This window comes from Sardina pilchardus, chromosome 4 (assembly GCF_963854185.1).
Source record: "Sardina pilchardus chromosome 4, fSarPil1.1, whole genome shotgun sequence".
NCBI classification, from domain to species: Eukaryota; Metazoa; Chordata; class Actinopteri; order Clupeiformes; family Clupeidae; genus Sardina; species Sardina pilchardus.
In genome coordinates this window covers 22,629,307-22,917,664 of record NC_084997.1, presented here as the reverse complement: position 1 = coordinate 22,917,664, position 288,358 = coordinate 22,629,307, and the positions used below count along the sequence as shown (strand labels likewise).

Here is a 288,358-nt window from a genome sequence, read left to right as displayed (position 1 = left end):
GGCCCAGGGGCTGCAGCTCTCTTCAATGACACCATCTGCGAGCAGCTCTGCTACCTGTTTCTCAATCTCAGCTCTTTTCTCAGGGGACGTTCGGTATGCACGTTGTTTGAGTGGGGGATGGCTTCCTGTGTGAATGCGGTGTTTGACTTGTGTGCATTTGCCGGTGTTCCTATTAGTGGCGCTGAAAACGTCCCCATGCTGCCTCAGCAATGCAGATAGTGCTGCCTTCTGTGTTTCTGAGATGGGGGAATCCTCTAATGACACAGGCGGCAAAACACAGAGGGAAGACAGGGGGGGTGTAGTATCAGCCGTCACTGCAGCCACCTCGTGTGGTAATGAATTCAAGTCAGCCTCACTCACAGAGTAGAATTCCCCTAAATGAGTGCCCTGCTGTAAAACAACATCATTTTTAGTAGGGTTTAGAACCCGAGCACATGTCAGTCCATTCTTTACTGAGGTGACTGTGTGAGCCACCACTAGATTTGAAGTGTCAGGGATATTAGGCTCTAGATAGCCAACAAAGTCACATGAATAGGCTCCAGATAAGTTAGGTGGATGGACATTGACAGGCACAATAATCTCACTGAGAGGGGGGAAGGCCATCGTGTTGGCAATAGACACATTACAGCACACAGGGGTTAGGTCTCTCCCCTTGAGTAGAGGAATTGTGGTGCCCCACAGTTGTAATCTGGCATTAGCAATGTCCAAAAGGGCATGATTCTTCAACAAAAAGTCCCAGCCCAATAACACTGCTTGTGTAGTTTCCCTCAACACGTGGAAAGTGTGCTGCCATGAGTGTGTGCCTAGGCATAAAACAACAGAGATTGTGCCCAACGTGTCTAACATTTGTCCATTCACTGCACGAGCAGTCACATAGTTTTTCTTCAAGGGGCGGATGCGGAGTGCAGGGACAGACATGCGGAAATCAGCACTAATAAGAGATACGCTTGATCCTGAATCTAGTAACACAGGAACCACTGTGCCCTCAATCACACCTTTGACATAAGAAACAGGCATCTCACATTCAGTGTTGTTCCCAGACACATTCATAACTGAGTCATTGTCCCCTGTGTCAGTCTGTGGGCCCAAAGAGAATGCAGCTGGCGTTTGGGCCGCAACATCAGCTACATACCGTTTCCCTGTCGGCTGAGCTGGCGCTCATCGTGTGGCGAGTAAAAGCGTACTCCCCGTCTCCTGGGTGTCTCCTCCTCGTAGTGGGTGCGATGGCCTGGGCTGGGGCTGCGTCTCCCCGGTGACGAGGCAGGACCAGGACTCCCATGGCTGCGGGATGGCATGAACGACCTCCGGTCTCCCCCAGGTGACGGGAATCTCCTATCCGGTGAACGGCCTCGCTGTGGCTCACGGGAGGTCCGCGATTGACATCCAGAACCCCCACAGGTGCAATAACATGGGCTCCTCCCTGATGGAGGAGAGCTGCGCCATCCACCTGCACTTGTCCGCAGTCGAAGATTGTCCTCGGCCATCATTTTCATCTCTACTCTCATATTCCTCAGCTCCTCTGCAAGGCTGTGTACTGTTTTGTGTAAACTCCCATAATCAGTCACTGAGTGAACAGAGGCTACAGGACCCCCAACAGCGGCGGCCAAGCCAGTCGTGCCTCCTTTCATTGCATAGTCCAGTTTAACAGCCTCTCTAGCATTCTCACACCGTTCAGCAATCACCAATGCCTCCTCCATGTCTGTCGCCCCTTGTTCATGACACTTTACTCTCAACTCAGGATCCAGACCAGCGAGGAAACGGCGAAACTTCTCCTCTTTAGTAGCATTTTCCCCATAGTCAGGGAATGCCTCTTGCACAAGCCTGGTGATATCAGCAGCATAGACTACTAGGCTCTCATGTGGAGCGCGAGGGCGGGTAGAGAGATTGGCTTTGAAACGGTCCAAAAACTGTTTGCGGCCAAAGGCTTCTTTAAGTCTCTCTTTAACAGTCTTATAATCAGCTTGAACTGTAGCAGGAAGGCTATCCCACAACAAGAATGCTGCATTGCTCAAACGAGTTGGTAGAATTCTCACCAGTTCATAATGATAGTCTCTTCCTTCGTTTCCCTCCACAAGAGCGCGGACTGCTACTTCAAATTGACGTGCCCAGCAGAGAAAACTTTGTTTGTCATCCTCCCCAGAAAACGGAGGTGGCAAGTCAATCTTCACTCTGGCAGTTTGATAATCTTTCTCCCGTCGAGCATTAAACAGCAACGAATCCTCTTCTTGTTTGCACCACATGTTGAATCTGAGTTTTTATCCTGTCCTTTATGCTGTTAGCCGTGGAACCGGCTACGCGAAGCTAGACAAACGATGGCCACACTAACTAGCCTAAGTTAACACGTTCACTAAACTACACACTATCAAAAGAAAACGACTACAATAAACAAAACTCGAATGACACAAAGATCCCACCGCTGTCACCAATGTAACCGAGCGTTAGTACTTATTAATATATTGGTAATAATTCGCCAGCCAAGACTTGTTGAGAAGAACAGTTTACTTCACGAACTCATCAGATTCATCAGTAACCAGAATAGCGCTCTCTACCGCGAGAGCAGGAATAAATCTTTTCACTACGGAAAGCCCCGAGGGGATATAATACATTCACTATAACATTCTGTTACACTAATATCTAGATATGTGGTCTATGGCAGAGACGTTGTAATGCTAGCGTTATTACAGCTAACTTTGGAGAGTTAGGCTACTATACTAAGAAATGTACTGATAAAACTTACCAATCTAACACATTCATTCTGTTGGGGAATCTGCTGCACTTCATCTTCGTCAGAACCTTCTTCTGACTCGGTTTATACATGTCATGTACGGCTGTATTCCTTATTTAAATCCATTGTTGATAGCTTTATCAAAGATTTTGGCTTTATTTACCAGCAGTAGCAGCTAAACGTAGTTTCACTTTGCTCTAGCTTCAGACCGGTGGATTGAGCCAATCAACTTTCAGGACATATCGGCCAATAGACCAATCAGCGCGCATCTCATTTGAATATTCATGAACTTGCTGAGTGGGCGGGAAAAACAAACTGTTTCATTGCAAGGCTTATTTATGACCTTGTATTAGGCGATCTAGCAGTGCTCCTGGGGCGTTTTCAGCCCCACAAATTTACATATGACATTATTTAGGCTCAAAGATCAATTTGTAATGGTCAAAAAATGCGTTCTATGACTCCTTTAATGATCTATAATCTTACCGTGATAATTTTCGGTGACATTAATCCATTCATCAAGTAAATCCAAAGCTTATAATGGTAGGCTATCAGTTAGGACGACTTGAGCAAGCTATGTTACCACTAGGCCTAAATAAACAACATAACTTCTGATAGGCCTATTTGATTGAAGAGTAATATTAGCAGAAGATTTATTTATTTTCAATTGTTAAAAGTGGTTAATTAACTACATTTATCAGCATTGACTCAGATAATAATATGGGGTTTCCTTTAGGCTGCTGGACATTTGTGCAATGGTTTGAGGGATTTCTTAAGATAATAAGGAGAAAACTCAAATACATGAGGGAAAATGTTAAGGAGAATACTTAGGTGTTTGTGTAACTGATCTTATGTTAAGGGGGCCTTTTAAGGGTGCTTTGTTCTAGCAGCTACTTTGCGGGAAAAATATCGGGATATATATCGTATATCGATATTCAGCCTAAATATATCGGGATATGACTTTTGGTCCATATCGCCCAGCCCTAGCAAGATTTCATGAAACAAAGGCACAGCAACGAAAAATGTGATGATGTATTCATAGATGATCATTCTTCCGCCAAGAAATATATTCCCTCCATATCAATGGTTATGGTTGCCATGCAACAACGAGACGCAACCACTTTAACTTTTGTGCTAGTTGTGCTAGTGCATTACTATAGAACGAAATGTGGTCAAGGTGTGTGTTTATCGTAATACAGTATATACAACGGCATCGAACGCGATTCAGCCCATCATCAAGGACCGGAACTATTAGTTTTAGAAAGTGGAACAATTCTTGTGCTGTAATGCTATGCCTTGATCAACATAACTGCACCCTGGTGACGAAAATCTGAATTTCTACCTCTTTTTTCAGCAAAAACACTTGAACACCAGGTTTGATTGTAACCATATCTCACCTAAGATTTAAAAAGCATCCAAAAAATAGAGACATTGTTCGTTGCTTTATTTCCACTTTAAGGATTTGGAATCATCAGTGTTGCCCTTTATTTGAACCCTTTTTATCTTCCGAACCTAACCACCCAAATGTTAGGATATTGTACATTTCAAAAGGAGTCTGTGCAGCTGCTTTGCATAATCCAGCGTGCAGTGATCTAATTGGCCTTAGGAAAATCCCAGACCGTGTCAGGATGGAGAAGAGAATGAAACGAATCATGGTGTATCGCCTTAAGAGAAGAGACAATCTGCAATCCCCAAGTCTGTGAGAACAGTCCTGAAAAAGTGTTTAGAAAAGATTAGTAAATTCCCTCCCACACAATATTTTTTTTTTTCATTGCAGCTTTCTTACACAACCAAAATGAATAGATATAAAACCTAAGGATGATCAGCTGTTATGGCGTGCAAATCCTCATCCAAGCCATGTGTTTTCTACGGTCCCTTTGTTTGTGTCGTGATGGGAGAAAAATCATGTCGACCTCTGTGGAGAGACTGAACAGAAACCGGGAAGGGAGGGAAATAGCAAGTCCACCGACGGCCACTCTTCTCTTCTCTTCTCTGTAGGCCCTGAAATGGGATTGCAACAGCCCCATGTCTCCCAAACTCGGCCCTGTCTGTCTCATTATGCCTCCTTACTCCACGCCGCAGCTGCTGGCTGGTGTGTCCACAGAGCCCTTTACCTGAGCACATCCTCCAGGCTTCTCCACTCGTCTCCACTCGTCTCAGTCTCCCAGGCACACAGTGTGGGGGCTCCACAGGCATCCACACAGGCGTTACGTCCCACTGGTCACCACATTCAGCAAAGCAAAATACATATAAAAGAGGCTCATTGCACCAGTATGATGTTTTTTTGCTCTGCCTTATTATCTACTGTGTGCTTGGGTGCGACGCAGTAAAAATGATGCAAAGTAATGAGAAAGCCTATTGTGTGTCGCTTTATATGGAGTGTGTGTGCGTTTGCTTGACATTGTCCACGACTCCTGTTCAGTGCGTTTCATTGTGCATTTCACAACTGAGTTATGTTAACACTGAACGCACTGTTGTGTGTTTCCTCTTCGATGATAAACCACCCCAGACATACCTGAAGCCCTCTTGCTCCGTCACGTCGCTGCATTTTGTCAGCCAGATTGATAAATGCCTCGCATCAAAAACAAATCTGAACATGTAGATCATAACCTTTTCTCTGAGCAGGAAATGAGTTTCCTAAAATACTCTTGACCAGTGGAGCAGTCATTAATTAACTGCCAGAGCTGTCATCTGTGGAGCGACTCCTGCTCATCCTCACGGCAGTGGCCCACAGGTGCAGGCTGGGTAAGTCTTTGCTATTCTCTCTCTCTCTCTCTCTCTTCCCCTCTCCCTCCCTCTCTCTTACTTTCTCTCTCTCTTACACTCCCTCTCTCTCTCTCTCTCTCCATTCCAGCTTGTCCCTGGGCAGAGCAGCGTGCTGGGCCACTGGCAGACATTCACAAACAAGCCTCTATTCGGCGGCTAGGTCTTCAGGGGCCCCAACAGTAGATTACCTGTGGCAGTGCATTTCCACCTGGTAATGAGTGCTAAGCGTGACCCCTGAAGGTGAGCGCCCGTGACTCTGATGTGATTAGCGGGTCACAGCATAAACAGCAGCTGTTGTGTTGACAGTGCAGGCAGGGGTTGTGGGGGAAGATGGCTTGTGTGCAAAGGGAACCAAGAAAAATAGCTTGGGGGAATAAGTTCATCTCCAAGTATACTGTTTCACACTTTCTGTGGTCAAACATAGCTGACAATAAAAAAAAAAAAGAAGAAAATCCTCAATTCGTTGTGTTATGTGCTTAAGCATAATCTGGTCCTATCCTGTACCCGTACCCTATAGAATCTTTTCTAAAAACAGAAATTAAACAACAGTTAGATAACAATTTTGTTGTGTTTTGATGTATTTGGCCCATACTCCTCCTTTTCAGAAGATGTCCATGGTTGAAATTCAATAAAGGGAAGCTAGATGGTCTCAAGCTGTTATAAATCATAGTTAGACAGGGCATTATGGAGAAATATTAGTAAATTAAACTATTTAGTCACTTACCGATTTATCAACTGATGTATTACAGTGTGAAAATAAGCTTTTAATGTTTTGCATTATTTAGTAAATAGTGCTCTCTGTTATTAATTTGTACATATTGAGTTGCTGATATAGATTGTTAGCTGGACTCAGAAAAGTGCAGTCGCTGTAGTGCGTTATATATTGCCTATGTAGACCAGGCTATCATATTATGATGAATTATGGATAAAAAGCATTGGAATATTTATGAGTGGGCTATACTATCCTTGTTTCTCCTGTGGTAGGATCTGTAGCCCAGAACCAATGAAAAGTAGCACTATCCCCAAGGACTATTACAGGGTACCGAAGGGATGCTGTATCCACAATTTAACAGTTCAAAGCCTACTGCACACTATTATCTCCCAAACTCATCACTTTAAACAATGATTCACTGTTAGGACCCCCGTATTGATTTCCGGCTGATCATCCAAACAGCCCGCAGAGGCTTCAATGTTCAGCCTTGCAGCCCCCTGCGGTCTGACCTGCTGAAAGACCTGCCTATCGCTTTGGTCCACTTGCTGGGAGATCTGTGCTTGAGCACCCTCAGATCATCAAACATTGGCACGGGGTGGTTTTGGAGGGGGGGGGGGGTGCGAGCATGTCGGCCTGCCCCCTGCACCCGGCTCTTCTCAGCACTCAACCATTAGTTCCCCCTGAGTGGCGCTCGCTTCTGGCAAATGGGCTCATTAACAACAGCTCCAGTCACCGTGTGGGCAATTTAACTCTCCCTCCGATTAGCTCTGCACAAGGCCTTAATCTTCCCAACAAATGATGGACACTGCCTGGGAAATTGAAACCCCTCCATGCCAAAATAGGGCCATGTTATTATAACATAAAGAATGGTTATTAAACTGTCTGGGGGACACCGGACTTCATCGTAATAAGACCGGAAGACGACGGCGACGACGACTCCGGTTTTGTGCGCTGTCTAAAGCACCTTAAAGTGATTTTTACTGCTGTTCTGCCCTTCCATTTGTGGTGGGAAAAAGCAAAGGCAGAAGCCTGAGCAATCCATTTCTGATGCGGTCCTATGGGACAGGTTCATTTAGACTGGGATGGGGATTGGTTGGCGAGTGCCTGGGATGACTAGGATCTCGCTTTGGGCACATATGTATTGATTTCCTTTTTGGAAGGGAAAATGAAATGATGAAATTTCATGGATGATTATACATCTACTACATCAGCGAGGTACGCATGTGTCCTTACCTATAAATATCAGTGCCCTTCTTTGGAAACTGACATCTCATGGCATCCAGGGCCAAGAGTTTTATCAACACGTTATGAATATGACTTAACATTTATTACCTGTGTGTCTGTCTCTGCCAATGCCCATATAGTTCTACTCACTAAATACTTGATTTTTGTGCATGTTTGCATGTGTTCAGCAACATGTTCTAAATGTGACTTGACCAAGAATCAAGGAATACTGTACTTTTGCCTTCTCTTATTACATAATTATGCGAAATTAGGAGGAGGGATGCGGGTCTCTTTTTCAAACGGAGTACACAAACATGTAGCATTAATATTTCCAGACGCTATAGCAGGATAGTGCTTTTGTATTTTTCTTTCTGACAACTCACAACCACAGTATATAGTATATTCACTACCAGTGTTCAATCATGCCCTCTTTAAAATCAGTCAGTCGTAATTGACTGGTCTTTAGAGGGCAGATAAAAAAAAAATAAAACTCTGCTGGAAGATTACATCCGTTAGACCTCATCAAAGCAGAGGTCATTTGCATTGACGCTGTGTGATGTTTCACAAGGTGAAACCACATTGAGCTCAATTAAGAGAACAAACAACTGTGTATGTTCAGGTCTGGCAGCAGGGACGGGTGGGGGGTGGGTGTTGATCGATGTTCCTCTCTCTGTTGGCCAAGCTATTAGCAAAGCAACTCCGTTCTTAATAAGTGAAAGCTGACCTTTCAGTATAGCGTTTTATAATCCCACTTTAGGCAGACCAATGCGCAATAACTATGCACAGGCAAGGAGAAAAGGTGAAATTTGCTTTAGAATTTGTAAATGTAATAGAGATTGATTGCTGTCATCCACAAAGTGTTGTCATCTGTGACACCTTGAAAGACACTTCTCCAAAGAGGCTTTAGTCTTTTAAATTTGATTTATGGCTGCCCCAAAGCACCCGTACATACCAATGTACACCTCGGTTATGTCCACAATCCCAAAATTATTTATACTTCTACCATTTATGGCCTATTGGGTTAAAACAATTCCGCTTTGTGTCAAGGAAGACTCTGTTGCTGACATGAGAAGTGATGAATTCACTGCCCGCTGTGATGTCTAAATCATACAACATGCTTGAGCTTGTGGATGCTAATAAGTTGCCCTTGGTCAGTCTCCACTGGCATCTGTGGTGAAGAGGCAGGCAGGGAGGGAGGCAGCCCTTAGTCTCACCACTGAAGGGCAGACTAACTCTTCTTTGTGATGATGGCAGGACCTCATATGCATAAACAGCCCTTGGGGAGCGGCACAGCGGCACAAATGTGGGAGCGATAACGGATGAGTTCTTCCACAAACATTGGAGCAATGCCTCCCCTCACTAATAAATCAGTACATTAATAATCAGATTTACTACATATCTGGATAGGACTCCAGCTCCAGATGTGAAATATAAAAGCTTATCAAAGGGGTCACACACATGTAGATAGCACTGGTTTTGATAAATGCTCTTTTGCACAAAGGCATTGTTCTGAAGCTTTGTTTCTGACCTTTTTCCTGGTGAAAAGAATGCGCTCAACGTCTGGTGCCATCAAACATATGGGTTGATAATAATGGAGGAGAGGTCTGATTCATTATGATTGATCTTCTTAATTTCAGAAAAGGCATACATCTTAAGGTCATGCCTTTTTGTGTTATGCAACACTTCAAAACAACATTAAAAAAAACAGTGCTAGTCATATCTACTGTAACAAAATGAAATAGAGCTGTAGGGGCAAAAATGAAACAAAAAAACAAGTAATATTCAACGTCTTCATACAGTGGATGCTTCAGAAAAAATATGATTCTTTTGGCCCCATCTTTGCACTAACAAGCTCCTGTCATCTCTCTTACTGAGACTGAACCTTGGATTGCAGTAGTTGGGTGTCCCGTGACAGAGAAAAGAACGCCCTATACATGCACTAAATGTCAATGATGACAACGGATCAGTACCTGGAGTAAAGGCCTTATCGGCTGAACTTTTCCATCCTGAAGTACTGTGGAGTAGTCAATGCTTCTATTCCCACACAATCAGCACTACAATGCAGGATCAATAGCTTCATATCATGGAAGTATTGATCTGAAGTACAAAGACATGTTGAGGGGGATGAACCACTGTTTTAAGATTGGAAGTGACTGCTGCTGTTGACACTTTTTGATACAGTTTTTGTAACTTGGCATAGGACAAACCATTGCAGAAAATGAAATAAATTACCAAGCACAAGGTGAAACGTAACCTCATACTACTGGATCCTATGGTTGTTAGTTTGTCACAGTTTGTGTTAAATTTGTATAAAACATTAAATACATGAAAATCCTACTGTTACTGTACATGTAAATTGGGGATGATCCTTCATTATTTCAACATGAGTAGATCACATAGCTTATTGATGCACTTGATGGAGTTGTTTTAGAGATGCTATTAACAATATAACATTAACTTCATGGTAGAAGTTTTGCTTTTTCTATGCATTGAATACTGGATAGTAATAAGTTACATATACCTTTACAGTAATACCTATAGGCTAGTGATAGCAATGTGTTAAACAAGAACTGTCAGATAAGGTCCACTGTGGTGGCCCAATCTGTTGTTACAGAAGACACAGCTGTCCTTTGAACACAATACATCATGACTGTGTTTCAGGAAGTTTTCAACTTGTGAATGTTGACATTCTAGCTGTAGTTATCTCTAATAGTGACCCATTTCCTTTGAAAATGTGCAGGCTTTTACTCGTGCAGGATTATTGATGATTCCCAAGGGTACACAGGACTCCAGCCTTTGAGTAGCATCCCATCTATATAGGATCCATTCAGGAAATTGATTGCACACACCAATGCTAAACATCTGTCCCTTCGAGTACACATTGTTCCATACCAACTTAAAAAGTTTTGCTTTGGTTCAGCTTAAATTTTATTGCTGACTTGTTTGCAAGTACTGTGCATAGAAATGTGTTTGTTCCATGCGTGCACTTTGGGAAAAAGGGTGGCCCTAGCATAATGCATTATGAAATGTGCTGCCGGAATAGTCAACACAGACAGGAAGGACATCTAGTGACAGTTTCATCACCATCTCTCAAAGTCACTATGCATGTTATTTATTTGCATTCTGCATAATGAATTCTTTCTGGCCTAACACCAGCAATGCAATCTGAGAATGAGAGGGGGAGAATGACTGGCACTGAAATATTTTAATGAACTATAGAAACTTTACTTGCGAAAATGCAGGCACATGCAGCTCAGAATTGTTTTCAAAATGTGGATAAATCTGGTGCTGTAGCAGCAAATTATAGGCCTATACTGTTATTATTTACAGTTTTAAGGTAAGTGCTGATTTCATAGTAGTTTCACAGTTCAGCCCTAGCAGCGCCTACAGCGCTCTTAATTATACACATGTTTTTTTTGTTTCTGTTGTGTCTCCTCTCATTTATTTGGCCAACTATACAGTGTCCAAAAATAAAAGAAAATCTGAAATCTCTGTTTTCTTTCTCATTTTCACCCTGGATCTCACCCAAGTCAATAAAGCATCAATTCTGGTAGAATTAATTAAAAAGGACTTTTAATCAATCTGTAGAGAGAGAGAGGGAGAGAGGCAGAGAGAAAAGAAAAATAATCAAAAGCTAGGTTAAAGGGTACCAACCTGCACTCGTGCCACAATGCCAAAGAGCCAGACTCATTAGTATGGCAGTCTGAGTGCATGCTCAATCGTAGTGACAATACCCTGTCTCACTGTCCCCCACTGGGAGGTGTATACCCATGTGCTTGATGAGAAAGACGTCTCTCATTAATTCCCCCGTCATAATGACACATCCCAGGGTGCCCTGCACACTAGTTTCCTCTGGAGTCCCTCACACAGGGAGTCAACGTAACCTACAGTAAGAGTCACCAACGGAGCCCTCGTGCCAACCCATCCCACTTCTGAACGATCAACTTGCGAGATAAAGATTGAAACTAAAATGACTAGAACTAACACACACACACAAGCACAAACAAACAAACAAACACCCTCAACCAGTAACCACTCACCTCCAACCTCTGTGTTCTTCTCCATTTTGGACATGAAAAACGATTGTATTTGAACCTCCCCACAAAGACACAAACACAATCATCTCCAGCCATAACCACTCACCTCCCACCTCCTCTGACCTCCATGTCCTCCTCCTCCTCCACCACTGCTTTTACTGCACCAGTGCAATATTTTGGACAATGGCTATATTGCTGTACAGTGTACTTCAAAAAAATCGTCTAACTGTCCCTTAACTGCAGCTATTTTTCATAAGGAACAGCCTGGTCAAACTCCTACTCAGACCTACCTAATACCTCACATTAACCTAAATGGATTGAAAAACCCTTTAAGAACTGTGATGGTCGCACCCGCGACCACACACTCCGACACCGAAACCCACTAAGTAGCCCTTCCCCTTGCACGCATTTATTCTTGTGTTGTCCTTAGTTATATAATTATTTAATTACACATTTCTTACATGCGTACATACCTGCATTCACGATACATTCTTATACATATACATGCACTTAGCACAACCCATAACATTTCAGTGATCACACAACACGTATTTCATTTGACACTTTATTGATTAATGTAACGGCACATAATTGTTAAGTTGAGTGCACGCAGCTTTTCCGTTATGTTCTGGTTCATTTATGTTTGTTTAAGTTTGTTAATGTCTATTTTCATTTACCCTGGGGCTCGTGGTGTTCCGGGAGTGCGGCCGGCACTTGGGGTAGCTGTGTGCGTCGCAGTATGTGGTCCGGGCAGATCCTCCTGACTGGCAAGACGGAGCAGAACGTTCCATCCGCCTATGAACATCTTGGCCGCGTTCAACTACGTCTTAGCCAGAGGGGAATGGAGGGAATTTGTCTATTGTTGATTTGGGGTTGTTTTGTTAGGAATAAGAGGGTACTTATAATTTACTTAATGTTTAGTTAATTTATCTCTAGAGAAATGTTTTGTTATCTTTTCTATTGTTTTGTTGTTTTCTATAAGTTAATTGATTTTGATGGGATCCCTTTTAATAGTTATTAGTTTGATCTGTTTGTATATAAGTTTCCTTTTGTGCTCATTCTGTGGTTCATGGTGGAGGGTTCTGTTATTTCTGTTAAAGTTATCCTAAGTTTGGGCATTGACACTGCCTTTTTTAATTTGGAATAAATCTATTTTTTGAACCCGCAATCCTGTGTCTCCGAGCCGACTGCTTGATCCCTCACATATGGTGGCAGCGGTGGGATCGGCCAGTAGGAGGCGCTGGATTGCAATTTTTTTTTCCTCTATTCCTTTTTTCCCCATCACTACAATTTTTTGCTGAAGTGGAGCTCGCCAGTCTGTGGAGATGAGCCGGAATTGCAGAGGACGAGGACGTGGCTCCATACATCAAGAGGCATCTACATCTGCTCCGGTGGCAAGGGAGGAGAGTGAGGAAGAGTGTCTGCAACCGAACAGCGATGAGACCAGCCGTGACCTAACCCTGAAGGATCTGGCCAGCATGCTGCAATCTCATATAGCTGCTCAGGATGTCCGGGAAGCCAGGCGGAGCCAGGAGGCGGTCGAACAAGAGAGGCAAATGGAGGCATTAAGGGACCAGTTCAGTCGCATGCAGCAGGATGGCGGAAGGCGATGGAGCTCGGAAGTACCCCGAGGTGGAGACGTGAGGGGCTCAGATCGCCTGGAGGATGAGCATGAGATTGACGGGGCCTACCTTCTCCGGGCAACCTATCCTGGGCTTCATGCTCCTCGACAAGCGCCGCCGCGAGTGTTGGAGCCGAGACTGGTAAAGTTAACTGACTCTGATGATGTCGAACACTATTTGATAACCTTTGAGCGTGTTGCTGCAGCTTGCCGTTGGCCAAGAGCGGACTGGACGCTCCACCTTATCCCTCTCCTGACTGGGAAGGCCAGGAGCGCCTATGTCCATATGGATGGGGAGGACTCACTGGACTATGTCAAAGTCAAAGCCGCTATACTCAGGAAGTATGACATCAATCCCGAAACATACAGACAGAGGTTCCGATCCCTGGAGGTGGAGCCAGAGGAGAATCCAAAAGAACTGTACGTGAGATTGAAGGAGCTGTATGTCAAGTGGATTCAACCCAGAGGTAAAAGTGTTGAAGAAATCAATGAAATTCTTATCCTTGAACAGTACTTGCGAATGTTGTCCCCTGAGTTACAGGTGTGGGTGCGGGAGCATAATCCTGAGACGGCAGCTGAGGCAGCAACCCTGGCAGAAGTTTTCGTGGCGGCACGGCAAAGGAACCAGCCCTGGGGCTATAATGCCTGGAAGACCACAAAAGAACCTCGTAAGCCTGGTCCAACACAGCACACCCCGTGGGCCCCTCAGGGTGCGGGTAAGCCTCCAATGCGGGGGACTGCATCATCTTCTGTGCCAAAGACCTCTAGCCAAGGGCCTGTTTGTTACTATTGTGGGCAAGCGGGCCACACCAAGCCAATGTGTCCCAAGAGGGCAAAAATGACCCAGATGTGCTATGTCCCCAGAGCTAAGACCTACTCCGCCCCAAAAGTGGACCAAAAGCTGAAACTGACCAGTGTGCAGGTCAATGGCCGAGAGTTCCAAGCCCTTGTTGATTCAGGGAGTGACCAAACGTTGGTGCATAGGCGGTGCATCCCATTTGACCTTATCCAGGCCGACTATATTCCTGTGCGCTGTGTGCATGGAGATGAAAAACTGATGCCGACTGCAGATGTATATCTGAAAGTAAAGGAACAGACTTACCTTCTGAATGTAGGTGTTGCGGATAACCTCCCTTTTCCTGTTGTGTTGGGCCGTGATCTGCCAGTGCTCATGGATCTGCTACAGCCAAGCCAGACCTGCAGTGTTGCAGTCACCAGAGCCCAAGCTAAACGAGGTGAGGAGACGCCTCTGTGGGTGAGTGCTTTGCCTTTTTCTGAAGCTGATTTAGAGAATGCACCCGGGAAGTCTCGAAAGTCAGGCAGACAGAAGAGGCAGGACAAGTTCAAGTATACAGTCAGTCAACAGCCTTCAGAGTCTTCTCCAGAGCCACCCTTAGAGATCAAACTGCCTAGAGATATTGCTAAAATGCAGCAAGAGGATCCAAGTTTAGCGAAGTACCTAAAGGAGGCAGAGGAACAGGGGGGAGAGCGTAAGCCTGAACATGACGGGTGGTATTTCCAGAAGGAAGGTCTGCTCTATCGTCAGTGTGGGTCATCAGTACAGTTGGTGGTGCCGCAGGGGGTTAGGGAGACTGTCCTCACCCTTGGTCATTCAATACCTTGGGCTGGACACCTAGGAAAGCATAAAACTGCTGCCCGCATTAAGCGTCACTATTTTTGGCCAGGCATAGGGGGCGATGTTGCTCAATTCTGCCGAAGTTGCCCACAGTGCCAGCACGCTCCTGTAAAAGGCCCTCCAAGGGTCCCTCTGCAGCCTCTGCCAGTGATCAGTACCCCTTTTCAACGGCTAGGAATGGATGTCGTAGGGCCTGTTGAGAAAAGCAAGGGGGGTAACCGGTTCATGCTGGTTATTGTGGACTATGCTACTAAGTACCCTGAGGTGTTCCCCCTGAAGTCTGTGAAAGCCCGACATGTAGCAACTTGCCTAGTACAGCTGTTCTCCAGAGTGGGGTTTCCTGGTGAGATTCTCACCGATCAGGGCACGAACTTTATGTCCACCCTGCTCAAACAAGTGTACCATCTGTTGGGTATTAAGAGCATCCGCACGACTCCATATCATCCACAGACGGATGGGTTGACCGAAAGATTCAATCAAACCCTCAAGCATATGCTTAAGAAATTTGTGAATGAGACTGGGTCTGATTGGGATCAGTGGTTGCCCTACATCCTATTTGCATATCGGGAGGTGCCTCAGTCCTCCACGGGATTCTCTCCTTTTGAGTTGCTGTACGGCCGAGAAGTGAGAGGGCCCCTGACTCTACTCAAGGAACGCTGGGAGGGGGACCAGGGGAGTGATGAGCCTGTTGATGTTGTGTGTTATGTCCTGCAGATGAGAGAAAGGCTGGAGAAGATGAGTACACTGGCCCAGGAGCACATGAAGGGTGCTCAACAGCAGCAGAAAACCTGGTATGACCAGTCAGCTCGCCAGAGGAGTTTCAACCCCGGACAGCAGGTGTTGGTGTTGCTGCCTAGCCAGGAGAGCAAGTTACTGGTGAGGTGGCAGGGGCCTTTTGAGGTGCGGAAGCAACTTGGGCCCACAACCTATGAGGTTGCTACTCCGGGGCGAGGACGCACTAGTAAGGTGCTGCATGTGAATCTCATGAAGGAGTGGGTCTCAAGGCCTGAAAGGGAGGTGATGCTGGTCAGGAAGATTGAAGAGGAAGAGGACATGGATGACCAGTACTTGCCTGTGTCCACTGCAGTGACCCTTGATCTGGATCATCTCGCAGAAGATCAGCAATCCCAGGTGAGAGACTTGTGTATTCCCCAACTCTTCTCTGAAAGTCCTGGTAGAACCATGCTGGTTGAACATGACATTGTGTTAAACCCTGATGCGGTAGTCCGACGTATGAGTTACAGAATACCGGAACGGCTCCAGGAGGCCCTGAAGAAGGAGGTAGACCTCATGCTGGGGACTGGAGTCATTGAACGCTCTCAGAGTGAATGGTGCCACCCAGTGGTTTTGGTTCCAAAGAAAGACGGAAGTGTGAGATTTTGCATTGACTTTCGATATTTGAATTCAGTGTCCAAATTTGATTCATATCCGACTCCCCGGATTGATGAGTTGATTGAGCGCTTGGGTAAGGCCAAGTTTTTAACCACTATTGATCTCTGCAAGGGATATTGGCAGATACCCCTGACCCAGCGCTCCCGAGAACTCACTGCCTTTAGGACCCCTTGGGGGTTGTTCCAATTCACAGTCCTTCCTTTCGGTTTACATGGCGCGCCCCCTTCTTTCCAAAGGATGATGGATGAAGTACTGTATGGATTGTCTAATTATGCATCTGCTTATCTTGATGATATTGTTGTGTACAGTGCCACTTGGGAGAGTCATCTGGAGCATCTGAAGGAGGTCCTGAGTCGTCTTCAGTCTGCAGGCCTGACCATCAACGCCTCCAAGTGTGCTTTTGCTCGGACTGAGACAGAGTATTTGGGGTATACTATTGGCAATGGTATTGTTAGACCACAAGTTCAGAAAGTGCATGCTATTGAGAACTGTCCTTTGCCCCAGACCAGGAAGCAGTTAAGATCTTTTCTAGGCATGGCAGGTTTTTACCAGAGGTTTATACCTCATTTTTCCGCGAGGGCTGCTCTTCTTACAGATAGGGTTGGATCAAGATGTCCCAACCAGGTCCAGTGGTCCGGGGAGGCCATTACAGCCTTTCATGACATTCGCCAGGCACTGAGTGGAAGTCCTGTTCTGCGCAGTCCAGACTTTAACCAACCATTTGTGTTGCAGACAGATGCATCTGAAAGGGGGCTGGGAGCTGTTCTCCTACAAGGGCCTGTGGAAGACAGTCATCCTGTGGCTTATGTCAGTAGAAAGCTGGTGCCCAGGGAAGTTCGCTATTCTACAGTGGAGAAAGAGGCGTTGGCAATGAAGTGGGCACTGGACTCCTTTAAATACTATCTCCTAGGGAGAGAGTTTGTCTTGGAAACCGATCATAGAGCACTCCAGTGGCTGATGCGGATGAAGGACACGAACGGGCGGATCACAAGATGGTATCTGGCGTTACAACCCTACCGGTTTACAGTCCGGCACATCCCTGGGAAGACCAACGCCACTGCTGACTACCTTTCCCGCTGTTACAGCGAGATTCCAGAAGGGGGGGAGAATGTGATGGTCGCACCCGCGACCACACACTCCGACACCGAAACCCACTAAGTAGCCCTTCCCCTTGCACGCATTTATTCTTGTGTTGTCCTTAGTTATATAATTATTTAATTACACATTTCTTACATGCGTACATACCTGCATTCACGATACATTCTTATACATATACATGCACTTAGCACAACCCATAACATTTCAGTGATCACACAACACGTATTTCATTTGACACTTTATTGATTAATGTAACGGCACATAATTGTTAAGTTGAGTGCACGCAGCTTTTCCGTTATGTTCTGGTTCATTTATGTTTGTTTAAGTTTGTTAATGTCTATTTTCATTTACCCTGGGGCTCGTGGTGTTCCGGGAGTGCGGCCGGCACTTGGGGTAGCTGTGTGCGTCGCAGTATGTGGTCCGGGCAGATCCTCCTGACTGGCAAGACGGAGCAGAACGTTCCATCCGCCTATGAACATCTTGGCCGCGTTCAACTACGTCTTAGCCAGAGGGGAATGGAGGGAATTTGTCTATTGTTGATTTGGGGTTGTTTTGTTAGGAATAAGAGGGTACTTATAATTTACTTAATGTTTAGTTAATTTATCTCTAGAGAAATGTTTTGTTATCTTTTCTATTGTTTTGTTGTTTTCTATAAGTTAATTGATTTTGATGGGATCCCTTTTAATAGTTATTAGTTTGATCTGTTTGTATATAGGTTTCCTTTTGTGCTCATTCTGTGGTTCATGGTGGAGGGTTCTGTTATTTCTGTTAAAGTTATCCTAAGTTTGGGCATTGACACTGCCTTTTTTAATTTGGAATAAATCTATTTTTTGAACCCGCAATCCTGTGTCTCCGAGCCGACTGCTTGATCCCTCACAAGAACCATGAGCCCTACACAAAGAACCATCCACTGTAGTGAAGAACCATCAACTGGAATAAAATGGTTCTTTAATGGGTTATGGTTCTTTTGGGAACCATCTAGCACTCTGAAGAACCATTAAAGAACCCTTTTTTTCTGAGTGTACATTCTCACCATCAATCCCAGGGTTCTCCTCTCCACAGTAAGGGCTCTTCTCAACGTCTCTCCTCGGTCCTCGATCCTTGGCCCTCCAGCTTGTTCCCACTGATCTATAAAGAATGATGGGGCGGCAACAATGGGATAGTCTATCCAGTTTTCTTTATAGCTCAGTGGGAACGAGCCAGAGGAACAAGGAGAGATGTTGAGAAGAAACTTACATTTACAAACGCCTCACTTGGTTCCTTCACTTCCTCATTATCTCATAGACCTCTGAAGTTCGCCTACTAAAAGGATCCAAAGCTGCCATCTTTGCCCATATAAGGAGATCTGGGTGTTAATTGAAGCTAACTGCCTATGGCAAGTTGCATTGTAAGTTAGCTCTGGGGGTAGCAAAGATCAAAGAGTGCCGTCTTCACGTACCGAATATCACAGTATCCACTCGAAGGCAGAGGACAAAGCTATGTAGTGCAAAACGTCTGCATTTCCAATTTCTTCTGTCTCTGCGAGAGTTTAACAGGTGTGTACAACTGTAAATCCCCATGTTGTTTTCCCATAGAAAAAAAATCTCAAGATATCCCCTTATTTGGGCAAAGATGGTAGCTTTTTTTGCAGGCGAACTTCAAAGGTCTATTCCCATACCTTCTCCATTCACTGATGCACTCATGTAATCCACACACCTGTTGTCAATAACTCAACTGGAGATATTACCTGCCAGGTTGAACGGTGAACCAGTTTGCTTGTGCGGTGGCCAAGCTCCCGTCTCACACAGGGGAACAAACGCTGAATGCATTTGTTCCCCTGTGTGTCTTTTAAACGCGAGTTGCCGTTATGATTTTGCACTGTGTGTTACTGTGTGCTACTGGTTCTGCTCTCGCTAAGCCACTGCTTTGCCTTTTGTCCCGGGCTGTTACATCCTCAGCATGCAGTTTGAAAAAGCTCTGAGTTTATTTGCATGGCATTTGTAAACTGGAAATTGATTGAAGTTTATTTATGATTATTGCTATTAAAAATAAACAGCTGTCTGAGCAATAACTCTTTTTTTTTTTTGCTGTGGTCTCCCTGTTGTGCTGATGCACAACATAACTGTGTCATTGAGAAGTGCACTAAGGGGACACGCATCTGTTCCCACCTCGAGGTGCAAGCCACAGTTGATCTGATCATCCTGTCCGTCTCATCACCGTCTCAGTGTAGAGGACACCCTCTCCTACGCCACGCACCAGGCCAACAGATTCCACTCACACCTGACAATTAGCACCTTATCACACTCACGATGAGGGCCAACGAGCTGGGACCAGTCACAGCAGATGTCATGTCGCTCTAATGTAGATGCCTTCAAGTATTGCTAACTTTTACAGTGAAGGAGAGAGGCTAGAGCAAGGAGGGTTTCTGGAGGCAATGTCCATGGCCTTATTTTTTGTTGTTCCGGTGGAGTCAAATCAGTGGGCGCATTCGACATATTCACAACTGTGCCTAGTAGCACAAAGAAGCCCCTATAGACTGCATTGGATACCTCGAGTGTCAAGTCAAGTTTCAAGTTTCTTTATTTGTCACATGCATAGTGGACATAGACTTACAACAAACTGGGAAATGAAGTCCTGACTCTGCTCCAACTGTGTCATATAATAATGATATTATATACTAATATGATAATAAGTTATGGAATAAAAAGTTAAAGTTAAGTTTAAGACATGAATAAATACTCAGCTGATGATAAAAAATACAGTATAAACTGTATACACACACACACACACACACACAGACTACCCCTATCCATAAATATAATAAAAACCTTGTACTACTAAAAGTGCTCACTAAAAGTAGATCAGGGCTTTAAAGTGCAGGGCGCATTGTGCAGTTCATGTGGGATCACTGTCTGCCCACATAATGTCAACATGTGCTTTGATGCCAAGTGATAAATTCATACATTTTCAGAAATGTCTTCATAAATGTTGCATATGTGGAAGGTTGCCATCCCATCAGCTGCAGGTCCCAATACATCTGTGATGTTGCTGACTATCTCACGTTCAGATTTTTTGGTGCAAAGTTGCTCCTTTGATATCTGTAGAGATGCCTTCAGATAAACATTACACAATTCATTTGTTATGTTGACAAAATAAATCAGATGCATTGATTGACACAGTTATTAGCTAAATCATAACAGAAACGACAAAGTAGTAGTTCAGTGACTGATCTTGGCATTGTGACTCCAAAGGTTTGTACTGGTCCACCTATGGTCTGCCTGGTCCACTCCATGCGTGCCTATGGGAAAAGCCCAGCGGCCTTCCACACCCCATCTGTCTGCCGGGTGGTCACTTGAGTGATTGAGCTGCCATCGAAGTCTGAGTTCATGCCAGTTGATGGATTGTCTGGTAAATCGATTAACCTCCCCAGACACCTGGCCGGAAGGCATTGATTTATATGTTTTGCTCTAGATGTATGTATTTTTTTTTCCATATATCTCTTGTTGCTGTATAGGGCCATGTCCAAGAATCTGTGTGGGGAAGTGAAGTAGAAGTGGTATGTGAAATTTTACATCCTGCCATGTTCTGTTTGAGCTTTATGGCATATGATGTACATCAAAACTGACATGTTTGATCCATCTAAACATTAACCTACGTTGGACACTGACATAATTGCTTATCGTACAATAAAAGTACACCAAGTACAACAGTTACAAATGCCTTTGCATCATTTAAAACCAAAAGGCCGATTCTTCTTCGGGGTAAGTTTTATTTGTTCGACGACTGCCAGCCAGGACAGGTGGCTATGTAGCGAGGTAGCGCGCGCTAGCTAGCCTATGGGCTCTGTGCAGTGCCTTCGGGTAGATCTTTCATCAGCCCGTCCCTGTGGCCTCATTCATCAGCGGGGTGAGACACAGATTAGGGCCCACGCACAGCCAGCGATCCACTTCCACTCTCTCATCCCCTCCACAGGAGCCCACCAGGGCCCCAAGTGCTGGCTGGATATCACATGAGCAATGGCCACGACAACACAGGAAGACAGAAAGTAATCAGTGAGAAGAATCAAGGAGATAACATTTATCTTTGCTCCTGACAGATGGGCAACATGAAGCACTCTTTTCGTTGTTGTTGTTTGGCAGAATTTGTTGATTGTTGCACTTCACTCTCATGGGTTCTGTAGTGCGGCTATTTGTCAAAGAACCTTGATGCTTTTATTGATGTTACATGTGAAGGGTGTCGTGCAAAACGGTGCGCGTGAACATCTCCTGTGGAGCTCAGATAGTCACAGCGTACCTTTTCATCAGCAAACTCAGCTTGCCTACCAGATAAAGGGTCCTCTTACAGATGTTCACGCCTGTTAAGTACTGGTATGTGATGACAGGCAAACGATTGTAGGTGTTTCGTTCTGGAAAGATGTTAGGTATACCTGCATGCAGATTCCATTAACCCACCACGACCCCACCAACGCCCACCACAAGCTATAATGACTTCATCCCCCACTGCCAGAACACAATCCTGGAAACAATGCAGATCTGGCATTTTATGGATATACTTTGATCTTGGGAAGGCACTGAACTATGAGAGCCCCTTGTGAACTCATTGGCCCTGTCTCCCCCTATTGATTGGAGTCGCTCATCACTTTTTCCCCTCCCTTGTTAGCATTCAGTCTCTCTCCAGTCTTCTGCTGAATTCTTGAAATCGTTGTATTCGGAGCTTAATTTAGTACCAGTGTTCTGTCTAAAGAGGGGTGTTGAGGAATTGATCCAATACCAGAACAATATTCCAGGTCACCCATTGTGCGAAGTAATCAAACCTCAGAGAAAAGGATGACTTCAGTAAATAAATGTGAGAAAAGTTTTTTTGTCAAGAAAACAACAAATGTCAAAACGATTTTCGGTCTGTTGGGAGAAGAGGGGGAAATGTCCCTGGTGAGAGATGTCGTACATTTCAATACTGTCCATTTTACTGCGCTTTGCACATAAACGAGGAGACCATTAATAATAATTACCTGACAAGTGGCCCATTTAACACATGAGCTCTGGATATTGCTGTTGACGTCTTTTTAATAGGTTCAATTAACATCCATTTCTCTAGAACATCGCCGCTATAGATGATTTTTTTCACAGCCCTAATTTCTGACACAGAATACATGCATGTGTGTGTATATAACCAATTGACTTCTCTATCTGCGGGGTTCATCAACAAGGTCCCCATGCGTCATGTCTCTAAAGGCCACTCACGGATTCTGCCCACACTTTTGGGTCTCCAGAGCAAACTTTGAGAAGAACAAAGCTTTATTGCTTGTCAGGAGAGCAAGGCTTCTCTGGGTTCAGCTATTCCCAGCAGTCAATCAATTTGCCAGATCAGACGCACTTCATCGTGCAGTGGGCCGGTGGGCCGGAGCTGACAGGGTGAGCGCTGGGTCGGCCTCTCTCTGCTCGCAAATCAAACACACACACGAGGAGAGAGCCGCGGCGGAGATGAAGAGTGGAATGAAGATTAGCACCTCCAATATTAACACTCAACTCGGTTTGCTTTTCCCCCCAAACTCTCCTCGCAGGGTTCCATCACCCCTCAAGTGGCCACTGTTCCACTTCATTTACATGGTCAAGGAGGATGTGAGCAGGGGAGACATGAACTGATTTGTTTTGGGGCACTGTGCAGTTGTGAGAACCAAGACCTCATGACAGAAAATGTAGAAACTGGTTAGATATCATATTTAGCTTTTTTCCCCCTGTTATGGGCCTCTGAGATTTGAATAAACACTGAGACCTGGGTGTAGCGGCATTTAAACAGGAAATGGCTTGTAACGAATTTGAATGCAGATGGCAACAGGGAAGCAGTGTAGTGCATCACAATGCAATGGCATTAGTTCGCCCTGTATGGATTTACAGTAAATCCTGCACCACACAGCACAATGTTTGTATTTTTAGCTCCATATGTTCGAAACACCGAACATGTTTGAGAAGCCTGTAACAAGCAACACGGCAGAAGTGTTTTCTTGTCAGTCCTTTGGGTAGTGGATGCAATTCACCCCCCGTCTGTTTGATTTGCTACAAAGGTGGCCTCTGCGTGAACTTGCCGGTGCTCTTGCATTTACATGAGGTCTGAAGGGCCGACAGTTCGTCAGCTTGACTCAGTGGGTTCAGACGGACTCGGCGCTGCGTCTCCCATGGCTGATGAGGCTCTGCTCCTCCTGGGACCCCCCTTTGAGTGACAGCTGGGAATTAGTAATGTGTAAACACTCACGCATCCATTTGCATACAATCAGGGCTCCATTGCTGCTCAAGACTTATTTATCAAACTGATTTTTTTTTTTTGCTGCCTTGAGCGCTTTTTTTTTCCCTTGCCAGGCTTTCACTCTTCCATCACACGCCAAAGTAGGAGCCAATCATCCCGAACACCTGAGAAGGGGTCACCTTCAGCAAGAGATGACAGTGGTGCATCGTGGTTGGAAGAAGAGGAGGATTTCATTGTTTTTATTCTTTTCACAAGAGGTAAGAGGAGGATAAAAAATGATGAGGCCAGAACTCAATTGAAGTCACTTCTGAACATTTCAATGGTGTTCATGGACTACATTCAAACATGTCTAGGTTATCTGTCTAGTCTGAATTTCAAATAGATCAAAACAGAGTAGCAAACAATTATGACAAAACCATTATGCCAAAGGAAAATATTCTGCATGTCAAATTGTGTATGATGAGAATCTATTATTGAACAAATGCAGACAATATGTTTTAAAACACTCACCTGATTGATTTAAAGACACATTATGGAATTTTGGTCTATGACCTGTTACTCATGATACTTATGAGCAATATCGTTGCCAATTTGAAGATAATGCAAAAATAGTTGATAACAACAAAACCATACCTTAAATTGTTGCATAGTTTTGCATTGTTGTTTTAAATATGTTGCAAGTGTAGTATTTCCTTTGATAGAGTTGTAGAAGCCTCTTCAGATGATGGTTTTTGATCCTCGCAATTTTTGCAGTCTTGTCCATTCCTTTTTGTCTAATCAGAAGAGAGAGAGAGAGAGGGGAGAGAGAGAGAGAGAGCTTATAGCAGATTTACCATGGATGGGTGAGATTACAGCGAGAGTGGCTTTATGGACCCATTATCTCCCCTGTGATAATAAGGAACAAAACCATTTTTCTTTGGTGCCATGACATTAATGCCTAAATGAGCATTAATTAACACAAGCAGCTATGCGCATCCTCCCTCGTGATGGCATGCACGCTGTAACTGAGGCACTGTGGGAAGGCTACTAGCATGCAGGAAGGCAATGCGAAATACGTTTGCCTTTTTTCATGAATTTATTCAGGGAAAATTTAATTACTTTGGTGTTTAATTATATTTCAATAGTTCCCATTTATCTCTACCTATTCATGGGATTGCATTTCATTGAATTCCACTCTGCATGATCATATGAAATGAGCCAATGATTTAGCCAAATTATCTTTTTGAGGAAAAAAAAACAGGTCATAAAGCATATATTACATGCATAAGTCTACTATTTGTGATGAGCCTACAGAGCAGAAGGATGTCTTTGTGGCCCATCAGAAAAGAAAAAAAGAAAAACCCTTCATATCCGGGACAACAAGAAGCTTTTTGGGTCATCAGTGCCATCTAGCCGCATCATCGGGAATCACTTTCAGAACTGAGGTGGTGTCATGGATCTCTTCATCCACCACAACACTGGCATGCGTGACAACCATCAGAGGTCAGTTTAGCACTGTGCTCCAAACTTTACAAGGCTCAGTGCATTTACATTACATTGCATCACATTACATTTGGCTGACGCTTTTTAACCAAAGTGACTTACAACACGATAAAACATTTAAGCTTTTAAGAGCACTTCTAACAACAAATAAAAGACCACAATAAGTGCATCAATGAGTGTAATAAGTGCATCAATGAGTTCAATTGTCTGTAGTAGTGCTATGAGAGGAGATGTTCTCTGAAGAGCTGGGTTTTTTCAGACATTTTTTGAAGATGGCTAGGGATGTCCCTGCACAGATAGTGCGTTCCACCAACGAGGGATGACAGATGCAGCTAGTGCATGCAGTGCACAGTGCATGTGAGCTGCATAGTTTTTTTCATGCCTGATCCGGCATAAAAACTCCATGATCCGGTCGCCAGCAGGGCTAGAGAGAGCAGATTCGTCGTTATACACCGAGAGAATCTGTTTTTGTCACACTAATCAAACAGGGAGAGAGGAGCAAATAAATCAGCAAATCCATGTAACATCTGCTCAAAAAAGTATTGCTTCATGTCAGGTTTGAAATCTTTTTTTCTGCCATCGAGCTCACCAAAATGCTTTTTTTTTGCTTATTATTTCACGATGAATAGTCATTGGTACTTAAGCATTATAATTCAATTCAATGTTGCTTTATTAGCATGACTGTAGGTCTGTGTTGCCAAAGCACAAAAGCAAAACAACATAACTATTTTTACAATAATATTGCAACATTGAGGGAAAGAAGAAAAAAAAAGCATTACATTTAAGATATATATCCATTACCTTACAGAGCCTGCTTATTATGTTCTCTGTGAATCATTATCATTTACAGTAGGACAATAAAAAGAGCTGCAGAATGTCTCATTAGGGCCCTGCATTAAGACACGGCAAATCCCTGGGAGCAATGTGCATATCACATCTGTGTGATCTGTGTGAACTGCGCCTCAGTTATTACTGTAAACAAATACAAACGGAGAAATGACCATTTATTAACACCTATTGTGTGTGTGTGTGTGTGTGTGTGTGTGTGTGTGTGTGTGTGTGTGTGTGTGTGTGTGTGTGTGTGTGTGTGTGTGTCAGAGAGAGAGAGGGCGAGAGAGATACTGAGAGAGAGAATTAGGATGGAATCCTTCCAGTGGAGAGAGAACAAAAGACTTTTCTCTGCCCCTTTAAAATAGCCCTTGTTCCCGAACACCCTAAAGTAGATGTAGCATGGCATTCTAGAAGAGTTGCTACTGCAAGCAAGCATCTCTTTAATCTGTCCTTGGTAATTTCAAGATGCAATAACTTCTCAACAGATGGCTCACAACGGTAAGGGGAACAGAATACCAAATGATGCTGTCCATCTGTTTTCTCCATTTTATTTTCAACAAAAGGAGCTGCATAAAGGAGAGCAGCTGAGTATATGTGTCTGAGACAATCCTCCATCTTTTAAAAAAGTTCCAAAATCACTCACAGAAGTATTTTGATGCAATCTCATAGTGGAAGTGAAGGTTTGCAACAAGACAGCAAAATATCATGTGACCGCATGTTGATCCTCATGTGTAACTGGTTGCTGTTTTTCTTGATATCAATTCATGTATTTTAAATCATGTGAACATCAGAACATGTACAGTATGCAGGTAGAGCAGACCAGGCTAAAAGTGAACAGGATGCAGTATGGAGATAACATCAGTGGATAGAAATAAGACCTCTTCATACTGGGCCATATAGTCACAGCAGTAATGGCCACAACTTGAACTTCATAAACACCTACTGATGAGACGGTTCTCTCAAATGGTGTGTTAAATAGATTTTATACAGTATAGTAACCAGAAAGATGGATAGATGGATACACGCAAATGTAATAAGGTTGTTGTCCATTACTATTTGAATCAAGATTAAACCTAAGTTGATTGTCTAGCTAGCTACTAGCTGGATACTTTATTTTCTCCCAACAGGGAAATTGGTACACAATACACTTGCGGGTCATATACGGCTAAGAGTCATCACTAATACAGTGTTCATATCATCACTGATCATACAGAGACTGAAGATACCTTTGTATTCAGTGTATTACAGTAATGCTCTGTGTTTTTAAAAGGTCCAAGGTGTAGGTAGACTTCAGATAGGCTACTGAAATCGCTGTCTCCCCGTGACTATACTCTGATCTGTACCAACACCCCTCTACATATATTCTAAACGCAGCAATGTGGATCCTCGCCTCAATCTTAAATCTCAGTGATGGATTACATCCATGTATTTTTCTCATTAAAACTTTTTTATTTATTGCAGAAATGCCATAACTATTACAGGCCTATTTTATTCACCATTGGCACACATATCATTTTATGTGTGCTTAATGGCCTGGCAATTTAGTGGGGGAGCCTTGGAATGACTGCTCTTAGGGACTCTGCCAAGCTGACGACAGAAAGAGAGAGAGAGAGAGAGAGAGAGAGAGAGAGAGAAAAGAAGAGACAGAGAGAGTGAGAGAAAGAGAAAGAAAGAGAGAGAGAGAGAGAGAGAGAGAGGTCAATAGGATGGGGTCCCTCCAGCTGCTTTATATGAATAGCAGAACTGGGCTGGATGTATTATTCACATAACATCTCTTGGCATGTCACAGCATGTTTTGGGGAATTGCACCCTTGTGTTTTAATGATAGGTCATAAACTTTGCAGCACCTCACCTCTGGTGTGTGAGGGTGCCAGGGGTCAAAATGTGAATTCATGAATTATTGATCAATCATTTTGCCAAGGCACATAACTAATTCTGTCATTAAGCCAACAGCTCGCTCAGGACAAGAATGGCACTATTTTGCAGCTACTGTCATTGATGGGACCATGGTAGTCCTGTGACAAAGACCCGCTCTACATTCCTAGATTGGTTGGAAAATAGGTTAAAAAACAATGGTCCCAGAAGCACTGATAACATTGTGCATTTTCATCTAATTCCTTCTTCCAGCTGATTTGTGCCACACATTTGACAAAACCTGTCAAGATGAAAACCTCAAACCAATTCCTCATCACCTTTACATACATTTCAATTTCATTCTCTTTTTGGAAACCATTATTACACTTCATTCAAATGAAATATTCGACAATAATAACACAATCACACCTGTAATACTTGTATGATTGTTACTGCAATGCTGCAAAACTCATTCAAGTGGATACAATGACGCTTTGCTTGATAATAGCCTTTCTTGTTCTGGATTTTCTTCTCTGTTTGAGTGTCCAATTTCCCAAGTGAGGGTTTGCGGAGGGCAATGACATGCATCTTTCTTTTGTCATTACTCTGCTAGTGATTTTGTCATCAGTCTTATTCTCACCGGCCAGTGCCAGTATTTTTTGGATGTGTCTCGAAAATTGTCGGGTTGGGCGATGAAAAAATTGTGATTCAGCTCGCAGATGTGAAATCCAGAGTAAGCTAGAGGAGCCCTCATATGCTGGCATTACCAGGTTCTGATAGGGATGAAATACCATCTGGGGACAACAAAGACACACAAGGGATTGCCAAAAATGCCTGTCACTCTCCACAGCCCACTCTATTTCTATCAACAATGATGCTAATAGCATTCCTCCTCTCATTACCACCTCTCCACCAGTCGCTTACTGATGTGTGCCTTGGGACAGGTCAGAGCCATAGAGAGAGAGAGAGTTCAGACAACTCAACAGTAGGCGCCATGTTGTGACCTAAGGTCAGACGGCCGGACAATGTAATCCTACCTCAGACTGAAGCTTTAATTTTTTGCCGCTCACAGGCTCATAAATGTTATTATGGTGTCTGCAAGATGTAATGGATCCCTGCACCCTACACTGTGTCTGCTTAACCTAGTAACTGAACAGAAAGGGTATGAAATGACTGTTTGAAGAGTCAGTCTTACACCTGTGATTTGTCGCACAATTGTCGTGCAATTGTGTACCTTATGATCTTCCGTTCTATTATATGTCGTTCCCATAACAACCACCAAAAATGGAGAGGGTGCCGATACAGGAACTTATGACAGACTCTGAGTCTGAGCTGAGGTGAGCTAACGTTATTTGATACAGTTAAATTGTGGAATAAAACTGGACGTGTCACAATAGCACCTGTTTGTGTGTATTTATAGCAGTCTAGCAAAACAAGCCTGCCGGAAACTAAATTATGGCAGTACTCTCAATTTGACTCAAAGCACAAGTCAGCACAAGCCTATAGTATTTTTATTTATTTATTTGTTTATTTTTACCTGATTCCTTTAAAATAACAAGACATCAGCCAGCATCTTCATGTTACAGAGATTTGGCCTGGATGTAGGATCGATTTGGTAGTGACCGTGCTGGTTATTTGATAAGGGGTACGTGTAGATTCTACAGCCTAGCATAACCAAGCTCTGAATCGGTCACCAAGCTGTGGACTATCAGTGGACAGAAAGGATGGATTCCTTTAAGGCATCAGTGTCAGCTACACCTCAACTGACTACACCCTCCTTTAACATTGCATCTGAAGGTTTCCTTCACAGCGAGAAGGCACCCATATGCTGGTATTACCTGAGTGAGTACCACAATCATCAGTCACAGAAAAGTATTGATAACTAGACTACAGTAAGGGTAGGCAACAACACATGTCTCTCTTTATCTGGCTTATCTATACAGATATTCTTATTCTCAGTAGAGGAAAGAACACGGGATTAATTTTTCATTCATTTCAGCATGTGTTTCACCTGTAGTTGCAGTTACATAGGACACAGCTAGCTTTACCAACTGTGAGTTTTGCCACGAAGTCTACCAATACGTCACACATTACAGCTAAACCCAACTTTGATTTCTAAAAAAAAAAAATAATAATAATATTTGCATCACATTTAATTTTCTACTCTATCAAAGCTTCGCTTTTTGTATGGATTCCATTTTAATTCCATGGGCTCCCTTATGAAATCATACAATAGGGTGAAGTGGAGGTCAGTGAAATACGAGATCAAAGCCTCTGTCTCTCATGTATTCAGGCAGTGAACGCAGCTCTGTCTTTCATCTCCAGTTTGGGTCTGGGAGCTAAAAAAAACTTCCTGCTGTCTGGATGTCTGCATGGTGAAACACTCTCATAAGGCTTTTTTTGTGTGCGTGTAAGTTAATTCGGGACTGGTAAAATGTTACTTCTGATGTTTGTGAGTCTTGAAGTGGGGGGCGGAGAGTGGAAGCCTGGTGTTGATGGAATCTCTTAGCGCATACCGCATTTTATATCACTCCACCCACTTTTCCAATAACACATAAATACACTTTCAAATAAAGCATCAACATTTGAATCTTCCCGAGCTTTTTGGTTATTTTCATTCTGTTGGACATATGTGTATGACAGGATTTCCTCTCCTTTATGCTGTGAATGAATGATAGCATTGCCCTTTATGCTGAAACAGCTTGGATGTTTCATTGCTATAATACATAAAATGTAGGTTTGACTTGCCAACAAGGAACAATGATTATATCTGAGAATTAGCTCAGGCAGCTGTGTTCTTATTGACTATGGTTATAAGTGAAGATGGCTGAGATTGATGAGAAGTAGTAATGATCACTTAAGCCATGTAATCTATCATATTTTAAATATCTTAGTGGCTGACACCAGTTATAGCACTCTGTGAGCATTAGGAATTGCCAGTACCTATGAAGACAGAGTGGCCTAGATCATGAAGTTATTTCAAATGACAAATCACTTCCAAGTAAAGTCAGTACAAAATAACAGATGAACTGATAATTCCTTTCCAATATGCGTTGTTTCAAAGTGCTTTTTCTTTTTCTCTAAGAAACACCTGAGGTTTGCAAGCCCTTCAAAACAACTCATGCATATCCCAACCCTGGAAAAAAATATAAACATTTTTCAAAGTATTGGACAGAATTAATGGACTCTTCTCCCCTGTAGGGAGAGGACTTGTCCAGATATGACCTCTGTGGTGCCCTTGTCAGAGGCCGTTAGTGTGCTGTCAGCCTTGGCCTCGGCAAGAAGTTCAGTGACAGTGAGAGAGAACAGAAAACTCTGCTGCTGTCAGAATTGTGTAACAAACAAGGCTAAATCCATCCAATTAAAACCAGCAGGCAGTATGAGCTGATATGCTCACTCTCTAGATGCTGAAAGTTTTTGCACTAACATTGCTGTTTCTATTTATTTCTAGGGAATTAGAGGGGTTTTTTTCTAACACATGCTTGTACACAATTCTCAATTTCCTTCCAAAAAAGAAAATGTATAGGCTACACATGCAAACCATCTGTCATTCTGTGCTAAATTAGATACTGCTAACCCTTAGTAAATGGTCAAAGCAAATATAAGTACAAAGTGATCAAAACACAACAAAAACACACTTGAAACTGCCTCTGCCTTCTACTTTTTACTGTGAAAGTGTTCATAGAGCATTCTGACAAAGCATATTTTAGTAGATTACAAAATAACTAAACAGACAAATAGAGTAAATGATTATTTAGCCTGCTATGGGAAGAGCCATACTGTTTTCCAGTTGTCTGTCCACAAGTCTATGTGTGCATGGGTGGCTCCACTCAGCGTGGGATCTCCCTAGCAGGCTGAAGAATCTCCATCAAACTTAGCACACTAGTGTGAGAGTACTGTATGCTCACAATATCTCAGATGAACTCAAGGTTATGGGGTCAAAGATCAAAGTGAGATCATATATGTACTGTAATAGTAAGTAATAGTATGAAGTGTAAACACGCTGTCTGTGGAATCTCTCATTTTTCCTTCACATTAGCCCTTATTTACAAAACAAATATGACATAGCACAGGCGTAAGACAAACATAAGATCACTTTCACACGAAGCTTGGTATTTATCAATTTGGGCCTTAGAAGGTGGCTATGGTCAACTCTATCATCAAGTCTCAACTATGTATGCACATTTTTGAATCGTCATAGGCTTGTGGTGCTAAATCTGTTGTTGGATTGGAGAGTCGATGAGTTCAGATTCAGATTCAGATTCAGATTTTATTTGTCACATACATAAAATGCAGTGAAATGTTACAGTCGGCTCCATGCTAGGTAAAAAGAGGCATACAAACTAACATAGAACAGAAACAGTAACAACAACAACAAAAACAACAATACATTCAAGATGTCGGGGGGGGGGGGGGGGGGGGGGGGGGGCTGGGGCTATTGCAGGTAGAGTACTGTAGAAAGTGCTATGTGCAGTCAGTTCCATTTAAGTGCCGGACGGCTTGGGGGAAGAAACTCTTCCTGAGTCTCTCAGTCCTTGCCGCCAGTGTGCAGTATCGTCTTCCTGAGGGAAGCAGAGAGAACAGACCATAGTCTGGGTGGCTGGGGTCTCTGAGTATCTTGGTGGTCTTGTCCTTGCACCGCTTGGTATAGATGTCCTTTAGGTTAGGGAGTTGCCCCCCTATGGTGCGTTCAGCTGAGTTACAGTGCCTAATTTTGTCTTTTTTGTCTATTTACTCTATTTTGCTCTAAATGTACCCTTATTTCTGTCATTCAATCAGAATACATGTCTGGCAGCCAATCAAAATGCAAGATTCCAACATCCAATCAGAATGCAGGAGTAGAGCAGCCAATCACAATGCAGGATTCCAACATCCAATCAGAATACAGAATTGTGGCATCCAATGCAAATGCAAGATTCCAACAGCTAATCAGAATGCTGGACTCTGGTGCCGTTTTCCCCACCTGCAAACTAATAGTGCATTCGATTATTCTCGAACTGACACGGACCTCGGATGTGATGTCATGTTAACACTTCAACTGTTTTTTTTTTTTTTTTATCTGTCACGCCTCCGAGTTCTAGAAAAACATAGACGTCACGTTTTGCGGAAGTACTTGCCAAAAACCAGGCATGTTTATCTTCTTTTAGCAACGCTAGCTATAGGGAGGGAGGGAGGGAGGGAGAGAGAGAGAGAGAGAGAGAGAGAGAGAGAGAGAGAGAGAGAGATGATAGAATGACACTTATCTGGCTTGTGAAAAAGTTCAGATTTTATTACTTTTCCTGTAAGCTAACAGTGGCGTTTTTATTGATGTTAAGTTGCCTCAGTCAACAAGTTAGTAAGCTAGTGTTAGCGACAGGCCACACCATTTCTAAAATGGATATTCCACCATTTGGGGAAATAAGGTCTATAAAGGAACACCATTTGGGGAAGTAAGGTCTCTCCACCATTTTTTCATATTCAACTATGTTATTCCCTTGATTAAGACGAGTTGATACTGCACATACCTCTCACGTTTCAATGCACTCCAAGGCTCTGGCGTGCAACACTACTTTGATAGCACTTAGCTAGCCCAGTTCATTCACTCGGATCCAAACAGAGATGAAGTTTATGAAACACCTCCATGTTTTCCCTATTAAGATACATTGACACGAGTAGTTACTGTACACGACTAAGTATGGTGAGACAAAATAAAACGTGACGCTTTTCTAAGCGAGTAAGCAGGATGACTATAATGTGTAGCGGAATAGCACATGGTAGCACTTTGCTTCGGCACAGTAATATCCTCACTCGAAAGAGAAACTGAAAATCCAAGAGTGATGATATTACTGCGCCGAGTCAAAGTGCTCCCAAGTGTTATTACGCCATAGCCAGTGTTGGGGAGTAACGCATTACATGTAATTGAGTTACGTAATTTAATTACAAAATAAATGTAACAGTATTATATTAAAGTTACTGTAGAAAAATGTGTAATTCAATTACAGGTACTTTTGCATTTTTTCAAAATTACAATTTGAATTACATCTCAATATTGTCAGCAAAACCTTGCAAAGAATATTGTATGTAAAAAGAACTGTTTCCCTACACAGCCATAGTTTGATACGGGACCTTCTGATAGGCTCTATCACGTCTACAGCGCCATCAACGTAGGCCTACATGCCTGCCTGTAAAAGTGTTATGATTATCATTATACCATACTCACAAAAAATGTGATGCTAATTCATGTATTGAATGCCCTTGCTGCCTTGTGTGCTTGTACAGAACTGCTCGGCAGCCTGTAGACCAAGGCCGAAATCTTCGCATTGGATTTGGGGACTATATATATCATTAAAAAATCGGAAAAGTAATCAAAAGTAATTAGTTACGTAACTCAGAAAAAGTAATTCAAATACTGTAGTTACACTACTATTATTTTAAACAGGGTAACTTGTAACTGTAACACATTACATTTCTGAAGTAACCTTCCCAACACTGGCCATAGCATAGCCTACTACATTATAGTTCACTCGCTTAGAAAAGTGCCACGTTTTATTTAGTCTCACCATACTTGATTTATAGAAAATGCCAAGGCTACTCCTCTAGCCTGGGTGTACATGCTGCCTTGTGCACGATTTCATTCCCGTTACTAGACAGCCTGGAAACCACGGACGTACTTTTTGGGAACCAATAGCAGAATGAGGGGGACAGCAAGATGACGACGACGGCTAAGCAACACACCGAAGCTTGTATTTTGGTTAACAATATTTGTTTTCTGGTGGCGTTAGCCAGGCTAATTCACCTCTACGGTAGAATGCTAAATTATATGCTGTTATGGCCTCCCGTATCGTATGGAGATATATTTTACGACGGACGGACTGGCCATTCTCAGCACAGCATGTCAATATAACTGTCTTATCTCCCTCAACAATGGAATTCTCTTCTCTGATTGGCTGATGGGGTGGCCATTAACTTCGTATAACCTGCTACCTTTGAAGTAGTTCCCGTAGCACACTTGAATATTAATTCGCCAAACTCGTTGCGAAGTTTAAATGAACTGTCACGTTGCATCCAAGCTGAAATACAGACGTGCAGAACCATAGTAACATTGTAGCATATGACGGAGGTGGATTGTAGCTAGTTGGATGCCATGTAGGCTATAAAAGTAGCGATCTTTCCGAGTTAAAGTTAATCAGAATCCTGGGATATGCCCGCTTGACAACGGGAGAGATAGAACTAACGACTGGCTTTTGGCCGTAGCAACCAGCCATTTAGAACTAACGACTGCTTCGCACGTCGCCGGAGTTCTAGACCTCCACCTAGCCATTATTTCCATCGAACCGGTCACCTCGTCGGCCGTTATCCCTTACTTATACCACTGCTTGGTCAAATTTCCTATTGATGCGCTATTTGGAACGTGCATTATTTTTCGATATACTGCACGGCTATGAAGTAGTTCATGGCGCGTCGTTGATTATCCCTTACGTAATATGTAGCCTAAGGGATAACGGCCGACGAGGTGACCGGTTCGATGGAAATAATGGCTAGGTGGAGGTCTAGAACTCCGGCGACGTGCGAAGCACGGAGACGGAGTTACCTCCGCCGTGCCATTATTTCCATCGAACCGGTCGACCTCGAAGGCCGTTATCCCGCTTATCTCCCGTTTGTATTCATAACCTGTATGTTTAGAACATAGTTTTATTCCACCGTTGCGTCCGTTAACATCGCTAAAACTGTCTTGACTGTGGGACTACTTTCCGCCACATATCAACTTTCTACTTGCAGGACAAAACTGCCGTTACTAGTTCTAAAATGGATGGTTGCTATGGTTGCTATGGCCAAAGGCCAGTCGTTAGTTCTAAATGGCTGGTTGCTACGGCCAAAAGCCAGTCGTTAGTTCTATCTCTCCCGTTGTGAAGCGGGCATATCCCAGGATTCTGATTAGCTTTAACTTTGAAAGATCGCTACTTTTATAGCCTACATGGCATCCAACTAGCTACAATCCACCTCCGTCATATGCTACAATGTTACTATGGTTCTGCACGTCTGTATTTCAGCTTGGATGCAACGTGACAGTTCATTTAAACTTCGCAACGAGTTTGGCGAATTAATATTCAAGTGTGATACGGGAACTACTTCAAAGGTAGCAGGTTATACGAAGTTAATGGCCACCCCATCAGCCAATCAGAGAAGAGTATTCCATTGTTGAGGGAGATAAATTGGTATAATGAGCTTTCTTTATTTTTTACCAAAAACTGAATTTTATTTTACAGTCTAAAATGCTGAAACCAAACCAAAACACTTACAGAGGGGCTTACAGAATCTTCCTAACTCGCGAATCTATATAGATTTTAAAATATACGACTGGGTTTAGAGCCCCCCTAAGCAGTCTTGGCCATTTCTTCGCTGTTTTCTCCCTTTTACTTGGCATGTGTGTGTGTGTAGTCCAGTAAAGCAGTTAATTTCTTTGGTCAGAGGCCCGCCGACTCAAAGTTGCAAGGCTGTTTTCTCCGCTCACAGGAGCCAAGGCCAAGCAAGACAGCCACCATTCACCCCAGAAAAAGTAATAACCATCTCAATGATGCCGAAGCTGTTAATTTAAGGTAATGTATGCTAAAAAAATCTGCATAGTTCCCCTTTAAGTAGCCATTTCTAGATTGTTCTTCAGGCTGCCGTAATAGTTGGCTGACAACTGATTACCATTCAGATGGGAAAACAGACGTAAGTTGAAATGTCTGAACAAGCCATAGCTAATCATGATATCTAATGTGGAGTGGCACCACAAGTGCAATAAGAAGGCTTATTCTATAGATGTCAAATGTAATAACTTGGCTGAGAGATTATGTTGTGTAGATATAGAGGTGATGGCCATAGTACCCTGTATATCGGAGTCCCCACTGTTTCAGGAGAAAGTCAGTAATGCCAGTAAAGGAGAAGGACACGACATGGTTTATGTGGAAGTCAATAACCTGTCATCTTTCATTGGGAACCTACAGTAGCTGACATATTATTCTCAAAGAAAAATATCCCAAAGAAAATATCCCTTATCAGCTGTAAAATTTAAACAGAAAACTAAAGAATATAAAAAAGGATGAAAATATAGATATAAAGGATATATAGATTCAGTTAGTTGTTCAGTCAGTACTACAAAAATAAGACAGTTAAAAATGGTGGTTCAGGAAGGTTTGTAACTCTAAGCCTACTGACAGAATAGACCCCAAAAAAAGCTTTTTGCTGTATAATCTACACTGAATTTCATTTGTTTTTACACTCACCAGCAAAGTGACACCTTAACAACTGTGACATTTGAAGAGAGGCGAGAGCATTGACCTCAGCGACCTGCTTTACAGAGCTTGTTACATCATTCTTTGTCACGCAAAGGGGCTCTTTATTTATTTATTTCCCTCTCTGCATCAAGGCAGTGATCCACTTTCATCCGCATCAGGCTGCCGTTTGCAGGCAGCAGCCACCACCAGACCCTTCTGTCCCACTTACCAGGGTGTCCCACCACCAGACCCTTCTGTCCCACTTACTAGGGTGGTACGCAGCCCTGGCTTTTCTTCTGACTGGGATGATAATGCAAATTCTCTACTAAGATTTGTGTGTGTGTGTGTGTGTGTGTGTGTGTGTGTGTGTGTTAGAAATGAATGTGAATTAGGAACAGAGGTTACTCGTTTCAGTATTGAGTGAATACTAACTGTCATATTGTGGTGATTGTACGATTGTAAACATACACACGTTATCAATGTTGTGCTGGTGTAAAATCCCTTAAAAATGGACATGAGCCCCTGAAGCCTCATATGCCTGAACATCCAGCACAGGTGAGAACAGGTAAAAAATAGTGACTGTATTACACAATGGCAAGCATGCCACTACTGTCTGTGCGTACCCCAGCTCATTCATCACACAGTAACACTTGGATAATCAAGGCAAACAGCAACAGGGGGAATTGTCATCATTCATTACTCTGGCTGTCACATGTTCTGGTCAAATAATCAAACGGCCTCCACTGAACAAAATCTGCACGTCTCTAACATCTCAGGTATAATGGCATCACAAAACTGTTGTGGAGAAGATGGGATTTCTAGATAGGATATGTATACAGTATATATACAGCCTGTGGTATAAACCTCTGAACCTAGAACAGCCATTCTTGAGGAGGAATAGAAAGGGTTGGTAAAAAAGAAAATCAAGCAGAAACATTAGTTAATTTGCAGGCACTAACAACTCTGGTGAACTAGTTGCGTTGGTTGTGCATGACTAGTTTGGATTTCTGCATTCTGTTGGACCAGTGTGATATTTTCTTGTTCTCCTCAATTTAGATATCACGTCAGTATTTTACTGGAGACCAGAACATGTTCTGCTAGAGGTTTCTCATAAATAATGAATATGCAAGCACAGAAGTAACAGGCTCAGATGTTATTAGAGAAAATATGTAATTTATCTATAGCAACAATTCAAGCAGTCATAGTTTAATCCACATAATGGTCTGAAGCTTTTAGCATTGATTGTGGAGAAAAGAAAACATACTCACTGCAACATAACTGGCAAGCTATCAACATGTTCTCGTGTACAGTAAAGCAATATATCAAATATTACCTGGCTGTAATATACAGTTAACCCTCCAGAGACAGTTGCAAACTGCGTACAATTAGATTTTAGTACCTAAAATGAGTGGCATGTATAGGAATGGGTATTTGTTGGTCACATAACTTGTCAGACAGCATAAATATCCTGTTTGCTATTGTATCATTCATGTTCATGACCACACAACCCACAAGACCAGAGAAAGACAATGACTGATGACTTGTTTCAAGTTGAAACATCAACAACAATGTTGGCAGAAAAATGAACAGAGGTTCATTGCTAGAAAGGGCCGTTGGCGAACCTCTGTCGTAATATTGTTAGTTATAACTGTTGTTCATGGATTTGGTGTTTCTATCAACGGAGATTGCAATGGAAGTTAGCGACAGATGCTTTCTAGAAATCCTCGCCAGGGTGGTGGTTGCCTCCTCAGCTCAACAACAACAACAACATATTTGCATTTATATAGCACTTTTCAGGGCACCCCAAAGCACTTTACAGTGAAGGGGGGAACCACCACCAATGTGTAGAGAACCCACCTGGGTGATGCACGGCAGCCATTACATGCCGGAACGCTCACCACACACCAGCTTGAGGTGGAGAGTGATGACATGAGTGGTGAACTCGAATGTCTTCTCTCTCCTGTTTTCTCACTGTGGCCGCTGTCTCACTGGAGCCCTGCACTAAGATTGATATGGGGATATTGCAGGCACCTGGCACAAATCAGATTTAAAACACAACAAAGGCATGAGATGCATGAAGCTCAAAGTAGTAGGAGTAAAATGAGCCATTGTTTTGGGAAAGTAAATTTCCTTCAGATGCCGGCTGCAACCCAGAATCCTTATTCTCTGCTGTTCCATATGTAGCAGAGTAGCACGTTTATCATGGATAACTTTATGCACTAAGGCCCTTAATCACAGCATACAGTAGCTGTAGTTATGTCCTTCATTTTTTAATTTTGTTACGTTTATTTTCTGTTGTTTTGTCTTGCTCTTTGCTTCTCGTAATATGCTTGTCATTAATATTCAATTATGACTACTGCCCACTGGCCTTTCAATTAGTCTTTTTTAATTGTAATTATAATATGGTCAAACTGCTGTCAAACTACAAAAGAAGAAGAGACACAAATAAAATGAATACACACATGAATTTCTTTCCCTTTGGTCCACTTTTTTCCCTTTTTTTTTTTCTTTGTAGATTTGCATGCCTAGACAGCATTGTTATACTACTTTGCATTTTTTGTTCTGTCTTTTTATTATGCATTTAAAAGTGTGGCAATGAATTGCATGCTTCTCTACTAGTATCCAATTTGTATTCCAATCTTGATTACACATCTTAAATGTCTGCACAGAAGTTACAAGAGTACAGTCTTCATACTTATTTCATCAGCATTCCCCTCAGAATGCACAGCAATGAAACTTTGGAATTTCAGGACAGGTAATAATGAGAGAAGGAATAATGTATGATGGATTTTAAACATTTACATGGCACAGTGATGACCAATGAGGAGGTGGAATTGACTGTAGAGTTGAGCAAAGTTAAAGCATAACCATATACCAAGCCAGTGAAAGTGCCGGGGGGAGGGTCACTTCAGTAGCTTGGCTAAAGGTCAAGGAGTCATGGAGCTTTGGGAGGCTTCCTGATAAGACACAGTGCATACAGTTTCAGGGGCTTGAGGAGAGATAAGGCACCGGTGATAGGAAACTGCAATTCAGTTTGGCCAAAGATAAGGGGCCATGACTTTTGTGGCTCAGCTTTCACTGGTAAAGGAATCACTCTCAAAAAAAAGTGTTTGTTATTATGTTAGTACAGTGTTTTGAGGGTCTCTATTGACAACAGACTGTCAACAGACTGATGTCAAACACTGTGTCGGTTATACAGATAAGTTTCACTTCAGTGGTGAGTAACATCTCAATCTCAAGGACAAAAGGTTTTTTTTTTTCTTTTTTTTCTGTTCCAACACAGAATGAGACATCCTCTGATCTGGCTTATTATACATTCATTTCACATGCACAATGCCCCAGCTACGGGCTCCACAGCCCCTTTTGAAGTTAACCTGAATGACTTGTTTGCTTAATAGTTTGAATGAGAATTTTGTGAGTGATTTATCACCAGTCACTGTGTGGCCTTTTTCTTGTGTTATGTTCACAACATCTGAAGCTCGTGTTTGCGAAAAGACATTGAAAAGGCCACCGCAAGTAGTACAAAAGTGGGAGGCACTCAACCCTACACATGTTCACCTTATTGTTCCAGTTGTGTCAGATTTTGTTCAAGGTGGCTTTTCTCTGCTTGGCATTTTCTGAGGCAGCATTAAATAGGCCTTGTCATTGCACTGCTGCAGTATATTGCACACCGCTGGCTAGAGCAGCACATGGATGCTGTATGCACCATATGAGCCGTAGTATGAGAATGGGGGTTAGAAACCCGATTCATAATGCATGAACTCCGGATGAATAATATGAATAATCTACCAAAACGAATACTTTTACACGATCGTTTGAGATGTTCTATAATTCACTACAAGCAAAAAGCGGATGGGGGAATTGACACGTGGAAGTCGAGGTATGAAAAGGCACGCAACGCACAATTCCCCTTAACCCTTATGTTGTCCTTGGGGTCAATTTGACCCCAAGCAGTGTTTAACATCATAAAATATATGGTTCACTTTTTTTGTTTTGCTTCAAGTTTCATGACTTTTCCTCATTTGAAGGGTACAACAGAGTAAACATGAAATTTGCACAAAAATATGTTTCCAATGTCCTGTAAAAAAAATAGTTACGTTGGTGGTATTGGGGTCAATTTGACCCCATTTTTATGAAACATGATGAAAATGAATATTTGACAAATTATGGATATTATTATTGTAATAGTATGAGAACATGTAGTTATTATCATTATTGCATATACAAGTACATATTACATATAAGTTATTTTGGCAGGTCTGAAAAAGTCCAAAAAGTCAGCCTTTGGGCTGTTGACACTGGATTGGCCATATTGCCAGTCAGGGTTCCAGGGTTCATAAAGGGGTGTGGGGGGTGGGATTGTTTTGTAGGGCTTTTGATGGTGGTTATTACACTCTTGTTAAGTACCTACCACAAAAAAAATTGGGTAAAAAAAATTATTTTAATCATTTTTTGAGAGTTTTTTTAGCTGGGGTCAAATTGACCCCAAGGACAACGAACGTCGGTAAGATTTGAGGACAACATGAGGGTTAACTGACTTATTCTAATGATTTAAACACTGAGGGCATCTTGTGATAGCACACTGTATGTGTCTGTTTCTGTTTGCTGGAACAATTATTGTCACCCCACAACACCCAAGACTATATTTTGTGAAGGCTGTTTGACTCAACTGTCCAATGTCATATGTGTAAAGTAGACTGCTGCAATATAAGCAAATAGTATTTTTGAAGAAGTGTACATTTTGGGCCATCAGTGTTGTAGCTACAGTAACAGTTAAGTAGTGACGACCAATCTTGCTGTATTCAGCTGTACTCTCTCCATCTCCCATCTTCCTCCCAGCATGAGAAATACCCGTAATTTCCCGACTATTAGCCGCGGCTTATACATTGATTTTGCAAAATTTCTTCAGCTATGAGGTTAATACAGGGGGACAGTTAATATGGTGTTAATATGGTTTTGTTTCTTTTAACTTGCATAAAACACTGTCCTGCGGCTTATACACAATGTGGCTTATATGCGGGAAATTACTGTACTATGTACATCTTCTTGTATCTCTCGTGCACTGCAAAAAGTGATACCTTGCCAGGTATCAATGTACAGTATCTTAAATCTTAAATCTCAACAGTATTTTAAGTGTCGGCCCTATATCATGTTTGTTTCATTGGTAGATACATTTGCTTGTCTTCATTTAAGAGGATTTTTACTTATTATAAGTCAGTTATAACCTTTTTTTTATCTTGATATAAGATTATACTGTAACACTTGGTAAGATATCACTTTTTGCACTGTGATGTCTTTCACTTTCACACACATTCACGGCCACCTTTCTTTCGGCGTCTCTAAAGTCACCTTCACTCTTTACACCTTAGCTGCACTGCCTGGTTCAGGCTGTTATTCTGCCTGGATGGCCAAGTGACTCCACTTGGTAATATTTCATTCATCAGAATAATTAAAGTGGAACGTTGCTCCAAGGGTGATAATTAGAGTTTTTTTGAAAAGTGAACCTCACCATCACCAGGACAAGACAGCATGATTACACTCATTTACTCACTCCAAAGGTTATTGACTATTGTCCCGACAGCTAGATAAAAAAGAGAGAGAAACTATCTTTGCACAAATTGTTCTGCCTGAGTATGGTGATATAAGCATCCAAAGAGGCGATAATTTGGAGAAAGTTACAGAGTTTAAATCTATACCTCAGCAGCGCATTACCTAACGTTGGAGGTAATACAACTGAGTGTGCAAATATGAAGAATGAAAATGTTTCACTCACCTTCTCTGTAATACAGTGTGTAGTAATTCATTTGTGCTTGTTTTCTGTATCATGAGTTCTACTGCGCTCGATTCATGCTCCACTAACTGTAACATGGGGCTAATAACTATCTATGAGGTGCATTTTAGGATGAGTAATCTTCTGACAATGCTATGCCCAAGACCTCCTGTAGACAATTACAGCTACAATAAGACCAATTACACAATGTAATGATCCATAATATTACATAATGTGGCCTATTGTAGTGTCTGTCTTGCTTAATATTTTTGTTGATGCACATAAGGGGTGTTTTGGAATTTCGAAACCTGTTCACCTGCTTCCATTTGGAGAGGGAAATGACTTTTTGAACGACTGGACATCAATGTAGGTCAAGGTTAGAATTCAAGGTTACGCTCGCTGATGCATTTTGGCTTTTACGCGCGTCATGAGAAATGCTCCCCGACCGACCGGTCATTTTTCTCATGGTTCCCCCCCGTTTGCGCATATGAAAGGATCAACTCCAATCAATTTCAGATAACACACTCAGGGTCATGACCACAGCACAGAGGGTGGGAACAGGGGGGGTGGAGGATTACTCGAAATGGAGATGCATTCATCACTCCACCGTGGTGAGTGTAGAGCCAGCGTAGTGCTGACACGTTCAGTGCTTGGTATAGAAGCGCTGTTTTGTCTTAAAGTGTAAATAATGGCTGGCGCTTCGAGCTCAGGGTCATTGGCGGTGGCATAAGAATTCATTGCATAATGACAAGCACAGAATTGATGCTTTAAACCAACAGCGCGGAATAGACTGTAAGCGGATATGGTGTTTGTACTTCAGGGAGTATTTACAATAACTGTGCATTTAACCCAAAGGCATTTTCAATTTCTACTTCATTAGCGCAAGTAGGAGGTACATTACAGCTTGGTCCTTTTTTGGAGGCTCTGATTTGGCATTTCATGGGTGACATTGCTTACATCTCAGTAATGATAAGCTGCTCTTGTGATGCTCCATTTGGTTAACGACTAAACACAGAAAGAAGGAGGAGAAATTAGCAGCCATTTCAATGTTTTAATGAGGCCTGTAATTAGACTTAAATGCTAATGAGTACCACATATTAAGATTCAATGTTGTGGTATGTATGTGTGTGTGTGTGTGTGTCTGTGTGTGTGCTTCCAAAATGAACACACTGCACTGGGACACAAGTCAAACTGGTGTAACAAATAATCCCGAGAACCTCAGGGATTGGTTGAAAATAATCGTATATTACTGCGGTACACCATCGTTTATTATAGTCAGCAGAGAAATACCACCAGTATTAGCGAAGAAACACTTCATCAAGCAGCATCTCACAGCACCAGAGCACTGCTTGACTGGCCTGCGTGACAGAAACAGTGATGTGTGGAGATGGGGATGAGACAGACATGATTTTTACAGAACTGAGAGGCTGGAGAGAGAGAGAGAGGGGGGAGGAGAGAGGGAAAGAGAGAGAGAAAGTGGGAGAGAGAGAGTTAGAGAGAGAGAAAAAAAAGAGAGAGCGAGCGAGAAAGACAGAGAGAGGCGGAGGCAGACGTAAACTGAGAGGCTGGAGAGAGAGAGAGAAAGTGGGAGAGAGGGAGAGGGAGAGGGAGAGAGAGAGAGAGAGAGAGCGGCGGAGGCAGACGTGCCCTGTGTTTCCCAGCACTCTGTCTCTTCCCTCTTCATGGCCAGTGCACAGAGTGGCGCGCACAGCTGGCCCTGGGGGAGCACTTGGCACGCGAACAGACCCACATCCTCACAGAGCGCACGGCACACTCCAGAGTCCCCCAACACACACACCGAGTGATCAAAACAACACCAAACAAACACTCTAGCCTGTCTCACACAAACACACACACGGGCCACTCACACGTACACTGGCTTGCTCATACAAACACACTCACACACACACACACACACACACACACACACACACACATAAGCTTAAGCCGCCATCTTGAAGCCAGAAGAACTACTCTCTGTTCTATAGTATGTGTTCTTCAGTGACTCTTTTTATTTTATATAGATATATACATTTATTTCATCTATGAAAAGGATAATATAACCAAACTACTTCAACAATGGTAAACCCAAATGGCATGCAAATTGTATCTGATCTGCACATTTTACACTCAGTGTATAAAGCTGCCAATCTCATCAACAGTATAAAATTTGACCTTGGGTAATAAGTAAGCATATTTGATATTACTATATTTATATAATGTGTTAAATCTGTGACAATCCTGTAAAACATTACAACATTTATGGTTGATGTTATAAGCCAGTCCTTTTTTATAAGATACCAACATTCTTGGTCCCCTTCAGTTAAAGGTTTTATACTATTGGATATTCCATTTTATTCATGCAGCAATTGTTGAGTGACTTGATTTATCAATGTCAGCTGAATTGATATATCCTGGAACCTTCCCCTTTTTGTTGATGTAGCTGAAGAACAATGACTTGAGTTGTAAACAATCTTCCCAGAGAAAGACACCTTCTATTATAAGCCCTCCTTAGAGAGGATCCACTTCACCTCCTAATGAATTACGCTTGTCTGTGTGCCAGGAAAACAAAGTAAAAGGCAAGATGAATGGCACGACCATCTGCGGGCTGCTCTTGAGTTGGAGCTTAATTTCAGCCTGCTTGTTTTTCTGCAGGAGGAATCCTTCCATAACCTCCCATCAGACCCTGAGGAAGCAGGCTTGAACTGTGGCCACCACCCCAGGCATAGTGGCATAGTGGTGGACAATGGAGTGGGCTTCACTCTCTTAGCCTGAAGAGCACCAGTCTATTCTTATAGGCTTGCTTCCAACAGACAAGATGTGGGTCAGGTTAGTTGAGTTAACCTAAAGTGAGCTTACTGGAAATGTTTCAATACCATTTTAGTAAAATGATTTTGTGTGAGTGTTTGGTTTTTTTCTTTCATTTTTTTTGTCAAAAATAATAATGTTAATCTATTAAATAGATTAACACACGTTTTTGTGGTCAAGGTGAATAGGTGAATCTCCATAAAGGGCTTGCCATTCAGAAAGTTACAGTACAGTACAGATAACTTTTCAACCATGCATATTAATGCCATGCTTAACAATGAAGGTCTGTCTAGCAGGTGTTGAAACTTCTTCTGCAGTGATCCATGCATTAATTAAGAGCCTTTTCCCTAATTTAATTAAATGTCAGGTCGTCAGGTGTAAGACATTAGCCTTGAGATTTCAACTCTAAACTTGTGAATCTCCCCCACAGAAACACTGAGAGGTAATTAGAGAAGTGTATCCTTTCTGAATGCTTTCCTTCAAATTAATTAACCATTAATAATTTGCCAACCTGAATAATAAGAGCCCTTAGATCACTTTCTTGTTATATATTATATATATATATTTTCACACAACTTCCAAGTGTTACTCATTTTGCCACCTGGGTACGCCCAACCTTGTCATTGTGTATCAACTCAATCTTATTCCGTGTTGCTCATTTTTTCAGAAGACTAGAAATGACACTAGAATATACCATGATGTAAAGGAGGGACATTTTGAACTTACATGTCAGTAAGGGGGTGTGTCTCTCATCCTTGTTGTTGCTCATCCTAGCAATATGACATTAGATTAGAATAGATCAAATTCAACATTGTGCAGAGTTATACTTCAAAGACAGAATCCATCATACTGTCCATTACGCATGCAAACATTTATTAACTTATTCACAACGTTCGGTCATAGACCTTCCTCAGGTGAATTTAGAACATAGTGCAGAGTACAGGTACCTGACATACCTCCATTTTCATTCTCCATTCAGGTGTTGATTTTATTATTGGACATCCTCGTATCCGCTGCCATGGGAATAGTATAGCCCACTCTTATCCTCTCTCCTTAAGGATGTGTTTTGGTTTTTAGGGTGTGGGCTAATAGACATGATCATCATGTACAAGCAAGTTGGGCAGTGGTAGTGTTGTGGCTAAGGTGCTGGGTTAGCATACAGTAGCCTGAAAACCTGTGGGTTCAATTCCCAGCTTCCACCGTTGTGCCCTTGAGCAAGGCACTTAACCCCAAGCTGCTCTGGGGACAATGATGTAATATAATTGACGTTTATAAGTCGCTTTGAATCAAAGTGTCTGATTAATGTAAATGTAAAAGAAAGTGCATTAGCATTTCAAAGTTAAACTGTGACAAATGTCCACACCAGATATCCTGCTTCAGTGTTCAGAATTCATGGTTAATATGTCCCATACATTACAGACCTTCTGCTCAGTACTTCAACGAGTAGAATATTACTTTGCTTACTTTATATGAATATTTGTATTTCAACTTAACTATGTGTGTGTGTGTGTGTGTGTGTGTGTGTGTGTGTGTGTGTGTGTGTGTGTGTGTTTATTTTTGTGTGTGGTGTGTATGTTGGGTGGGGAGGGTGCAGGCGGTGGTAGTGGTGGTGGTGGGGTGTGTGTGTGTGTGAGAGAGAGTGTGTGCGCGCACGTGCATGCATGCGTGTGTGTGTGTGTCTGTGTGTACAGGTATATGTGTATTTGCATGTTTGAATTACACGCCTGCAAGCACTTGCCCCAGGGAGACTTGTTGTCTTTGTTGATCTACAGTACTGTGGCAGGTTTTTGGGCTCTGATTTGATTATCATTGATGACTTTTTCATGAGATGTGACTGTCCCTGTGCATCACTGTCAGGCAGCCATGGGCAGCGGCACTGGGTGGCAGAGGGCCCACGCCTTGGCACCGAGGTGGGCAGGAGGGGCTCTGACTGCTGGCAGGTATGCGTTCACACATGCACAGCCTGGCACCGGGTCTCGCATTGCGCCACAGTTATTATGCTGCAACCTGCAGCAGGTGAAGGCACAGAAGGAACTGCCACGAGTCACAAGCCCAAACTAACTGCTGGACTGGTCCCCTCTCTCTATGCAAACTATCCAAAGACCAAAAGAAAAGCTGTTGACACATAAATAGGCTCTGTGAAAAGGTGAACAACATCGAACGGTTGTCAGTAAGGTGTTTTGTTTTGTTTGATGTGTGGTAGTGTCACCCAAAGGTCAATTGTGTTTGGAAAAAAAGGACTCGTAACCCCAATATGCGGGCCAGAGACCATAAAGCCTTTGTTTACCATGTGACCGGAATGTTTCAGCCTGTTAAAAGTCCGGTGCAGAAAGTAGTTGTGCATTCCTTAGTTTTAATGCTGCTTGTCCTTCCTGTAAATATTCTAGACACACATCCCCTGCATGCTTGATGTGGTGTGGTGGCCTCCAACAGGTTGGAGTTTCTTGGAGCTTTTGAAAGGTCAGTGTGAAGGAGGCCTCTGCTCAGTGGCTCGTCTGCTCCCATAAAGCCATCCAGGCCATCCATCAGATTAATGGCTGTGTGAAGCGCTGGGAGGAGCCTCAATTAAAACTAGTGAAGCTCTGTGTTGTTTAATGATATATTTACATTTTAAAAGCTCTGATTTAATTGTGCATATTACCCAGAGAATGCAAAAGCGCTATGACTTGGAGAATGAAAGGAGGGGATAAAGTCAGAAGGAGGAGACAGGTCAGTACTTCAATGTCCTCTCTGATAATGAATATGCAGGGTCAGAAGAGTTGTAAGGCTCATAGAACTCTGAGGAGACAGACACAGACGGGGACAGAAAGTGTTGATGTGTGTCCATTGCTTGCTGTAATTATAAATGCTATGTAATGAGTACGTTTTCCGTTAAGTAAACCAACAACTGTGCAAATCACCCCAGTTTCAGAGATAAACACTTTTATCAGAAGATCTGTTATCTAAAAAGATCTGTGTAGGTATGCTATCATCAACAAATGAATAATTCAGCACACATTAACAAGAGGTTGTACCCTTAGCACACTAGAAAGCACCTCAGTCCCAACAACACTTTCAACACGTGTTCAGGTTCTGTAGCTACAGTATACACTCTGTTCAGACGTTAGGCTAAAGAGGCTAATAAACAAGCAGGACAACAGCATGATGATTAGATGTGTGATTCAGAGCTGTCCATGGTGCTGAACCCGGTGCAGCATGCTGCAACTGACTCATGCACTGTGGCGGATGCAGCTACTATTATGGCTAACGATGAGAGATCTGTTGAGGATAACGCCTTCATATAACCTTGTCAGCTGTGGCCAAAAGACTTTTTGCACCCAGGCAAGAAAATGAGTCATGCTCACAGCTCTGAGGTGTGTTTTAAAATATACTGTAATTTATGTATGTTGGTGCTGTGCAAGTATATGTATTTTAAGCTACCCTGACCATCTAAGTGTATCCGCATTCTGTGCTGTTTTGATATTATTAAGAATTCCTAATTATGTTAATCAAAAATGTATAAGCAAGGGTGATCACACTAGATATAAAGACTGTACAATACGTATCAATGACTGTGCACATTGTTGAGTATATGAAATAGTGGGTTGTAAAAGGAATAGTGTGGTGGGGTATCAGTTATGATTCTGCCAATTCTCAATAGGCCTGAGCTGGCGGAGATTGTTGGAGCAGTGTTAACTCAAATGGGATAATCATGTGTCAGAGCATGACCCACCACAGAAAATGGGAAAATGTCTTTCATCATCACTAAAGTGTCCTCTCTCTGACCCTCTTGGGTAAATTAGAATGGCAGGGCCTCCAAGGAAAAATAGTTTCAATTTAGTTGGAAGAGCAGTTACATTGATTCTCGTTGGAGATCATGACCTAAAGGCTGACTGGAACAAGATAGCGCTACAGGATGCTAACAGCTTGCGCCAGTGTTTGTGCAATGTTTGCATATGCAGTACATTTGTTATGATTAATTTGTGCAATAGATCACATATATTAACAAGTTGAGCATCGCTTTGGAAATCCATTTGCCAGCAATGGCAAAACAATAACAGCAAGACTCAGAGAGTATGCATGCATGAATGTAAACATTGCATGTTGTGCCTTTTAGGTCATGTGATAATAATCTTGCCAGAACTGTAATGTCTCCCCTGTCAAAGAATGGCTTTTTAACTGTTTTAGATCATGTGCTATATGATGTATGATTCATTATTTTTTGCTCTGTAACTAAAGATTACATGATCAACATTCACTGTGTCAAGTCCTGCTGACAGCACACACTGAAGAACTGAATGAAATACATTTTAATTAAACAGGTATTTTTTTTTATCACTTGTTTAAATTAATTATAACATGCTTCTGTGAAACCCCAGGTGAACTGCACCTGAAGGTCCGGCTTGTTTGTCGTAGATCAAGAAAGCAGCAGGGAGTGTGTGAAATACGAATCAATTCCACCTCTGCCAACACTGGCCGAATAATTTTGCATTGCCAAAGTATGGATTAATGCCATGCGTGTCGATACTGTAGAGTCTCCCAAGTCTCCGTTCTCTCCGTATTGCGTATGCACACACAGTGTTACATATTGATGTTTACATGCAGGTGACAACATTGATTGCAATGGCTGAGGCAACCATGCTTTGGAGTTGCAATTCACAAGTAAATAATTGGTCCCAAATCCCTGACTGTGGGATATTTAAGACCAAATGAGAGCAAAATGCATTTTTGCAGGGTGTGCTTATAATGTTGCACAAAAGGCCACTTCAGAATCTAATGTGAGGAGCATTTGTTGGGCAAAGGCGCAAAATGGTGCCCTAATTTGATAATTATCACATACTGTAGATTGTGATAATGTGCTTTTTGTTTTTACAGATTTACATAATAATAATTTTCAAAAAGGAGCACCTTGCTACGTTAAAGGGCTGTTTTAGTCCAGAACATTCTTCTGCTAGAAAAGTTCTTTGGTTAGAAAAGGTTGTACGTATGTACTGTACTCTGTGGACAGAAGTAAATTATTCAAATGCAATGCAAGTTCCTACTGTGTCACTCTGCGAATGCAGTACTTCCTACAGTACCAGCTTTACATCACTCTCTGCTCTCTGCATGTGGTTGGCCTGCCACTGTTGATAGATTCTCCTGCATGTGTGTCTTATCTGATGATTTAGTGCTAACCTTGATCAGGTTTCTGGAGGTTAATAGGCCTGGTATCAGTCGAGAGTTGAGGAGCATTTAGCACTTATAATTGATGATGCAATTATTGGCATTGTAAAGTAATGCCTCAGACTGTACAGTGGGAAAGAGTTGCTCCTGCAGATCCGTGCCACCGGAAATCGAATAATTTGCTGGATGGTTGGCTAGATATCCTGTTTAAATATAAAATGGCTGACGGAGTACGATCAAAACTTAAAATTAAAAAATATAACGATATTAATAGTTTGTAATTGCAATAGTGTTGAAATCATCAATCTGAAAAAAAAAAAAAAAAAACAGTGTGTTGTGTCAATTAGCCTTTGAAAGTTACATGGGTGTGCATTAGGTCAAGTGTGCCGTTTGTCAGCACATTTGTACGCATTAGAAGTATTTTAGTTTCAGTGGGAAAGATAGTGATCCCTAACATCTCCAAAAATAACAGTTGTTTGTTGTAAAATAGCCTTCTTTTGCCCATGACGTCCTCCATTACTGAAATGAATACAGCCTGCAAACATGACTGGTCTCAGTTTGGAGGGGATTTAATTTCACACCTCATGAGGATTTTAACTATTATTAGGCAGGCCTGTTATGCAGACAGATGCTGGCTCAGCAGGTGGGTCTCGAGGAGACCGGAGCATCCCTGGAGGTCTCAGGTAGCTAGCGGGTTGTCATGGCGACCGAAGTCTCATACACGTCATTGCCATGAATGTATATGTCATGTATTATACAGATCAGTGATGTAAATACACTGATGAATGGCACACTGAGTCACGCTGTCACCTAGTTGTATAAAATAGTTGCTAAAGATTTTTTTTTTTCACAAGGTCCCATGAAGTTTACAGCAGAGTTTAGAGTGGATAACTTCAGATCAGTGAGCTGTCTAGTTTGTATTCAAGCGCCGTGCTGTATCCTCTGTTGCAAATAAAGGTTCAAGGATAAGTTAACAGTGGATCTCCCTTTAGTATGTGCACTACCGGGGCTCACCTTATCATCCGGGGCTGCGGCAAAAAGAGCAGATATTTACGTGCCACCCAAACCCCTCAAGGCCTCTCATTGTCTGTCAGCATGACATAGAGGTGTGGAGCTTTTTAATCGACCTGATAAACCCTAACACCTGTCCCAACAAAATAAGGCAGCGATTTACGGAGGCATGGAATAGAGATTGAATTTCAAATGAAGAGCGGAGGTGTTTAAAATGTAAAGCATGAAATGACGGGCTCTTGTCAGCTGGTTTCTGGATGCCTGTGGAAAATCAACAGCGCCAGGCACCACAGTCCTCACACACAGCCCCTACGGACATGAAAGAGACGTACTGAGTGGACGTGTGGTGGGATATTTCTTCCACCCGACCCGAGAGGTCATGATCTGTGAGATATGCATTCATGGTTGCTGTCACTGTATTGTTGTGTTGTGGCCTTCTTCTTTTAAAAGGGCTTAATATGTTTAGTAGGTTTGTAACACAGTTGTCTGAATCTAGTTATCACAACATTGGGAGAACAACACAAATGTTTGTGAGCTGAAGCCATTTACAACACAATACATGTACCATTCAAAACACAATAAGAATCAACTTGGTCACAGAGGGGGGTGTCTAATGGCGTCCTCTTCATTTCGGCTGAATTCTTTTGTAGTGCATGACGCAGCACACATCCTAATATCACAGCTGATTGTTTTTATCTCCAATGTAATGAGTTTATAAAGGCAAAATTGGAAATAGTCAAATATCTCCTCTGATAGTCTCGTCTGAGCAGGGATGGTACAGGTGACATGAGACACATTAATTGAAATGAGACATATAACAGTGACACGTTAATTAATTAGTGAATAGAAAAGTGGAAAATAACTAGGCCTAAATTAGTATGATGAAGACACAGGTTCTCCATATTTTGAAAAGGCATGGGAACACTGTTTCTCAAAGTTAATGCATCCCCCAGATTATTCACAACAGGTGACCAAATCTCTTGTGCATTGCTAAAATTGTCCACGTTTTTTTTTGGAAGTCAATTCCCCTGCCATCGGTCCCACTGTGATATCAACAATCCCAGCAGATCGTGACTCTCTTGTCACAATAACATGTGTTCAGAGTTGCCTGAGGCGCTGAATTGCTCATCTCAACAAAACCTTCATATTCTACATACATACTTGAGGAGTCCAAGGACATCATTTCCAGTCATCTATCCTTGGAGACACGTAAGGTTTCCTTCAGCTGTCTTTGAGGGATAATGATCCGCCCTCCTTCTGTTTATTATGTAATTTGTAGATGTTATTTCAAGGACCAGAGCAGGATCTTATGGGAATGGAGTGATGTTGGTTCTTTTCGGTGTGGTGGTGGTTGATTTCCTAACCAGAAGATAAACGTTAAAGATGCACATGGAGTAATTATCCGAGTTCAAATAGGCAATCAACACCTTCCATCCTGGGCTTCTGGTTTGAATTGGAGTTCTGAAGTACTTTTCACTCTTGAGTAATCATTCCTATTTAAAAGAAAGGCAAACGAATGAGTGCCAGTGGAGGATGTGAGTCTCAAATATGCAATTAGCCATCCATATTTATATTTACTCTTGACAGTGCACACTCTGGCAGTGAAAGACGGATAATCATACCAAAAGGTTATAATTGCAAAGCCGTTCAGTGCTAATCTCTTGGTGCACAAATGAATGAATGAGCGGGTGAAGGTTTTAGAGTGGGGTCAACAACTGAGCATGCAAGAAAACAGACCTGCAGCGTGATGTGCCATTAGGTGATCGTTGCCTGTCAACAACTTTGTTGTGGATTTCAGAAAAGTATTTCAACATGGAATCAGAAGGGCACACTGCTCTTACAGTATGTAGTGTGTGTGTGTGTGTGTGTGTGTGTGTGTGTGTGTGTGTGTGTGTGTGTGTGTGTGTGTTTCAGAGTCTCTCAATTCTTGGTTACTTTGTTACTAGAAATAATTGTGTGTGTGTGTGTGTGTTTCAGAGTCTCTCAATTCTTGGTTACTTGGTTACTAGAAATAATTGTGTGTGTGTGTGTGTGTGTTGCGGTGGTGTTGTGGGAGAAAAAGAATGGTCAATGTCTGATTGTTAATTTACAGTATATAATTAAAGACGAAGCCTGCTACACTAAAGGCTATACACCAGCCCACTCTTCCTGAATAAGTCAGCACGGACCGACTGCACCAATGTTTCCCTCGGCCAGAGAAACCTTGTTTGTTTCCCAGAGCCTGGATGAACACTGGGGTTTCTTTTAGAGAGCACACACACAACAGCTGGAAGGCATTTGATAGAATCACAGATTTCACCTTTAAGCTGAAAAAGTTATAGTCATGTAGGCTACGGTCTTTAGTACTGAAAATCTCTCCATCAGTAGTGAAGCCCTTGCACTTGAATAAAATTGATTTCATCATTTTTTTTTCGAACCATAATGGGCAGTCAGGGCGTGATTGCATTTCAAGCATAAGCAAATAGCCCGAAAGGTCACCTTTCCATCTGTTATTTGTGCAACCTCCAAAAATAATTACAATCCAAATGATGTCTACTGCTGTGTTTGTGTGTTTTCTCAGTGCTGTTTGGTCAGACTATCCCCTGAGAGATAATAGCTACATTGCATACATGGCTTTTGAGGTTTTGAACAACAACCAAAAACACAAACATAAAGTTCAGAGTAACCTGATACTACCCTTACAAACTGTGTGAATTAAGTTCTCTATACAGACATGACAATTATTCCAACAAGAGCTGCCTTTCAATATTGTGCACTATCATGCAGTGAATGCAAACATATAAATGAAATATGAAATCATATTCAATTTTAAGCAGCAGACTCAGAAAAGTAGAGCAGCATCTGTGTAGCGGTCCCATTTGATTCGTTTCATGGCAGAAAACCTGCTTCATAAAGATTTTGTTGGCCCCACACTGGGGGCATCATCTAATTAACTTGGCACAGCTTTGTCATTAACTTTGTTGTTGTTGCTGTTGTATTTAATTGTGTTTTGTTTTGAATGTTAGGCGGATGGGGTCGAGGAGTTAAGGTTCAGAAATATCAGGTCAGTGGCCTATGAAACAACGTGAATATTTTTGTTTTCTTTTTATGTAAATGTGTCACAAATGACATTTCAACCACCAATAACAATTCACAACATTGTATCAAATACATTCGCTGAACTGGAGACATTCAAGAGATGTAGTCCACTTTTGATATGGCTTGTGTGCTTTCAATGTAACCTCATGGGTTTACATGGTTCTTTCTGTCAGCAATAAGTTCCTCATGTAAACCTCGAGCTGACATCAACCAATAATGAAAATGCACTGCATTTGATATTACGCAGGGAAATAAAGACATTTTGATAAATCAAGTGTAATGCTTCTGTTTACGGGTACAGGGGACTGTGCAAATCCCACAGTAAATCTGCGCACAATATTGGGTTGCCGAATTAGAGAGATGGAAATACATTTATTTTCCTCTCCCCATATCCATGATACAGCTGAGGTAGAATAAACTGTGTCTCTCACGCCCAGGATAATACATGCAAATGGCTCAAGTTAAAAGCCATTACAAACGGATAGCTTCCACACAGTGCGTCTACTGAGCTGTGGAGACTTGGCAGAGGGGAGGGTTACTTCGCTGGAGTGTCTTCCCACCGCAGCACTCCGTTCCAGAGCTCATCCATATTCCAAGGCTTGTCATCCCGGTTATTGCAGTGGCATTGCTGGACCTCAGGCTACGGCACATGGAGGTCTGGGGGCGGGGGTGTGGGGGGGGCTGGGGGGCGGGGGGGGGGGGGGTAGAGGTGACCACTGTTCCAGCAGACAAACACACCATACACACACACACGTACGGGATAATGGACGACACGCCGTGCGGTTATTCAAAGTTAATGCACGTTCTAGACGGTGATACGGCCCGACGCGAAGCGGAGGGACGTTCCGTCTAGAAAAGTGCATTAACTTTGAATAACCGCACGGCGTGAAGTCCATTATCCCGCTTATTCCACTGTTGCCACTTACGTTGTGTTCGTTTCTGGTGCTAATTTAATTGTTTTAATCGCTAGAACGGTATTGTTTGTAGAACTACTTTTCCCAGACACATTTCAACTAATTTCTCAAACTGCGGTTACTAGTTCTAAATGGATGGTTGCTATGGCCAAAAGCCAGTCGTTAGTTCTAATCTCCCGTTGTCAAGCTGGCATATCCCAGGATTCTGATGAACGTTAACTTTGAAAGATTGCTATTTTTCTTAGCCTCCTGCCACCTAAACTAGCTAAATGACACCTCTGTCATATGCTAAACGTTACTATGATCTGAACGTCTGTATTTTACAGCTTCTATGTAACGTGACAGTGCATTTAAACTTCACAACGAGTTTGGCGAATTAATATTCAAGTGTGATACGGTCAAAAACAATGGAACTACTTTATAGCCGTGCGTATATCTAAAGTTAATGCACACCCTTATAGAACGCAGGACAATGGGGAACTCAACCGAGCAGTGGAATAAGAGGCTATATACACTGCAGTATGTACTGCACGTTCCTCAATGTACACTAGACACTGTGAGGAATGAATGGCATTTAAAGTGGGGGGTTGAGGGAGGGGAGTACGTGGAGTATGGCGTCCCGTGGTGCAGTTGTGTCACATGAGGGCAGCTCACCTCCAGCTGTGGGAGATGTGCCGGGCTGGAGCTGCAGGAGAGAGAGAGAGAGGGGGGGGGGGGCAGGAGAGAGAGAGAGGGGGGGGCAGGAGAGAGAGAGAGAGGGGCAGGAGAGAGAGAGAGAGAGGGGGGGGGGGGGGGCAGGAGAGAGAGAGAGAGGGGGGGGGCAGGAGAGAGAGAGGGGGGGGCAGGAGAGAGAGAGGGGGGGGCAGGAGAGAGAGAGAGAGAGGGGCAGGAGAGAGGGGGGGCAGGACAGAGAGAGGGGCAGGAGAGAGAGAGAGAGAGAGAGGGGCAGGAGAGAGAGAGGCAGGAGAGAGAGGGATGGGGCAAGAGAGAGAGAGGGGCAGGAGAGAGAGAGAGAGAGAGAGAGAGAGATGGGGCAGAGAGAGGGGCAGAAGAGAGAGAGAGAGAGGGATGGGGCAGCCCACTCTGCCGGGCTAGCGCCCTCCTCACCCTCACTAGCTACATGGCAGCCCTAGATTGTGTTTTGATGTTTCCACAGACCTGCGATTGAGCTCCACTCCTACCAGCCACAACAGACATTTGTCAATTCATATGCATCAAGGACTTTTCTCTCCTCCCCACCCCTCTGTCGCTCTATCCTTTCTTCTCGACTTGAACCCAGGCACGCGAGGCTGGCTGTGCCACCGCTATACTCTATTGAGGCTACGAGGAGCCTCCCGACCCAACCGACTGCCTGCTGAGAGCCGTGTCACATGTAATTACCATTATTTATAAAACTCACTCAGGGCTCGCCGGTCTTGCTGCTCGCTGCTCTCCTCGTGCCCAGACGCGTAAGTAAATATTTGCACGCGATCCTGAACTGTTGAGTGTTTCCATGGCGGCGAGTGCTTCCATTACATGAAATATTCAGGGCACAAGGGAGACTCCCAAGAGGCAAAGTGCAGGATTTTTACTGCGATTTGATTATAAGCGATGATTTTTTCATGAGCTGTGACAGTCTCCTTGAATTACAGTCAGGAGTGCTCCTTTGTGATAGTCACGAAGGCCTCCAAGCAAGAGGGGGGTTGGGGGGGGTCTGGTTTTCCATTGGCCAAGCTCTAGGCAATGCGAGGTTTCCTCAACACACACATGAGGAAGGAAAAAGAGAGAGAGCGCCCTGCCATGTTAGCAGATGCCAAAGATGACATCAATTCCATCAGGCCCAAAGCAAAATCCATTAATACTTGAAAAGGCACTATATACCTTTTTTAAGAATGTGTCTCATTGAGACAATGCAGATGTCAAACTAGGTTACTCAGAGCACCGCCAGTAGAAGCTTACTGAACAGACAAGACTGACCATTCATTCTCATTTAATATTGACTGCTATTTTGTCTGTTGGCTTTAATCTACAATACTTTTTAAAGACATATTTTATTGTCATTGTACAAATTGCCATTATCTATCCTTCAGTCATTTGTATTCAGTTACTGTAAGTTGGATAGAGTGGGTTAAAATGGATGTAGTGAAACCATAGCAAAAACCATTGACATTACCTGAACAGTAACTCAGCAATATGATGCATTCTTGCATGTGTTTAAATAATCCATGATTGCAACATGTCAGAACCTTTTGCTGGTAAAAACATTCATGTAATACCACATGTATTGTTTATACTCAACAGTAAGTAGTATTTGTAATGGCAAATGGGTCCCAACCTGAGGAGTTGACAATGAAGTTTGACTCCATCCGCAATCACTTTGTTGTATGGAATAAAATAACAGTGTATTTTTAAATACTGTAACAGACTTTATTTTGTTGTATGTGCTTTGGGAATACTGTATTTCACCCACCACTGTTGGGCTAGCGTAGCCTGGGCTTGCACAGTAGCTCTTGAGCATGATGGCACCCTCAGCCCTATTGCTTGGCTGCATGAGGCAGCATGAGTTGACATGGGGGAGGTCTGATGTGCGGCTCTCACCCTTTGGCATGCAGCAATGTTGCTGCTGCAGTGTGTGTGTGTGTGTGTGTGTGTGTGTGTGTGTGTGTGTGTGTGTGTGTGAGTGTGTGTGGTTGGGGGGGTGGGGGGGGGGGGGGCTGGCATGTGATGTGGAAACCTCAGGAGCTGGCAGATGTGTATGAGTAGGACTTTGGCATGACAGGATCCAGCAGAAATCTGTCTTTTTTTCTTTCCTTCTGACTAATAAAGAAAAGTGATTGATTTCAAAACTCTCAAGTGGTTTGCTGTTCAGTTACTCAATTTTAATATTTGACTCAACATATTGTACACAGTTGCAAGGAGGGAGAAACAAATATGTGGAGTATATGCAAAGTGTCTTTTTCATTCTATTTGATCATATCCTCCATCAAAATAAAATTGTTCATTCTTTGTGTGCATAATATTTTATGTATACCTGTATTTTTGTATACCTAGACACGACAAGTAGAAATATACGGTTTTGCTTTCAAAGTAGCTTGTCATTATCTCTGTGCTAAACTTTGAATTGATACTGTATGCAGATGTTTATGAAAAACATCCATATTGTGTTTACTCTGTAATTGAGCTGGTGACAGCAATGGCATCATCAGCCGTTCCACCCAGAGACACGGAACAGCTCACCGACTCTGGCTGAAATGGAAGACACTAATTATAAAGATGTGCCGCAGGCATGCCAACTGTCCTTGCAAACAAGGTGCCAGTGTTATGGCGAGCTACCTGATTACCCTAAAGCTGTGTCATGAAAACAGTGTGTGCGCGTAGTTCTGCAAGAACAAAACAACCTGTTCCTACAGCCTGTTCCTTTGATGTGTCATTGCAGAAGTTGGGCGTTTGTTTTCGTGCCCATTTCTGCTGTTGAGCCCACACTGCCAACTCAAAAGCTGAAGTTGAGCCGTTTCCTCCTGATGCTGTATGTTATATTTAGTGCGCAACATATTCGTCATGACATTTTAATGAGCCAGGCCTGTGACTTTTCATTTCTGTTGAGTCAGAAATGGGGATGAAGTAGTAGTCAATATCATCAGCACATCCAGCCAGGGGCTGAGATGATTTAAAAGCAGCGATTTTCAAAGCATCCATGCTTACCTTCTTCTACGATATAACGAGCAGCAATTAGGATGTCTAAGGCAAAAATAGTGCTTAATAATTATCACTCCAAGCTCTTTTGCAGATCAGAGGGATGCCAATGAAACAGACGGGGCCGATCTTGACAGATATTTAAAAAGAGTAAAAAAGACCACCTACTTCCTAAGTAAGCTGTTATGAATTTAATGATCTAGCAAGTACAATATACCTCAGTGACAGATGGTGATGGCCATCTTACGTGTGAGGAAGTCTGACCTTCCTGTTATCCTCCGCTGCAGGATCTCTCAGCTCGTCCAGTGTGTCTGGTCCAATACTTTGCCAACAATCAATGACCAAACAGTGAAAAGGTAATGTAAACAGAGCATGTTTCTGCAGCCTTCACATACAGCTGCTATACCACTGGCGATATACTGCGCTTGACCCGATCAGGACAGCTCCTCCCCTGGAAGGGAGTCCGGGGGAAACTCTGTCTTCTCTGGGGGTGAAGTGTAGCTTTTGAAAAGGGCCGTTAAAACGGGTGTTTTGAGGGTCATCAGGCTGCCAGTGAGGCCTGTTACGGGCTAATGTCTTCTCCCATTATTCTGCCTCGCTGCCACCCATCTCTCAGATTAGATAGCGATCAATGTGGTCAGGAAAGACTTGCAGCCAGCATGCAATCCTCCTCAGCTCCGCAGTAAACGCCATTTGCACTTCTCACTCAACTCAGTGGCATCTTTGTGTCTCTAATGGATACGAGGTTTAGACTGCTGAGCGAGACTTGACCACTGTGTTTTCTTGACTTGATGTAAGTTTCATTTGTGATATTCCATGGTTTACCAGTGCATTGGTTTGTCAATACGTTTAACTCAATATTTTTTCATACATTTATTTTGAGTCAAATCTAAGCAGTTAACGCATGACATATTATTGTAGGACAGTATGTCTTTTGGAGTTAAGAATATGATAACCTGGATGTCAGATATATGGAGCTCTCTACAGCTCACATAAATGGAGCATCAGAAAAGACTTTGGACACTTGGCTCAACATTGCTGAATCATTGAAATGCATGCTGTACAGTAGACTGTGCTATAGCCTTCTTACGTCTCTATTTGCCTGTATTTGGTCCCTTGTGTCTTATAAGTCTGTCTCTCTGTCAATGTCTTTTGTTTATGTGTGTTATGTTTATGACTGTGTGTGATAGATAGATAGATATAGATAGATACTTTAATCATCCCAAAGGGAAATTCTGTTGATTCAGCAGCCTTACAAACACATAAACAATCAACAATCACATACACATATAAGACACAACAGACATGGTTTCACCACAAGACATAGCCAGAAGTAGTTGTCAAAGGCATAATGACCCTCCAAGTCCAAGTCTCCAAGTCTGTGTGTGCGTGTATATGTCTGTTTTTGCATATTTGTAAGCTGCAGACATTTCTTACTGTTTTGTGTTTATTATGTCTCCCTCCTTGCTGTCTCTCCTCTCTGTGTTGTCTGGTCCTGGGACGTGCTCTCGTGTCTCAGCGTATTGTTTGTCATTTGAAAACAGCTCCATGCGATGGTGCTGCGCCACTCTGTGTGACTGTACTGAATAAAAAACATTTGATCGCAAAAAAAAGAACATTATAACCGTTATCTTCATCTTCGCTTGTAAAATTCAGACTCTCAATCTTACAAATTACATCACAGACCCAGATTTTGATTCCCCATTCACTCTCTTTTTTGTTATGTTGTGAGCGAATGTGGTGGGTTTGAGCTAGCTGGCTTTCACACACTCCTCTTATCTGTCCATTGCCTCCTCTATCTCATGATTCTTCCCAAAGGCCTCTTCTTCAAAAAGCCCATGCTCTCAAAATTTCAACCGACACCCCCTCATCTTTTCTCCACAAGCATTTCGTCAATAACTAGACCATAGAAGGCACTTGTCCGGAGAAGATAGCTGTTATGATTAATACAGATCTCTACACTTTTTGAGACAGCTTGATTCACAGCCTTTGTAGAGCACATGTGATCCCACTTAACCTATCTGTGTAAATCTAGCTTTGCTGAGAAAATACTTTTTTGTGATTTATGGCATAGACTTTAATAGAGTAAGAGATTCAATAAATGCTATGATAGCTGATGTGCATCAATGGTGAAGATACTTTTTTCCACAGTTCTTGTTTAGAAAGTCAAGTCCCTATAAGAGACACGCATTTGATGCAAGCGCAAACTGAAAACATTGCTTATTTATATAATGGCATATCTAATTCATTCACTGAATTAGTAATAATTCCATTCCATTCCATACAATTTTGTTCACTTATAGAACTGACAATAGACTGTCCTATGGGCCTTATACCTGAACCCCTTATAACAGGCGCAAGGCTGGGAAAAAAACCCTATGGCAAAGAAAAGCCCTATTCAACAGGAGGAAGCCTTGAGCAGAACCCAGCTCGGGGGGGAGGAACTACTTGAGGCTGGCCCAGCAGAGGGATGGAGAATGGGGGAATGGACACGAGAGAAGAAGAGAGCAGGCAGATATCTCATACACACAGAATCAAGCAAATACCACAGATATGTATCATATCAGCACACATGGCTCTGTACGTGCGGTGCAGCAGGCATGCACACATGCTGCAGGGTGTGAAGAGGGAGAGAGCAACATAAGAGTCTCCTGACAGCAAACACGTATGATGATTTGACAGGAATATTGTGTATCTTTACGTACTCTGATTACGTGTAACAAAATGAATGGATTATTGTGACCATTTCAGTTTAGCTGGCAATCCAAATGTGTGTGATGCAGTTGGCAAGTAGTAGTAGAGGTTTGGATTGCAATGTTAGGTAGTAATGGGTAACAACAGGAAGCATGAGACAGAAGGAGCTCACAGTGGAGAATCTGAAGTGAGTTGACATGATGACAGAATGGAATGAGCTATTGTGTAGAACATTGGTCACGGCCCCTCTACAATCAGCGGTCCTACTAAACAGGGAAAGGATCGAGACAAGTAAAAGGACAGATTGTAAATGACACGTTATAGTTGCCAAAGAGGAAGGGCTTTTATGGCACATTAGTTGTATGGTGTAGCAGTTGATCTCCAAATAGTTAGCATGGTAATGATGACATCTGTATTAGGGTAAATAGGCAAAACAGTTGTTGTTTTGGCTTAGTGTCTCTGTGTGCACAAACCCTGTGTATGGCACATAAGACACATGAGGTGTGGCAGACACCGCCTTAAAGAGGAACTATGCAGGTTTGGCCATTTCTTCGCCGTTTTCTCGTTTTACGCTCGCAGGTTTCTCTGCAGAGCTTCCCCTACAGCTTTAGCATGTATATTTTACAACACTCCTCAATTGGTCAGTCTGCCTCTTCAAGAGCATGATTGTGATGCTGTGAAACTCTCTGTTTGTCATGCCACTGGCCCGTTGGCACAAACTTGCAAGCGTGTTTTTTTCAGTTCACAGGCGCTAGGGGGAAGCGAGACTGCTAACATTCAACCCAAAATAAGTAAATTAAGCATTCCAATGACTCCGAAGCTGATCAGTTAATGTCAATTAAACAAAAAAACTTGTATAGTTCACCTTTAAGTAGCGGAGATGCTGCATACTGGTGCAGCACTACCACCACCTGCATGATCTGGAGCTGAACCTATCATCTATTTCTGGCCATGCAGTCGCAGAGAGACAGCAACAAAGACATCCCTCTCCACCAGGGGCTCTGTGATGAATGCTGGATTTGTGCAGACCATCACTTCCTAACTATGGGGAGTAATACAGATGAAAGTCTTAAATGTAGACTTTAAAGCAGAGAGTATCCACTTCTCGGGTAGAGGAAGGAAGGTTATTCTAAATGACAGGGGCTTCATAGCAAAGGGCTCTGCTTTAGACACTCTTGGAAGAGGTCCTGCATTTTGAGAAGAGTTCTTGATGGGCACTATGAGACTATAAAATCCCTACGGTAGCCCAAAGCTTGACTCTGGGCTTTATGTTGGAAAGAAGAGTTCTGATTTTCTTGACTTCGGTAACATTACAGTACCCTTAGTTCCAAAGGATTTCTATGAGATCTTATGTGAGTGTTGGGCGAGTAGTGTCTCAATCAATGATGAGGCCATTGGGTGAAAGTTGGGTGAAAGTTGGGGGATGGTGTGTTTAAGGCCCACAACCATAGCTTCTTCTTTTTTTTTGTCTGAGATCAGAAGCAAAAAGTTGTTAGTCATCCAGACTTGAACATATTTAAGGGAGCTAGGCTCCAAGCTTAGTGCTGCTATTTCATCTGGCTTCATAGACATTATTACTATTCAGAAAGCACATCTGTTTGTGCGGCCATAGCTTTGCATCTACCAGTCGCGTTGTGTCTTCGCTGAATGTTAGTTTGATGACAAAACCAGTCTTAAAAAATAATTCATGAGTCTACAATGCTAAGACCAAGTAATAGTATAAAGGCCCACCAGTTTCCCAGTCAAATCAGCAGGTTCCCATCCAAATCACATCTTTATCAGCTGGACTCCATGCCATTATGCCAATACTGTTGATCTTTTGTTAAAACATATAGCAGAGTGATTGAATGTTGTTCCATGAGATAAAAGTTGAAGGGATACAGTAACATACAGAAAACAGGTCTCTGCACTTACAGTGCTTGATAATGTTTTGGTAAATGTTATGCATCTGGGAATCATGTGACAACAGATATCTTAATGGACATACAGGTAATTTTTTTCAATAATAATAATAAAAATACTTTGAATCTTATTATTATTATGGTTTGATGGTAATGCACTACTTTTAATCCACATTGGGAACTGAGGTCAGATGATTATTCAAATGAGTAGTTATTACAAATGACCACAATCCATACAGAATAGAAATAAAACAAAAATAGCAGAAGGCGAGCAAGGACATTTGATCATTTGATCATTTGTGTATTGAGTTAAAAAATTGTCCCCCTCCAACTGAAATGTTATCAGTTTTAACAAACAGTGACACTGTGTCTGTTGTGTTACACAATTTAGCAAGGGTCTTTGTGAAGCAGCCTTAATTTAATCACTAAAATATGTGTTATATGTGAGGTTGCTGGGGGGGCTATTGATATGACACTAACCTCTCATAAATATAATCTTACTGTATTTGCTCCTCTCATTCTCTAGCATCACATAACTCCAGATTAAAATCCATGCCCCATTAAACATTAAAGGGGAGGTGGCCAGAGTCCCAGGGAAAAAAATGTCTTGTCCTGTAGAGGTATCTTACCCATGCAGTAAGCACCACAATTTTTTTTTTGTTGTTGTTTCTAGCGATTTCATGCTGCGTCATTAGGCAAGCAGATACCACTGAGATTGTCTTTCCCAGTCATATAATCCACTCAGGCTCTAGATACCTCTCTATCTCGAAGTGGACACACCAAATCACCAATGGCAATCCAGATATGGTACACAATCACAATTCAGTACAAACAATATCCATGAACTCTGAACAAGAACACATAGCATGCTGCTCATTAATTAGATAGTAGAAAAGAATACTAATAACCAGAAAACTGTCAGTGTATGTTGACTCTGTAAGGAGCCTTTTATAGTGTTTTGTTGGATTATCTGATCTGTCTGAGGTTTCTTCCTATATGGAGTTTTTCCTGGCCCCTGTTACTCATGGGCTCTCTTTGAATGTTTAACACTCTGTAAAGCGCCATGAAACATGTGTAATGTTTTGGCGCTCTGTAAGTAAAATTAAATTGAAATTGAAATTATTAAAGCAACAAACACTGAGGAATCTCATGTGTGGCAGACCTGCATGGTGTGCTGGTGCAAACAGATTTGCTCTGGTTCAGCAGGTGATTAGCACCTCTTGTTTTGTTCTTCATCATGAACTGTAATACAGGGCCCCAAACGCTTTGCACTACAAATCATTAGATAACCCCTGGATGAAAATTGCCATATGGCTCATCAGTTAACATTTATTTATCTTGTTACAGGTTCCACAGTTGTTTTTTTTATCATTTGTGATTTTTTGTTCTGATCTTATTAAATGAGGCAAATGCACTTTGGTTCAAGATTAAATGGGTATGTTCCTTGCCTAAGAGAATGTGTGTGTGTGTGTGTGTGTGTGTGTGTGTGTGTGTGTGTGTGTGTGTGTGACTCAGACTCCTCTTCAAATTGATTTCTTCCAGTGCCATATCACCATCTCTCAAAATATCCCACACCCACTCACAAAGGAAAAAGTGTCCAGACACAGACCTTTAAAAATGGCTGGATTTATAAAGTCTTAAGTAGTGCTTCGTGAAAATGCACAGTGAACACAATGTTTTTATTACACCTTTATAATAGTTATAGTAATGGTATTTTGCACATAGTTTTGCATGTAAAAAACAAAAGTGTGCCACAATGGGTAGGTAGCAATCCATTATTTATAACACTCATATTTAACAAAAAGGTCAGCCAATAAGTAAGATGCAACCAAAATGTAAATAATTCGTTTCATACAGAGAGGTGTCCTTGTGCTATAGGTAGGGGATTTCCTACAGTGCTCACTGGCCAATAAACAGCCAAGCCTAATTAACAGTACACAACAACACTATATGGGATGCAACATCATCAACAACAACAACAACAACAACAACTACAAACAAAAGCAGCAAACACACCATCACCAATAAAGCAGCCTTCATGTACAACAAGTAGGCTTCACTTACAGTACAAGTGCTTAAGTCCTGTTGATGTAGGCTCGGCAAAGTAGCCTAATTGCCCGAAGAAAGAACCACGGCAGGAACACACAACTTCCCCACCAGGCCCACGAAACCTCCGCAAGGCTCACCTGTGGAGACCCACCTGTCCTCACACTCACGATGGGTCCTCGTGATGCTTGCTCATGAAGCCATCGCTTCAGTTTGGTTGGGATAGGCATTGCATTCTACAGTCACATCTGTTCACTGTGGTGGTCTTTTATCAATTAGAATAATAGTGGACATTATAACATAAACCTCATTGGTTCAGACAGAGTTTGTAAATATAATACATCATATCTTGGTGGAGTATATTTGACCTGTATCACACTTGTCAACAGTTATTATAATTTCCACATTGATATTTTATTCAACTAAAATGTTGTAGTGTTTGTAGGTAATTCAAATCCACTATTAGCCATTTAAACCTGCCCCCCTACCCACACAAACGCACACACGATTAAACTGCCACCAACATATCACTTATAGCATACCGTACTTGTAAACATGAAGCAGGCAACGCTAAAACTATGTTTTGCTGCTACTCGAGATGACAAACGGACACTGCTCTAAATATCTGTGTTTGTTTGGGAGTGCGTACACATGTCAATAAACTATGAAGACACAACGTTCAGCCAATGTAATGCCTGATGCCTCAGTCTGATGTTGCCTACTGAGGTGCAGAAAGTTGAATGACAAGTGAAGCTTATTCTATTCATGTGCCTATAAGTTAGATACAATAATAATTGAAAAAAAATAAAAATAAAAATAATTTAATTTTGGATAGGCTACAGGCGGGCCTACTCTAAAATAGGCTACTTGAATTAGGTCTATGCCTATTTTCAGACGATTAGGTATTTCGAGAATTGCAATGACAAAAATTATTTTGCACATGTAAACATTCAGGAGCATATTAACACTGATGGGGGTTGTCAATTCTCCTACACGTAAATGTATTAACTGTTAGGCCTATTAATTTGTGGGATTATAGAGTTAAAGTCGTGGTGAAATGAAGTTCTGTATTGTCTTGTCAGCTAACACCCTCTAGCGCCAAGCATCCAGCATAGAGAGTCACGCAGAGAGAGATTTCCTTGGTCTGGCTCACCTTCGCAGCTCCGGTAATTTGCTGCATGCAGGTCGGAATAAGCACCGTTGAGCTTCGCAGACAGGGCACGCTAACTTGTTCGCACAGTCTCAAGAGTTCTTAACAATTATCGGCGACGAACTAGACGTCATTTTTATCCCAGGAGTCAAATGGACTGGAAAGCATCGGTTTTGTCTTCCCAGAGGAATACAGTAGATAGATAGGAGTATGACTCCAAAAAACAAACAAGGACTACGTACTGATATTTAAAGCAAGGCGCGCTTATAGGCTACGTCAGGTGAAGTCGATTTTGCCATGTGCAACAACCCACACAGAGGAAGTATGACTTATTTTCAGCGGCCAGCCTGATTTTAGACAAAAGTGAACTTTGTTACCGTCTTCGCTGCATCGGTAAAGTGATGGAGATCTTTATTGACTGTTTTGTGTCAACCGGTCCAGGCGTATTGCATATTAGCAATCGAGGATGAGTGGTGTGTCATCAGGCTTTTAAACATTTTAAAGGATATAAATCCCAAAACATTCACGTGGATATCGCTAAGCTCCGCAAGTACACCTCGCCAAGTGGATATTTCAGAGATGACTGTTGGAGTAGGATTTTGCCTCATTTTTCTGTCCCTGAAGCTCCACTTCTCAGCTTCAACTCAGAGCAATCAAGGTAAGAGTAGATTAACCGGCATTAACATAGTTTTCCAACCCGTTATATGCGCTACAGTTTAATTTTGCGTATTTGTGCGATGCACAGCTACATTAAAAAATGGACAATTGATCGGCTATGTTATTTCATAAACCAAACCCACCTGATCCAAGATAATCAGGTGACAAGTGAGACGTTCGTTCTGAACACGTTGTCAGTAGGCTATCTGTTCACCACTGTCTTTTCCAAATCTGTCTCGAATTCTCTCGGTTGGCAGTATTTACTCCAGAGCGTCGTACTTCAGCAGCATCGACTGCTTTCGGAACACGCATGTACACACACACACAGAACGGCATCAATTGTTTAACAGCCTTCAGAAATATAGTTTGATTATTTCTACAGTAGCCAGATGTACTGTTTACATCAACATCTTATTTGTGACCTGGAATTGCGCATTTAAATGTCCATGTGCCCAAAGTCGTCAAATTCTATTCTCTGTGAGAGCGAAATCAGCTGTCTGTTGTTAGTACGGCAATGCAGAAATATGGATTTATTTCTAAACTATAGTAGTCTATCCTTATTTCACAGAGATACATTCTCATTATCCATGAAGACAATGTAATGGAAAGTGCTAAATTATGCGGGATGAAGATTATTTGTCTGTGACGTAGATTTGAGACAGATAGATCTTTTTCAAATGAAGTACTATTTGTTGGACACAACGTTGAAGTAGGTTGTAGCAGATATGTCATTTGATAGGTGAAATGGATCTGGTAGTCTGTGAACTTTGTTAAGAAGAGCTCTCAGTGTGTGTCTGCTATCACTCAGGGTTGAAATACTGCTATTGATTTTACAGCAACATTCAGGAATCAGCCCTCCAGTTCTTATATTGTGCTTGGCTCAATAAAACGGACACTATTGTTTTCTGTTTTTATGTGGTGGCAAGTAATACATGATAGCCAGCCACTATGAGTATCAGCCCAGTGCTGTCAAAGATTCATGTAACATGACATTGCTTGGAACTGATTTAGATGCCATCCCTCAATTGTGTTAACGTTTTTTTTTTTATGTGGATGAAAAGCTGAAAGCAAGAGAGTGCACATTTAAATGTGAAGACTAGCATTGTGTTACTTTTGAAATAAAGTCCTCAGTGCATGTCTCTGTTGTGCATAAGGCACATTTTCATTGTTTTTCTCTAGTTTCAACTCGGTGTGGTTGTCTATGGAGTGTCTGTCGTCTAAAATAAATATTGGGTGTGTAGATGTCTGTCTGAAAGAGAAAGAGTTGTAAAATCAGTGTTTTAGGTGTAGTAGATTAGTTTCAACATCTGCCCAGACAAACAGCCTGAATTGAGAATTTCACAGGTGAAATTGGATGAGGCTCCAGCTCTTGGGAGGCGAAATAGGAATTAGATGTTGCTTTTGAATTCCAGACAGCCATACAGCTTTTTCTGGCCTTGTTGAAAAGCTCTGTCCGCTTTTACATAGTTGGGGCCTGAGTGATTCATAAAGGACATTATTTTTATTGGCTGTTGGTTGTCTGTGATCTTCATACAAGTGAAATCTTGTTTTGTGACTTTTACACAATGTTTCTGCTCTCACTTTCAACAACACAGGTGCTGTGTCGAGGAACAGGTTGTGCAAAACGCTAATAACATCTGGTAATGCCAGCAAGCAATAGCATCTGGTTTTCTTCCTGTATCCCTGACAGTGACAAGGGCACTGAATAATGGGAGTGTTTTTACATGAGCTACACCTTGAGTCATATTCAACCTGTCACAAAGTTGATCGCAAAAGCTGTTGGATAATATTAAGTTTCATGTATTTTTTTATAAAGGCCAAGTCAATTTTAGTGGCTAGTCGTGCTAGGTGGTGCTATTAGATATTTTGTGCAAATAGGCCTTGATAGCATAATTTTTCATGTTACACCAGATTCCATTATCTCATGAACCCATTAGCATCAAATTGGGAGACAGTGCTCGTATACCCTCTTGCCTCCTCTTCGCCTGCCTGTCATACGGAAGGTGCCATAAGGTGACCCCCAGACCTCCCCTTGGCTTTTCCTTCTTAACTGACCTCAGATAGTCAACTCACAGAGTAATTAACAAACAGCAACACACACACACACACACACACACACACACACACACACACACACACACACACACACACACACACACACACACACACACAAACAGAGACAGAGCGAGCGAGCGAGAGAGAGTGAGAGGGAGGGAGGGAGGGAGAGAGAGAGAGAGAGAGAGAGAGAGAGAGAGAGAGAGGATCTCCAGGCTTGTTCTGAAGTGTTTACCAACACTCCTGTATAATACCACAGTATACCACATATGACACATTAGGGAAGTCTTACTTCTCCCCGTTTGTATTCAAATAACTTTTTATAATTTACAGATGCAAAGGTGATTCTTTGTGTGCTACTTGGTTTGTTCACATGTGATCCAGTTAGTTATATTCTAATGAGATCTCATGATGATTATTGCTGAAATGCTAGATGTATTGCACCACTCAGTGGCAAGAACAGGTATTCATGAGCCAATTCAGATTCTACCCCCTGCAACCAGCATGCAAAGGCTTTTGTTTATGTGAAGTGGGGTGTAAATGTTACTGACACACAAGAGGTTTTACACACTCAAGTCGTCATACAGTCCAGAACTTCTCTCATTTTGATTCTATCTCATTCTCATTCTCTCTCATTTTGTTTAAGTGTACAGTAGATGTTGAAGTCTGTGTGCTGCGCTACGCTGGCCCCATATGCTAGATGAGACCGAAGCCCCATGCTGTCTGCTGGAAGCTAGTGATCAGTGGGCCCTGTGTAGACAGTGTGCTTATTTATAAGCGATGCGCAGACCAGTCTATTTTTATCCCACGCCATGATGACATTCCTCAGGGATGGAATTGTTAGAAGTCATGGGTCTCAGGGGGATTTCAATTCTTCTTTTGCCAAATAGTGAAATCAAACTGAAGTTAAGGTACAGTGCAGTTATATAAAATGGGTTTGGAGTTAGTCATGATAATTTCATTTTAATAAATGAGAAATGATTGAGAAATGAAACACATTTGTCACACAGATTTTCATTGAATTATCCTTGAGAAGCTACCGGTACCTGTAATGTAAAAGTTAGCCAATGTTTTGGTTAAAGATCGAATGATAATAAGAAAATTGTACAGTTATAATGAATCACATTAACTTGAAAGGATCATATAGTGCTTTATCGCTGATCTGAGAAAGGCTTATGTATTGCCCCCATAGTCTATGGCCACAGCTGTTTTATTGTTTTGGTTTTTTTCGGCTATGTGTTGTTATTCACTTCACTTTATGGAAGCTGTCTTATCTGCATTCATGTGCAATTTTTTTTTTTTTTTTTCATTGCATTGCATCCTTATTAGAGATCAGGATGGAGATGAATATAGGTTGGCTGCTATTACGTTATTGGACGCTATCATTTCCTGTTTAATTCATATTCAGCTACACAACAGATAATACTAGTGTCAATTGTCACTATCAACTAGTTATAAACATGTTAAAACCTAGAGCATAAAGCATGGCATGAGTCTGCTGAGTTGGTAGTGGCTGTTTCACAATAGCACAAGACATTCAAAATTGGGCGTCTCTGCCCGTGATGTTTTGGGAGATATACTGTACAGTGTACATGCAAGGAGAGTCAAACCAGGGCATTTAGAACGGAGTCACTGATGATGGTTAGGATGTGCATATGGTAACGACATACACAGTACAGTACACACATATTCATGAACGCTCAAACATAGACAGACAACAAGTGGCCTATGATCCAACTAGGAGTGGCAGGCCAAGAGAACACTGATGAAGATCAGGAGATTGTGGGACTGGAGAAATGCTAGCCTGGCTAACCTCACCACATCTCAATGAGATGTGGTCTGGGAACCAGGCATTCGTTTTCTCGTGTTTGAAGCATGGTTTATGAATTTCCAGAGCCGTTTATTGGGCGCTATGGTATGATGCCTATCAAATGTGTCTGTGCGTAGCTCATAGGCTAACCAGTTGCATGAATTAGCCTATACGGCATACAGTATGAGGAGCGTTTTAATGCTTCAAAATACCATTTAATAAACCTTATTTTACTGTAGTGATAGGTGTGTGAATTTAAACAAAAGCGGGTTTGGTTTCATAGCCAAAATACAAGCTTTAATGTGTTGCTTAGACCTCATCACCAGCTTGCTGTCCCTCATTCTGCAATTGATTCCCTAGCTGAGGCAAAAATTAGGCCCATGGAATCCAGGCTTGTTTTTCTATTGTCATACTGTATCTTTCTACATCATGGAATCTGATTTCTTGATTCTGTTATAATTATTGCCTCCGCCAAGGAGGTTATGTTTTCATTGGGGTTTGTTTGTTTGTTTGTTTGTTTGTCCGTCTGTCTGTCTGTCTGTCTGTCTTGTTTGTTTGTTTGTTTGTTTGCAAGATAACTCAAAAAATTATGGATGGATTTCGATGGAATTTTCAGGGAAGGTCTGAAATAAACCAAGGAAGAAACGATTACATTTTGTGAGTGATCCGTATCACCGTCTGGATCCAAGAGGCGGTTATGTTTTTGCTTGGCGGAGGTTTGCGCTCTCTGGTGTTTGACTTTGGAATGTATCATAGTCAAGTAAACTTTCAAGCACTCTCTGTTGTGTCTTAAGCACTGTCTTACTAGTGCGTCTCTGAGGTACTGTATGACTGTTGAGTATGTCTCCATAGCCCCATCCCTGTCTCTGAGAGGGGAAGAAATCAGAGTCTGAAATGGGGGTGTATAATAGTACACTTTTGCTATCAGTGTGTCTCCTGACTAGACAAGAACAAGAACAAGAAGTCCGCACACCACAATATGCTCCTCAGTTATTTTAATAGTAAATCACTCACATGGTGATTTACCATTAAAAAAAAACTGAGTACCATTAAAAAAAAAAAAGAACTGAGGAGCATATTCTGGTGTGCGGACTTCTTGTTCTCTTTCCTGACATACACTTGTCCGTCCAGCACCCAGTTTTATCTTTTTTTTTTGGATGTGCGTGCGGTACAGTACTCTTTTGCATCCTCTGATTAGACAGCCTAGAGAATGCCTACAGTAGTTGGATCATTTCAGAGGTCCCTCCCTGTTGAAGTAGTCCGAGTTGCAGCCTTACTGTAGCTGACTATCCAGACAGAGAGCTACAGTAGCATCTGGTAAGTGGTACCTGGTGTGTTATTTGCAGCAACACCAGGAAAGGTCTAGATGAGATGGTTCGTTCAGTGTCCAAACTCTCACTGTTGTCATGAAAACAAGATTGCTATAGGACAGTCTCAGGGAGGACAGGATGGTGGTAGTTCTGTCTGGGTTTAGCAGTTTACAGTAGGGTGACCAGACATCCCCGATTTCAGGGGACAGTCCCCGTTTTTGGTTGCCTGTCCCCGGGATAATACAGAAAAACTACCTATGTCCCCGTTTTTGAAGATAAAACGTGTGCATGTATTTCTATCAGATTGATAGTCAAACTGAAAATGTCCCCGTTTTGCACACATTTTTGGGATTATGTCCCCAGTTTTGGTCTCGGACATCTGGCCACCTTAGTTTACAGAAGAGTTTGGGCATCTTGTTCATTACATATCAACATAACCAGACAAGCTGCAAGCCCTTGATGCGTGCACCCACAATGTGAAGAATGAAGTCCTTAAATAGTGAAGAATAAATACTGATTTAATTCACTGAACATTTTGTCAGAGATTTTGATCAAGTCGCTTGTCATCTTGATATCTGATGGCACAATCCTTCTCATGTCCTTGCTGGTTTGACTATTTTCAGTTACATGTATTTCTACATCAAGGCGATTTATTCATTTATCAATCAATTGATTTAGAAGGCACACAGCTCATATATCAATTCATGAAATTATATTGCAGATTCTTACACAAAGAAGTTGAAACAAACAGTTGAAACAAACAGTTTTACATGGAATTTCATGTCAATTACATTTTTCAACCCCCCCCCCCCCCCCCCCCTTCCTTTTGTTTCTTCTCTCTATATTTAATTTGACTATTTCCTGGTATTTTATGTGTTGTATTTTATGTTCATATATTGACTTCAATGTATATTGTAACATTTGTTAGTATTGGTTTCCATCACTTAATATGTTGTTGACCTTGTAAATCTTGCTTGGAAACTTATGCAATAACCCAATAAAAGTAATTTCAATAATAATAGAAATGTTTCACTAACTCCTTCCTTTGGCTTCTTTGCAGTTGTGCTGTTAGACACCACCTCTGTGCTGGGAGAATTGGGTTGGAAAACGTATCCCATTAATGGGGTAAGTACAAGCTGTGCCCTAACCAATGTGTGGATTTGTGTACTGTAGGCTGTGCCTTATAATATGGCTCTGTGTTGCTAACTGGTTGGTTAAAAGCTCACTCTGCTAATCATGCTAATAATCATTGTCATGGTCACCCACAGACAAGAATCCTACTGTTTGAAGTTCAGATAAATGAGATTTCACTAGAAATTATTAACTTTGTTGAGCAATGTCCGAGCTCCTGCTCTTCTCATCTGTAAACTGCCTAGAGTGATTACTCTCTGTTATCCTCTGGTTACACTAAGTATATACTACATTCTCCTAAGGATACATTATGATGAAGGATGTTATAATATGAGGCACTTTCATTGTTTTGCTCTCAAAACCGCTAAATTACTTTCTAAGCAGTTCATCATCACCGGATGTCACATCAGCCACTGGAGAATAAAATAGGGAGGTAATGACATTAATTAGTCGAGAACTTTTTTGCTTTTGTCCCCATATCTGACAGGGGGTGGGCGTATTATTAGACCAGCGCTATTTTAAACTACAAAAGGAACTGTAGGGAGTTATAAACCTGAAATATTTGTTTTCACAGGCACATATTCCGCCCTCCAGTGTGCGATAGGTTGCTTTTGGACTTGTTTCGTACCTTCAAAATGATGTCTCCTCTCTCCCCAACACTGTAATACATTTTGTTTAAGTTGTAAACACTCCTTTACCACGTTATGTTTCTTCAAGCTCAAGGGTCAAGATCAAGTGCCTAGCAGGTGCTTTTGGCCACAGGTGTTTGTGTCATGATCTTTCATCACTTGCAGTTATATTCATTATTGTTCTTGAACAGAGTATTTTCCTCTACATTTGTGTCAAAAGCAAGACTATTACATCATGTAGGTCAGTCTGACAGCAGCCAAGAGGAAAGGGTTGGCTGCAGCCTTGACTTCATGATTAAGCTGTCAAGACTTCTCCTGGCCTACCCAGGAAACTGGATTGGCCATGAATATTTAACATGGGGGAGGTGAGAAAGGGCAGAAAAGGGAGGGAGATCTTTGTGAGGTAAAATGGCTCTACATTCCAAGTTGCATAGGATAAGTGAAACACTGAGCCACCATAGTCCGAAGGCTCAAAAGAGATATCGGTTCACCGCACCTGCAAGTTTGTCTTCTATGACAACATTTTTTGCCCACCACACAACCCACTTCAAAAAGTCCTGCTCTTGCGACAAGTGAATAAATGAGCTTTATCTTTTCTCATTCTTGGTGCTATAGTAACACGTAATTATTGTATTGAAAGCAGAAGCTTACAGCAGGAGGTAATGAGGCCGTAGCCAGAAGCAATAGTCTCCAAGAAAAGGACCTAAAAGAAGCATGACCTGAAAAATGTACATACTGTACAACTTGATTAGGGTGTCCAGGCCATCAGGGCTCTAAGGTTGTGGTCAGATAGGAAGCGTTTTGCCACTTTAAAAATGCAGAGTGCGCCATGTTTTCATAAAAAAGCGAATGAGGCCGGTGTTTTTCCGCTTTGAGCTCAATTTGAGTAAAAAAAATTATTTAACTAGGAGCAGTTTTCAACTCTCAAGAAAAGATAAGAGCTTGAACTTACGAACTTACTTGCAGTAACCACGGTGATTGGATTGGTTGATGATGATGTGACAGAATTTTGCTGGTGAGATACAAAGGACGATAGATAGATAGATAAATAAATAAATAGGCATAGGCAATAGACTATAGAATAAGTCTAAAAGTTAAAAAGTCAAAAGTCCTAAAGTTACGACTGACATGCCCATTATTTTAAGGAGTTTCTCAGAAATTCCCCAGTTAGGAGCTACTTTTAGCCCTAGACTCTTTCTGAATACGGGCCCAGATCCCGGCTTGCATTTAACACTCTGTCAGATCTCTCAAATGTTGATGTGAGAGAAAAGGCAGGATTGTAACACATACACACTCACACACACACACATTTTCTGTGAATTAGCCGTATTATGCATTAAGGAGAGTGTTTTATGCAAAAAAAGTATATTGACCGTACCAGTATATTAACAGTGGTGCCCAATAACCCAAGGAATCAGAATCAGATCATGTTTTAATCATATAGAAGAATTAAGAAAATAAATGCTTCCTCATGTATAGCTTGCGCCTGTGTATTAACCACACATCTGAACATATTTAGCTAAATCTATGTACAGTATAGACCTCAGTTAACAGGCAGCAGATTATGGTAAGGGTAAAATCCATGATTCTAATCTAATCCAATACTCTTCTGCTCCTCACGCTCCACACATTCCTCCAGAGTCATGGCAAACATCTGTTTCATCAAAGATCTCCCCTCTCATTCTCATTTCTATGAGTACAGACAAGTACAGAAATTGTGATATGTATCATTATGACCGCCGGGCAGCAACGCTGATTTCTTTCTTTTTTTTCTTTTCTTTCATGAGCAATTTTACATCAAGGATTCCCAGGGTTCACAAAACTTGGTGGGCATGTAGGATATCCCAACAAGGATAGCATGGAACCATTGTTTTTCGTTTTGATCTGTTGACCCCTCCGCCGGACTGGACCACCCGAAAGGAGGGTAGTGCAGACACAGTTTTCGGTGAATATTGTGAGAACTGTAATGCCTAGGAGGGCGACCTTTTTTTGTTTGTTGGTCTTAACCATAATCCTATAACCAGTCATTTAATGTATTGTGCAACTTACTAGTTAAAAGATAAAAAAGCAAAATGATGAATGACGAAATTGGATGTGTAGGCTTATTATGACACCCTCTGAATGCATGCCAAGTTTCATGGAACTCTGTTCATGGGGGACCATACAATAAATACATTTATGTGTACATTTCGTGACTGTACACCAACTGGCCTGTAGATGTCCAGACACAGTTTTTTTGTGAATATCTCGAGAACCATAGGGCCTAGGGGCCATGTCAACCCATCCCATAACCACTCATGTAATGTACTGTATAGCGCCACCTAGTCAAAAATGAAAAAGCAAAAATGATGCATTGTAATCGGTGTACTGTATCTCTGGCTGACATGGTCAAAACTGCACGAAAGTGTAGGATCATTATGACACCCTCTGAATGTATGTTCACAAGTGAACTTACACACACAGAGACACATAAAGCACTCACACACATGCAGGCAAGTAGATGTGCACACATACTGTACAAACACACACACATCCCATTACCCCCACCACACACACTGACAAGCGAAAACTCATAGACAGAAAAGCACACATGCACACACTCATTCACATACATAAAAGTTGCCGCAGGGGATGGAGTAGAGGATGGAAACAAATTGACAATGTTTATTTATTTTTGCGAAGAGAATGTGCAGGACTGAGCGATGGTCATATGTTGTACCGATTTGCGGTACATCTAGTTTTTCCAATGTATAGTCATTTCAATGTGATGCCCACTGTAACATTTTTAAGCAGCGTCAGAGAGCTTTTCTCCACCTTCTTCAATTAAAAAAGCATTTCTCCAGCTTCGTCAATTAAAAAACAAACATTAAGCAGTCCCTAAATGCCTCATGAACCTCAATTGCTCTGAAACTTGGTTGTAGGGATTTCCTTTTAGTCTTAGGATCTTTCATTAAAGTGCACACATGTAGAAGTTCATTACTAAAATCCTGTAATTGAAACTATACCTTGACTTAACAGTACTTAAACTGCCATCAGATCTTAATTAGTTTCTATACAGTCTGATAGTGATCATTATATTGTGTTAACAGTGCGTGGAACCATTATGTACAATAGGAGTCATATTGGATTCATTTAGTCTGAATTCATCTCTACAGTATGGAGTCATATATGCAAGAAGGTAAATTCTTGTACATTTCAGGTACAGCATGTAGCCTACTGCAGCTACTGCAAGTTTGTTAGTTTGCCAAAGATATACTGGCCTCTTGAGCTTGGTAATTAACCAAAGCTGTATTGAAACTGACATTTGGATCCACCTACTTAACCTTGCTCATGCCAATTAATCGGTTAATACGTTCTCTAATATATGTGTTCATTTACTGTTCCCTTGAAATGACGTGTCTTCACCTTGTCACACTAAAGTTAGTCTAAGTCCACTCAAAGCTAAGTTGGTGGCATGAACGGCAAAAGCTGACCCACTGAGCCAACAAGCCTGAACCCGAGCAGCTCTTGCTTAAAATGTCGTGTCCATCTTTTTTTTTTTTTTTAACCCACAGTACCTGTCAGGCCTGTGTGCAAAAGTGTGTAAAATAGATAATTCCTCATTAAACTTAATCAAAGTAAACTTTTGAAATAATAGTGATTTGACTGGTCAATATCACACATCTTTCCTGGCATCTCCAGGAAGTCCGTCCAGGAGACCGATGTGGAATTTAGGGTTGCCCTTTAGGATACCAGACGCCTAAAGTTGTTTTCATTTACTGTAACGTGTAGAGGTTTCACTGGATTGCTGTGTCCTCCCTACAGTGGATCCTGTTGGATTACTCCATCACAAGTAAATAATCATTTGAGGCACGTAAGGTCTGAGCCTAAAATGTGGTTATTCATTGCTGAAGGGGTGATTATCACGGCTACCTGGGAATATTTTTTAATTAAAGTGAAAATTAGGCAAAGGCTCTGTGTGAGACAGCCTCTGTCAATTAATTAATTGCGCTTCAACTCTTCCATCACTGTAATGTGTTTCCTAATGAAAGGTTACATCCCTTGAATCTTTCGCAAACTGTGCAAAATGTGTTTGCATTCTGTTTCAGACAGTAAAACGCTTTTTTGTTGGTGGCGTTTCTCGGTTGCTTTATGCATCCATGAATGTATTTAGCATATAGCAACACAATCCTGCAGATGTTTGACATTTTTATGCTCTTTGTTCAGCATTCATATTGACTTGTTCTGGAAATCTTGACTTTCTGCAGGATCATGAGAATAACTTAAGTAATCGTATAATGTTGTTTTGCCAGCTGATATTGAACTAGCAATTAGATTTAATCTGTGTCATAGATCGGTATATATTGAAAGGAAAGGTTATTGTCTGCCAAAGATTTTATCCAGTGTATAAAAGCAATATCTCAAAATGGTTTTGTTAGGTTTAACAGTGAGTAACTATGTCTGAGTTGGTGTCTGGATGCAGTCACAATAAGCTTTTCTCAGCAAAGAGGCAGACACTGTTGAAATATGCATGAATCATTTCCCCAGAGTGGGAGATGCGGGACTATTTATTTATTAAATTACATAAAGCAGCTTTTCGGGATTAAAAGCATAATGTTTTCTTTTGTTTTTTTGCTAAACGCTTTTACAGTGGATTTCTAACGTATAAGCTGATTCAATTCACAGGAAGAGAATTGTTGTTTGCTGAGACCATTGCTGCACTTTTTTTTTCTCCTGTTTTATATTTGGTCATGCGCTTCAGGATGGCTGCCCTAAGTGCATCATGTTATGTAACAATGCCACCAGCTAAAGCTTGCTGAGCTGCACTATGTAAATGGTGTAGCGCTGTTTGTAAAAAAAAACCTGTCTGTGCTTGCTTGTTTAAAAGTGAAGTTACAGTGCCAACTTATTTGTGAAAAGGTTTGTTTTATGATATAGTATTTTGTGACATACTGTAATCCATTCAGAAAGCAAAAAGTGTAACATTTCACATGAGGGGCTTTTGACCCGGAATAACTTGGTGTACTTAGTCTACATTAATTGATTTTATATATAAACAGTGTCATTGTAAATGAGTCATTAAAGACCTTGGTTTTGTACGAACAGGAAAGATAAAGGTAGCAGCAGACAGGGTAGCTGTCATTTTCAGTTAAGTAATATCAACACATTCTTTAGACATCCAGCCTTTCATCTCTCTTACAACATTTAATTAAATGTAATTAGACTACCCTCAGCTTTATCTCCAATCAACGACCCACCAAGATCCTCATACAGTGCCTGGAAAGATGAGTTTCCCAGTACCCAGTGTGCTGTCGTGTAATTGTTGGTGACAGCCGACTATGAGTGTAGCTGCTGGAGGAGCTTATCAAGGAAAAGGGAAAAAAAAAAAAAACAATCTTGTGCGTGAGTCGTTTCCTGTGACCTCTGTCGTTACAAGGCTTAAGCAGCAGTGGGAGCAGCTTAATTGGCTCGTTGCCCATCAAAGATACACAGAGGGCAATTCTTAATGCACTCTAACACCATTAAATTGATGCCATCAGAGTAATTAGTGGCTGGAGTTAGAGTAGACCTGTGTGTCATTATAAAGTGCTGGGGGAACAGGTATGCAGTAAGACAGCAAAGAGAAATCCTTGCTCCAGGTGCTGACGGCAGGCCTCTCTGTGTGTGTGTGTGTGTGTGCGGCGAGGCTGCCGGACGACTCACTGACTGAGGCAGGAGCAAGGAAGCTCCTCTCCCTCTCTCCCTCTCCCTCTCTCCCCCTCCTACTCCCACTCTCCCTCTCCCTCTCTCCATCTCTCCATGTCCCTCTCCCTCTCTCCCTCTCCCTCTCCTTTTCCCTCTCCCTTTCTCCTTCTCCTTCTCTCCCTCTCTCCCTCTCCTTCTCCCTCTCTCCTTCTCCTTTTCTCCCTCTCCTTCGCCCTCTCCCTCTCTCCTTCTCCTTTTCTCCCTCTCCTTCTCCCTCTCCCCTTCTCTCTCCCATTCTCCCTCTCCGGCTCCCTCTCCGTCCCCGTGCCTCCGGCTCCTCCAATGCTGGCACAGCTGCGCTGCACTGTGCAGTAATGAGCCGTGCGTTTTAATGTCCTGTGCCGTGTGACAGTGTCAGGAGCCGAGCTGACACTCGGAGAGAGTGTGCTGGAGCCTCCTGATTTAAATGCATTGCCAGGAGTTAGGGGTCTGGGATGCTCCCTATTTGTCCACTGCAGAAGGTAATCAGGCTGCCGAGGCAAGGCAGCTGTCTTGTTGGGAAGTGTTGCTTTGCTCCTGTTGAGATGATGGTTCTGTAATGAAGGCACGGAATCAAGAATGTAGCAGAGAAGGGCCTGAAATCTCACTCCGGGTCGTGCTTTTTCGTGTGCTGGCTGTATGTGTATAAAGCACATTCGGGTTCACTATTTACTGCTTTTTGTTTGTGGTATCAAAAATCCAAGTGAAAGGCCAATGCTTTTGTCATTGATAAATGCTTGATATTATGTCAAGGCATTTGTTAATTGAATCATTTTTTTTCTAAATGGACTTTTCAGCTGTTGAACTATTGAGCTCGCAATCAGGCCTTGTCTTTGAACTGGCAGTCTGATATTCTCCAGTGGATATTATTAATATTATTATTTTTTAGATTTGATGCTATTTCTCTCATAGGGTTGATTAATATTCTTCTCCTCTCCTGCACTCAATTTTCCTCTTGAAATGTTGACCTTTGTACAGTCTTGACTCTGTCCCTGAATCTTGAAGGGAGGTTTGATCAGTGGTATGTGAATGATTTACACCATCCATCTCACATGTCCCATGCAATGTTAATTCAACCCGATCGGGGCTAATGTCAGGCTAGTGGACCTTTTTTGAATACTTGAATGTTTTCGCCGGATACTCTCACAAGCCTGTGTTTCCTAAAGCCTATATAATCACTGTGCTGTTCATCATGAGCTGATGCACAAGAAAGCAATTTGGCGCGGGTCAGCCAAAATAGCTCCCATGACCTTCAAGGTGTCACTGCAATTCAAAAAAGGGTTAGTCATCATTGCAGAATGATGTTCCTGCTAGGCTGTTCCCAGTACAGAGTTGCATGCCGGAAGCTACTGCACTGGGTCACAGGTTCAGGTTCCCATTCACCTGTATCGGGTGCAAATCTAACCCGAATCTGTGACCCAGTCACCCTTTGGTTTCCAACACGAAAACAATTACATGAAAAATATAAGATGGCTGTTTCACTTGTGAAAGAAACATTGGCACCAAATGAGCAATCTTGAACCAGTTAAGTGCCCAGGTTATTTGATTGTTTTTATTCAACAGTGTTCCAAATACTTTAGGGCATCTTATTGTTTTAACATAATGGAGTCTTCAGACAGAAGGGGAGATGGTAAATGAAGACAAAGCCATCCTATATTGCTTTAGTTAATGCTGTCCGCAAAGATTCTTGGATCAAAACACAACATGAAAGGGACGATAGTAAAGATTGAGAGTATTCTTAGAAGAATGTACAGTGGTTTTATTGGCTGGTCTCTAATACGTTTTGGTTTACTTCAGCCTCTCAGTTAATTGATCACTCGGGTCTTGAGACAGGTCATTCTGTTCTTTCGACATTCATTTCCAGTAATCACAGTTTAACCAATACAGACTGCGGTTAAATTGATTTCATTCAAGGATGTCAGGAGCTGTTATTCAGAGACAGAGGGCCCCTTGGGACAGGACAGACACACGGGTGGCAGACAGTCTCAGACTAAAGTGCGCGCCAGATCCCACATTGGAAACAGAGAAATCAACTCAGTAACAGCAGCATGACAGCACTAAAGGATTGATGCTGGGCATAGTGCCTCGCTCCCAATGCAATATGCTCCGATCCACAAACCGAGTCGTTTTAAATTGAATGTTTTTTTTTTTCCAGAGCTCCAGACATGTCTGCGAAGTTTCCTTTCATATGTTACTACTGTACAGTCTTAAATCGGAGATGGTGTTGTGTGATACATTGTCACGTTGCAGGTTGATTCACTTAAGGATAACGCAGCTGTTAATCTATGCCGTGCTGTCGCGCTCCGCTGGCCCCGCCACTGGACCCTGCCTGTCTCCCCCTCAGAACACAGATCAGTTAGACCTGGCTGCACCAGGCATTGACATTCCAGACCGTCCTGCCCCTCCAGCAGAAAATAGATATGTAAAGCAGCAACCTCTCTTAGACGTTTCCCATGCAGAGATTTACTTGGTCGAGGAGGAGGAGGAGGAGGAGGAGGAGGAGGAAGGGTTGAACGGCTTTACAAATGGAAAGGTCTGTTTTAAGGCAGGGGGAACTTGATGAGAGATAAGTGTAAACTCAAACAGGATTTCACTGTTTATGTCCCACGCCATTATGGACATTATTCTTTGTTCTATTTGTCAGTTGCAATACATTGTAATCATTCAATACCAGAGTGAAACAGGGCAAGGTTTGACAGGGAGAATATATCTTCATTTACTTCGTCATTCGCCACCCTTGCTATCCACACATGGCATTTAAATATTGTGCTGTTGTTATGATTTTCATAGTAACATGGGGTTACCAAAAAGCCAATGTTTCCAAAAGGCTCACACACTGACTCCATTATGCGAATTAGAAGTACCATTTTTCTATTGTTGGAAGGTATTGGTCCTCAAATGGCAAAGTTATTTGTCAGTCAAGCAGGCTATTTCTTCATAAATGTCATAGAGCAGCATGCAAGACGCAGTTAATCTTACTCTCTCTTCAGTGAGCACATTACTGTGTCTCAGGCTCTCATTGTGCACAGTAGGAGGTGGCATTTTGGCATCAGTGCTCCAATATTTTCCTTTTCAAAACATTTGATTGTTCTTAATTTGGAACAGATGAATGCCAAATTGCTTGAGAAAGCAGTGGCAACATTATAAACATTGTTATTAGACTAACCTGAAGACCAAGTGACCAAGTATTTTTCATTTTATTACTAATTCTGTGCCATGTTTGTGTGTTGTCCCTGGGAATTGACACACAGAATGATGCAGAATGCAGACAGTTTAAAATGTCGCAACACAATGGGTCCTACTTTGGGTCCAAAGTTAACGAATACTGTTGAGTCATCACTGAGACATCATTGAATTCAGCTAACTGTATGTTAGCAAAATGCATCCTGAAGTTAGTAATATGTAAGTGATAATATGACAGTGCTTGTCATGACAGTTCATCACTCAGTTATAACTGAAGAGAATATTTTATATGGTAGTTGCATAAACATGCATTTAGGAAATCAAACCACCTTGCCCTGACAGTGTATGTATTATTTGTTTATTATTGTTTATTGTTTATCATTATTGTTTTATTATTTGCACTCATAATCAAAGACTGCACCCCTTAAGTGATTTGTCAAAATGTTGTTATTGTTAATGTGAATGTTGTTAAATCGTGTTATCCCTGTTAATAATGCAGGTCATTGATACATTGTGAATCGGCCAGTTCTTTGGCCATTCAAGGGACTTTGCTTTAATCCGCAGTTTGTTCATATGCCACATACTTTGCTTATTTTAGCTGTTCTAATGCCATCCTTCATAGGGCCCAGAGAGAGTAGCCTTGTTGGCTGTTGACTGTGTGAGTTCCATGGCCATTTAAAAGGCCTGGGATGAAAGACCACCATATAGCACAGAGTGTGGGCTGCTGCTTTTTATGGCCATCCTAGTATTCATGATGTGGCGTGGCGGTCCAGGCTCTGCCCGTCTGTGCGGTGCGGTGCGGCCAGTGGGCGCTCGTTGTGAGCGGAGCTGATGATGGATGGGCGGTTGGGGCCGGCCCCGCTGGCTCTTTATCCTCCGTGATGAATTCAGAGATGAGATGAGCATCAGGTCTTTGGATTCCGCTCCGTCATGATGTCCGGTTGCTGCTATCGATAAAGGGGGTGGAGAGGGAAGCGCGTCGCGACATTAATATTCTTCGCCGGTCGCTACCGCATGAATAGTGGGTGTCATCAACAACAGGAATGTTTTTTGGTAGGCCGACAAAAGGTATGAGATTTTGTGAAGACAGAAAGCCTTTTAACAACAATGGACGCTGAAGCAATAGTTAACATTCGGTCACCTCTCTGAGATCACTCTCTTTTGAAAAATCAAGTGATGAATTTACTCTGTTTGGTCTAAAAATGTATGTATTGTATGAAACAGTACTCATGGACCCATACATTAGGTCTTCCTTAAGACATTGCTACATACAGTAATTTCCTATGTATTGGCTGCATTGTGTATAAGCCGCAGGATAGTGTTACGTGCAAGTTAAAAGAAACAAAACCATATTAATGCCATATTAACTTCCCCCGTGTATTAACCTCTTAGCTGAAGAGATTTTGCTAAATCAATGTATAAGCCGCGGCTAACAGTCGGGAAATTACGGTAGGTGTTCCTTAAGACATCCCTACATACATTATATGTCTATGAACTTCGAGCTACCCATTGGCTATTGTATTGGGCTAAATGTTTGTTTGAGGGCGTGTGTCAGGGGTCAGTGTCCCGACTCTGTTGTCTTTGTGGCACATATCTGAAGGGCCCTGAGAAAGGAAGCTTGGCCATGTTCAGCATACCAAGTACCGTCCTCCAGGGAATGTATTGACTCTGAATTGTGCACCTCTAAAGGCAGTAAACAGTTGAGTTCGGAGACAGCATACACAACAACCCCTAGACTGTCTTCTTATTCAAGTCATCGCTCTACAGCTGGAGGCTGTGGAAAACACCCTATCGTACTTAAAGCTTTATTGGCCTTCTCTAATGCGTTTGTGATTTATTCCTATGTAGATGTGGAAGTGTCCTAAAATGGTTGCTGATAGTGGACTTTTCTTCATGAATTTAATATAAATTTACTTCAAAGGGACAGACAGACGTGCGCGCACACACTCACACACACACACACACACACACAAGGTCATAATCGTTTCAAACCTATTTGAATGTTTAAAATGCTTCATTGAGTTGGGGTGTAATAGCAATCGTCTTTGGGTTTGAAGTACAAAGAGCTTGATTATCTGTGCTTCTCTCCTATGTCATTTGCCGTAATTGTGGAGCACACAAACATTGTTCCTCCCATGCTTAATCATGTCCTTTGTTATTGACATATCCCCAGTAATACAGGCATGACTCAGAGCTGTTCTTCTTTTCCCGTTTTCTATGACGAGAATTAAGGAAATGTAGAAGTTTTTGGACAAATTGGACACCGGTAAAAGTAAACCAGAACAAGAGTGAATGTCAGCAGGCTGCACTTTCTCTTGAGATGCTGCGGAACAAGAAGGAGCAAAAAAAAAAAGCCTGTGGGCATCCATCCCTTATCCACCTCCCTTACATACAACCGTGTAGGAGTCCAGTCTACAGGCAGGAATCAAGCAGGATTCCTGTGTACATTCTCCTCCCATCTTCAGACAAGAGAGAGAGAGAGAGAGAGAGAGAGAGAGAGCATGGAGATCAAATGCCAAAGCAAGTGGTTTGGCATGAGCAGAGAGCACTGAAGCCGTGGCCAATCCTCCTTAACTTCCATTTAGATCACCATTGAAAGAACATAGGAAAGTTTTATGGACCACAACCTGAAAGAATGTGAACAGGAGTTGGTATGTTCAGCCAACATAAAGCACATTTGATCTAATCAATCAGTACTGCTCTTTCATCTATTTTCACTGGGTATATTACCAGCCGCTCTGACACACTGCAGAAGCATCTCTGTGCAGTTGGAACGAGGCTGCCCTGGAGTGGGCCAGTAGCGGCTCAGAAATCAGTGTTAAAGGGACACTTCACCGATTAGCATTAAAGGGACACTTCACCGATTAGCATTAAGCTTTGCATCTTTGGAAAACCAGTCATGTTTTTGAATGGTCATGATCATTCCCTCAGTTTGCCGTGAGATGGGAAAAATACGGATTTCAATGTTGGGCTTCCTGCTTTCAATGATGTAAAAATTTTACATCATTGAAAACAGGAAGTCCTATTCATGGGTTTCATTGAAATCCGTATTTCTCAAGGCAAACTGAGGGAATGATGCACGACCATTCAAAAACAGGACTGGTTTTCTAAAGATACAAAGCTTAATGCTAATCGGAAGGGTCCCTTTAAGATGTCGCGCTGCATAAAAACTGATAAAATATGCCAGCTCTGCATGAACATCCTCACCCCTTTGTGTCAGTCAGAGACAGTTCCGCTACTGTCTATAGCCACGGCGTAAATTAAACGGTGTATCTGAACTGTCATCAGATGCAGATTGTTTCCACCCTTTGCGAGCCGAAGGAATTGCAGCCACACACAAAAAAAGCATGTGATTGCCAGCAGTTGCTTAAAGTCATTATTTTCTCGGCAGCAAACTTAAGTGACAGGTAGCACTTAAATTGGGCTTGTATAAATGTGTTTTGTAGTGAGGTGGATATCAAAGGTCAGTAGTACCTACTGTAGATGAGTGACAAGCAGAATCTTTTTGAAGGTAATATAACCAAACGTGCTTTTGAGATTCTATAGCCTGCTGTCTCTGTTTTTCATTGTGTAGACGTTTATTCCAACTCTCTCCCTCTCTTGCACAGCTCTAAGTCAATTGGAGATGAATCAAACAGCACACTAGCGGTCCCTTCTGTTTTTTTTTAGCATAGAGAAGCTTTAAGACTTTCTTCATGACTCAAGCTCAGCGCCCAAAATAGCAGCAGTCTGTAAGATGTGAGTTATAAAATATGTGAAATTCAGCCATCTATCCTTGGCTCTCATTGCACTTAGAGTTCAATCACTGCACAAAAATATGTCTCAGCTCTCAAACATTTCTCTCTCCTCTTCTTCAAGGACTTCAAGTAATTCAACGTTCAAATGTAATTAACAGTAGCAATGATATTACTATTTTAAATGTAGTTTATTAAATTAATGATAATGTATGTCAGCAAATGCACTGCAAAGTATTCCAATTCATTACCGTAATTTCCCAACTATTAGCCGAGGTTTATACTGTACATTGATTTTGAAAAATGTCTTCAGATATGAGGTACACTTGGGCAGTTTACATGGTATTAATATGTTTTTGTTTTTTTTAACCTCACATAAAACACTGCAGTTTCACACACAATGTGGCTAATACACAGGAAATGACTGCACTCTGTTCATTTGTGTTATTTGGTGCCACAGTGGCTCATGAGGGGGGCCTGTCTGTGTGCCTCCACAGAGAGAGAGAGAGAGAGAGAGAGAGGCATCTCACGCTGCCAGTGTGTCCTGTGTATGGCAGGGCTCAGGGCTCAGGGCTGCAGGGCTGCCTGGATGCCTCCAGCACTCCCCGTCTGCTGTGCGGCAGCTCGGCCGGCCTTGTGTGGGCCCTTGTTTTTCCATCAGTCGCTCAGAGGCCCCTGCTGCTGTCAAGGTTGAGATGAAATAGAAATATCTCTTTCCTGTTGACAGGAAGAAATGGCAATATCAGCCACCCCAGTAACCAGGAGAGAATGATGACTGGGGAGGGGGGTGTGGGGGGTGTGGGGGGGACGGACGACATGCAAGGCATTGTTCTTCTGTTGGCATAGATCAATTAGATCTGTGTTGATTGTTCCTTTGAAGTTAATTGAGCAAATGTTTCACAAGGGACAAGATAAACATGCTAGTGTTTGCTTGTCAGTCACGTTTGAATGACAGATGTGGTTCTCTTTCCCTTTCTGAGCATGGTACTAACAGTAAACAGTGAAAATGGCTGTCGAAGTGAAGTTGGCCAAAGCACCATGACAGCATGCAATCAAGACATGAATCTTGTTTGGTTTCAAACCATTACACTTTCATTTTCATGTTTTAAAACTGGGCAGTTTAACTCCAAAATAAACTCACTGAAACTTCGGTCTTAGGCCAAGAATTCGAATGATTTTTTTTCTCTCTCTCTCTCTCTCACTCTCTCTCTCTCACTTAGCGGGGAGCAACAAACAATAGCAGAGGCTAAAATAAATAACTGAAAGTGTTGCATTTGCCGAGATCATAGGATCCCGCCAGGCCCCAGACGGAGTGGCCCTGGGGGCATTCTGCATGCTTTTAAGTGCCAGCCATGGTGTGGCACCAGCCACTGGGATTAGTTAAAAGCTCTACACACACACTGGCTTCTGCCAGGCGGCTCCCAGCTCTAGCGGAGCCTCTCCTCGATACCTCTGCAAGGTCACCGGCGTCTACAGAAGTGCTGTTTAAGACACACAGCGCTGATGGGCTGGGGGAGATCTGAGGGTCTGATATAACGCTCAGCAAATGAGTGACATTGGGTCATGGTTTTTAGCTGAGCTGTTGATATTGCAGTGCACAGGGCCAAATCAGTGTGCTGGGAATGGTGTGTTAATAGGGACAGAGCTACTCCATTTCAATCACTTTTTCTTTTGACATTTTAGCCATTTGTGTAGTATCCCTATGGAAGAGGATTTTGTAATCTGTAATGAACTATTTTGTAATGAATTGTGTTCTTTATCATTTGAACCATTATGTCACTAAGAAGTAATTAGAGGGTATGGGATTCTCTTTGACATTTATACTCTGGCCAGAAGTACATCTAGATATTGATTGAATAATCACATACTTGACTTGGAGAACGTTGTTTATTTGCTTGTGATACGCATACTGTATATGAGAGTCCTCTTTTTGATGTGAACTTTGTGCCTACACTCAGCATTACATAAGGTCTGATTTAAAGAGGTGATTTTGTTGTGAGTGTTGTTGGGGATGTTTTCTAACATTTAAAGCTCCTTCACAAACATGTGGTGAACAAACATGTGGGTGACTCTTCTCAAGCAAAGCTGCAGCTATAGCCATTCACCCAGCAGCAAGCAACAAAGTAATGCTATGCAGTGTATGTCAAGAAAGCCATTGCTTTTTTCCTAGCATATTTTATTTTTTTTATTTGTTTGCTTTGTCTGGTATCAGTCCCTGATCGTGGAGGGTCTGGTCTCACGGTGTGGCTCGTAGCGCTCACAGAAGTTCCCCTCCTGCACATTGTTATTGTACTGCTGCTCCCAGAGCACCATTGGATCCTCACTCCAATTCAGCTATATCCTCTCCAGCCTCAGGTGCTATAGAATACAGTACACACACTGGCAATAGCAAATGAATATTTGTGTCCAGTAAGCAAAAATTCAGGGAAGATACTGAGGAGGAGTATGAAGTGGCAGGTTCTGACTGAGTCTGCCTTTTATCTGTGAACCTGCAGCTTCGCCGCTCCTATTTGTATGCAAGGCCAGGCGAGTCAAGGCGCCACATTGTACTTAGGCTCCACTCTTTTAAATAAGCTGGAGGATGGTGTTTATGGCTCTGAAGAGTATGTCAATACATTTGCTCAATACAGACGGAGCGTTCATTATGAGTATGGATTTTTTTCAGTTGTTTGATCAGACGGTAGATCAATCCCAGTAGCATTGCCTTTTCTCTCTCACAGTGGGTAGTAAATAATTCACCCCATGCGGCCATGGCGCCATTCACTTGTTTCAGGATTTCGGTTACAGATCTCCCCTGCCAGTCAGACTGAGGGTGGGTGCTGAGGGGCGGCAGCCAGGGTTACGACCCCAGCCTCTCAGAGAGGATCCTGAACCAGAGGGGACTTAAGGCCAGCCAGCCAGTCTTTAACTCACAGCAGCAAACCCTTAATTGAAATAATGAAGCGCGTATTTGAGACTTATTTACTTCTTAGTCCAAATAGGCTCACACAGTTTTCTGTCAGAGATGCATGTGCTGTGTGGTTTGTTATTTATGGGATGTAGTGACATTTCATTATATTTCTTGTTTGTTTATTTAAAAGAGGCAAGTCCAATAAACTATTTTCTGGCCTAAAGTAATTCAGACCATTTCCAATTGTGTTGTTTTATTCTCTTTGGCTGAACTAAGGCTAGACACCAAGTGCTTGGATTTATTTCTCGATTAAAACACAATCCAGTGCTGACATTTCCTTTCATTCTGAACTTGCTCCATTAGATACAGCCAATCCTCTTACAAGGCACCATAATGGTTTCTAATTTAGTAGAACAGGAAATTTAGCCTTTTAATAGCACATAAAAATTCTCTATTACAACCAACCCTCAGTTGAGTTAAAATCTCTAAATGTTTAATTTCCATTTCCCATTTCAGAAGTATCAGGTGATTGCATTAGTTGAAAAGCACCACTCTATGTAGTCCTGGCTGTACAATTTTAATAGAATCCCCTCACCTTTAGCTGTCAGCTTTAAATAATTGGCTCTCTTGGAAAAGGAGTCACCTGTAAGAAAATCAATCCTTCTCCATTCCTGGCTCCCGTTCACTTATATGTAAGGGTTGGTGCACAATTTCCATTCAAATGGAGGGTCCTCCCCTGCTTGTGAGAGTGGATGTGGGAAAGGTGTCTGTGGTGCATAGTTACAGTGCACATTTCACTGCTTTTAGACGGTAAATGTGCTTGTTTTTGGGATAAATGAGTCATAGTTATACAGTACCGGTATTTTATGAAAGCAAGACATCTCTAACTGAGCCTGCTGTAGCAGACCATACTTTCTGAAAATTGCAATACTGTATGTAAATGAATGACTAATAACTGTAGAGAGGCAAGCCATTCTGGAGAAGAACATGTGGAAATGTTGACACAACAGGCCTATCAGCATCTGGAGTTCAAAAGCCTTTTGTGTGTGTGTTTTTTGTCTAGTTCCCTATGTGTTATTACCAGCCTGCTTCAGTCCCAGGCAGCTTTTTCCCTCTTGCAGCAGTAATTCCATGGTGTGCCCTGCTCACAGCGCAGCCCCCTGCCCATCAAAAGTGGAGCCGGTGATTTGGGCTTCATCCATCACAGGTTGCTTTATCAGTGGGTGTCCTGTCTTTAGCTATTTGCCGATTTATCCTGTCCCTTCCAGCAGGGCCTTAGAGACCTGGAGAGCTCTGAAATCTCTTTGATGGGATTGGACAGATACCCCCTGCCTTTCAAATATGGCCTGCTCCCCTCCCTCTGACACATCACACCATCACAGTGACTCCAACATGTTGTCAAAGCACAGCTGATATCACAAAACAATATGGTTATGTGGATGTTGGTGTGTGTAAGGGTGTGGAAAAAAAGCTTTTGATTTTGTAACTAAGAGCCAGCTGACAACTCCTCTTTTTGTTGTGGTTGTTGTTTTGTTAGTTATGTTATTATGGCGATGTTCTGTTTTTCACCTGAACCATAATAATGCCTGTTTGGGTTGTCAGCCACATATTCAGCAGCTCTTCTGAGGGTAGGTTTTTAGTTGCTGTTTTTAGTCAGGCAACTTTATCACATGGCAACCAGTTAAATTATTCATGCTGTTACCTAGGAATGTGCATATTTTGTGTGACACTAAAAAAAATTGCTTAAGGCAAATGTTTTTTTCTTTCAAGGATCTCCTTTGGGGGATTGTCAAGGACCCTCCTCATAATCGTAACAATTAAGCATATGCCATTTGTATTCTCTGATATTGTGGCCAGGTTTATTATTTCTCTGTGGCAGGTGTGTAGCTTGGCAAATAGCTGGCAAATAAGCCAAGATACTGTAAGTAGCAGTAGATTTTTTTTTTTTTTGTGACCCGAGTGAAGTTTTTCAAGTTATATGTTAACGTGGGTGGGAGCAAATAGTACAATTTGCTTGTTTTATTGGTGAAAAGGATCATCTGTAGATATGAATTTCTATAATATTATGCAGACCTCCAGGGGACCCTGGACCCTACTTTGAGAACCACAGGCTTAAGGAGCCGTGCAATCCCTCCCTGGGTCAGACTAACAAAATCTCTACCGTTACCAGCCTAATGAGAAGCTGCGTACAGAGTGTCCATAGGAGGTCCACTTCAGGCTGTTCCAATCTTAACTTAACTTGATACCTTTCTACTTTTTTTTATGTTTTATCAGCACTGCACTCAACAAGATCATATAAGACAGAGCCTATTCAAGTTTAGCATGCAGGGTTAACATAACATCACATTTAAAGCCACCACCATTGTTTTCTGATTATTTCAACTGCCAGACTTTATATAATGTTGTGTATGTTTAATACTCATCAGAAGGTAAATAAAGAGAACAATTGTGCCTTGGTAGTCAGCAGCTACAATATCATGTTCCAGATGCATTAACCAAATAGGAAATAAGACACCAACACCAATGCTGCTTTTTTTTCATAAATTCACTAAACATGAGACACTGTAGATATGAATTTAATAGCAGTCGAATAAAAAGACTACCTTTGAAATCCATTTAATTAGCCAGACTTTATCATATTTATACATTTAAATGTATGCAAATATATACATTGAATGCAGCGCTGTGATGAAGTTTGTTTAGTGCACCCAGTCTTTTATATGCTAATCAAATGAGGAAAATATATATGTCTTGATCCTGCGACAAACAACAACAAAAAAACTCACACATCCACACAGGAACTGAATCATGTTGCCTTTGCATCCCATACACCGTAGTCTTGCATCACAAGCACCTTTCTTAAAGACGGTTAATGTTTGTTTTATGGCTTATGGCTGCTGTTTTTAGTTGGGCTCTGTATGTCTTGTAGCACCGCATTATGTAATAACGCCGCATTATGTAATAATGTAATAAATGTGCACGCCATTATGTAATAATTGCCGCATTTTGTAATAATCTGCCGCATTATGTAATACACTTCTTGAACGCAATATGTAATACATTTTGCCGCATTATGTAATAAGTTATTACATATTGCAGTTGTTACTACATAACAGGTGTGCGGGTGTTGCGTTTTGTTTTTTTGCCAAATGTAACAATTGGTGCATTATGTAATAACCAACCGAAATTTACATTTTCATTGATTAAAAACAGCTTGATAATGTGTATTTTACTCAAAATTGATGCTTACAAATAAGTATTAATTTAAGGATGCAATTAAGTATTTAAGCAACTAAATGAAAAACAATTCAGCTGCAACATACAGCCTAACACACTGATCACACAAAGGAATTGCAGAATAATAAAGTGAATTTTAACAATGTTCTTTACCTACAGTAAAACAGGCCATGACTCAAATTTCACACACATACAGTATAGCCAAACTATCAGTATATGGAGGGAACTGCCTATCAGAATTCCCTTTGATTTATGCTGTTCAGGCACTTAGCCTAAGCCAGTACTTGATATTGCTCCTCCTGCAAGGTACTGATTGGGACTCAGTACTGGCTAGGCTAGGCCTGCTAGTGGAAAGGCAATGTTTAAACGTAAGTTATTAGGGCCCGAGCACCGAGGTGCTGAAGCGGCTGCACCGTAGGTGCAAGGCCCTATTGTTTTTGCTCAGATTAAATTTCTTCCGGGCCACGTTTTGCCTTTTTTCACCAACTTGGCATGCTCTAAAACTCTTGAAATTTGGCAGCTATGTGTGGAATTGGTAACACTACTAAGTGACAGAGCTCTGGCCTAGGGTGTGGCTCAGGGACTCTATAGCGCCACCTTACGCGTTGTCTGTTGTGGTTGACACATACATTCACGGAAATGGCCCAGATTTGGTGGACATGTGGTGTTGTGGTGGTGTGTTCTATTAATCTAAACAATTTTACATTTCAACTGTATAGTGAATCTTAGAAGAATTTGAGTTATGATTATGATTATGATTTCTGCACATCACATATTTTGAAAAAAATCTCCTAGACGGTTTATCGAAATCATGTCATATAAGCACTAAAATGATCTTGAGGGGTTGCTCAAGAGGAATTACGACCAGATTTTTTAATTGTCGAAGTATATCGAAATGGCGAAGGTTTGAATTATGACGTCTTATCAAGAAACAGGAAGTTGGTGTTATAGGCAGAAAAAAGGTTTTAAATTGGATGTAACTTGGCAGCTACATGTGGAATTGCTTCTGCTAGTCAGAGACAGAGCTCTGGCCTAAGGTGTCGCTTAGGGACTTTATAGCGCCACCTAGTGCGTTGTCTGTTGTGGTTGACACATACATTCACGAAAATGAACCAAATTTGGTGGGCACATTATATGTGTTATTGCTATCGCTAGTCAGAGACAGAGCTCTAGCCTAGGGTGTGGCTTAGGGACTCTATAGCGCCACCTAGCGTGTTGTCTGTTGTGGTTGACACATACATTCACGAAAATTAACCAAATTTGGTGGGCTTGTATATCATTGCTATTGCTAGTCAGAGACAGAGCTCTGGCCATAGACCTAAAATAAATGGACAAACAGACTCCGTTATTCTCAATGGGAGGGGGCTGAAACAAAAATCTGTTTACTTTACGTACTGCGCAGACTCATACTCATTTTGTGACGTTAGCCATCCTGTACATTGCTGTAGCCTAACTGGTCTGATAGATGGGATTTTCAGAACAACTGTCAATCCATTATTAATGTTCGTTTTTAATATTATTATTTTGTTTACTTGCCTCTAGGTAATGCTTTACCCTATCAAACAGTAGGCTACCGTAGGTTACACGCTTTTTCACTGATCTTGCGAATGACTTTCCGTCATGGTTTTCGTGCAGGCTGGACTGAGCTTCTTATCCAAACATTACGGGGAATCTCCTGTCGAACGTTAGCTTCCCTCCAACCGACATGCTAACTATACTTTTTTGCGGGAAACCAACGTTATATACGGGGAAGACGTGAATTAGTTTTGCCTTCGATACCTTATATACTGTAGAATACACAGAAGCTATAAGGGCGACACAGGGCACATGTTACATGAAGTTATGGGATCGCAAAAAAATCTGGAATCTATGGCCGTCCATGGGAGTTAGCAGAGTGTTGATAACCAGCTCAATTCGTGTCTCTACTTCCGGGAATATGCCTGCCCCCTTGGCTCTGGCCTAGGGTGTGGCTTAGGGACTCTATAGCGCCACCTAGCGCATTGTCTGTTGTGGTTGACACGTACATTCACGAAAATGAACCAAATTTGGTGGGCATGTGTTTTGCTATAACTATTCAGAGACAGAACTCAGGCCGAGGGTGTGGCTTAGGGACTCTATAGCGCCACCTAGTGTGTTACCTGTTGTGGTTGATATACATTCACGAAAATGAATCAAATTTGGTGAGCTTGTGTGTTAATTCTGCCGCTAGTCAGAAACAGAGCTCTGGCCTAGGGTGTGGCTTAGCGACTCTATAGTGCCATCTAGCACATTGTCTATTATGGTTGACACATACATTCACGACAACTAGGTAGACTTGTGTGTTATTGCTGCAGCTAGTCAGAGAGCTTTGGCCTAGGGTGTGGCTTAGGGACTCTATAGCGCCACCTAGCCTGTTGTCTGTTGTGGTTGACACATACATTGATGAAAATTAACCAAATTTGGTGGGCATGTGTGTTGCTCATGCACATGCCCACCAACAATTACGTATTGCTTTGTTAGATTCCGAAATGACCGGACCTGCCATCGCCGCTTGCAGCTATATTTATTATTATTAATTTTGTTTTGTTGTACTACAACAAACTAAGCAGGATTTAGACTGAGATACTGTGTCCTCAATGAACTTGAAAAGAAAACATTTTATGTTAATGTGTAACATGTGTTAGCTTAGCTTATGGTTGGCTATGTCAACGCCAGCTAACTTAGCCAATAATATAATAATATCTGTTAACAGAAAACAGAATGCATGGCACACCCATCTTGTGCACAGCCCATGTTTAATAATTTGGTGCTGTATGTCTTATCTTTGCTGCTGCTTGAGCAAAGACAGAGATTTACTTGACAATTGTATAAAGTGGTTAACTATCAGAAGCACTTACCTCTAAACTTGATCTCATGACTAATATGACTGCAAATATTAATTGAAAAGAACCCCTTGTGCATTTAAATGAGCACAACCAAAGTTAAAAGGTGGATTGTTACAATGTAAGCTGAGCAATAGTTAACATACTGTCCCCTTACTTATCATTTTTGAGTAAAATACACATTATCATGCTGTTCTTAATCAATGAAAATGTCAATTTTGGTTGGTTACTACATAATGCACCAATTGTTACATTTGGCAAAAAAAAAAAAAACGCAACAACCGCATTATGTAGTAACAACCGCAATATGTAATAACTTATTACATAATGCGGCAAAACGTATTACATATTGCGTTCAAGAAGTTTATTACATAATGCGGCAGATTATTACAAAATGCGGCAATTATTACATAATGGCGTGCACATTTATTACATTATTACATAATGCGGTGTTATTACATAATGCGGTGCTACATGTCTTTTAGGATGTCACTGCCATCCAATAATGTTTGTTTTATGTTTGGTTAGGTTCTTCTTCTGTTGTTACAGGTCACAATTATATCATGATTATATATTACAGTATATATGCATTATGACATGCAGTTTAGGTTAAAACTTTGAATGTAGGTAGCCTATGAGGGTGGATGCAGCAATCTCTTTAAGAGATGCATTCAATTGCAATTTGTTGAAGGAGTAAACATTGTTAAAAGATATAATATATATTGTGTATATTAATGTCTGATGGAAAGAGAAATGATTCAAATATCAGTAGTAAAGAAACAAGTCTCAACTGAAAAGAAGTGAGCTATGATGTATTGGATCAGGAATATGACTAGCTGTTGATAACTTGATTGACATGCCAAACAACTTGTGTTTTGCTGAGCAGGTAATGTCCTTCTTTATTGTCTGTGTTTCAGGCCTCTGGGGTCATTTTACAGCATTTGCAGGTTAAATGGGGTGCAGACAGGCTGACCACAGCCAAAATCCCCGATAGTTTTTTTTCCCTGCTCCAGCAATATAGAGACAAATCACCCAGTTAACAGGGTGTCTCAGGTCTCATTGCACAGTTTATAATTTAATTCTGCCATCCTTGAGGTCAAGGACCTGGGAATGGCATTAGGATGGATGAAATGTCACCAGGAAGAGGAAATGGCGGCGACTGCAAAATAGGATAAAGACTAATTGTTTGGAAAATAGTGCTTCATTTTCTATACCAGATTGTTTACCCCTGACACTGGTTGGTAGTTGTCCTTCCATTTGACTCCTTCTGTGTCTCTGTGCTCTCTGTGTGGTTCAACAGTGGGATGCCATTACGGAGATGGACGAGCACAACAGACCCATCCACACTTTCCAGGTGTGCCACGTGATGGAGCCCAACCAGAACAACTGGCTGCGCTCCAACTGGATCTTCCGCGAGGCCGCGCAGAAGGTCTACGTGGAGCTGCGCTTCACGCTGCGCGACTGCAACAGCATCCCCTGGGTCTCGGGCACCTGCAAGGAGACCTTCAACCTGTTCTACATGGAGAGCGACGAGGGCTCGGCCCACGGCGTCAAGTTCAAGTCCGGCCAGTACACCAAGATCGACACCATCGCCGCCGACGAGAGCTTCACGCAGATGGACCTCGGCGACCGCATCCTCAAGCTCAACACGGAGGTGCGCGAGGTGGGGCCCATCAGCCGGAAGGGCTTCTACCTGGCCTTCCAGGACATCGGGGCCTGCATCGCGCTGGTGTCCGTGCGCGTCTACTACAAAAAGTGCCCTTTCACCTTCCGGAACCTGGCCACCTTCCCCGACACCATCCCCCGGGTGGACTCGTCCTCGCTGGTGGAGGTGCGCGGCGCGTGCGTGAAGAACGCCGAGGAGCGGGACCCGCCAAAACTCTACTGCGGGGCGGACGGCGACTGGCTAGTTCCCCTCGGCCGCTGCGTGTGCAGCGTGGGCTACGAGGAGCTGGATGGAGCCTGCATCGGTGAGTGCCATTATACGAGACAAAGAGTTTAGAATTGGGGCCTAGCGATTGTGTTAGATAATGCTTTGTTGAAACTGTCTGAATATTTACACACACAGTCAAGAAAGGACCTGCACACCTTGATAGGGTTTTTTTTATATATATATATATTTACACACAACAGGTCTTTTGATGTCCATTTGATCCAATGATCGTGTCATTTTTTATTGCTTAGAGACTCTAGAGTTAAGAGTTAAGAGTAGTTTGTCTCCTACAGAAGAAGGAAAATATCACATTTCTGCATTTGATGTATGAAACAAAAAACTCCTTCCCCGAGCCTCTCTGAGCCCTATACTGCATGGAGTGTATTGAGGTGTGTCTCATGTCAACGGCAGGCAGGCAGCTCTGTTCTGGGCCACTGAGATGATGACTCCCAAAGCTGATATTAGTCTGCGAATCAGAAATATCAGTGGGGCTCAGATGGGAACAGTCTCACGCTAGAGTGCAGAGGCAGATGTTGGGTGACAGAGCAGCGCAGGGACCGACACACCGCCACCGCCGCCGCGTAATCTCCCGTGTTGTCAGAGCAAACGTGGTGACATTTCATCTTTTTTTTTTTTTTTTTCCGTTGAAAAGCCGGTCCACAGGCTCATTCACATCGAGATGGAATATGAAGAAGATCTCGCTGTTTAAGGTTGATTTGAAGCCCAGATGAAGAAGCTGCCCTTTTTTTTCCCTCCCTTGATGGGACAGGAGTGGGGAATGGGGGTGTCGCATTAGGGAAATCTCGGTGTAAATCTGCTCCCGGTTTTCTTCTGAGGCGGGACCCCCCCGCCCCCCCTGTTCCCCCCCCGAGGCACTATCAGCAGAATGGATCACTCGATAGATTAAGGGTTGCAGTCACACGAGGCTGTCAGTTGTCAAGCTGTGTGTCTGTAATGGGGCTGAAAAAGTGAATCCTTTCACAGCACTGCGAGCTCTCTGAAGACTTCTCTAAAGCCCAGCTAAAAACGGACAGCTTTTGCCGGCGTCACATTCATCATAGTCGCTGTGGTCCTGGATCTCAGACTCCCACTGTTAAAAAAAGCTTATATTTATTTATTTATTTAGTCATTTTTTTTATTTTCACCTTGTTGCTTACCAGTCTTCAGCCCAGCCTGCCTAAGGTACGTGCTATCAATGTGCAAGATGGGTTAGGGCTATAGTAGTTAGTGACTGAGATAAAGACCTTTACCCAAGTTACTGTAGCTTTGCCCTGACAACTCCAAACTGACTGTGAGATCATTTCAATCAGTAGCACTCAGTAGCTTAGTGCCTATCATAACACTATCACTCCCCAGTGTAGAATGGAAATATAGTTACTGATCTATAGAAATTCTGCTGGGACATTGCGGGACTAGCAGTGTAGCAATGTTTCCATCTCATATTTCATGTGCGCCGATGCTACTTCTCTTACTTATCCATAGAAGACACAGCATTGATTTAAGTGCAAGATGTAGCCGTCTGTCCTTGGAGTGACTAAAGGTCAGAGATTTTCCCTGATTCATACTTGGTCTCTGGGCCTGTCAGGTAGGAAAGGCCACTGGTGCCTGTGGCTGTCACCACAGGGATAGGCCGTCATCAGAAGGTCATTGTCACCCCTTCCCCCTAGCTCCATCCACTAGCTACCAATCGCCACGATATGTCAGTGTGAGGAATTTTAACCTTGAAACCCAGGAAACCCAGCTTTAATCTTTCCTCGGTCTCCCGGGTCCCTCTGTTTCACAAAGTCGGATACTAAACCTTGAAAAGTGCATGCTATACGGAGGGGGAATATTAAAGGTTATTTGGACGTGTAGTACCATTTGTACCTGTAAATGCGGCCACATGTTCACATTTAGCATTCAGCAGTCTTTTTTTTAAGAAAAAATAATGGTGCTGAAGACAGAGATTTTAGTGCACAGAGTAATCATAGGCTCTAGAATCTCCAGTCTAGATGAAGCAGTCTAAGGAAGGAGTTATTGAGCTCAGATGTAACTTCACCTAACCATTTACCAATGGGGAGTACAGTAGTACAGTCTACTTGAACAAGTGCTACCATTAAATTGCCGCATTCATTCAGACTCCCTTTACTTCTTATTCTGATGGTAATGGTAACAACTTCCGATAGGCAAGCAAGGAAAGGCACGTTTATTCATATGACACGTTTATTCATATGACACGTCTACCAATGGGGAGTACAGTACAGTCTACTTGAACAAGTGCTACCATTAAATTGCTGCATTAATTCAAACTCCATTTACTTCTTAGTCTGATGGTAATGGTAACAACTTCCGATAGGCAAGCAAGGAAAGGCACGTTTATTCATATGACACGTTTCATACATACTGTAGGGTAGGCCATCCAATGTGCTTTGAATTAAAACAAGCAGAAAGGGATGCTTAAAGTAAGCAGATAAAGATGCCATGGAATAGAATAATGGAGGAATAATTAAGATAATTAGAATTAATCTGAAAAGTGACAAGTAATGTGTTCTGTGACCTGAATTTAAAAGTAGGCACAATTTGGGGCACATCTGGTATCGTCTGTGAGTTAGTTGCAGCTGCATCCAGCAGAGTAGCTCTACATGCAACAACCTCTATTATTATTATGAAGGTTTATTTAGATAGGGAGGGACAGATACAAAAACATAGACAAGCTTGAAAAGTTATCTGATGCATGCATCATAGTGTTTTTAGCTGAGGCTAATCCACAACACTTGTCCCAACATTTGTCCCTGTTAGTTTGGAGCCTAGTCTGTGGAGGCCTGCTCATATACTTTATATTCTTTCAACATATGCAGTAGATATGAGATGATGAGAGCATACTGTATATGATCTGAGATGTATTGGGGCCTAACCCATTCCATGGTTTATAGACTAATAGTAGCAGAATTGTGATAATCAAGAAAAAATATATATATTAACAGTACAGTGACTTAGTGTAGAAATGTTGAGCCAAAGTAGAGCTTTCATCATAGTGATAAGTTATACTGCCCAACCCCAACTGAGTTGTGTAATATTGTAGTGGTGTTTCGGTTATTCAAGCAAGGTCATGCCGGTTATTGTTAGCGCCTTTTCATATCATGTGATTTGTGTTTGTTCCCGAACAGCTGACTTTTCCCCTCCATATGTGCTGCTGTTGATTTCATACTTGACTTGATCCTATTCCTAAGGCAACAAAACCCTTTTTTTCTTTTTTAGGAAAGTTGTTTCTGAATAATAGTCTCGGCTCTTACTTCAGGATTCAGACAAGCGAGGGTATGAAAGCGCGGCAATCGGGGGCGTAGTATAGAAGGCCTTAGCCTTTGGGGAGGATTCAAGACATGAATGCCTAGTCCCAACAGTAGAGCCACCAGAGCAGCCAGGCTCTTCCCCTGTGGCCGATTTGATGCGGTGATACGTGGGCGAGTGTGTGCACACTTCAAATCAGCACTTCAGTGGCAGCTAGCAGAACACCCTCGAAGCACAGAAACAGTGGAATCCAATACAGAATCCTCCTCTTTTTGCACTCCAAACATGAGAGAGATTACACAATAAGAGCGAGCGAGAGGGAGTTCAATAAAGGGGATCTAATCCTGTTAGATTATATCATTGAAACGAGCACGTACAATGCGGTTAGATTATATAACTGCACTCCATAGGTTTCCCAAATATATTGCTTTTTCGTGAGTTGAGGACACTGGTCTTAAGATGACAATTAAGCGAAGAGTAGAGAGTTTGACTGAAGAATAGCCTCTGCCTTTCTAAGATGTGCGAGGCATTCATGTCTCTAATTGAATCTGTTATTTAGGCACAATAGATCTCTAATCAGCATGCGCTCCTCACTTAGTTTGCTGGTGAGGAGTCACTTACTCGTCTTTTTTCGCCCTGAAGTCATTTGCTCAGCTGTTAGCCTGTTACCATCTTAAACGCCTGCTTCCATGAGAAATTCAGGGATTGCAGCGCATTAAAGACCAGACCGCACCGGCACACACCGTCCCCAGAACACATTTGAATACTCACCAAAGAGGTAGCAGTCTGTACAAAACTCCTGAGGAGATTCATTTCCCTCAAGGAGTCTTCAGGTGAGAGTTGACACTGTTACTATTGATGGTGCCATGCCCACTATTATGGGGATAAGCATTTTTTTTTTTCAAATAAACTGAAACTGATCAGCGCACGCAATTCAGATTCTATCAAAGATAACAAGGCAAGTTGTAATACACATAATTTAGCTTCATGTTTGATATTTCAGAAGAGTAAAGTGCATTTGTGTCAAAATAAATACAACGGTGTACTATGAGTCACCCTATCATTACATTTTAAGCCATCTTTTCCAGTAGCACAACTGTAGCAGAATAGAGTCCACGAGACTACTCCTAGATTGCCATAGGTTTAGAAGATGCTTGAAGAGTGCTGAATTACTTTGTAGATTACTCTTTGATGGGAAGTCTTCAAAAGTTGAAGTGAACCACCCAAAATCACCCGACTGGAAAGTTCTTTTTGAAATTTTAGCAGTGTTTGATTCCTGTATGACTCTCATGTGCTGAGATAAAATTCTCTCAGAGTATTTTTATTCTGGTGATATGCAGTCTACAGCATCTGTAGATGGACTACTGTTCATGGTAAAAAAGGAACTATAGGCGTAGTTGTAAAGTGTAGTTCGATAGATCACTGGAACCTACAGTGGGGATGATGTTTGCTTATTTGATTTTGTTCAGCACTTGAAATAGAATGTCTAACTCTTCACAGTGATAGTGATGTTTTAAACTAACTTAGGAAGAAACTTCATACTTTTACATAATGAATTCAAAATGGATTTTTGTACAGTGTGTTCTTGTATTCAGAATGGTTATTTGTGATCAGAACACATTTCATTCAATTATAGAATGGTATCAATAACCTCAGTAATGCTGAGGATTGTGTATCTTACAGACCCTTTTACTGAAGGTGGTATTTTTAGCCAATTGGACATTAAGTTGCTCACAGTGTGACATACACAGTATGACATTATGTAAAACAAATGAATACAGTAAATAGTAATAGTAAACAATAATGATAATAATGAGTGCAATAAATACTGATTGCACATTGGCAGTAGCAGCAGCAGTAGTAATGTTAATGGCGTGTGTTTTAGTAGTGCTGTAGCATGCAGCAGAAGTAAAGACAGCCGCCTGCAGTTCTGTGACTGCAATACTTCAAGCACATGAATCTGCCATTTCTTCAGTGATCATTGTCTGTCAATCTTGACGAAAAGTTGATGGGACAATATCCAATCAATGCGTGTGACACCAATCAAATATCTCTGTTGGAGACGGCACGCAAAAACATGTCATCAAGGACACCTGCCTAATTTCAAGGACAAGAGAGTTGCATCATCGTGAGCACTTTAAAATGCATGGCCATGCTCCACACCGGTGTGGGGAAAATATGAGTTTGTCATCAGCTGGCACGGCAGGCATGGTTATATATGTGAATACGATTTTGAATACTGATTATTGTCTTAAATACTGCGGGCCTGAAGTACAGAGTTGTACTCTATCACATTATTGATGTGGCAGATGTGCCACATTTATTGTTAAGTGGATCACAGTTTTGTGTCCGTTCTGGTGCATCCTCTCTAACTAGGATGCACCAGACTACTCCGACTTGTTCACCGTGATTTCACCTAATAGTTTTGCATTTGGATTTTTACATCAAGTCAAGTAGTAGCACAGAAGATTTTCAGGTAAAGAAAGTTGCAGGTTGTGTCATAACTGCTGAACTACTGTACAGTATTGTGAAAATTTGAAATTACAACAATTAAAAAGCCATCAGTTGTGCAAGTGACTCTCTTGAGAAGCCAACATTAGCCTTACCAGGATGTACAAGCACACAAGCATGCTGCATGCCAGAAAGCTGGGAAGTCTGAAATGTCAGCCCTCTGACTAGAAAAAGTGCTATGGATTTCCAGCTTGCATAGTAGGGGCTGAGACGTCACACGTCACACAATAATGGCAGTACATATGAAGGCACTGACCCGACACTTCAATGGAAATGGATGTTTCTAATTATCCAGCAAATATTTACGTATGACAGAAAATATGACATTGGACAAAACGAATGGCAAATCGATCGGGAGAGGATCACTTTATTTGCTCATGATTATCTTACCTTACGTGTCTTATTTTGCACCTCTTTGTCTAAACTGGATGAAACAATAGCACGAATACAGCCCAAGAAGTCTATACCAGAACACGGAGCCCAGGAGTCTTGGCCCATGGGCCACTTCCACCAACAAAGTGGGTCTGGCATACAAGAAGCAGAACAGTTCCTTCCTCTCTTCCTGTCATCAATTGTAAATTTACAGTGCCCAGCAGGAGAGCGAGGAGAGCGAGAGAGCTTTAGATAAACAGAGAGAGAGAGAGAGAGAGAGAGAGAGACAGAGAGAGAGAGAGAGGCAGATGAGAAGATGTGGAGTTGGCCGTTGTCCTGAACGCTGAGGGATGCTAATGTCCTTGGACGGAGCTGACAGTCTGTCTGGAGCATAGGGGAGGCAAGCTGGCAGAGGCTTGCATGGCAAACGGGGGCTCCAGCCCGACTCTCTGAGCTGTTGCTTTGCTGCCGCTGTGCTGCTGTGCACAGGATCTTGTAGGTGGCCAACATGGGTTAGAGAAATGCTAATGACATGCAGCGTTGTGCATGTCAGGCTATGTCAGCACGTGGGAATATTGTAAGCATTTAGTTCATGCTAATTTTAGTTTTTTTTTTTTTTTGCCTGAAGACACATTGTAATTATAGTCCATTCAAATTCATCCATGTTCATAATACAATGGAGGTAAAGCAGGGAGCTTGGCTTTCTATGAGACAAAAGCCTGATATTGTTATTGTGTGTAGGTAGAAAGGTATTCAGCAAAAGTCAAGTGAATGCACCTTCACATCATTAATGCCTTTTTATGTCAAAGATGAGAGGAAAGATGTGAACATTTGTCTATGTTTTGTTTTCTGAGTCAGGAATGTAATTGATTGCAAATGCATTTTGTGTAATTTGTTTAATTGAGGCTGTGTGGGAGGGGTAGTTGTGCATTTGTTGCGTGTCTTGGGAACTGGTAGGTTTATGCTAATTTGACTGAAGAATAAATTATGTAAATTGCAGTTTGTGAGTAGTTGTGCCAAGTTGATACATGAACTCGCGGTGACTTCTGCTTCCTCTTTTTTATTGCTGAGTGTTACTTCAAAGGCTAGCCTGATCAAAGCTAGCAGAAGGGAAAAAATCCCCAATGCTCTGCTGAACGCGCTCACACAGCCTCCTCTGCTAGCAAAACAAAGGCAGCCTAGCATTTGATACTTTTTTTTTTTATTTTGCTAGCAAAAATGCTGTCAGACATTGCAACATTTCAATTGATTTTTTTTTTCTCCCCCCATTTCTATTTTAGTCTAGCAGCTATGACAGTGAATAAGTCATTAAAGAGCTTATGGAGTGGCCTAGATAAGACATCAGCGCGCTGATGGGATGGGGCGCTCTGTTGTCATAAATGAAAGCTCGCCGAGGACACCGCGAGACGCAAACAACAATTTGTTCTGCAGAGACACTTGACATGCTATTGCACATGCTTGTTCAAGTTTCAAATGACCAGCATTAGACAACAGTATACAGTATATATCTATATATACATATATATCTACATACAGTATGTATGTATATATACATTTATATATACTGTATATATATATATATATATATAGAGAGAGAGAGAGAGAGAGAGAGAGAGAGATGCTGAAAGCTTGCATATTGGATTTTGTTTACTTGGGAAGAATACCATGGTACCATGGTTGAGTCATTAATCAGACATCCTTCTCTAGGGTTCTTCATACCCAGTAGCAGTGGCAGTGAAATAGCAATCATGAGGGCTTCTCATGCAGTTCGCAGGGTTCATGCGTTTCATTTTATATGTAATTATGTCTGATTACAGATAGCCTCTAGACTTCAGACTGTTAGAGGTATTCTTGTCTTGACTATGGGTGTCACTGCTCAATGATCTCTAACTCTAGACCTCTAGACTGCCAGATAGATTCTTCTCTTGACTGGATGATGCTGTTCCATGATCTCGAACTCTGGAGCACCTGTGCTGTTGTTGCCGTTGAAAAAAGCCTTTAGGCGCCTGTTCTGCCTGTCTGTTGGGCGGGATAAAGTCCTCCATCTTGGCCTACATAGTGATCTTCAAGCTGATGACTGATACCAGTGCGCCGTGTGAATGACAGTGACTCGAGGGCAAGAGTTTTCAAGTCGGCAGGTGTCCCTCAATCTGCTGGTCCACAGCCTCACCAGTGCCATCCAAGCCTGTTAGACATGGCTGCATGCATTTGGCATAAGTCTCCGTTCTCTCTCTCTCTCTCCGCCACAGTGGGAGCTGAGCGCTGATGGGCTAATCCTGGCTGCTCAACACACGACTGATATGAGCAAAGTAGGTCAGTTTTAGAAAACGCTCTGCAATGAGCACCCCATCCCGATGGTGGGTGTTTTTTCTTCTTCTTCCTCCATGAACTCTGGATGACCCCATTCATGCGTGTTGCTCACAATAGCACCCAATCGGCTTTGCTGAACCAATGCAAATTAGGCTGACAGCCTCTCAAGGATTCTGATGTATGTATTTAAAAAACTTCTGGGTTGTTTGCCTTGGCATTCGTAAAATAGAACGTTTTTTTTTTTTTTTTTTTTAGGTTTTAATTTTGTATGGTCCGCGTCAGCCGCATGCATATCCGGCTCTAAAATATGCCAATCAGTGAGAGTTTGTTCTTTTTTCGGTCCATTTTTAGCATGATACGTTGGTGTATTTTGAAGAAAAATAGCAGAAGGTTAAAAACAACAAACAGCAACATCAGAGCCATTTTTTTCAACAGCCTGATAGAGCTGGTGGCAGTGACAAGATAGAGTTTTTCAGAAGCCAGCTCTCTGCTGTTCTTTAGAAACTCACGTCTTGATCAGTAGTCCAATATGCTGCGGCAGAGAAGTGTTGTGACATGTTTACATGTTTCATATCATACCTCTTTGGTTATACATCTATATGGCAGTACACAGTTAACAGGGATTTACAGTAAAATACCAATAAGGACAAGAATTGCACATTAGTTTTAACTAAGCTCTCTCTGCAGCCCATCAGTTTATGGATTTGTATTTGTAACTATGGTAAATTGCATTATTCCTTTCAAAAAGGTTTTCAATAAACAGTAGCTAACATGTGAAAATATAAGCATGCATATGGAGAAGTTATGCAGTTACACTATACATGTGTACGAGTTACTGTACAATAAGATGCACAGCTAGTTTAATATCTCTTACTGAAGCCCTCCAGTTGGTACTTTAAATGTGGCACATTTATCTAGGCTGGACAAATATAGATGAGACTGAATTTGTAAATCATAAGTGATATATTCAGGACAATCTAATGGAGCACAATACAACAATAAACAGACACTCAGGTATTCAGCATCTTAGTGACAGTTGCCATATATTTTTTTACATTGTGGAGACGTCAAAGTAGCCAAGTATACCATGTTTCCCAGTAATGGTGGCATATACCTCACTAAAGTCTTTTATTTCTCTATAATTATTTTCCAACCCATCTCTAAGATATAAGGCTCCCCTGAGTGAAAGCTTTCTTCTCTCTATGTGTCAGCTTGATGTTAGATTTGTGATTTGCAAGGGATTCAAAAATCAATGGCCCAAACATTTTATACCGGTGTTTTTATTATCATTGTTTTTAATATAACTGTCAATGTAATGCAAAACTATTGGTCTTACAGCATGTTGCAGTCAATGCATACTGTATATCCAGACCAACAATCTGAAAGTTTAGTTTAGGTATTGGTAAGAATAATCCAGACCAATCTTACGAAAGTACCTTAAAGCACATTAAGTTATAGTACATGTAGGTTAGGGTGTTAAGATATCTTAATGATATGGAAACCAAGAGCATTTATCTCCCCGAGAAATTGTAATAATAGGAACTGGCCCTTTTCCCCAGGCCTCCATTGAGTACTACATAACACATATGGTGATGATTGGCAGAAGCCATAAATTGTTTTCTGATTATAGACGATGTAAGCCTCACAAATGTTGTGTACCCATTACTCATGTCTTTGGTACTTTGCTGTTCCTTTTGTTCTGCGATAGAGAACATGGATTCTTTTATGGACCAAAATTTAATTCCCAGCTTTTTTAGCTTTATTTTTAGTTGTGCTTTTAGCCTAGGGATGAATGAGTCTTCTGTGAACTGTCAGGGGTGTCATAGCAAGGATCAAAGTGGAGCCCCACCACCTGCAGCAGTGCCTTTAAAATGTGCCAGACTTAAGGAACACCTGGCAATCGCCTTTTGCCTTTGAGAGAGCAGACTGGACCTGATGCACACAAACACTGTCTGTCTGTCTGTCAATCTGACTGTCTGTCTGTCTCACACTTGTATTCTGAAGGCTATTTGTTGACATATTGTTTTAATTGAGGTACCATAAAGTAGCATGCGTACTGTGGCTAAATTCTGATTGCTCATGTATGCATTAGGCCTTTGACAGTGATCTGAATAATGCAGTGGAGTGGATGGATGGCAGGAGTTTTTTGGTGCCTGGAGTTTAAGGCAGTGAATCTGACTCCAGCCGGCTGCCGGAGTCCTTGAGGGGACAGGGGTGGGGGAGTTGCGTTTCAGCTCCGTGCCAAGATCAGTGTCCTGCTGTGGCGTAGTCTAGCTTAACTTTGTGGAACTCGTTAGAGCACAGCGATAAAACAAGGTGTCCACCCCCAGCACTTCCCCCTGATCGCCCGCAGCACAAACTTTCGGAGTCGCAAATTAGAGGAAGACTATTCATTTGAAAGTGTCCCTCCCACTGGGCAACGCTGGCATACTAATATGGAACGTTCCATCGCTGATAAATTCACCTCACTGACAACGAAGGTGAGGGAGTGGGCTTTTTTTTTTAGCAGGTGATCAATTAAACCAGCCGTGCATGTGTTTGTTTATCAACAGTTTCTGTTTCTGATTTTGTCCTGCAGTTTAATATGTATGCTTCATACGCGTATCGCTTCATATGCGTATATATACAGTATCTCTGAATGACTGAGTGACTGACAAAGCCTTAGCCAAGAGTAGTATGTATGAGCTATTAATTCTAATGTATATCAAATCACATCACAGTGTCTCAATTATACATACAGTACTTATTGCCTAAAGCTAAATATGAAGGAGGTCTCTTTTCTTTCTTTTTTTCTGTCTTTCTTCCGTCTCTCTCTCTCTCTCTCTCTCTCTCTCTCTCCTTCTCTCTCTCTCTCTCTGTTGGATGTGACTGTCCTCTTGAACGCAGGCAGCTGTGCTCTGTCACGCCGGCTTCTTTGTGTGCTGCGTGCATGCTCTGTGAGGGCGGCTGTCTTAACCAACTAGTGGCCAGTACATTTCTAATTCCCTCTGAACTGCTCCTTTGCATATCAAAGAGAAAGGATATGAGTAAACATTCTTTATGAGTCCATCTGCTCCCGGTCCCTTTGGAGCCTCCGGCCAATCCGAGGCTTTTTCCACAGGAGCAACTCTGCTTTGGCTGCTTCGGCAGGTGGAGAACCGTTAAGGAGGGCCCGCCAACGGTTAAACTGACAGGAAATCATTGTGTCATAACTGCAGGGCTTCCGGTCCCAAAACGGGAGCCGGTTGCTGCTTGATCACATTAAAGACTCGCGTCTTCTGGTTTGTTTACTCTGGTTTGTTATCCTACTGTTCCTACTGTGGTCCTAATTAAAGCAGCACTATGTGAGTTTTTTGGTCTGAAACTAGCTATCTGGCTTCCTAAAAGGCATGCAAAATACCACACAGAGCCTTGTTGGTACTGCTAGAACCTTGTTAACATGCTAACTGGAGTCTTTTTGGTGACGTGATAAGAGTCAGCTTCTGTGAAAGGTTTTGGTTTGTTGTTTTCTTTCATTTTGTTTGTGATGTGTTCTAGCCTTGAACACATAACTGCAGTGTGCATATTCTGGATGGCTGGAGAGAATGACTCATGTGGTTGTCTGGCCTTCATATGACATAGTGATGCTAGCAAAATGAATTAGAATTGGAGAATTAGAATTGATGCATAGTATTGCTTTAACATTTAAGATATAGTTAACCAGTCCTTAAAAACTTTGACAAGTTGTACAGTGTGGTGTGTTTAGTTAGATCTGATGTTTAATCCATGGTAAAGATTGATGATGCAGATACACCTGTCAGATAACTTATATTTTTTAAAAGTCACATATACATTAACTATGCAAGGTGTGAAGGTGTGAAATGTATTTTAAACGAGATTACACAACTTTGGCACAGTTATATATTGGCTTCTGAATTTTGATTGGCTGTTGATGACCATTTTATTGAGTCACCTAAATTCAGCCAAGTATAAATACACCAAAATTCACAATTTTAGTGTTATCTATTTTTAAGATATTGAATTTCAGTTACAGGGCCTCCTTATGCAGTAGCCTTTAACATCATATTGGCACAGACACATCTTCCGATATTGGAATGTAATGCAGTGGCCTTTAATATCACTACATATCATTAACGTCATAAAAAATGTCCTTTTCTTCAGTTATATGTTGTTTGAAGTTTTATGTCTTATGTTTTATGTTTACCCAAACAATTTTCTCTGCAAGTAATTGTGTGTATTGTCTGCCCTTTGCAACTTGTTTTGATGTTTCAGAAATAACTTCCTCAGCACTAATTGATGGTGACTTGCACTGTGAGGTTCATCTGGGTTGCGGTCGGAGACGCTCAATTACTGTATGGTGGTGCGTGGCAGTGCCCACGTGAGCAGGGCTTTGGGTTAGGGAGTGGGTGCCGTCTCCTCTCTGGTTTCTCTGGCTCTCCTTTCTCAGATGCAAATTTATTCCTGGCATGTAGACAAGCAAATGCAAAAATGCACATGTCATGCTATTCAATTCACATAGGCTCATGTGACAACATTGTATGTGACTATACGGATAGTTTATGTTTCTTGCTGATGTAATATACTGTAATGGACTGCCAAAATACTGCTCTGTGCCACACACACTGTGGCCATCTTCTCTCTTCCATTCAGCCCAAGGTTACCTTGCGCTAACAGCCCATACTTAGTGCTTTGTGCACTTAGGCCATATCTTTCCAATAGGCTTTATGAAAGGCAACACAAATTACATTGGAGGGCGATGACAGGTGGTGATGAGCGCTGTTTACCTGATGAAGTGAAAGCAGAGTAAATTCCACACAATATGGAACGGTCGGCACAGCATTGGCTCTCTGCGAATAGAAAACCTGGGTGTCTGTGCTGTCTTTGTACATCGGCCCCTGAATGACTTTGCTCTGTGCCCGTCATTCAAATCAGGGCCCAATACGTTGTTCTACTGAGTCGGTAAAAGGAGACAAATTACGTGGATAATGGCTGATATAGCAACCTTGTTTTCAGAAGGAAAATGGAGTTTGGATAGGTTGGCTGTTTTCTTTTTAGAATGACATAAATGTGGTGAAATCTATGAATATGTTCAGTACTGTACAGTATGTCAGCGTGTTGATGGCAGATGGAGTCCTTATCACAGCGCCTACTGGACTGGTTGCTGTCAGGTTCCATGGTCAGCATCCAGCTGGATCTAATACAGTAAGTGTGGTAGCCTACTCAATGGGAGTATGGTGCACAAACCACAAGAGCAGCACTGGCCGGTATCCTACATGAATGGGGAATGCATAAGATATAGGACAATATGAGCTCCGTTGAATTTTGGACCAACCTGAAGGCAAGTGAAGAGAGCAGAGAAGAAATAAGAAATATGAAAATGTAAAAATACTTACCCACCAAGTAAGTTATCCATCAAGGAGGTTGTGTTTTCACTGGGGTTTGTTTGTTTGTCTGTCTGTGTCTGTCCGTCTGTCTGTTAGCAAGATAACTCAAAAGGTAATGGATGGATTTCGGTGACATTTTCAGGGAAGGTCGGAAATGACCCAAGGAAGAAATGTATAATCCGTATCACCGTCGGGATTCCAGAGGCGGTTATGTTTTTCGCTTAGTGGTACAAAATAATAGCATGGTATGGCCAAGTGGTGGCAATCTGAATCGTTTAGGTTCAAATATATTACAATCTTGGAAGAACAATACAGACGGAGGTCTGCACTCTCTGAGTGCTTTTCTAGTTAAGAATAGTTATTATTGTGTATTTACAGCATGACATTTGTTTACGGCTGACAGAACATTCAATTAGACTACCTCTACTCAGATCAGCCATTGTTTATTCAGGGGAAATTGACTGACAACTGACTGCTCTTTTGCAGCAATGGCCTGAGTTTACAGTTCAAACATAAACAATGGGCTGGGCAGAGTGGCAAACACTCATCTGTCAAAGGGTGTGCCCTTTTAAAGCAAACATTGTGCACTTTATGTAAGTCTGCCAGAATATGTTAACTTTGAGAATAATGCAGGTGTACCCCCAGTTCTCTGCTGATACAGAAGTATGTACGCATAATGTGCAGGTGTTCCAATAAAGCGAGCATGGATTTTTTTGCAAGATAGTTTAATCACTCAAGTATAGCAATGGTTTTTAATTGCAACATACATCCATCTCAGAGAGGAATATATGGTAACACTTTAGTTGAAGGTATCTACATAAGAGTGACATGATACTGTCATGAACACATGATACTGTCATGACTCATGACACATGAACCCTAACCCTAACTTGTCATGACAAAACCGAATGACACTTAATGACAGAAGCGTTATGTCAAACGTGTATGACTTGTTTAGAATGTTTATGACACGTTCATGACAGTATCACGTCACTCTGTGTAGATATCCTCAAGTAAAGTGTAACCAAATATATCATCATGCACAATCCACAGCACAGGGGAAATTTCAGTTTAATACTCCAGTTTAAAACAACCTACCCAGGAGGAAAATAGTCTGTCATCACTTCCTCCTTGCTGACCTTTGGGAATTAGAAGTGCTCTTCTATTCCGAAGAAGACACTATAGAACATTCTTTGTTAAACTTATAATTTACATAATATTCATGATTTGTACATTTAGGCCAGTGGCATTGATTTAATGGAGTCAGAATAATCACAATAACGAACGTTCCCTTTTTTATTATTATTCCTTTCCCCAAAAATTCACCGCTGCTTTTATATATCATTTTATCTCCCGCGCTTCATGTCATTGTAGTTAAATAGATTTTCACTTCCTCATTCATTAGCAGTAGAGGGGGAGAGAAGACCAAGAATCTGCTCTCCGCCAATTATGTGGGCACAGGCCCAGCTCTCCCACTGTAGCTCAGGACATGAAGTTTGAACTCTGTAATCCCAACAAGCTCCTCAGCAGGAGGCTAATCTCTCTCTGAATATAGGCTGGTGTCAACTTTGAGGACAAGGCTGGGTTCATGGACTTTTCATGAAAAAGTCCAGCACTGTACTTGGCGGTAGAGGACGGGAGTTATTCTCCACAGAAACTTTTTTTTGCCTCTGCGTTTTGATGTCTTTTTTTGTTTTGTAGGTTCCATATACACAGTATGTGTATTTATTAGTTTCTTTGTCTAAGTTCAATATTAAATCTGATTATTGTCACTATCTACTCAGCCACTCGTAGCATGAATGTTGTATGGTAGAACTAGTACTCTGATTGAAAATGCAAAATTATAATCACACATCCAATAAAAATTGGCCGGGTGCTAAATCAAAAAAAGTAGCCTATAGTTAGAAGGCAACGTAAATTATAGCACTCAGGTAAAAGTCTGAGGAAGGGCTGTTAAAGCCCGAAACATCACTTAATAGTAAAGAATATACATTTTGGGAGCACTTTGGTGTGCAGATTTTTACGTTGCCTTCAGAACTAGTACTCTGGACACAGCGCTTCCTCAAGTCACATAGTTTATGTGTAAGCTAAACGGCTGCTAGCACACTTTAGTCTGGCTAGTGTAGTGCAGTGGTTATGTTGATGCATGAAGCTCTATTTCTGTTTCTCTTTTTTTTGTATGCTTTATATTGAGATTAATTTCTAGTCAGGTGGAACGGAGACACTGAATCATGATTCATAACCCAAATTTCCTTTTTTTTCTGACCCTGCTGATATCTTGTTATCTTGTTGCTGGGGACATGTGATTGGAGGCCCTATTGCCTGCTGAGCTTTTTTTCCGACGCTAACTATGGATGTTAGCGGCCAATGAAATGAACTTACACGATTATTCAGAGCGCAAACTCTATTATCCCACTCAACACAAGCATGTGCAAGTAAATCCCACTGTTAGTCTTTTCTAATCTTCATTGATTAAAAAAAAAAAGTGCTGGGCACCTATGTGCTTCTGTTATATAGCGGCAGTTAAGCACCTCTGTGGGTTGTTTCCTCGTTAAGCCTGGTGCATTTATCAAGTTAAGGTCACCGTGTTTGAGGACATAGTCTGCCTGGAGATACTGAGGCATGTGTGTGTTTTGTGTGTGTGTGTGTGTGTGTGTGTGTGTGTGTGTGTGTGTGTGTGTGTGTGTGTGTGTGTGTGTGTGTGTGTGTGTGTGTGCCTCCATTGTAGTTCTTTACACTTATGGTCACATCTCCATCAGCCCAATGTAAATGATTTTCCCTCTCGGAGGGAATGAGTCCTTCCTCCCCCCAAGGCCAGTGCTGGGAGGTGCGGCCAGCATCTCTTTAAACACTTTGCCCTGACAGCCGACACGCTTGACAGTCCTCATATGACAAACTATGATAGGCAGCCCTCTCACCGAGGGGGCATTTAGCGCCGAGATGCCAAATTGCACACCACGCCAGGGTCCAGCTGTGGAAGTGACAGATTTAATTTGGTATCTGGCGTTCAACATGATTAAAGAGCCACAGGAAGCATTTGCACACGAGCTGAGTTCAGCTGGCCATTTCCAGACGGACCACATGCTTGACCAGTCCAGTCCTCGTATGCAGAGAGAGCTAGTGAGCGCAGGATGCCTGTAAGGAGCACTATTGCACCTTTTATAATGGAATAAATATGATTTAGTTCAACACAGGGAAATTAGTGCTATCCTTTAAGCTCCCTGCGTTGTAGTAGCCATTAACTAATTACTGATGTATGTTTATTGACATACGTGTGGAAAGAGCGATATGGCTTTTAGTCATTGTTGAGTAATAGCATTGCTGTAAATTAATTAGTCCATAAATTGTTGATATAGAGATCAATTTGAGGAGAATACCACGCGTAAGTGTAGTGACTTCTCTTTTATGATCAGTGATTTGCATTTCAGAATGATTTTAAACAGAAACATTTAAAGATGAGATTTCGTTCAGTGCTAAAACCAGCTGAGGCATTGAAAATGAAATTGCATGTGTGCTCTTGCATGAGAGTGGAGGATTACCCCGGGAGTAAAGGAAAGAGTTATTAGTTTCTGTTACACACAAGACCAGCAGCAGACTCATTGTGCCATAAAGCTGTGTGACTGTACCACCAAGACATTACAGATGGCTCGGGGTAACTTTCTTCAGCGTTAAAGTATACAGTATCTTCTATTAGTTACCAGCCAGTGTCCAACGTATGAATGATAAGTGTACTTACCATCATGAGAAAAAGACTTTTTGATGTAATGCCTCAGTTTTATTGTCTCGCTGTGGATGTTTACAAGGCTGTAGTGCTGGCGCAGCAGGATAAGTATTGACCTAACACACAGCTATAACCGCAGCGATAGGCGGTGTAAATCAGACCCAAGCACTGAACTGTTGGGAGGGCTTCTATTGTTTCAGTGCACATTCATAAAGATGTCAAGCAGTGATTCCCGTGTCTGAAACAGCAACTGAGATTTGGCCAAATAACTGTGTGGTTACAATGGTGATAACCATTACACCGCGTTTTGTGATCAGGAAAAGATCTGTTTCTATTCGTTTTTATTTATGGTGTTTAATGTAACAGATATAAATCTGAAGAGCAAAGTGGCTGTGCACTGGATCCGTGCGGTGAAGTGTGCTTGTGAACTGGATCCCTAAAGAGTCGGGAATTGAAGGTGATGAGCACCTCTTTCCACTGCTGTTTTATGAGGCAAAGTAACACCTGTGCGGTAATAGTCAAGGCTGGAGAGATAGATGTGGTACTCTATGGTTTGATGAGAAACTTAAAAACCAACTTCATAGCCAGACAGTAATGCTTGGGGACATATTGTGCGGTACAATTACTCAACTTTGTGGAATTTTTTTTTAGCATGAGAGTAAAAAAACCTTAACAATCGTTATCAACCCTCAAGAATATAAATGTATGCATTGTGCAATGATGTGATGAAGATAGATAGAGAGAAAGCAGAAAATCAAAAGAAAGAAGCTAAATTGACTTAAGGTGGTGTTGTTGCGGCCTGACATTTTTGTCAAACTTGTTTGGGGGAAATAAATTCCCTTACGATCTGAGCTTGCCACAGCTGCAGACATAATTGATTTAGCATGTTTGTGACTGACAACAAAATGTACATTTTTTGTTTACCTACTTCTCTCGTTCATTCACTGTGTCAATGTGTCAGTTATAGATGAGAATTTAAATCAAGCCCGTAGCTTCAGGCTAGACTGAAGCTCATTATTATTGCTAGGCTCTCGCAGGAAGGAAGATGTACAAGTGTTTTGCTCCACTAAATCTGTTTTCTGGACCACAAACTGCATTTTGTGAGTGGTGAAGAATTCAGATCCTTATGTCAGAAATCAAAAAGTTCATAACCACTGATTTAATCTTGAAAAATGTGTTGTACTATATTATATGATCAATATGTTGACACTATCCATTGTGTAATCTTTATTTTGTAGTGAAGTAGAAGTGTGGAACGAATGGAAATGCTCATGTACAAGTATAGCCAACATACAATACTTTCCACCCCTGCATTCTTTTCTTGTTGTGTATTCAGTAAGCTACAGTTTCCATCACATCTCATGCCAGAGGTCCACATTTGCAAACTTGCCATTTTGATGTGCCAAGAAATGGTACTACTACAACTCTAAGTGAAGTGAAGAAAGAATGACCTAATATCTTTTTCAAACATTGTTCCTGTGTCCTGTCCTTCTCAATATTTATGAATTACTTAAACGACATTTAGCTGGCTCATCTAGACTGTTTTAGAGGAAGCTTTACCTTCATTCTAGTTAAGTGCTGTAACCATGTGTTTGCCAGTTTCATTTCATATGATAATTGCTTCCCTGAAAATGTATTCGTGTCAGACAGTGCACTTGGTGTGTGATTGTTTTCATAATGTTACACTGTATTTGGCCAACCTCTTGTAGTGTTTCATCACATCAAAGCCAACTACAGAGATTACATTAATCAATCACATTAAGCCCAAAAACATATGGAAATCCTCAAAGCATTGATTCCTTATAGTCCACATCAAAGCCGATCATACATCATTGAGCTTTTTCTGTCATATAGCGGATTATTAAATCACATTCATAATTGGTTGTCATTTTTCATTTCGGCACCTATTTCACAAACGCTTATCACGTGACTTCTCCACATGTGGTTAGGAGATGTCAGATGTTCTGAGGTAACTAATTGAAAAAGCAAAAACAGAATTCCTTTGAGCCCATGCTGAGGAGGCTGCGTAGCCTATACAGTGTAAACAAACACCCTCTTACAGCCTCCGTGATCCTCTGCCACTGCCTCCCATTCCCACCCACCATTCAGAGGATATGGAACAGCAGCATGCTTTCATCGTTACAATCTTAATGCCTCTCTCTCTCTCTTCTTTTGCACATGGAAGAATCACACAGCAGAACCCGATGAGATAAAAAACATGATTTCAAGTACTGAACTCAGGAATCGTTGAGTGTCTTTTATGTTACTGCTTAAAAAAAGATTCAACGAGTTTTTATATGGTCTTTGTTCCTGTGGTTTTTTATATATCCTTGACAGCAGAAACCATGGTTTTTATTTAATAACATTGTGTGAAGCCTCGGAGAATTGAATAATAATAAGTCTGAAAAGTTTGCAGTTAAAAGTAACAACTCTGGCTCATGAGATCTCTGCCTTCATCAGCTATTGTGCATGAGTTTTATGGCAATTTATGCAATGGACTACAGCCATGTTACAGTCTTAAAATGAGCTTTATGGTTTAAGTAAAAATAAAATGTACAATATGTCTTTACAGAAATAGCTGAAGTGCTTTTGGTGAATTGGCATATTTACTTAGAGGTCAACAGTTATCTGAATTCATTTTAAGATATCAATTGTTTTTAATATTTTTTTGTCACTGTAGTGTTTACCTCTGAGAAAGGGTTTTATGCAAATGTGACCTCTTGGAAAGATCATTTGGACTCATTTAATAGCCGTTCTGAAGTTCAGCAGTCATCAGTCAAGTGGAAGGAAGTTGTGATGAGTCACTGCCGTCCTCATACCAGCTTATTATCTGTTCATTAAGTTTTGTTTTGCCATTAGGAATCTATACACGTTGCATTCCCTCGGCCTGGGTGGTAAATGACTTACAGAATCCGATAATTAGAATCCAAAACAAAGAGTGTACCAAATGGATTGATAAACATCAGATGGGACAGTGTGGCGCTGGATGAGCGAGACACAATTGAAAGCCCCACCGTGATGTTCAAATGGTATGAACAAGCAGACACAGACAAGCAAGACACCTCACGCAATTCAGTACTTTGGCGCCTACAACCCTGCCCACACACATTGACACACAAATACATATAGAACCACCCATGCATTGAGTTAATCAGTGGTAACTGTCACATCAGTGTTGTGTCTGTCGTACTAAAGAGAGCACATGTCTTTAACAGAAAGCTGATTGCCACTTCGAGAGAGCATGCAGCCACATTGCACATTACAATGCTCAGGAGAGAGGTTGAAGGGGGAATCATTTTAGACATGTCTGGAAAATGGATTTGCTGAGAATAAATTGTGCAGGTGAAGGGATAAAAATGAAAGGAGGAAGCCAATGCATTGTAGTTTTCACTGTATAGTACATCCTAACTCCAGCCCTGTCATTTGGCGGTAATGTCGGTAATGTCAGCGTAATAGTGCATTGTCTCTATGACATTGGCATGCACATAAAGCCTCAAGTTTACAGCTGCCATTTCCGCCCACATGGCCTGTTTAAGTTATTGTAGGATTTTATTTGAACATTATTCTCTATCACTATGGCTCCATAAAACACTGCAGGCTGAAGGCTTTACAGTTCTGTTCGCCCATTTAGCCAACGAGTCTTTTGCGCTCTGTATTTCTTAGAGGACCTCTGACATCCACCTCTCAAAGTTTCATAAATTCATTACCACACATTTCCTTGGTACGACGAAAGCTAATGTGAAACTGCAAGGATATTACAGCGATATCTGGGTTCATGTTGACTTACAAGGACCAAGCAATTATTCCTTGTAAAAGTGAGATTTAGTATGATTAAAAAGGCGCTAGGTCAGTGACACTAACTGATTTTTCCACAAATGGCACTTTCACACTTGTTTTACCAGAGGTATGAGAAAAGAAAATAGGATGATACATCGCTTCATTTTCACACTTTGAAGTTTAGCATTTCGTTTTTTTTCTACCGGATGAAGCATTTCTGTGTCGTTAGGCTACTAACAGATAGCAACTATGTTCTGATCATGTATTGTTGACAGAAGTGATGTCTGTCTAATCAAGGGATGTTCATACTGTAGCTGTGTGGTTCCTCTGCTGTGGACTGGAGCGTGCACACTGGGCTAACGTGTCAGCACAGCACACACTCACCTGGCCTCCAACTGGCTTTGGCAGCTGACTAGCACCAGTGTGCCTCAGAAAACTGCCCGTGGTTCTAACTCCAGCCAGAGACACACCACTCGACAACAGGATGAATGCATTTCCTCTGATCCCAGATCAGGTATAGCCAGATATACCCGTAATTTCCCGACTATTAGCCACGGCTTATACATTGATTTTGCTAAATTTCTTCCACTATGAGGTTAATACAGGGGGGCAGCTACTGTAATATGGTGTTAATATGGTTTTGTTTCTTTTAACTTGCATAAAATACTGCCCTGCGGCTTATACACAATGCGGCTTATATGCTGGAAATTACTGTAACCTCGCTGTGAGTGTGGAGCTTACCTGTATTCTGATTGTACAAGTGACATTGCTAGTTTTTTGGGGGGTGTTGGGTTCACGTTGAAGAGTTGTGCAAAGAGACATATTTTAATGCAGCTGCTGGATCATCTACGCAGGGAACATTGCAGATACAGCAATATGCCTGTGATATACATTCTGCTTGAGTCTCAAAAACAAGGGGCTGTGTCTCAATTTCTACATTACATAGCACGTTTTGTTTTGTGTGTCAGTGTTGTTCGGGTATATGTTGAAATGTTGAAATTCAAGTCCAAGTTATTTCACACATTAGCCGTCGTGAGGAGTCAACAGATATCTATTACCTGTGTGTCTGGGCCTCAAAATAGCAGCCACTCAGAGGTCATTGTGAGCTCCATTTGCTCTCTTCACAATTACAGCTAATTGGCCCTCAGAGCTGGTTCGGTTTGATTCTCTCCGCAGAACATCGCTGCACTGGGTTCCACTCATGCTGTGAGGCCGGGGCGGAGAACTTCCCTGCGGTTCTATTTGTGCGGATAATGCGCACAATCACTTGTGCTTCTTAAGAAAATGAGCCTATTTGTTAACAGGTATAGCCTATTCATTTTTAATTGTGTTGGTGGACTCGTCCAACCTTAATCTCCATTTGTGTGATTCAGCGCCTCTGTTGGTCTGTTGGTCTGTTGGCTGCTCTTTGCTCCCCTGTTCTTTGCAATGTTATGCTGACCAAGCGGTGAGGAAGAGGTATACATACATTTATGTATTTGTTTGTTGTAGTATCCCCCGATCTGATGTTCAGTGGTCAGTTCGGGGGTTAGACAGCAACACAAGCACACAGCTGACTGCTGATAGCTGAGCCTGCTTAACAGACCAACCACTGAGGGTTGTGTTTCCCAAAAGCATCGTTCAGTTCCTACTGGCGTTGCACCATAGAGAAGCGATCATTTTAACACTCACTTTCAACCATGATAGTTGCTCAGTGGCGCTTCAGGGAAATCCACCCCAAGTCAGCACCTCTGTTAGATATGAGTATTTGCTCACAGTACACAGACTCCTCTGGTCAGTGAAATCTCCACATCTAAACTAGCCCTTATCAGTGAATAGGAGCAAAATCACTTTGGATAAAGAAAAAAAAGTCAGCTAAATATCTGTCAACTTTATCTTTAACTTTTGATTGAACTGTTCCTGAGTTCCTGGCTATTATTATGACAGGTCTGCACATATATTACACCCCTTGGACAAGCATTGTGTTCCTCCTGACACACTTTGGCTCAGATTAATGCTATTGTCCATTAGCCCATTCATGTGCATGGTGAGAGATGTGTAAACTTTTCTACTTTCACAATGTCACCATGGATCATTCTTCAAGACAATGTAGATCATCACTTACACCTTTAAAAAAAAAAAGCTTTACTGGTTGGTTTAGCTTTGCTTCATTAATTGTATTACAGTGTTATTGTGTACTGTGCTAACCTGAGGGTTCATAAAATAAGTTGCTTATTTAAAGGCTTATCAAACCCTTAAACTATAAAGGGCTGTGATTTTAACATGTCATGATATTTACTCATTTCTCTTCATCTTATGTTAATAATATATTAGTGATAATATTAATGGAGAACAGATAATTGCAACATAAGGTGTTAAAATGATAATTCCATAGCATCCATGGTGTATTGGGTCTATCTATGATGTAGAGAGTCTGCTCAGATGTGTTGAAATAGTCTTATTGGTCCTCATCATTGACAGCTGTCATATATTTTATAAACACAGAATTTACCTGAGTGGTTTGGATCAGACTGTGCTTGTCATTGTGTTAATCTATTCATACCTCTTCATATTGTTTGTTGACCATGTTTGATTGAAGGAAATGAAAAGTTTTCTTTTTTTTCTAATACTGAAATGTTATTTTTTTTTCTGACTATTTTGGCATTTTTGTTCTATGCCAGTCCTCATGTTATGTGGTAGCTTTTTAATATACAGCACTGATAAAAATGTATCTGTACCTAAATAAAATATCAGACCACAGTCATAGATGGCTGATAGTCTGTATTATGGATGGCATATTTTATTCACAGATAGTGAAACCAGCCTATACAAAGGCAAGCAAACTAATATGCTGTGGACGTTTTCATCAGGGAGAGGAGATAGGCTCTTTGTGCTGTGCAAAATTGAAATTGGGCCATTTTCAATATGCGATACTCGTAGGAAGCATCCCACTGTGCTATCTCGTCCACCCATCTTATCACGCTTTCTTTGATTTCAAGAGCTGAACTATTCTGCAACATTTGTTCATGTGGTTCTGCAAGTAAATGCTGCAGAATTGTGCTTTTCTTGAAATTGTTGGTCGTCGGCCGCGTCGGAGAGGAGAGAGAGCCGTGCCACATGGGAATGCAATTCTATCATCTCCCCATCAGTGAGGAGGAGGAGGAGGAGGAGAGAGGAGGAGGAGGAGGAGGTGGAGGAGGAGGAGAGGTCTTTGGCCATGGGAGAGCGCTGAAGGGGAAGGACAGGTCTGCTGCCGAGCTGCAGACACGAGAGATCTCCTCCCATCTGCTGGGCTGAGGGGCCGGGTGCTGTCCAGGGTGCTGAAATCCTTCCTGTGGATCTCACTGCAGCTGCCTTGCTGCTGCTGCTGCTGCTGCTGCGGCTGCCACTGACGGTGGTGGAGGTGGTGGTGGTGGTGGGGGTGTGCTGCCTCTCTGGACTCTGGGCTCTGGATTACTTCCAGAGCTAATTAACCTTCGGAAACTCACACAGAATTAGTGGAGCCCCCAGGTCAGCGAATTATCCTCCCCGGCCAGAGTCCCTCATCCCCCCCTCCCCCTCCACACACACACACCCCTGTCCACTACAGAGCCATTTTCTGTCTGGTTATTGAGTGCAGGTGATGTGGCAATTGCACCTGCTGGATACATTCCAAGTCTCTCACAGCCGGTGTTGTATTTCTTTATCCATTGCAGACTCTTCCTCTGTCTAGTTTGTTTTATTTGTGTTCATTATACAGTTAACAGCAAACATGAGTGCAACAAGGTCTTCCCACTCACAAGTTATACTCTGATTATGTAAACATAAAAGCATGGCAGGAAAGCAATGCTAATTGTTTGCGATGTAGATAGCAAGGTTGTTGTGAGGAAACACGGCGTCTTTGTTCTGAAACGCTGTGCAGACAGAGATATTGCCCTTCTTCAAAGGAGTCTGCTGACACATTGACGTGTCTGTTCCTTTTGTTAAACAATACTTCAATCATCTGTGTGAGGAGGTCATCTGAAGGTCAGCGTGCAGGCTCATTGACTTTATAAGATGGCATTGAGAGAGAGTAAGTGAGTGACAGGTTTTGGATCAAGGCCACCAGCGCATCAGGGGTTAATGGCATGCCAGCCTTGTGCTGGAAGAGGGGATGTCACTCATAATATGGATAAGACCACATTGTATGTCGTTGTCGCATCTAATTGGCGTCATTTGTTGTGAGGGGGCACTGAATCCAGGGCTTCCCATTCCTGAGCCGGTTAATATATCAGAGGGTGAAAAATGTGAAGCACGAAGACACTCAGTGTTTCAAGGTGAAGCTCTCAAATCGCTCAGCTTGTGTTACCTTGTTAAATCGATGTTCACTGTGACAGCTGGCTGAAGTGGAATTCGCTAAGTGTGTGTGTGGGCCAAGGGGGCCTTTGTCTCAGGATACATTTGAAACTTATCAGCAAGGGAGTGGAGAGGATTTGAAATGCCATTTGTCCCTCTGACACTGGTGCTTTGAGAGCGGGAGCACAGGGGGGACAGGGAGGAGAGGAGAGGCCAGGGGAGCGAGCGCTTCCATCACCTTCATTTCCCTCACCTGACACGAGGAGGGGAGACGAGGAGGAGGAGAGAGAGGCAGATGAGGAGCGCACACAGATGTCAGCACAAAAGGACCCCCGCTCGCAAAATTACGACGCCGTGAATTTCTGTCGACACGATCTGCTTAGAGTGTGATAACAGCAGCAGCTCAGCTGGGAGGGGAATTTGCATCTTTTTTTTTTTCAACACAAACATTTAAATATGTCTCCGAGTTCACACTTTTTGGAGATGAATTTTTAATGCTTGGTTGGTTCACATAAACATGTGGTATGCTTGTAAGACAATTGAATAGTAAAATATAAATTATTCATTTCACTAGCGTTATTTCAGGAGCAAATTGACCGTGCTTGTCTTGTCATTTTTAGTAGTAGACTAATTGACCTCACACAGTTCAAGAAAGTTTTTGTTTCCTGTCAAGAATCGCTTACTCCTTCTGTTTCTTTCCTTTCTCAGCTTGTCGGCCAGGCTTCTACAAGGCTTTTGCTGGGAACATCAAATGTGCTAAGTGTCCCCCACACAGTTACAGTTATGATGATGGGTCCCAGTTGTGCTACTGTGAGAAAGGCTACTTCAGGGCAGACAAAGACCCCCCTTCGATGGCCTGCACTCGTAAGTATATATTCTCTGTCTCTGGGGCATTTTCAATATATATATAAAATGTCGTATGGAAAAGCTATCATTTCACCGAATCAAATGTGTGGATATTTTTTGGTGCGTTTAAGTTTAAGAGGGATGGTTTTGTTATTCATCCAAAAAGTTTCAGAGGGAGGTTAAAAGTTGAAGGAATTTACACAAATCCAATTTTTAGTCCCATCTGTGCGAATGGTCCTGAGAAAACCATTTCTGTTGGCCAGGATGAGATTTTAGACCTCTGGGGGCCTGCAACCATTGCTTCTCAGATTAAAGTGCTTATTGTGCAATCACTGGCAAACAATGGAACGTTTGATTTGTTTATCATATTGAGACTGATTAGCTTTAGGAGATTAATACAGAAGGGGAGGAGATATTCTAGGAGACTCTTAAAGAATAATTAAAATGTTTGTTTGGAATACATAAATGCATAAGTATTGCCACAGAGAAATGTCCTGATCACTGCACTATGTGGCACTTTGTAAAACATGTCTTGAATGAGTTAGCTCTCAGTTTCCTAATACGTTTGTTTGGGTATTTGGCTAGCCATCCAGTGAAGAGCTTGAGGGCTCGATCACATCCAACGTAAGGTCATCACATCTCAGGAACAGCCTTATTTCTCCACCTCATTGTTCTGTTCCCGTATCGTCATTAATTATTCACAGCGCGTCGCTATAGCTTAGCGTCTACATAATGGCTTAACATTTGCAAATTGCCGCTTAAGTGGAATAATTCGTCAGTTGAAAAACCCACTTGGATTGCCGTGCCGATTGGCGTAGGGGATTGCTGGCCAGCGTGCGGGGTGACTGGTCCTCTGTGTCACTCGGTGACACTCCAGGGTAATATTTGGTCTTTAACGGTAATGATTGTGAGTGCGCCTCGAGAGCCCTCCTCATTTCATACCGGCCAACAGGACACGCCTGACTAATTCACGCTCTGCCGCTGTCATTGAGCTAATAATCTGTTTGATTAGCTAATGAAAGACTTTGTTCAAGTCAAAATCGAAGTGGACACAGAATTCCTCCGGGGGTGGGGAGGTGGTGGTGGTGGTGGTGGAAGGGGTCGTCTGTTGGCTGGGGGTGGGTGGGTTCAGAGGACATTCAGCAACAACGCTTCAGGATCCAAGATAGCAGCATCCAAAATGGTCATTGTTCATGACACATCATTGAAATGTACCCTCGGTGGTCATACTGAATTCAGTCCCATGTCACCGGCACACCCAACACACTCAGGGTTTCGGAGGAGAGAGAGAGAGAAAAAAAAGTGGAATGATCTAGTGTTTCACATTCATGAACAAAGGTAAAAAAATAAAAAATAGCAGCCATCTGCAGAAGTCTCTCAAGATAACAATCTCCATTCAGGGGGCAGAATGGGAGTTGATTGATGGCGCGCGATTGTGGCGCGGCGCTCTCAGATGGAGAGAATGGAAGGCAGATAGCATGGAGCACTCCGGCTGAAAGGGAAGCGGACCGACGTGGACAGAGGTCTCGCCGGGGGAGGAGGAGGCGGCACTCTCGCTCGCTCTCTCCTTTTTTCTCCCACCAAAGAGCCGCTCGCAACAAAGCCACGTCAGGCTGAGCGGAGGCTTTATTTAAGGAGGGACCGTGTTGTTCGCTGGCCGCTCTGTGTGCCGGAGCTATGCGAAGGGAGGCAAGGGGAAGCAGCCCCATTGTCTGGCCCACTGCGAGGGCTTCGGGCGAAAGGGCTAGGGGGTGGTCGAGAGCCCACAGGGCTTTTAATGTGGCTGTGCTAAAAACCTGTTAGCAAAATGTCATGTTAAAAAAACGTGTCGGAGGTTAATTGCCTGTTTCCAGAAGAAGAGAAAAAGAGAGAGAGACAGAGACAGAGGGACAGCGAGAGAGAGAGAGAGAGAGAAAGAGAAAGAGTGATAATATTGTGTGACTATTCCATACATTTCAAAAATATAGAAAGTGAGAAATTATTCAGTGAGCAAACGGAAAACAAAAATACTCTGTACTTGCAATAAGATTAGCATAGTATACACAGATTACACACACGGAATGATGCAGAATAACTAGATCTTATCTAACTTGGGTTTCTCTGTTCACTTGACCACAGGGCCTCCGTCTCCCCCGAGGAACGTGGTGTTCAACATCAACGAGACCTCGCTCTACCTGGAGTGGAGCCCGCCGAGCGACACGGGCGGCAGGAAGGACCTGACCTACAACGTCCTGTGCAAGCGCTGCGGGCCCGAGCGGCAGCACTGCGAGCTGTGCGGCGGCGAGCTGCGCTTCGTGCCGCGGCCGCAGGGCCTGACCAACGCCTCCGTCACCGTGCTGGACTTCACCGCCCACGCCAACTACACCTTCGAGATCGAGTCGCAGAACGGCGTGTCCGACCTCAGCTCCTTCCCCAGGCCCGTGGCCGCCATCACCATCAGCACCGACCAAGGAGGTGAGTTTACACACACACACGCGAGCGCCGGCGCTGTGAGAGAGACACAGAATCCCAGAGTTTTCTTGTTTTTTTTTTTTTAAGTACCGTATTTTCCGCACTATAGTGTGCACTGGATTATAAGGCGCGCTGCCAATGAATGATCTATTTTCAAACTTTTTTTCGTATATAAAGCGCACCGGACTATAAAGCGCATTAAGCTAAACAAAACCGATAAGTCAGTCAGTCAAACTTTATCAAACGCGTTCACAATAACATTTTGACAGCGCCGTGTATCACACGAAATCAATTCGAGGTCCTGAATTATTCCATATATAAAGTGCTCTGGATTATAAGGTGCACTGTCTTTTTTTGAGAAAACGAAAGGCTTTTAAGTGCGCCTTATAGTCTGGAAAATACGGTATACATTTTGGGCTTTTCATGCCTTTAATGATAGAGACAGTGGAGAATGACAGGAAGTGAATGGGAGAAAGAGCAGCCCTGGGTTGGATCCGGAAAGGACCACGTGGCGGGAATCGAACCCGGGTCGCCGGCGTACGGTTGGGGCCAGGAGCCCAGAGTTTTGGGTGTCGGTCGGTGGTCTGGAGTTTGTTGTTCACAAAGTTGTCAAACCAGGAAAAAGGGGGAATTAATAAGTGAAAAAGGATAGCGCTTAGACGGAGAGTGGAGAGGAGCTCTCTTCGGCGGGGCCTGTGTGCGTGGAACCGGAGCTCCTGTCACTGCTGGCAGTCAGGCTGTGGAGCCCCCTCCTGAGAACCGTCTCCAGTTCACCTGACGACGCGTGCAGTGTCTGCAGTCAACACAGGGACGCCACCCTCCCAACCCCCCCGCAGAGTGTGTCTGTCACAGGGCTTAAACACACTTTAATTTATTCACACTGGCACGCTTATGGCGGGGAACCTTCCCTATTTATAGCTCTATCCTTCAGATCTGGCCCAGTGAAGTGCCATGGAAATACCGAGTGGTTTTAAAGGCACACTTGGTTCAAAAGAGCTGCTATAGCTAGCCCACCTCTATTATAGTAGACTAGCATGAAGTCATTACTGCCCACCATGATGTGTGTGACTGATAGGTCATTTCCGACCCCGCACACAGCGGAATGCAATCAGGCTGCGGGCTAATGGATGTGTTTGGCCGGCCGCGGCTGTGCAAGGGGCGATTCTGTCCCAGCTGAAAATGATTAAAATGCACGGCAAAGGACTTTTTATAGCCGGCGCGAATCATATTGTCCATCTGCATCATAATTGGTTTGTTTATTAGGATGGGAGGGAGGGGGGGGGTGGGGGAAAGTACAAGGAGCTCACTTTGTATTAACATAACAGAGCCGTCAGCAGAGAGCTACTGTAGGCCTGGAGATGGGGGCATGTAGATGCAGGTGCTGCGGGTTTATCATCAGCGCGCTCACACACATTACTTACTCCCGGCCTGCTTTGGGACAGAATTATTTTGCTCAGCTGCCCGCTTTTACTATCATCATTTTATAGTTTTTGAAGTCGTTCTTCACTCATTAATTGGGCCACTCTCTCTTTCTCTCTTTCTCTCTCTCTCTCTCTCTCTCTCTCTCTCTCTCTCTCTCTCTCTCTCTCTCTCTCTCATACACTTCCCCCTCTTTCACCCTCTCTGGGGTATTCTTCCATAATGGGAAAACTTTACTTTTTCTCAGCTCTAAATACTAGATAACATCCTTTGGAACCTCATATGCATTTTTATTATATAACTGGTATTCTGTGACCTAATAGTCACAAAAGATTCTCAGAAATGTTAATAGTTATCTTGGTATTTATGTGAGTTGTAAAGTCCTTTATACAGTATATATATTTTTTTCCAAATGCACCTTACACCATGGTTTTCACATGAAAACGAGACAAGACAACGTTTTGGAATGTCAGTATAATATTTTGGAGTCAGATTCAGGACACTCTTTTGGAGTTGACCCAAAGTCTACTCCGGGTTTGTGCCCATTCAAGCAAACGCTGACCACTCAAGTGTTCATTTGCACTCAGCTGTTCTTATTGATATCAGATAGAAAACAATTACAAGTGATCTATCAGCCGCAGGCAGGCACTGTGTGAATGGGAGAGGTCGCAGAATTTGATTTCTACTTTGATTTCTAAGGCGGAGTATTTCAGCATAATGACACGTAAAAGTGAAGTAAGGACAAACGATGGCTGTGTCAGGGTAAAAAAACACACGCACACAATGCACACACACACACACACACACACACACACACACACACGTATACAGAGAGAGAGAGAGAGAGAGAGAGAGGAAGGAGAGTGAAAAATAAGATACAAAAGGCAGATCAGACATGGCGAGATGATAAAAGCTGAAGAGGACCTCATTACCATGATGCACTCTGATCGCAGGTATCCTAGTGATCTATGCTATGCAGGCTGCATTCCTGTCCATCAAAGTGGCTTGAAAGCTGACAGCTGGAGAGCCATCAAAAAGGGAACTTGCCTCAGCTGGGGGTGTACTGCTATCCAGCACAATGGCTGATGATAGCGTCCTTCCTCTACAAGGTATCCCCATTCTCATGGGACTCCCTATTATATGAAGATGCAGTATATCCATTCCACAGTCATATTTCTACTAGAATACTGACCCAGCGCACACCCATAGACTCCACACACATTGGTTTCCACACAAACGCATGCACACCCTGACTCATATAATGCACTGTAGGGGGAGATTTATATGGTGCGAGGATTAACAGTGGTGTACCTTGACTGGGTGTAAATCCTGTCACATCCAGAGAATGAGATAAGAGTCTTGGGAAATTACTGCTGGATTTACTGCTTGCTCTCGTATGGGACATTGCTGGCAGCATTATCTGCAAGATTTGAAATAATACAGTTACATTTAAAACTGCGGATCATCCCTCTGAGGACTGACACTGCCACAACACGTCTGAGGTTGAGACCACAGCTTAGAATGGAGATATTTTTTTTCCAAGCTGATTTAAAACTGAATCAGTTGAAGCACTTAAATAAAAAAGGATAGGTAGTTCCAGCCCTGCATGGATCCTCTGCTTTTTAAGGCTAACATTACTTTACATTACATTACATTTGGCTGACACTTTTTAACCAAAGTGACTTACAGTACAACATGGTAAAAAAACATTTTCACATCACATTTTACAGCAATAAACAGATAACACAATAAGTGCATCAATGACTGTAGTAAGTGCATAAATGAGTGCAATTGTCCGTAGTAAGTAGTGCTATGAGATTAGTTGATGTAATACATTACTTTGGATTCATTTAATTTACTTTATATAAACAGAAGTAAACGAGGGAGGGACGGTTGTTTGTTGTTTGTTTTCCTTCAGATGAAATGAGGGGGGATGACATGGGACTGAATTAATTGGTAGGCATGTAGCACTCCTGAGCTTATGCTGTGGGGTGGCAGTCAGGGCTGTGCGGCAGTGGGGCGCGAGAGAGTGGGGAGCCCAACTGAGCCATGCCTGACAAAGCACAGGAAGCTGGCGGCGGAGCAGGGGCGGGGCTTGCTGTCAGTTGCCGTGGCGATGGTGATTGACGTGCCAGGGGAGCTGCAGCATCATGGCGGAGGAGCAGTAATTGATTGCAGCCAGCGCTGTGGTGTGAGAGCCAAAGCTCCAGAGAGACCGACGAGTTATGAGCACCTGAAAAGGAAAGAGAGAGAGAGAGAGAGAGAGAGAGAGAGGGAGAGAGAGAAAGAGAGAGGGAGGGAGGGAGAAGAAAAAAGGAGAGGAGAAGTGCAGTGCACAAGGAGGGAAGGAATGTCCCATTAAAGGAGGGCCTTCTTTAATCACCTGAAACAGCCGGGTAATTGTGTGTGTCACTGAAGCAATCAAGGGCAGATAGAGTTCTTCAGTTCAGCAACATCTCTCTTTCATGAATAAATTAGTAGGCTCCTGAGGAACCTCTGTCCAATTAAATACTCTCAAGTAAAAAAAAAAGGTCAAGGAAAAAGATTTTGAATGAAACGTCCATCCGAGCCGAGAAATGTGCGGTGATGGGTGGTGTCGTTTTCCATTAGGCTACTGTAACATGCTGTTTTTCTCCGTCTCGCAAATGGAGCGTTCACGTTCGTCACGTTCGAAGCACAGTATTGTCACACGAAAGGATCTGTTTATTTCTCTCTGCGTTTGTTTGTTTGTTTGTTTGTTTGTTTCTGAAACATAGTTGTTGTCGTGAGCCGAGTAAACTGCACAGCCAGCCGGTAAAGATGTGATTATTGGGAACAGAAGACGAATGGGCGAGAGCCGGCAAATACATCAGTGGCCAGTCTGGAACCGTGGCGCGCCATGTTCTAACTAACTATGACAAATTAGCCAGCGACTTAATTACCGCCATGGGAAAATTACAATGATGTTTATTGGGAAAGGCATCATGAGGCTCTCCCCAGTGCTGCGAGACCAAATGGCCTGACACACCAGAGGAACAGCAATAATAACACTGCAAACAAATTGGCTGTTTGAAATGGTTGCTGCCATGCCAAAGGTGACTTTCCTGTTTCTAATCGATACCTCCTCCTCCTCCTTCTCCTCCCTCTCCTCCTCCTCCTCCTTTTCCCTTTGCTGCTCAGATGCAGACGCGTGGCCTGAGTCTGTTGGCAGTATTGACAGATTTAATCAAATATGAAAACTGCTTGCTGTCTTATTCTGGCCAGATTCTGTGTCAGTGTGTCTGGAGGAGTTTGCTCTATCTAAACAGAATCTCCTGGCAGGGTTTCGCATGTGTACTGCAGTGCTTTTCTGTATGTGTGTGTGTGTGTGTGTGTGTGTGTGTGTGTGTGTGTGTGTGTGTGTGTGTGTGTGTGTGTGTGTGTGTGTGTGTGTGTGTGTGTGTGTGTGTGTGTGTGTGTGTGTGTGTGTGTGTGTGTGTGTGTGTGTGTGTGTGTGTGTGTGTGTGTGTGTGTGTGTGTGTGTGTGTGCGTGCGCGTGTGTGTGTGTATTTGCTGCTGTACATTTTACAGGAGGGAAAAGGTTAGTGTCAATTTGGATGTTTTAATGCTTGTTACCCACAGCAGTCCTTCTGTGTCCGCCAGTGCCAGCTGGCACCAGGCTGAAGCTCTGTAATCGGAGTGTGTGTTTTGAAAAGAAGACAACCCTGCGTAATCAGAGTGTGTGTTTTGAGAAGAAGACAACCCTGCGTACTGTATGATGCAAAAGCCTGTACTCGCTGGTGTACAGTGGTACCCTGTTCATACAAAAGAAGATTCTAGAACTGTCTGCATCGGCAGAGGGCTTTTATTTCATTTTATCTGAAGGGAAAGCAACTGGTGACTGACTACACGGTCACAACCATGTATATTATAAACACGCTCTTATGCATAAAGTGTGGGATAACGGCCAGTGTAGATATTGACCTTCCTTTAAAACACATTCATGGCCGACTGGACTTCTGGCCATCCAGGTGGTAGTTTTAGTGGGCGACTTGCACAGTTTGTTCCTCGCGATAAACTCCGCGGCTGCAGCTGGCGCGTCCGAGAGCATGTGGTCAGTCTGCCAGTCAGCGCAGGACTTCGCGCAGGACCGCCGCCATAGGGGCCAGTGCTTCCCCCCCACCTGCGCACGTACACACACACACACACACACACACACACACACACACACACACACATAAATGCATTTAACAAAATGTCTATGTCTCCTGCAGTATTGATGGGCAGCCCCGGCGCCGGCCGCACTGCATTGACAGCCCCGGGGTGTGTGTGTGTGTGTGTGTGTGTGTGTGGTCCACCTGGAGGAAGAGGAAGGGGAGGGGGGGGGGAGCATGTAGGTAATTAACCTGCCTCCTCTTGACCACCTGCACTGGACTGACACCCACCTCCCTGACTGCTCCGGTCTGGGGCCTTGACTTCCTCTCCCCCGGACTGTCTCCGCCGACACAGATAATTACAAGAAAGCCACCGTTTTTTTCCCGAGGGCCGAGACCTTGCGAGTTCACAGCTACAATATGGCAGCGTGTGTGTGACCAGTGTGCTTTAGGCTAAAATTACACCTGGCAGGAATCCTGGCGACAGTGAAGAATTTTCCTCCTTGTGTCTTCCGCAGAGCTACAGTACTATATTTTTCAGAGCTTGTGCACAATCAGATGAAACTACGATCATGTGTAGATGTGACCGCAGATTTGAAAATGTCAAGTTTGTTGACTAAAAGATTGGTTCAGATTGATGCTCCACCGTAATCTTACAAGCACAGGCCTGGAGTGCAAGGACCTGTCTCATCCCTATAGTGTGAGCCTAGATGGATAGCGGATCCCATTGTTAATAAAGATGAATGGCGCGGCATTAACTGGCGAGAGAATCTCGGGTACAAGAGCAGCGCTGGCCTTGCCACGGCGGCTCATAAATAGACCCCGAGTCAAGCCGTTATTAGCCGCTGATTTATCCCGCCGCATCTTAAAACGAACGCCCTTGGCTTTCCCCAACCTGTTATTGCCCCGCAAGGGCCGCCATTACAGGTGCATCATGGGCGATGACGGCAGGATGCCTGCACGCTGGCCGGCCATCTGGCTGCGCGGGGCGCTGATGGCTCCGTGAGGGATGGCGCTGTTTTGTGAATGTGACCTCACGCGGGGCGGAGGCCATCTCCATCAGCGAGGCGGCGGTGGCGGCGCTCTCCTGGCCTCCGCGCCGGTGCTTTATGTGGGCTGCATAAGGGGAGATATGACCAACACCACCAGGCAGAGGACATATTTATGGAGCACGGTTCTTTCTTAGACTAGGATTTGTCCCTGTAATAGCTCTGTTTCTCTCATTCTCTCTCTTGTTCTCTCTCTCTCTCTGTCTTGTTCTCTCTCTCTCTCTGTTGTTCTCTCTCTCTCTTCTCTCTTCTCTTGTTCTCTCTCTCTCTTCTCTCATTCTCTCTCTTGTTCTCTCTCTCTCTCTTGTTCTCTCTCTCTTGTTCTCTCTCTCTCTATCACTTGTTCTATTTCTCATCTCTCGCTTTGGCCATCTCTTTTTTCTCTTCCTGTCTCATTTTGTTTCTCTGTCTGTTTCTTATATAAGACTTTACAGTTATCAACTATCAATGCTTTTAGCATATCTTTCGCTACAATTAAACTTTAGGTTGATTGGGGTTAGCCACGGTTTGTTGAAGATGCAAATCAGCTGTCAAGTTCAAAATAAATCACCATCGCAAAGTTATGATAATTTTTATTAGAAATAAATATCTGCAACTATGAGTGCAGCAGCTGTTCAGATAAAAAGGCTAGTGGTTTTCACTTTAGTATAGTCTCTGAGCAAGGACTACTTATACCCATAAAAGCCTTCTTTTTTTTTGCAGGCTTAATTAAATTTCTGCAGCATTAAGTCCAAATGTCCTGGCTCCTTCCAGCTTAAAAAATAAAAATTAAAAAAATCATAGCACGTTTTATTACAATGGCCATAGTTTTGCACAAATAGGGTCAGACATCTTTATTCATCCGTTGTATTTCATGAAACATTCCGGAGCAGCTTTTGTAATAATCTTCCCTCCGCCGAGCTTTTATCATCATTTACGTCTTGGAGAAGCCAATTGGAGTGAGATAACCTGCTCCCTGGCTCTAGGCTCCAGTGGTAATTAGAACACGCCGCGCCGGCCCCGTCCCCAGCCCGCTCCCCTCCACCAGCTGCACCTTCCACAACACCACCAGCTGCTTACTGAGCAGCAGCAGCAAACAGGCAGCCCGGTGAAGCACCCCATTTGGTCCCCCCCCCCCCCCCCCCAAATCGGGTGCTTCACTGGCCACTGAGTAGCAGCACCCCACTAAACCTCTCTCAACACTCACCACGCTCACTCACTTCAGAGCTGGTTCCCTAAATATCCAGTCATCGCTAAATGTTTGTGTTGAAATAGAAATAGAAGCAGCAGCAGCAAACAGGCAGCCCGGTGAAGTACCCGATTTGCCCCCCCAATTCGTGTTTCCTTTACGCCACTATACTGATATACTGAAGTTCTTGCGTTGTGGCTAGGTTACCATACGTATTCTTAGTACTGAATTACGTTTTCCGGTTCACCGACCACTGAGTAGCACCCCACCAAACCTCTCAACGCTCACCACGCTCACTCACTTCAGCACTGGTTCCCTAAATATCCAGTCATCACTAACTATTTGTATTAAAATAGAAATAAAAGTGAAAATAAAAATAGATTTGTTTTTTACAATTGTGGTTGTCGTTGATGTCTACACATTGTCAGTGATGTGTACACTAAAGCTTTTAGAGGACAAGAGCATCGCAAAGTCACTTACTGAGCAGCAGCAGCAAACAGACAGCCCCCCCCCCCCCCCCATTTTTGTTTCCTTTACGCCACTATACTGAGGTTCTTGCGTTGTGGCTAGGTTACCGTACGTATTCTTAGTACTGAATTGCGTTTTCCGTGTTTTTAGCTACGGTAGCCACCTAGAGCTTCTGCAGAAAGACCTACTAGGGGAAACACGAATTGGGGGGGAACCAAATCGGGTGCTTCACCGGCCACTGAGTAGCACCCCACCAAACCCTCTCAACCACGCTCAACATTTCAGCACTGGTTCTCTAAATATCCAGTCATCGGTAAATGTTTGAATTGGTGTGTGAAATAGATTTGTTTTTACAAGTGTGGTTGTCAGTGATGTCTACATATTGTCAGTGATGTGTACAGTAAAGCTTTTAGAAGACAAGAGCATACAGTAGCAAAGTCACACATGTTGATGTTGGGTTTTATAGTAGAACCCCTGTATGTCTAAAGTAGTGCTGCCGCGATTAATCGACATAATCGAACTAATCGATTACGAAAATTAGTCGACGCCAATTTTTTTAGTCGACTAATCGTTTTGCTTTTGACCCCCTATTTATTTTTGGTCTCCCGTCGCTAACGGTTGTAATGTTATAAATTCTGTTATTAACACTACAAAAGTAGGCTGATATTGATATGAGCATATCTATATCTATGGCTATATGTCATGTTTTGGCCCTTCAGTTGAGTTAAAAATAAAATGGACACAACAAAATAACGAAAACTTGATTTTTTTTTTTTTTTTTTAAATAGTCGTTTAGATTAGTCGACTAATCGAAAAATTTGTCGAAAGATTAATCGTTAGAAAATTAGTCGTTAGTGGCAGCACTAGTCTAAAGTCATCTAGTCGTATAGGTAATTTCTCAGTTAACTTCTATTAAGTCGTGTTATAATCATTGTTCTCAGTATATCCCATGTAGTCATAATTGTTAAGTGTGTGGTAGAATTTTGTGTGTTCCAAAAAAAAAACAACTATTTTTGGTCCTCCAACTGACCTCATTGTAAGTAAAATGATGGATGAGATGTCAATGACACTTTGTGGTCATGAATCCCAAGTCTTGGGAGCCAAGATGCAACCCTTGCAGGAACAGGAGCGTATGAAAACGGGGTTGTAACAAGCAACCCAGAATCCGATGACCTTATAGTGTGTGCGAACATGTAAATCCATGTAAATGATCTGCGATTTGTCCGACTCACATTGCCATGCCTTTCACGTCAGGGCCTTGCTAAGGCAGTCATTTACACAATGCACCGGCCCACTTACCCTCCCCCAGGTGGACCACAAAGGCCGAGTCGCATGCGGAAATGAGTGTGTGTGTGTGTGTGAGTGTGTGTGTGTGTGTGTGCCCCCTGTGCTGGACAGGACTCCCTGCCGTGCTGAGCACAAGATAATAGAATCCTCCCGCTTTGATGAAGTCGGTCACTTGCTCCGGGTCGCGTTGAGCCTCTATTATTGTGGACTGGGCCATTTTAGGCGGGCGTGTGTATGGTGATTCCTGTGCCGGGGCTGCTGGGAGTCGTCAGCTGGGCTGTGCGAGGGGGATATTGGTGTTGGGCGGACGGCGTCGTATTCTCCAGATGATGCCGCGGCGGAGCTCCGGAGTGGTGCGGTTTCAGAGCAGTGCACTGCATCACCTCGGCCCTTTTATTTGCCTCCCCCAGACTGTCACACTGGGTTTGGCTCTAATGAAGTTGTAAATATGTGGCATGTACCAGTGTTTGTTCGCTAGATTGTGTGTGCGTACACACACACACACACACACACACACACACACACACACACACTCACACTCTGTTGTGTGGATACAAGCATAAACACATACACAGTAGCACATTTTGTTAAATGTATTTATGTGTGTGTGTGTGTGTGTGTGTGTGTGTGTGTGTGTGTGTGTGTGTGTGTGTGTGTGTGTGTGTGTGTGTACGTGCGCACACACACTGGAAGTGAATTTTCCCATTCTTACACACCAGTACACACACACACACACACACACACACACACACACACACACCCATCTCTACTGAGGCCTCCTCCTAAGCCGCCCCAAAGAACAAAAAGCTCTGTGTAGTGCTGCAGATGGGTGTTGCTGGCCCCAGCATCTGGAGAGAGAGGGTCTCGTGGATCAAGGGGCTTTTTGACCCCTTCAGCAAGCCTGTCTCCAGCCAAAGCGCTCAGCCCGCTTTGAAGCTACATAAAGTCATTGTGCTTTGGAAAGATCTGAACTTCACAAAATAAGTAAGTTCCACCACCAGTCCATAATTGCAGTAGCAGATGCTTTGAAGGTCTGGATGAAAAGTAGCCCTCAAATAAGTTGTATGTATCGAGAGAGAATGGGGGGGGGGGGGGGGCGCGTTGGATTTGTTGTCTAGCCTTTTCTTTCTATAAACTAGACGCGACGCAAGAAAGGCTAACACCCAATGCGTGCCTCTTTCAGCCTGCTGTGGAGTGCTATGCAGCATGCTAAAAAATAATCAGTGCAAGGTTTTTCTGCCTGTTGCGAAGCAGTATTTATAAGCTGGATGTGGTGTTTCAGAGAATGGGTTGTTTATTTTAGATGCACTTTAGAAATGTTAGAATGTCATTTTTTCCCAGGAAACTTGGTGCCTGCTGTCCTAGCAGTTACACAGTGGCTCCAATATTCTCTCTCAAAAAAAAAAAAAATCAAAATAGCTTTATTGATTTATACAGTATAGTATGATTTACAATGATGGCGAGGTCCCTCAAGGTTTACATAATGCTATTTATTTTTCCTTTGCTCTCCACCTGTGTGGAATGTGTCAATCAAGTGAACATTTCAAGGTTACAACAGACAATGCTGTGTTCCTATAGTTAACGCCTCTTTGATCATATATCATCAAGTCTTCACAGGAAAGCCAAGGTCATGTCACAATACAATCAGTCTAGTGTCTTTTGCTTTCACAGGTCGGACATTTTTCTTTTATCCGAATCAAAATGGGTACCATCTGTGTGTAGCACCGCTCACCTGGTTACAGATGCCATTTGTTCAGCTCTAAAGATCCAGAAAGTGACAAGCTTTCCCTTTTCCACTCCCTGCAGTGGGGGGTTTAGAAGACTCAGTCTTGACTAAATATACAATAGATGCTAGATAACATTACTTGCGATTTTGTAGATTAAAGAAGTACAGGGAAGTTTGTGTGATGTGATGTCCAGATTAAATGGCATATTGCATATTGTACAGTACATCAATATAGTGCATGCACTATACTTTTTCAATGATAATGTTTTTTTCAAATGTTTGACACATTCACTTGTGCATTTAGTTATTACAATGTGCATACACAAAAGTCTTGAATGTTGTACGTTATTCCTGTGTGTAAATGACAGAAGACGCCCCAGTTGGTAAATAATTGAGTGCTTGTTCAGAGGAAGCCCCATAAAATGCCGCGGTGTCAGGTAGGAGAATGATGCATGGCTGAGACCTTGCATGGAGGTGAACACAAACGCTGAAATGACAGCTGCGCGACACAGCCCGAGAGAAGTTGTTATGTCTCAGGAGTGAGGCATTGAAAATCACTAAAGGATTAATTCTCCCAGAATGGGATTTCTCAGGAAACCAGCTGTGGTTTTAACTCCCCCCCCCCCCCCCCCACCACACACACACACACACACACACACACACACTCCCCCCCCAACACACACACCCACACACACACACACACACACACACACACACACACATTCACACACATAAGATTGGCTGCTCATCGGCGAAAGAGATTCAGGATTCACTCCAGACAGGTCCACACTGAAGGTCAACCAGAAGAGTAGGAGGCTTTTGTTGGAGATCAGAGAGACCAGCGTGCCTTGTGTACTCACTTTACAGTGTGCCACACAGCAGCCATACTATTTACAAGTCGGGGGCTTTTCTCCCCCCAAATCCTCCACCTCGCCTCTTAAGCCAACCCTCACCTGAGTCGGAGCAGAAATCTCACTGCTTAAGGAACAGCACTCTGCATGATGCATTATTGATAAGAGTCTGTAGGACCAGAGTGGAGCGGCTGATAAATCGTCTTTTGGTCTTTGTGTTTGATGATCATATCTCAGTCTCTGAGCTGTCACCCGCGGAGCTAAAAAAAAAAAAAGAAAAGAAAAAAAAACGTGCATTCTAAGTTTAGCGTTTGTCGGCTTCCGGAGGATAATGCCGCCTCCCCCGTTGCGAGACAACTGGATCGTGTCAAAGGATCGTTGACCTACACTTTGTTCTGCCGCGCGTCGGCCTCTCTATAGTGCACACGGCGACCGCATGTTTGTGTTGTGTTATCTGCGTGTCACTTATCAACAGCGCTGGCGTGAAGAGCATGCATTATTGATGCGCCTCCGTCGTCCCTATTAAGGGCGGTACTCGCGGGGGCCATCCGGAGGGACCCCCGGCGGCCGGCACGGAAAAACGAGCGATTTAAATGGACGTCTCTCATTACGGCACCTATTGACTGCCTGTCGTCTGAACGCCGGCGTAGTGACGGCTCACGGAGAAAGCGCATCCATCAGTGGCGGGGGGACAACCAGGCGGGCAGGATTATGGCCCTGACCTTTTCCCTATCAGCGCGCCACGGCGCCGGGGAGAGACAGCGGGGCGTGCTGGGAGGCTAAGGGGGGGAGGGGGGTAGGGGGGGGGGGGGGCGGGGGTCCGCTAACTGCAAGGTCTCGGGCACCCGGGCCATGTGCTGAATCTCATTCCTGGGGGTCCTGACGAATGGCCGGAGCCGAGCATGTAGGACACACACACACGGCTCCCTCTCTTCGCTTCGCCAGCTCCTGCTCCTCCTCTTCCTCCTCCTCCTCATCCTGCTCCTCCTCCTCGTCTTCCTCCTCCTCCTCCTGCTCCTCCTCCTCGTCTTCCTCCTCCTGCTTCTCCTCCTCCTCCTCTTCCTCCTCCTCCTCATCCTGCTCCTCCTCCTCGTCTTCCTCCTCCTCATCCTGCTCCTCCTCCTCCTCGTCTTCCTCCTCTTCATCCTGGTCCTCCTCGTGCCCCCTCCTCCTTTTGCTGCTCGCTCCCACGCACTATTTTGGTGATCTCACTCTCTCTCCTCTTCACCAGCCAGTCAAAGTCAAAGTCGAGGTTTTTCCTAAATCGAGCCAGCCTCATTTCACATGACTTTTTAGTCACTTAGATGTGTGTGTGTGTGTGTGTGTGTGTGTGTGTGTGTGTGTGTGTACTGTATGCGTGTCAGCATGCATGTGTGTGAAGATATTCCCATTTTACTTTCATTATATTACCATGTTTCATACAAAAAATCTAGCAAATAACGCCGTCTTGAACATCATCACGACATGTGTTCGCCTCAGTCTTGTCTCTCTGTCCCTCAAATTGGCGTGCTGTTGTGTTGTTGTCCTTCTGTTAGAGCGTCTAATTAGACTCTGTCTCCCGGCTTGTGTAAACACGGCTGCATGGCTATGTTAAGCCAGGTCATGATGCACAGTTCCCAGCTCTCCCTCACTAAGGCTTAGATGCAAGACTCTTCAATCGTATATTGCATCCTGTGTCTCTTGCCTGCGCCTGTTGGGGTGTCCACGACCATGGTATACCTTGACAGGGATAACGAGGCCACCCATAGTATCTATTTATTTTATATGTATACTGTTTTTATTCCTTTATTCTTATACATAGCTTACTGCCCTTATTCTTTGTTTGTACTAGAGCGCAAATATTAGCCGGAGTCAAATTCCTTGTTTGTTAGCGCAAACCTGGCCAATAAAGCTGATTCTGAATCTGATTCTGTTTCTGAAGATTCTGCTGGGGTCGGGGGAAGTGGATGATTTTTGGGTCTACAGTAGGGAGTGGTGCGTCAGTGAGACTCTGGGAATAAGGAGCCCGGCTCTCTCCCCGTCACCTCCTGGGAGGACGTGTCTCTGTCAGGGCTGCTGCCGAGCGTCCTGGGCGGGGGAGAGCGTCAGCGTGACAACCCCAGAGACCGGAGTGACAACGAACACAGCACGGAGCAGCGGAATTTCCTCCTCTCTACTTGCCCCAGTCTGAAAGGCTTGAAAGGGATCCATAATATTGTAATTTAGTCTTGGCAGCCGGCGTACTCGAGAACCACGCCACACACACACACACATGCACACACACACACACACACACACACACACACACACACACACACACACACACACACACACACACACACACACACACACACACAAAAGGCACTCAAAATGGTGAGGTTCTGGTCATAGCAACAACCCTTCATCCAATTACCAATCTAACACAACACAGAGCCCCAGACAGGGCAGATGGGCAGATGATCCTGCTGTTATTTCTGTTGATTTTCTAGCCTGGGGATTTGGTCTTTGTAAACACACACAGTTAGGGATTTACGGAGCGGGGCGCGGAGAACGGGGCACACACAAAAGCCATCAAACACACCTCTTCTCCTCACCTCACAACAGATGCCAGTGTTTAATTTGTCTTGCGCGCCGGAGGCCAGCCTTAGTCGGCTGGAGATGATGAATCACTAAACTGGCACGGCTTCGCCCCGCAGTCTCACAAAGGCCACGAGGCAGGACGGCACGCAAGGTGAGAGACGGTGGGCAGGCAGTCCGTCTCGCTCTCTCTCTCTCTCTCGCTCTCTCTCTCTCTCTCTCTCTCTCTCTCTCTCTCCGGCCCCACAGCCTTTCCTTCCGCCTCACACAGGGCTGCTTGGACAGGAAATTGATCGTGTTCTTTAAATGAAGCAGATGAACCGGGGCTGTTGCAGATTATAAAACTATTAGAAATGTTTTTTTTTTTTTGTGGTCCCAAGGAGCCGTTGCCTCTGCCACCAATTTTCGAGAGCCCATCTTACAAAAAAAGTAGACGTGAGAATTTTGAACTCGGTCCCTGAAGAAAGATAAATAAATAACCGCACTTCATTTAAAAGAGGCAGCCTGCCTCCCCCTCTCTGCTGTAATTTCCCAAGACGTGGTGTTTTGAAAGAGCAATGCTCAATAGAGTTGTTGTCGAGGGGGGAAATGTGGTGTGTTAACTGCACCTCGTACTCAGTGGCTGGCTGTGTTGCCAAGTGAAGCCTGCCATTTCAGGCCTCCCTGGGACGTTCGGCATGGCAGCGCGGTGCGGTGGGGGGACACGGCACACTGATTAAGAGGGAGAGTGCACTCATTACGGGTGCATTTCCAAGGAGATGCAGCACAAAGCCCAGCCACTAGCTCTGGAGACGCGGCTGCCTTCAACCCCCCGAACCCCCCCGAACCCCCCCGCCCTGAAAGAGCCTTGGCCAGCATGCCGCAGGGAAACTCCACACGTCCTCGCGTCAGACAGACACTCTTCCACCTCAAGCTCTCTCTCTCTCTCCCCCATCATCAGGATTTCCATCACTCTCTCCTACACTTCTCATTTCTTTTTTTCCTGTCCATCTCCTCTTCTTTTTCCCCCCTGTCCATCTTCTACACCTCTCGGCATTAATGTCCTGTTTGCCTCTTTCTCTTTCTCCGTCTTTCTCACTTTTTCTTGACCCTGTTCTAGTCATCTCACTCTCTGTTGATCTATTTCTCTTTGTGAAACTTCTCTGTGTGTGTGTGTGTGTGTGTGTGTGTGTGTGTGTGTGTGTATCTGCCAGTTTGAAATTCAGACACTAAGACACTGACTTGGGCCTGCTGACTTGGGCCTTTCTTCTTAGCTCAGGCAGCCATATGCCATCATGGGCACTGCACCGGCTCTCACAAGCCCCCACAAAGCCAGTCGGGGAGGCTCCAGAGAGCAGGCTTTGAACCAGTCAAGGCTTTGTCTGGAGATGTTAGAAATGAGGCCTTGTAGAGGTCTGCAGCGAGGCCATAGTTGCCTCATCTGTATCGTCCTTTTGATTGACTTTGACTATTGTGATAAGTTACCTTTAGGCTTGGTTCTTACCTTCTTCTTACCTAAGATTCTTACCTTATTTGAGTCCATCCAAGAATATGCTGACAAAAGGATGACATATTTCACCGGTTAGAAAAAGGGACACTTTACATACTTCTTATATTTGGAGGGGTTGCAGTGCAAGTCAATTAGAAACAGCATAAGATGAGCCTGCCATCTCTGCTAAATTACCCTAGTTCAGCAGCTACAGTAAGTAACCAAACACATTTCACAAGTGAGCTACTGTACGGTCACAAGTGAGCTTGTGGACAGACCTGCTCAGGCCTACTCAGGTCCTCCAACCAGTTCTCAGATCAGCTGTACATGCCTGCTCCAAGCTTCAGGCTCTTTCCTCTGATCTGTTTGAAGAAACATGCCCGTATTGAAGGTATCACATGCTATATTTAGTTGCTTCCTTTTATGATGTCACATTTCATGTACCTTATTTTGAATTTCTGTTATTTGATTTTTTGCCATTTGCATTTTTTATAACAATTTCGAGTGCTTTTTTAGCCGTTGATTACTGTTGTCTTCACAGTTTCGGAGATTTGCTCAACTGCTACTTCTAATCTGCTAATTCCATCACCCCTTGTCTTTCACCGTGTGCCGAATTGCATAGGTGTTATTAGATAAAGTATGCCTATTTATGTTTTTGTGTGTCAATGACGCTTTCAGTTTTTGGCGGTGGAAAGCAATGCCTCTGGCGATGAGAACATTGTGTGAGTTATTCTGTGCCATGCACTGTAGGTGACTAAATGCGGAACATAATGTTTGTCCTTTCAGTGCAGAGCTGCTGGAATAATTTTGTCTCGTGTCGTTTTATTTTTGTCCTTTTTTTGCTACAAAAAGCAAAACCGGGGTAAAAGTTCATTCGTCTGTTTTGTGTGAAAGGTCCCCTTGTTCCACTAATGTTCCACAGTGTGCTCCAATCTCTGGAGTGGGTTGATCTCTTCTGTTGGCATCAACTAAGTGTTTACCTGTCTGAGTGTTTACAAATATAGCAAACAAAAACACATTGCATAGCATTGTCATTTTCCCAAGAGAAAGTTCAAAACAAAAGAAACAATGTTAAGCAATGTCAATGTCTACAAGTCAAATTATGTTACGAATCATTGTGAATGTTGTCTATTTATAGCGCAGGTCATACACATAGGCAGCTTATACCGGATATAAAACAATGAGGATATATTTGGCTTTAAACAAGTGGAATTTCACTGTCAGCCTCCGCTAAGCTAAACTCAGAAAGATCTGAGCCCTAACTTCATGTTCTTGCCAGCGTTCCCTCTCACAGGGACATTTCTATTCCGAAGGAGAGGCGTGACTGCTGTCTCACTCTGGCTGCCTTCGCTCGTAATTTGCCATCTCAGATCCTGGACCTGGATTATAAAACCTATCAGGTCAAAGTGATTGGCCCTGCTTGCTATGGATTGGTCCTGAGCCCAGCCGATACAGCTCGTGTCAGGGAAGTGAATGGAACAACCAGACTGTAGGAGATGTTGAATAATTCCCCATCCACTACTTCAGAATGCTTTTGAAAATATATCTGCGCTTTTTTTTGCATCAAATTGTGTTATTCTTTGTGATAAATTTAATATTTTGTTTAATATAAGAGATGATATATTCTCCACTGGTCAGTATAGGAAGCCATGTCTCAACAGGATGAATAGGACCTTGGCATGTAGTGGAGGATATAGATGGTAGCTCTGGCAGGGCAATCAATGCTGCGCTTTGTACGCATCCACAGTGCAAATCATTGCAGTAACAGAAATAGAAACTAGATGCACTAGGCATGGCAGTGCATGTTGATGCATCTAGAAAATTCAAATGGAATTTTAGGTTATGGCTACCGGTATTTCTATGTATGTTTACCTGTCTACCTACTAGGAGTCTACCTGTTCGTCCACCCCCCATCATGGCTGTTTGTCATGTAGACGTGTCAGGCAGGTGCTGGTGGCTGTCTGGCTGAAGAAGAGGGAGCTGGAGCTCTGTGGAGAGAGGCAGGATGCCCAGGCTGACAAGCCACAGACATCTGTTGCTGCAACTCCCCACGTCTCCCGACCGAACAGGCCCTTGGCTCATGGCAGCCAGCAAAAGAGAGAGAGAGGGAGAGAGAGACTGAAAGAGAGAGAGAGAGAAAGGGAGAGGGGGAGAGAGAGAGGGGGGGGCTGGTGTTGCTGTAGCTGTTGTCAACACTCTTTCTGTAGAGGACTGTGCTTTGTTGTTTTCTTCATATTGTTGGGTTTTTAAGTTTGCCCATCAGAAGGGGCTGGATCAGTACGCGCCTGCTCCTACCCTTGGCCTTCTCCTGACCAGTCGTCCTCCTGTGACTGGGCCGCGCTGGCGTCTCTCGAAGCGAGCCATCTGTCTGGCCTTCGCCCTGCTCCGGGAGGGCCCAGGGTGCAGCTGGGCGAGCCCTGCAGAGAGCAAGGGTGGGAAGGAGAGAGAGAGAGAGAAATGGGGTGAGAGAGAGAGAGAGAGAGAGAGAGAGAGAGAGAGAGAGAGAGAGAGAGAGAGACGGGGAGAGAGAGAGAGATCCGATGCCACCATAGCTTCATCAGGATCGCTAATCGTTGCCCATGCCCACAGAGAGGGCAGAACAAAATGGCCGCTGGTGATCAGGCATGCAGTGTGCTGGTCAGGGGTGAGGAGAGGTTCCATGTCACAGCTGGCAGGGGTCGAAATTAGACACCCCGGTGTACCTGAGCATTATCTCAATGCAAATTAGCTATTTACATCCACAGCTATTTACCAAATAGATCCATGTGTATGTGTTTGTGTGTACTGTACAGTATGTGTTGCTGTGCTCACGAGCAGTCAAAGTTACACAGAACTGTTAAAGGATAATTGTAGGTAGTGGGAACAGACCAGCCAATTAAGTACCTCTCCTTATTAGCAGCCCTCTGGATATTCCCATGTACAAGGTGTTACTAGCACAGCCATCTTTGATTTGGTCATTCCGTCATTTCTTTACGCCTGGAAATGAAAGAGTATAGAAATGTGAGAACAGCTTTTAACCTAGATTTCATGTGTTATTGCAAGGCAAGTGCCAAGTGGCCATGTGGAGAATTGTATAATACTGTATGTGCTTCTCCAATTACACGGATACAGTGGGATATTCAGAGCAGGTGGGGAAGACAGTAACGTTAATAGAATGTCATTAGGCATGTCTTCGGCTTGACATGATTTATGCCTGTATTATTATTATTATCAAAAATCTTTTCCACTGCAAGGTCCATTTCCTTTCAGCTAATGACTAATCCTATTTTAAGGATTGGCTCATTTAAAGCAAAAAAAAGATATTTGATTAATATTCTCACTTTTTTTGTTGAACTGCTAAAATGTAATCTTATTATTTGACACCTGAAAGACTGAGCCCCATTTGTTTCCCTAATCACCATAATAGGTTATGGTGCTCTTTCATTTCCAAGTCAAATACTGTAACTAACTGTCAGAGATCTCTGCGGTGAAATTGATTGGTATTATTATTGTGAAAAATGCTCTGTAGTACCAAAAGATTGGATTGTCAAAGTCCTCAGCGCTGCTTTTGGAAATCAGCTTTTAGAATTGATCAACTTTGACTTAACTTGACCCAACCCCTCCATGAGGAGACCAAAGGGGAAATCATTATGCATTTCCGTTTCTATGGTTAAAAGCCTCCCGTTTCCATCTGTGACATGCTATAATTAATCAGCAGTGTTACTGTTGTTAGAGGAAGTAGTGAAATAGCCCCAGAGAGACAGATATTGCACAGCTTACTCCCATTCAGCCCACATTTAGTCTACGCCACTTACAATGCATGCAAAGTGGCAGTTGAGAAACAGTTTTGCTGACTCCTGCAGTTCCATTCTACTGTATGTAGTCTTGGCTAGGGGAGGGGGGGGGGGGGGGGGGGGGCTGAGACACAAGAGATGCAGAAGGGCATCTATTTATGCCACTTGACTTTTCCTCCTCTCTCTATCTTGGATGCCAGTCAACGACAGAGTGCAGTAAAATGACAGTGCCCAAAATAGGCCCCTGGAGACCACTGGGTTGGTGTAATGTCTGGTGTATAGTTGCTGTAATTAAGATCTCTGGAAAGTGTCAGGCCTTTATTTTTTATTTTTTTTCCCCTTCTGTCGTCTTTTCTCTCACCCTAGTAAGACAAATAATCCCCTTATTAAATAGAGCACCATTAGTAATGAATACGCTTTCTATTCAGTTTGTTGCAGTGGGCTGAATCAAATCCTGCTTTTACGGCGCATCGTAAAAAGAATCCTATTTCCTATGGATATAAGACAGTTCACACAGACATTCCCCCATCAGGTTTTTCTCCCTAATAAAGCACTTAAGCTCCGGGAAGGGGATGGGTTTTGGTGGAGCTGGACATAAATTGGCACCAGTGAGATAATTCCATTCTTCTCATTAATTACCTCGGAGAAAGAGGGGCAAATTGGTATTGATTGCGGAGGGCTGGTCCAAGGCTGCTTTTCACTGGCCTGTTATAACACCTCATTGCATTTCCAAATTACCAGTTAAGGAAAAAGCAGGCGGATCATCTTGTAGCCTGGTTCCCAATTAAAATGTGCAACTCACCTGCTCTTACCTGTCTCGCCGCTCAGCGTCCCATGTCACGACTCTGGGTGAGGATCAGAAGGTAGGGGCACTTAGCCTGCCATAGTCTCCTCCACCATCAGAGAGAAGAAAGGAGAGAGAGAGAGAGAGAGAGAGAGAAAGTGAGAAAGAGAAGAGCCTGACTCTCTCAGACTCTCTGTTCCATGACTGATTGTTTTAATTAACTGTTAACCACACCAGGACGGGCCGCTGTGTTCAGCAGATACAGATGATAAATTGGACATGACTCGTGGTGGGAACATCTGCTGTGTTGTGCACTGTAAGGCAAAGGAGCCCGTTTACTAGAGTAAATCACAGGTGCGCTCCAGCTCGGCTGGAATACTGGGTCTGGTATTCATAGTTTGGGCTCCAGTGAAATATTTAGCTGTCTGAACAGTTTACAAGTCTACATTTAACCTCAACTCCCAGAGGTCCAAGAGCAGACTTAAATAACCAACTGCATCTTTTGATTCCCGGGATCTGTGTAAACTGGCCCTGAAGCAACAATCTTTATTAATTCCATATTTATTAACATCTCATTTATTCTTCAGCTGGCTGATTATAGATACAGCTCATTAAATCCTGCATTTTTCTAGGAGTGAATCCTTGATTAGGCATAGCATTGGACACCACCAGGGTGAAATGGTACATTTTAAAAAGGTATGTTGTCTCCTCGCTACAAGAAGTCAGCCTAGAAAAAGGAGCAGCACAGCTCAGACCTTGGGCAGATGGATTTTGCTGAGGGTGAAGAGGGCAGCTCAGACAATAGGTCTTTGGTGAAAGAAATGAAAGTCTGTCCTTACTGGAGTCATTCTATAAACGGAAGGGGAGTAAAAGCAGAGTGCAGTAAGGCGAAACCCTCAGAGAGAGAGAGAGCAAGAGAGAGAGAGAGAGATGGTGAGAGTGAGAGAGAGAGAGAGAAAGGCGAGAGAAGGAGAGAATAGTCTGGGAGAGGCAGACAGAGAGTGAGACAGAGGAGCGAGACTGAGGGAGAGAGAAAGAGCAGATTCCCTGCTATTCTAACACACAAGGACAGAGAGATGATGAGAGAGAGAGAGAGATGGTGAGAGAGAGAGAGAGAAAGAAAGGCGAGAGAAGGAGAGAATAGTCTGGGAGAGTGAGACAGAGGAGCGAGACTGAGGGAGAGAGAGAAAGAGCAGATTCCCTGCTATTCTAACACACAAGGACGGCTAAATTCGATAGAAAGTGTACCCTGCTGCTGGGGGTGAGCCGGGTCCTCAGCTGCGGGGTGAAAAAAGTCCAATTAGACGGCCCTGTGTGGAGCGGCTGAGAGTCGGGGCTGAACAGAAAACCCCCGTTCACAAGAGCGAACATCACAGGAGCTATGCACACGGTCTAATGACTCCCCACCAGGGGCTGATCAACTTTTGGGATCATTAGCCCCCCCACGCCCTCCTCTGCACAGAGCCAAGGCATCCTGGGCACCGGGTGCCCCCCCCCCAACACCCCTCACCCCTCACCCCCCCCCCCCCATCCCCAGAGACGCCACAATTATATTCATTACACTGCGTGCCCAGTCCTCCTCATTCCCATACGACGCCTAGAGGATTACCGGGGAGGTTAACACGCTGACGTTGAGCGATATTAAATTAACCTCTTTGATTGAGTTTACTTCACCACACTCTCCAATTAAGTGGCTCACTTTGAGGACAAAGAGAATTTGAACTTGGGCAAGTTGTCCTGGCTTCTCGCACCCCACCCCTTCTGCACTTGTCCACGCTCAGCTGATCGAGATCTGATGACATTTCACTTTTTGCAGATCAGACTCTGACCTTTCTTCAAGGGAAAGTGGAAACGTTGTGCGTGGCGTGTGTAGAACATGGCATTAGCTTGGGATTGGATCTTGGTTCCTCACACCACTTCCGAGCAACACTTCCACCACATGATGAGTCACTCCACAGCCTTTACACAGGGCTTGATGACAGTGATGGCTGTTCACATGCCTGTGGACATCAGGCTTACAACGGAGTCCTTCATTGCAATGATTTGAAGAAGAGAAACTTTTGAAATGTTGTAGGCCATTAGAGTGCTTGATAAGTTGATAAGGAATACAGAAATAAGGGTTTCATCAATTCCATCACTGGCTTTGTCAGATACCCTTCTTGCTCCGACCATATATTTCCCTTCTTGCTCCGACCCATTTCATTTCCCAACTATTAGCCACGGCTTATACATTGATTTTGCTACATTTCTTCAGCTAAGAGGTTAAAGAGAAACTATGCAGGATTGGCGATTTCATCTTAAGTTTTGGTTTCGTTTTTCATTTTCGCTCGTTTTATGCTTGCATATTTCTCTGCAGAGCTTCCCCGACAGCTTTAGCGTGTATATTTATACATACAGTATATAGGCTATATATAAATATATAAATTGCAAGCGTGGTTCTTCTTGTTCTTTATGTGTCTCAGCCTTCCAGATGTAAACAGGGAACGATCGTCTCCTGAACAAACTGCAAGGTTGCAATAGCGAATAGGGACACTGGGGGCGGGAGGAAATGTTACTGTTTTCAATAAAACTGGTCAGTCAAGCAAAATAACGATTTCTAAGTGATTTTATGACTATGAAAAAGTTGCATAGGGTCTCTTTAATACACAAGGACAATTAGGTATTAATATGGGCTTGTTTCTTTTAACTTGCGTTTAACATTGTCCTGCAGTGTCCTGTATGAGGCCAATACACAGGAGAATACTGTAATATGAATAAACTGACAATGTTGCGTGAGTCTGTTTGAGTTATCCGGCAGATGCCCTGATTACCTCTAAAAGTAGGAAGCACAACCCAAATCGCTCTGTTTATCGTCGGGCAATTACAGCGTGCTTAACTGTGCTGACTGCCCCCGCTGCTGTCAGGCGCGGTCATGCGGGAGCGGGTCATTTGCCCAGCGGCCAGCATGACAACGTGCTCCGTGTGCCAGTGCCAGTGGGCAGCACTGGGAGGACTGGGGGCTGACAGGCTGACAGGCCTCGCAGGGGCTCCCCTGTGGTCGGTGTGCTGGAGCCGAGATGCCCTGCGTCTGCTCAAGAAAACACAGCAAGAGGAGGAGGAGAGGCTACAAGTTGTGAGAAGGGCACTAGAAATACTGCTACTGTATGTGTGTTTTCACTGTGTGTTGTTATAAGGAACATGGGTGATGGTTCAAAACTTTAGTTCAAGACAGGTTGTCTCGAACGTTGTTGGACATATCTGATTCATAGTCGTCTCAAATAGATTGTTTTAGTATGTTGTATGCTCCATTTTATCAGTAAATCCAAAATGCTGAAGGCTTTGCAGACCTGCATGGCTCAAGTTTGCATGCAGTGGTTGTCCTTACTAATTGGTTGACACTTGTATGTTTCTCTTTAGTGATTCATTAGCACAGCACAAAAATCATTTAAACATAGTATGGCATCAATACAGGCCGAATTGATTTGGGAAAGCAGTTAATGGAAACCTTTAGGGGAGGAAAGCTAATTAAAATCATATGCAGGTCAAGCACATTTAATGAGTTTCCATTAGTTTGCTCTAGCTTAGCTTGTGAATTTAACTACGGTTGAATGCTAAATCTATCCATTGAGCATTGTAATTGACTGGGAATTTTAATGGCTTTTCAAGTTACCTTTTCACAGGCAGAGCCAGAGCGAGAGGGAGACCATTTATATAAACACTTTACAGCTCTGCCTAATGGACAAGGGAAATAGATACGATACCGTTTTATCTGTGGCGTAACACCGTTTAATGCGGCATGTTCAACTTGCTTTTAGATTGGAAATGCATGTTGTGTCGCACTAATTTATGGTCACATTACAGCAAGTTGAGCTGAACCAGTTCTCTAAATTGTCTCTCCGTAAGTGTATGATGTTCTCTCTCTCTCTCTCTCTCTCTCTCTCTGCGCTCACTTCTGTTGCATTTGATACATTTCCCCCAAGGACAGCCCTACTGTGTCATGGCGCCTTAGTGATTCCAATAGCTTTCCCCCATTGCTGTAGCTCCTAGAGCACATGGAAGAGAACAGTTGTGATGTGTGATCTTCACTTCACCCTGGTTTTCTCTCACACATAGAGGTTTGTGGGTCTCTCCGTGTGAGCAGATGGTTTTATCTTGAGAGTTTTGTCTGTGCAGGAATGCCAGCGCACAGTGAAAGCAAAGTTATTTGGTTAGTGTTATGTTTTCCTCTTCCTTTAGCTGGGAGGTTGTGATACTTGTTTTTTTTTCTGTCAAAATATTATTCCCCCAGAAATGACCTGAAATGAGTGCGATTCCTAAGTTAAGACACACACACGTTCCCTCAGGTGCTTATTTAAGTGTGTTGGTTAAAGAACGTGTGGGCGCTGGGGTTGTCATAGCTTCCAAATGCACATCAAAATACCATTTATTTATTTGCAAACACTCTGTCAAGTAGCAGTTGGTAACATATGGTATCTCTATTTTCAGCCATAGCTTGTAGCAATATTTAAACAAATATGTGAAACAATATTTTGGCATCTTGTTTTAATTATTGATTTACATTGAGTAGCTGTTTTATACAGCAGTGTGTCAGTGTCCGCCTCTATCGTGAAACTACAACATAATCAATTGCATAGTGATATTTATTACCTTTCACTTCTGTTTATGTTTTGTTTGTTTGTTGGGGTTGAAGTATGGTTGGGGATGATGTCACAGAATACACAACTCCAAACTAAAAATCAAAGCATTTAGAGCTCAAGAGAACCAGACATTTGGAACGTTCTCTCATGATGAAGAGGCACCAGAATCAGATTTTCTTTTATTTTTTTTTATTCCCGCCTCTTAATCTATTTGTGTTCTTCTTGAATGATGTGCTTTGGCATCAAGTCAATTATTTTGCCATAAACAGCGGCACGCATTTGAAAAATCCTGATGGCGCCGGCCATTTACTGCCTAAGGAGACGGCACATTTAATTGGAGTGAAACAGAGCCCCTGAATCAGCATAAGGCCGAGCTACAGAGACACAGGGTGGATTTATATACGCTCCTCCCCACAGAAAATCTTCATTTACATTTTTCAGTGCAGATTGGAATTGATCTTTGTCATTAGTCATTCAGTGTGCCAATAACCCCAGTTGTACATCCTCACTCTACTCAATGGTCTCACAGGCAATGAAGTAACATATTTGCAATTGGCCGTCTGTTTATTGTGTATTGAATGAAGACCCTGGCTTAGTCAAACTTGATTGTAACATTGGAATTAACGGTCAGTTGCTTATCATGGTCAGACATGTGTGGGCAGTGTGTTTTTCTGTGTTGGCGTGCTGGACTGCCGTTGGCGGCACACACAAACACAACTGTCACTGTCAGTCACCGTAGCTGCTGTGCAGCAAGTTCTCTGCCAAGCAATACTGAACTAACATTCTGACCTTTAGTATATTTTATGTTGGGATTTTCTCATGAAAAATATGTTCTTTAAACGTTCTTTAAATTCACCAGACTATTACTAATACTATACTGCAAATCTAATCCAAGAAGTTTTTTTTGCCGTTTGCATCATTTGGTTAATGTTTCATTTGAGAGGGGGATGCTTGAACTTGTATTAATGGTATAGAAAACACCCAGCAGCACTTCTGGGCCAGTAGAATGTTCAATCTTTTATACGCCGTCCTTACCATCTGATTTAATTCGGTCTTGCAGGCCAATATTTACTTTGTTCTCAGACAGCAGTTGAGTGAATATAGCACCATATTGAAACCAGAGCCTTTTACAATTCCTTTGACTTCCCAGGGAACTTGGCTATGATCAGTGATAATAAATTGCACATGCATGATGCTTGTGACACAGACCCTCATAATCAGAGTAGAGAATCCAGCACAAAAGGAACACTGTGTGTGCATCTGAGTTATTGGCTGGCATTTACTCTCATAGCCTGAGAGAGAGATGCTAGTCTGCGCCGGTTGGCATGGAGTTGCCTTGACCTCTGACCCCGATGAGATAGAAGAGGCCTGCTCACGAGCTGGTCAGCTGAGCTGCGGCGGGGGAGGGTGGTCTGACTGTTGTCCAGCGCTGGCGGAGCTTTGGCAGCGGTCTCATCGCTCTGGCCAGATGAGACGAGAGTAGTAGTCGGGCGGGCTGTGGCAGCCTCTCTCTCTCTCTCTCTCACGGCCTGCCTCGTGTGTGTGTGTGTGTGTGTGTGTGTGCGTGTGTGTGTGTGTGTGAACGCTCTCTTATCAGCAGACGGGCAGTGTGAACAAACGGATCAGGGGAAGGGTGGACCGGCGAGTTCGTTTCACACACAGAGGGGCCCGCAGACCTTGAGCTGACCTATGCTAAGCGTGTGTGAGGTTGTAACATGCACAGGGTGAAAAAGGCAACACTACCCATGACTGAGTCGGAGAGACAGGACGATTCTCTTGTTCTCAAGGATTAGCGCCTGTGCGTGTGTGTGTGTGCACCAGTGTGTATGTGTGCGCGCGTGTGTGTCTGTGTGTGTGTGTGTGTGTGTGTGTGTGTGTGTGTCTGTGTGTCTGTGTGTGTGTGCGCACTCTCACATGGTTGTATTATACTGCAAATTGGCTTTTCATGCCATGGGCGTATAATTTGGAGTTGAAGGTAGGACAGGTCAGAACAGGTCAGAACAGGATGCAGCTCAGCAGCAATGGCATCGCACACAATCTTCATTGTCATTTCCATCTATTTAATCTTCTCAGAACTTCCCTCTCCACTGGCACAATTACAGTCCTAATGGGTCATTAATTACACCAAAGTTATTATTACCCAATGGCTTTTTTAGTGGGCCAAGAGTGAACATTTAGTCAGTGAAAATTCTGTCCGGGCCATTAATATTATTCACGCAGATCTAATATCCCTTGATAAATACCCATGCTTTCAATTAGTAAAGAAAACTTGTCTGGCTCTGGTTGGCGTTTCAATGGCTGGATAAAAGCTGTGTAATACCCTTGCTTTAAATATGTGTTATAGCCCCATCCCCCAGTGATTGCAAATGATTGGTGTAAAATCCTGGATTAGGGTGTAAAACTCTGGAGGCCCTTTTGGAAAGTTCCAGCACCTGAATCTGTTTAACCGACACATTAGGCGGTGTTGTGCCTCCCAATAACGCCTCAGAAAGAAATAACGGCGGAGAAAAAAAATTGCTGAGTCTCACACTGTGAATCGATTTCGCCGGCTGGAATTTGATAAGAGAGGCTTACATCACGCAATATGTCACAGACACAATCTATTTTGCATGTGTTGTAGAAGTATTATGTCCTGAAAAGTGTCCTCCACGCTTCTGTGTAAACAGTAGATGCGGTTATTAGATCCAGCCTTGATGTGTCCCGCTCTCTCCGGCCTTGAGGAATGCATTAGGGCGGTGCGCTGCGGTGCGCTCCTTGACAGTCTCCTGGTGGATGGCTGGCTGCGCTCCTGTGTCAGTGTTGGCAGGGCCGTGGAGCAGGCGACCCCCAGTCCCCGGCAGGGTCATATGACTCCTCTCATTAGCAGGAGTAATGCAGACTAATGAGGAGCGGGAGGAAGAGGAGGAGGAAGAGGAGGGGTGATGGAGGTGCTGCCTGCCTGCAGGTTATCTAACCTCTCCCGCGCCCCCGCAGGTCCCTCTCTGGTGGGCATGGTGCAGAAGGACTGGGCGTCCCAGAACAGTATCGCCCTCTCCTGGAAGGAAGCGGAACAGCCCCCGTTGCCCGTGCTGGACTATGAGATCAAGTACTATGAAAAGGTAGAGATGCTCCTCACAACAGAACACACTGTACTGTCTATTGACTCTTTACATCAGTCAGAATAACTCTACATTCTCTCTCAGGTGAAACACATGACACATAGGGCTCTTCTCAACCCCTCTCTCCTTGGTCCTCCAGCTCGGTCCCACTGATCTATAAAGAACACTGGATACAGTATCCCATTGTTGCTGCCCCATCATTCGTTATCTAGATCAGTGGGAACGAGCCGGGAGACCAAGGAAGGAAAGAAGGAAGGAAGGGAGGATACTGTAGATAAAAAGGCGAATGAGAAGAGCCCATAGACTCCCAATAACGACCCCCCCCCCTGTAATGGCCAGTTGTGTGTGGGCCAGATGTGGTGCTGATGTGGTGTGTCCATGGGGGAGCCCGGGGGTCACTTGTCTTGTTCTGGCGTGTCCCCCAGGAGCACGAGCAGCTCAGCTACTCCTCGACGCGCAGCAAGGTGCCCAGCGTCATCATCGCCGGACTCAAGCCGTCCACCGTGTACGTGTTCCACATCCGCGCGCGCACCCCCGCCGGCTACACCAGCTACAGCCCCAACTTTGAGTTTGAGACGGGGGACGAGGGTAAGGCTCTCTCTCTCTCTCTCTCTCTCTCTCTCTCTCTCTCTCTCTCTCTCTCTCTCTCTCTCTCTCTCTCTCTCTCTCTCGCTCTCTCTCTCCCTCTATCTCTCTCTCTCTCGCTCTCTCTCTCCCTCTATCTCTCCCTCTCTCTCCCTCCCTCCCTCTCTCTCTCTCTCTCTCTCTCTCTCTCTCTCTCTCTCTCTCTCTCTCTCTCTCTCTCTCTGCTGGGGCACGCCAGCCCATCTGGTAGGTGATGGTGTCTCCTGTGTGTGCCACAGCTGCCGCCGCTGTCGGCCCGGTGCCGGGTCTTTCCCCTGTCGCGTGGCAGACTCCAGCCCCCCCCCTCACTCACTCGCTCGCTCGGGCCACATTGAATATTCATCCGCCCCGCATGCATGCGGAAATAAAGGATAATCACATTTGAAAAAGGTTCTGGCACTTATTGCCATTATGCCACCCCAGATAAAAAAAAAGGGATGCTCACTGGCCTCTCAACAATAAACGCCAATGGTTCGAGAACAATCAAATTAGAGCCAGTGGATTGTAGACAGAGCATGAACCTATTATGTCCATAACCTCGCTGGCCAAACTCGCCAGCTCGCTTGGCCCACAGTACCCCAAGCATTTCGGCAATCAGTTTTATCTTTTTGTTTTATTTCTTTTTTCTGATTTCTTATTATGATTTTATATTTGACACCATGCCATAAATATCTCTTAGGTAATAAATAGGTAAGTCTTCAGGTCATTGAACATTTTTCTCATTCCACCTCTCCATGGTTATTTGAGCTGATTCTGTGGCGAGAGGGGCCCGTGGTGGTGGGAGGAGAGAGAGAGAGAGAGAGAGAGAGAGAGAGAGAGAGAGAGGAGAGGTGAGGTGCTTTGTGGGGAGCGGGGCTCGGTGAGAGGGCTGTGATGTGAATGGAGGTAGAGGGTGGTACGACCCCCGCGCGGGCGCTCCGACGCTCTGACGCGCCAGCCTCCGGTGGCTCGTCTCTGCCCGCGTCTCAACACTCATTAGCTCGCCGCGAATCGCACACACACTCCATTAATTATACCTTTTTTTTTTTTTCGCCGAGCGAGCGCGCCCGGACCCGTCTTGGGTGAAAGTTCCTGTGAAGTAATCTGCTATTGAGATCTGCAGTCCCCCCCTCTTCATCAAACGAGGGCTGCTAATTACCCCTGTCCATCCCTGTCGCCCGGCATCAGAGATGCTTATTTGAATTCCCCTCACACACCCGCAGCGCTTGATCCCCCCCCCCCTCGCTGTCTCGCACTCGTTCACTCGCTCGCTCACTCGCTCTCCTCTCTCTCTCTCTTTCCTCCTTCTCTCTTCTCTTCTTTTGCTTTTGTTTCCGCTTTAGGGTTTTTTTTTCTGCCATTGATTGATTGATTGATTTGCATCATATGTGATTTTTTTTTCTTCCTGAAGATTTCTATTTTCAGCCATGATTAATCTAGTGTAATAGAGGAAAATTGAAGAAATTTCTTGATGTTAAATCAAGCTTTTAGATTAATAATTACTTTTTAAATGGTAATTTCAGGGTGAATTGCACCTCTAAGAATGCTGAAGGGGTTTCCTCGGAGTAACACGATTTCAATAAAGTTTTCGGCATCCGGTTCAGTTGCCAGTCAGGAAAAGACAACAATTATCATAATGTCATATTTTTCATATGTTATGCTTAGATAGTGCATGTTACAGTATAATGTGAGCATGGGGGTATTCACTGAGCTACTACAGTATATTCCATCATCACAGAATCTGGTTGTGTGGGTTATGAGCTTGAATATAAATGTGAGTTTGAGCTTATGAGCGGTGTTGAACACTGAAGACCTTATCTGAAAGCATGTCTGTTTAACCTGTACCTAGACTGTGTCTATATTTATCTGTGTGTGTGTGTGTGTGTGTGTGTGTGTGTGTGTGTGTGTTTGTGTGTGTGTGTGTGTGTGTGTGTGTGTGTGTGTGTGTGTGTGTGTGTGTGTGTGTGTGTGTGTGTGTGTGTGTGTGTGTGTGAGTGTGTGTGTGTGTGTGTGCATGTCCCATTGTGATATGTTCCGTTTCTCTTCCAAGCTTCAGACATGGCCGCTGACCAGGGCCAGGTGTTGGTCATTGTCACAGCTTCCGTCGGCGGCTTCACCCTGCTGGTCATCCTGACGCTGTTCTTCCTCATCACTGGACGGTAAGAGCTGCAGCCTACACTGCACCTGTCATTATGTATATACCTGCAGCCTACCCTGCACCTGTCATTATGTATACTGTATACCTGCAGCCTACCCTGCACCTGTTATTATGTATATACCTGCAGCCTACACTGCACCTGTCATTATGTATACTGTATACCTGCAGCCTACCCTGCACCTGTTATTATGTTTTAATACCTGCAGCCTACTTTGCACCTGTTATTATGTTTTAATACCGACGGCCTACCCTCCACCTGTTATTATGTTTTAATACATCAGCAACATGCTATAGGCTACTGTATGTATATATGGAGATAAATGCTTAACACAGGAGTAGTAATTGCCTTTGATATCGTAAAGGCTGTTATGCCAGGGTTACCGTTCAGCTTTGAAGATATCATTTTTATTTTCATACCGCAATGTAGTTATGGCTCTCCTGTTTTTAAACTCACTTAAGCACAATTGAATGCTGCCGTTATTATGGTGATGGTGGTCATTTTCCAAAACATTTCCATGGAGTGGTGATTAAACCTTTATTTATTTGTTGTGTCTGTATGAAATGAGAACACAGCTGATGAGGTCTCCCAATGCAGTGCATTGTGTTGTCAGTGGAACTAATGGAGGCAGTGACATTGAACTAATGATGTAAGATTCTCCTTGTTTATTGTGGACATGAATTGTCTTTTTTACCATGTTGAGCAAAATGAAGGAGTAAATCTAATTAGGCAGTTGCACGGTGCATTTCCTACTGCCATCATATTGCTTCAGTATCAGGCATAAGGTGCATGTGTTTGTGTAGGTATGAATTGTAAACCAAAATCATAACTTTAATGGTTGTTGTGACTGCATATTAGACTGTAGCGTATATCATAGTTGTACTCTCCAATATGGTGCATCCAAGCATCTATCCATGTGATTCATCTCTAGCTGTGAGACATTAAGAATACATCAGCATATATTCCAATCGATTCACCATTTGGGGTGCTGAACCCCAGATTAGTGGTTTTTAATGTGATTAAGTAATTCTGTCAGCAATAGTGTTGAACTGCAATACAAGTCTTGCACACTAGAAATGATGCCTCAAAGATTTATTTCAATATCGTTGTTTTGTTTTTTTTTACAACAAAGTTAATACTGCACTCTGCTGGAATGAATACCTTTTCATTCTGCTGAGCATAATTGACTTAACCTCATTACAGCTTTGCTGTAATTAGAAATTGATTCACCATGAGAATGTGAATTCATATTGGTGTTTATTTTAGCCATTCTAATGTACAGTATATCCTGCAGTAGCAGACACCTGAACTATCAGGCAAAAGACTGGCGACTAGCATAATAATACAGGACCTTGTCTGAGTCATAGGCTCAGCTGGATTTTGGGCATGGACCCCTTGACCATATGCTCAGTGACGTGTGTCGTCTCTTTCTCTCTCTCAGTCGTGTGTGTGTGTGTGTGTGCGTATATGGTTATTGTTATTGTGTAGGCAGACGCCTTTGTCCAAAGTGATACACAAATAAATAGCAACACAATATACTGTTCATCATCCACATAATATTTATAATGTACTGTATACTGTAAGTGTGTGTGTGTGTGTGTGTGTGTGTGTGTGTGTGTGTTTGAGAGAGAGAATGTGTGTGTGTGTGTGTGTGTGTGTGTGTGTGTGTGTGTGTGTCTTACATAGCTGGGTCTAAATGTGACTACCTGTTATGATGCAAATAATTCAGCGAGCCCCTAAAACCTATCTGTCCGGTCCACAGCCCTCCCCTGCCCAGGGTGCCGGCCCACTCTGTGTGAGCTAGCGCTGTTATTATTAACATCTCATTCAGTGGCCCTGCACTCAGAAGGACTTAAAACAAGCCAGTGAATAGATATCTGGCCAAAGCAGGAGGGAGAGAGAGACAGAGAGAGAGAGAGAGAGAGAAAAGAAGGGAAGCACAAGGAAGGAAGGGAAGGAAAAAAAGAGCAGCGGAGTCCATCCCTCAACACTTCCGATTCATTGCACCGTGTTTTTCCGGCTAATTTAGTAGCATGTGTGGAGAGAGCAGCCGTGCTGATGCCGCTCAGCCAGTTGTGCGTGAGTGATGTCCTGTTGTGTTGTGGAGGCTGGAGGGAGACGGCGGTCTGGGGGACCACAGGGGGGCTCAGAGACACCCACACACACCCACGGGCCGAGCACCGAGACTGGGCAGCTCCCTCCCACGGCCAGCCCCCACCGTCTGGGTCACACCCCCATGCCAGGGAGCCCGTTCCACCGCCACACTCTGATATGTACACTAAGGTGACCAGATGTCTGAGACCAAAACCGGGGACATCATCCCAAAGATGTGGGGGAAAAACAGGGACTTTTTCAGTTTGACTATCAATCTGATTGAAATACATACTGTACAAGTGTTATCTTCAGAAAACATAGGTCGTTTTTTTTGTATTTTCCCGGGGACAAGCAACGAAAAAAGGGGACTGTCCCCTGAGACTGGGGACGTCTGGTCACCCTAATGTACACCATGCTTGATTTAGGCAGGGACTCTGACTGGGTGCACATTTGCGGAGGCATTTTCAGGGCTTATGTGATGAAGTGGGCTTTGGTAGTGGGCCCTCGTTCCCTGGCACCGGGTTGGCATTGGTGTTGGCTAAAGACGACATGGCACGAGAAGAAGTGTTGCATGCATTGGACGGGAGTGATATGTCACGCGCGGCAGATTTAGATACAGCGTGCTCTTGCGTAAGAGCTCCAAAAATATGTACACGCTCCGATGTATGCTTCAGTTCACCTAACCCAGTTATGCTGACTGCTCATATCTGTGTTTTGTGCTGCGTGAACAAAAGCAGCAAACACCCTCCTCTCCAGCACAGTGGAAAAGACATGGCGATTTCATTTACAACTTGGCCCTCTATTAAAGAACAGGCGCGGCTTTGAAATTGTTTTAACTTTGAGGTGAAGAAGAAAGACTGAAATATGGAAGCTAGTTAACGGTGAACCGTTCCAACATGATTGGCTACTCAGCGAGTGATTTTCGTGTGGTCCTCTTAAAATTCAAATGGCTGCACATGAAGAAAGTCTTTGCCGGTCCTCACGGCAGGCAATCTGTGAAAGGTTAGAAGTTTAAAGTTATAATTGTAGACCGGTAAGTGTGTTTTTAGAATCCTAGCTCGCCACTGAACTCTGCTCGTGCTTGTATTTTACTGGCTGCGTTGGTGTGGCTGTCTCCACTTCCATAAAAGCACCATAACAAGAGAAACCAGAGGTCATCTCATATTTATTTGCCCCGAGTTTCACTTTGCATTGAGTGGGTGTGGAGCTTTATAATGTCACCGGGAAATAGCTGAAGCAGGCAGTTTAGAGTGTGGAACAGTATTGGCTAATGGGAGAACATCACTCAACCTCTCAAAGCATTGAGTTCACATGCACAGAGAGGAAGTCCATCCCGTCCCTTTTTTTTAGTTCCCAGCACACACACACACGCACGCACACTCACACACACACACACACACATGCACACACACACACACACACACACACACACACACACACACACACACACACACACACACACACACACAACCCTACAGTATACAGTCTACTGTATATGAATGTGCCCATCTACAGTTTGTACAAAGCCACTACAGAGATGTCTGCAGCCGCTGTAGTCAGCAACTACACCTGCTGAGGTGTGACAAGCCCTAATAAACATGGCCGTCGGTGGGTAAACAACACACTTTAGCGAGAGGGAATCATGTTTGGAGTGCTTTGTAATCTTTAGAAATAAGATTACGTAAAAAGCAATTGTTTGTTTAGGCTTGTTTGATATTACTTTCCCACTATGTCTCACTGTTTAATACTCTAGTTATGCTAAATAGCCCTTTTTGGCCTCACTACAGACTTTCACATTTCATTTTGGTCACGTCCATGCGCACTGTTGGTGTGGTGTCCAAGATGTTCTGGATAAGAGAGAGACCATCTGACACATCAGGACGAAAATGAATCAATGACCAAATGAAACATTGCTTTCCCCTCCGCAGCCTCCTCTGGCCATATTGACTCCATCTCCATTCCCTTTTCTGGGTCTCCCAGAGTAAATACACCAGCGCAGTGTGCACCCCTGGCCCGCCGGACAGCACCAGAGGCTGGGGTGGGGGGTATGGGGGGTGGGGGGTATGGGGGGGGCTGTAGCAGGGGCCGGGGCGCCAGAGCCACATGTCACTGGTGTTTTAATGAATTGAGTGACCCCATCAGCGGGGGTCGATAGTGCCACTTCTTATTCCTGCACTCCTCCTTCAGCAGATGAACGCTGGCTATCTGCTCTGTCCATCAGCGAGCTTTTCCTCCACACCCGTGTGACATGCTGCTCTAATCTGACAGCACACATCATGTTACCCCCCCCCCATCCCCGCCCCACACACACACTCACACACACACCCCTCGCCCGCTGTCGGCTGGCCTGATGCGGAGTCCCGCTCTCTCCATGTCCTTAATGGTCAATTACAATCAGGGATGACACTTGTGGGTCTTCCTCTCCGACATCTCACCAGACTGGGCCAAATCTCACCCCAGACGAATTTAAAAAATGCCCTTCGAGATTTTATTATGCTAAGGATTGCAATATTAATGCTGTTTTTCACTGTAACAGTTTCAAAACCTACTGACAGCTTGGCCAATACAAAGAATCACATTTGACAACTGAATGCATTGTTCAGATGGACTTTGAAGTGGTCTCTGAAGGAAGCCCTCATGGTGGCAAATCTAGGCTAAAGATGGCTATTCTAATCATCAGCAGCAGCCATGGCCTTTAGAGTTGATTTGTGTTGCTATATGAAGGAGCTGGTGGTCTCTGTCCTATTCCTCTTCTGTCACAGGGCTTGGTGGGAAACTGTCTTCTTTTACACAGCTCCAGACAACAGGACAGCAGCTGTCTGCCACCATGCCAGCAGTGGAGGGAATGCTGTCAGTCAGACAGCAGAGATAGAGAGGGCTGAGCTACGCACGCGCGCGCGCGCACACACACACACACACACACACACACACACACACACACATGCGCGTGCACACACACACACGTACACCACACACACACACACACACACACACACACGTACACCACACACACACACACACACACACACACATACACACGTACAACACACACACGTACAACACACACACACACACACACACACACACACACACACACACACACACACACACATACACACACACCGTCTGGTGACAGCTACAATAATCATCAAACTAATGCCAAGACTGTGACAGGTCCAATTCCTTGTCTGTGTGTACTATACGCCGCACCTTCCTCATGTGTCCAACACTGATGTGGAGGTTCACCCCATCAGGAGGCTTTAGTGTCATCTCAGTTCATCTAGTTAAAGAAAGTAAAGAGAAAGACATTCCCTTCTGTCACTCTCTCTGTCCTCAAAAACCACCTGTTTTTATTTGGCTCCCAAAGGCAAGATGTCTTTCCACAGAGTTGGAATAAACAGACTTCTACATTTTGCACTTTCTACACACACACACACACACACACACACACACACACACACACTGCTCAAGATGTTTGTTTTGTGTTGCATTCTCACAGGCAGGCAGACACACATGCAAACACACACACACACACACACACACACACACACACACACACACACACACACACACCCATACACAAGCACACACACACACACACACACACACACTATAACTCGGTCACTGCGCATACAAGAGCAGAACTACTCTCACTGGAACACACACAGACACACCCACACATACACACAGACACACACACACTCACTCCTCACCACAAAGTTTCAGCTGTCCTGCAACGCCGCCCTCTCTGCTGTCTCCACTCAGCTGCGTGCCATTAGCCGTGGAGGGGCCTCTCTGGAGCTTTCCTCCCGTCTCCCAGCAGCAGCAGCCTGCCCCCCCTCCCCTCTCCACCCACCCCCATACACACACACACACACACACACACACACCCTCTCCTCTCCACCCAGCCCCATGGATGGCTGCCACGCCACGCCGGCCTCCTCCACGCATGCAAGCACTAATGGGCTGTCTAATTGCTTTATCTGGGAGATGGGTACACACGGAGGTGTCTCCCAAGAAAGCTCCTTATTTCCTGAGGGCCTGCTAAGCAAGGCCCGTTACCCATCCTGCAAGGGATCGTGTAGGAAAAATCTTAATTGCGATCCAGGAGCCATGTGATAAAATTAATTAAAGTTAGTCCTAGCTGAGAGTGTGTGCTGGAGGGGCTGTGCGAGAGATCCACTCAAAAATATGATGAGATTTCATGCCAAGCGAACCCTTTTTTAAGTGTGTGAAGAGCGCGCTATGAATAGCCAGGCCCCATCTGCTGGAATGTAAATGTGCGAGGTGCTGTAATGAGGGAAATGACTCTCGATGAAATCCAAAGTGCACGACGCGCACCGCTAATCTTACTTCCTCCAAGTGCTTGTACGAGGAAGCTGAAGAAATCAAGAAAAGTGTTGGCAGAGCTCACTCCTCCACTTACAAGTGTGTGTGTGTGTGTGTGGCAGTGTGGCAGTGTGTGTGTGTGTGTGTGTGTGGCAATGTGTGTGTGGCAGTGTGTGTGTGCATGTCAGGGTGTCTCTATGCCTCAGCTGGGTGTTCGGAAAGTGGGCAATCAGCACACAACTCACAGAATCTTGGAGATACTTCCTTTCTCTCTCTCTCTCTCTCTCTCTCTCTCTCTCTCTCTCTCTCTCTCTCTCTCTCTCTATACTCTCTCTCGACTGAATTCTTATCATTTTGGCATCTACTTTAGTCGTGGCTGTTTTGACTAATACCTTTACGGCGATAAGGCCGTCTAGACCAGTAATATGCTTGCTGACAAGGTTAGCAGAGGGCACATGTCGACATATGTTAATCTCTCCGGGAGAGCTCTCGGGTCCTTGGGGGAATCCTAGAAGCAGGAACCCCAAGGTAGACATTTTTTCCTCATGGCCGTGAGATGATGCTATAAGTCAGAGGCAAAGACCCAGAGGAGAGCCGGAGAGCAGAACACAGGAGTGACTGTTATGTGTAAATAGATATGGGATCTACTTTAGTTGTATTGAAATAACTACTTTCTGTTATGCGTATGACTACATTCGCTATAGTGCCCATCAGTGCATTGATACAATAGTTATGGAGTAGTAATATACCAGCTTTGACTGTAACGTATACTGAACTGCCGTTTAACCCAGTAAAGAGATATTGACACTTTACTCTGGTGTTACTGTTTGTTCGTTGTAAAGTGAAGTGACACAACAGTGACCCAGAGCCACACACACGTGCTTTGTTAAATGCCGAGAGCTTTCTCAGAGCTCTGCACCAAGGTCACAGACATGGAGCTCGGTCTGAGAGGGGTCCTCCGTGTGTCTCTGCCGTTCAATGGCAGCGCTCCACCACCACACACAGTACAAACAGCACCCATTCACACGAGTTTGCTTTTGAATCTGTCGCTACAGGTTCTGTATCGTCAAGTCTCACAATCCACCCACTGATTAAATCTGTTGCAAAAGATTATGGAGGAGAGCAGTGACATTCTGCAATCTCCCATCTGAAAAGAAGCAGGATGTGTTTCCAGATGCTGGATCATTATCAGTGGCTGTGTAGTGTCCATGTGTGTGTTTGATGGGGCGTCCTGGTGATCCTCTCCTGGTGTCTGTTTCTGTGGCAGGTGCCAGTGGTACATAAAAGCCAAGATGAAGTCGGATGACAAGAGGAGGGCCCAGTATCAGAACGGTCACGGTGAGTGTTCTTCCGCCCAAATAGACACGTCTCTCACACAGTGACCATTGCTTCCAGTAGAACAACAACTCATTTGGAGTCACAAAGATAAAGAAGTGTAAAATGTTAAATATTCTATGTCAGTTCATTGTTCTTTATATAACTGTTTGGGGTCTACAGAGTTATGTTCAGGGGTAAATGGCAAACAACACTTCCAAAGAAAGGCCACTTAGCTTAATGGTTATTTATAGAACTGTGTGGGGTCTACAGAGTTACTGTATGTTCAGGGATAAATGGCAGGTGACCATTACTTCCAGTAGAACAACAACTCATTTGGAATCACAAAAAGATAAAAAGTGTAAAATTTGAAATATTCTATGTCAGTTAATTGTTCTTTATATAACTGTTTGGGGTCTATAGAGTTATGTTCAGGGGTAAATGGTAAACAACACTTCCGAAGAAAAGCCAAACTAGCTGTTCCAATCACACATTCCTCTCCCAACACTGGAAATGAAGTACTCAGGATGGCAGCCCCTTGGTGAACGGCAGCCATTCCGCTGAGGCATGGCTGGTATTTGCATGCCATTCATTCCAATCTAAAGCTGCCAGTTCAAAGGAGTTCCATTTGCTGTGTTTGTGTTTGTTTTCTTGTTTTCCTTCATTGGGGCCTTATTCTTCTGTGTTTGGGAGCAGTGTTGAGACCATGTGCTCCACTAAAGGCTGTAAACAAATCAGTCGGATTGTGGAGCAGTCACCTCCGGTGCTCGGTCTCTCCCCCTCCCCAGGCTCTCAGCTCGAGTTTTTCCCTTAGCCTTCCATCTGCACAAAGAGCATGTTTCAGTTTTTTCGGGAGCCATCTGAGCCATAGCTCCTCTCATTTCCGCTCTCTCACTCGAGTGCTTAACCTGATTTTATCGCCACAAACAAAGTCAACAGAACAACAGTGTCTTTGAACACTTTTATAAAAACAGGGTCTTAGTTACCTCCAGCCGAACAGTTGGCTGCTGGTTATTTGGCCGCATTTTCATCCCACGGGCGTATCAGGGGATGACTGATGTACTAAATGAGACAGGGGTGCCTAAGCTACAGAGATTAATAAGTGCCTACGCCAACACACTTGGACAGACACACCGGGCCCTCTTATGAGACTGGCTGTGACTAGAGGAATGGCAAGCACCATCAGCATATTTGCAAATTTGACACACCAGCAGATTTGACAAGGGCTGCACTTCAGATTCTGGACTAAACAAAAGCTCCGGTGGTGGTGGTGGTGGTGGTAGTGTGTCAGACTCCATTAGTCTAGTCCATGTGCACTCATTTGATATTCATATTATGTACATTCACATTGATGCATTTAGCAGACATTCTGATTCAGAGCGACTTAGTGCACAGTGAAGGTGAGCATTTGATGGCTATGTGAGGGCTCATTGGGAACCCGACCAGTGACTCATAAGGTTCTGGGAACACTGTCTGTCTTTGTCCATATGTCTGGAACATACAGATGACAGAAATTCACTATTAATTTGTGGAGATCTAAGGCGGGTGATTATCATTAAATATGTCTAAACGGGTTTAACTTCATTTGGACTTTGGAATGGCTTACTTATGCTGAAATCAGTGTTTCTGCATTTCAAAGTAGGATCATGTTTACTGTGTCTCCTTATGCTTCCTGATGCAAAACTAATTTCTAGATTGTATTTCTTTCCCCCCTCATTTATTGTTACAGTGATAACCCATTGCAATAACAAATCTTGGAAGCATTTATAGCATTTTATTTTACTAATGCCATATTTATGCATGTGTGGCTCTCCAGTTGAAAGATGAGCATTATAATGTGTACTATATTATGCATTATTCATTGCCTCATGCGACATGGCTGCTATGGGTGCTAATGCGTGGCAATTAATTTTATTCAGACTTGGTCATCGTAGGCAGGCAGAAGACAACTGGCATGCCAGCATCGGGAGTTCACAAGTCAAAGTAGCACCCTGGAGTCCTATCAGCAACAGTATCAGTCATAGTAAACTACACAATGTGATGCATATAGGGCATCTTTTAATCTGTAACAGCTACAGTATGCTGTATTAACTAATGGAGTAGGCTAGAGAAGTCTTACAGCTATGCTGTATTAACTGACAGAGTAGAGAAGTCTTACAGCTATAAACAGAGTAGAGAAATCTTACAGCTATGCTGTATTAACTAACAGAGTAGAGAAATCTTACAGCTAATACTGTATTAACTAACAGAGTAAGTCTTACAGCTATGCTGTATTAGAGTAGAGAGGTCTTACAGCTAATACTGTATTAGCTAACAGAGCAGAGAAATCTTACAGCTAATACTGTATTAGCTAACAGAGTAGAGAAGTCTTACAGCTAATACTGTATTAGCTAACAGAGTAGAGAAGTCTTACAGCTATGCTGAGAAATCTTACAGCTAATACTGTATTAGCTAATAGAGGAGCTAATCACTGGTGTGAGCCGTGCTGTCTGTTGCCCAGATACGAAGCGAGAGTCAGCCTGCAGCTGGCAGGTGGCAGTTCACTGGGGGCAACATTGGAGTCTTTTGCTGGCTTCTTCATTGTGTCCAGGACATTCACTGTACTGGCACCTCAGAGAGAGAGAGAGAGAGAGAGAGAGAGAGAGAGGCAGAGAGAGAGAGACGGAGAGACAGAGGGGGGGGGAGAGAGAGAGAGAGAGAGAGAGAGAGAGAGAGAGAGAAACATAGCAAGAGAAAGAACATGAAACTGAAATGTCCCTTGAATCCCCAAAGACTTCTTGGAATCCTAAAAGTGAGGTGCAGAAGTGAATAGCTTCAGTTTTACAATTTTGTGGAGTCAAAACAAAATAGTTCATAAAGGTAGGAGCAGGCTTCACTCAAGACTTATAACTTTTTAGAGTGCTGACCAAAGTGTGTGAATAAATGATTGTTTATGCATAGTGCGGCCTATCTCTTGTTTCCATCAAAACAAAATAGGAAATATGTCAATATGTATTTTTTATAGCAATTGTATAGCATTTTATATGATTCATTGTTATAGCATTTGTGTCTGTGTGTTAATATTTTGTTGTATGATGTTTATGCTTTTAAATGAAAGGACATTTGCATTCTTGTTCCCATCATTACTGCCATCCTTGTTATTACCCATGACTATATGTCCTGCTACACATCTTGAATCGATGATGCTATATCTTCATTTATTCATTCTTATGTGGTGCTACATGCCTGCAGTAATAGCACAAGCATCTTCTGTGTGTGCTGTCTAACACATGAAAACTCTGTGTGATTCCTCAGTAGTGCCTTTCCCCGGTATAAAGACGTACATCGATCCCGACACCTATGAGGATCCCACCCAGGCCGTGCATGAATTTGCCAAAGAGATTGACACGTCACGCATTCGCATTGAGCGGGTGATTGGTGCAGGTGGGTTTTTGAGCCCCTAGGCAATAGCATACATATGAAAAAGCCTCTTTGATTAAGGTACTGTGTGCTCTCCACAATGAAGGGCAGGCGGAACAACATTATATTCTCATATCAAGAGAATAAAAGAGCTACAACCCAGAATTAGATGTGCTTTTTTTTCTACGGCTTGTTTCACATGTGTTTCAGATTTCACAAAACTAAATTTACTTGAATTAAACGGTGATGGAACTCTGACAGTTTTCTCAAAATAACTGTGTACACTATAGGGTATATACAACAACAAATATTGCATCTAGATTACATTTGAACTCCAGTCACACACTACAGCCTCATCTAGTGCGAGTTCCATGATTGCCATCTAGTGGATTGTCTGTGTTACGGCAATTTACTCTTTTATAGTCCCTGAATGACCCAGAACAGTCTGGGTGCCATTCCAGTGCATGTGAAGTCTGCTTTTGGCAGCCCTGTGTCGGGGGGGACAGTGATTGACAGATTGCTGATGTGTGTGTGTATGTGTGTGTGTGCGCGTGTGTGTGACACAGGTGAATTCGGGGAGGTGTGCAGCGGGCGCCTGCGCACCCCGGGGAAGAAGGAGATCCCGGTGGCCATCAAGACGCTGAAGGGGGGCTACGTGGAGCGCCAGAGAAAGGACTTCCTCCGGGAGGCCAGCATCATGGGACAGTTTGACCACCCCAACATCATCAGGCTGGAGGGCGTGGTGACTAAAAGTAAGGGCTGCTGCTGATGCCGCCGGAGCCACCTGCCTAACATAGCATCCATCCACCCTCCTGTGAGGTAAAAGAGTCCCTGTAGGCCAGAGAGCCCCTGTTTGAAGCCGGCAGTGTCTCGGCGCAGACTGACATTAGCATTCCACTGAGGCTCCAGCGAGCTCCCCAGCCCAGCGCAGGGCTTTTGTTACTGGAGGGATTCTGTTTCCCCCGCGTCTCCTTCCTCCCTATCACTGCAGATGAGGTCCGTCTTAGAATATTAGCCATCCTCCGCCCTGGCGCCTGCAGACCCGTTTAAACAGCCTCCAGCACAACAAAGGAGCCGGGGCGAGCGAGCACAGCGATCAGAACACAGCCTCCTCCTTCCTTCCGTCTCTGGATCCCTCCATCCAGCCTGCTGCTGCTGCTGCTGCTGTTGCAGCCTCCACTGACACCTGCTGTGAGCTGAGGGAGGGCCAGAGAGATGGGGAGGAGGGAGAGAGAGCAGGAGAGAGGGAGAGGGGAAAAAGGAGAGAGAGAGAAAGAGAAAGAGAAAGACAGAGGGAGGGTGGTGTGTATGTGTGTGTGTGTGTGGGGGGGGGGGGGGGGGTGGAGTCCCAGGGGTCTCTCTGGATGTGAAAGCTGGGGGGGGGGAACTGTCATATGTCTGTTGGGGTGTCAGAGGGAATTAATAAATAAATAAATCTCCCCCGTTTAGAGCAACAGAGGAGCATTACTGATGCATGAAAAGGCTGCAAAGCCCAGCTGATGAAGACGCTGCACTGTTAAAGAGCCGCTCTCGTCTCTGAAGCTAAAGCCCTCTTAAGGGTCGCTCCTCTCTATCAGTTATGGTGGCTGGCGCTGGGGTTATTGGCAGCTGGGCAATACTGTTCAGCATGGCCAGGAGATAATGACCGCCTCGTCTCCTCATCACGGTGGGCTCCCTGGTGTGTGAACCTGCGCTGCTATTATATGATTAGTGTGAGAATGGGTCGGGATCAGGTCCCTTTTAAAAATTCTCGGCAGGTCCCCCCCCCCCCCCCCCCTTCTTGCAAATAAGCACTGGCTCTCTGACGAAGCCATCTGTTTCAATTATTACTGTGTTTGTGTTATCAATCACGCTGAGAAAGCGCCAGTCGCTCACCTGCACGGGGGAGAGCACAGGTCCAGATAATCACGCGGCGATAGAACAAGGGTGAGGGATTGCTCCGATGATAAATAAGCGCTTAGTCAAGCGTGAACTGCTCGCGACGCCGCGAGAGAGTGTGATTTTTTTCATTAGACGACCACCTCTTAATACTGCAAAAACTCGAGCTACTCCCGGGCCCCCTTTTTCATGAGATAAATGGACTGATTGTTTTCGCCAGAAGGTAATAAATCTTGCTTTTTTGATGGCACAGGGACAAAAAATAATTGATCTCTCCCCTCTGGGTGACAAATAATATTGGTATTTTCAATCCATTAGCACTTCAGTGCAGCCCCCTTTGGCAAGAGCAGCTAGTGACTGCAGTCATTACAAAGAGGCAGTAATCGCTTTGTTTGCATTTGAGACACTTTCCCATGTCAGTCCAAGTTCAGAAGCGGGGGGAAAAAAATGAGTTGTAAATAGCGGCGGCAAGGACGGCTGGAAGGGAAGGAGCCGAGGAGTGAGTGAGTCAGCCGAGGATCCCAGCGCACAGCTGCAGTCTGCTTCAGAGGAGCTGCCAGTGTGCAGAGGCCAGGGAGGGAAAGTCAGGTCAGAGACGGCGCTTCAAACCCAGTTTAAGTCTGAAGGCTTTTGGGCACGGCTCTCTCTCTCCCCCTCTCTATTTTAAAAAACTTGCTCCGGCAGAGCTCTCTCTCTCGCGTGTGTGTGTGTGTGTGTGTGGGACTTCGCACGCGGGCCTGAGATCAGATCGGAGATCTATTTGTGTGTGTGCTGTGCCTACCCTTTCCCCGTCCGTCCTGAAGGACTACTCAGCAAATACAAGGCACCTTTTTTTTGGTTTTGACACGCGGAAGTGTGCTTATCGGGGGACAGCTGCATCTGACACGGCGAGTGAGTCATCAGAGGCATCCGTCACAGCCCCGCATATGCCATCGGCTGGCGAGGCGGCGGGCACGGCGGGCCTGTCATGCCACAGTGCACAGCAGCCCCCTCACGCACCGCCACTGTAGCGTGCAGTCGCCAATCTGCTGGGTACCGCTCAGCTCAGCTCACCTCGCTCTCTCCCTCTCTCTCTCTCTCCCTCTCCCTCTCTTTCTCTCCCTCTCTCTCTCCCTCTCTCTGTCTCTCTCTCTCCCTCTCTCTGTCCCTTTCCCTCTCTCCCTCCCTGTCTCTCTCCCTCTCTCTCTTCCCTCTCTCTCTCTGTCTCTCTCTCTCCCTCCCTCTCTCTCTCTGTCTCTCTCCCTCTCTCTCTCCCTCTCTCTCTGTCAAATTCAAATTCAAATTCAAATTCAAATTCAAATGAGCTTTATTGGCATGACTTACAGTAGAAGAGTAGTGTTGCCAAAGCCATCATACAGTGCAAACAGATGCAATATCTGTTTTGAAGGTAACACACAAGCATCAAAAACAAAATGAAATACATTTATAATAATTAAAAATATATGGTCTTAAATTCAAATATCTACTCAGAAATAAGTTAAACATATGTATCTAGATTATCTTTGGTTAAAAAGGAAACTTATAGCTTTCAGCTTTAAAGTATTCTAAAATTAAAGGAAACTTATAGATTTCAGTTAACTCTAAATTCAAAGGAAAATTGCTAAGTTATCTTGGGTTAAAAACTGTCTCTCTCTCCCTCTCTCTCTCTCTGTCTCTCTCTCTCTCCCTCTCTCTCTGTCCCTCTCTCTCTCTCTCCATCCCTCTCTTCTCTCCCTCTCTCTCTCTCCCTCTCTCTGTCTCTCTCTCCCTCTCTCTATCTCCCTCTCTCTCCCTCTCTGTCTGAGCTTCTCTTTCTCTACAGTACTTCCTTCAGCCTTATCTATCTATTTTCTCTTCTCCCTCTTTCTCTCTGTTACACTTTCTCACTTTCCCTCATTCTCTCAATCACTTGCCCTGTTTCGAGTTCCATGTATGTTTTCCCTCCCTCTTGTCCCTCCTGAGCTAGACTATGGATTCTATATTTCTGTCTCATTTCTGAGAAAAGACAAACTTGCCACTTGCCATCTTTCTACAGTCCTTACATTCCCGTTCAACTTCCTGTGCTAAAACCATCTGGTACCTTCACATACCAATACCTTTCAACCTCTTCAGAGACCAATTAAGAAATGTAGGTACTGAAGTGCAACTATGTTTCACCTGCGCAGCAAGACAGCGTAATGCTTTCTAGACGTGCACCTGTATGTGTAAACAGACTTTTCAGAAGTATGTCAGAAGAAGAAAAAAAAAAAAAAAACAAGTTGCCATTGATATGTAGTAGCTGACTGACTACAGACACGTTTTGCTCAGCACAGCAGTAGCATAAGGTTGGGCGGAGCAATCCCTGCTGCTTCCAAATAATACATGTGGGTGGAGAGATTGTCAAATCACTCGGCTCCATCCGACTTGAATACAGCAGCGTGTGTGAACATCCCAAAAAGTTGCTCAGTGTACCTTGTGTACAATACCTGTGTACAGTGACAGTAATCCCCACACAGCTGAGGATGAAGGTGCAGTGTAGGATGTGTTGTGCCTTTTTAGCCTCGCTCTGATACCAATGGAGAAAGCCTCTCACTTGACATGAGCTGAAGGGGAATGTATGCGTTTGAGCATATATATTCTCACTCCGTGTGTGTGTGTGTGTGTGTGTGTGTGTGTGTGCGTCCGTGCGTGCCTGCGTGCGTGGGTGTGTGTGTGCGTTTGTATGTATGTGTGTGTGTGAATGTGTCTGTGTGTGTGTGTGTGGCGAGGCCAAGAGATTAGAGAGGTGGTGGTGGTGGTGGGATTCATTCCCAAGCCCAGGGAGATGTCCTGCCAAGAAGCTGATAGAGAAATCCAATCAGGACCAGGGACCCGCTGCAGCTTCCCCCCCCCCCTCCTCCTCCAGCTGAATGAAGGAATATTACCCGTTTCAGACGACTGCCGTCCAAGCACACCAGCTGCAGCTTTCCAGCTAACGCTACATGTACCTCCCCACCACTCTGCCACACACCGCCGTGGCATAAACGGTGGCACACGGCGTCTGTGCTTAATGCCCGTGATTTAAGATGTGGCCCTCTAAGCGCGCTGTAAAGAATAGTGGTGGAGATAGAGCTCTATTTTCCTCTCTCTTTGTGTCCGTCCCTCCCTCATTCATGATTTGGTATTCATGTGATTAAAGGCCCAGCGGGGGATTGATTATAGCCAGCCTGTTTTGCCAATTATCTAAATTAGCTGGGTATTTTGAAGTGTAAACAGAATGTCGCATTAAACGGCGTCGAACATGCAAAGCCAGAATCAATCAAGCTCTGTTTTATTTGGAGACGGTGGTGTGAAATGCATTTTCAGTCTGAACAGTAGGGACCTCTGATCATGAGTAATCTCATTAATACATATGAAATCACGCCAGACAAGTAGTGTCCCATGACCAGGCCGAGGAGAGGTGATCTGAAGGCCTTTTTACTGTAAAAACAAAGTGAATTACAACCGAACATGTGACTGATAAGACATTTTTAGTGTCCAAAATTATGAAATATGTATCATTTTCCATCCAACATGTCGTCCCATATTACTATGCAAAGTTGGACCTACAAAAAAAACGATTTCCAATTTCACACCCTGACCATATCCACAAATGTACCGGTTAGGAGGTAGCCTACATTTCCAATTTCCGAGCACACCTTGTTTGACCTCTCTCAGCCGAGGGATCTGACCGGTCCTTTGTGTGGAAAAAGTAGCCGATGATCATCAGGGCACTCGGCCAGCTCCCCGTCCGGGACCCCTTCCCTGGTGTGCTATCTCCCCGCAGTGTGCCGTCCATACATCAGCGCATTGTAATGCATGTAATCCAGTAATGAGAGCAGTCATCCACTGAGACTGTCGGAGGGATTAGCCTGTGACATGACCCCCAGGAGATGGACGGCAGGTCCTCCCTCTACCCCGCTCCCTTCCCGGGCCGGCCCAGGGTGGGGATAAAAGTGCACACTAATTAAAAAAGTGTTTTAATCCAGTGCTGGATTACACTCTCATCAAACTCGTGGCTGCCAAGGAGATGACATGCTAATCGCCTATTAACTTTTATGCGAGGGAGATTGAACCCGTTTTCAACCTTGGCTGGTGAACAAGGATTAAAAAAAAGGACTCAAGGGGAGGGAGGATACTGTATGAACTTTTCAGGAAGGCAAATAAAAAAATATATAAAGTGCCCCCTGGTCATTTGGAATTGGAGCGAATGAATTTGTCAGAACTTTCTGTCATGCCAGTCACGCTGTGCAGGCAAAGCAGTGAATATGGCGGCGCTGAGGCTGCTGGGAAGGTGATAGATCCTCTCTGTGCTTTTCTGTCCGCAGGTCGGCCCGTGATGATCGTGGTGGAGTACATGGAGAACGGCTCCTTGGACTCGTTCCTGAGAGTAAGTACTTGTCTCACCCAAGCCCCATTCATTTGCTTTTAAGTGTTTCACATGCTGTGTCTTAGTGGGCCACAAGGGAGGGGTCCTTCACCAAAGAGGTCCTCAGCTCCAAATAAAGTTGTCTTTTGAAACCTGCAGTATTTTTTTTTGCTCACAGACGAGACATGCTTTTGTCTATGGCTTCTGATGAGCCTCAAAGCCACCTGATTTCATAATGTGCGAAGACTTCAACATTCTATGCATAACAATCACATGCCTTTGAAACCCCTCCCCGTGATGTCTGCGCGCCCGCGATATAAATAGCCCCGTTTTCACACGCGATAGCGCCGATCTGCCATCTGATTGCCTGCACACCCCCGTACCCCTGCAACCATCCCCAATCACAGCTTTGTCACATGCAGATGGCTTGAGGAGGTGCCAGGCGCAACATGAAGACAGGCGTCTCACATGTTTCCCTTCCCGCTTTGATTAAAACAGCAGGGTGTCAAAGCTGTCCACATAAAAAGGGAGAAAGACGCTTTGATTCTTTCAACAAAAACAAAAATCCTCTTCAATGTGACTGCCTCAAAAAATACCGTGACTCGTTATGTGTCTTCAAAAAAAAAAAAAGAACTGACCATCTTTCTTTTGGGAGACGTAAAAGGGACATTGGCTTGTTGCTAATTTTCTCGTCCTATATAATTGTGCTGATTGCATGGTTTCCAGGTTATAATAGGCTGTTATGTTTGGGCGCTTGTTCTGAGCCTGGACCTTTCCCATTCTGCATTTGTTGTTTTCCTCAATAGTGTTGTGTGTTGTTTTTCTCCGTAGTGTTTTGTGTTGTTTTTCTCTGTAGTGTTGTGTGTTGTTGTCTTGTCCCACTTGTCAGTGATGTGAGAGCACCTCCTCTCTCTCTCTCTGTTTGCCCTTCAGAAACATGATGGGCACTTCACCGTCATCCAGCTGGTGGGGATGCTGCGCGGCATCGCCTCGGGCATGAAATACCTCTCGGACATGGGCTACGTCCACCGAGATCTGGCCGCCCGCAACATCTTGGTCAACAGCAACCTGGTGTGTAAAGTGTCGGACTTCGGCCTGTCCAGGGTGCTGGAGGACGACCCCGAGGCTGCCTACACCACCACTGTAAGTGTCACGTCCAGAGACGTTGGGTCTCGTTATTTTAGGAACGCTCACGGCCGCGCCTCATCCACAAATGTTAGCCGTAAGGATTTAAAGATTGTTGGGACGGCTCGCTTGTGCCAGTTGAGCCTGGCTGTTTTATTATTATTATGTACCACACATGCAATAAAAGGCATGTGTAATTCACACGGCACAGAACGGTGTCAGCTGCTGTGTCGTGTGACTAACAGCTCTATTTGACTCGCGTGTGTGTGTGATGTGTGTGTGTGTGTAGTGCACCCGAGGCGGTTCTCTCTCGGCGGCTGCTGTCTTTTACAGTCCGCTGTGGAAAAGTTTAGATTCAGCTTTTTTCCTCCCCAGCTGACACTTGTGTGACCTCTATTCTTTTGGTCACTGGTGTGGGATATATTGCATTCTGAGGTCCATAAGCCATTTTCTGCATGACAGAAATCTCGGTTCGCAGAGAGAGCTGGCTGTCTTGGTCAGACTGGGAGATAGCCGTGAAGGATTTGTTGAGACTTGTGATTTGACTTTGCCCTCATGTGGAAGAAATGGGGGGATAGGACACACCAATTTCAGCTCCTGGTAAACCTTTCAGGGGCTTGAACAGCAAAGGCAATCTTCTTACACACTGGCAGGCTGATCTCAAACAAGAGGAAACAGAGGCTGCGTTTGTTGTTTTTGTTATGTATACTGTATTGGACTAGTACATAATGATAAAAATGTCCAAGAAAGATCAGTAAATAATAATGGTTTGTGTTATTAAAGTATTTGACAGCAAAGCCTGAAAGCCTGAAAAACAGTTAACTTATTAAAGATTTAGATTCAAGAACTGGCTGTTCAAGAAACCGACTGCTTACAGTTTACATCATTCCACAGAGATGTTATTATTATTTTGCCTATATCATATTGCATGCGATTAAGTATTCTACTAATTGGGTGCATTTGCAGGGAGGGAAAATCCCCATAAGGTGGACGGCACCGGAAGCCATCGCCTACAGGAAGTTCTCGTCAGCCAGCGATGCCTGGAGCTACGGCATCGTCATGTGGGAGGTGATGTCATACGGAGAACGACCTTACTGGGAGATGTCCAACCAGGATGTGAGTTCAGGAGGGTTCATTTGACTACAGCTGAAGATCTGGTTAATGCAGTTCATTTCATGCTCCTCCCTTTGAGATAGGATATTGTAGAGGAAAAGCGTGGTAAAGTAGGGGTCCAGTTTAAGTGATGTTGAGAGATCTTCCACTTTGAGTGACATGCATACTGTAGTTCTCAACTTAAAATAGAGTTGTCATAACAATGTATTACATAAATCAACTTCACTGGCAAATCCGAAAAGCGACAATGCATTTCTGTTGTGCTTTTACCTTACTATCTTACCATTTCTTTACAACAAAACTATACACACCTCACGTTTAAAGGTACATAGTTAGCACTTGGTTTCCTGACCCCATGGCCCGAGTGTCCAGAGCTGAATGCCGAGCTCTGTCTGCCTTAGAGCCAGCAGCCAAAGAGTTTTACCCAGGGGGCCGCAGTTTCAAGAGGATTTGAGCATGCTGAGGAAATGCTTGGAGGTGCATTCGCAGACAAAAGCCCTCCTTCACCCCCCAATCCCTCAAATGCTGCCAGCGGTGGCAGGGGACCAGAGGGCACTCAGGCCAGCCGATCTCGGGCCACCCCCCCACCTCCCCCCCCTGACACAGACAGCAGCAAAGTCGTCTGGGTCCAGCCGATAGGGGCTGAGTGGGGAGTCCAGCTCCTGACAGGAGAGGAGAGCAGGGGAGGTAATCGCTGTGTCAGGCCATGCCAACCAGGCTGTTTTACAGCGGAGCGAAGAGACTGCATAAAGACAAGTACTGCTGCTGCCGAAAACCCCCCGAAGGGCTTTTATAATTGAGCCTGAATTGACAGGACAATGGTGTCATTAGCCCCAAAACTGTGGTACTACTACTACAGCTTGGATTACTGCCAAGAGTGATTGCCCTAAACTAGCCGGATAACTATATAGATATCACATTATGGGCATTTGTGTCTGCAGCGCTTTTGACGTCGAGTGTGCTTTTGTGGCGTGTGTGCCCGCAGGTGATCCTGTCCATAGAGGAGGGCTACCGGCTGCCGGCGCCCATGGGGTGCCCCGTGGCGCTGCACCAGCTCATGCTGCACTGCTGGCAGAAGGACCGCAGCCACCGGCCCAAGTTCACCGACATCGTCAGCTTCCTGGACAAGCTCATCCGCAACCCCAGCAGCCTGCTCACGCTGGTGGAGGACATCCAGGGGTACATGCCTACCGCCTCACACTTCCTCTGTCTGTCTGTCTGTCTGCCTGTCTGTCTGTCTGTCTGTCTGTCTGTCTGTCTGTCTGTCTGTCTGTCTGTCTGTCTGCCTGTCTGTCTGTCTGAAACAAACCTTTCCCTTTTGCTCGTAGATAACCAGAGTCTCCAGGAGAATGACACATTCTGACAGAGTTGTTGAGTAATAGACGTTCCCCTTATGTCCGTAGATTACCGGAGTCTCCAGGAGAAGTCCCTGATTACCCGATGTTCATCTCCATCGGTGACTGGCTGGACTCCATCAAAATGAGCCAGTACAAAAATAACTTTTTGGCCGCCGGCTTCACCACACTGGACTCCGTCACCACCATGAGCATCGAGTGAGTATCACACACACAGACACAATCATTAGCACTTGGTCTCTGGGTGCCTCTCATTCAGCGTTTATATCATCCTCCCGGCTTCCTCCTCGGGCCTCCATCCTCACTGATCTACATAAAGAAAGATGGGGCGGCAACAATGGGATAGTCTATCCAGTTTTAGTTATAGATCAGTGGGAACGCCCCTCAGGATTGAGCGTTGAGGATCGAGGAGAGATGTTGAGAGGCACCCTCTGTAAAAGAACAAAGTAATATCTGCTCAGACTTTAATGCTGTTCTCTCCGCTCTGTCCTAGAGACATCAGGCAAATTGGAGTTACGCTGATTGGACACCAGAGACGAATAGTCAGCAGTATACAGACTCTGAGACTGCAGTTGCTCCAAGTTCAAGAGAAGGGATTCCATGTATGAGATTGTAAACAAGACAATACAAGCCTGTGCCTCAGCCATCTTCCTCACAAGCAGACGTTACGTTCTTAGCAGGTGCAAGGCGGCACTTTTCCTGCAGACAGTGGACTGGCTTGCTTACTTCCAAGTGTGCAAACTCAATTACCAAGACTGCTTGTTTCACATCCAGCAGCTTCTGACTGACAATAGAGCCTGAACTTCGGCAGACTGGCATGTCAAACGGAAAAAAAATTAAGTAAGCCTTGTTTGCAGTAAAAGTATGTCTATACCAAGCAACAGTATCAGTATTTAGAACTGTAGATTTGAGAACGTAATCTACAATTATTCTCCATGTTTTGTGACCACGTAGCTGCTAACAGATGTGCAATCTGAAGGATTGTCCGTAATATTAATTATTTTAAGGTTCAATACGTAAACATCACGAGGCATCTCGCAAATTTATTTGATCCCAGACGTTCTGGTTTGCGTATACTTGAAAAGTAAGGAGAGATGATGTTGAAGAATGTTAATGACTTTGAAGTGTATAGTCCATTTACCAATTATAATCTAAATATATTTATATGTGCAGTCCTGTATGTGAGAGCCCTAGTAAATGTTATTTTTTATTTTCTTATTTAAATCAGCAATATATGCAGTTTCAGTGACAAATATGGGGAGAGAAAAAAAATGAGAAGTGTACACTTTCTTATTTAGCAAATGGACTTTGAGAGTAGAGCAGTGGCCTCAGCCAGTGGCTGTGCAGAGTGTAGTAGTCGTGGCCAACGTGAGAGTATACAGTGTGTGTGCTGTAGTCATGGAGCTTTCCCTTGTGGATATGTAATGTGCAGTAACGAGATCTAAGTGTCCATATATAGAGGGCCACGTGTACATAATCTGGAAATGTTCTGAACCGAAAAATAACGTCAGCATACAAGATTTCAAGAGGGAGTTCTGTTCAGGCATCCATTCAACACCATGTCAGCTAGGCACCTTGTGTGCTCCCTCCCCCCCCCCCCCATCACAAACAACAACAGAGTTGGAAACAAAATATGTAGAAGCCAGGCCAGCAAGATGGCCACCTCTGGAATACATCACCACCCACCCGAGAACCCGTGCCCCATCCTCCCCACTGCCCCCCAACGGAAGAGGAGGCGCGCCATAACCCCCCCCCCACACACACACACGCGTCCAGAGATGTCCGCCACATGTCCTGGATTACATGGACAACACTTACATACCTCTGCTCCGCTGCAGCAGGAGCCCACTCACTGCGGGAGAAGAAGTCCGAGGTCTCTGAACTGCGCTAGCTGACCCAGCGGGGAGAGGAGGAGACACTTGTTTGGCACGTCACTGCTGAGCAAAATGGAGACCGCTAGTTGTTTTGTACAAAGTACAAGTAAATTACTAAGTATTGCATTTTATTTTTCTATGATTTCCAAAGAGACATTGTAGATCTTACACACTGTAAGAGCTGGTTGATGAGGATATTTATTTGCAAATAAAGGTGAACATTTCTGATGGTGACGTGACTACCATCTAAATGCATCATTGTTAGTATGTCACTGTAAAAAATTATAGTGAGGTAAAACGGTAACACTTTATTTGAAGGGGTTTACATAAGGGTGACATGTAACCGTCATAAGAATGACATGACACATGTCATGCACATTAATGACTCATTATTGATGTTTATGACTGTAATGTGTCATTCGGTTTTTTCAGGTGTTTTTGATGTTGGCAGGTTTTTGACATTCAAAAACCGAATGACACATTTTGACAAGTCATAAACATCAATAATGTGTCATTAATGTGCATGACATATGTCATGTCATTCTTATGACAGTTACATATCACATACTTATGACTTACTGTATGTAGACCCCTTTCAAATAAAATGTTACCAGTATGGTATAACCAGTGGATGTGACCCTTCAAAAAGGTGAGTAATACTTGGGTGATTAAATCCCCATGTGAATTATCTGCTGTAAAGTACATTTGTAGATGTTCATGTGCTTTTGGTAGGTTCCATCCAGGGCCCTTTTAATATGTCAACAGAATGAAAATCTTAGGTCGAACATCGCCCTCTGGTGGAAATAAGTTGTAAAAAGTCATTTCTGACCTGCAGGCAGTACGGTACTGTTCGTTTACTTTTATTTTTTACTCCTCATTCATACATTTGTTAGTTGATTTGTTCATTAAAGTATTTATTTCTAAAATATTTGAAAGCTTGAGTTAATTAGATTGGTCAAACCATAATGCTGCACATGCCTTTTATGAATGTGATATAATAATAATAATAATAATAATAATAATAAAAAACAATATATGTCAGGTATTCTGAAGATACAAAACCGTATGAGACACTACACACTAGTGGGTAAGAGGTTGAATATGAAATTCTGCCAGTGTTGTTGCAGATTGTTTCTACTGTATACTGGCTTTCGTTTTTTGGTTTCTTTTTGCATCTTTCCTTCTTGACACAAAACTATCACTGGACACTATGCAAACATTTCGCTCACAGAGCAGTGCTGTCAGTCCAGAAATGTTGTAACATGTTGTGAACTTAAAATTATTTTTGTCATTGGCTTCCACTGATGAATAAATTCGCCTGTATCAATATATAAAGTTTAATATTTGCTTTAAACATCACATTACAAAGACAAAAATGCATTTGCAAACAACATGAGTTAGACATACAGCTTAAAAATAGCAGTACAATGTATGCAATAAATAAAGAAAAATATGAGCATAATGGAAAGAAATAAGTTAACAAATAAATAACAAATCTGTACAACTAGACGCATTTCATGTAATAAATATACATATTACAGAACATAATAAATATGTTCCGAATATTTACTTACAAATGTTTCAAACACAGCATATATATAAGTCTTGATGGGTACACTATGTGCAAAATCATTTTGCTTTCATTTTCACCTAAGCTCAGAGCTACAGTGAATTTTATGGTTCCACTTTGTCTGGTGGCACATACCGAGGAGTATCCTACAGAACAGAAATGTGCCATGACAACACTTCTCATCCTGCTCTACTGTACTTGCCTCGGGCATAACAGATAGATGGGGCAGAGGGGGTCTCAGCCCTGCTTAAGGAACATGTACATGATCTCCGTGTGGAAGTGGGCACAGGCATTGAGAAGGCTGCAGAGGTTCTGGAATGTCTCCTGGTTCTCATTGCGATTCCCTGCATAGACCAGAGACACATACAGCATGAAGACTTCAGCGTTTGCTGGTAAAAAGCATTCCAACTTGTCCTTTACATGGGTAAATGCCTCATTCTATTGGAAATCACCGGGCTGGGTATGTATATAGGCTGGGCAAATATCTAGGCTGCCCCTGCCTTTTACTGAAGAGAACCTAATCATGCAGAAATGGCACATGGCTAGACCGAAAAAGATGAACTCATCGGCCTAACACTGACCTGACATAATGAGCTCGTACATCTCCATGGAGACCTCTGACAGCATGTTTTCCATACTCTGAAGGAAGGACCACTTCTCTGGCGCCCCGGGGAACACATTGCAGAGCTGTTGCATCATCTTCACCGACCAACTCATACAATAGCCGTCCTTCTCCGACACCTGTGGATCACAATACAAACAGGTGGTCATTCAATTCTGTCCAAAACAGTGTAAGAATATAAGGCTATTTCAACAGTCCAAAACAGTGTTAAAATATCAGGCTACTGTAGTTCAACAAGTTAAAGAGGAACTATGCAGGATTGGCGATTTCATCTCTGGCTTCGGTTTCGTTTTTCATTTTCGCTCGTTTTATGCTTGCATTTTCTCTGCAGAGCTTCCCCGACAGCTTTAGCGTGTATATTTATACATGTATAGGCTATATTGAAATACATAAATTGCAAGCGTGGTTCTTCGTCTCAGACTTCCAGATGTAAACAAGGAGCGATCGTCTCCTGCAGAAAGTTGCATAGGGTCTCTTTAAAAGGAAGGCCTTATGATGCATGCGGGTGACCAATAACTTATTGTTAAGTTCTCAACTTCTCACTTTTATTAAGCACTTACACTTACAGTTGACAGCCAGCGAGAGCAGGTCTACACCTTATTGAATAGGCCCACCCCCATTATCAAACCTGACTCACTGAGCAAGTGTATCTGCAGAGGTCAGGTAGTGAGGGGATAGAATACCGGCGGGAGCAGGAGGAGTACTGTACAATGAGAATGGTGGGTCTTTTCTCATCATCACAACACAGGGTTGTGTGCATTTATGCAAATGTGCTCTCTGCATCTCCACCAGGCTTTACTGACAAATGATTTTGACTTCCAATGCCAGACTCACCAGGATAATGAAAACAAGGAGCTGAGATATGTCAAAGAGTCTTCCGTTAATGGCTTTGCTGGCAAGAACGCTGTAACAGATGTTGTTTCCACACAGGATGAGCAGGCGCGCCATGTTCTCCAGGTACCAGGGCTGGGGTAACACTAGCAGACAAAGAGGGAGAAATTGAAAAAAAAAAAAAACAGCACAGACGCAATTCCAGAAAAAAACACACTCAACGTTTGACACTTAAAAAGGTAAGACTTGGCAGACAAAAAAGGAGAAATTGAAAAACAACACAGACACAATTCCATAAAAGCACACTCGACGTTTGACACTTAAAAAAACGTTTGAATGCAGCACTGACTGGAAAGATAACGCACCGTGCATGACTTGTCATACCCTCCTTCCCCAATCAGCTCACCTGCCATTTCATCCACAATGCCGAGCACAGTGTCTGCTGTCCAATCCTTGGCATCTGTGTCGCTGTACAGTAAGATGATTGCTTTGGCCAGGTCCCACAGGCTACACTGAGCTACAACTCCAACACACACATCCTGCCACCCAAGTTCACCTGTAACAAAAAACACTGTAATCAGCCTTCCTTAAATTGCACTGCAGGTACTGTAAAGGTATACACAGGGCTGATAGACAGGAAATTATCTGTGCCTGAAATTATCAAATACATTCAAAGACAATATAGAGAATAGCCTTTCTTGACATCGTACATGGCCTGAGCTCAAGCCTGAATTTAGGCACCACGCCTGAACTCTATATAGGTATACAGTACAGTGAAGGTATGTGAAGAGATCTGAGTACAAATGAGGTGTCAGGGGGCGCTGTGGTGCAGCAGGCTACAGCCCCCGTACCATTTATGGGTCCGAGTGCCCGCGGGGACCCAGGTTCGAATCCGGCCTGCGGTCTGATATCCCGATCCCACCCCATCTCTCTCTCCCACTTGTTTCCTGTCTACCACTTCACTGTCCTGTTCTAATAAAGGCAAAAAGCCAAAAAAATATAATTAAAAAAAAAAAAAAAAAGAAAAGAGGTGTCAGAGGGCCCGGTACGGTACCATTGGACTGCAGAGGCCCGTAGAGGATGAAGAGCAGGCGGGCCTGGTTCACCATGGGCCAGGGCTTGAGGATGCAGGTGAGCCAGAAGAGGGAGTCCTGGCGGCTCTGCCGCGGGTCCAGCAGCACCTTTCTGCAGAAGTTGCGGATCTGCTTCTCCAGGCGGGGAGAGGATCCTGCCCGCCAACGACACAACAAAGCACTTGTGGTATAGGAATGTACATACGTCGCACATCTATCTATCGATTAATTCAAGGAGCGTCTGTCTGTGTGTCACTCTGTCTGTCTGTTCCACGCATAACTCTCGAACCACTCATCCGACTGCTCTCAAATTTGGTGGGTGTCATCCTAATGGCATGAGTGTGCGCAGTGCCAAATTTCATACGCTATACAAACAAAAAATGCCGCATCTACGGGCTCTGCACTAGTCTGTATAATTTCGACAGGTGCTGAATACGGGCACAAAAGTAGTCAAAGAAAAAATATCCGAGAGAGAAGAATGTTTGAATTAGGCTTGAATTAGGCTACAACAATTAAGAGCTTTTTCTTATGTTATTGCAGTGTCTGAACTTCTAGGAGGAGAGATGTTTGTTTCTTGCTCAGTGGTGCTGCCAGCATTGTGTCATACATGTGTCTTACATGCTCCCAGGTATACGTGACGAAGACCTGAGTGGTCGAAACGTTATGTTTTGCCATTAAACCGGGAGCATGTAAGACAGACAGCGTGCGGATATTTTTCCTTTGACAACAAAGCACTTGAACGTCGACTGGTATCATGTCGATCTAACATCATCACACAGCTATCCTAAAAACACATTGTTTTACCCAAAAATGTATTCAGCTCCCAGGGAGTTAATTTGAAACAAGGTAATAAATAGGCTTGTTGTAACTGAGATGGTCTGCACATTGTCAACGTCCTGGGATTATCTTGAGAGCAGTTTTTTTTTTTTAATCATCACTTCTTAATCAGTTTTCAATCAAAATCTATTAAGAACTATTAGCATTGTGACCCAGTAGCAGTATGTGTCCGTATACATCTAAGTATAAGTCACCACATGAGACATTATGTATTCTGCCAATCTTAATATATGAGTCAAAGCCTTACAAAAGCATTACAAAATAAAGAGAGCCTACAGTACAGTACCTGGTTTGCCTGTGACAACTGTCTCAATCTTTCGTGTTAAGTTTGTGATTTCACACAAAAAGTTGAACACACGGTGGCACTCCAGTTCATCCCATCCAGCTATTAAGGTCTGTTAATTTAGCCAATCAATAATACAATAATCAATAATCAAACAATAATTTAACCACAAAAGAACAATGGCAAATGGACTTAAAGCATGCCATTCCGAGAATAACATTAAGGCAATGTTTAAGACAATATTTATTTCATATTTATCTATTCCATTTTTTAAACTTAGTACCAATACTTTAAGAAGTTAGCACAGTGCTTTCAAAATGGCAAAAACAAAATCATCACAATCAATACAATATTCTTAAACTGTACAATGATTAAACGATAAAAGGCCTTGCCTTCAAATGGACATTCTGACTAGTAAGATCATCATTTTGACCTGTCAAAATACCATTATGGATAGCCGCAATGATATTACAGATAAGAGTGTGATGTTATTAAATGGTAAAGCAGCTTGCCACAATAACAGAAGTAGGGTTCCATTGGTGGAGTTGCTAGTATTTGGGTACGGAAAGATGTGCTCTAGGATCTCAATAAATACAAGTAATACACCAATTCACCTGTAGGAACATTCCGTAACAAGCAAAGCCCATGCAACCAGATGTGGATCTGCACTGGTCCAGGGTAAAACAAGGGACCTGAAAAGAGAAGCAATCCAATACATTATCGCCTTTGAGTTAGGTCCAGTTAAACCTCTCTGACCAGTTGTTAGTAATCTGGGAGAGAAAAAGTCAGAACTGAAAAATTTATTTTGTAATTTTAACTGGGATTCATACTTGATGGCAGAACACTTTTAACAAAGATTCAATTGTTTTCCTTTTGTTTTGTAAATGTAGGGGGGAAGATTGCTGGTATTTACTGGTAAAGATATCAATGCCAGCAACCAGTTATAATTGGTTGTTTATTATTTGACCAAAAGTGTTCAGCATATGAAAGATGTTCAGCAGTGTTTTGACGATCATTAATCTGATCTTGTGTCCGTCTTACCTGTGCTAACCTGCTACTCATGAACTTCAATCTGTCTTTTGTGGGTAATAAAAGGGTGCACCTCTTGAACAGCAAACCTTTAAAAACAGAGGACATCATGAGGCATCCAATTTTAGTCATGTAAAGCAGTATTCAATTAGCTGCTTACTTCCAATCTAGTCTCCAAAGAATATTATTTTATTTTATATCTAAATACATGGACACCAGTAACAAGAATCTATCTACAGTATGTCTCATTTTGATGTATGATTCGTACAGAATAATATTTAAGATTAATTATTTACCAAGAGATCGGTAATGACTGAAGGCTGACAGCTCCTCTTTTGTAGAGCTGCTTTGGTGAAACTTCCACAAAACCATTCTGTTCTTCCAGGACAGTGTAGATACATGGCTCACTATATAGCTGCTGATGGCCTTTGATACCATACTGAATACACTAACATCAGACACTTAAAAAGAGGACACAAAATAGTGATGCTAAACATAGGTGCACAACTTTCTAGTGGTTCACTTTATAGCCTACTATTAACTTTACAGTCAGCAGGGTTCATTATGGCCCTGGTTCTGCTGACCAAGGTGCTGGTGCCCTTTACCCAAGAGATTAATGTCAGTTTGATTTTGATAACCCATAAATCAATCAGTTGTATACTGTAGCTATGGCCATCTGTGCTCACCAGTCAGGTGGTCTAAAATCAAATCAAATACTTCTGCAGGCAGTCTTTCAAAGAACCTCTGAGAAGCATGGCACTGACTCCTGGTAATTATTCTCCTTGAGTAAGGTTGTTTCTTCCTGTACTTGCATTGGTTGCGTCGATTTCCAATCTGTTTCCCATTGGCAGACAACATCTCCTGGTATTAGTCTTGAGCTGCATGGATTAAGTGCATCCAAAGTCTATTAGAAACACTGAAGTTATACTCAATTTAGGTGATATTTAGAGTCGTAGAAAGTGTCCTACAAACAGTAGCTATAGTTATACTATAAGTTCGTGTAAGTTCGGCCGGAACATTTTCCCGAAGCATACAAAAATAATTTAATTGATGTCTGGTTAGTTAGCTAGCAGCTAGCCTTAATTCTAGCCTTAATTCTGGCCAAAGATACTGTAGCTCCTTTCAAGCTATCTGGAAAACCTGTCTATGGGAAAACCTAGCCAAGCTAAGGTAGGTAGCTGCTAACACTTTCCAGCCAGCTTCTTGATAAGCTAATGCCATTAGTTGTTATTCAATGTTAGTTGACTCTTTACAATAAAGTAAGCTGCAAACTGTTGTACTTTTCTTTGACCATTATCTGACTGAAGGCTTAATTTAGTACGTTACGTTAATGGTGCTCTGTTAAGTTAAAGTTAACTTATTCAGCTAACATTAGCTATAAGCTAACTTTAACGTTAGAGTGACAACAGATCAAATGTCATGTCCAAAATAATACTCCAAAAAAATCCTGTCAGGGCTAACGTTATCCTTTTATCTATCAATCTTACAATGTACCTTTTCTTATGTTAATTTGTCAAAGATAATCTTCTAGTCAGTTATAATAATATTAAGGTAAGTTAACGTTACCTTATGATAACTTAACCCCAACAATAGATAGCTGCTACTGAAGATCACTAGTATGTGTGTGCAGCACCAGCAGTGTCACTGTCATCCCCGTGCTTGAAAGATTTGGCTAAGATTTGTCTTTGAGATGTACCGCCAAAAACGCCATCTCGTGCGCTTACACTATGAATATACCTGTATGGGATTCTAGAAGTGATTTACGACGTGTAGTACTCGTGATTGTATATTAGATGATTTTTTCTGTTTGGACCTGTCTTTATGGCTTGTCCAACTCCATAGGCTGGAAACCATAGAGCTGGAAACAACCAGTTCTCTGATGTGTGAATTCTGACAGAATTCAAGCTTCTAGTGTCCCCTGCCCCTGCTGCTCTACTACCCATAGATATTGACAAACAATCTATGCTCTACCTATAAAGTTGTTCACAGGTGCTGACCAGAGTGTTTTATTTGGATTTACCTCACAGACTAGCCTACACCAGAGGTGTGGCCTATGGTTTCTATTTTTAGTCATTTTAGTAAAAAAAAGTCTAAGTGTATTTTTTAGTTTTTTTTGTTGTTATTGTTGTTATTTATAGCCTGCTGTATAATCAAAATCCCTCTCTGTGCTTTAATAAATTGTAAGGCTTTCTGTGCTAATCCAAAGAAGTTATCCACTTCACCATCAAATCTTTCCTTTGAAGCATGATCAGATTCACAAAATGTCATTCTGGAGACAGATATACTCACATTGATTTCCTTTTCTTTCTTTTTTTTTTACATGTATTGTTTCCTCTAGCAATGCGCTGACGACTGCTGTCTACCAAGGCCTTGGGCTGGAGCTATGTATGTAGAGCACCCCTGACACCCTGCCACTGACAGCCGAGGAAGTGCCCATGAGTGATGTGCTAATGATGTTTACCATCCCACCACCTCCTCTCTTGGGCAAAACAATAAGCCCTGTTCAGCCAGGAACTGAAGCTGAAGGAACTGTGCTGTGGTGCTGGCACTGACCAGCTCATCAAGTCCTACTGGCGCTTTATAAATGCCATCGCATGCCGTCCGTCACAGGAAGGGCACAGCACCAGAGACTATACCTAATACTACACAGAGACTATACTACACCTCCCTGAGTGCTGAGGATAGCCCACCCCTGACACAGGTAGGATGTGTTTTCATTGTAGAGTTATATTCTAATGGATGGAGCTATTATATGGTTCATTGACACTAATGGAGAGCTTTAATGAATTAACATGCAGGGCACATACTGTATGTCCAAGCTGATGCCATGGAATAGGAGGGGGAGAACAGAGTTTTTTAGCATGTACTTCCTAAACAAGACTTATATCAAGGCAACAGTTAGTCTGATGTCTTCATCATGAAAAAGTATACATTGGAGTTTAGTCTTTTCAGTCTCATACACATATCTTTCAACAATAATCTAACGGTGAGTGAATGAAAGAGTGATTTGATTCGTTTGCTTTTATTACTTACCTAAGTGCTATTTAGCATGTTTTATTATTTTTTACCTTCAACATGACTAGTTCTATATATCGTAATCACACAAATTTGCACAATATTTGCATAATCAAAGGTTTTGAACAATAGATGATTCCATATTGGTGTAAATGACTCATAGGGAAGAAATAATGCTGATTAACCAATGGTTGGCTGTGATTCTGCGCTAGACTGATTCTATTTCAGTATAGACTGTGATTTTTGCCCTGCAGGCATCTTGTCCATCAAGGCCAGTGTTTTCATTCACACAGTGGGGGCCCCCTGGCTCTGGGTGTCACAGAACAGTCAAGTGTGCCGTCAGAGCCACTAGTGCTGCTCCCTTTATATGACCTGCTGCTTTCTGGCTAAACGTTGACGCGTTAATGAGGCAGACAATTGTGGCCTACACGTTGCTTGCAAAGACTCAACAGGCAGATTATAATAGGCATGTGTCTTCTCTAGCCAATTTTGCTGAAGACCTTTAACATGGAGGGAAGCGTGCTGTCATTTTTCTGGAAATCGGCACCTCCAATTTGACGCGTCATCGTGAAATTACAAAGACGCCAGAGGGAGAGTGAAATTGTGAGCAGCCGTTTTCGTAATGTTTAACTCACCTAGCCACAGGGCAGTTTCAGGAAAAGACTGTGTCTTAGGTTACCAAACATATGTGGTCATATTCTGTAGTCCCATTTGTGATACATTGTTAAAGGCATGTATGATAGGGGATTATATGATTATATCAGTGCAATATATAACACAAAACCATAAATGACCACAACTCATATACTGTAGCCTGTGAATTAGGATTTATTAATTAGCGTTGGGGAGGGGATTAGCTTTTTTTATAAATGTTTTGTTGTTTTAACTCAGACAGACCTCTGTGAATGTTTAATTTTTTTTCTCACCCCTGCAGGTCTCCAGTGTACACACCCATAGGAACGCGTGAAACAGGTGAAGCTTATCGCCTCCCACATTAGTCACGCCGGCAGTTGGTAACTGAAAAAAAAAAAAAAAAAAACTCTGGAGACTTAGTAGAAGAGTGTGACTGATTTCACAAGCGTGTGTTAAACCACAGGGAATCTGATTAAAAAGCAAAAGGACCTGTTTACACCCAATTAAGCAGCGATTCACAGCTCTACATCATTTGTGAGAAGAGAGGACTTGTCTTTCTAAGGCATGGCCAGCATGGGGCTGCAGCTGCTGGGCTTCTTCCTGGGTCTCCTGAGCCTGCTGGGCACAGTCATCGCCACGCTGATGCCCCAGTGGCGCCGCACGGCGTACGTGGGCTCCAACATCATCACCGCCACGGCGTACATGAAGGGCCTGTGGATGGACTGCGTGTGGCACAGCACGGGCGTCTACCAGTGCGAAATGCACCGCTCCATGCTGGCCCTGCCTCCGGACGTGCAGGCTGCCCGCGCCCTCATGGTCCTCTCCTGCGTCAGCTCTGTCCTGGCCATCGCGCTGTCCACGCTGGGCATGAAGTGCACGTACTGCGCTCAGGGAGGCACCGCCAAAAACTGCCTGGCCAGGACCGGAGGAGTCTGCTTCCTTTGTGCAGGGCTCTCCTGCCTCGTCACCGTGTCCTGGACCACGAGCGACACCATCCGAGACTTCTACAACCCCTTCTACAACTACGGCATGAAATATGAGATAGGCTGGTCTGTCTATATCGGCTACGTCTCGGGCCCCCTCAGTGTGATTGGTGGAGCGATCCTGTGCTCAACCTGCGGAGAGTCCCACCACCGGCCCAGCCGTGCCGCCAGACAGCCTCTGCCAGCCCCAACATGCCAGCCCCCCGCTGCCTACCAGAGCAACCACACGCCCTCTCCCACCTCTGCATCAAGCAGTGGTTACAGACTCAGTGATTACGTTTGAACAGTGGTTGTGTTAAAGCAAACAAAGGCCATATTATGAGAGGTACAAGATTTTCAGAGTGTTTTTTTTTTTCAGTTCACAAGGTCATAGTACTTTAGTGTGAATTGTGTGCTTTTGTTTTGTTTTGTTTTGTTTTCCCGTTTAAATCTCACACCTCAAACATTTCACAAACTGAACTGTAGTACATTTTTAATTAGATAACATTTCCAGTTACTCAAGTGAACTTTAAGATGTTCTTGTTTTGCCTGTTGATAATCTCTAGAGTCTAGACCATGAGCTAAGTTTAGGTGAACAGATGTCACATGCATGTCTATGCGTAGAGTAGGCTATTGAAAGTCTAAAGTACACTATCAAAACTAACGCTTGAGTGTATAAAATCTGGACTAGACTGTAATATCTATCTACTGCCACATCTAATTGCATTGTGCGGTACGTTATTTGTTTTGATGTTGCAACCCATTGGACACATACAGTACAAACATGGGCTTGTATTGTTTGTTAGTTAATTTGGTGTCAAGAGTGTGATGTTCTTTTGTCAAAATCAATGTTTCCACCTCAACTGACTAAATTTCAGCTATTTGCTGTATGTTGGTAGCTCTTGGATATTTTGGGGGACATCAAAAGGGGAAATAATTTTGTTAGGTTTCAGAATACTCAACAATGTGTCTAGACTGGGTAAACCCTGCCTGATCTTGCCTTGCAGCTCAGGCTGGAAACTTGCACATCTATCTCTCCTGCTTCCTGTCCACATCTTCTGGGTCCAACCACAAACTTATCCAAAAGTCGTTGGTTTGATTGGTTGGAAGACTATCCAAAAGTGCACAGAGTCATTTGAATTACAGTATGCTCATTGATCACGCCTCTTGTGCAATAGAAATTAAGAGTCATTGCACGAGAAAACCAGGCAAAACCAACAGGAGGTAGGAAGATGGGGGTCGGCCAAATCGGCTCATACTTTGTATATGTGATAAGTATGTGGAACTATGAACAGCCATATACTTAAAACCCTCAAACTCTTTTTTGTTGTGGAGTTCTGGGGCCCCTCTCAGAGAACCACAAAAACAATTCATGGCTGAAAATGACTGAAATTGCCATTTCTACCCTGATTATCCTGATAAAGATATGAACATGAGCTTTATGTTTCCATAGGGCTTAGGTAGAATAGTTTTAAAGACCAAAAGGTGCACTAGGGGGTTATCTGCACCACTGAAAGCAGAATTTTCATCCCTCTAAAATTAGTCATTTTTAGGAGGCATTATCTCACATTCGCAGTGGCTTTGGTGGATGGTTTTACTGTTGCTGGACAGAGGAACATCTTCTGATTCAAAAACAATTGTCGTCTAATTGGGCCACACATAATGTGCGCCGTGCCAGGAGGGTCTTTGCGGGGGGTTTTCGGGTTTTGGAGTATAATAAACCAGGCAATAATATCTCACTATAGGGTAATTTATGGTCAATTTTTGTGTCACTGTATGACAAATTGTTAAAGAAAGCTTTAATTAACTAGAAAAGCACTCAAAGAGTGCAGACCTCTGCATGCATTGATGTTCTGGGTTGTCATACATTTGAAACTAGACTATTCAGATTGCCACCGAGTGGCCATACCATGCCATTACATTGCAAACATCTGGCATTACATCTGTTTGTGATGTAATGCCATGATATGGCCATGTGATGGCGATCTGAATATGGTTTATCATAGGCCAAAACACGACAAATCCTGCTAAAGACCCTCCTGGCACGGCACACATTATGTGTGGCCCAATTAGACGACATTTGTTTTTGAATCAGTAGATGTTCCTTTCTCCAGCAACAGTAAAACCATCCACCAAAGCCACTGCGAATACGAGATAATGCTTCTTAAAAATGACCGAAATTTAGAGGGAGGAAATTCTGCTTTCAGTGGTGTAGATAACCCCTCGGTGCACCTTTTGGTCTTTAAAACTATGCTACCTAGGCTCTATGGAAATGTAAAGCTTATGTTCATATCTTTATCAGGATAATCAGGGTAGAAATGGCAATTTCAGTCATTTTCAGCCATGAATTGTTGGATTTTTGAGGGTCTCTGAGAGGGGTCCCAGAACTCCATAACAAAAAACAGCTGGAGGGTTTTAAGTATATGGCTGTTCATAGTTCCACATACTTATCACATATACAAAGTATGAGCCGATTTGGCCGACCCCCATCTTCCCACCTCTGCCTGGTTTTCTCATGCAATGACTCTTAAGCGCAGACTCCTCATACTAATGTTCAATCTTAAAAGATTGAGCGTGGTGTAGCTAAGATACTACATGTAAGATAGACAATATTTCTATTGTATGATAAAAATCTGTTTACATCATAATATTGCCCATTTCATAACTCAGAGACTAGATCATCTGCTCTGGTCATATTTTCTAAACATTAACTAAGACCATTTAAAATACCACATTTCAAAAACAAGTAATGTTTTTTTTGTCATTGATTCATTAAGAGGGAATGATTTTATATCACACTCGTTTTGTGTAATTGAAGTCTCCTTCCATTCATAAGCACACAAATACCAGAAAGAAGGTTATGATAACATACACGTTGTTATTCTCGACCTTGGTTGAGTTACTGTCCATTTTAATTGGGGGCAGCCTGTTCAATGAAATAACCACAAGGGGGCAGTAGTTACGTTATATTCCACAATGGCTACAGTACCACCGTGTGCTGAGCAAACACAGTGTGTTGAGTAAAAGAAGTAAAACCAGAAATGTGCTCGAGGTGGCGTTGTAGCCTATTTAATGGTTTGGGTTTGGTTGGTATAATTACTTTTCATTTGTTGTTCCAACCTCCACAAACAAGTAGCAAAAGAGGTGCCAATGATGTCCAAGCAAGTTCAATATTGTTGGGCCCTATAGCTCATATTCTCTTAGTGTGCAAGTCTTCAGTTACAGTACATGGTTCAAAATAATCGTCTCAGTATGGGGGAATACCCAACAATACTTGCTTACCATATGATTCTGTAGTATCAATTAGTCAGATAGTTTGAATGTTTAAATGTGGCAGGTCAATGTCTTCCGACATATTTGTGTTTGTGTGCAAATTTTACTTTGACCTGGATAAGCCAATTAGAACTGGTTTGTTTATTTGCACACTGCGTAATTGGCACTCTTTTTGAGCTCCTCGCTGTAGCTATAGCCATTAAATTGAATGTAAACCGCTTCCTAGGCCTTCCTTGTCAGAATTATGAATCCACCTTTCATAACCTTAAACGTGCTTGTTCTTCGTGTGGAAAGACAGATTGAAAAATATATATATGGGCCATGATTTAATAAGGAAGGCAATTTGTGTGACTGTTAGGCCTTGTATGAACTCAAGCGCTACTGCTGACAGTTTTTAGTGTTTCAGAACTTCAGCACCACGGACAGAGGACGCAATTGGAGAGTAGTCCCGCCTAGGTATCTCTCTGGGAACTGATTTGTCTCCAAAAGACTTAACCCACCATGACTACGGAAAACAGTAAATAAAATCATTAAAGTAACCATTGCAGACAGTCCATTCTCAGTGATGGAGATGGGTTTCAACCGATTATAATCATGCACACATACCCTTAGTTTCAAAAGTATCAATTGGAGTGGGAAATTAAGGGGAAATATCAGCAATCATTACACTCAAAACAACATAATGTGTAGCCTTTATGAGAGAGCAACAGAATTGTGCATTTTGTTAATTTGCATAGCATTTGTGACCAATTAGCCCATATTTCCTAGAATACCCTCAATAATTTTCCTTGTTTGGACTGACAGCCTTATTCATAAGGCGACCTTCATTCCCATCTCTCTGACGTTCATCTTCCTCAGACCTCTGACGAAAACAACTCCCTTAAAAGACACTGTTAGGAAATACGTATGCTTCCCCTGGATTTTCACTGGATTACTCCCCATCAGATTTCTCTCCAAGGAAACCTAAACAGACTTCTGTTTTCAAAATAATTTGAGAACGTTCGTCAATACAGTCTTTTACGCAGGTATGATATTTCTTGGTGCTGAAAAGTGACATTTGGAGGGTCGCCGAACTAACTTTGCATATATCCTGTAAATCTTAAGTGATCATTGCCTGCAGTATACATGCAGTTATGGTGTTGGAGAGGTCACAGGTAAAGGTGAAGAAAAAAACAATTACGAAGTAGCATCAAATACAAAGCGCGCTTCACAGAGTTACCAGGACAGCCTGCTATTGTATGCATAGACAACGACAGGGAAGCAATAGAACTTCGTTATTAGCCTACGGTCTCAGAGAACTTTTATTGCAACTAAGTAAAATAACCAGGTAGCCTACGTCTCGTTTAATATCAAAAGCCTTCTCTGAATAGGACAGAGAAGAGTCCGTTTAAGCCTATTCTTATTATCTTTCTCAAACAAGCTTCAGGGGAAATGAGGGTTTAGCATCAGTTGGTTGGAGGATGGTCAAGGAGGGACAGGAAACAGAAAAAAAAGATTGTCTTACTTAAACACATGAAGTGTTTCATTCAGTCTTCCATGTACTACATTTTTATCTTGACACAAGTCGATAGTTGGTGCAGCTTCTACTGCCTTCTCACACTCCTGTTCCACTCTTTCGCCAGGTCTCAATGAACATCAGGTCGTCGGGCAGAGTCTGATCCAGCTAGAGGATGGCCATCCACGCAGAAGGACTGGTGGCAATTGTTATCTTCTATCTGCTGATCCTAGGAGTAGGGATATGGGCAGCGTGGAAAAACAAAAATGCTGGCGGGGAAGGTGTAGACCAAAGCGAGACTATAATGGTCGGTGGAAGGGACATTGGATTGTTTGTTGGTGGATTCACCATGACTGGTAAGTGTAGATGTTGCTGTGTGCGTCTCTGATATACTTGTAACTTTGTATGAGGAAAAACAATGACATGGAAACAAAGAGCGCAAATCTGTGCGATTAGACAAACATCGAAGAAAGCGAAAAAAATATCTAACTTGTATGTATTTGAGGTATAAAGTAACCTGTTAATGCAGAAGCCCAAAACTGTGTGTGTGTGTGTGTGTGTGTGTGTGTGTGTGTGTGTGTGTGTGTGTGTGTGTGTGTGTGTGTGTGTGTGTGTGAGAGAGAGAGAGAGAGAGAGAGAGAGAGAGAGAGAGAGAGAAAAATAAGATATTTAGTTTGTAATAAGCCAGTTTAAAAATGTTCTTCCCTTTAAAAAACATATATATTGTTTCATTCTAGTAACAAGAATAATATGTGTGTGTGGGGGGGGGTCATGAGATAAGGCTATACGTTAAATCCTGCAAGCTATTCAGATGTGTATAGGTCATGGATTGACATCATACATGATATAAGTAATCAAAATCAGTTGCATGCATTTACATTTAGAGGTGGATTTATGATGGTTATTTTGTTGCAATACTATTGTACTGTAACATTCGGTAAACTTGTGTTGGTCGCATTTTAGATGTCTCATCTTTCTTATTATAGGATTCCATGTTTATTTTGTAATACTGTATATAGCAAAAGTTGCATGGACACATTGAATATTTGAAAAATAGAAATGATTAAATAGAAGCAGACCATTTTGAACACAAATGTACAAACAAATAAAGGTTTAAAGGTTAAAAGTAGTTGATCACCTTAACAAATCATTACTGGCTTGTATATTTCCAGCGACCTGGGTCGGAGGAGGCTATATCAATGGTACTGCTGAGTATGTGTATCTGCCTGGATTTGGACTGGCCTGGGCGCAGGCACCGTTTGGATATGCGCTCAGCTTGGTTGTAGGTATGATACACAGGGGCGAAAGGAAAATGCACCATATCTGGTTATGGCAAACTTATGATGACACACAGAATATTTGTTAACAGTTAAGATATATCAGCCTTCCATTTTGACCATTAAGAGCGTTTTCAAATTATACCTATAACTTGAAATGAAAAGGTTTCATTTTATAGATGTGGCACATGCTTGGTCTATACGATATATATTAGTATATACAGTATGTTACACTGTTAATCTTGTCATAGGTGGCCTCTTCTTTGCCAAGCCTATGCGTTCCAGAGGATATGTGACTATGCTGGATCCCTTCCAGCAGATCTATGGGAAGAGAATGGGCGGACTGCTCTTTATTCCTGCTCTCATGGGAGAAATCTTCTGGTCAGCCGCCATTCTGTCAGCTCTGGGTAGGTTACAGTGATCCTTGCGTGCTCTTCGTGATGAAATTGATTTATCGCCGTAGTTCTCTGCCTTGGCCGAGTAATCAATATTATATGATATATACTGTAATCTAAAATATCTTCTTTTATTAAATTATCACAGACCTATTTGGCAGATGGGCACTAAAGCAAATGAAATAGAACAGTGAAAAATATGCCCTTACTATTTGTATTTTACTAGTTGTAGTTTAGATACCTGTTTTATCATTTATCAATGAATATGTGCTTTCTCTTCCCCCAGGAGCCACACTGAGTGTGATCGTAGACATCAACATCAACATGTCTGTCATGATCTCAGCACTCATTGCAATCTTCTACACTTTGGTCGGAGGACTTTATTCTGTGGCGTACACAGATGTTGTGCAGCTCTTTTGTATATTTGTTGGCTTGGTGAGTACACATTCATGTGTTTGTGACTGAATCATATCATCAAGCGTTAATAAAGCTGTCGGATGGTTAGAAAATATAAAGTTGGTTTATTAAAATGTTGATACTCTCAACCTTACATTTTTGACAAAGAAGTAGTGTAGGGTTGCTGTTTGATATTGATGATGTTACATTTTGATTGCTGTTATTCATCAAAATATCATTAGACAACATTGTGATAAGGCCTACTGTAATTATATTTTCATGTGTGCTCTTTACAGTGGATCAGTGTGCCTTTTGCTCTCTCCAATCCCGCTGTGTCAAGCATTGGTGTCACTGCAGTCGAGAAAGTTCACCAAGAACCATGGCTTGGCAGCATTAAGCCCTCAGAGGGGTGGATGTGGATGGACAACTTTTGCCTTTTGGTAAATTCTCACCCATACACTCATTATAAAATAAATAATTTCCATTGTTGTATCATTCCATGTGACTGACACAATGTGCCTTCTTGTTTCTAGATGTTGGGGGGTATTCCTTGGCAGGTGTATTTTCAGCGCGTTCTCTCCGCCTCCTCAGCTACCTATGCCCAAGTCCTCTCATTCCTGGCAGCCTTTGGCTGTATTGTAATGGCCATACCCTCAGTCCTCATTGGAGCCATAGGGGCCTCAACAGGTAAACCAGCCTTTATGGAGGGGCAATGGGGCGTATGGAGGGGCAATATGGGGCAATGAGGCATATTCCTCAGTGGGAGTATCAGTGTTAAAACAACCAGAGGTGGAAAAATCCAGTTTCAGAAAGTAAAAGTCCATTCAAAAAGACCATTAATTTAAACGAGCTGATTCTAATTAACACAACTCTTCTGCTACAGTAGAGCAGCTAATTGATGAGATCACCTGTGCTAAGTGCGCAGGTAGAACCAATACATGATCAGACTTTTACTCACTGAAGCTGGAGTTTTCCACCTCTGAAAACAACACCATAACACCATAACTCTTTCCCTACTTTGTAGCCGAGTCTTTTGTCAAGTATCTACTGTATAATCTCTAATGTCTACATGATCACAACATTTCATCTGTGGTGTAGCTCATGTGTTGTGATGTTTATGTACTGAGTTGATGATCGTGATGATTTCCACTGAGAAAAGCTCATTTTATTTTAAAGCATGTTTTTGATATACAACAGTAAGCCCAGGAGCTGTCCCTCCAGTTGCTTGGGTGGATTTTAAATGACTTGAGATCTTAAGGAAACCGATATGACTCAGGCTTGTAAAACGACACCAGATGGCTCCTGTCATCCATTATTGAAGAGCGCTCATTTAACTGAGAATTTTGTGAATATTGCATCTGAGGGGGCTTAATTAATTTTGTTTATCTCGAAAGCATTGAAGACACAGTTAATCAGTGACAGTTTACGATGTTGTTTGAGAGCAAAAACCAGTCATGCTGACAAAAAACTTCACGGATGAGCAGAAAGAATTTTCAAATCATGGTCTGATGGAGCGTTATTGTACATGTCTCCTACTAAGCAACCTGTCTAATTTCCTCAAGAGCAAAATCAAACAAAATAAACATTTTCTTGTAGATGTATGCATGTATTGCTTAGATCTGACAACGTCTCTAATGAAGCCATAATAGCTCCATAAAACTTCCTCATGCTATTCCTTTTACAGATTGGAACCAGACTGCATATGGCTCTGTGTCCCCCAAGGATAACGAGCAGTCAGACATGATCCTGCCCATAGTGCTCCAGTATCTCTGCCCTCCCTACATCTCCTTTTTCGGCTTAGGGGCCGTGTCTGCCGCCGTCATGTCTTCAGCTGACTCCTCCATTCTTTCAGCTAGTTCCATGTTTGCCCGAAACATCTACCAGCTTGCTTTTCGCCAATCGGTAAGTCCTATGTAGATACAGTCGTAGAGACAGTCCTATGTATATACAGTTGTGCTCTTAAGTTTATAAACCCATGCTGAAGTTGACTGAAAAGAGGAGTGAAATATCATCCTTTGGAAATGTATCTTAATGCCTTAATTAAAAATACAACGAAAGGGCGGGACAAATAATCTTACCTTTAAGGAAACCAATTTTCTGTTTAAATGTTATTCCTTGAAATACAGGGGGCTTAAGTATACACACCCCTGTGTTAAATTCCCATAGATGCAGGCAGATTTGTATTTTTAAAGGGCAATTATTTCATGGATCCAGGGTACTACCTTGATAGAATGTAGCCTTTGGAATTAGAATAGCCGCACATCATCACATAACTTTAACCATACCTAAAGACTGGCATTGGATACTTTCCATAAGATCATCTCTCAGTGCAAATCAAACCAGCTATTACTGTAGGCTAGCAAAATAAAAGCATGTCAATCTCTAGCAAAACACTATGTAGCCAGTGTAGTCTATATAACAATGCTGATCATTTTCCTCATTTTGCTCAACTACCCCTCCCTCTCAGAAACCCAATGACATTAGTGAAGGATCACTTATAATCTAATTAGTCTGAACAGTGACATCTTATGCCAACGATAACACACTGTTTTCTTTATTATATTAGCTGTGAAAATGGCAGCTATGTAGTGTACCAAACTTACCACCACATTTTTTCTGAGAACTTTCAGACTGAATCGGTACCTGGTCTCAATAAAGGTGGATTAAATGAAAATGTGGCTTGTTACTTCTACAATCATCAACACAATGATAGCTGAACCAGATAAGGCTCTGGATATAAACAAACAAATCTAGACTGGTGGTGCTAAGAGTGTGGTGGAGAAAACACTCTTATGGTGCATGTTTGCATGCATTGCACATATTGATATGAGGGGTTTTTTTACCCGTAATTTCCTGACTATTAGCCGCGGCTTATACATTGATTTTGCAAAATTTCTTCAGCTATGAGGTTAATACAGGGGGGCAGTTAATATGGTGTTAATATGGTTTTGTTTCTTTTAACTTGCATAAAACACTGTCCTGCGGCTTATATGCGGGAAATTGCTGTAATATTATTCTCATGGTTCATTCTCTTGTGCTTCGTCCTGCAGGCTTCAGACCGTGAGATCATCTGGGTGATGAGGATCACCATCTTTGTGTTTGGGGCTTTAGCAACAGCAATGGCTCTGCTCACCGGCACAGTGTACGGCTTATGGTACCTGAGCTCGGATCTGGTCTACGTGATCATCTTCCCTCAGCTACTCAGTGTGCTCTTTATCAAAGGCACCAACACGTATGGCTCTGTGGCTGGCTACGTCTTTGGCCTAGTGCTACGCATTGGAGGAGGAGAGCCATACCTTAAGCTCCCACCTTTCATCTGTTACCCAGGCTGCTTCGTGGAGCAGAAGACGCACAGGCTTACCATGGAGGTTGAATATATCACCGTTCAAAAATTTCCCTTCAAGACAGTGTCAATGGTGGCTTCCTTCTTGGGTAATGTGGCTTTCTCGTACCTCGCCAAGTATCTCTTTGAAAGTGGGACGCTGTCGCCAAAGTATGACTTCTTCGATGCTGTGCTCTCAAAGCACAGTGCAGAGATCATGGATAAAACTACTCTGGTGGGCAATGACAATATCATCCTGTCAGAGATGGCCCCCGTCAAGCCTGGTCTCGGCATGTCATTGGCGGGAACATTCACGAACAAAGAGGCTCTCAGTGAGGATGATGGAGACTTCAGCCCAGAATCTAACAATGAACATGACTAAAAAAAAATGTCCCTTTGGCTGCGAGCCCCACTCAAGCAGCATCACATTAGCTGTCCTGTACTGACTTTATATTTTTTTTTGTGCGTAGATGTTGTGCCATTTTTTTGTTTGTTTGTTTGTTGCTGTAGCTGCTTATTTCCACATGCTCTTTTCTAATAAGTGAGATGTGAGAAGAAATCTTGCCACAGGAAGATAATGTAAAGGAATGAAAACAATGTTGAACAAAGTGGGGAATTCATCTGCTTTCATGTGAGATCCACGTCTGGGTATGTACAATTCCTTTTTCATGTTTGTCTCATTTGGCTTAGAATTGTCCTAATAGATGGAGCAATAATATTTTGATAGCAATTATATTGTATACTGTGTAAATAATTTGTATTTTGAATTTTATGAATTGCTTTACTCTTTAAGAGTAACAGTTAATAGAAAGTAGAATTATTTTTTAAGTTGAAGACATGATGTTACGTTTTGAGCAAGTAATCAACCTATGCTGTGGTACCTTAGGAGTAATAACTGGTATTTAATACCAAGTCAGTGTGTTCACTGGAAAGCCAATGATTAAGTGATCTTCTCACGTGCCAAATTGAATCCCTTTTCCTGATGAAGACATTTATCGGTGCATAGAGTGTTTGCTGGTGGCTATATTTGCTACAAAGACCTTTTCCCATCAAGGCCTTTGCTTTATTGCTGCAATATGATCATGCAGCCTCTGTACAGATGAAGATCCATACACAAGCTGATTATGTTCATGATGTACAGGTGTTTGGTGTATTCACCATGTCAGGTGTTTGGATATTTCACTGCATCCTGATGCTATTGCTGGTCTCAACAGTGTACGGCACAAAACAGGGTCTCCTCTCGTTTGGCCCACCAATAACAATCAACAAGATCTCTGTTAACACACTGTTGACTATGAGGTTTGATTAGGAGTTAAGGCCAGGGTTGGTGATTCTCATGGCTGGCATTAGTCAGTTGACTGGGGGTTTAAGATGCAGGTTGATGTGGTAATTCTGAAAGTAAGCCAAATAATTGGTAGATATACTATAGTGGATGACTATCCATGATGAGGCACACCATCAAAATAAAGCATCACCCAAATCAGTTCGAAACAAGATATATTTATTCAGTACTGAAATTAAGACGGAAAGGGAAGTCTGAAAAAAATTATCCAGAAGTGCAATTTTGCGGGTTTGATGTTGTGGAACCATGTGTTATATCTGTATTCTGACATCAATGTTGTCATTCTTTCCTCAGTGTGTAGTTGGTGAGATACAACCTTAGTACATCTGATTATCTGCCTTAATTTTGTTCTGTTTGGGACCTATAGCCTGATTGTCAGTGTCAGTAAGTGTATCAGGCAAACTGTTTAGACTTGAATGTGAATGTACATCCTCCTGTTGAGCTATAGAGAGCTAATCAAAAAGAAACATTTTTGTGTTAAATGTCAGCGTAAAATCATTAAAAAGAACTGTAATGTCACATAAAATATAACCTGCCAGTTCATCTACTGGTAAAGTATCTATGGTAATTTGATGTGATGGCCATGTATATTTTTGTGTGATAAAAAAAAAGTAAAATAGTACGTATATGCACAGGTTAAATACTTCTTAACCTGTGATTTCTTTTTTTCCATTTGAATATATTTTTCTTGTTGGTAGTCAAAGAACAGCTATAAGTCATGGAAATATATTTATTTACGCAATGTCAACAAATTATATGGTGAAAGAAATATGTGGGATACATGGAATAAACTATGTTATTTAAGATGTTGGTTGCCTGTCTGTTGTTAAGATGTCAGTAGCCTACAGAAAATAATAATTCCGTAAAATTAAATTCCAAAATAAATTCTTGGTTTTATCCTTTTGCATAAACCTTGAATTATCCTGTGCTCTATCATCAGTACAACGTAGACAGAGAGAGAAATGAAGCTATCAGCTGTCACATATACCCTTTGTCTGGACGGAGGGGATGCCATCCATTATATGTCAGTTATTGTGTGTGAACCCCTGACTCCTAATGTGGGCGTGATTGACAAGTTTGACAGTTGCCAGGGTTATTAAATTCTGAGGTCTCCTCTGATTGATGGATCTCTGCAGGTGCACGGCCCGAGATTAAACTCTTCACCAGCCAATCAACCCGCCCTTGACAGCGCATGCAGCAAAACAAAAACAACAGAACACCCCGGTCAGTCCTGCTTGTCTTTAAGCCCCAACTACTCACTGCTCTAGACCATTTTAACATCAAGATTATTCCCTCCTTTCTACCCTTGCACAACCCCATGGCACAGCCACAGACAGTGTTGGGGAGTAATGCATTACATGTAATTGAGTTACGTAATTTAATTACAAAATAAACGTAACAGTAATATATTACAGTTACTGTAGAAAAAAATGTAATTCAATTACAGGTACTTTTGAATTTTTTCAAACTTTCAATTTGAATTACATCTCAATATTGTCAGCAAAACTTTGCAAATAATATTGTATGTAAAAAGAACTGTTTCCCTCCACAGCCATAGTTTGATACGGGACCTTCTGATAGGCTCTATCACGTCTACAGCGCCATCAGGGTAGGCCTACATGCCTGCCTGTAAACGTGTTAAGATTATCATTATATTATCCTCACAAAAAATGTGATGCTAATTCATGTATTGAATGCCCTTGCTGCCTTGTGCGCTTGTACAGAACTGCTCGGCAGTGTAGACCAAGGCCGAAATCTTCGCATGGATTTGGGGACTATATATATATCATTCAAAATCGGAAAAGTTATCAAAAAGTAATCAAAAGTAATTAGTTACGTTACTCAGAAAAATAATTAAAATAGTTACACTACTATTACATTTTAAACAGAGTAACTTGTAACTGTAACACATTACATTTCTAAAGTAACCTTCCCAACACTGGCCACAGATAACAGCACTCCTGACCATCTGCTCTTGTACTGTACTACAATGCACCATATGCACTGGTAATAGAGAGAGATTTTACTAGCAGTAAACATACATCTCTATACAGTATGTTTGATGTGACTAGAAGCTGTCCACTCAGTCCGCGTCCCAATGATCTCAAATCTGTCAGGATCTGTACTGTGACTCCCTATCGGTTTCCTCATCAATGTTACAGTATCTCATCTACAACAGCCTCAGACACCATTTTTATCCTTGTAACAACATTTTTAATGGATTTTCAGACTTGGTATCAAACAGACTTATTTTTAGGCTTTTTTGGGGTGCTATAGCGCTTTCATATTGTGAAGTGCACTGGATGATCTTCTGGGGAAAGTGTTTTCATTTCAGCGTGAGTGTAAACATCCGGAGGTTCTGCCGTTGGGCTTCCGATATCATTCGATGAGTTCTCCCTGAAGTTAGTCTTTGTTTGATGTGATGGTGGTTGTGTTTCTAACACCTTCTCCCCATAGTTTCTCCATTCCACTTATGACACTCTCATGAAAAGACATGGGAATTAACAAAACATTCATACCCTTTTGGACTGCCTACAGTATAAGCCCATGTTCCGCACATGTACTCATTTTATTATCATGGGTCCTCATTAGCAGTCAGCTGTGGTTAACTCAGTGGCGAAACCATACGTATATGTTCCACATATTTGTAGTCTGAATTTGAATATTTGTCATGATATGAGGCATATGACATCTGAACATCGCATAATTGAATGGAAGATTGAACATAGACATAAATACATCACAAAATGAAATGTAAGACTGTAGTGCTCCCAGATATGCTAGTAAAAAATGCATCAGTGTAAAACCTTTCACATGAGAAACACCCTTTTCATGCCGAACATTGCAATATGTTTTACCTACAGTATGTATATCATCAGGCTTGATTGTGTTTTTCAACCAGTAGATGGAAAATGCTGATGTAATGTTGCTTGGGATGCTTCCATTGCTCTAAGTGCTCATTCTAAGTGGTTTGTTGGATGATTGGGGTATTTTCTAACAGTGCTCCATTAGCTCCTGTGATTAATTGGCTGCTGGCAATGAAGACTGTATCCTATTCCCACCCAGAAACATCCTTCCAAACCTTGCCCATTACAATGTTTAAATACATTTCATACAATATTAGAGTCTAAGCTACGAGGCAATCCATTACTGTGCATTTTTCAGTTGTGTAGATCGATAGTTTCTTAGCACATCAAGATTCCACACCTGCAGCTTTGGAGATATGCAACACAGGGTTACAGTAGGTTTGAGTGATACTTGAGTGTTAGGCTGAATAGTGCACTGCAATTCTGCGCAACGCAAGTCAATCCCATTGTTCAAAAGTGTTATTATTTTGCGGGGCCAACAAATAGCTGCCTGGTGTCAGGATGAAAATTGTGTGTGGGTTAGTTACAGGAAGCCAAAGCCTTTTCCTTTTTCAGCCCTGGGCACAGTCTGAGTTTATTAGCAGGAGTGCTCACAGACAAGAACATAAATAATGGTGGGATTTATTGCGGCTTGGAGCTGCCGGTATGAAAAGCTGAACAGACACTTTGTGTGGCAGTCAGGAAATGGGCACTGCATGGCTTCAGAAGATCAGTTGCCTACACCAGCAAACATGTACATCCCCTTCCTCATCTGCTGCATGATGCTGCCATCTCTTCTGAACCCAAATGAAGCTTCATGTATACAGCAGTGCTTATTGTACCAGAGGGTGCCATGCTCTCCTTTGCTCTCCAAACATGCCATTAGTCTTTCATTTTTGATAACCAGCAAAGACATGAATGTTCCTCTAAGGGTAGTAAAACTGAGGCTTGCTACAGTTGAAATGTTGTTTCTGATATGATTTGCCAAATCCGATACAATTCTACAGTGTTGCAGTATGAAATGAGTGCCAGACAGCTAAAATGCCATGCAGGATCCTTAGGTCTCTATCATCGTACAGTGCCAACAACATCTCCATGCCCACGAACCTTAGAGGGCATGAACAGTAGACGTCAGTTAGTTATCCCTCACTGTTGCAAGTTGATGAGGACATGAACAATATAGAATGTTTCAACTTTGACAGCCCAAGCTGACAAACCACTGTTTCCAAAACTGGCAGTAGTGAAATTGGTTAGGAGGTGAAGTATGTCATGTTTCAGATAATGTGCAGCAGACAGTGTGGCACAAGAGACTGGGTGAACAGGTTGCAGCCTGGGGTAAGTTAGACTATTTGTCTGGAATCCACGGGAGAATTCCCCGATTCAGGCGCTGTGTATTGGCAACTGCGTTTCGCCTCCAAACGTGTCAACTGCCATGAAATCATGACAGGCCTCCCGAGCAACATCAGAACACCAGGCAGGTTGTCAGAGAAATACTTCATTAGACTCGGTCCACTCATCACATAGGCCTACACACTCACACAGACACACAGGCACACACAGACACACAGGCACACACACACGCACACACACACACACACACACACACACACACACACACACACACACACACACACACACACACACACACACACACACACACACACACACACACACATTCATAGACACATACAGCAGGTCACATTTACATTTATTCTACACTTATTCCATACTATGCGTATGTGTGTGTGTGTGTGTGTGTGTGTGTGTGTGTGTGTGTGTGTGTGTGTGTGTGTGTGTGTGTGTGTGTGTGTGTGCGTGCGCTTCTGCTTATGTTTATTTCAATGTTAATGAAAGATGATCTAACTCAGAGCTGTTTTTGAGCCTTGGTCTGCTTCCATGGTTACTCTTGCCATTGATCTAATCAAGGCTAAAGTAGACAATTGAGCCCCTAATAGCACTGATGTGGCTCCGTATAGGGGAGGAGGGATGCCCCCCTGCAGACCGCCCACCACTGACCACCTGCTGTTCCAATGATTCCCTGCCCTCAGTGACCATTTACATGGTGTGGCTTTAATCAACTCAAGAGCCCTCAAAGGAGGCTGCCCTCTGCTTCCTCTTCCTCTTCCTCATCCATCCCCTCGCCGGCCCCCACACTCCCCCGTCGTCCCAAACCACACATTCAGCTCAGCACCATCTGCCGCCCATTCATGTGGCTAACACATGCCCAATGTCGCAATGTGGGATCAAATACAGTGTGTGTATAGACAGTACACCGAATGTATGAATGAGGACGGAGCTGAAGGGAAAAAACTGTCATGGCAAGAATTGGTGTGTAATTCCTACCTTAGAAAAAGTGAAGGCAAAATACTAAACCTGCCATTGAGGAGCCCTTTAGTGTTGTGAATATGACATTTGCTTGTGCTGGTTCATTGAAAAGTATCCCTGGTCCCGGAAGCCACTGAGCAACATGTTCAGTCATTGTAATGTATTTGAACAGAAATCCCCAATTTATGGTATACATTAAAGATCAATTGTATTAGATACTCACAATAATTCAAGGGTGTAGAGTAAGCTGATATGATCTAAGATGATATGGTATGGATTATATAACATGACCCCCCATCAATTAATCAATTAACTATACCAACATGGATTCTATTGCAGCTCATACAGTATATTCACAATTCAATACTCTATGTTTGGATGCTGATTCTAAACCATGGTGATTTGACAGTTTTCACCAAACACATTTACTTTCCCAACAGTGAGTTGGTATACACCTGTTGGGCCAAAGCTGTTCACCTGATATTGATGGGATGGTTGATGTTAGCTGAACTCCAGTGCACTCCCTTACCGGGCACACTCGCCCCTGGCAGGATCATCTGTCTTGTTAACAAACCTCTGCCAGCGTCCCCTCATGGTGTCCCGTTAATGCTTTACGAGAGTGTCATTTTAAAATGACACATGGTGCGGCAGGATTTAGCTGGGCAATATCGTCCGCGCCGGCTAGCCCGCTGAAGAGGCGGCAGCCGGCAGTGATGGATCGGTGGCTGCTGACCGTCGCCGGTTATTTATTTGATTATTTTTTCCGCAGGTTTTACATCCCCGATGAATCAGGGGGAGGGGCCGGAGCACTGACAACACCAGATCAGCCACATGCTGTCAGCCGGCTGCTGCCGCCGGGGCCCGGAAATTGAGCTGACACAGCTGGGACGAGTGGCCACAGCGGCCTGTCAATAGCAAAGCCCCTGTGTCAGGGAGAGAAGGAGTGAGTGTGCTGCACGCGACCTGGAACCGTCCAGTGCAGAGGGCCAGTGGTCAAAGGTGAGCCGGCTTCCTCTGACATGCCGACTGTCATGAGCCACAGAGCATACTATTCTCATGGTGCTGAGCATCATGACAAGCTCCCCAACTTTGCCTGCACTTATAGTTGCTCAGCCTGTAATACATACATACTTACTTACTGTACTGTAGGCCTACTTACTGACTTCTTGCTAAATGTAAATGGATGGACATATTTTCAGTCTCTGCATTTATCCCATCTACATCCTCATCTACAAGCCATGATTTCGGGAATTGGCTTCGACATTTTTGTTGTTTGTCTATTTTTTTTTACTATTAGACTGAGATACTGTAGGCCTATAGCTCGTACCAGAGAAAACACTGTGCAAAGAGTGCGCTGTCAGGCACACGGACTGTGGCCACCAGAAGCTGACCTTAGATGTTACTGCTGTCCTAAAGCTGCCTCTCAGCCCAGCTCAGTTCATTGAGGGTGCAGATGCTACCCTAGTGCTCATTTCAAATGGAGTCCAATAAATCTCATTGAGGAGACAGCTGACTAGGAACAAGGCAGACAAAGCCTAGAAAAAAAAATAACCCTTTTTCAAGTGTCCCTGCCCAGTAAGAGTATGCTTTATTATAAACATCATGACTTGCCAGATATTTTTTTGGCAATGCCATGTTTTCAAGGGCACACAAGCTAGTATTCTCCCCTGATTTACCGTCACCAGAAACTGTGATTTTTATCAATAATGCCAATCATTGTGTTGTGTTCATGGAAAGTATGCTTACATTTAGACGTATTCAATTGTTCCACATTCCAGTTACTCCAGGAGGCCAAACTGGTACTATATGTGTAGAATAGGTGCATACAGTATGAATATTTCAGTTGCAGCTGCTGAGGAACATCAGGGTTCCTGGCGAGACCCTCAGTCCCACAGCTAATTCCTAATTGATTAGATGCATGGGGTTATTAATTAATTAATGAGTGCAATTGAGTCCAATAGCACAAGTGCTAATTATTGACTATATTTCCTCGGGAGGAGGAAGCATCCCACCCCAGTGGTATTGTACTACTCTTGTAGTTGGTGAACATAGCCGAGAGCGGTTTCTACTTGCTCTGTAATCAAGACCACAATACACACACCACTGGACACGTGCCACTCGTTATTTCACTGTAACATTTATAACGTGTTTCTCAGAATATCTTTATTGTCACCAGCCCACTTGACCTGTTATATTCCCATATAGGGACGAACAATATGGACAGGCTTGGCATTAGGTGATTCATGTCTTGTATGACTACTTAATTACCATTCTTGCTTTCTTGTTTAACTTGTGTACTGTGCAACGTTGTCTAAGAATGAGCTGTATATCACATATGAATGCTGCCATACAAATAAAGTGTTGTTGTTGTTGTTATTATTATATTAGTGACTGTGCTATTCAGTGTGTCTGGGACTGTAGTATTGCCATCAGGACCCACATCCAGGTGTAGTCTTTCTCCTCACAAAGAGGTCTTAAGGCTCATGCGTTTGAACTAGATTGGGGCCACCACAATATGAATGCCATCACAGGGAATAAAAAATGAATTTAAATTATTCAGTACCTTACATTTACTTGTGACATTTTTTTTCTTTCAACATAAAAGAGTATTGATTAAACTGCTTCTAATTCCAAACCTAGGCCGGCAGGCAGGATTGGGAATATTTATGTGTTCCTTCGGTGATGCCCCTTCCATCCCCCTCCCCTTAATGTAATTGCTCAGCGTTTGAATAGCGAGTGCAAGGGAAAGGTTGCAGAATGGTGAATGTACCTCACTGCTTGCACACCCATGTCTACACGGGTCTATGATTCATCCCTTCCATTTATATCAATACAGGAAGCCGCAGCCGCAAATTAGATTGGTGCGCTGAGCAGGGGGAATAATTTAATATAATACTGGCAAACCCATTTATTCCCCTGTGCATCATAGTGGGACACCTTCCAGACTGGCTAAAGAGCAAATGCAGAGGAATGGCAGCCAGGGAATATCAGAAACAGCAATCAGACGTTTGACAGAGTGTTCAAGTAATGCTGTTCATATAAGAGAATTGATTCTAATATTTTCGAACCCTAAAGCCACGGAATAATAATCACAGATATCATATGTTATAAATAATAACGACAAAGACCAGAGTAGGCTAGTCTTACTTCCCACCCTAATTATCCATGGCTGACATGGTTTTTTCAGCCATCTCTTATGGCTGCTGATTTGTAGATGGGTGGGTGCTGTCATGCGGCAGAGCTGGAGAGGTCTGCTGTTTCTCTGCACTAAGTGGCCATTTTCTCCAGCCCTTAGGCGGCGAACCTTGGGAACAGCAATAAGAGTTCATTTGGTGTCACTCAGACATGTCAGTGATGTTATGGCCACATATGGGTGCGTTCTGGACCGTGGGAGATGAAAATGAAATATTTTGATTGCAGGCATATTGATTTTTATCGTCAATATGTGCATTCACTGAAAAACAAAGACAAGATTTAGTGTTGCTATTTGTTTTTTGCATAAATCTTTTCAATATGTGTGAAACAACAGCTATTTTCAGCTTTTTTCTTTTTCTGAGGCGGCACTCTTGAGTCATCATCCAAAAGCTGCAAATGCTGTCTTTGGCAGATGAGTTTTTAGTACGACGCTGCAAAAAAAAAAAAAAGAGAGAGAAAGAGAGAGAAATAACCTTAATGGTCAGAGTGTTGGTGGGCAAGTGTTTGCAGTAACTCACGGCTGCATATTCATTTCATTACCGTAAGTGAGAGAGGGGGGGGATGAGGGGGGGGGGGGGGGCGAATATGAAGGACATCGATTCCCAAATGAAATAGCGCTCTGTTGGGCGGGGCCCTCTAGCTGCCAGCCATTTAAAGCCTGAGACTCATTCATAGAAGTCACGAATCAGTTCCACCCACTTACTGATGTCATCTCCTGTGCCGTGCCCATGAGGTTCTGGAGGCGCACGCACACCGCATCACCACATGCTTCTCAGAGACGCCGGACGCCGCGCAGTCACTCAGTGTACTACCGTCTGCTGCAAAATGAAATTGCTTTTCCAAGAGAATCTGGAGGGGCCATTTGTTTCTGAGGGCGAGGGATCCGACACAAGACAAACAAATCAATACTGATATCTTTAAGCTTGTAACCGACCACTGATATATTATTGATGGTTGAGTCATCGAATTAAATTTGGGCTTCACACAGCACTTTCTGTATCACAGATCCCTCAAGGGCCTCTTCCACAATGGGAAGCCTGCCTCTCATGCCAGCCAGTGAAGTCTGAACTATGCCATCTCACTGTGGCTGTGGCACGATGCAGGCAATGTATATCAAATACAAATTCTGAGACTGTGAGGAATCCAGCTACAGTATATAAACATCATGACCTTAAAGGTGACATAGAATGGAAATCATTTTTTTCTTGGTTTTCATGAATTATGAGAGAGCTATCATGAACATGAGGCATGGTTGTGCCCTCCTTCATATGAGAATCTTGAACTTGGAAATACACACAGAAAAATGGGCAAATTAGAAAAGAGCCTGCTTGTGATGTCAGACCTCGCAAAGCCATTGAAGTTCAATTGGGGTTGCCAAAGAGGGCGCCATTTAGTCAAAAAGACCATTTCAATGCTCAGCCTAAATATATGGTTTTAAAATTGGTTTTGGTCTTGTAAAATTGCAAATGAGTTTTTTTTTTTTTTAATCAAAGTTGAATATATACTATTTTAGCTTCAGAGAATACAGTGCAATACTCAATTCATCCATTCTATGTCCTCTTTAATTCTATTTGTTTGCTTACAGTATATCCTCCAAATGACTAAATGCCATCAAAAGGAATTTCAGGATGTTATAAAAACTAGTCGTCTACTGTAGTTATCTAAATTAAATAAATATACCTCATGCCTGTACAGTACGTATTGGCTACAGTGTTCAGGATTTGTACTGTTGCTTGTGAAACAAGGGATTTGTAATAAGCTGATCTGGGACAGTTGTAGGTCATGATAGTGGCTCAAGGCCCTTGAGTCGATAGCCAATGTTTGTATCACCAGTGCAAGGTCAAATAAGCCACTATTCTACTGTCACAGTGACTTGAGAGATTAGGGTGGCACCGCCATCTCTGGTAAGAGTCTGAGTGATAAAGCAAGCGATAGTTTGAGTTACACATTAAGACATTCCCAGGGACCATTAGTCCTACACCATGCCATATAAATTCACTGTGGTGTAATTAGGTATAAGAGATCAATCTTAAAGCATTGGCAATGTAGACCGAGATTGATGATTTGTGTTTCAGTATAAGAAAATAGATTGTTACTTGGGTATACAGTATGACAATAATTGTATCTCTAGGTTGCTGTGACTTACTGACACAGACAAACAATTTGGTGATGATTTGATTACTTGACAATGCAGAATAACTGCTTTGTTTGCTTACAGAAAAATCACGGCCATTTTCTATCATTAGATGATAATCGGATCTTTAGATTAGAGTTGTCAAATTGAATGCATTTATCATGCTTATAATTCTCTTACTGATGACTCATCATATAATGAGTCATTTCAAAGTTCCTGCAAACTGAATGCTGATCTGGCAACCTGGATGAAACCCTGTGCAATATCCCACATGGAACTGTTAATGTGTGTCAATGAAAAAGGATGGTGAGGAAATATACACATACAGTATGATGTATCAAAATCATTATGAGGGATTTTGAGTAACATTTTGAAGTCGATTGCATATGATTTAGTGAACCAACTCCAGAAAAAAAGAAGCAGTTTTTATTGATGTAATTTTTTCAGCATCAGTGATTTTACCACCATGCTTCTCATACATTACAGTACATGCAAACATCTGAGTGCAAAAGTGCTTCTTTAATCTATGACTGAAAGCTATTCATTGAATCTTTCTATTCCCTTTCAGTTCAGTATATGCTTCTCTCTCTTCCTATGTATACTGGACCTCTGGGCAGTATTTCCATTTGTGCATTGTCTTATAAAAATGATTTAGGAGAGCCTGTCCAGGCTGGAGTGTGTTGGCTCCTCTTCTCCTCGCTTGATGCGACTCAGCACAAGGCCTCCGGTCGGTCGGAGAGGGAGCAATCCCGCTAATGGAGCCATTTGTATTCCACGCTCTTCACGGAGAGGCACAAGTGAGCAATGCCCTTTAATTGCTCAGATAAAGATTGAATAAGCTGCTTTCTTAGCTAAATGGTGAGACCGGCACCGCGATGATCCATCTCAATAGCGTTTGATGTGTTCTTTAGCTATCCTGTACATCGCATTCGCTCCATAGGCTACATCAGTAGCCTGTGCACTAAAATTATGAAAAATATGAGAAAGAGCTGCTCCAATTGCTTGTTATTCTGACCAGTCATGGTGGTAATGGCCAGTGAGACAGGTAACTGTACTTTAGACACAGCCCATATAAAGTCATGGATCATTTCTTTGTCTTCGCCTAAACGCCCACCACAACCCTTAGCTCATATATATCGCGCGAGCGCTCCGCCCAGTAAACCGCTGCATGGGGGAAGGAGAGGCGGGCTTTACGAGGGCTTTCTTGGCTCGTGCTGACCCTGTGCCAGCAGCTCCATTAGCTTTGATTGAAGGTGAGGCAGTGCAGATTAAACCCTGAGTGAAGGTGAAGAGTCTTCCAGTGAGCTCATCAGACGGCAAGAGTTATGGGCCCATCGGACCCCCCCCCCCCCTCCTCAACCACTGCATTGATTGGGGAGAGAGGCTAAGAGGCGGATGGAGGCGGTATTTCACACACCGTCCGGCTGTCAGGGGCCAGTGTGGTGAGACATTGCAGACTGTGGCGAATGCCCACCGTCCTCAAGCAAAGAGACAGGGGAAATTTAAAAAAAGAGTGATCAGCCATAGGAAGCATCCTTTTTCTTTATCTAAAGGAGTGACAGCTCAATGTGTCACATGACAAAGAGTCTCTTCAGGATCACCAGTCTACCTGTTCTAAGGTTTCCTTTTCTCTAACAAACAGAAGCCTGCTGCCATCAGTTCCGCCAGACAGCCAGAATGATGTTCAAATGTAAATTGCAAAACAGCGTCAGTGTTTGTGTGTCTGTGCTTGTGAATATGTGTAGGCCTATGTGTGTGTGTGTGTGTGTGTGTGTGTGTGTATGTGTGTGCGTGTGCGCGTTTTGTTTCTTATTTAATTATGAAAGAAGTAAGACAGCGTAGACAGATACAGTATTTGTGGGGTTTTTTTTAGCAAATATGAGTTAAAACTCCACACAATGAAAAATGAGCCTGACCAATACAGTGATGTGGAACAAAGCGTATACGCACCTCCTCCCTTTCTGACACGACCCTGATCCATGGTGCCATAAAACACCTTTAAAGGGCACATTGTTACACTTGCAGTAAACAAGTAAGTAAGCCCTTTTCTATATGGCTTCATAGTCTTGAAGTAGGCCTCCACATCAGCTATGAAGCCAATTAAACCTTTACAAGTTGAATGATTTCTCCATGTCAGAACGATTTTTCATATATCCCTATTTTAAGTTCACGTCATATTACTTCATATAAGGTATCAATTTCAGTGTGTTGCGCTCTAAGACAGTGCTGTGAAATGTCCCCGCCGTATAGAGAAAGGGAGGCGAGTCAAAGAGGTGGTTCTCCCGGTTTTTAATGAGGGCTGGTGGATAATGGCAGCAGAAACAGGCTCAGTCTGGCTGGCTAATGAAGAGGATCTCCCGGCGGTTCGACAGCTCTGCTGTGCTATTCCTTCATTTGCCTGACAGTCTCCAAACATCTTCTGGAGTAATCAAATAATACACTGACACACTGCAGAAAACCATAGCTTGGACTGGTATGGATGTTTATCAGTTATCAAGTCTTCCTGGTTAAATATATCTGGAATGTTTCATTTAGAAAGGGTGGGGCTTGGTGTGCGTCACTGAAATAGGCCCATATAGCCTATTGTACAGTATGTTAAATCATTTTTCAGTCTTTACTTTGATTCTGTTCATTTTCTGGCATGCTACTTAGAGCATCTCTGTTTCGTCCGGGCATTTCCAGCTGTGTTGCTGTTTCTCTCTTACTAGATCATACATCAACCAAGCACCCAGAGTGAAATCAGACACATATATCTGCTGGCCAAAATCATCATGGCTGTTTGGGGACAGTTCTTTGGCTCCGGCTCAAACCGGCACTTTAAAGAGTCAGCTTAACAGAGATTCATCGGGCGATCAAAAGTGAAATACGTATCTCTGCTTTACACTTCAACCTCTTGTGGGAAACCCAGGAGAAGAGATGTGAGGCAGCAGACATCAATAATGTACAGGTGCTTGGTGAGGTCACCATGGGCTGCTCTCTGTCCCTCTCAAAATACCAAGACTAACCTGATTAAGCATCCCTAGCCCACCGCACGCACACACACACACACAAACAGGCACACACACACACACACACACACACACACACACACACACACACACACACACACAGGCACACACAGGCACAGGCACACACAGGCACACACAGGCACAGGCACACACACACACACACACACACACACACACACACACACACACACAGGCACACAGAGAGAGAGATAGAGAGAGAGAAACACACAAAGGCACACAGGCGCACTGCATGACTGTGACACTTCACAGTCCTGTCAAACCTTGCAGAGTCACCAAAGCCAAGCAGGGAGTGGGACAAAGGGCTCCAATATGTTTTGCTGCATGTGTAAAAAGGACATAACATTTACGCCTATAAATGTAACGCATGAATGTAAAAACTAAACTTCATTTTTATTTGTTTAGACTATTTTCATTCACTCTTTTATCTAATGTATTGTAAATTGCTTTCAACAGAAGGATACCAAAATTGCATATAATATACAATTACATAAATACATTTCTATTCTATTTCTGTCGTTTTACTGCAATGCCACCTAACGCTCTAACAAACCACTGTACATATTTGTTTGCTGAAACAAATATTGTCCTTCCTAAGATGCATGCAATCACTCGATAACAAGTGATTCCAGGGACTGTAGTCGTGATTAGGCAGGTCAAGCAAAAATGTCAATGACCTTCTGGGAATCCAGCAGGGGTGCTTCAGACCCTGGGGGAGGTGAGGGTGGGGGTGGGTAGTGGGGGTGCTTCAGACCACGGGGAGGTGAGAGTGTGTGTGTGTGTGGGGGGGGGGGGGTAGTGGGGGAGGTGAGAGTGGGGGTGGGTAGTGGGGGTGTTCCAACCAAGGCTCTTGGCACCACATGCTGGGCAGATGTACTGATTGGACTGTCACTTGAGAGACTCAAGTCTGTGAGAGCAACAAACACAGTTAGGGGTGAATGGCCCTGTTTTAATAAGTGTGTTTACTGTAAAATATTTTCCACAAGTTACAGTGATTGAGTGTTTTCTCAAATCTCTCTGGTGATTTGAACCTTTCATAAACTCTTCAGTGCTGTATACACATTGTAATACACATTGTAATACTAGTGCTGCATATTATATTATAATTTGTCATCTTCATTAGGCTACATCCGGTAATATCAATTAGTCTTTCAAAATATACCATGATCAGCAAGCCATTGTGGATCGTTGCAACTTTTATAGCCCAATAACTGTACTAATGATTGTGAAGAACGTGGAGAAGGAAGGGTGACACATGTTCAACTTGGTTGATCAGAGTGTGTCATTTATTACTTTTCAATCAAACCTTGTGTCAGCTGCATTACATGCCAGTTTCTCCCGCTGACCGATGCCTATATGAGTCGGGAGTGGAAAAATAAGTGCAGTGTCTAGGCGAGCTCTGGAGGGCGGCTGCAGACAAACTCCCCTGATGGATGGGCTCTTATGACCCCAGACACACATGCTGTGGCAACAGTCAACTTTATGGATGAACCCCACTACCTCCGCGTAAGAGCCGACACCCCCCGTCTGAGCAGCCGAGCGTGACCAAGAAGCCCCGGCTTGTCAAGAGAGGAGTGGGCCGCAGAGGATCTGTCAGGGCGCCTTCTCATGTCCGATGTCAAAACAGACACACTCAGTATTCAACAAGGACCATTCTGAATATGATGAATGAATAACTGCATCGTGTGTTTAAGGAAACACCTGTTTGTTTAATTGGACTTATTCATCTTAATACATGAATCAAAATTATTTATCAAATATTATATTTTGGTGCTTTGATCTGTATCGTGAACATACCTTGAGACGGACATGCAGAAGGTGGTAAATGACCTGCTGGAAAGAACAAATACTGTTTTAATTAAATCAAAAAGTAATTTGTGACCATGTTGCATACTTTTATGTCTCAGAGCAGACATGTCTGGATTATATGGCGACTTGTTTTTATGGTACTAATAACTATGGAACATGTACTGTAGGTTATTTCAAGATGTGCAAATAATTCAAGTCTACAGCGCTGTCTCAGTTCAATTCTTCTTTCTTTATTTTTTTCATTTTGCCTTTACCAGCAGAACATTTACATGATATGTTAGGCTGCAGAATAAATGGCAAACTATACCCCTTCCCCCCAATCTCTCTCTCTCTCTCTCTCTCTCTCTCTCTCTCTCTGTCACACACACACACACACACACACACACACACACACACACACACACACACACATTTTACGGCCTTTAACTGTAACTGCATGATGCCCTACAGGCTTCTTGGGGTCTTGATCCCCATCTCAAAAGCAATTCCATATCTAGTAGTCAATCTCTACGTTCTCATCTAGAACATGAGATGATTAAAGCACCAGTGTTTGCATGTCACACGGTAATGGAACACCTGTGTCGTGGCCAGTCCTGCATGGCTGGTTTTCCTTTTATTGGAGGAATAAAAGCAAGAAAATCTATTTAGGACTATCTACAGTAGTACTGTAAGTTCTATAGCAGCTTTCAACAATATGATTAGGCAAGGTTATAGAATTTAGTTAACACTTTTGTTCAACGCAACACATATAGGGCTATTAGTTAAAGTTAAAGGAATCGATTTGTCTGCAGACGATCTCACCACACTACCACAAGTGTCATGTACTGTATGTTGAACATTGTCAGTGCTGTAAAATGGTGTTGAGCGTGTATGCCTGGTTTGCTATCACTGTATTCAATGTGTTACAGTAATGCATACAACATTCTTTGTCAAGAAGACCATACAAAACAATTGACAACACTGGCTCATTGTTTATTAGATTCTCTGTGCATCTCCTGGATAACCCAGCAAATCCTCTTTTGACAATTTCATTCCGGCGTAACCTCGGAAGCCCCTCTAGCAACCATTTTGCAAAATTAGTAACATCTGCTTTACCTACTCCGAATTAATTCTTGTCACTTGAGGTTAATGACTGACACAACAGTGTCTCTTTGCTCTACACTGGCATCTTGTCTAAATGCATGTCCTCTTTCCATTAGACCCACTCATTCTAAACCTAATTATCCATGGCTGACAAACAGTACAGGCTTGCAGTAGTATGAAAGGAACGAGCTGGTCAGAGGAAATCGTGTTAAACCAGAGATGGAAATGTTCTTAGTAACATCCAGTCTTCATCATCATTTTCATCCACTGTCAAACTTGCAAAAAAAAGAAAAAAGCATTCTATCAGAGCAAGATTGAGAGAACCACTGACAATGGAAAACGTCTCTCCTCTATCCTCCTCCACTTTGCAACATTTTTGATTGAATAAGTTGCTCAAATAAGTAGTTTGATGAAGGAGGGCTTTGCCTTGTGTTGGCATGATGTCATCATTGGACATCTCCTCTTGATGAGGAAATGGTCTCGCAACTGCTTAAGCAAAGTTGTCCGACAACATGCCCTTTGGATCCTGTCCTGTTGTAGGCTATCGCACCTGCTGTTCTCCCGGCAGTTACACATAAGTTACTGTAAATACAGCTGAAATCACAGTATTTCATTGCTTTTCATTTCACAGTAATATTGTAAATGGAAATACAGTACCTTTACTGTAAAGGGTATTCACAGTAACTTACTGGCCAATTGTTGCCAGTAAGTTACTGTACATGTTACGGTATTTTTTTTACAGTGAAGTCCTCTGTACTAATTAGATTTATCCCCAGCCTTTGAAACAGTTAACCATGACATTTCTACACATATTTGAACTGGGAATTTCTGGGAAAGCTCTTGACTGGTATCTTATCTTAAAGGATGTTCTTTTAGCATGTCTTGGCAGGGACAGGTATCAAAGTCTCATGACATGGAAGATCAGACCTTCTCTGACAGAAGATTCCACACAACTTCTTTTGTCATGGTTATCTCGAAGCTAGACTATTGTAATTCATTGTTAGCTGGCCTACCTGCTTGTGATTGTTACAACTGATTCAGAATGCTGCAGCACGCCTGGTCTTCAATCAGCCAAAGAGGACACTTGTAACTCCTTTCCTCTGGCTCCTTATAGTGTCCAGAATTACATTTAAAATCTCTCACTTTGGCCTATAGGACACTGACTGGATCTGCTCCCTGCTATCATAATTCAATGATGCACATCCCCAACCACCCACTGCAGTCATCTAATGAGTGTCTGTTGTGTCAGCCAGCCATAAACACTCAAATTCAAGACTCTTTCCCCTCAGTGGTTCCATGTTGATGGAATGAATTGCGCAGTGCTCTTCCTGTTCCTGTGTTTTGGGTCAAGAGTGGTCTAAAGGCCTGTTCTATATGCACTTAGTTTATTAAGCGTATATTATTTTTTTGTTTGAATTGACAAATATTGTTTCTTATTGCTATCCTCCTTAATGTGCTCAAATATTACCCACTTTGTGCTATTGTATTGTTGTTATATATACATGTCACTTTGGACATAAGCGTCTGCCAAATCTACTACTGTCTCTACTGTCTTTTTAAAGCAATATCTTGTTATGCTCCAGGGTGGCTTTGTGAATGTGGACAGGTGGGTAGAGCATGCGGAGCAGGACAGCCTTACATCATTGTGGACAACCAAGAAACAACTACAGGCTATGGCCTACTGTCAAGCAATATTTACTGTCATTCAACTGTTCAGATTCCCTTCAGCTGATCTAGGTTTGTTGTGTTATTTTCAAAACATACTGTGTAACAAATAACTAAAGTGAAATAACACAAACTGTGTTGTCTATATAGGCCTATCTGGACACAGAGATGTGTTGTTTTCAACACATTACTTTTAAGAGTGCATTAGGTCTGCATTATCTATCATGATTACACTGACATCTCAAGATTCTACAAAAAATAAATACATTTACATAACGATTAAACTGTCTTTAAGCGTGTGTGTGTGTGTGTGTGTGTGTGTGTGTGTGTGTGTGTGTGTGTGTGTGTGTGTGTGTGTGTGTGTGTGTGTGTGTAGCATGAAAGCAAATAGTGACTGACTGAAGAGAAGGCAATGTCCAAGTGAAGATAAATAAAGAAAAAAAAAACGTTTCGAAGAATGCCACTCTAACTTAACTATGTCTGTAATGTAAAAATGTACCAGCCCACTAATCTATTGTTTGCATAGTGGGAGATAGAATGAGGACGTGAGGACGTAAAGACGCTCCCTCATGACGTGCATGTTGACGAAGACGGAAGAGGATATTCATATCCTGCAGAGTGCAGTAGCTGTAGAGAGATGCCTCTTGTACATTAAGTTAGGTACATTCTTCTTGGAAGTCTACATTTTGCCTGAAAGACCTACCAATATCTTACTCATAATCGGACAAAATGGAGGTAAGTTCAGGTCAAGGATCTGTATTCAGACAGTCAGCACTTGATGGCTCATTGCAACGTAAACAAGCTATGGAAACCTAGCAGGCTATGCTAGCTTACTATGATAGCTAAGTTAATTTAGCGTTGTTAAATCAAAGATGTGCACGTAAAGCTAATTATTGACATGCTACCGGATTGTATTGAAATGTAATAATGTTTCTTCCGGTTTTTTGTTCTAACTGGTTTCAAGAATGATTCGGCTTGGTGTCACCTGCTGTCTAGTGTCTGACATTACCTGTATAACTTGTCAAGCGAGCTGCTACGTGCGTTGAGGGCATAGCATCAGCACTGTAGACTACTGCCTCCTTATAGTATTGCATTTAGCCAAATCAAAGCCGTAGACTACACTGGACTGTCGATCTTTGTTGAACAAAACAAACAAACAAAAACACTGCCCTGTTTTGTTACAGCAAGAGCCGAATCCAGAGTCTATAACTTCCCCCTCTGGTCAAGGGCCTGGAAAGTCGAAGGTTAGTAGAATTGCCCTATGATAGCCCACTTCTATGCTTACTCTAAATCTAACGGTCCTACTCTTGATTGGGTCAAGTTAGGCCTACTTCAATTTCACCCAACAATCCCTCTCCACCACCAACCATAACACAACAGACCTGCTGGATGGACCATTCCATGTTAAATCTGACATAATTCAGAAAAGTGGTTGCTGCACTATCTTAGATATCAGAATCTGTAAGTTATTTGTTCATTATTTGTTTTCATTTTTTTTTTTTTTTTTTTTGCCCTTGAATTTTGTAGTTATCAAAATGCCTTATCCTGGAAGCCATGATTAGTAGGGGTGTCAACAATAATCGATTCGGCGATGCATCGCAATGCGGGGCATGCACGATTCAGCATCGATGCGGCAACGTGCCATAATCGATTATGTCACTATTTATTTTCTGGCCTCGAGTACAGTAGTAAAGTTGACGTTTCCATTCATTCCGGTGGCATTTCCAGAGCAATGTTGCAATGACATGCGCCGCCTGTACAGTGTTTCCCCCACACATAATTTGTGGCAGTGCACCACAGATTCAACACAGCCGCCACATATGCATTTTATTCATTATGTTTTTAACGCAATTTAAAACACGCATCGTATTCGTAAAGCTGCATTTCTTTCCCCTACTCCCCCTTCCTCTCTTGCTCACACACACAACCACAGCCCCCCCTCTCCGTGCACAACGCGTCTGTCTCCATGAACGATTTCCATTGTAGACTATGCGTGCAACTTTACCGAACAGTATAAGTAAAGCCCCTCTCCGCACTTTTTTGGTAGACAAGCCTAGGTTACTCATAGCGCTTTAATGTAGTCAGATCTTTCCATAACACTTGTTGCAACGCTAATAAGACTAGCCTAAGCTAGGCCTACATAATGTCAACATTATTTTTTATTTAGGCCTATAGGTCAATAAGAAAACCTAACAAATGTGTTGTTGTTTGTGTAACCCAGACATCAGCAACTTTCATTTTATACGACCAATCACTTCTCGTGGCAGCTCCCTCACGGCTGCAACTTGTGCACTCGCTTGTGATGTTTAGCGGTATGTTCATCAGGTCACAGAGCTGCCTGAGCCTCTACGTCAACAATGAATGAGAAAGTATTATCGCGCAAGTAGGCTATGCTACACACAATCCCCCCCTAAACATACAGGCAATGAGAAGCCTTGAATTAATAGTTTTAATCCCCTAAACATACAGGCAATGAGAAGCCTTGAATTAATAGTTTCTTAATGTATCAGACAATTTTTCGGGACAATTAGGGCAGGATTAGGGATCGGGACAACTGCTTGTATTTCATGACTGTCCCGATTTTTTTGGTCACCCTAAGGAAACTGAACAGTCCAACCAGTAGACTGTGGTAAGCTAGCCAACTATGCTACTGTTTACAATATTATTTTAAGGCTTTAAGCAGACAGCTGAATTAAAGAGGTGTAGTTGTAATATGAACATAGGCTAAAATATGCATAACGTGAGCTGTCATGAATATCAGAATTTCAGTATTTTCTCTTTATATCAGGATATGGGTTAATATAATACTCCAAGGTTTAAAATGTTATTTCATACAATTGCAAGGTCCACCGTCCCCCCCACATAACAGTCAATACAATCTTTAGTTCAATATGACTGCTTGAATTGCCTGTCTGATGACACATTTGCCTTGTTGTGTGCAGTAGAATTTTGATGCATTGCAGTGCATCGCAATGCATCGTAGAATCGAATTGAATCGAATCGTTACCTGGTGAATCGTAATCGAATCGAATCGTGAGGGCAGTGCCAATGCACACCCCTAATGATTAGGCATTATTGTCTTTGAAAGTATTAGGCTATTCCAAGCTAGACCAAACTTGAAAGGCAGTCATGTTCCCAGTATGGCATAAACAGTAAAAGTTTGTATGCCCAGCGATTTTATGTAAAGCCTTAGAGTCAGGGCAATTGCAAGAAGAGTGAGGTATTGTAAAAGTTGCCTCTTGAAACAACATGTCATCAATCAGTATTTTGTCTGGAAATACAATACGTTATGAATTTTTGGAAATATTATAGGTCTCACAGATTATCCATATAAGCTACCCCATATGCAATTTTAGTCATTTGAAAAACGCTAGTCTAATCCTGTAGATAATGCTGTATTTAACTAAAAATAATGATTGATGCTAAATGAGTGTAAAGAGCAACAACTTTTTAATACCATTACCCTCATTGTTACCGACATGCCTTACAAACATTTAGTGGTTCATTCATGATGAGAACATTATCCTACTGAGTCTTCCATCCTATAAAGTTTGGGCTGGGTATAAATATTGCTTTTTTACATATTAATGCCCAAATATGGCTTTCCAGGAAATGTGTTTTTCAGGCTGAGATGATATCAAGGCCTTAAAAAAAAGAAAATGAAAATTTTAACAGAAATATATTGCAGACCTTGGATTTGGGACTCATTCATATTGACTAGCTTTTACTAACACCAGACCTATTCTCAAATGAGAATTGGACTAGGCATCTTTGCTTCGACCTCTGATTTCTAAGGGGACGTAAGCAGTGGTGAAATGAAGCTAAAGTTAGTAAGCTTAAAAAGTAAGTTGTAAATGAAGGTGTTCCACACAGTTGTTTATTCAGTTTCAAAGAACATACATGTCTGTTGTTTCAAACTGAAGCCATGAGCGCAGCTTTTGGCTTTGCCAACTATCCTCCTCTGTCTGTCATTGTGAATTGTTTCTAGAGGGAATTGTTTCTAGAGCAATTTTGGAAATCGCTGTGAATTGAAGAATTGTCAGATGGACCTTTAGAGCTTATTAAAGCTAGATATGTGTAAGGTTTGAGCATAATCTGAGTGCAACCACAGTCTTATTTGATTTGACATGGACTGATCCTAATCCATTTTTGTTTTGTTATTAAGATTAACAATGAACATTCATAACCTTCTCTTGTGTTTGATGTAACGTCTTTTGTGGTATTTTGTATTTTTATCAGCTGGACACACTATCAAAAGAAGACTTAATTAAGTTTGCAAAAAAACAAATAGCTTTAATGCAGAGGATGAAATCAAAATGCACAGGTAAATGAAAACCCTCAAATCACTTTTTACCGGTTGGTGTGTTATAAAATGAATGATGCAGTAAAGTAATTCAGCGGCACGTTTTCCTTTTTAAGATTTGGAAAAAGAAGTTGGCACGCTCAAAGCCCAGAAAAATAGTGATTCAGATGATTCTATTATCAAGGTATGTCAGACCAATCCACTCTAACCATATTTGATATTCTCTTATGCATCACATAGACCACCAGATTGTGATTTCTAATTTGGATTAGTAAGTTAACTGTGCTAAAACAATATGTGTGTGTAAACAGGAACTGACCGAGCGGATGGATATGGTTCTTCTGGAGAAAGCAGAAACACAGCAGAGCCTGGTCCTTCTTCGCAAAGAAAATGAAGGTGTTAAAAAGCAGGCACAGGTAAATAAAAAGTCTCATACTGTACCTTCCACTTAAGAAAGCAACACAGACTGAATGCAGTTATAAATGGCAAATTATTTGTCATTTTGTGATGACATGAGATGACATACTGTATACTATGTCTGTGTACTATGTTTTTTTTATGGTGTTTATATTTACAGGATAATGTTGAGGCTATGGCAAAACTTCAAGAAAAGCTGGATCATGCACAGAATGAGCACTCAACAAAAGTTAATGTTTTACAAAAAGTAATTGAAACAGCAGAAGCCAAACACAGAGAAGACCTTGAAAAAGTTCAACAGCTCATGAAGGACAAAAATGAAAAACTCAAACAAGAGGAAATTGAGAAATTGAAGACCAATCTAGAAGAAATTCACAAAAGCTATGAGGATAAGATCACTGGCTTTCAGAAGGAGCTCGAGGTGGAGAAGAGCAAGAGGCTTGCTGAGACTGAAAGGCTCCGAGAGGATCACCTAAAGGCACTCTCAGAGTCCCACCGTGAACTAGAAGACCTCCAGGAGGAGTTGGCAAACGTTCGCCAGCAACGTGAAGAAGAGGTCCGAGACTTGATGTTGCAGATGGAGGATAATGCAGCCGACTTTGAGATGGAAAGAGAGCGACTCTTATCTCTCCAGGATGAGCTTTCAGAGCAGCTTGCAATGAAGGAAAATTATCTGCAAGATGTGCAGGAGGAGGAGGAGGACCCTAACAGGCATGGGGCACTTAAAGATCCATTAGTCTGTAAAATGTTGGATTTCTCAGGTGTAGAGGACCAGAATGATGAGTTGAGTCAACTGAAGACAAACTTGGAGGAATTGCAGGCCCAGAACACTTTGTTTCAAGATGAACTCACATACCTACGTAATGTGAAAACAGAGCTGGAGTCTGATTTAAATCATGTGAGACAGGAATTCCAACTGGAGAAGGAAGAACTTGAGTTCAAGATTGATGAACTTCAAATGACCAAAGATGACGGTGCAAAAACTTTAGAGAAACATATGGAAAACCTTCACATCACTAATGAGGGAGGTGATATGACAATCAATCAGCATGAACAAGAGGTCCAAGAGTTGAAAGAACTTCACAAGACTGAATTACATGCACTTGAAAAAAGGCTGCTCTCACAAAATGACATGGATAAAGAAACACTGGTCCAAGAGTTGGATGTGCTAAGAGACAGATGTGAGCAACTGTCTGTTGAGAAGAATTGTGTCATTGAAGAGTGTCAGCACACCAAGGAAATTCTTGAGAGATTTGAGTTAGAGCTAGGAGAAAAAACAGGTGACTTTTCAAAACAGTATGATGCCATGAAGGAGCAAAGTGCGTCCGCTGTTCAGGATTTACAGGAGAAACTGAGCGTGACATGCAGTGAGCGAGACAGCTTACAGGAGCAAGTTGGGAGCCTTCAGCTTACAGTAAAGTCATTGGAGGACCTCAAGACCTCCTCAGATGCTTTGCAAAAGCAAAATGAAGAAATTCTGTTCCAGCTTCACCAAAAAGAGACTGCTGTGGTGGAGCTGAAAGAGATGCTGGATGTGGTATCATCAGACAAAAGCAATCTTCAACAGTGTTTAGAGACAGCACAGGCAGAATTGGCTAAACTTAGAGAAGATTGTGCTTTGGAGAAATCAGAGAAATCAGAGGTCTCTCACAGTTTTGAAAGCATATCCAAGGAAAAGGAAGGGATGCAGAGTAGGCTAGACGAACTATCAACAGCTCTCGAAAGTGCCTTAACCGAAAAGGAGAACATTGGAACGCTAGTGACCGATTTGAAGAGCAAACTGTCTCTGGCCATTTCCGAGAAGGATGAGCAGCATAGCCATCTTAAAGCAGCTCTGGAGGAGCTTACTGCTCTTCAGGAAAAGGGAAAACAGTCCCAGGATCTTATCAACAACCTGAAATCAGAATCAGTTAGCATATCGAATGAAGAAAAGGATCAACTTCAAAAGAGCCTTCAGGTTATGTCAGATGAGCAGGAAGCGCTAAAAATGGACAAGAATGCCATCGAGACAAAGCTCTCTGAAGCTTATGGCCATATCATGAACTTACTTGAACAAAATAACTGGGATGTATGCACAGATGACAAGGATCTCGCCGGTGTTTTAGATGCTGTCATAGCAATAGCGCAACAGGAGAAACTTGACCTGACCGACAGGGTAGCAGAACTGACGGAAGAGATGGAGCGATTCAAGCAACAGAGTGCCCAGACTCAGATGGAACTCCAGGCTCACATAGAGGATCTCAGTCGTGAGAAGAGCCTATTAAAGGGCAACCTTGATGAGGTGGTGTCTGATGTAGAAGCCTTACAGAGAGATCTCTCCGAGATGAAGACTGTGAATGAAAAGATCAGAGTGGAAAACCAAGAGCTGCTCGCTCAAATTGCTGAAGCGTCGGAGAAGTTGTCAGCCAGAGAACATGACGGAACGTCAGGGGAAAACGAGAAGAGTTTGGATGAAATCGATAATGAGAGAGAGGAGCTCCAGCAGCTGCTGACAGAGAAAGACTCCCTTCTGAAGCAGCTACGAGAGGATATGGCTACTTTACAGGTTAGTGCTTCTGACCAAATTGCAAACGCTCCGTTGCACATCATTACACCTGATAGTTTGTTTGTTAGAGCAGTATCTTGAAAGTGCCTTTTGAAGACAAATCTCCTACATAGATACATCCCAGCCTCAGTTTCACCATCTCATTTCAGAAATCGACTCACAGTGATGCCACCAGTGAAGAAAGCACGAAGGAGTACACTGAGAAAATAGGTTTGTATTTTTTTTTTAATTTGTTTGTTTATTTAAAAGGGACAATGCACATCAATTGACATTCATTGTTTGCACTCAAAATGTAATTGTGCCAGAGTTAGCAAAAGAGCTCATTTTCAAGCCTATTTTCTGAGAAAATAGGTTTGTATCTACAGAACAGGCTGTTTACATCTCGCATGAGTGAGCATGTGTCTTGGCTGGTCTGATCACAACTGGACTACAAGTATGTCAGTTATGTCGAGTGGCCACATGTGATCAGATCTTACTTACTAACTACTATTAACAGGTGGGATGCAGCAATGGTCTTTCCATGCCTAGTCGGTGGTAAATTAAAAGTAAAACAACAACAAAAACAATAGAGACTACACTCTGCACTAATAATAATAATAACAACAGTAATAACAATAATATATTTATTAATAATTCCATTTGCACGTAAATTAATGCATACCTCCACTTCTACAGATGGTGTCAGTTGAGAAGGTAATGCCTCAGTGTGTGACCTTAGGAAATAGCCGTTTAAAAAATGACCTTTGTGGTCTGAGCAATTGGATCTCAATGTGTGCTCAAAGCATGTTGTGTACACGGCTGCATTTTAATGCCACGTGTGAACAGGGCCCACGTGAATACATTTCCTTCATAAATAATTAAACGACCGATGCATTTTTAAATCCTTATATCACCTGTGCTCATTACTGTCCTCCCCTTTAGCAATACTGGAAAAGGAGAGCAAGGAAAAGGATGAGAGGATGAACAAAATCAAAGTGGTCGCTTTGAAGGCCAGAAAAGAACTGGATAATAGCAAAAAGGAGGTGAGACATCTGTTTGTTTGTTTTTTTGTCGTCTGTTTGTTCTGTAAAAAACTTTCTATCAATTTGAAGTTTGGGGCATTTAACAATGATAGTTACAGAAAATACTGAAGCACAAAGAGCAATGAAAGTATATTATGCATACAGTATACCTTACATGTAAATACAAATGTGCTTCACACAGTGAATTTTTAGAGGCCTTTCAACATTGGAATTTCTTCTTGACTTGTTGGTTAGAGTTGTTGACTTGAGTTGTCACATTTTTTGTGAACAGGTTTTACCCAATCATACTGTAAATCAAGTTGTCACATTTTTTTGTGAACAGGTTTTACCCAACCATACTAAAATTAACTTGTCAAATTGTCTATGAACTGGTTTTACCCTGTCATACTGTAACTGGTGCTTGTTTCCTAATCCCAGGTTGTGGCACTGAAAGAAGAGGTGGTAGCTTTACAAGCACAGCGGGACAGAGTTTCCAGCTCAATGAAGGACATTATCCATGGGGCTGAGGACTATAAGGTATTTAGCAGCATGATGCAAAATCGGCCAATAAAGTTCAGATATTGGAATTCTTATTAGGAGATGGATGTTGGATCCCTAATTATGAAGGCTAATGCTTTGTCTGTAGTAGAATAAATGTCTTATTCCAGCAACACCTATCAATTAAAGGAATCCATGCCAACCTCACTTTAGCTCTGCAGTTTGATGCTCATTCTGCTACTATTACACAAACACGTTCTGTTTGCCTCATTTTTGCCTCTATTCACGTCCAGTCTTGCCAAATGGATAACATGAATACTTGATGAATGTAATTTCCAGAACCTCATGATGGATTATGATAAGCAGACTGAGCTATTGGACAAGGAGCGAGAGAAGCTTGTAGGGGCGGAGAAACAAGTCGGAGATTTGACCAAACGTCTGCAAACTGCCATGCAGCAGGTATTTCTTATAACTTGACCCACACCCACAACTCTTGTTAAGGATAAACCAAGATGAAATATGTCCCTTTGTTGTTTTTGCATAAACTGTGAGTTTGTCTTCTTGACATTGGTTAACATAATGCCTCAGACAATGGCACAGTAGTTCCTAATTTGAGTGATATATACAGGAGCACTATTTACAGAGTGGATTCAATGAGTTGTTTGGAATATACAGTACCACTATATGGCTGTTATTTGGTCCAAGATCTCCCTAGATCAGGACGGCTGCCAAAGCAGACACCAAACATGTTCTGGTCACAAAGTCTTTTTGTTTTCAGATAGTTTGTCCTTTTTCTGTGGTGGCTTTTTTATTTTTTTCTCGTGCCTTGTGCTTGTCACGTAATCTTTCTACTCTCGCTCCCTCAGCATGAGCAGTTTGCGTCGGAGAGAGAGGACCTGAAGGCTCGACTGGAGACTCTGCAGACGAACGTCAGGCAGCTGGAGGCTCAGGCTTTAGAAATGCACAAAGTCAAATGTGCACTTGAAAGGGACTTGGAGGGAGAAAGGCTCTTAAAAGAACAAAAAGTCAAGGTACCACAATAACAGCGGGGGCCAGAGGGGAGATGAGCGGGACAGTCTGTGACACTGAATGCATCTTCAATTTGCCCGTGAGGGCCTCTCAAAAAATATTAAGCTGCTGGTGGCCCAGCGTCCACTTTGTGTGTTTGTTTATCTTTCTCTCAATTTTTCTGTTCTACTGTGCTGAAAACTTTTAAGAGTACTCTACGTGTGTAATTCCAGAAATAACATTGAATCCAAAGTACCGGTTTTAAATATTTAAATGCTGTAAACTCTTTTCTTTTGCTACAGGAGCATTTGTCTGCCGTTAAGGAGGTAGAGGAGCTCCAGAGTCAGCTGAGACGACAGAAGCAGCAGCTCCAGCAGACTGCACAGGAACTGGAGCAGCTTCGCAGGGCAAGTCGTGTTATCACAACAAACAACTGCTGGACGGCACTATTAGAATAGTCTGTGTTGATGTTTATACTGTAATTTATAGCTTAGGTGTGCATGAACAGGAATAGTGTGCATTTTAATGTTTAATGGCTTTTGCAAAACAATACACGATGTGAAATGCATTTGTTTAGGAATAAGCAAATGCTGTGGTATTATGGATTCTTTCTGTATGGACTCTGTTTATGAATTACTGTGGTTAAATACCTGCCAATCAATCAGTTTCCTTGTAGTACTTGCAGTACACATTTACAAATTGCAAATTACACATTACAAATCCACAAATTACAAAAAAACACAACCTTTTGATAAACCTCCCCCCTCCCCAATCACCACAGGATGCTCAGCAGAACTCTCTCATGGACATGGAGATGGCCGATTACGAGCGCCTGGTTAAAGAGCTGAACAGTAAGATCGCGGAGAAAGACGCCAGGATCGAGGATCTGGGAGCGCAGCTACAGACCCAGAAAAAGAAGGAGGAGAGCTTGAGCGAGGAGATCGGTGAGGCAGCCTTTTAAAATCTCAGAACTCACCATTGATCGTTCAATCTCACTCACAACAGTCGCTCCTCACCTATGAAGTTTGCATTTGGCCAAGAACACCGTGCAATCTGAATGGGTTATATGACCTGGACATGAGATCAAAAGCTTTCTATTATGTGTTTTGACGCATTTTACTCTGTCAATAACCCCCCTCCCCCCCCTCCCTTAGGATCACTGAAGTCCCAGGTAGACCAAGGGGAAGAGAAATCATCCAAGATGAAACAGCTGCTGGTGAAAACAAAGAAGGATTTGGCTGATGCCAAGAAAAATGTGAGTCACTCGCTCGCACTACTCCATAGGCCAAGCTATCCCTCCACAGATCGCTCCACAACCTCCATTCATGTGCTGATCATTAATGAGGTTTGATCTGTGTCGCGACCCAGTTGCACTGATGTGGATGTACGTATGTTGCGTTGCAGGAAGCTTCTCAGATGCTCTCCACGGCCGCTTTGAAGGGAGAGCTGGAGGCGCACCAGCAACAACTGGAAGGCTATAAGGTAAAGCACAGTACAGGCCATACTGTCATTTCCTGTGTATTAGCCGCATTGTGTATAAGCCACAGGACCGTGTTTTATGCAAGTTAAAAGAAACAAAGCCATATTAATACCGTATTAACTGCCCCCGTGTATTAACCTCTTAGCTGAAGAAATTTAGCAAAATCAATGCATAAGACTCGGCTAATAGTTGGGAAATTGCCGTACATCCACTAGACATCTTTTAGACATTTCATCAAGGCCGTTGAAGCCCTCTGAACTATAGAGGGACAATGGATGTGGGTTTTATGCATGTGTCTGACTGTCTGATTGCAGATCCAGTGCAGTGAGCTAACAGCGGAGCGTCACCGTCTTCAGGAGCAGCTGAGGGCTTCGGCCGAGCAGCATCAGAGGACGTCGGGGTCGTTCCACCTGAGACTGACCACCCTGCAGGAGGAGTGCAGCACAGCTAAGGTAGCCAAGTCCACTCCTCCTGTCCGCCCTGTCCTCTCTGGGGTCTCCACAGTGTGCAGTGGAGTGAACTGTATGTTTGATCTTTTCACATAGCATATGCGGTGCAGTATCAATATTTAGATATGTGTGAGCTGAAGTCAGGAGTTACAATGACACACCAGCGCTCAAGTATAACTTCTCAACAAAGTGTAGGCTATGCAAACTAATGCTATATTATTATTATTATTATTATTATTAACTTTATTTGTTATAGAGGGACAGTGTACAGTAATTAACATTTTACAAAGAAAATGTAAATGCACCCAATTATATCCAAAAGGCTAGTTTCCATTGGTAGTCCCCCTGCCAGAAGGAGAATGGCATAATTACCTATGAATTAAAAGATTACAGCAGGTAAAATCAAGCAAAACTAAAAATAAAACAATTACAATATACATATATATATATATACATACACATATACAAAAACAGATGTGTTACATCTATCTACAACCCCTCCCCACACACACCCTCTCCCCCACTCCTATGCAGACAATGCATATCCACAAGGTCCACATATCACATGTGTCTATATTTTTTAATCTTTTCATTCATATTCCATATTCATATACGGCTGGATTAACAAACATTTAGCTACTGTACCTTGTAGAGGTGTACAAAAAAAACACTACACCTGAGGACTGCACATGGGATATTTCATCTTGCAATACTGTTCTGTTTTTCACAGTGTTCATTTTTAAGCTCATGGTACTGTATGTCCTATAGTGTAGCGGTGTAGCAGTACTGCTCCACTTTAATGGTTGTCGCTACCCTTACGAAACTGCTGCTATGCTTTCATGAGCCACCTACCGTGTGCTTCTGTTCTTGCACCGCATCCTACAAAAATATGGACCTTGTGGATATGCATTGTCTGCATATATCATTAGTATGCATAGCCTACACTTTGTTTAGCGTTTATGCTTGTGCGCTGGTGTGTCATATGGTGAATTGTAACTCCTGACTTCACCATGCTAGTTGGGGAAAAGTACGCAAGCTCCATGTAGAGACATCTCCGTAGATCAATCTAATTTGTATGGCATTTTGTTGGCTTAAGACTTTGTAAAGGTTATTGAGAAATATGTTAACCTTTCTTTGCTTCAGCTCCAGAGCTTAAATGGATCATTATGGTATTAAGGTATCAGGGACTAACTCCGGAGCTTCAGTTCAGCCCTTCCCTTTAACTTGTGAGCAACAGGGAGACACAAGATACTGTAGATACAGGTTCAGTCGGAGGAGTTGCAGCTTTATTTTAGTGGCCAACAGTTCATACTGTAAGTGTGCTTCAGTAATTCTGCATTGGGTCACCAGTTTCTCTCTTCCAGCTCCTAGCTAATCAGCTGTGTTCTCTTTTTCTGTCTCACTCACACTCTATGTACTGAGCTGTTCTTAGGAAGCCACACCGCTTTCATAACAAGACACCATGAATGTTATTTTGTTGGCTTACAGTCTTGCTGGTCCTGTACAATAGAGGACAGATCTATTGTGAGTTCTGTCCATCATTGAAAAAAAATAAAACTAGACACAGCTCTACTACCTTGATGTTGACTTTTTCCCCCCAGTGCCATATGTGGCGTTTTGTACAGCCGATCATGGGTATGATGTCTCACCAGATCTCTCCATGAAATCTGTTCAGAGCTGGCCATGGGAAGGACCTGTACTGTACCGTATACTCTCTCACCAGATCTCTCCATGAAATCTGTTCAGAGCTGGCCATGGGAGGGACCTGTACCGTACCGTATGCTCTCTCACCCTCTCCTTTATACCTCTGCTGTAAAACCCCAGCAGGCTCAGTGGCCGCCGGCTCAACCCTCCGCCCCATTACGCGTGTGACACGCCAGTGCTCCTACTCTGAGTGCTCTGGCCTGCTGCCCCCCCCCCTCCCCCCCCCCCCCCCACCACACACACACACACTCAAACACTCAAACACACACACACACACACACGCGCACACACACACCCCACCTCCCCCGCCTCTCCACTCCACAGACCGAGCCCTGCACTCAAGAGTCCTGGTGCCTTCCAAATAGCTGTATAGATTTTCCATTCCAGTGGTCTGCAAGTCGGCACCATTGCTAAATGGCTTAAAACAAAACTTAATTATAGAGTGACACTCCTGAGTGATTTCCCCCACAGGCCTAATGCCTGGTGATGAATAGCGAGTCTCAGCCCAAAGAAAAAGAGAAGAGCCTGCATCGCTCCCACTGCTGGGACTGTGCTGCAATCATTTTTATTAATTAATTGTCATAGGATTTGACAGGAAAAAAAATAAATAAAAAAACAACCAAAAAAAAAAACATAAAAACATGTACCAGTGGTTAGACAACCCACAAGAGATACATGTTTGCAGTTGCACTTGTTGTTTTGGTCATTATGATATTCTTCCTGGAATCGTTTGTGCTGGCGAATGAATGGCACAGTCTCATTTCTTGGTCCTCTGTGTGATTTGACCCCTCAGGCTGAACTGGCTGCAACCACATCAGAATTTGAGAGCTACAAAGTGCGCGTGCATAATGTTCTGAAGCAACAGAAAAACAAGAGCTCGGCCCAAAACGACAGTGACGTCACCAAGCAGGAAAGGTCAGTCTTGTTACCTGTTGAGAATTTGTGTGTGTGTATGATGTGTCTGTGTCTGTGTGTGTGTGTGTGTGTGTGTGTGTGTGTGTGTGTGTGTGTGATTGAGTCACTTACAACATAATACAAATGCTTTTTTTCCCTTGTTTTGTACCTTTTATTTGTTCTGTGTGTGAGAGCGAGACGCTTTGGGTAGGGAGCACATGAAAAGCTTGCTGAAACACCTAAAGACTAGAGATGCACCGACTAATCGGTTGGCTACCGGAATTGGCCGATTTTCATGTGATCGTCCATGACCGGTGAACGGCCGGCCGGTCTGAGACATGCTGATTGATGCCGGTCAAATGCTCTCACGCACCGCATTTGAAACAGCATCACCCAGCTGAGTTTGCAAAGTTTGAAGAAGGTAGCAAAGGCCAACACTCAGCGAACGCTGTGCTTTGCTATATTCTGTGGAATTGACTAAGATGTCACTTAATTTTGTAAAACGAAAGAAGAAATTAAATCTGAATCGGCTCAAATCGGTATCAGCAGGTCAAACTCGAACATTGGAAATCAGAATCGGCCCAGAAAATTGCCATTGGTCCATGTGTACTAAAGACGTGTGTGTGTGTGTGTGTGTGTGTGTGTGTGTGTGTGTGTGTGTGTGTGTGTGTGTGTGTGTGTGTGTGTGTGTGTGTGTGTGTGTGTGTGTGTGTGTGTGTGTGTGTGTGTGTGTGTGTGTGTGTGTGTGGATATCGGTATCGGCAGTTCAAACTCGAAAATTGGAAATCGGAATCGGCCTAGAAAATTTAAATTGGTGTTCATGGTTAAATCATGTGTACTTAAGACTTCTGTGTGTGTGTGTGTGTGTGTGTGTGCACTAGGGAGCACATGGAGAGCATGCTGGAGCAGCTGACCTCTCGTCTGCAGGACACGCAGCACAACCTGCAGGCCAGCAGTGCGGAGCTGCAGCAGCTGCAGACGGAGCACGACACCCTGCTGGAGCGCCACAACAAGATCCTGCAGGAGACCGTCGTCAAGGAGGCCGAGCTCCGCGAGAGGTGATGCTGTCTAGAGACCATCTCATGCGTTCCGTAAAAAATGGGGACGTTTTCAGATAATATCAATAAAAGGAATATAATGTCCGCAACATTGCTATTTGCTCCCATTTGATGTTTGAAAAAGCAAACAACGTTTCGACCCTACTGGGTCTTCATCATCAGGTATCAGGCTTGCCTGATGGAGAGCCAGTAGGGTCGATACGTTGCTTGTTTTTTTTTAAAACATTAAACGGGAGCAAATACTGTAGCAGTGGTGCGGTCTTGCGGACGTTATATTCCTTTTATTGAAGCTACTCTCCATTTGTCCTGCACCTGCAAGGTGGGATGTGCACACACAACTACTCTTTTTGAATGATGTTTTCAGAATAATTTTATACGTTCATGACGTTACTGTTCCATCTTATGGTTCCGACATGCTGAGACCTTCTGTACTGTGCTCCGACAGGCTCTTGACGCTGCAGTCGGAGAACATGTCCCTGAAGGCGGAACACGCCCAGACGGTCAGTCAGCTGAGCTCGCAGGCCGACGTGCTCCGCAGCAGCTACCGGGAGCAGCTGCGCCACACGCAGGACGAGCACCGCGGCACGGTGGACACGCTGCAGCAGCAGCTCGGACGCCTGGAGAACCAGCTCTTCCAGCTGCAGAAGGAGTCCAGCGCCAGTAAGGGCCGCACCGCCACACTGCTCCTGTTGTTGGGCCACCAACATCACTCTTATGTGGAACACCAACAACACTCTTATGTGGAACACCAACAACACTCTTATGTGGAACACCAACAACACTCTTATGTGGAACACCCAGAGCCATATAGATACATCCATAGATATTATGTATACAGTATATGTCTATGGATACATCTATATGGCTCTGGGAACACCTACAACACTCTTATGTGGAACAGCTACATGCACAATACAACACAGGCTGAATTTAAGCAATACGCCCTGAGAGGCCATAGGTTTAGCAAAGCATTAAGCCACTTGAGTCCGTAGGTTCCACTGATTTTAGAACAACTAATGGCCTGTGCAGACTACACGATTTCAGCCCGATTTTGCCACGATTGTGTCGTGGCCGACAAATTTCCATTGTCGGGTCCGAATATTCAAAGTCGGGAACGATGTTCGAAGGAGGAAGCGTCTTGTAATCTGACATGTTCAACGACCCGCGATTTATTGTCTGCGACATTCTAAGACGTTACGACCAAAAGTCTAGCATGTTAGATTTTTTGGGGAATCTCCTACGACTCCTGTGTTGACACTGATACTGTGACGACACACGACGAGAAGGCTACGATAAATTATCTTGTAATGTGGCCACTCTTGCGGCCACGACGCTGTAAGATTTTGTGGTTCTCTGATCGCCTAGTCTGACATGGTCAATCGTAAAAGATAATCGTCAAAGACAAAAAAGTTGTGTAGTCTGCACAGGCCATTATGGAGTCGTTAGGCACGACACACGGCACGGCAAACTGAAACCCCCCATTAGCTGCTCTAAAATCAACGGAACCTACGGACTTGAGTGGCTAATTGCTTTTCTAAAATGGTTACTAAAATATATCTGGCAAGATTTCATTAAGTATTCATAGATAATCATTCTCCCGCCAAGAAGTATACTTCCTCTATTTGAATGGTTGCCAAGTTGTGCTAGTCTAGTGCTTTACTATAGAATGACATGCGGCCAAGGTGTTTGTGTTGGATTTTACAACAGCATCGACCACCATTCAGCCAACCGTAATCAAGGACCGGAACTATCCATTTTAGAATTTAGAACTATTTTAACTAAGATGGCTAGTTCTCAACCAGAAACTGTAGCTTTAGCAGCGCAAAAGAAAACTGTGAAAAACATAAATGGATGTAGGGAAATTGTTATTTGCAAAAACTCATCGGTACACTCATCAGTTCATCCTGTTACTCTGTTGTTGCTTAACCCAGCCCCACCCAAAAGGTACAGCACTCACAGATTTGTCAGGCAGCTACTGTTTTACTGGGAGTGCAATAGCTGTCGGAATGTTTAGTTTGTGTCTGCTCATCCAGCTGTCAGGAAATACTGTACCCGTCATGGTGTTTGGATTGTGTTCGCTTTGTCACAGCTGCTGTAATGTGCCAAGTTAGCCTGATAATTCAGTAGACAGACAAGCCTGTGGAAAAGAGTTCAAGTGTGTCAACGCTGTAATGAACTGTGTGTGTGTGTGTGTGTGTTTGTGGCAACTACCTTGGGTAGTACAATCTGGTGGCTGTAATGCGGGCTCCTAATTTGCGAGATCAGGGTGGTGTTTGTGGGTGTGCGTCGGGATCCTGCGTGTGAAGCTGAGCCGCTGCTGGCACCAGACCACCCGCTCCTTTATGTTGGCGGCTCGGGGCACAGCTGTGCGGGCGTGTGCTGGAGCGCCGAGCCCAGCTGCCGCGCTGCCTAATGATGCCCGCCCCGGTGCACCGCGTCTCAGCCCCCTTCTCCTCTCCTCTCCTCTCCTCTCCTCTCCTTCTCCGCTCCTCCCCTCTCCTCTCCTCTCCTTCTCCTCTCCTCTCCTTCTCCACTCCTCTCCTCTCTCCTCTCCTTCTCCGCTCCTCCCCTCTCCTCTCCTCTCCTTCTCCTCTCCTCTCCTTCTCCACTCCTCTCCTCTCTCCTCTCCTTCTCCACTCCTCTCCTGCTCCTCTCCTCTCTCCTTCTCCACTCCTCTCCTCTCCTGCTCCTCTCCTCTCCTCTCCACTCCTTCTCCTCTCCTCTCCTCTCCTGCTCCTCTCCTCTCCTGCTCCTCTCCTGCTCCTCTCCTCTCACATCTCCTCTCCACTCCTTCTCTTCTCCCTCTCCACTCTTTCTCCTCTCCTCTCCTCTCCTCTCCTCTCTTTCTCCTTCTCCTCCGCTCCTCTCCTCTCCTCTCTCCGCTCCGCAGCCAGGTGCTCCTTCCAGCTCGGGAAGGAGGGAGGGAGCGGCTCCAGCCTGGCGCTCCCGTCACCCTCTGTAGGGAGAGCAGCAGGGCAGTCCTGAGGATCCCTGAGATGCCGGAGACGGGGATAGTAGAGCTGGAGACGGGGATAGTATCTATGCACAGGCGTGGGGTTGTGTCCTTTAAAACAGCACCCCGCACTGTGGCAGACACTCGGTACCCCCCCCCCCCCCCCCCTCTCCAAGCATCCATCACATCAGGAATCTGCCCCTATTGACTGGCAGCTCGTGACAAATGATTTGCGCCCCTTACGTCTTCATGCTTGTTTGTTTCTCCTGTGTCAGCCGTCCGGCAAACAAGCAATATGTGGGAGTGTTAAATAGCTGAATTTTGGGGGCTGATAAATGGCTAGCAGTGCAAGCTTATTTAGTCTCCGTGGAGAGTGTGCTGTTGGGGCTGTTTGGGCTGTGAATGACAGGCTATTGACTGGCCACCCCATGTGTGAAGGGCAATTTTGGCAAGATGCAGCAGATGTGAGAATTTCTCTTCCCACACTGCTCTCACTTAACACATCAGTCACAACATGTCCGCCTACCTTTGAGTCACGACCACATGGTTGAAAATGAGCCAGAGCAGATACACAACTATATTTACTAAGACTTGCTTTGAGTAAGCTCATTGTGCAAAACCAGAACTTAGATCCTGATAAGACTCATGTTGGTTGTTTCTAAATGCTAATACATACAATTAAATACTGTACAGTACAGTGTTATCTTGAACATCCGATATGTCTTTTATACCACCTACGCAACAAACAAACACACCATACCACAACACAAATTACTGGGTACCGTAAATTATGCTTCTGAGTTGCCCATGACTGCCCTCTGCTGGTGAGTTAAAGTAAACCTCAATCTACAGGCTCAGAGAACTTGGAGCCAACGTTTCCCTGAAATGACTTGTGTTGTGTTTTGTTGAGTGATAACCCCTCCCTGTTCTCTCTCTCTCTCTCTCTCTCTCTCTCTCTCTCTCTCTCTCCCCTTCCTGCCAGGCTCAACCTCCCTGCAGCAGGGTAAGAAACTGATGCAGGAGCGGAGGCCCACGGACCTGCCTCTGCTCGAGCTGCAGTCCATGGCGCGAGAGGAGGGCGAGGGCATGGAGACGACCGAGACGGAGTCCGTGTCCTCCGCAAGCACGCCGCTGCCCTCCCTGGAGCAGCTCCTCTCCTCTCCAGACCCCAAACATGGTGAGCCCCCTACATCACCCCCCTCCCCCGCCCCCTTTCTAAAGTCAACTTTCACCTCAATGACTTTTGTCTCAGAGAGTCAAGTGGTCTACATCATCTGGTCATTTGGTCATGTCAGCAAAATAGTAACCAGCACATTTTGTCACTGCTACAACACATCACTAATTAGTTTCACTAATTCACGGATTGGGATACAGTAGATGCAGAGACCGAATTTCCCTCACGGGGTCAAAGGAGTATACAGTATACCATACTTATACATCAACTTTTGTCTGTTGTTATTTGGTTGAATTTGTTCACCTCTTGATATGAAGCTGGCATGGAATGAGCTGATATTTGTGCTGTGTGCAGAGCCATTCGTGTGGCAGGTGGAGCCCACAAAAGAGGAGCTGAGCCAAAAGCTGAACACAGTTACGCGCAGCATGGAGCACATGAACGGGCTGCTCCATGAAACGGAGGCTACAAACGCCATCCTCATGGAACAGATCACGGTAAACACACACACACACACACACACACACATACACTGTCTTTGTCAGTGAAGTGAAGAATTAGTGAAGTACACCTTATGAAACACTAATTAAATTGCAAAATATAAACAAATATCTATCACAGTGTGTATATGCTCTCAATCACTCCAGTGCACAATTGACACGCACACACATCAACACCAGACATCGTCCTGTCCATTTATAATGCTGTCGGTTAAGGCTGAATCCACCCCCTCCCCTCTCACAACCACCATGATCCATCCATGCCTCCTCCTACTGACCCCTTCTCAGTGAGGCAGGGCTGAGTGATGGCTTGTCAGACCGCTGTTTCAACCCCCTCCTGACCCCTTCCTCTTCCTCTTCCTCTGCCCCCTACAGCTGCTGAAGAGCGAGGTGCGGCGGCTGGAGAGGAACCAGGAGCGGGAGAAGTCGGTGGCCAACCTGGAGTACCTGAAGAACGTGCTTCTGCAGTTCATCTTCCTGCGCTCGGGCAGCGAGAGGCAGGCCCTGCTGCCCGTCATCCACACCATGCTGCAGCTCAGCCCCGAGGAGAAGAGCAAGCTGGCCGCCATCGCTCAGGGTACGGCCGCCGCAATCTCCGCTCGCTCACCTCACAACGCCGATAAAGAAATTGCCCATCTTTGTCTTTGCAGAAGCATGACAGTCTCTGCCATTGTGATAGAATTTATTTCCCTGTGTGATACATGTCAGTATCCAGTATCCATTCCCAGTGTATGTCAGTGTCCCAGTATGTATGTTTACATTACATTTGGGTGACTTTTCTTTAACCAAAGCGACTTACAACATGGTAAAAACATTTTTAAGCTCTTAAAGAGCAATTCTAACAGCAATTTTACAACAGTCAACAAAATATATGTATGTTCGTTTGTTTGTTTAGTATCTTTGTTTTCTGTTTATATTATAAAAATGCAAATGCTGTCTGTTGTCATCAGGTGAAGAGGAAGCGGACCGGTCCTCCTCTGGCTGGTCCTCCTACCTGCACAGCTGGTCTGGGATCCGATGAGAGGGGAAGCTGCCGCTGGCTCCCAGGTGTCAGCTGGCTTCTCTTACTGTGTAGCCACAGCTCGCCATCATCTTTCAAATATCTCAAAGTACACCCCATATGCCTTTTCCACAAAAAAATAGATCTGTTTTTATATTTTGATAAAGATTCCTTTATTGCAGTTCTGCATTATTTATACATTACTTGAATATTAGCTTAGACCTTCATGTAAGTTGATGGACTGATGTTATTACCCATGACTTATAGCTGACACTGTTATCCATGTCTGTTGTTTTTCCAGTGTATAGCATATGTTCCTTCACTTAAAGATTTTGCAACTGTGAGTCAAGAAACTGTTTCTGAAACATTCACATTTCTTACTTTTTGTTGATTTTAAAACTTAAACTGTAACTTATCTCAAAAGGGATAATATACTTTTTACAGGTATGACTATTATTGTTGTATACTGTGGAATATCAAGGGTTTTGTGGAACTACACTGCACATTATTTTCAGTTGAGAATCTGTTTCATTTCAACATAAAGATCATATCAAGGTATCTTTATGAACTGAAATAGTACATATGTTCAGACACTCAACCGAAGGCTCATGAGATTATACTGAAATAAATGGCCCACTGTCAATCATAACATAAGGGGGACCAAATGGAATTAAATGGGTGTTTCCGCTATGATTTTCCACCTTGTATGGAAAGCTTATGGAGAGCTTAAAAGCTTAGGAGAGATTATTGACAAATGAATGACATATCTTATCTGAATGTATTGCATTTTATATTATTGTATATAATTTAAATACAAGCATCGATCAGTCATGCAAAGAATATATTTAATATTTTACTCATAAATATCCAACTTGGTCAGTAGCTTGATGATGGTCTCATCACAAAGGGTATGAGTTTTTTTTTTTTAAGGGTATGCCCTTAAAACTTTTTTTTTTTTGCTTCTTAAAAGGTTTCGAGATTTATTTGGAAATGTGCAATTTGACCATACTGATTAATTACATGCTTCAACTGTGAGTAATAAAATTGCTGTTTCGGAAGAAATCTGTCTGAACCCGTCCATCTTTTACTTTGGCGATAAATGGGACATGGAATGATGTAATATCTGTGTTCTCTATTTTTGGAGAAAATACTTTTGTCATCGGAGTAGAAGACACTGAAATAATTTTTGAAAGAGCCTTACTGGCTGCACTTATTGACATTCTCCTTTAACATACTGTAGCCTAGTATTCTGTCAAATCCATTGCAGACACCTCGCAGACAGCAACAGTTAAGGCCTGTTGTGGAGCCTAGACTACAGATGTGAAGAATTCTGAGGTGAAGCGCCATGTCCCCAGCTCGTTTTAAAAAGCAAATACAATACATTCTTAGGAATTCACAGCAAGATCAAGCTTCGTCAACATGTGGGCAACTTTAAATACTTGCGGAAAATGTGGACACGTCGAACCAACCCCACCTAAGACAGGCTCGCAGAGATTCCCAGCTTTTCGCGCAATGTTGAGCAAAGTTCGGCGGGGCGGGTCTATCCCGGTTGGATTAGCCAACAGTTCTGATGCAGTCCAATCCTCAGGAACCGAGGTTTCTCAAGCCGTTACCGGCAGAAGGGTCTAACTGTTAAATAGACAAGACTACAGTATTTAACCGACGAGCATCGTATTTGAAAGAACTGACGGGAATCAAATTCTTCACCAGGGGATGCTGGGTTTGGCAGAAATGACCGGCAGGTAAGTGCGTATTTTCGTAATGAAAGAAAACACATTGAAGTACTGTAGGCTAGACTGTAGGCTAGTGATTAGTATAATGCACTGTTCTCGTATAATGTAGGCTATAATGCACTGTATATATACACACATGCATTTGTTGTATTAATATTGTTACTACTACTATTATTATTATTATTATTCGTATGCGCAAACGAAGCCCTGAAGAATTAAGTTCCCTAACTGCGTTGGCAGACCCGACAAGTGCGTCTTGCATGTGTCTTGTCCCCCTCTAGCTCCACTCAATGTTATCCCGGATGTGACAGTGACACTGATGTCAAGCTAATTAATTTCAGCCTACAGTGTGTTATGCTGCTTCACCAACACAAACATTAGGACTTTACCTGGTAATTAATCATGTGTAAACTATATTAGCAATGAGATAGCCGTCTGTTTCGAGGTGTTGTTCAATGTTTTCAACTCTTTCCCGAGCTCAGACCTGCAAGACTAAAATACCTAAGCCAATTTCCTTCACATAGGGTAAGCCATGATACATTGAATGCAATGTCTGCCTGCAAATGTAGCCTACTGTAACACATGCATTCTAACAACCCACCCCTAGGGTGAACCCCCAGAATAATCTAGAATAGCCTAATTGAATTTCCTGAGTGCTGTTACAGCAACTCCCAAGGAAGTGGGGTTATTAGCCCTCATTTGAACACCTAGCCAAGTCAACAGAAGTGCTTTTCATGCGGTGTGATAATGTGAATTGAGCCTCACTGGAATAGTAAGTACCAGTCACACCCAGTCTAAGTGAAGATGAATATCAGTCCTCACATTCATTTACAGTTTGTACCAAGCAGCATGCTTCCATGATTTTCTTGTCTGTAAATTTCAGTCAGCATATTGATATACGTCTTCCCACACTCTTGACAGCCACTGGTCTATGAAATAACATGAATTAACATTTTATGTGACTATATGACATGACTATGTCATGCATTATGGTTAATTTAGGAGACCATGCACTTTCACTTAATAATGAGACTGGCCCTGGATAAATTTCCATCCTGGCTTATTCAATCTGTTCTCCTCATCATACCCAGCATAATTATCCATTAATTCCCTCACTCTGAAACTGTGTGGTGGTTTTCATTCATAATGGCTGATGGGTGCTACATCCTAGGTGGTGGTTTGTGAGGTGCCCCCTTCACAGTAAACTAAAGTGCCTTGATGACTTACTGTAAGTGCATCCTTTGACACCATTAGCTAAATATTCTCTTATATTTATCAAATAGAGCTCAGTGTGTAATTACAATTACAGTAACACAATCTGAAAGCTTTTCTGAAACAACGTGTTGTGAGACCAGCCAGATATAGAAACCTTTCTGAGAAATTGAGTGTCTATTGATGGAACTGAAAGTTCATCAAGAATTGTGGAGTCATTTTAGATTCATCTTCCAGTCTTACATAGTCTATGGGCGCACACACACACACACACACACACACACACACACACACACACACACACACACACACACACACACACACACACACACACACACACACACACAAACAACTAGACTTAAGTGGTATTTTCTTGTAGCCTGGTCCCAGCTTAAGAAAAAAACATATTAACAAGAAATAAACTCATTCCCACTACCTGTTACAGTAGGCCGCCAAGTAAATATCCCATTGAAATGGGATTTTATGGATTTAGGTGTACACATGAAGCATTTTGGTCTGCAACATGAACTGATTCAGCTATATAAATCATATATTTTCTGGAAGCTTAGACCCTCTGGATGTGATCTAACATGACATGAGACATGTCCCACCCTCCTCATTAGTATGCTGCCCATGCATAATAAATTGGGTATTGGTGAATGTGTATATGGCTAATGCCTTTTTGGGCTGTACCATTTAGGGAAAATTGATTCAACCCTCCCCCATGGACTAACATTGAGGCCATCACCAAGACAGCATCTACCATCTAGGCAATATTGCTGAAATTAGATTTATTTTGTCATTGCGTGCCATTGAATCTGAACAGGCCAAATGGACCTAACCATCTTGGTTCCCTAAATATTTATATTCAGAGTAAAGTGTGAATTGAGATGATCTCTATGGTCCTTCAGTTCAGTTTTAGTGACCTCCACTGGGTGGAATTGTGTTTGCCATAAAGATTTTTTATGAGTTAACACGCCGCTGTATCATTGTGTTCTTGGAGGTGTACAGACAGGGATTGATTTTGTTATTGCATTGATTGACAGAGTTGTGAATGACGTGTCCTTAGGTGAAGTTGTTCATGTGTTCTAAGAATTAATGTAAATTAGCATCAGATAGATTGATTGAAGTTCAGCATTGCCATCTTACCACTTAGATCAGCAGTACAGTATGTTTGTACATTTGCATCATTTGTTCATTCCTTGGGACAATTTTGAGCCACGTTTCATTTTTATAGCTGTAAACACACATACAGTGGGGAGAACATGTATTTGATACCATGCTAAAGTTGCCTAAAAAGAGGAATATAAAATCATCATTTGACAAGCATTTATTTCGATACATTCTTCAATCACAAAGAAAACTGGTGTCCTTAGCGGTTTGATTTGTACTGATTTTTTTTAATTAAGGCATTAAGATCAATTGTCAATTTTCATGATGATTTTGTATTCCTCTTTTTAGGAAACTGTTGCATGGTATCAAATACATGTTCTCCCCACTGTAAATCGACCTTGCTTATTTTATTGCAGCACCATCTAGTGTTCATACTTGGTAGTAGAATGTGGGATTGTGGTAAGGCCTTGTCACTTGGTAAATATATAAATAGCTTCTGAACTGTAGTGTGGCCACTGTGAACTGTAGCACTGTATCTTCATCTCATCTAGCAACATCTACTGTATGTGCTGTTTGTATCAGTAGTGTTAGAGTTTATGTAAGACAGATACATTACTGTATGTTCAGTAAGTCTGCATGAGTGAACCACCAGTAACCACATCAGGAAGTCCAGAGAAAGAGGAAGTTATGGTTTTATAGTTAAGATTCATGAACGCGTGAGATGAAAGCTGCTACTTATTTAAAGACTAGCGCCTGCAGCAATGGCTTCATCGAGGACTGTCGTAGTGTGACATACAATGTGACTGCTTTTCCAGACTATTTGACTGAAAACCTTATCTGTTATGAACACTTCTCTGCATGATCCTGTTTTTCAGGACTTCTAGTAACTTCATTATGTTTGAAACCATGAACTGAGGCGAACTCCATCCTATTGTACAGGAAGTGATGCGGCTTTTCGGTTAGAAGAGCAGTGACAGGCAGGCGGTCTGTAAATAGCTGAACAGAGAGATGTGAGGACTTTACTCTTGAACTTCAGCACACAAATTCTGCACACACACTTGGTAAGATTTGTTTTTACTTTTCTGTACTTATCTGCGTATAATTTTGGTGTGACCAACACACACACACACATACAGACACTGTACAGACACAAGTATTTTAGACATTTCCTCTTTTAGATTATTTCTGTGCAAACATCACCTCTGACTCAAGCTGATGGAGACCATCTAAAATGTATGGATATTTCCATTTATTTATTACAAAATGTATTTTTTTGTTTTGTTTTTTGTCATATTCAAAATGTGTATTATTTATCTGAGTTCCTGTAAAATATCTTAAAATGATGTGGATATTACTTTGATAAATTAACTAAATATTATTTTGAATCCGTTTAACTGTGTAGTTTTTATATTTATGCCTTCCGCAGTTGTATAGCCTACTGGTCTATGGAGAAACAGCCTTGCCATTTGCTCTCCCCAACCCGGAGAATCATGAATTGCGTTAGAACAGTTGTGCAAGCCTATTTGTATGAAATCGTGAAATATTATCTTGAATGTTGGCGTGGCTCTTCAAGAAGTTATCTTTGTTGGTTTGTAAACAAATCCACATGTAGGCTACCATGTCCAGGGTGCTAGGGTGAATGGTGCTAGGCATGAGTGGCATTTGCAGCAGTTGTGCAATATGCAAATACTCTGCAACTGCAATGGATCCCAGTAGCAAAAAAAGAGAGAAAGAAAATGAAACCGCATTGGATACCTCATTGGATGCTGGCCATCCATGTCCTAGAGGTGAGGTCAGTTGACTGCAGTTCATTTTAGACTCAAAGGAGGGCAGCACATGTACTGCTAATCTCAGGGATCTGCATTGTGTCTGTTAGTCACCCTGTGGCAGCCTATGTAACAGCATCAGACAACAAACCCAAATACAAAACTGCTATGAGATACGAAATAATCTGGTAATATCTTTAGTATTTTTGTGGGCTCAACTCTGCGTATGTGTAAATTTCTATTTACTGTAACATCAGGCATTGTTTTTTTTCCTGATGTTTTTTTCATTAAATTATAGTTTTTCATTAAATTATAGTTTTTCTCAATTGCTTTGACCTGCTTAAAGAAACTGAGATCCACTTGGTCTTTGTTAACGCCTTCTTTTCACAGCACAAGTCATTTCTTGCAAATGTGTTCACACATTTTCATTGGGTTCACATTCCTCACACCCTTTTGCAAAACAGTTAATAGAAATGTCAAGGCCCCAAACTCTTTTGGTTTCCCTATGCTAAACAAAAGGAAAACATCTATTCACAGGTGCATGGTAGTGATTCCTTAAGTCTGAATCTATATGATACACCTGGTGTGTGAAACCCCTTTGCACAATTTTTCAGCAATCAGTCACTATCCATAAGAGATATCATGTCTGTTCTGTGTTGCTATTTGGAACTAAGACATATTTAGAGAAAATACTGTAGGCTACTGCCCATTTGGTGAAGAAAACAGTACAAAACATGTTTACTGTTTGTGTAAGTGCTAACTATAGGTCTTACATGTCAGTGACAGTTACATCTCGAGAAGGATGAGTACAATGAGTACATTTGTAATCAATATATTTAGTCTTTGCTGTTTTACTAATGCCAGAAAGAGTAGAAAGAAATGGCACAGACATAGCAAATGGCTGAAACTCCTCATTTTAAGAGCTATATTTTGCATTTTGTTGTCCAGTGTACATCAAAGCGATTGAGAATAACTGTAACATCCATCTAGTTTAGAACTATATTTTATGTTTTACAAATAACGTTTGTTAACCTACAGTAAATGTCATCCAGTTAACCGCTTTTATGATGAATGCTCCACTTCGAATGGTGATGATATTTGGTCCCTCTGTTTACAGGCCTCCACTGTGATAGTTCAGCTCTTTCATTCAGCCCATACACTCATGACAGTGGCCCTTTGTTGCAGTTGTTGAGTAGGTTGCATTTTTTGTGCAGTAAGCAGTGAGGCTGTGTGTGTGTGTGTGTGTGTGTGTGTGTGTGTGTGTGTGTGTGTGTGTGTGTGTGTGTGTGTGTGTGTGTGTGTGTGTGTGTGTGTGTGTGTGTGTGCGTGCGTGCGTGCGTGCGTGCGTGCGTGCGTGCGTGCGTGCGTGCGTGCGTGCGTGCGTGCGTGCGTGCGTGCGTGCGTGCGTGCGTGCGTGCGTGCGTGCGTGCGTGCGTGCGTGCGTGCGTGCGCGCGTGCACATAGGGGTCACGGTGTAAGTGCAGGTAGTGGAGGTGGAATTTGGCAGGTTAAGGCAGGAGCAGACGAGAGACTCTTAAGGACAGACATCTCCTCAGGGCATTCATATCTCAGGAGAGAGCTGTGTGCACATACCTCACCTCTACTATCCCCCCTATAAAGCTGCTGTGCTAGAGACGAGCTGTGTGCGAGCATGTTTTACAACCAACGCAGTTGCTATGGTGTGGCCATCAATATATTGTTTCTATTCTTTTCATTGTATTTGTAACTGAATGATGGTTTGTAGAACACTCATGCTCTGCTGAGTAGCTTTCCTGTGCACTTCATTTAGGTACTCTGCTCTTTTGCATTTTTGGAGGGTTATTCAAGGGGAAATCTGAGCGAAAACCCCAGATGACATGTCTGGACAGTTCTTCAGATCTTCTATTTTGATGATTAGTCTGTCATTTGTGTTCATTAGTCGGTGTGTGTGTGTGGGGGTGTGGGGGCAGGGCTCCAGCTGTGAGCCAGGGCTGTGCCTCCTCTGCCTCTGCCTCTGCTGGGTGCTGCTGCTTCAGGTGGTTGCAGTGCAGCTGGCTGGTTCTCAGGGGAATGCGGACACCGTGGCCCCTTGCACAGGCACCCTTTCATCTCTCTCTCTGATCCCACGGAGGTCCTGACATGGTCAGTGATTTACACATTACTGAGATTAAACAAGGCTCGTTGTTGTTGAAGCATTTTTTTTTACCATGGGCAGTTCTTTCTTACCCTTGTTATCTGCGCTTGTAAGTTCACTGAATGACAGGAAGTGAATGACTAACTTGTCTTTCTTGACGTGTCTGATCTTTTATGCACTGTGATTCTTGGAACGTTTTGATAAGAGAGAGAGTTTTAGTAGTATGCATGCAAAGAGGTTCGCAGTTTTTATCTGACATTTTTGCTTGTTGTGGTTGTGGCATGATAGGCAGTGAAGTTCGAATGCTTTTTTTCCCTTTTAAGCTGATTTTGGACTGGTTCACGGTGAGCGTGCATTGTGTAACGGCTCAGTGGGTTTCCTGTGTGGATCACCCATGGGTGTGTGAGCTTGGACTCCCACAGCAGCATGTCAGGAGTCAGCTGTGTGTTCTCCACACACATGATCCAAGAGGCAGCTATGATCAGGGTGTGAAGAATGCGGTCAAACGTTTGGAAATGTGTGCTGTTACTCCCTGTTAGGGGGGCTTGCTTGGATTTTGGGGGCCCAAGAAGGTGTGATTTTCTTTGCCAGACATTCATAAAGTGGTGCTGTTGAAAATAGTTTGTTGAAATATTGTGTTGGACGAGACAAATGGCTATCTACTTGGTATGTGCAAGTGTTGTTTATATGCTTTTATTAACAAGACAATGGACAGGAAATAAACTGTCATCCGAGTACTTTGATAGAGTTTGGCTTTGGAAAGCTCCTCCACCCTCTTTGTCTCTCTACTCACACTCACACACACACACACACACACACACACACACACACAGGCTCACACACTCAACACTGTGCAACTAGTAAGATAGGGCTGCTGCTAAGAGGGCTGCTTATCAGCCAAAGGGCAGTGGCCATCTTGGACTGAGACCTGCGTGTGGGGGGGGGGGGCTCATTGTCCCTCCTACTGTTTCTTTCCACTTGCGGTTTGGAGTGGCGAGAGTGCGGACACCGATATGCTATCGGGGCAGAAGCGCCCAGTCACGGAGGCGTCCTGGCTCAGTGTCATGGAGAGAGGAAGAGGGAGTGAAACAGCGAGGACTCCGAGCCGTGTCCGAGCGCAAGGACACGGAGGGACGACTGTAGCACCATGTGCTGTCCAACGGCCCTCTATACCTGCACCGCCACAGGGCAGGGCAGACAGGGGAGGAGGGCCAAGCAGCTGATAGGTAACCTGCAGCTGAGCCACTCCCCACCGCGGGTCATTCCACAGGGTGTGTGCCCTGGAGGTGTGTGTGTGTGTGTATGTGTGTGTGTGTGTGTGTTTCTCTGTGTGTGTGAGGCAGACAGGCTGGGAGGGAGGGAGTGTGGAATGTTGCAGTCTGCTGCTCGGTCAGAGAGTGAAGGGGAGCTCGCTTGGAGGGGTTTGCCCAGGTGTGATCTGTCCTCTGTTCTCTGGCCCTGATTGTGACTGAGAAGCCTGTGCGGATCTTGGACGAGGGAGCCGTGATAGGAGCCCGTACACGGGGCTGTCTGACTGGGCAAGGTGTGGCCGTCTTCTCCAGGTGGATATGAATTCGTTGCGGCTAAAGGAGCTATCGAACTCTGACCTGTACAGGCGCAGGCAGGAGAGGCCAGACAGTTATGCAGGGAGCCTGGCTCCGGAGCGATTCAGGTGAGCTAATATTCCGAGAGTTCTTTGCCTCTGCAGGTGTACAGTAGGAGACACGAGGTCAGGGGCTGTGTGACGACACGCTGTTTGTTGTTTAGAATGCTGATGTGTGAGAATGTTGAGGTGAACTCTGATCTTGAGTGATTTCATGTCCACTGGCCTCAGCCGCTTCACGTAAGTCCCAAGTTGAGTGCAGCACTATTTGTCAGGTGGAAGGTTCCGTTGGTGGCGTGGTGGTGGCCGTGCGAGTGTGTGTGTGTGTGTGTGTGTGTGTGAGTGTGCATCATGCGGCAGTGTCTGAGCGCTGATCCTGCGGTGATTAGAGCCGCCTGAAATGCCAGGAATGCAGCGTAAGCGGCTGGAGGTGACTTTAGTGTGACGGAGCACTTTGTTGCATGTGACGGTCCAGTGTAGACAGTCCCTGTGTCTCTGTGTCTCTCTCCTGAGGGTGACCCAAGCTAATCCTTGTGATGCGTACTCCATTTTTTTTTTAGTAAGTTTGTCCTTTAATGGGGAGGTTTTTGTTTAATGTTTGGGTGTATTGGAATTAGTTCATTATATGTCTGTGCTCCACATTTACTGATAGGTCTTCTTGGTTCCAAACATTATTTTGAGTTACTTCTTCAGCATAACAACAGAGACAGTACAATGGCACTAGTAATTGGCAAATGCAGGTATTATTCCCTGTTTTAATGTGACTTTACTGGCACATAAAAATTATCTCCAAAATCATGGTCATCATGTCCACTGTTCCCGTGCCTCCTCCCATGGCCTGCTTCCCTTTCTGTTTCGGAAGGAAATGGAAAAATGAGCTCAGAGCTGTAATGGAGTAAAACCGTCCCACTGTAACGGAGGATTGTTTTTGTTTTGGTGAGAAGGCCTTGATTTGAATACGATTTAGATCTCTATGAGACTTGCCTGGTAAAATAAAGGATACATGTTTTTTTACTCATTCAAAGTAGTTCTTGAGAATGATGTGAGGTCTATTTGCATGTTGTTTATCCTCTAATCTAATTTGATTTGAAACCCTTGAAACTATGAAACTTGAAACTGTGTTTGACCTGTACCTCTTGTTGTATACTAAAACATCCTGAAACTGACTCCATAACCATTCATATTATGTTTTTCAGTCACCAAGAACATTTTGCAATAAGACTTGATGTAGTTCCCCTTTCCACAGTTACTATAGTTACTGTTTACTTAGTTGACTGAGCATGCAGGGTTTGTTTGGCCAGGCTGTCATGTTCCTGGGGCCTTGCTGGAGCACTCCAGCCCCACTGTTTACCCAAGGACAGTTAAGATGAGTTGGTTTGTGTACAGGAACCACTGCATTGTGCTGTGTGTGGTACCGGCTGTCATCTGTATATGTTAGCCTCACCTGTTTTTCAGAGTTTGCCCACAACACCAGAAGGGTTCCAGCTCAGTAGTCATTCCATGGAAAAAAATCACTTATTACACCTGTGCCAGAGGGGGGTTTATGTCAGTCTGATGACATTGGTAATTGTTGGAACTGGCAAGGTAGTGTAGATTAGATCTTGATTCTAGATGCATTTGCTGATGGATTCACTTCATGGCTGTCTAACACCAGCTTGGTTCTAAGGAATTCTGAGGGCGCATGAAGGTGCACTGAAACCTGCTCTTATTCTCTCCCATATAGTCTGAATAGTTATATCGGAATTCATACAACTTGTAGGCCTACGTCAATCTTGTTCGATATTCCTCAGAATTTTGTACTGGCGGAAGTTATTCTAGACATTTCACTGGAACACCAGAGAAGTTGATGAGGGTTTGTAGCATCAGTCGGTGGAAGTGGAGTCAGTCAGGCTGGCTGTGTGCTGTGGGATGTGGGTGTGGGTTTGTTTGTTGTTGTTTTGTGCATGCAGGTCAGTCCAGACAGTCTCTGGTCCACACTGGGGTATGAGTCTGATATTGGCCACATTTGGTAACAACTAGGTGAACAGCCAAAACAGACAAAAAATGTGAATTTGAGCAAAAGCAAAACAAACAAACAAGCAAGACATCAGAACTGAGCATTGAGACTTGGGGTGTGACCCTAGCTTACGTGTTCGTGTTGCATGTGCTTTCTTAATCACTTCCTGTTTCCTTTGTCCCTGTTGATTGTGTCATTAGTTGTATTACTACTACTATTACTATTTAGGTCCACACCTCGGAAGCCAACCTGTGACCACGTTATTCAGATGCCAGTCACTGCCCTTGGCAAAGTGAACAATATGACTTAGTGATGATAGTGGAGAGGGGGGTTGCTGCTTGTTCCACCTCTGCTTGTCTTCCCATAGCAGCAGCTTCCAGTGAAGACATTTTGAATATCTCATGTATGATTTAACATCTTTCCGCCTGCCATTTTAACTTCTTTGGAATTGAAAGTGTCTTGATAAGCAATTGTCATATAGCAGGTTACCGTGAAGGATTTTCTCTTCCATCGGTTTTTCCAATGAATGTTTCCAATGAAGACATCTGGATCGGTGAGACATGGATCAGTGTTTCATCATGTTCATGCTTTGCATCTCATTGTGCAACTCACAACTCGTAGATGTACTTAGAAAAACAAGCGTGAGAGCTGCCAGCGTTTCGCTCACTTGATTTACTGTCAGACTGTTGTGGAGTTTCGTAAGATGTTCTGTACTGCTCACATTTAAGACAGGTGGTCAGAGAAAGATGAGAACAAACTTTTTTAATTGTATTTAATTGAGTGTCCATACATTTCAAACTGCATTATGAAGTAGTTAATTAACCTTAACTAACCCGAATGATCTTACCTGAACATTGGTCCAATCCTTTATGTGATTGTCCCAAAAAATGCTACTGCTTTCGTTCACAGTACAGCTATACAGCCATTTTCTCCAAAATGTTACTAGGTCTTGAGGTGAGAAAGGTGCTTCACTATGAATTATTCAGTGCAACATCATTGCATCACCCCCACTGGTCGCTGATTACGCCACCTGAAGGCAGAAAGCTGAGTTGAGTGAGTGGCGCCAGACTAATTCACACTTGGCCCTGTTGCGATGGTGTGTGTGAAAACTGCTTTAGTTTAATATACATTTAAGTGGCAGGTTATATATTATGTGGGTATGTTTCATCTACACTGTGTGAAATGATACATTTCTACAACTCCACTTTGGGTAGATCATAACTGGATGAAAAAAAAATGGAGAGGCTCTCTGTTCTCTGTTCCAATGCATGACCAGTGTCTTACTGTCCCACCGTTTCAGATTTTCAGACTCTAAGGAATGTTGAGGGCATGTGCAGAAATAGTTCCCTCCATCTTTATCCTCTTTATTTACAATCAACGCTGAATAGTCGTCTTATTGAACATTCAGTTTTCTCATGTTCTAGTATGTATACTGTAGGTCACAAGACCAAAGCATGTTTTTATTGCTTCATTTTGATGTCAGTCAGTGTCCTCTCTGCTTAGTGGAATAACATTAGTGATTTAGTGATGCATACTAGAGAGAAAAGGTTGCTGCTGGTTCCTCTAACCCTTTACTGGTCTCAGCACAGCAGCTTCCAAAAAATTCAGACTTATAATTCATGTTGACTTTTTTAGCGGACTTTTTCCAAAGCAACTTACTTATGTCAATTATATTACATGGGCTTTGATACATTGTCCCTGGAGCAACTCGGCGTTAAGTGCCTTGCTCAAGGGCACAACAGTGGAAGCCGGGAATTGAACCCACAACTTTTCTGGTTACTGCATGCTAGACCAGCTCCTTAACCACTATACTACCACTGGCCACTTATTGTCCACTTATGGAATGAGCCACTCCATCTGCTGAGAACAGACCAGTGACCCAATACATCTGGTCACATCTCTTGATGCTGTAGACCCAGAGTAGGCTTGCAGGATGTTAACAGATCAGCAAAAGCGGAGATGCAGACTCTAATACTGGGCAAAGACCTTTTTAAAACATTATTAATACTAGAAAAGCACTTAGAGAGCACAGACCTCTGCCAAGCGAAAGCATAACTGCTGGATCCAGACGGTGATACGGACCACTCCGTTAATCCTTTCTTCCGTTGATCATATCAGACTTTCCCTGAAAATGTAATCGAAATCCAACTTTTTGAGTTATCTTGCGAACAAACAGACAAACAAACACACAAACAAACCCTGATGAAAACATAACCTCCTTGGCAGAGGTAACTATTTTGGGGCTACAGGGAGCCGAGTATGATGAATGAATACTAAAGCTTGTGTCATCTGTTTCTACTTGTATGTGTAGGCCTACATCTTACGATCGTGTGGCACTGAGATGTTAATGGACTGATTTATTTTTACCTCATCAATATCAGTTGTCTCCGGCCATAAAGCTGACGTGGGTAGCTGGGGCTCATGCTGCTGCTCAGTGTAGTATGTCTGTGGAGCCATATGTGGTTTGTCACCGCTGAGCAGTTATTCATTCAGCATTAGATGTTGGCAGAGCAAGATTTGACCCGTTGTGGAAAAGTGTTTTTTATTAGATCCAGTGAAGGAGCCTGGATTAGCATTAAGTCTGTGTCCAGCTCCTTTATTTACAAAAACATAACACCCGATATGTGTTGACTTTGATATCGCACTAATCAGTGGCCTCCAAAGCCTACTTAAAGGCTTAGGGCTTGTGCCCAAAAGACCAGAACACGGAGACAATAACAGCACGTTTCTGTGGCTACACCTGTTGTTGTGGAATGTACACACAGAGTCCAATAATAGGCCCTGCATTCATGGCAGTGGCACCGGCTTCTTCAGTAGGGTCCATTTGAGAGTTAAGTCAACTAGCACTACACATAAGCTTTCTTCTCTATACAGTCATTTCCTGTGCATTGTGTAAGCTAACAAAACCACATTAATACCATATTAACTACCCCCCTGTATCAAAGATCCTTCATTATTACTGTAGCTCCGCTTTAACCCTCTCTGCCTGTATTAACCTCATAGCTGCAAAATCAATATATAAGCCGCGGCTAATAGTTGGGAAATTACAGTAGGCGTGCTGATCCATTAGGGATACTACTTCAGAGTTACTCATAACTCTTTTGGACTACATCAGCTAATCATGGCTTTTACTGCGGGTGGACGATGTCTGCCTTTGGATCTGATTTCACTGTTCGCAATCAATATTTTGCTTCCGTCTCATTTCAGCTGCTATCGCCAGAATCTGTTTTAATCAGGGACGTTTTGCTCATGCCCATCCTGTTTTGCGCCCTGTTTTTCTTTTTCTAAGTCTGGCCATGTTTTGTGATTGAGTCAGTGTCTGGAGCCTTGCCTGCGAACGTATGGGCCTGCTCTTACTGCCACAATAGGCAGGAGCAGGCAGCACACAGACAGGATGTGTCGATGCCTGTGACAGGGCAGTCACTTTCCAGAAGTAGAGGAGGGGGGGAGGGGCTGTGCAGAGCACCTACTGTGCACAGTTACACACACACACACACACACACACACACACACACACACACACACATGCACGCACACACACAGTGGCAGCTGCCAGCACCTAGTTTGGAGATGAGACTATACTGGGCGTCTATTTGTGGAATGATGAAAACATGCCGAAGTCTGGAATAGAAGAGTAGGTCCACCCTCCTTTCTGTTTAAAAGTCCCCCGTGGAGCAGGATTGTACAGGGACAACGTAGTCGTTACAAATGCTTCCCTTTCATTCATCACTTGTTTTTTAGTTCTTGTCTCAAATTAAATAGAGATTTATTTGTAATTTGGAGCGCTGTGCTCATATGCGCTGATGCTGTTGAGAGCAATCTTGAAACAGGATCTGTCATTTATATGAGTTCCTTCGAGATGTTGAGCAGTGTCATAAACAACTGTCATTGACTTTCATGAAGCCAATGACTTATAGTTTGGACAGCAGCTGTAATCTTTAACCATTTGCTGGTCTCTGTTGTCAAATGTTGCTCATTTTTTTGCAAATTAAAAAATGTCTTTTTTGTTTAATTCTTTTTTAATTCTAATGTAATATATTACCCTTTCTTTAAGTACCCCCCCCCCCTCCCCCAAACACACACACACACACACACACACACATAAATCTATAGTGTAAACATATACTAGGCTACATTTTTTCATGCGTTCATGCTCTTTCCTGTGTAATCACAGTGCATTTGATTTACATCTCCTCCTCGAGTGTTTTGTTTCTCAACACAACATAAATACTACAGATTTCACAACCCAGTCCTTGCAGCCTTTGGATCCACTTGTGCTGGATGTTTGTGAGACGAGAGTTTATGTCCCCCAGCTGTTGAACAGTCGGTAGATTCCTCTCTAGAAGGGCCAAACTCTCTCAGCGCTTTCCCTTGGACTGGTTGTCCTCGTGGGAATCGGCTTCACCTCTCTGATGTGACAGTCACGCTCGACAGCGTGTTACCCACGCAGATGCAGGGGTCTCTCGCACAAGCCCCTGTGCTGGATCCGTAGAGCGGGTCTATTATATCTCGTGGCACAGTGAACTCTCCGTCGCCCCAGGCTGTGCCAAGGGGTGGGCTCTTAATTTGACAGAGTGACCTAGCCTGTAGCCATCTCTGAAGAGGGGGTGGGGGAAAGGGGAGAGCCGGCACTGGCTGAGGCAGAGAGACTAGCCGACTCCAGGATTAGGGAAGTCCCTCTCTCTCTTCTCTCCCACTGTCTCGGTGTCTGGGCAGCCTTGTGCACTTCACCTGCTGCTCGGAGGACACGGAAGGGTCTGGAAGGGTGTTTTTTCGTGCCGTGTATTGTTCTGAATGGAGGTCCAGGGCAGAATGCTTCCTCCGGTGATTCCCGAGGACGGCGAGCCGCAGGTGGAGGTGAACGGAGTGCGGCACGTGAACGGCGGCGATGCCGAGGTGCCCATCTCCAAGTCTCAGCGGAGGCAGAGTGATGTCAAGGTGTACAAGGAGTTCTGCGACTTCTACGCAAAGTTGTAAGTGCTGACTCTTTGAGGAAAGTGCGCTGTACAAATATGTATGCTGCACAAATGTTGAGGTTTGATTTATGATAATGAGCACTTGATAATATTTAAGTTGTGTGCTTTTAATGTTTTCAATGGCATTAAATGTTAAATACTGCCGTGTAAATATTTGCCGTGTTACTGAGTGACAGACTTGTGAGACTCAAGTTGTTCAAAACAACATATCAGTGACTATATTCTGCAGTCAATGTCAAACAGAAATGGTCTGTTGAATGCATATTTTTCTTTATTGTAACTCTGTCTCAAGTGTTTACTTTTTGCCAACACTGTGCACATAACAACACCCTTGTTTCACCTTGTTGAGTCTATGCTGCGCCTATCACTGAGGCGTTCCTGCTGACAACAGTGGAATTGGAGTGAAGGTCTGTCTTTTATTTCTGTGGTGTCTTTACAGTCTGCCTCCTTTTATAGACATCACAGTGCAAAGCACTCTGGGTCTGGGGCCATCAGCATCTTGGCAGCACGTCTGTATGTTTATGCTACTGGCGTGTTTCATTTGGGGCTAGATTTTCAGTTGGGCGTAGCTGCCAGGGGGGTTTGGCGTGAAGACCGTATTTTTGGCCTGTCAGTCCACACGTCCCCTTTGTTTGCCGCGCTGTGGAGCCGCCGCATGGAGAGGTGGAAATGCTCTGGGGGATTTGTCATTTCCTCCCAGTGTTCCCAGAGCCAGGGAGTGTCTGCCATGTCCTCCTATACCAGCCCCGACTATTCATCATGTCCGATGTCAACACAAGAATGACTAGTCTGCCGGTTTGTTAATGACTTGCACTGAGCCGTGAGAGCAAATTCGCCTTCGCGCTGACAGCTGACAGAACGTTCCCTGAATGTCTTCAAGGGTCACCTCCCATGACTAGCAGTGGGACACCGCTAACTGTAGGGTGGCGCTTCTTGGCTATTATTATTGATATAAAAGTTGGAGGTAATAATGGTCAGCTGAAAAGGCTGCTGTCATGAAGGAGGAATGTTGTGTGCTAAGCATCAGCGGCGGCGTTGCTTTTAAAAGCGTGCCTCTATAACCCCCGCACTGGGTGTGATGATGATGTCGTAGTCTTACTATGTGTTGAAACGAGAGCATGAGTAGTTTCCTGGCACCTCTTGGCTTTTTACTAGAGTAGGGCCATACATGGATCTTTGGGCTACGAGTCCCACATGCTCCATGAGATATGTGGGAATTCTGACCTTTTAAACTGAGCAGTGTGTTATTCTCACACCAAAACAACTGATGAAAGGCATGTTGTTTTGTCTTGCATGACTTCTTTAAGAATCCTTCGCTGTTGCTTGGTGAATTTGAGGTTGTCCTCTGTGAACAATACCCTTCATTGCTTCCATCTGAATTTGATCACGAAATGGCAAGTGTGTGAGAAGTGGAAAGTGAACGTTTTGTTGAGATTAGGTGCACAACCTGCATCACTCGCATGTGTTTTCACAAAGGTTAAAATGAGTCATGCTTTTATTGAGCCTGGCAAGCCCATTGTGTCTCCGAGTTTGATCTTGTCTTAGGAAAGCTCTAAATGCCAGCTCAGCGATCAACGTGTCAGCCCAATATTTGCTCCTGCAGATCCGAACAAATAACCCTAACCTTGCTTGTTCAAGAAACTTGGGACTTAAACTGATATATCGGCATTATGAATTCGGCACAAATGGACAAATAGCCCACCCTCATTGACAACACAAGCCTTTGATGTGTTAACACATAGTCGGATGGGCTTTCAATATGATTATCTCTCTGGAAGACATCCAGAGTCTTCACAGAAAGTTATGACTACAGAGGTTCTAATCCTCCGAGGCTCTGAATTCCTGCTTTGTTTCATATCACAATTATGTTTAGAGAACATGGGTCACTTTTCTCATTTTCTCAAAAAGCAAACCTCTCTGATGGACACCCATTCAATGCTTATTTATGTAGATTACACAACATTCCTCTTTAGTTCACTACTGCAGGCAATGGCAACACATCATGGGGGTCAAACAGCACGGACACTGATTAAATATGTGCCTGCTCTGTCTTTTTAGGAAGACTTGGATAGGCCTTTATAGAAAAGACTGAATGTAATTGCACTGGAACACCATAGTCTCCTGCTCATGGCATAGCATGATGCTAACGGTTACATTGTGTTGTTTCTACAGCAACATGGCAAATGCTTTGGCAAATGCCATCTGCGAGCGCTGCAAGAGCGGGTTTGCTCCAGCGGAGAAGATTGTGAACAGCAACGGGGAGCTGTACCATGAGCAATGCTTTGTGTGCGCCCAGTGCTTCCAGCAGTTCCCCCAGGGGCTCTTCTACGAGGTAGGCTTCGCCAGCGACAACCAATACAGTGACACCACCATGACACCACCATGACACCACCATGACACCACCACTCACACCACCGTGCACATGTGTCACTCACTGCATCCAGACGACTGTTTAGGCTGTATATGTTTGGGGTTTTATTCAGTGCTGGAAATATTTGATCAATAGATAAATTATGCATTATTCAATTAACATATACTATATTAGTAGAGAGTAACATCCATATATTATCTCATGAAAGCACCTTTGCAAAAAAAAAACTATGTGTACACTTGGTAAATGCAAATTTAACGATCTAGTCCTATGAGGGGGTCACAGTAATAATCACATCATTAATGTATATTCATTTGAATGTTTATGCTGACCAAGGCCTCTGTCTGCCGTTTGTTGCTCTGGTCCCTGCGCTGAGTCAGAATTGAACACAAGAATAGAAAGGTGGCCAGCAGCCACCACTACTGGTACACCCAGGAGAGCATCATATCCTCTCTTGCATCTAACATCAAAGTATTGCCTCAGGAGCAGTGAGTGCACTTCCAAAGCCACCAGAGGAAATAAAGTCAGTTCGTCTTTGAAGTGTGTTGCTGTAGTGCTTGTAGTGTTCTCTCTAAGTTGAGAGATCAAACCCATGTCCTTAGCCTAAAGGAGAGCTTTGACAACTCGGTGATGAACAAATATAGAGTATTGATGGCTTTCAAAAGAATAGTCTGATATCACTGATACCGTATGTTCCTTTGTGTTGTTCCAGTCACATCTAAACATACAGGTCAAGCCATGATTATGCAACACATATGCTATTCAGATAGGCATCAACATTTACAAATGACCACAACCCCTTTCCCCCTCTCTCCCCTTTAGTTTGAAGGCCGTAAATACTGTGAGCATGATTTCCAGATGCTGTTTGCTCCGTGCTGTCACCAATGTGGTGAGGAATATGCATTACATTACAATCTACAGAAAAGTTTCTGTGTGAAGAAAGATCTACAGTATTTTTGGCAATGCCAGTTATTGCATTTCATGAGTACCCTTGATATTTATTATGTATTGTCCAGTCTTCATAACCTGTTGTAATGTAACTTTGCTGTGTGCTTGCAGGCGAGTTCATTATTGGCCGTGTTATCAAGGCCATGAACAACAGCTGGCATCCAGAGTGTTTCTGCTGTGATATTTGCAGTACTGTACTCGCTGATGTAGGCTTCGTGAAGAATGCCGGAAGGTTAGTTCAGACTAAAGCTAACTACAGATTTGCTTTCACCTTTTTGCTTAAATTGATAAATTAATTTCCATGACAAATAACTACTCGACCCCTTTTTTGATAGACACTTATGCCGTCCTTGTCATAATCGAGAGAAGGCTCGTGGCCTGGGCAAGTACATTTGTCAGAAGTGTCATGCCATAATTGAGGAGCTGCCCCTGATCTTCAAGAATGATCCGTACCATCCAGACCACTTCAACTGTAACAACTGTGGGTCAGTAAAAGCCTTTTCTAATGGCCACATATTTTCCCTCTTGTGCATTGCTGACAATCACCTGTAGAACCACTGTAGATTAAGCAAAATTGTAGAGAAGCAACCTTAGATATACCTAGAGTCAGTAGATGGTTTGGTTACAAATTCCACAAGTTCACCTTTCATGTTCTCTTTTGGGTCATAACATCTGTCAAATGTATTACCAGTTAAAGCTTTGATTTAGCCAATTCTTACTTAGAGGAGATCAGTTATCTCAAACACATTGTGGATATTCATAGTTAACAGTGCAATTTTATACTGCTCAAACAATTTAAATCTCTTGTGTCTCTTGTGGAGCCAAGTTCTCCAAATGGAAAACTTAATACAGGAATTTGTATCTACTATGAGAGCCAACGGGAGCAATAACTTAAGACGTGAAACTATTTGTATGTTTCTTCACTTTCTACCTGTCATATTTCTACTTGTAATTTGATTGGTCATTTGTCTGCGCGGTCAGTATGACGTTTTACTCGTGAAAGTCAGCTGCCGTTCTTTGCCTTATAAGTGATGGAACAGTTTATGCAGTGAAGCCAGAGCACGTTCTCATATGCCAATTCCTCTCCTAAATAAGGAACAACACGAGGGAAAAGAGTTGGTATTGGCAGAGTGCTAATTTAAACAGCACGTTACAAGACAGAAAATTCTTATTCACTGAAATCACTAGCTGTTTCTCTCTCTGTAGTGGAATACTGTCGGGCCTTTAAATATAGGCTAAATGCCTGTTGTGAAATATCTTCCTGTATTACACTTAGTTTCTCTTTTACTTCACTACATTGATACGTTCCGCAATATACAACAGTTGGTGATGTCCAGCTGTTGTTTATGTTTGTGGATTCTCTGACCCGAAGCACATTACCACACTGAATTACCGAATAGCCGACATGGCTGTCTAAAACACAATGAAACAATAGAGACGTGATATATCGTGGCTTTAAACATTATAGTGGCTATTTTAAAAAAAATAATATAGTTTTGTTGAGTTGTGTGTTTTTCTCTGTGTAGTAAAGAGCTGACTGCAGAGGCCCGTGAGCTCAAGGGCGAGCTGTACTGCCTACCATGCCACGATAAGATGGGTGTTCCTATCTGTGGTGCCTGCCGCAGACCCATCGAGGGCCGTGTGGTGAATGCCATGGGCAAGCAGTGGCATGTGGAGGTATGTTATCTCATTTCATTCGATCACTGTTATACTTGGCAATGATAGAATCCTTGAAATGGCCATGAGGTGTTGAATGTTATGATGAGCTTTTCTGTACGAAAGCTAAATGGTATTTCAAATATGCTGTGCTTCATAGTGTTCTTCAACTCAAAGCTGTATTCATCTGTTCATCCATCTTGTGTGTGTCTGTTTCCATCAGTACTGTGATTCTGTCCTGTCCATGCTGTTTCTCTCTCTCTTCTTCCTACTTCTCTCTCTGCTCCCTCCATTCTCCAGCACTTTGTCTGTGCCGTGTGTGAGAGGCCCTTTCAGGGCCATCCATACTATGAGCGCAAGGGCCATGCCTATTGCGAAAGACACTTTGACATGGTGAGGTGGGGAGGGGCCGTGTCTTGCCATGCCCCTCGCCTGCATTCTGCCTGGCTTCCTGTAAGCACAGCCCTGCTCATGGCGAACTCTTCCCCCTTTTAGTGTCAGAGAACAGAACACCCTCTTCAGTGGTGAGACTGTTCGCAGGACCAGTTTTGAAAATATTTCTGTATTTGTTTTAAATGAGTGATCGCCTTAAAAATATCGGCCTTTTTTTTTTGCTATCTCAAGCATAGAGCGGGTCCGAGTGCCCACGGGGACCCAGGTTCGAGTCCGGCCTGAGGTCATTTCCCGATTCCAACCCATCTCTCCCCCCCACTTGCTTCCTGTCTCACCCTTCACTGTCCTATACAAATAAAGGCAAAAAAGCTAAAAAAAAAACCACACAAAAAAACCCATAAAACTATGCTTTAGACATATACTATGTCCAAAGCATAGAGGTTAGCGTTTGCTCTGAGCAGTCCTGGCATGATGCTGTCCTCCTCTGTTTCTCCTCTGCCATCCTGTCTGCGGCTGAGTGTATGCTGTCACTGTCAGGACCTAATGTGCCTAGTCTGAGAATGAAGGTGACCTACAGTAACCTATTGGGCCGGGACTGTGTATTTTCAGCATTTTGTGTGTGCTAAGTGTGAAAAGCCCTTCCTCGGACATCGCCATTATGAGCGCAAAGGCCTGGCATATTGTGAGACACACTACAATCAGGTAATGTAATGAAATTGGTCAGTAATACCATCTTAGAGGTGTCCAGAATCAAGGAACATTTTTTTCTCTCTGTTTGAGGGTTATTTGGATCCATGTCCTTCTTGTAATAATTCCCATAAGCAGGATAATACTGCCATGCCTATTGGGCCATTCTGTGTCAAATCAGAATCCAGGAAAATGGTTGCTGCACCATCTCAGATTTTACTCAACGTTTGTTTAGGTCCTGAAAGACCAGTCAAATATTTTTTTTATCAATTCCAGTGATTTCATATTTTCATTTTCCTTGGATATTTTACACTTTAAAACTGAAATGTCTTGAAGCCATGAATATCTGGGACATTAATATCCTAGCCTGCCCAAACTTTAGGATGGTATACAAACATATTCTCAGTATGACTGGACCATTACAGGTTTACTGAATGCAAAAAAAGAGTACCCGCATGACATCAGTCAGTATTTTCTCAGTAAATACAACATGCCATTAATGTTGTGCCCGTATTTTTGAGGTATCTACATTTTGTTCCTTCAATTTCATTGAACAACAATGTCATGTGGGGTAAGTTAAGTAGCCTAGGATTTGAACAGAAATATTTTACAGGACTTGGTTTTGGGACTGGGCTTGAACAAATTCAGAGATGGTGCAGCACCAACTTTAGTTTGATGTGGAATGAACATATTGGAACTTTGCATGTACTGAGTGCAACAGTGGCTAAATCTATGTAAATGTGAATGGCTAAACGTGTATGATATTGGTATATAGAGCACAACCAGCCATGCTTTTAGTATTGCATCTGTTAAACTGCCATTTGAAATTGAGAATGTTGTGAAAGTGCAAGCTTTTACTAGTGCAATAGCACCATCTATTGGTAGAAATTGGCATGTGCATGTTTTTATACTGAAGGACATATGCAGTAGAGCCCTGATTGAAATGGCAGGCAAGGTGCAATTCACTTCCATGAATTATTGCTGTCATGTGGCATATGGAAGTGCTGAGCTGACTCATCAATATGTTCACTTAAGGTCTTACCCGTGGTGTTGTTAAATTAGGAAGTCAATTGTGCCAATTGTGCCGAAGACTTTGCATTTTGCCTGTCATTCCAATTGAAGTCCATATGTGTCTCCATTTTCTGCCAGTGCAAATGCAAGTTACTGACACAGCCGAACAAATTGCCAAATGCCTCATGATTTCTCTCTATTTACATCTGACAGTTGTTTGGTGATGTGTGCTACCACTGCAACCGAGTAATTGAAGGAGATGGTGAGAGTTCTGGTTTACAATTCATTCATACGGGAAATGCCTTTATGATGTGTTTTTATTCATACATACATACATACATACATACATACATACATACATACATCACATCTACTCATGCTGATTTCTGTTACAATTCATTAATATTGCAACTGCCTATATGATGTGTTTTAATCAACATACATCCAAAATATGCGCTGGGCAATTAACCTTGTTGAGTTGTTAGGTTTTTTTCTACTCTCAGCAATTACAGTAGATGCAACTTCCAAAATAATTACCTCTATTGTATTCCCTAAACAAATAAACACGGTTCTCAACACTCCATCAGGCAGACATGAAACGCTCAGTTTACAAAATCTAATAACTCTACATGTATATCTGCTTCCTTTTTAGTTGTTTCTGCCTTGAATAAAGCATGGTGTGTCAACTGCTTTGCCTGCTCAACCTGCAACATCAAGTTGACCCTCAAGTAAGTTTTGATGTCACACACACACACACACACACACACACACACACACACACACACACACATTCATACATAATATATGGAATAAATGTGTAAATTGCATATGATTAAGTGATCTGTATGGACTAGATAGTGATGGTGCCTATCCTGTCCAGTGTGTTTCTCTTCATTCTGGGCAATTAGCTCATTTTCTCAACTATTGTGCTACTCTCTCTCTCTGTATCTGTAATCATGTCTCCCCCTCTCTCTCTCTTTCTCTCTCTCTCTCTCTCTCTCTCTCTCTCTCTCTCTCTCTTCCCTGTGGCTGCTCTCATCATCTTCTTCACTTCTGTGCCTTCTGCCTCCTCCTCCTGTACTTCCCCTTTCTGCGTGTTGGGCCTTGGGTTGCACTCGCTCAGGGATAAGTTTGTGGAGATTGATCTGAGGCCCGTGTGTAAACACTGTTACGAGCGCATGCCAGAGGAGTTCAAGCGACGCTTGGCTAAGCGAGAGCGCGACTCCAAGGAAAAGAAAAAGAAAATGGCTACCTGTCTGTAATTACTATCTCTCTTCCCTATCTGCTTCTTTCCATTCATTGGTTAGTGCCATTTCCTCTCATCTTTCTCTACCTGTGTTGCATCTTACCGTTTGCTTGTGTTGAAGAATATTTCACTCCTTCTTCCATCTTTTATCATCTCCAGTTATAGTTGTTCTCTATCTCACACATAAGACGTTATAATTTTAGTAGTAACATTTTCCTTTAGCCATTATGCCTTTTTATGAATGTTAAGCCTCATTTTGTAATACGGTTGAATTGCATACTTTCATCCCCCACACCTTAGAGTGAAGTATGACCACTATGTATGAGTCCTCAGCCTATGATTGGTTTCACATTATTGAGGCATAACTAATATTAGTTAAAACATAATGAAAGAAAGATTAAAAAAATAGTTAGAAGATAGTTTTAAATATAGCTTTTTAAATTTGTGACTGTAGGCGTCAGCTTGATCTGGTATAGTGCACATTAATGCCACTTTTGATAAAATGCACATTACTGAGTCATTAAACTGTTCATTCAAAATAGGTGTTGTTTTTTGTACATCCAATTTTACTCTGTTTTTACAGGAGCAAATTTGTTGAATTTGACATGAAACCGGTGTGCAAGAAGTGTTATGAGAAGTTTCCGCTGGAACTGAAGAAGCGGCTTAAGAAGCTTGCGGATACGGCTGGACGAAAGTAGACGGCAGCATGCATTCAGAGGAAATGTATACATTCTGCTGTTGCAGAGGACAGGATCTGAATCTTTACGCTCATTTATTTTCACTATGACATTTAATGAAAATGTGTGTACGGTATTATGTAAAGTACTGAATTGGTTGACCTGATTTTGGAGACTACTGAAATGTTCCTCGAATGCTCTCTTTTTTCAAAAAGTCTAGTCATTTCATGAAATGCTGTTACATGTTGGAATGCAGCTAAACATAAAGTGGAAATATACAAAAAGTAAGGATGGGGAATCACCTGCTCTCTCATACACTTTATTGAGGTTATAGAATCAAATCAGTATAAAGTAATGCCTCAGGTACAATAACCAAAGTATGAATGCCTTTTTTTACATTAACTCATGTCTCCTGGTTCAGTTACAACTCACTTAAGTTTGCCATTTCTGAGATTTATTTGTTAGTTATAGCTTGCGTTTTGTATTGTATCACAAAAACAATGCACATTCCTGTTTATGATGTGACTGATTCCAGCAAAGATGCAACGTTCACAGCTTTCATTATTAATATTTTGCTTTTATTTATTTGCCAACATGTTAAAATGCAAATATGTGCCATTGCAAATAGACAACTTCTTGGCATGATTTCCCTCCTGATTTTGGCCGCATGTGACGTTTCAAATGAATTGTTATTCAATAAAAAAAAATATATAGAATTTCACCTGTTTTGTGTCACTGATCTATAATTAGATTGTATTGCTTTTGCACATTTGAAGACTAGTTGCAGGTTTTGTACCTCGTAGACTCTGTTTCAAGGCTAGGTGGAGTGACTGCTCTCTCCTTTTGCTACTGTACATACAGTATGTGTCAGAAGGGGGGTGGCTTGCCGCAAGGTCATCAGAGGCATGACCAAGGTGTGAACCGTATGAGGTGCCCCTGGGCTACAACTTCATCACCAAGTGGGCCAGACAGGAAAACCAGCAATGGGTCTTCGCAGACACAAGGTGGTTATAGAGATCCGGTTATTTGCCAAATGAAACAGTGTCGTGATATATTCATACCCAACTTCTGTCAAAGCTCTTATGACACCGGTGAAGCAGTGTCCTGACAAATAAGCAGCATTGTAATGTGTCAATCAAGTGATAGGCTAATAATAATTAACATTCAACTGTCATACTTAATATTTGTCAAACAATCCACTGTAAAGCGTACTGACAAACAATAAGCAGCATTGCCATGCCATACGCATTCTTTGTAAAAGAGGTTCAGTAAAGGGTCTTTTGTGTCGGGAAATGGGTCAATGTCCAGGATATGAAGGGATGCTATGGTTATGTTTCTGGTATTTAGCACACACTTTTTCCAGAGATATATTGTTATCATCATAGCTCTCTTGTTCCGTACAAAAGTTACCAAGGGCTAGGCTATTTTACTCCTTTGACTTGTAGTGCCACTTAACATGTAGGCCTAAATTACTTCATTACAGAAATGCATTCATGGCACCGTAAACACTTTGGTTTATTACTTGATGTTGACAGCAGTGTAAACATCAGGCCTATACTTGTCAGTCCACTCCGACTGGAACTGCAGGATTTCATAATCAATTTTACATAATTGTGGTTACTGCTGCCAACACAGGAATTCCTGTGCAGGTTATGTGCATTCGTAAATTGCCACCCTGAGCACTCCGAGTACACTGAAACTTTTTTACAAAGTTACTCTTGTAGGCCTATGTAATTTTAAAAACAATGACCTCCAAAAAATGTTTAAACTCCGGTGAAATGGTCTGGACATAAAGCTAATGGCACAATAGCTAAAAGAAAAACTGAAGCCACCAAACAGGAAGTAAGCTCTTATCTCAGCAAGGCTTTAACGCCAGCTCCAAATTGGTATTCCCATACGGAAAAGATATAGAAAAGACTGATATGCCATGCCAGCAATTTGTTTTATATACAAAACTTGTATGATTTACTCTGGCCCCTTTCTCGTTTTCCTCACAACGTCATATATAGTCCTTACAGGTTAGGCTACAAAGTTTTATATGTTTTAGGTTACAAGATTTAGCAAGGATCTTATAATGGTTTCACTGGCATATAAAAATCTATCAAATTCTGTAAAAGTCATGCTGCAGTGAGAGATACTGTTATACAATTGCAATTAATTACAGGCTACATAGGCCTAAATTGTGGTTCACATCGCATGCTCTATGAAAACACATTTCAATGGCTTGCACGGGCAACTTGGGGCAAGAACTCATCTGCCATGGTTTAACCATGTTGAACTTTGACTGCGGCGTGCTGTAAATCATAGGAGCCCTGTGGCAACCTCAACAAAAATCTTTGGGACATTAGGCCTATACCTCAACCAAGGCGAGCGCAGCAGTGCATGTCGTGCACAATGTGATGTCCCCTTGAGCCATTGTGTGTGTGTGTGTGTGTGTGTGTGTGTTATAGAGGTAGCTCACTGACCTCACAGATTTCAGCCATGCTAACATGACAGGAGGTAGGCTATGCTCAGTCATGCCAAATGTCAATGATAACAAATTGTTTTTCCAAAAGAAACGTGCTCTCAATAAAAGTTTTCCGGTAGCCTATTGTCTTAAAATAGCCTTGCTATGCCTACCACTTCTTAAAATTGATTATGTTTTGTGATTTCTTTCAAATAAATTTCCAAATTCCTGAAATAATACTAATAGGCCTATTCATTTTTTAAAAAGGGACATTTCTGAAATAGTGTGACATGTAAGACTTAAGGTGAAAACAGTTTTAACAGGATTTGCCTCCTGTGGACTGCCTCAGTGAAAGCTCATTAGACTGCTTAAACCCTCCTCTACTATCAGAGTCCTTACACCAGCGATGAAAGAACATAGCTAGAAAATTACTTAGATATATAAATACGACAGTGATCTTAATTGCGTGATAACTTGATGATAAAAATAAAGAATGCCAAACAGCTCATGTCATGTAATGTCCTCTTGCAAGGACCATGCTCAAAGATCCTTAACCCTTCTTCTTCTTCTTCTTTAGTTTATTGGCAGATTACAGCTCTTTGTTGCATACCGCCACCAACTGTACAGGAGTGTGCAAAGGGACTTGGCATTCTATCTTGGTCTGTTCAATAGGAAATGTTCATGTTATAGATAAAGAAAACAAAACAAAACAAAACAAAACAAAAAACCAAATAAAAAAAAAAAAAAAAAAAAAAAAAAAGGATCCTAGATCCTTTTGATTAAGCCTGAGTCATTTAGAAAAATAAATAAGGATTTGATCATGTCTCTCTGCATTCCTTCTTCCTTAAGAATGTTCCCAATCCCATGTTTAGCCTCTCTTACTTTCCATTGCTGTCTGTGTTCTGTGTATTTATTGCAATTAAATAAGACATGATCTACATCCTCTAAAATATGACATTCAGAGCATAAACCATTACTCTTTCCTATTAATCTAAGCGTACCATTAAGACCTGTGTGACCCAATCTTAGCCTACTATACACCACCTCCTCCCTTCTGTTGTTACATACTGTTATTATTTTCCTCCCTCCTACATTTTCTTGAATTGAGTGGTAATGCCTTGCATTATACTCTAACCTCCATTCATTTTGCCATTTAAGTATAATTTCTGATTTAATTATAGATTTAGCTTCTCCCTTCCCCATTGAAATATTGATATCTATTTGCTCTTTTTCCAGCATATCTTTAGCTATTTTGTCCGCCTTTTCGTTACCTTTAATCCCAACATGTGCTGGGACCCAACAAAACTGAACCACTAATCCAAGGTTTTTTAAGTTCAATAACATATGTCTAGCTTCAGTAACCAAGTCCTCTCTAACTGATTTACCCGTGTCAAAACTGATTAAAACTGCCAAAGAGTCAGTACATATGATAGAGCGAAGTGGCTTGATCTCTTCTATCCACCTCAGTGCAGTTATAACTCCAGTTAATTCTATAGAATATATGGATAGGAAATTACTCAGTCTATAACCATATTTCTTATTAAATGAAGGAATATAAATCCCAACTCCACAATGTCCATTTTGAGGATTTTTTGACCCATCTGTAAATATTTGAATAAAACCATAATATTTAGTTAGAAGATGTCTTTGGCTGCATTCTGCAAGACTTGTTTCATTAGGTTGCTTTTCTTTTTCACTTAATAGTTCTACATCTATGGATGGAACAGGCAGCATCCATGGGGGAACTGAGCTCAACACAAGAGCAGGGCTAAACTTGAAATCCATAACTCCATACTCTCCTGCTGTATTTGTAATGTGCCACCCAAAGCCTGGTCTTTTTGATTGGTATTCCCAACAGTCCTTAAGGACTGTTGAAGCAGGATTATTAACACTTCCTTTCAGTCTCACCCAATATGATAAGGACAGTTTATCAAATCTGAACTTAAGTGGGGTTTCTTCAGCTTCAACTAGTAAAGCACAAGTAGGAGTTGTTTTAAATGCTCCTAACGCAATTCTTAAACCTTTAAATTGAATTCTGTCAAGTTTCCTAAGAGATGTTATACATGCAGAACTATAAACTATGCATCCATAATCTAAAGTAGATCTGATTAATGCTCTGTAGATGTTCATTAATGATTGTTTATCTGCTCCCCATTGCTGCCCAGAAATCATCCTCATAAGATTTAACACTTTTTTACATTTAGATTCTATATGCACTATATGATGTTTCCATGTCAATCTTTCATCCATGTACATTCCAAGATATTTAAACTTCTTTACCCTTTCCAGTTGCTGATTGTATAACATAATTTTAAAATTCTCAGGAACTTTCCTCTTAGTAAAAAACATTATCTTTGACTTTGGTAAAGAGAATTTAAATCCCCAGTCTATTCCCCATTGTTCTAATATTCCTATTTCTTTTTGTAAACTTCCAACAATGTATGGAATATTTCGCCCTCTTTTCCATACTACAGCATCATCTGCATACAACAAACCTTCGCCTCCTTTTTCAAATAAATCATTAATCATAATATTAAATAAGATAGGACTTATAACGCTTCCCTGAGGAATTCCGCTCTCCACCATATATTCTTTTGATAATTCATTACCTACTCTGACCCTCAAAGTACGATGAGATAGGAAATCCAAAATGAAATTAAACATCCTCCCACTTATTCCAATATTTTCCAGCTTAATTAATAGACCCTCTCTCCACATGGTGTCATAAGCTTTTTCTATGTCCAGAAAAACGGCCACCATCACCTCCTTCATGGCTAGAGACTTTTCAACTTCATTACATAATTTAACAAGAGCATCTGTTGTTGACTTACTTCTTCTAAATCCTGTTTGATAGCCATTAAGCAGGCATTTTTTTTCCAAAAAATAATTTAAACGGCTCACAACCAATTTTTCCATAAGCTTTCCTAGATGCGACGTTAATGCTATGGGTCTGTAATTACCTGGATTACCAGCATCTTTCCCTGGTTTAGGAAATGGGAGAATTGTAGCCTTTTTCCATATCTTAGGTAATTTTCCTTCCTTCCAAATTTCATTAAATAACTCAAGAATCTTTTCTAGTACTTCCTCAGGAAGTTTCCTGAACATAGCATAACACAAGTTATCACATCCTGGTGAGGAATAACCTGTATTATTTACTGCCATTTTTAATTCTGACATATTAAAGTAATCATCAAGTATAGACTCAGTTTCAGGTTTAGCATTTAATATACCTTCATTTATCTTTAAAATTTCCTCTTTCCTTTTTTTAAAACATTCATCTAAATGATCTCCTTTATGTATATCAGCAAAACATTTTCCCAACATATTAGCCTTTTCCTTATCTGATAAAGCTTTAATATTTGTTTCATCAATTAACACAGGAATATTTGCTGGTTTATATCTAATCCTTAACCCTCTCTGCCATGCTGCTTTAAGACTACAGCCAATCAAAATGAAAAGAACGTCACAGCTGCCATTTTTGAACTTGCGTCACGGGTTGACGCACTAACGTTACCCACAGCAAGGTTACATGCGACTGGACTTAATGGATGAAGTTCGACAACACACGTTGTCCTGTTTTTGGAATTAATATTGAATTCCCCCGGTAACCATGCGGCGTAGTAAGGCCGATGTGGATCGCTACATTTCTTCAGTACAAAGCTCCTCTCCTTCAGTGAAAGAGGTAAGTTAGCCGGTTCGAGTCTGCGTGGTAGGAAGCTAACTTAGCTAACTTAGCAAGTTACAATAACGTGGCTAGCTAGCTAATATTAACTAGCTAGTAATTTACACCCAGGCCTTTCAATTTGTTCTTGTTTGATGATGGAAGAAAACGTATAGAAACTCTCCTGCAGGCATAGAGATGTAACGTCAAATCACTAACAGCATCTCAAGTGTCTCCCGGTATTCTTTCGGTCTGGTTTTGCCCAAAATTCTCCACTTCCTAATGGAAAACGCGGCAAACCGGTATCTATTTTGAACGTCATGTTAGACTGGTGTCAGTGATGCTATGCACAATTTGATGCCTTTTTGTCAGTACGACTGCATAACAGCAAGTCTATAAATTACTGCATATTTCGTTTGATAGCGATAACTGCATACGCAACCTTACCATTAGCTACTTAACGTTAGCTGCTACCGTGATTGCAAAGTTGTCAAGTTTATCAGCGATATTCAGTCGTGGACAGTGGCACGTGTGACTGTCACTTTTCGATCCCTAACTACCTGTGACTACAGAATACTGCTTCTTTATCCGTGACTTTTAACTTTTCAGTTATTTGACACAAGCTAATAACGTCTAGCTTCCCACCATAATACTTAGCCTAGTTAAGTGATGTTGTAGAATAATACTTAACGTCACTGAGATTAGACAAGAGAATTTCTCCTTTTTGTTCTTTATGATTCTTTCCTCTGTTTGCAGAAACCCTTGAAAGGCTTCTTGTTTGCAAAATTGTACTTCGAAGCAAAAGAGTATGAGCTTGCAAAGAGGTAAGTCGAATAACGTAACATGAGGAACAACCCATGGCTCACTGGCTATATAGTCTCTGAGTGTTATTGGTACATGTTGGCTGTCACGTTTTTGTTGTTTTCAAATCTGATCTCCTTATTTTGTTTTGTCCTGTCCCCCCAAAGACATGTATCAGCCTATTTATCAGTCCAGGAGAGGGATCCTAAAGCGCACAAATTCCTTGGTCAGCTCTATGAACTCGATGGTGATGTCAACAAAGCTGTGGGCTGCTATAAGGTTTGCATTCTACAAGAATGCTGCTGCAAGCAGCAGGCTATATACCATTATTCTTTGTCAACCATTTGTCTTGCTTGACATCATGTAGTGCAATAATTATTGTTATTATGGAACAATGTTTGGGTCGATGGCACTCAGAAACCATTCTGTTTTAATAATCCAATGCTGATGCTTTGTTTACAGCGCTCAGTCGATCTTAACCCAGCTCAGCGAGATCTTGTGCTTAAAGTGGCAGAGCTGTTGTGCAATAAGGATGAACAAGACAGCCGAGCAGAGTTTTGGGTTGAAAAGGCATCCAAGCTTATGCCTGGCAGCCCTGCTGTTTTTAAGCTAAAGGTCAGTCATTTCTCATAACAAATATACCATTGATGGCTCACATTGTGATTTAGCTCTTGAGGGCTGAATCACACTATAGCTGCTTCCAGATATATCCTCCGCAGTATGTGCAGATCTTTGTCAAACAGAGGTTCGACCCTTCGGGTGATTCAATTATGATGCTAACATGCAGACATTAAGCAGTCGTGTGTGAACAACACCGATACAGATTTATAGAATCTGCATGGTTGAACAGGTTGAACGTGTTTGAGCACACACATGATCAGAATCTCTACATGTTCTTTGCTTCGTTCCGTAATGAGCTCATTTACATAATGTCTGTCAGAAATACCAGGAGGGTAACAGCTGAGTAATTCTCCAAGTTCCAAATATCCGGTTATGTTGTTCAGATATACGGCCCGCCCAACTGTTTGATTATCCGTAGAACATGCGGATATCAAGTTCAAGTACATAACTTGTATGTATGTATGTATGTATGTCTGTAAGCAAGCGGCTATTGACATGACAATGCTGTGATGCAGCAAGCGGTTCTTTATAAACGTTATGGTTACTTCATGCCCATCAACAGGAGAAGCTGCTGAGCAGACGAGGACAGCAGGGCTGGAACCAGCTGTTTGATCTCTTGCAGTCGGAGCTACAGCTGCGTCCAGGAGATGCTCACGTGAACGTAAAACTCGTCGAGTTGTACTGCTCCGACGGAAGATTGGAGGAAGCCGTCAAGCATTGCTTGTCTGTCGAGAAGGCAGGAGTCCTTTGTAACAGCTTGGACTGGTACACCACTGTTGTGTGCACGCTGCAGGTTTGTTGCCGTTCCTCTTCATTTAAGTGTGTATCAATTCATTAGTGTTGATTTCTGTTATTTTTTGGGGATGCGTCTCTAATGTGTCTTGAAACATTTTTCCTTTCGGAATTGTTCTGCAGGACTACCTAAGCCAACCGAGTGCGTCCATAAATGACAAGTCTTGCCGCAAGTATCAGAAGGAGCTTCTCCTGGCCCACTGTAATCAGTTGAGATGTACACTTCCCGAGAAGGGAGTTGCACAGTGCGCAGAAGCCTTGCAGAAGTATGTGAATATAATTTTACGGCTAAAATACTTGTAAAAAAAAAATTGTATGTATAACTGAGGGCATAAAAGAAAAGGAAACATTTCTCCATAAGTGACAGTATGGGTGCCTGTCATTCGTGTTTTATGTATCCTCCCTTCCTTCCTTCCTCGGTCCTCGTTCTCACTGATCTGATGAAGAATGATGAGGCGGCAACAATGGGATAGTCTATCCAGTGCTAGTTGTAGATCAATGGGAACGAGTCTGGAGGACCGAGGATCAAGGAGGGATGTTGAGAGAGGCCCTATGTGTAATTGGTCTTCCCTTATTTTCTCAGTTTTGATCATGCAATGCAGTCTCTGAAGAACACTGCCCCCAACACTACGGATGAGCTTGCAGAGATGTTCACTGAGCTGAAGGGTCACTTGTACCTTTATGCTGGGACGTTGTTATTGAAGATGGCCCTTGAACGCGAACAACAGTGGAGAGCTGTCGTGGACTTGGCTGCCCTCTGTTACCTTTTGGCGTACCAGGTGAGAGCCACAGGGTTCTTGGTTATATATATTAAATAAAAAGAGCTTGTTTACATACATTCACGGACAGTATTGTAATTCGACACTCTGTGTTTCCTCAGGTTCCCAGACCAAAGATAAAGAGTTCTAAAGGTGACCACCCCCCTCAGCACCCACTGGAACTTCTAGCTTGTGACCGCCAGAGCCAGGCTGGCCACATGCTGCTGAACCTGAGTCAGGATGTTGACCAGCTTGTGAAGGATGTGGTTGAAGCGTTTGGAAACAGGAGTGGCCAGGGCACCCTTTTTGACATGCTGTTTGGCGCTGATGCCCCAGCTTCTCTGTCCTTCATCGGCAATGACGACATCCGTTCCATCAGTGCCCAAGCTCCTGAGATTGCCGATCTCATCAAGGCTGATAATGGTGATTTATTCACATACTCATTTTTACATGTTAATGTTTCACACTCACATTAGAAATGCATTTGACAAGCATGTGAAATGGACTATGAACTGTATAGAGTTACAACACAAAATGTATTTCTCTATCGTGATTATAAAGCACAAATGTTTTTTTTTTTTTGTTTAGCAAGTATATTTGAGCGCTGATTGTGTACAGCGTAGCTTGAGAAACATTGTCCTTGAACTCACTGTGAACAGGTTCAATTCTGTTATGCGGAGGAGACTTGCAGCGTCTCACCTGGCTGGGCTTGCAGTGGTCTTTCATGGCTCAAAGACCGGCTCTTCGAGAATGGCTGAAGCAGCTTTTTCCTCGCCTCAACCTTGAAACCTCCAAGTTGGATACAAACACACCAGAGTCCATCTGTCTGCTTGACTTGGAGGTAAACTGTCTTAATATATGAGGATATATCACAAGACAGCTTCTTGCACATGGTTGAAGCCTAGTCATAGGATAAACGCAATCTTCGATGCAAATCTGTTTTGGGAGGAAAAAGCTATCAATCCATTTGCAGGGAACTGGCCACAATACGTTTAATAATCCCACTTTGTGAAAATGAGTGTGTGATAATTTTGTTGAATTTAATCTGATGTTGCAGGTCTTTCTGTGTGGAGTGGTGTTCACGAGTCACACTCAACTTCTAGAGACGGCCAAGATCGCTGCCAGCTCACAGCTGCATGAGCCCAGATGCTTGCCCCTGCAGGTCATGAAGCTTTTGTCCACAACCAGACAAAGAGAGTGGTGGGATGCCGTGTACACGCTCATCCATAAAAAGGCCCAGTGAGTCTCCCAGTCTTCAAGTAGACGAGATACAAACAAACATATTTGCTTTTTTTTTTTTTTTTTTTTTTTTTTTTTTGAGTTTATTTCCACACATTGTATTTCACTGTCCTCAAAGTGTTATTATTGTGCCTTGTCCTTGTAGACCTGGAACATCAGCAAAGCTGCGAATGGTCGTTCAACACGGATTAAGCACTCTTCGAGCTGGGGAGAAACATGGTTTGCAGCCAGCACTGCTTGTACACTGGGCCCAACACCTCAGCGAAACGGTACACCTGCTGCTGCCCGTCTGCAGAACACTAAAGTGTGCTGTCACATAACTTGATCCGCACTGCCATTTGTTACTTTTCTATATAGACGTGTGCAGTAACTCAAAGCCTCACATTGTACAGATGGTCAAGTCATTACAACACTTGCAGGGCGTAGCCTGTGTATTGTGAGTCTGTTACTCTACGTGTTTGTGGTTATGGCAGATTGGCGAAAATAGTCCAAGGTACTCCTGGTATTTTAATTGAGCGTATTTTACAGTATCTTATCTAGTCTGGTTTGTAAATAAGTAGAGGACATTTCCTTCACTCCGTCACAACATGGACTGTTCCTGTGAAGGTGTTTGCCTGACCTTAGAAGTACGGCTGTTCGATTTTCCCCAAAATAAAATCCCGACTTTATTTTCTCAAAATCCGATTTTCGATTATGATTATATTATGACTATTTTGTGAAATGGCAAAATTGCAAACATACGTACTGTACCTAATTACCCTAGTTAAAGTGAAAAATAAATTTTACGATTTCACATTTTTGACATCGATTTAAACACATAATCACGATTGAAAATCGATTAATTGCATAGCCCTACTTAGAAGATTAAGTAATTGTATTTACTGTGTACTGTTTAAGTACTGTGCATCATACATGACATGAGCGATTTATCAGTGAGTCATGGTTTTATGAGTAATGTTATTTTTTTCAGGGTGTTGGTGTGAACTCTTACTATGACCAGAAAGACTACACTGGCCGTAGCGTGCACTACTGGAAAGTGGCGCTCACTCTCCTGGAAAAGATTAAAAAACGAAGAGGCATCCCTGAACCTCTCGATCCACTGTTCTTGCATTTTCCCAGTAGAGACATACAGGTAATTGAATTGTTGACATGCTCCTGTTGTACTACTGTAAATGTCTGTGTTGAAAGGACTGAAAGGACATTGGTGAATGATGCAGATTATCCTAAGGAAACATGACAAAATATTTTTTGTTGGTGCACATTGAGTCCTTGTGTTCATTGTTCCTTGGCTTTTTGAAAAAAAATATGTCTTGTGGAAGGATTTATTGTCTTTTTTTGTGATAAATAGTCACAAAAAGTAATAATTAAAATGTAACAATATTTGCCTCTAATTTCACAATTGGTCCATCCCTAGTTGTCACTGCATTAGTTATACTGTATTACATTATAAGCATAACCTAAATGTTTCATCATGAAATGATATACAAATGTCTCACCAACATGCAATTGCAGGTTTCGGAGGTCAAAGGCTACGAAGAAGAAGCCATGATTGCCTTTGCTACCTTTCTAGATATTGAGGGCAAAACCGAAGAGGCAATTGCCACTCTTGAGGGTATTAATACCATCTCCTCTAATTGGCAACTTGCAAGGGTACGGTTTGTTTTATTTATTGTTTAAGATTATTGTTCACCTTTAGCCTGTTGTTTTTGAACTTTAATGGTATTTATTTTGGCTCATGGGTTCGTATTTAATTTGCCAATACAGATATTTCAGAGACTTTCAGAGGAAGCTGGTAATGGCGTTGAGGAAACACAAGATCGGTGTATGACATTCCTGAAGAAGTTCCGGAAGCATCTGATGAAAATTTACAATGCCAACGCAACTGAAGTCGACAAGGTTCGATTTTTACTACACAGGGGTGCATTTCTCAAAACCACAGTTGCTAACTAAGTTAGCAGGGCAAAAGGGTTTTTTAAAGGCATGTTGTGAAGGCTATTTTGTGTTTGCTTTATTGCTTTATTGTTGCCCTTATTGATAAGGACAGGGGATCGGCTGACCGGAGGCGAGTGGCATGGCATGGGATGGGGTGGGATTGGGAAATAACCCGGTTGCGCCATAGCGCCCTCAGAATTATTATTGTATTTTGAATGATCATACCGCTGCACAGACATATGGGGTGCGTCCGTAAATTCAACACTGACACTGAAAATAGAATGACGTTCTGAAGAGACAGTTAAAACGTTTTAGAGTGTACTTTGAATGTTCTGAGTGGCAATTTACAAACGCACCCGTGATTGGTCATATCCACTCATTTGCGTTCAAGTCAAGTGGCATACTACTAGCATGGTGCCGTCCCACCCTTACACTATCTCAGCTCGTTTAATTTCACTGAGTTACTAGTCTGTCAACTTAATGTACCATTTTCCTTCAGCCAAAGCATTAGTGGTCTAAACATTGACCACTGGGTTTTTGGCACATCTTATTACAATAGGCAATATTTAGCCTTCATTTCCACTTACGTACACAATCAAGGCATCATCTGAAAGCTTATGTTCCACTCTTTTGATAGTTTGCACTAGAAAACAAACTGGAACAAACATACTAGAATATGTCAGTATTTGTGAATGTATATATATTTCTGAAGCTTCCAGTGTCAATGGAGGAAGTTATGGACCTGCTAGAAGAAGTGAATCAACAGCTGGGTGAAAATGGCGATGTCATGGATGAGGACGAAAGCCGTCCCTTCCACTCGAGCCCACACCAACTCTCAGAACCAGCCGCTGCAAGCTCACAGATAAAATTCTCTCCGTCACCATCCAAGAATATATCTTCTCCTTCCAGGAGAACCATGGTATGTTCTCAGATTGACTATTCTGGGGATATATATTAAAATCACCATATTATACTGATTGTATTATTTGAAAATTATATTTATTCAATGTATGTATTTGTTTTAACCTAGTTCTCTCCCAAGACACCACCACATTGGGCAGAGGACCAGAAATCTCTTCTTCAAATGCTGTGTCAGACAGTTGAAGCACTAAAAGTAAGTTAAGTAAGGGTTGGATAATGTATTGTCCATCAGCTGTTATCGGAAAATAAGTCCCAACAGTGCGAACAGGACTTTGACGCGAAGCGGGTATTACATGCTTACTATACAGTATGATTAATTGGAGAAAAGAAACGTCACACAGTAGCCTCATTTATAATAACCCCATTTATGCTGTGGGCTAAACCTAGTCCTTAAACTAAATATTTGGCCTAAGGAAGGGTTTATATTGTACTGGGCTAGGCTTAAACGGAGCCAAACCTGGAACTTAAAAGCAACCTGCAGCTTAGAAACCCCTATAAACTAAGCACAGTGTAGAGTTTCTTAACTGGTCTGGTCTTGGAACTCTCAATTTCCCATGGTTGTTAAGTTGCGACCAATAGTTTAGTGTTAAAATAACTTTAACATATCTCATAAAGATTTCCCAACACGCAGCGGAAATAGAAAGTTGCCATTCATCATGTTATGACAAAACAATTTCGGAAACGTTATGTTAAGGTCAAAAACTGTTAGGGTGCCTTTAAGGCCCACAGTATACAGTACCCTCCAGAATTATTGGCACCCTTGGTAAAAGTTGACTAAAAATAGGTCTAAAAAATAATCTTTAGGTGATTTATTGTACTCCCACAATGAAAACAATGAGGAAAAACACACCCTGCAAGGGAAGCAAATTTATTCTGAGAAAAAGGAAAATATCATAAAGAAATAAATGTTTTTAATAAAAACACGTCACTCACAATTATTGGCACCCCTCCTTGTAATACCTTCTTAAACCTCCCTTTGTCAATAAAACAGCATGTAATATTCTTCTCTGATACCCCATAAAGATTGAGAATACAAAGTAAGGGATTTAAGACCATTCATCTTTACAAAACCTCCCCAGATCGTCCAGATTGCTAGGTCCACACTTGTGCATTCTTCTCGTTGACTCATCCCACTGTTTTTCTATGGAGTTTAGATCAGGGGACTGCTATGGCAATGTCTGAAGCTTGATTTTGTGTTCAGTAAACCATATTTGTTTTGATCTGTGCATTTGTTTTGGTTCATTGACCTGATGAATGATCCAATCATGACCAACTTTTAGGGCCTTGGCAGAGATTGTTTGATTTCCTTTGAAAATGTTCAGGTTTTTCTTGGTGTCCATGATGCCATGCACCTTAATTAGGTTCCCAAGGCCTTTGGGAATTAAAACAGCCCCACAAGAGCACAGCCCCTCCACCATAATTCAGATTTTTCTTGGTGTCCATGATGCCATGCACCTTAATTAGGTTCCCAAGGCCTTTGGGAATTAAAACAGCCCCACAAGAGCACAGCCCCTCCACCATAATTCTGATTAGGCATGGGGTTCTTTTTAGTATAGTCATTCTTCAATGTACGCCAAAGACACCTTAAGTGTTTTTAGCATAATAGCGTAATTTTATTTTCATCTGACAATAGACCACACTCCCAGACATGTCATGGTACCATTCAGTAACTCCTGCCATTTACATTGTTCATTAAATGACTCTACTGGCTTTAACCTGACATGCTGTCTAAATAATCTATTAGCAGTGAGGTCACTTTTGAAGATTTGTGGGGGGGACTTGGTGACCCCAAGATGATAGCTTTGTCTGTAACTCTCAACAGTGGTTCTTATGGATTTTTTTGCCTATCATACCATCCTCCATACTGTGCGTGGGAGCAAAATAGCCATGGGTCTTTGTCCAAGCATGTTTGTCACATTTCCAGATGATTAGAACCTTTTAGTCATCATTTTAACTGGAAATATAGGCATTTTCAACAAAATACCTAGTTTCCATAGACATTCTCTTACTTACAAATGTCAACACAATTTATTTTTATTTCAATTTAGTGTATTCTCTTGTCTCTCCAATGTTGAAAAATGACTAGAGGATTTAGCCTCTGAGTGACTTCATTTTCATACCATAGTGAAAAAGAACGTCATGAACTACTTCTGAAAGTTCACAGACACTCTGATTTACTTTAAAACGTTGCATTTACATAGGAAAATGCTCCTGTTAAATGTTGTACATAATATGTTTCAGGGGTGCCAATAATTGTGAGCAAGCTGTTTTTGTTAAAAATATTTATTTCTTTATGAGATTTTCCTTTTTCTCAGAATAAATGTGCTTGCCTTGCAGGGTATATTTTTCCTCATTGTTTTCATTGTGGAAGTACAATAAATCACCTAAAGATTATTTTTTATACCTATTTTTAGTCAACTTTTACCAAGGGTGCCAATAATTCTGGAGGGTACTGTAAATACGGCTTATATGGGCTATCAATGTAGACATTTAAAACCAGGAACTTTGGCCTAGGCTACTAACACCAGGGCTAGAGTTCCTGCTAGGTTTACATTATCATGGGCCATAGATATCGGTAGATGTGCAACAGTAGAACTTGGACTATAAAGCTTTTGACTGTCTGACTGATGTTTTTCCTCCCCATCACAGAATGAAGTTCATGACTTGAGACTCAACTCCTCTGATACAGCCGCCTCCCCACATCACAGGGTTTATGGCGAAGGATATAATTCTGAAACCCTACAAGAGTCTTTTCCAGCTGCACAAACATTCCATGGTGCCCCTCTTACTGGTAAATATTGTTGTATTTTTGTAGGTTGAAATTGAGATTTGTAATAATTTTTGTGATGGTAGGAATGGAATAACTATGACATACCAGTGGCCTTTATCCCGTGATTTTATGCAGTTTGTAGAGTTGAGGCTCATTTTAATCAATGCCCGATTAATGCATCTCTGATATTAGGTCGATTCAGAATGTCATTAAAGGTCAAAAGGTCAATAACAGTGTGAATAATACTGTTGAATATTATGACCATGTCTGAATTCTCATCTTGTCACCTTAAAAGCGCTTGGGCAAAGTCACTTCTTTTGATGTTCAAGAAAAACAGAGTTGGCTCGCCATTCCCACCCCTTCCTCATCCCTTCTTCCACGCAATTGAGAACTTTCATAAACGCGCATCTCGTTGGTTATTGGCTGGAGCACTGTTCCATGATGCAGATTGCACCAGCTGCCTGGGCTGTCTGCGTTTTTTTTTTTTTTTTAAAGTGTGCTCAGCGGACGGGCTGCTAGTGGATAGTGAGGAGATGTTTGCTGTATGTGACAAAATGTTTTAGCCTAAAAAAAACATGTGACATCGCTTTAATTTCCATATCAATTTCCCACAGAGTTTGCATGACTGACATTTAAAGCACTGTAAAAATATCATCCCTAAGACACTGTTTTACCGTATTATAAGAATGAAACTTGGAGAGGAAAGGCTGCTGGCTTTGTAGTGTAGTGTACCTGACTTCCACTTTTGTTTACCTGTCATAATTGACCTGTAGGCTGATAATACTGCAGTCATCACCCAGTTTTCTTCAAAATGTGAAAAGTGCACACATAGTTAACAAGCATACAGTAACACAGTAACAGTTGACTGACTCTCATACCTACATGAAATGTGTTGATTAGTGACACTAACTGGTTATTAGACACAAAGTAAAATTAGTGGCCCACCTATTGTGGACAATATTTATCTTTTGAAATCATATTCTAAACAGAAATGTCTAATAAATGCATTTTTCATTTGCAGTAGCCACCACAGCTCCCAATGTGTACTACAATCAGTCTCCTGCTTACAACACGCAGTTTCTTCTGCGTCCTGCTGCAAACGTTACACCAACAAAGGTATGGGTCCATGGTTTATGGGGGATGAAAACTTTTTTTTTTTCTGGTAATGTACATTTTGATTCTATAATTATATACCTATGTGTGTGTTTTTCCCTAGGCACCAGTGTATGGAATCAACCGTCTACCACCTCAGCAACATATGTATGCCTATCAACCGCCCACACATACTCCACCATTGCAGACAACACCAGCATGTGTTTATCCTCAAGACTTTGGGGCACCACTTCGCTTTGAGTCACCAGCAACAAGTTTACTCTCCCCATACAGTGAAGAATACTACAACCACAGTGTTCCTCCCCCTACAACCAATCCACCTCTGCCAGAGCCTGGATACTTCACCAAACCATCTGTTGTCCCTGCAAAGACTAGTGAGGGGAAAACTTTGGACTTTGGAAAGATAAACTTTGGTCAGCCTGCTGATCCCTCCAAAGTGCCGGCCTTTGGCACCCAGTCAGCATCTACAGCAACACCTGCTGCCTTCAAATTCAATTCTAATTTTAAATCTAATGATGGTGACTTTACATTCTCATCTGGTCAGGTGAAAAACAGCGAGAGTCTCCTGGGACTTTTGACAGCAGACATGCCTAGGAATGATGGACAATCAGAATCAAAACCCACAACTCAAGACCAGACACAGAGTCAAAGTGGGGTGTTTACGTTTGGCAGTCAAAGTGCTGCTGGGTTTTCTTTTGCTGATGCTGCTGCACAAAACAAGACCGGATTTTTTGGCAAACCAGAACAAACGTTTGGCTTCCCAGAGCTGGGCAAGTCCGTCACTGTGGAGCAAGAGGACAAAGCCGGAGAGAGTGATAATGATAGCACACATGTTGAAGAGGATGAGGATGGACCACATTTTGAGCCTATTGTACCTTTACCTGACAAAGTAGATGTTAAAACTGGCGAAGAAGAGGAAGAGGAAATGTTCTGCAACAGGGCTAAGCTATTCCGATTTGACACCGAGGCAAAGGAATGGAAAGAGAGAGGAATTGGAAGCCTCAAAATTTTGAAGCACAAAACATCAGGCAAAGTACGTTTGCTAATGAGAAGGGAGCAGGTCCTTAAGATCTGCGCCAACCATTACATCACTGCTGACATGGTTTTAAAACCAAATGCTGGATCTGATAAGTCCTGGGTTTGGTATGCTATGGACTATGCTGATGAAATGCCAAGGACTGAACAGCTTGCAATCCGTTTCAAAACATCAGATGAGGCTGCCCTCTTCAAGGTCAAATTTGAGGAGGCACAAAAAGTCTTACCAAAATCACCACAAAAACAAGATCAGCCTGACGGAAGCAAAGTAGAGGAAATGGCACCAGCAAAAAGACCCGATCTCAAAGCCCAGTTTGCTAAAAAAGACGGTGAATGGGATTGTGATGTGTGCTGTGTTCGGAATGCCTCTGCAGCTAAGCATTGTGTTGCCTGTCAGACTCCTAACCCTAATTGTGCAAAAACTGAGGAACCATCTGAAGAACCAAAAGGATTTCCTCCAGTTAGCACATCAGCGGGAGGGTTTACCTTTGGCATTACTGGAGAGGCTGCAAAAGACACTAGCACTTTATCAAAAGGATTCTCCTCCTTTGGGTCACAGATACCAGTTTCTTTTAAGTTTGGAACCAGCTCCTCATCGACGTCAGCATCCATAAGTGATCCTTCTATGGCCACATCAACTACTTCATTTGGGACTGATTTTGGCGCTAACACAACAAACAAAACTACAGCAGATGCCTCAACAAAGTCTTCATTTTCCTTTGGAACTGGATTTGGTGCACAGTTTGCTAGGAAGGAAGGAGAATGGGACTGTCCTACTTGTTGTGTAAGAAATGCAGCCTCCTCAAGCAGCTGTGCTTCATGTCAAACTCAGAACCCATCATGCAAAGTTGACGAAGGACCACCGAAAGCCTCCTCATTTGGATTTGGCACTGGATTTGGTGCTCAGTTTGCTAAGAAGGAAGGGGAATGGGACTGCCCTACTTGTTGTGTAAGGAATCCGGTCTCTGCAAGCAGCTGTGCTTCATGTCAAACTCAGAACCCATCATGCAAAGTTGACGAAGGACCACCGAAAGCCTCCTCATTTGGATTTGGCACTGGATTTGGTGCTCAGTTTGCTAAGAAGGAAGGGGAATGGGACTGCCCTACTTGCTGTGTAAGGAATCCGGTCTCTGCCAGCAGCTGTGCTTCATGTCAAACTCAGAACCCATCATGCAAAGTTGACGAAGGACCACCGAAAGCCTCCTCATTTGGATTTGGCACTGGATTTGGTGCTCAGTTTGCTAAGAAGGAAGGGGAATGGGACTGCCCTACTTGTTGTGTAAGGAATCCGGTCTCTGCAAGCAGCTGTGCTTCATGTCAAACTCAGAACCCATCATGCAAAGTTGAAGAAGGACCACCAAAAGCCTCCTCATTTGGATTTGGCACTGGATTTGGTGCTCAGTTTGCTAAGAAGGAAGGAGAATGGGACTGCCCTACTTGCTGTGTAAGAAATCTGGCCTCTTCACGTAGTTGTGCTTCATGTCAAACTCCGAACCCATCAAGCAAATGTGATGAAGGAGCATCAAAAGCCTCCTCCACTGTTTCAGGTTTTGGCTCCCAATTTGTCAAGAAGGACGGACAGTGGGACTGTGACCAGTGTCTTGTCAGAAATGAGCCAACGGCTTCAAAGTGCGTCTCCTGTCAAGCCCCTAATCCTGTTCAGCCATCTCAAGGTGGATTAGCAGTTATGTTTGGGAAGAAAGATGGACAGTGGGACTGTGATACCTGCTTGGTAAGAAATGACGGCTCCGCCAGCCAGTGTGTCTCCTGCCAGACACCCAATCCTAGTGCAAAACACTCAACTACTTCGGGACCTTCAAGCTCTTCCCTCGGCTTTAATCCTGGCGTTCCAACCAAATTCGGCCAACCCACTGGTACAGGCTTTACAGGCAGGAGTCCCTTCCAATTTGGTCCGAGTAAAGAGTCAAGCACCCCCAGCAGTGCAGGTTTCTCCTTTTCAATCCCAACTGGTGGCTTTAAGTTTGGCAGCCAGGAGCCTGCAAATGAAACGAAAGCCACTGAGAGTGACCCTGCTTCTGTTGGCTCTGCATCAATGTTTCTGAAAAACATTGCTGAACAGCATAGGGAGAAAGAAGAGATTGCCACATCCACATTGACATCTTCTGTTGAGAAATCTGAACTAGATGATAACCCCCTTTTCCATCCCAAGCCCAACTCATTCAGCTTTGCAGACCTGGCAAAATCTAAAGAAGGCTTCCAGTTTGGCCAAGAAGATCCCAGTTTCAAAGGGTTTAAGGGAGCAGGTGAACAACTTTTCACTGTCCCTCAGTCAAACCAGAAAGAAGATGCCCCGGTAGATCAAGAT

The 288,358-nt window shown here is 42.8% G+C and overlaps 7 protein-coding genes across 16 annotated transcripts in view; 6 read left to right on the top strand and 1 right to left on the bottom strand.

Moving 5' to 3' along the window:
* Positions 1 to 67,597: 67,597 nt before the first annotated feature.
* On the top strand, positions 67,598 to 180,692 carry LOC134078609 (ephrin type-A receptor 6-like). Of its 2 annotated transcripts, none has more exons than XM_062534660.1 (17): positions 67,598 to 67,677; positions 73,912 to 73,976; positions 97,520 to 98,189; positions 124,475 to 124,630; positions 126,731 to 127,066; positions 155,314 to 155,438; positions 155,864 to 156,026; positions 158,092 to 158,200; positions 165,888 to 165,958; positions 169,232 to 169,357; positions 169,900 to 170,085; positions 175,516 to 175,577; positions 176,490 to 176,699; positions 177,648 to 177,797; positions 178,780 to 178,973; positions 179,198 to 179,347; positions 179,643 to 180,692. In XM_062534660.1, exons 1-17 carry the CDS (start codon positions 67,599 to 67,601, stop codon positions 179,755 to 179,757), a joined length of 2,967 nt encoding a protein of 988 aa, XP_062390644.1. In that variant the 5' UTR covers position 67,598; the 3' UTR covers positions 179,758 to 180,692. The 2 variants fall into 2 exon arrangements, with proteins under 2 accessions (XP_062390644.1, XP_062390643.1); XM_062534659.1 differs by having other exon boundaries at positions 169,229 to 169,357.
* A 1,835-nt stretch (positions 180,693 to 182,527) lies between these two features.
* On the bottom strand, positions 182,528 to 188,018 carry LOC134078900 (F-box only protein 47-like; the record flags this gene model as incomplete). Its single annotated transcript, XM_062535067.1, has 10 exons — positions 182,528 to 182,937; positions 183,175 to 183,334; positions 184,050 to 184,192; positions 184,453 to 184,602; positions 185,101 to 185,274; positions 186,243 to 186,351; positions 186,854 to 186,931; positions 187,281 to 187,357; positions 187,565 to 187,729; positions 187,955 to 188,018. Coding segments are annotated over 10 exons (1,227 nt in total), but the record flags the coding sequence as incomplete, so codon positions are not given.
* Positions 188,019 to 191,480: 3,462 nt separating this feature from the next.
* Positions 191,481 to 192,762, top strand: LOC134077824 (claudin-14-like). Its single transcript, XM_062533465.1, has one exon. It carries the CDS (start codon positions 191,481 to 191,483, stop codon positions 192,180 to 192,182), a length of 702 nt encoding a protein of 233 aa, XP_062389449.1. The 3' UTR covers positions 192,183 to 192,762.
* Positions 192,763 to 196,821: 4,059 nt separating this feature from the next.
* LOC134078899 (high affinity choline transporter 1-like) lies at positions 196,822 to 202,418 on the top strand. Its single transcript, XM_062535066.1, has 8 exons — positions 196,822 to 197,002; positions 197,819 to 197,932; positions 198,175 to 198,330; positions 198,605 to 198,753; positions 199,011 to 199,154; positions 199,248 to 199,401; positions 200,399 to 200,616; positions 201,765 to 202,418. The coding sequence occupies exons 1-8, from the start codon at positions 196,822 to 196,824 to the stop codon at positions 202,416 to 202,418; spliced, it is 1,770 nt and encodes a 589-aa protein (XP_062391050.1).
* A 19,661-nt stretch (positions 202,419 to 222,079) lies between these two features.
* LOC134078608 (GRIP and coiled-coil domain-containing protein 2) lies at positions 222,080 to 243,498 on the top strand. Its single transcript, XM_062534658.1, has 23 exons — positions 222,080 to 222,196; positions 222,646 to 222,705; positions 225,701 to 225,785; positions 225,881 to 225,948; positions 226,076 to 226,180; positions 226,342 to 228,726; positions 228,876 to 228,936; positions 229,648 to 229,748; positions 230,166 to 230,264; positions 230,565 to 230,684; positions 231,092 to 231,256; positions 231,536 to 231,640; positions 232,015 to 232,177; positions 232,388 to 232,488; positions 232,638 to 232,715; positions 233,028 to 233,165; positions 235,660 to 235,781; positions 236,642 to 236,818; positions 237,264 to 237,478; positions 240,754 to 240,948; positions 241,300 to 241,439; positions 241,818 to 242,019; positions 242,393 to 243,498. Exons 1-23 carry the CDS (start codon positions 222,191 to 222,193, stop codon positions 242,461 to 242,463), a joined length of 4,962 nt encoding a protein of 1,653 aa, XP_062390642.1. The 5' UTR covers positions 222,080 to 222,190; the 3' UTR covers positions 242,464 to 243,498.
* Positions 243,499 to 244,042: 544 nt separating this feature from the next.
* Positions 244,043 to 268,658, top strand: LOC134078606 (LIM and senescent cell antigen-like-containing domain protein 1). Of its 8 annotated transcripts, none has more exons than XM_062534653.1 (11): positions 244,043 to 244,184; positions 261,127 to 261,286; positions 262,148 to 262,214; positions 262,385 to 262,505; positions 262,609 to 262,758; positions 263,800 to 263,950; positions 264,932 to 265,024; positions 266,234 to 266,282; positions 266,673 to 266,748; positions 267,144 to 267,322; positions 267,850 to 268,658. In XM_062534653.1, the coding sequence occupies exons 1-10, from the start codon at positions 244,156 to 244,158 to the stop codon at positions 267,280 to 267,282; spliced, it is 1,035 nt and encodes a 344-aa protein (XP_062390637.1). In that variant the 5' UTR covers positions 244,043 to 244,155; the 3' UTR covers positions 267,283 to 267,322; positions 267,850 to 268,658. The 8 variants fall into 8 exon arrangements, with proteins under 8 accessions (XP_062390637.1, XP_062390639.1, XP_062390640.1 ...); XM_062534655.1 differs by lacking the exon at positions 244,043 to 244,184 and adding an exon at positions 247,272 to 247,561; XM_062534656.1 differs by lacking the exon at positions 244,043 to 244,184 and adding an exon at positions 250,112 to 250,387.
* A 5,245-nt stretch (positions 268,659 to 273,903) lies between these two features.
* The window catches only part of ranbp2 (RAN binding protein 2), a 22,458-nt gene continuing 8,003 nt past the window's right edge, over positions 273,904 to 288,358 (top strand). For both annotated transcript variants that reach the window (XM_062534647.1, XM_062534648.1), the window contains exons 1-19: positions 273,904 to 274,071; positions 274,807 to 274,874; positions 275,019 to 275,130; positions 275,314 to 275,466; positions 276,035 to 276,265; positions 276,388 to 276,530; positions 276,848 to 277,043; positions 277,145 to 277,445; positions 277,682 to 277,863; positions 278,080 to 278,261; positions 278,407 to 278,530; positions 279,232 to 279,393; positions 279,774 to 279,911; positions 280,026 to 280,157; positions 280,906 to 281,112; positions 281,224 to 281,307; positions 283,764 to 283,905; positions 284,906 to 285,000; positions 285,101 to 288,358. The exon at positions 285,101 to 288,358 is cut by the window's right edge and continues 1,681 nt beyond it. In XM_062534647.1, coding sequence (XP_062390631.1) covers positions 274,000 to 274,071; positions 274,807 to 274,874; positions 275,019 to 275,130; positions 275,314 to 275,466; positions 276,035 to 276,265; positions 276,388 to 276,530; positions 276,848 to 277,043; positions 277,145 to 277,445; positions 277,682 to 277,863; positions 278,080 to 278,261; positions 278,407 to 278,530; positions 279,232 to 279,393; positions 279,774 to 279,911; positions 280,026 to 280,157; positions 280,906 to 281,112; positions 281,224 to 281,307; positions 283,764 to 283,905; positions 284,906 to 285,000; positions 285,101 to 288,358 — 5,982 coding nt within the window. In that variant the 5' untranslated portion in view covers positions 273,904 to 273,999. The remainder of the gene's footprint in view (positions 274,072 to 274,806; positions 274,875 to 275,018; positions 275,131 to 275,313; positions 275,467 to 276,034; positions 276,266 to 276,387; positions 276,531 to 276,847; positions 277,044 to 277,144; positions 277,446 to 277,681; positions 277,864 to 278,079; positions 278,262 to 278,406; positions 278,531 to 279,231; positions 279,394 to 279,773; positions 279,912 to 280,025; positions 280,158 to 280,905; positions 281,113 to 281,223; positions 281,308 to 283,763; positions 283,906 to 284,905; positions 285,001 to 285,100) is intronic.

What these genes read in the sequence shown, in the direction of transcription:
- LOC134078606 (XM_062534649.1), top strand. Translation starts at nt 258,773, where the DNA reads ATGGAGGTCCAGGGCAGAATGCTTCCTCCGGTGATTCCCGAGGACGGC. An exon ending in GCAAGCAGTGGCATGTGGAG is followed by an intron (nt 263,951 to 264,931) that starts GTATGTTATCTC and finishes GTGTATTTTCAG; the next exon opens with CATTTTGTGTGTGCTAAGTG. An exon ending in CCGAGTAATTGAAGGAGATG is followed by an intron (nt 266,283 to 266,672) that starts GTGAGAGTTCTG and finishes CTTCCTTTTTAG; the next exon opens with TTGTTTCTGCCTTGAATAAA.
- LOC134078609 (XM_062534659.1), top strand. Translation starts at nt 67,599, where the DNA reads ATGACTGTTGGAGTAGGATTTTGCCTCATTTTTCTGTCCCTGAAGCTC. An exon ending in AAACGTATCCCATTAATGGG is followed by an intron (nt 73,977 to 97,519) that starts GTAAGTACAAGC and finishes GTGGTTCAACAG; the next exon opens with TGGGATGCCATTACGGAGAT. An exon ending in TGAGCGGGTGATTGGTGCAG is followed by an intron (nt 169,358 to 169,899) that starts GTGGGTTTTTGA and finishes TGTGTGACACAG; the next exon opens with GTGAATTCGGGGAGGTGTGC.
- LOC134077824 (XM_062533465.1), top strand. Translation starts at nt 191,481, where the DNA reads ATGGCCAGCATGGGGCTGCAGCTGCTGGGCTTCTTCCTGGGTCTCCTG.
- LOC134078899 (XM_062535066.1), top strand. Translation starts at nt 196,822, where the DNA reads ATGGCCATCCACGCAGAAGGACTGGTGGCAATTGTTATCTTCTATCTG. An exon ending in TGCGCTCAGCTTGGTTGTAG is followed by an intron (nt 197,933 to 198,174) that starts GTATGATACACA and finishes ATCTTGTCATAG; the next exon opens with GTGGCCTCTTCTTTGCCAAG. An exon ending in TTTGTATATTTGTTGGCTTG is followed by an intron (nt 198,754 to 199,010) that starts GTGAGTACACAT and finishes TGCTCTTTACAG; the next exon opens with TGGATCAGTGTGCCTTTTGC.
- LOC134078608 (XM_062534658.1), top strand. An exon ending in AACAACTGGAAGGCTATAAG is followed by an intron (nt 232,716 to 233,027) that starts GTAAAGCACAGT and finishes GTCTGATTGCAG; the next exon opens with ATCCAGTGCAGTGAGCTAAC. An exon ending in GCAGAAGGAGTCCAGCGCCA is followed by an intron (nt 237,479 to 240,753) that starts GTAAGGGCCGCA and finishes CCTTCCTGCCAG; the next exon opens with GCTCAACCTCCCTGCAGCAG.